General features: G+C 36.9%; 1 protein-coding gene across 1 annotated transcript; it reads left to right on the top strand.

The window, feature by feature from the left end:
• The first annotated feature begins 76781 nt into the window (after positions 1-76781).
• On the top strand, positions 76782-253018 carry net. The gene is made up of 2 exons (XM_069843487.1): positions 76782-77099; positions 251366-253018. Exon 2 carries the CDS (start codon positions 251374-251376, stop codon positions 252604-252606), a length of 1233 nt encoding a protein of 410 aa, XP_069699588.1. The 5' UTR covers positions 76782-77099; positions 251366-251373; the 3' UTR covers positions 252607-253018.
• Positions 253019-288358: the final 35340 nt, after the last annotated feature.

Raw genomic sequence — 288358 nt, 5'->3', positions numbered from 1 at the left:
TCCTTACATCCACACATCCATTTACTCATCTGTTCACACTCCCTCATCCACACATCTGTCTTTACATCCACACATCCATTCAATCATTCGTTCACACTCTCTCATCCATATATCCATCCTTACATTCACACATTAATTTATTCATCTGTTCACACATCCACACATCTATCTTCACATCCACACATCCATTCAATCATTCGTTCACACTCTCTCATCCACATATCCATCCTTACATACACACATCTGTCTTTACATCCACACATCCATTCAATCATTCGTTCACACTCTCTCATCCATATATCCATCCTTACATTCACACATTCATTTATTCATCTGTTCACACATCCACACATCTATCTTCACATCCACACATCCATTCAATCATTCGTTCACACTCTCTCATCCACATATCCATCCTTACATACACACATCTGTCTTTACATCCACACATCCATTCAATCATTCGTTCACACTCTCTCATCCACATATCCATCCTTACATCCACACATTCATTTATTTATCTGTTCACATTCCTTCATCCACACACCCATTTATTCATCTGTTCACACTCCCTCATCCACACATCTATCTTTACATCCACACATCCATTCAATCATTCGTTCATACTCTCTCATCCACATATCCATCCTTACATTCACACATTCATTTACTCATCTGTTCACACTCCCTCATCCACACACACCCATTTATTCATCTGTTCACACTCCCTCATCGACACATCTATCTTTACATCCACACATCCATTCAATCATTCGTTCACACTCTCTGATCCACATATCCATCCTTACATTCACACATTCATTTACTCATCTGTTCACACTCCCTCAGCCACACATCCATTTATTCATCTGTTCACACTCCCTCATTCACACATCTATCCTTACACCCACACATCCATCCAATCATTCGCTCATACTCTCTCATCCACACATCCATCCTTACATCCATACATCCATTTACTCATCTATCCACACATCTATCCTTACATCCACACATCCATTTAATCATTCGTTCACTCTCTCTCAACCACATACCCATCCTTACATCCACAATTCATTTACTCATCTGTTCACACTCCCTCCTCCACACATCTATCTTTACATCCACAATCCATTCAATCATTCGTTCACACTCATACACATATCCATCCTTACATCCACACATCCATTTACTCATCTGTTCACACTCCCTCATCCACATATATATCCTTGCATCCACACATCCATTTGCTCATCTGTTCACACTCTCTCATTCACACGTCCATCCTTACATCCACACATCCATTCACTCATCCTTCTACATATCCAGCCTCTTAACCACGGATTCACCCTCACTCCACATATCCATTCATTCACTTATTTATTCATTCATCTACATGTCCATTTATTAACCCATTCGTCCATAAATCCATTCACGCATTCACTCATTTATTCATTATTTTACATAACCATTCATTCATCTACCACCCATCATCCAGCGTCCCACCCACACATTCATTCGCCTATCCATTAATTCATCCACCATCTCATCCGCACACATTAATCAATACATCTTAACTAAAGTGGCTGGCACATAAGAAAAACAAAACACAAATATCGTGGACATCAGTATCCTCGTTGATCTGTCTGCTCTACAGTGTGATTCCGTTTGTGTATGTAAATTAAGTAAGTTTCTAGTTTCGAGTGTTAGCAGAAGATGTTCAAATAAACTCCAGCCTATATTGTGTTTACTAAGTAATCGATTATCAGTGCACAGCAAGCACTGAAGTTATTTCCAAAGAGCACTTGGCTGAAGACATATTATGCTACAAATATAGGCCTACAATAAAAATTAAGTCATTTTCACAGATTTCATTCTCTGGGGGCCCATCACTTTCCCAAAATGCTCCTTTTCAAATTCATTACTTGCAACCTAACTTAATTTTTGTACGTCTATTTTCATGATCTCGTGAATAGCCACCATTTGGAAATTCTTTAGCATCATTTCTCTTGATATAGACGACAAAATAATTATTAGCAGTTACGATATCATTAACGTGAAATTTGTAAGCAAAGTATTGAAAGAGGTGATCATCCTACCTACAAAACCGAGTTTTGAAGAAAAAAAAAGTGGCAGCATGTCATTTCCTTTGGCTCAGCCATTAGGCCTGCAGCTAAATTACTGCATTCATTCTATTTGTAACATAAACATTAATAACAATACTTAGAACCCTGCAAACTATACTTTGTTTTATAGTCTATAAATTATTCCTTACGTGGTGATGGTGGTGGTGGTGGTGATAGTAAGTAGCAGTAAGTATTTGGTTAAGAATATTCCTTATGAATATTAAAGGTGGGTAGAATTTAGAGTGAAAATCAGAGTATTTTTCTCCAATTTATTCAAATACAACCGGTTACAGTGAATTTTAGAAATATTGAGAAATATTACAAATTAAAATTTGTAAGTAAAATATTCGTACAGTAAATAATAATTATGTATTCAAGTGAAGCTCGTGAAAATCATACAAATATATTATGCGAATGCAAATAATTTTTATATTAAAACGCCAATAAACTGGAAATTCTTGGTGACATAGGTATAAAGCAAGGCATGGACGCGCGTTTGCATGCGGTTTCGTTTACAGTGACTCGTGAAAACTGAATTGACGACTCATCTGAGTCATGAACCACAATTCTTCCGTTCGATGAGCAAACAAGGATTCTGGCAATCCAGTTGTATAGCCTGGAGGAAACGCGGTCCCAAATGAGGACTAATAGAGTTTAGTTTGGCTGTGATACGATTCTTTGATGTGACAGTTGGAAACCAATTGTGCAGTCATTACGAGAGCTTCCCGCAAACGAATGACGCTCCATTTAATATTGAATGTAGCAACGCAGTCGAACAATCTCATTAAATAAAATACCATCTACGTGCAAAACAATTGCCTACATACAGCACATGTTTGTTTTGTAGGCACATTTAAAGAATGTGCTCAATGCAATGAATGTACCAGTTTTTCATTGTTATTGCTTTCTTAAAGTAGTAGGCCTACTTTATTTTGTTCAACTCTTTCACCGGTGCTAAGGAGCTGTGGAGGCTCCATTCCAAAACACTCCATATGACGTCGTGTTGAAGCCATCATCATCAGTGGCGAAACAGCTCTCTTTGGCCCATAGTCTTCCTTTGAAGGTTTCTCTATTTCGTGATGATGATGATGATGATGATGATGATAGTGGTGGTGGTGGTGGTGGTGGTGGTGGTGGTCGGCGAGTAAACATCGACGGATCAGTTCAAAGAGTAAACATCTCAAAATGCAGAGTTTTGAGATAACTATATTAATATATACATGTATCTCTTAGAGCAGCGTTTCTCAAACTTTTCTGAAGCGGGGACCACTTTTTTAAGTCAGAACAGTTCCGCGGACCACCTTACTCATGTTCCCTTCGAAAGCAAATTTATCACTTAAGTAGCATATTTTAATACCAGTATACTTACATTTTAATGTAGAAATAATTAAAATTAATTTAATTAAATTAATTTTATGTTAGTATTAACTAATTAGGTTAATGTTAATAGAAGAAAATTTCTTATATCGTCATCTGTAAAAACAGAAATAAAAAAATTATTGCAGAAACATGCCCGATTTTCAACAAGTAAAGATGCAATTTTGCATGTTCTCTTATTGGTATATACGACGTAGAGTACGTGACCATTTCAATGTGCAGACTGGGTGTCGGCAAACTATTAAGAAAGTCATAAACACATGAAAAGGTTCGGTACTTTGGTCCTGTTATGAATTCGGGTAATCCCTAGCTGGGTTACAGGCACGACGCCAGATGTGCACGGAAAAGATAGCAAGAGACACCACGTTCATAGTGCTTTAAATCCCTCTTTTGTTGCTGAGAGCAGAGTGGGAAGTCAATAGACGGGTAGGGTAAATAAATTTCATAAAATGTCAGTACTAGGAGAAAAAGTGAAAGGCGAATGCCATGTGTCATTTACAAACTCTGAGATTTTCAGCTATAGTGAATTTTATTTTTTTTCTTCTGTCTTTTTTGAAGGACCACAAGGGCAGACCTCGAGGACCACAGATGGTCCGCGTACCATAGTTTGAGAAACGCTGTCTTAGAGAGTTGGCGGACATCGTGTTGAGGCCGCTAACTACTCGTATTAAGTAGAGTCCTGCGTTTGGTTACCTAAAGCCTTCAAACTATCCGCAACAGTGTAGGTATGTATGGAGTATAGACTGGCGGCATCTGAACCTACTACACAGTTTAGATCTACTACACAGTTTAGATCTACTGTTCAGTAAATATGCGAATTCAGAACAGAACTGCGTGGTTGGAGATTATTGCTCTAATAGAAGAATTTGGTAGGGAGCACTTCATTAGCAAAGAAGAACATGTATTTTTATCAGAAAGAAGGAGTAATTTTTCACTTGAAACACTTAAAACAGTGGTCGTCAGTACTCGCTGAAATGTGCAACGGGTAAGCGGTGCCATTCTGTGTGCACCGTCGTGCAGCAGAAGGAGGTAGAGAGCATACCCGCTAGCAGCTACGATGGTGCACTGTGTTTTCCGCGGGTAAGAGACGCTAGCTCCAGGGTGCTCTGCGCTGACCGCTGACTTAAAATGTTTATACTCATTCATTGTATTATGTAGAGACTCGTAAAGCATACACTCGTAATTTGTTTTATTTAAAGTTTGTGATGACATTTATGTTTTTTTTCATTTGTTAATTCCAACCTTTAATTAAATCTAAAGTTTGAGACTTCGATTTCTTTTATGTCACTACAACATACCAATACATAATGTTAACAAAAGCGATTGTAGGAAGAAATACGAACGAGCTTTGTTACATTTTGTTGTGCTTTTCAAGATATTGTCACTACATAGCTTCAGTGGAGAGCACAGAGCATCTCTGAGAGAGTGTGTTTGTATTTCATAGATATTTAATATTGTTTAATATATTTCAGTACCGGTAAATGTATTATGTTCATCTTTGCTCGAAAGGTTTTCTCATTCCATGTGCAGACAAAATGTGGTGGCTCCTGAAAACAAAGGGGGCTAGTTCCTGAAAATTTTTGGTTTTGTCTAACCGTGATATAAATTAGCTTTTATTGCATATAAACTGCCTTTAAATAAACACATTTCATTGTTATTATTAAATCCAAGTTTTAGTTTGTACACGATTTTTTTCCCTCCTCTATTAGAGTGGGGGGGAACATCTCTGTGCACCGCGACCTGAGGTATATTGTGCGCCCCTGGAATGAGTTGCAAGCCCACCGACCCCACCTACGCAGAACCGACTTAACCGCTAACACCCTAACGACCAGTCCCGCCATCCTTCCAAATCCGTGTACCATTCCACCCCAACAGCCTCCTCCACGACAGTCTGAGGTGTAAGCCCCCTCTCCCGTCTTCTCAACGGTCTCAGGTGTAAGCCCCCTCTCCCGTCGGGAGGGGAGTTCCGCTGCTGGACACAAACTACCATGCTTGACATATCCACGGAGGCCGGCCGAGAGAGTCAGCGGCTTCTGAGAGCCGCCGCAGGCGCGATCTGAAAACGAAGTAAGATAACCAGAATGAAGAGGAAAGGATGATGAGGGAGGAAAGGAAGTGGCGAGAATGAGTGGGATTCCACATGCCTGATAAAGTTACCTGATATTCATCCATAGGAGTGAGGAAAAAACCCCCCACCCAGGCAACTCAACCCAAGCGGAGAATCGAACCCCGGCCCATTGGGTTCGGGAGCGAAGACGCTACCACGAGACCACAGCGGTAGACTTGTACACGCTTTCTATTCCTGTTGTTCTCCGACTTACACACACAGATACAGGAATAAATAGATGAGAACATACAGTACAGGGACATCCGGGAAGAGATCGCAGCATGAACTGTTGACTCGCAAACTGGCTGTCCGTACGAAGAAACTATACCAGTATGATAGACGTTCACCAAACTTGTATTCAAAGTAACCGAAAGCAGGACTCTATTAAGAACTTTCCATAACCGTGTGCTGAAATTTTATGTCGAAATTCTGCTTCTATCTTTTCAATCTAGACGTGAATCCTGCAGATGGAATTTCCACGCGGTTAGATAATATCAACATATGGCTGATAAATCCAAATATTTCGTCACGAATATTCAATCATCACTCCTACCTACCACTGAAAAAGATTTGTTTGTGAATTCTTAAAGTTTGCGGATTCAAAGTTCTACGAAGCAAGAACACAAAGGCAAATAATTTGAATTTCGAAGCTCCGCCCTGTTACAGGGTTACTTAACTGTTATGACGTAATGTTATTGTCATGTAGACGTAGGAGGAACACGGCCGGCGCGGGGAGTTCCAACACAGAAAACCATGTCTCACACAAGCAGGCCAATGCCACTTCTGTCGTGGGCAGACGCTTCGGGTTTCCTCAACTTGCATTCTCGAGTCTGCATGACAGGCACCCTGCACTGAAATAGCGTCTGTTAAAATACGCAGCACATCGATTTTAGTTCCATTCAAAATTTCTCAACTTAAATGTGGTTCTAAGATCTGTGGTAGGAGAACCTCAAGCAATCGACTTCTGAAATACCGTGTAGGTCTACATAAGGTAACTTTCTCGTAATTTAAGCTTTTCGCATCAATTCAGTTATTTCTATAATATGAGTAAGTTAACCAATGATATTCGTGTTTGTACAAGGTGCCCATGAAGCCTGGCCACCTAGACAGAGGCGTCCGTTTCTTTTCTCTGTCTTTTTTCATCTTTCTTTTCCCCTTCCCTGTTTTCTTTCTCATCTTTTTTCCGTTTTTCACTTGTTTTCTTCCTCAACTTCTTAAATTTCTTTTTCCATATTTTTCGTATTTCTTTTCCTTTCAATTCTTCTCTTTTTCGTCATTTTCTTCTCTTCTCTTTCTTTTCCTTTATACATTCTTTTCTTCATTTGCTTGTGTTTCTTTCTCTTTTTCCATACTTTTCTTCATTTGCTTGTGTTTCTTTCTCTTTTTCCATACTTTTCTTCATTTGCATCTTTTCCTTTTTACACTCTTTCCTTCATTTGCTTCTCTTTCTTTTTCTTTTTCATTCCTCTCTTCATTTGCTTCCCTTTCTTTTTCTTGTTCCATTCTTTTCTTCATTTGCTTCTGTTTCTTTTTCTACTATGCATTTTTACAGTTCCTTCTCTTTCTGTTTTCTTTTTTTTTTTCTCATTTCCTTCTCTTCCTGTTTATTTTTTTTTTCATTATTTTCTCCATTTGCTTTTCATTCTTTTTCTTTTTCCATCCTTTTCTTCATTGGTTTCTCTTTCGTTTTCATTTTCCTTTCTTTTCTTCATTTGATTCTCTTTTTTTTTCTTTTTTTTCATTTGCATCTCTCTCTTTTTACATTCTTTTCTTCATTTGCTTGTTTTTCTTTTCATTTCTCCATCCTTTTTTCATTTGTTTCTCATTTTCTCCTTCCATTCTTCTCTCCATTTGCTTCTCTTTCTTTTTTGTCATTCTTGTCTTCATTTGCTTGTTTTTCTTTTCCATTTTTTTTCCATTTGCTTTTCTTTTTTTTTATTCCATTATTTCTTAATTTGCTTCTTCTTTTTCTATTTTCATCATTTTATTAATTTGCTTCTCCTTTTTCTTTTTCCATTCTTTTCTTCGTTTGCTTCTCTTTTTTCTTTTTTCAATATTTTCTTCATTTGTTTCTCTTTCTTTTTTCTCCATTCTTTTCTTCATTTGCTTCTCTTTCTTTTTCTTTTTCATTCTTTTCTTCACTTGCTTCTCTTTTTTCTTTTCCATTATTTTCTTCATTTGCTTCTTTTTCTTTTCCATTTTTTCTCCATTTGCTTCTCTTTCTTTTTCTTCTTCCATTATTTTTTAATTTGCTTCTTCTTTTTCTTTTTCCATCATTTTATTAATCTGCTTCTCCTTTTTCTTTTTCCATTATTTTCTTCATTTACTTCTCTTCCTCTTTTGCATTCTTTTCTTCATTTGCTTCTCTTTCTTTTTCTTTTTCATTCTTTTCTTCATTTGCTTCTCTTTTTTCTTTTTGGATTATTTTCTTCATTTCCTTCTTTTTCTTTTCCACTTTTTTCCTCCATTTGCTTCTCTTTCTTTTTCTTCTTCCATTATTTCTTAATTTGCTTTTCCTTTTTCTTTTTCCATTATTTTCATAATTTGCTCCTCTTTTTTCTTTTTCCATTATTTTCTTCATTTGTTTGTCTTTATTTTTCCATTCTTTTCTCCATTTGCTTTCCTTTCTTTTTCTTTTTCATTCTTTTCTTCATTTGCTTCTCTTTCTTTTCTCTCCTTTTCCTAATTTTTTATCTCTTTTTTCGTGTTTTTTTCTCAATCTCTTTCTTCTTCAAGTTCTTCTCTTCTTTTTTGTCTCTCTTCCTTATCTTATTTCCCTTTTTATCCTCTTCCGTTTTCTCTTCTTTTCCTTATCTCTTTTTCCTTATTCCCCTCATTTTTTTCCTACTGCTCATCTTCTCCTTTTGCTCCTATTCCTCAATTTTTATTTCTGTTACTCATCTTCCTTTTCTCCTCCTCTTCCTATTTCTCCAGATTTCATGGCCACCTTGTGATTTCTTCATCCAATGGTAATTATTATTATTATTATTATTGTTATATGTTTTAAAAAGACATACGGGAATGAAATCATTCATTGAGTACTCTAATACCGAGATGATTTCATATAGGCCTAGTCATTCAAACTTAAATGCTTGCTCCTGAAAAACTACAGGAAATTACATATTTCATTTTGCCTTGGAGGATTCTGGATGTCCACAATTTATCCGTATCAAAATACTCAATGAAACTAAAATTATTTTCTCCACTGCACAAATAATTTTTTTTTACATTCCTAAAAACTAGGCCTAATATGCCAGACTTCATTTATGATTTGTATCGCTTAGCCAGACGAACAGCATGTAACTTTACAAAAAAAAACTTCTAATTTTTTAATCGCTTACGATAATACTCTATTTACAAGAAGGGATATTTAAAATAAAAATTACCCATCCAAAATTGCGTACCACTAGTGCACCCAAATCCCATTACCGAAAATTATCAGTTTATCTACCTTTCGGTGCAGGAACGATTCAATGAACCCATATTTCACAGTACACCATGTAGCTCGAGTTCTGCCTTAAGGTATATGTATACGTTAGAAACACAAAAAATTATGAAAAATGGCATTTTTTGAAACAGTATGTTTTGGATGCAGCATTTCTTCTTCTTTCATTTGCTGGTTTGCTTATTTAATTCTGACTGGTAGTTTTGTAGATAATGGCACTTTTCTATGATAGTAACAAATGGTTACACCCCCTTTTATCTGTCAAAATGTCAGATTTTTTTCCTGAAATACTAAGCCATTTTTACCCATTTCAAAGTACTCTGGAATTTCTAATAGTTCACAAATAACTCATAGATAGCGATAGTGCACAGTTCTAGCCCTTCCTGCCATCTATGAACAGAAATTATAAATAAAACAGCAGAAAGAAAAGTTGTTTATGTACAAGTTTCATACACGTGGTTACACAGGTTATGAGTATTATTTCCAGCTGTTTGTGCCTTTAGTTTCAGTTTAGTGTTCTCTTTGCATATTTATTTTAGTGTTAGTTATTATGGTGCATTTAGTTTAGTGTTATTTTATAGTGCTGTGTGGCAGTGATGGCTAACAAACGTAATACAAGCAGGAAGAAGCAAAGGAAATTTTATGGGAAGAAGAAGGAAACAAATGTAACTACAGATAGACATTGTCCACCATCAAGTGAACACACAGAACATTATGGCTTTATTCTTTTTTATGTTAGATATTTAACAAAATTAATTTTACTACTGGCTTGTCCAGAATGTCTTACGGTGGGTTCAGTTTCATTATGTTTGAATTGTGGCAAGAGAAATGGTTTGGCAGTATGTGTGAAACTAGCTTGTTCAGCCTGTGGGTATAATTCTGATGAATTATTCTCAAGCCACAACGTTTCAAAATATTTTGAAATAAACAGGAGAATTGTCTATGCGAGCCGAGAAATTGGTTGTGGCTATAGTGAACTGAACAGGTTATGTTACCTTCTGGGCTTGCCATGTGGCCTCAGTAAAAATTCTTATCAGGGTCATATCAAGCATGTAAACAAAGTGGTAACACAGCTTGCTTATGATACAATGAATGATGCTGCTAATGAAGTACGTGAAAATACTGGTAGCAATGAATGTGCAGTGTCAGTTGATGGAACGTGGCAACGGAGGGGATTTTCTTCTTTGTCGGGTGTTGTGACAGCCATGTCAGTAAAAACTGGTAAAGTTCTCGATGTGGAGGTAATGTCCAAAAGCTGCATGTCTTGCAGAATGCATGCTAAGGAAGACAAAAAATCACCTTCATATCAGACTTGGCTAGCAGACCATGTACCAGTATGCTCCTGTAACTACAAGGGATCTTCACCTAACATGGAACCTGTTGGGGCAGGTAGGCTCTTTTTGAGGTCAGTCCAAAATAGAGGATTACTTTATACTCAATATTTAGGAGATGGCGACTCAAAAAGTTTCAAAACTGTATTTGAACTTGACCCATATGATGGGAAAGAGATTGTGAAATTAGAATGTGTGGGGCATTACCAAAAGCGTTTAGGCAAAGGTCTTAGGCAATTAGTTAAGACCAAAAAGATCGGTGGAAAGGGGAAACTGACTCAAGCCCTCATAGACAAACTTCAAAATTACTTTGGTATTGCCCTCAGGTCTAATACAGAAAGTGTAGAAAAAATGAAAAGAGCTATCTGGGCCTCTATGTTCCATGTCGCAGCAAATGACAGCCAGCCACTTCATGCAAAGTGTCCACTAGGTGAAGACAGTTGGTGCACTTATCAAGTGGCCAAAGCAAAAGGCATCCCTTACAAGCATGAAGGTCCTGGTATTCCCATTGCAGTGATTAGACAAATGAAACCGGTCTACGAAAGACTGACGGACGATAAAATGTTGCAGAAGTGCCTGCATGGGAAGACCCAGAACATTAACGAGTCCTTCAATGGGATGATCTGGAAAAGGTGTCCAAAAGAAACCTATGTGGGACATGCAACACTGAATTTGTGTGTAATGGATGCAGTGTGCCACTACAACCGTGGTCCTGAAGTGGAGCTGGACATCCTAAGGAAGATGGGAATTGAACCTGGACTGAACACAACTACGGGCGTATCTTCTTCGAAGGCTGTAAAGGATATAATGAAGAGAAATCAGGCTACACCAGAAGCAAGAAGCAGAAGAAGATACCTGAGAGGAAGAAAAAAAAATGAAGGTGGATCGCGAGACTACTGCTGAGGGTATAACGTATGAAGCAGGAGGATTTTGACAGCCTAACTTTCAACTGCCGTTTCCCGTAAGTACAGTTTCTTGACATATTGGCTTAAGGAAAACATCATATCTCATCCAAGAAAAAAGATAGAGGTATGATTCTGGTATCATTTTGAAGCTTGGAATGTAATCTAGTGCATGAATCAAATAAAAATTTGATCTACATGTTCACAGTCCCATTAAAAATTTTTTTCTTCAAGCTTGCATACTTTTTTTGTATAATATTTTACAAAATTTAAGATATTTATGGTAAATTATAGCAAAATGTTATTCAAAGTTTATTCAGGCACTAGACAAACATTTTTCCTATAAAACAGTGAAGGAATTTTGAAAATAGCTTCATTAGGAAAGAGGATATCATGTTTACCGTTTTATTAAATTTTTTAAACAAAAAAAATATTATTATAAACAATTTCAAAGAACAATTGTTTAAAAATAGTTAAATCTCTTAATAACAATGTATTCTTGTAGCTAAAAATATTGAGAGCCCTAAATATTGCCTAATTTAAATTTTCACCCCCTAATGTATACATATACCTTAAGTTCATTTTGCTTTGCCATGACAACAAACAAACAAGAAACGGTCTGTTCTTGGAAGTTGTACAACTTTTCCCACGTTTTTGTTTTATAGCGAGTGAAATGCCCCAGAGAGGTGTTAATTACAAGGAAGTCGGTTAAGACATTTAAACCACGCCTCGTGCGGCTAGAGGAAGTGTTACCAGCCGACACAGAGTCAGTGTTCACTTTTATTAGTATATTTAGTGTAATTTATGGAGCGGTTTGTCTACCAAAAAGGTTACAATGTTTTACTGCTTTCGTGAGATTAAAAACGCCAATAAACGTCCCAGGCCTCAGAAATGAAGAAGATTTTCTATAAAATAATTTCCTCCCGCGGCAGAGAAGAGTGGGTCACACTCATTTCACAGCGTCTGCAATTAGTTTCCTGCTTCGAGCTACTAGATGCCAAAGACGTCATAAAATTCCACGTACAGTATTTGTAGAAAGAGAAGCTAAGATTTCAAAGCGTTTTGAATGATTCAACATGAGTAAACTTCCTCGATCACTTACAGTCTAGCCGAGGAGAAAAGTATCGATATAGTCATATACTCGGTGATCTAATGTGTATTTCTTCGAATTTGGCTGAGGGCGGAATCGTTTTAAAGACGTCTAAAATGCTTGGCATGATTTCTTTCTCCAGGAAAGTAAACACTGGGGTTACACGTCGCAGATATAGATCGTAAAGGACTACTATCTCAGGTCTAGCAGGTCGCGTTTCTGCCTCAAGCGCTCGTCTTCCATCCAGGCGCCCTGGATTCGATCCCGTTTCTTACTGTCATTCAACCAACACATTCCAGCTTCCCCTCATTTTATCTGTCGCTAGAAATAGTAGATTTTAGCAACTGAATATTAAAATTTGGCATTTTAAAATTCAAATTTTGAATTTTATAGCACATTCAATATAAGAATTTAGCATTTTGTGGCGTTTTGGGATGGAATATTTTTATGGAACGTTTGGTGATAGAAATTCAGTATCGTGTGTTGCCATGCGCATCTTTTGGACTTTCCAATTTAAACGTCTTGAAAATAATAGCCTAAGTGTAGGAATATATAAAATTGCAGTCAAATTTTGAACATTAATGAATATGCCAAAAGATCCGGTGTGATTTTATCCCAATCCATCTTATTACTCAATGACAATCACCCACTAGCACATACAACTTGATTGAGTGAATACTGGACCTAAAGAAATCTCATAGGCAGCCAATACTCTACCACCAGCACCAGAGAGGTTATAATTCAAATCACGAAATAACGGTACAGATAACAACAAAGAGGATAACAGGTAGGTCACATTTCTGTGCTATTCATGTATTGTAAAGACTAACGTGGAGGGGTGATAAAATTATTTGAAAAAAAAAAAAATGTAAGAACCACTATGTAGCGAGACCTTTAGATAGTTTCTCATTATTGTTTCACAGAAGACACAAAAATGTCTCAAAATGCAATTTCGCTCTTATTTCGTAGAAACACACACAATTTCGCATTTTATACTCACTTTTCCTTTTATTGCGGATTAAAAATGTACTATACTTAACATGCTTTCAAACATAATATTACCACAGTCTAGTATATACAGTCACGAAGTTCAATACGTAGTAAATACTGTATGCATCCATAGATAGATGCTAACGACTAGGATCGCTAATATCGCCTCATTACAGACAATGAGTAATAGTACCAGCACAGTCTATTGTTCCTAGCACCCTCACAACTCAAGCTTCTTGACTGCATATACTATATTGTGATATTACTTATTTTCAAAACATTTTGACACATTTCGCATTTATCGTGATTGCGAAAATCTACTATCTCTATCTATCTCCTAGTTAAAGAAGAGTTAAAAAAATACTGGGATGAAATCTTGGGGGTAGTACAGATTTCCGATATAAGAATGATTTGGGTCTCCGAACCCTAAGGCTTAGCAGTTACTCAGCTGGGGGTGAAACCTGGCTCTGTCAGGACTAAGCAGGATGGCTCACGTGTCAGCATGAGATTCACGAATGGCACGCAGGAGGCACTTGTTGGACTTGGACATAAACGCATATATAGGACGCACAATGCCCAAAGGAAATCCCCATGCATAACTTAAATTTCATTGTGCACGGGAAAAAATCGAACCGTGCCCGCAAGAAATCGATTCGAATAAATGCCGTGTCGAAAAATTCTCGTATCGTGTAAACGTACCCTTATGGTCGGCAACCGTTTCATGTGAACATGTATATTATCAAATATATTGCCAGTGTAGAAAACGACAAACGACCGATTCGGCGAAACGCTGATTCGATGTCGGTGAACGGGATCAGTTTGCATCCATTCTGTGAAATTCCCGATACGATTTAAAAGCCGCATCGTGTGAACATACATGGTAGTCAAAGTGCATGAATCTTTGCCGGATTCGACACTCAGAAAACAAGCCAGGTCTAGTAGAGATTCAATCGTGTCACTTTTAAGCACGTCATCATCTGGCCAGGCTCATAGTTCTACACTTACAACACTCACAACGCCGCTTACTCGTCGAATGAACTAAATGCAGCTGAAATAGCCATTTACAACATAGGCTGCACAACACGTCATATTGTCCACGCTTCACAACCGCTAGAACAATGAATATAGGCCTACTTTCATACTTAGTAGAGTATGTATAATGAAAAAAGTCTTTCCTTCCTTCATTCCTTTCCTGGTTTTAAAGTACATGAACTCCGTGGGAACTTTCAAGGGTTGGAGAAAGAGATGGGATCCTTGTACTGTACAAGAATCCGAGGCATCATTCCACCGTACATACAGGGCTAATGCTCTTCTGGCTCAAAATTTCGTATAATTTGTCAGACATTAGTTTAATACATTTATGTAAACAGTAACTAGCCATCCCGGGTTCGATTTCCGATGTTGTTAGTGAAGAAATTTTATTTTGTACTACGGAACTGATGTCAGATAATAAATAACTAATTTCTATAATGTACTAGCCTAGCAAGGTCCGAACGAAAAGGTCCAAATATACAAAATGTCTAGATTATATTAAAAAGTCCAGTAGATATTGGCTCAAGATATTTAGTCCATGTTTAAAAGGATAATGATCACTTGCATATAAAAATCGTCACTAATATCTTGTTCGCAATTGACCTTCGGAGATACGTAACCCAATTGCGCAAATATTATACTTCCCCTTTATTTGTTACCCAATCAAAGCGCTTCCATATAAAAGAAGAATTGAAGTATTGCATAAAAAATATAATCTTCTAGGTGATGTTAAAAAATATAATATTTGGTGTCATTTAAAAACATGTTCTCGATGACATAACTCACAATAGTCGCAAAAATATTACGCATTAGGTACCTTTGAAAAACTGTGTATGTACAGTAGTTTACTATATACTGTATTTTATTTCAAGGAGTGCAGTTTCATAGAAAGGACTTTGCCGACAGATCTTCTACTGCCCCCTACTAATTGGTTGTCATAAATAAATCTCTTCCTTACTGTGACGGAAACTTGTCTTCTCCTGTCAGTAACCAATCACAACTCTCGTTCAGAAGAATTGACAGACTCCCGTCAAATCCATGTGGAGGCAGAGTTGCCGTGTCTTTTCCGAATTCCAAGAATCCCGTCGAGGGTCACCAGGATTGTGGCAGGATTGTGGCAACTGTCCAATGTTGGGACGAGGGGACAGGATGGAATTGTCAGAGGTGATTATGTAGGAAGTCATAGATCTGTAAGTGGGTGTTCAAAGGAACCACCGAACTGCACTCCTTGAAATAAAATAGAGTATACCTAATGCATTGTATTCTGTACATGTGAATATGAATTAGATAGAGACAAACTTCAGGAAGTGATTCCTGACAGGAAATGGAACAAAAAAGTTCATGTGAACATATGTCCGGAAATGCATGTGTTTCATGACAGATGGCAATAGTGTTCATGACGTTACTCCTTCGTAAGAGCACTCAGCAGGTTCACCATCAATGTTCGGGCTGGAATTAATTGGTGACCTATTTGGACCAGTCATTCTACTATAACGCCTCAATAGTTACGTATCTATGATTCCTGCAGGACTCTCTGTCTCTCTTGCTGAAAAATGTGTCACTGACAGTACTACAGGTCTTGTGGCTGACGTATAGTGAAGCTCCTCCCCACTTCTATATTGATGTTCGCCAGCATCTATTACATGGCCCGCCCGATCACCGGACTTAGAGTCACTTGATTTTTACCTGTGGGGCACCTGAAAAATGTCATGTATGCTGAACCAGTTCCTGATGTGCATAAATTTCAACAACGCGTCAATGCAGCCTGTGACGCTATTCGGATAGAGATCTCAATATTCGGTGAGCGCTTGAATTGAGGCTCGCGGAGGGCATTCCGAATGCCTACTCTAAAGTTTGTCGGAAATTAAATGGCTATTTCGTGCAACAGAATGTAATGTAGGCCTAATTACTCTAATGTATGTTAACCAGGTACAGTAAAATTTAACACGAGAAAGACATATAATACAAATTCCGAAGTAATTATTCTGTATTCCAGACTTACTGTGATTTCCGGACATATGTTCACATGAACATTTTTGTTCCATTTCCTGTCAGGAATCATTTTCTGATGTTTCTCTCTATAGTTCATATTTACTCTGTATAATGTACGTGTTTTATGTATGTATGTATGTATGTATGTATGTATGTATGTATGTATGTATGTATGTATGTATGTCAGATAATACTACGATGAATTTTCAATATCCACCTCGAAAAAAAAAAAAATGTCATCTCGCTAACAGAAAATATTTCGTCGGCGATACATAACAACGTCCTTAAAAATTTTCGATTAAGAAAAGTTCTAAATGTGACTTTTTTGGTTTGAAGGAAACGAATCATTGTAGTTAAAACAAATACTCTCTAACAATAATACTGGAAAGTTTGCCGGTTTAGCATTGCAAGCGGCGGCGAAAAGTGACTGTGCTGCTATCCAGCGGCTTGGATTGTTTATACACTCCTTGCGGCGTGCTAGGTTACGTGAGGAAAAACGCAGAGGTATTCATTTCATGTCAATAAAAAAATGCAAATCAGTAATTTTATTTAGAGTCACAAGGTTCACAACATTTTAAATTAATAAGAAGTTACAAAGTTATTGGAATAGAAATGAAATGAAACAATTCTCGTATTTTGAAATGTAATTATGATTTAGTTGTGCATGACTTTAGAAACTTTCATACGTCGCGTATTTCGTTCCTTGGCTAATGGTTATCCATTTTATTTTTGATGTAACAATTTATTACCACATTGAAATATTTGCCAGTGAAGATACTGGCACAGTCGCTGCTTTAGGGATGAAGCCCGTATCTTGTATTTTATCTTTTACATCGAACAGATGTGATTTTAAAATCTCAGAAGACCTGTATCTTTTGATAGAAAATAACTTATAGTTTGTTTTAAAAATTTGCACATTCCTCGAATAATAAAAATCATTGCTTGGTTTGCAAATGGCACTTCTGAAATTTTTACATCAGTTGAAGTTTGTTGATTAGGTCTGTCTATACATAATTCAACGAATCCCTCAAAGTGTCTGTTTTAGCATTATAAGTTATATTTTCCTTCAAAGATATTTTATCTTCAACAATAATAGTTACAACCTTTCATTCAATGGTACAATATCGGATTTTATTTTTAATAATTAATTGTAGAATGGTGCGATTTATACCGAGCCTATACCAAATTCACGAAGTCAGTTTTTTAGAGATCTAACTGTTGATAAACATAATTTTCTTCTTAGAAATCTTTCGTCTTGAGGTGAACATTAATCGAATGTTGCGGCAAAACTTTTATCATAACTGGAATATCGTTTCCCCATTTCCTTCTTTTTAAGCACATTTGTGACTAATGAATTCATCATCTTGAACAATTTTAATTAAATCGGCATTTGGACTTACTAGGCCGTATTCATAGACATTCTTAGCGCGGGCTTCCGGTGTATGATCAGCGAACTAACGTTTTTCGTATTCATAAACCAGTGTTAGCGATATGATAATGATATGAATCCTGTACAAGTAACCAGTCGATAGCCGGGGCTAGTTTAGCACGCTCATAGCGCGGGCTAGCGAAATGTCTATGAATAGCACCCACTGTGTTTAGAGCTGTCATTTCCGCTTGAGCCAATTTTTATCTTTTAGGATTTCTTGAAACGTAAACAATTGATCTTAATTTAGTGAAATATGAATAATGCCTTTAAAATATAGGACTAGGCAAATGATTTGTCCAAATAACTATCTGAATCACTTATTATGAAAAAACATGAGTCCACTTTCTTCACAAAATAATTTACATTTTTATATTACGCATCCCAAGACACACTATTTGGATAAAAAAAGTGAAGACTTTCAATTTTTTATACGGATAAACTAGGCTATAAAGAAATTGTGTTTTATATGAACAATGTAAAGTAGATTTATGCAGTTTAGTAACTTTCAGTTAATACAGAGAATATGCCATTGCTAATGGACTATCTAATTACACCATGGAGAAGTATGGTCTGTCGTTTCTAATATCAGAAAATCCCGCAGCTTCCTCGATGCAAGATCTAATATGTTTATTTGAGATCTTCGCGATTCTTTCATTGTGCTTTGATTTTGACTCATATTTTCGGAAGAAGGAGCTGTTAAATTCAGTGAATGAATAACTATTATCTTCAGTCTGTTATTAAAAACAGAGTAGCTTATTAAAAATTAAGTCCTACGACTGATTTGAAACTTCGGCATACTTTTGCAATTTATTACACTCTATTTTTACTTACCCCTAATGTTTCGAATTATGGTTATTGAAGTCCGATAATCAAAAGTGATCTGAATATATTTTGTGATATTTGTACATATTTATATTCTATCCCTCTAATTTTAAACGTTTCGTCTAGAACTGTTGACAGCGTTTTTAGTTAGTGCTCGCATTTTGGTTATGATATTGTTTGTGTTTTGTTTTTTAAAGAAGTTTAGATAAGGACGCAAATAGCGATAGTAGCTGACGCGCCCTATTAAACCTCATTAATTAACGTCTGTCTGCGTTTAATTACCTATATGAGCATGGCACACCTAAAAGACAAAAGGAAATAACTGTAGTACCGGTAGTAGAAGCAGTATTAATATAATAATAATAATAATAATAATAATAATAATCGCCATCATCATCATCATCATCTTGTAACAGAAAAGTAATATTCTACTGGTGTTTACATGACTACTCCCAATCTCTATGTTTTGGAAATCTGAAGAAAGATCTATCATAGTTTGCTAGGCATAACTTTTACAAAACATAGAACAAATATTTCCACATTTAACTGGCATTGTGTAGGCTACAACTATAATGAGATTAATCCTTACGACATCATGTGTTTGTTGAAGAACAAAGCTCTTATCACAGTTCAACGCGCTATTCGTCACATCATCCTCGCTGCCTACAATCCCTGCCGCTAGAAAGCACTGGCGAGCCATTCGCCACTTTTTCCGTGAACTTTCCGGTATTATCATTGTAGAGTACTTGGTTAAAACTGTAACTCACATGTTTAATGTGTGATGATTCAGAGCTCTAATCCTCACATCCACTTGAATGGAGCAACAGACGCAGATCAAGCTCCGGTATCGATTATTCTCCGAGAGTTCCTTTGTATCGATAATTTCTGACCACTTCACCTACATGTCAGGGGTTTCCTCAACTTTATAACTCTCTCCTCCGTAGGGTTCCCAAACTTTCCCATACAAAACTCATTACACGTGAATCAGCTTGAATTTTGCTTAGATATAGGCCTAACATGAGTACCAATAAATTATACAGGAAGACTATAAAGTCTGGAACCTTAGGGCTATATATTTTTTTCTGATCACCCTGTGGAATGGAGTGCACTGAACCCCATGGACTTTGCCATATGGGGATTTTGAAAGCTGAGGCATATGCTGTAAAAATTAAGGATCTGGATCATCTCCGGAAAGGATAACCACAGCAACGGCTGCTCTGACTAGACCCTCGCATGTTGAAGAGGATTCCAGGAAAGTGGTAAAAATTCAAGACAAAAAAAAAAGACCTCTGTGGTTTCGATAGCGCCATTTCCAACAATAGAACTTCCTCATATGGTCACCAGAAGCGTAATAAACTAAGAGATATTAACTGTCTATTCAGACTGCGTTCCTACAGCTCACATACTTTCTGATAAAAACGAAGCAATCATTTATTTATTTAATTTAATGCTCGGACACTTGACACAAAGTCATTCGTCTAATTTTTAACTCCGAAATTAATTCCATTGAGAAGTACCATCATGGCTGGTATGTAGACAATTTAGCATTATCCAGGGTGCACCGCGGGGAGGCGGTCTACTCGAAGCAATCATTTTGGTACACATTTTATTTCCAGAGCGTTTTCACTGTCCAGACACGGATACTACTTGTTGTGGCCACAGTAATATTTTCCGCTTTTTTCTTCCTCGCTTATCTTTAAAGAATTTCTAAGGTTTGAACGACACGTTTCTACGCAAAGCAATATATCGTCGGTTTCTTGGTAAAATTGATCAAGTCCAAAATGCAAAATTGTTGGAAAAAGGTATTTCAAGGTTTGATGATCCATCCAAAGATAACTTTGCCTCTTTAGATGTTAGTAAGAAGTTATTTTGAAGGTAAATGTGCTATATTATTAGTTTTTAATATAAAATTATGTCTTAAATTTTCATAATGGTTGGAAGCCTTGGAATGTGACTTGGTCACTTTTACCAAGAAACCGACGATATGTGATGGAACGAGGAACAGCTGGTGGATAATTTTTCGTGTAGTTCTCTTAGTAAAGTGTAGAGTTCTTTGAAAGTAATCGCTTATTGAAAGAAGGAATAACGTCTGTGTCAGACTGGGCTACCACGTAGGCGATAGACGGTGACACGCTGCTCAGAGTGTGTGAGGAACTGGAATATCTCCTGGATGTGTGACATGTGACCAACGGTCCATGTATCGAGAACTTGTACAGTATCGAACTAAACTTGGAGATACAGTACAGTACTATCACAGTCTATTATATACAGTCACAAAGCTCAATACGCAGTAAATATGTATCCATAGATAGTTGCTAACCACTAGGATAGCTAATATCGCCTCATTACAGACAATGCGAATAGTACCGGCACAGTCAATTGTTCCTTGCACCCTCACAACTCAAGCTTCGTGACTGTATATACTAGACTGTGGTACTATTCTCTGCTCTTATACAGAGGGAAACTTCCCGCCGTTAAGTTTAAACGTTGGGGTGAACCCTTGGAGGGAGTTATAAGAGGGATTGGGGCTATGCTACTTGCTGCCGTATACCTGTTTGACAGAATGTTTCTGCAGCATATTAACGTCCTTTATTATCCCCCCTCAGTCTTGCCTTGGCTTTTACGTGGGCTGGACGCTGGGCGGGCCCGTACACTTGGCACTGTTTGGCCCATTGCACGCCCTTATATGCGATGATTGTTCTAGTCCGAAAAGGTGCCTGCGTGGCATTCGTGAATCCGACACTTACAGGTGGACCATCCTGCCTCAGCCCCTGATAGAGACAGGTTCTGCTTCGCGGACGAGTTTGATAAACCCCAGGGGCCCGGAGCCCTAAGCCCTTCGTATATCAACACCGGAAACCTCAAAACTTCACTACAGCCTATTTTTACTACTTTCCATTTGTGATTGGTGTGCGGGTATTGATGTGCTGTAGTAATTACTTGTTATTTAACAGATGGCAGAAGACACTACATTTGCTCTGATACCAAGAAAGTCGTGGTCGTGTTTATAATTTCCAGAGTGAATATGACAATGCAAGAAACTGAAGATAATCAGTTTCCATTAATCATTTTTGGAGAGAACACTTACAGCGACGGGTGTATATAAAATTGCGGTATATAGTTAGGCCTACATTATTGAAAATGAATCGGGGTGAAAGCTTAAAACCCTTAAAAAAACGTATTCGCGACTCTCCTGTTACAACATTGACACGCATAGCCTAATCAGAAAGCTTTAAGATGGACAATACTTGGTTTATACCCATTTTAGACGATATTTTGCCGAAAGCTCGCAAAATACGAAACACTACCTATTAAAATTTCACGTTCCTCATTGCGGAAAGTACTAAAAGCGATTGGATTCCAGTATAGCAGAAACAAAGACAATAAGACATATTTAGCAGAACGTGGCGATTTTGTTGCCAGTCGCAACGAATTTTGAGAAAAATGAGGGAGTTAGGAAAACCTTTATATTTTCAGATAAAATTATTTTTAGTGTAGTTCTGTATTTTTCGTTCATATATGTCTATTCTTTTAGTTGAATTTGTTTTCGTCAATTTAGATTTGAAACGTCCTATACAGTAGTCCGCCTTGGAGTGGAGATTTCAGACCGTTTGGAATTTCAACGGGTAGCTTCTCTCTGTATGAAAACAGACTATTCCAGTCTATTGGAACTTATTGTGTTGCTATAGCATTAATAATTACAGAAATAAAATAATTGAATCGGGGATTGCAGAAACAGCACATGTCATGAAAACTAAATTTTTCAGTTGACACAAAAAACGGTATTACTGGTGGTAGACCACATCATTGATTATAGTACTGGCTTCTTCAGACAGAAGCCTAATAGATGTGTCATTTTATACCAAATTTATTGGAATCTAATGAATTGTTAATGAAATAAATCAATATATATTAGCTTGACATGTGCTGTTTCTGCAAGGAATCAAAATTGTAGTATAATAATTTCAGTTCAACTAAACTTTATTTGTCAAATTAGGGATATAATATATGCATAGACCTACTGTGTACTTAATACATAAGTTCAACATATAAATGAACTTATTTTTCCACAATAGGCCACTGAAGAATATTATTGCAAAATGCTTGATATTCATGTGGTATGTAACGCATTAGTTTGCGTATATCGTCAGGCTTTTCTTTTTGAATTGGCACGATTTTGTCTGGATATGCCAATGAAGAAGGTAAATATGGTATTCTCCTTTGTACTGACAGGCAAACATTCTCATAGGGGCAGATAAAAAAATTATTTTTTTTCCTTCCATTATTTTAATAATGTCAAAAGAAGTGCTTACACAAATTTTGGCCACTCGAGAGCAATTACGAAGGCCGTAAAAAATAAGTTTCCCTGGGGCCGTTTACAGAAAGAGAACAAAATTTCATGGAAAGTTTTATTGGAACAGAAATAGCAATTGTTGAGATAATTTTCAACGTATTCACCACCAGAATTGAATAATTTGTCATTCAGTGGGATCAGTTTTTGTATGCTTGTGTCGTAGGTGTCTGCCGTCTGGGATCGGAACCAATGTGTCGGGGCATGTCTTTGTTACGAGTTATTTCTGCGCGCTTCCAGGAATTCATCGGTTTCCAAATGCGAGACGGCTATACTGACATATGTGGTTTCTGCATGGAATAATATCCCTAAATCAACAGTCCATGAAACTCGAGTAAACTCATTTCGCCACAAATAGTGGCATGTGCTGTTTCTGCAGTCCCTAATTCAATTGTGAAATCGGAGGAATATCTCGGATCACAGCGTATAACAACAAAATGAAAGAAAGAAGATTCACTGAGCTGTTAAACTGATATTTCAGGCAGATATACACAATCCCGAAAGATGTCCTATAAAGTCATACTTCAGTATCACTACCCACCCAGTATCCACCTAACGCTTTCTACAAACTTAGGACCACAGATTCCAGTAACGGACGGTGCTATGTAGTATTTGCAAGGTTATACAGAACAAGTAACTGAAAAAGCAACACTGTTTGAATACATACGTCGCACTAAATATAACTAGAAGAATCTTTCTGGCTACAAGAAACCTCTGTAAACAACTGACTTCAGGACGCAGCAGGAATCCAACTTGTCATTTACGCTTGTTTAAGGCTATGTTCGTAGCGCTTCGGTAGTGGTAACAGATGCAAAAATGTACTATGTATGATCTATCAATAATCCTTCACTAGAGTACACATTACAGCGAAGGGGAAAAATTATGTTAGTGATCTGCGGCTGTAATCTCGCGTCTTTCCCTCTATGCTACCATTCAGTCCGGTTTCGGCGCTGTAATCTACAGTGTGTCTACAAAGTTCCGTTATCACTATAATAAACTAACAAAAAATAGAATTCTTTATATTACCATTTTGTTGAGAACTGAAAATGATTTTAAGACACTCTTCTGTGATAGAAACATTAATTGCCCAAGGATCAGTGTGAGCACCATCTCCTGACAGGGTATAATACGCGTCAAACTCTGTGGGACATTTTTCGTAGCATTTCTGGCTTCACACGAGTGAGAACAAGTACTAAGCATATGTGAGTTCCTCAACGGTACTGTAACATTATTATGCAGAAACAAAAAATCGAGGTACGCTGTATCGGGTAAACGGCCACAAGTTTTATGCGTGAATACATTGCTGTTAAAGTAAACGTCAGCAGTGACAATCAACATCTTATCTTCCCAGATACCTGAAAACCCCATCTTCGTTGTTCTGGGACTCGTGAGAGTTAACATGTTGGTTGCTATAATAACTATCGTGCTCTATCATTTGCTAGCCGTTGCTTGTAAGACCGTTCCAATTTGCGCCGGATATGCCTCGACATTTTGAATTTTGTCTCTTAACTCAATTTCACTCGCGAATTTTTCAAATTTAACTTGTCGATTGCTGATTGTTGCTCAATTGAGATTGTAGCCTGGTTCGTTATAAATTATTTGATACTACTACGAACGTCCTATCGCTTCGCATTCTCGATTTACACTGCCTCGGTTGCCACACGACCCAGGAATTCATGCCTCAACTTTCCTTCCTTCTTCGTATCGCTAGATGACGTTAACCTCTTCAACTGAAGGTCGCGTTGGCTGAATTGAGCCTACATCTGTCGATTGCCGTTTACTTCATTGGAATATGTCGTGTAGTTTAGAAATTATATAAACGACAAAACTGACCTGAAAATATGTCAGTCGACATTCTGGAAAGGTACCATAGTACTGGATCGAACTTACAAACGTATTCACATCAAAAATATGTTAACTATTATTTACATAGAAATGACGGACCTTTTTACCTCTGATTGATGTTCTGGCTGATATATATATATATATATATATATATATATATATATATATATATATTATCAGGCAGTACATCTCACTTGACGATGTGTGTCAAAGGAAAAACAATTGTTTGTATGCATCTGAAGTCTGATTAATGTAATATGTAGCTAGTCGGCGATGTATGCAATGGAGAGGGAAAGGAACTGGCCACCCTACTTCATTATCTCCTGACCTAGTTGCCTCATAAGTGGTGCCTTGTTGGTTTCACTTATGAGTAGAGCCCGGATGTTTATGCATTTATTTTGGTTAAAATAGGCAGGCAAATGGGCACTAAAATAGTAAGAATAGGCAGTGAAATAGGCATTTATTATTCTTGGAAACAGACAAAAAATAGACTATCCCATACGGTACTCACTTTCCTTGGTTACAAGTCACATGAAGATGTTTTTTTTAAGTTGTCAACTGTCATTGTGAGCCGCCTGTGAGAGAGAACGTTTTTCATGATGGAAAAAGATCTTTATACTTCTACTGAAGTGACTGGAGCAAACTTAAAACAACTTATTTCAGAAGGACTGTCTCTACTTTCTTTCAGAGATCGGGAAAAACCGACTGTGTATTGTCTCAAAAAGAGGGATGTGAGAAGAATTAGAGACTTCAAAGTACGTGTGACTTGTGCACGCAAGCAATAACAGTAACGGGACCTGGAGATTTGCTTTTAATACTTCCCTCATCCCCTTTCTTTCGCTGGTAAACCCAGAAGTGACCTGGGCACTGAAGGTTATACTGTTCAAACATCTTTGTTAAGTGACATAAAAGACGGAATCGGTTGGGGAGAAAAGTTTACGACTTCTTGGAAACATATGTGTGTGAGGTGAATATATATTTTTAACTTGTACAACCGTCCTTTTTTGTTTTTTGTTTATATAATTTATGTGCGGTTTATTTTAAATGCATTAAAAATATATAAATTGTACAATAACTACGTAAAAAGGCTAAAAAAAAAGGTATTTAACCTCAAAATAGGCAACGGGAGCTAAAACAAGGAAAAAATACAAAATAAAAATTAGGCCTATCGTCTCCAAATGTGTAGAAACGTGTTTATCTGTAATAGGTCTTTCACACATACACCCAGTTTAAAAAAGGCATTTTGCCTAACATGCGGGCTCTAATGAGTTAAACCTGTCTTCGGCCATGTGACTAAACAACAACAACGGGACTTTTTGGGCACTCTGTACTTGAACCATGGATCCACCAAACCAATATAGGGATGACGTGCGCTTAATAAAGGACAGAAAGAATGCCTGACATACGATCTCTACCTGAGCACTCGGCACTTAATCCGAATTAAGCCCTGCCCGCTGTTCTCTCGTCTAATCCTCCCCCTTGGGATGGAACTGAAGACGACATTGCTTACAGGTGGCGAGGCTTGAGCCAACCCCCCGAACAGGTGTCACGCCGGCGTGGACTTGCGCCGCTGCTGCACGTAGCTCGCGGCAGATCTTTGCTGCGGGGGCGGGGGTGCCGCAGTGTGTCCCTGACAACGGTTTAATGAAGTAATGAAGCCGGGCCCGGCCCACCCCGACCCTCCCTCCCTCTCGACAACAATCGTTTGTATTCACGTGACGACGATGACTGGACCAGCTGCTTTTCTACAGAAACCAGAAGGAAGAAGAGAAGCAGCGCTCGGGGGATGTGCTAGAGTGGTCGCACACGTGGCTTCACTGGGGCTTTCATCTTCACAATATTGGAGAATACATCCCATTGGAGTCGGCCTGGTTGGCGGAGTTGGTATAGCGCTGCCTTCTATGCCCGAGGTTGCGGTTTCGATCCCGGATCAGGTCGATGGCATTTAAGTGTGCTTAAATTCGACAGGCTCATGTCAGTAGATTTGCTGGTAGGTAAGAGAACTCCTGCGGGACAGATTATTATTATTATTATTATTATTATTATTATTATTATTAGTATATCTTCCTCTGTATGTCGGCAATTTAACACAAACTCGCTGGGTTGTACCCGAATAAGCATTCTCTTACATTCCAAGACAGATAACAACCCCTTTCTTTTCTCTCACCATTTGTAAGTACACCAGTGAACGACACATAGTCAAAATAGGTGCTAATCATCTGCTATTATACTGTGAAGAAAACTATGGAAATGTGATCGGTGAATGAAAATCACTAACTTAAAGACAGAATGTCTTCAATTCATGTATGCATGTGTACCCTTGTAAAATGTGAAATGTGTGGAAGTTTTTTTTAATCCAAAATTTTGGATTAAATAAATTTTGAATCTTATATTAATGACATTCTTTAACAAACAAAAAAGTCTATTTTTTATTTTATAGAGCCTAAATAAAGGAGTTCCAGATTCTGTTTTAGGCGCCTAAATGCTACTTTTTAGGGCCTAAAATTCAACTCTCTAGATATAGGTTACAGCATAGTGAACAGTCAGATAACTGGGTCTGTAAGTTCATCCTGCCTGTCAATTCAGAAAGGGTTAGACCTATTTCATCTGTCAGGTAGTTCATACATTGAAATCACACGTATAAGTCAGTAATTAAGTCAAACTTGGATATATCTGTGTGGTCAGTCATCAGTAAAATTACTGGGATCTGTCAAAAAGTTAAATTGAATTAAATCAGTTATGCCAGTCAGATAATTCAGTAATTCATATCATAGGCTATGTGTGAATGACGAAAATCAGTCATATCCGTTCATATCAATGTGATCAATCAAATCAGATAAGTATATTTGTCTGTTAAGTCAGATCGAGTCAGATTAGTGTGTTAAATCATTTAATCCAATTTCAGATCACTCGTATGAATGAGTGAGTGAGTGAGTGAGTCGGTCGGTCGGTCAGTCAGTCAGTCAGTCAGTCAGGAGATTATTAGATATACAGGGTGTTTAAAAAGTGTCGCATATTTTTACAAGAGGTAGCGTAGGTCGAAACTAGAAAAAAGTTCCTATAAACATGTATCCGGAAACAAATGTCTGTTGAGATATGGGCCATTCTGTATTGTGACCTATGATCATTACTCGTTTAAAAACACAAAACAGTGTTGCATGTTTTGAGAGTGGCTAGCATCCCTCAACAGAAGTAAACAGACAATGAGCATCTCTCAACAGAAGTAAACAAGCAATGTGGTAGTAAACAAAGGTCCATGATACTGTGGAGTCTATCATTTTACTTGTGTTGGTAAGTACGTACAGTATTCAGTGGTGTACGCTGTCTTTCTGTTTATGCATGACAGGGCACCACCCCATTTTCTATCATGCGACAATACCTAACCGAAGGTTTAATGGTCGATGGATTAGTCGAGGAGGTCCAGTAGCATGGCCTTCCCGATCATCTGACCTTTGGATTTCTAACTATGGCGACATTAGACATTGGTGTATGCCACATCCATCGGCAACGTACAAACATTACAGGAGCGTGTATCCAATGCATATGAGCAAATCCGACAACAGCCAGGTGTGGTCGCAAGAGTTCATGATTCACTGAGAAAAAGGGCTGAAGCATGTGTAAGAACGCGTGATAACCACATAGAGCATCTTCTGTAGTGTCTACTAACAGACAGATGGGTATCGTAGGCCACAATACAGAATGGCCCATATCTCAATAGATATTTGTTTCGAGACATAATGTTTATAGGAACTGTTTTTCTAGTTTCGAACAATGCTACCTCCTGTAAAAAATATGCGACACTTTTTTAAAAACACTCTGTATTGTCTATTTATGGTGGGATTCTATTTTCTATTCTGGGAAATATTATGAAGAAATTGCTTGTGGTGCAGATTTTCTCGGAGTAATTACATATTTTAGGTTTCCCTACCATTTTGATTCTACATACATGATTTGCGGATGATATAACGTTTTTAGCAGAAGAGATTATACTAAGGGATATATTACTGGAGATAAATGGCAGCTGTGAGCAGTGTAGGATGAAGATAAATGTAAACAAGAAGAAGACTATGCTTTTCGGAAGACAAATAGAGAAGGTAAACGTGCGAATTCGAAATGAGGCCGTAGAACAAGTGGGTAGCTTCAAATTTTTACGGTGTAATACAAGTAGTAACATAAGCTGCTACCAGGAAGTCAAAAGGAGGACAGCAATGGGAAAGGAAGCTTTTAATGCAAAAAGGAGCATCTGCGAACCACTGGACAAATAATTAAGGAAGACACTAGTGAAGTGCTTTGTGTTGAGTTTGACACCGTAAGGAGAGAGACATGAACATTACGACGAAGTGAAGAGAAACGGCTCCAAGCATTTGAAATGCTGATATGGAGAAGAACGGAGCGTGTGAGATGGACAGGCAAAATAAGAAATGAAACTCTGCTAGAAAGAGTGGGTGAACAAAGAATAATGCTGAAATCGATCAGAGTGATCAGAAAGGGAAAATAAATTGGCTGGGTTAGTGGCTAAGAAGAAACTGCTTATTGAAGGATGCACTGAAAGGAATAGTGAACAGGAGGAAAGTTCGGGGCAGAAGACGATATTAGATGATGGACAACATTATATAGACCAGTGGTATTCAATCTTTTTTGCTGGCATACCCCCAAAATATATTTTTGTTTATCTTCGTACCCCCAAACTGAATTCCAATTAGGTCTATATAAAAAAAACAAAAGATTATGATTGATGTTGTAAGGAAAATAAATTAAGTTATTATTATTATTATTATTACTACTATTATTATTATTATTATTATTATTATTATTATTATTGTGCATACAGTAGCTATTGATGCAATAATTGTAATGAATTATGTAGACTAAAATGTTACTGAAACAAGGAGAACTAGCTTGAACGTACCAGCGCTCTACCACTGAGCTACCCGGGAACTCCACCCGACACCGTCTCAACTTTTCCCTTTATCTCCACACAACTCGCGTGGGCTGACGAAACGCCAGAGACCCACAACGAGTGCACACAATCTCTGTGTGCCTTGGAATTGTGGTTTTCTGTTAACGTACACAGTAACGTATATATTATGCAAATCTAGTCTTTAAGTCACACAGAGATTGTGTGCACTCGTTGTGGGTCTCTGGCGTTTCGTCAGTCCACGCGAGTTGTGTGGAGATAAAGGGAAAAGTTGAGACGGTGTCGGGTGGAGTTCCCGGGTAGCTCAGTGGTAGAGCGCTGGTACGTTCAACCAGAGGTCCCGGGATTGATACCCGGCCCCGGAACAATTTTTCCCTTGAAATTATTCAAATCTGCTTGACAGGGAGCTTCACCTGAAAGACTAGATTTGCAAGGAGAACTAGCGTTCATATTGTAAAAGAAAATATGTAAACTGCAATAATTATTAACAACTATAATAAAATTAATATGTCAGCATTCTTACTTACGTAGTCAGTGGCATGCGTACCCTTTGAGATAACTCCGCGTACTATAGATTGAAAACCACTGATATAGACTATGGATCGTATACGAAGACGAAGAGGAAGGTAGAAAGTAGGGATTAATAGAGAATGTTGGGTTTGACTTGGCCTATGAGTAAAAAATTATAAATGGACGAATGAATGAATGAATTATTCTTCAACATCACCTTATCGTCACTATCACATTGTAACTAGCTTGTAGGTTTTCAGTAGCCTCAGAACTTGAGCGCGCCGTCAAATATATCCTTTTACGGCTCCTTATCATCCACCCCTAATCTTCCAAAGTATTCATTAAATTACGCGGATATTTGCATATTTTTTATTCGGCCTGAATGAAGGAAAGGGGCTTCTCTACAGGCTAATCAAGGAACAATACTGGCTCCTCTACAAAAGGGACGTCTGTCCCTTCCCCGCCATGCAGAAGCGAACGGCATTAACTGATCACATTGATGTGGGGGTGACTTCCCATCTTGAGTGTTCATCCGCTGCTCGTTCAGGATTCTTTTGTTTAGGGTGAGCTGCCTGACTTCTCGCCCTGGCGATGAGTCGTCACAACGCCCCCTCATTGAAGCAGGCTCATGTTTCTCGCGATGTGACGTCTCCATTGTTGTGAAGAGAACTGGATTGATTCAGTTGATTCAGAACTGACTAAACGCTCTGGGAGTACTTTCGGTAGTGCGCGGCGCCTCGCGAATGTTTTGTTCTTGTTTACATCCTGAACCAACATTCCAACATTAATCATGATAAGTATGGCTAGGATTTTGATGAAATTGCATTTTTGTCTGGTAAGCCAGAAATATAGTTGCTTAATAAAATTATTTATTTATTTAATGTGATGGAGTTAAGGCCATCAGGCCTTCTCTACCACACCACCAGAATACAAATAGGCACATAAAAAAACAAATTCAGAGAGAAGTAAATAAGAAATAGAAATAAAATTAGAAATACAATTACAAAAAGCAAAAATGCAAAAAGAGAGGAATAAAAAATTCAAATATAAAGATAAGATCACAATGGGCACAAAAAGTACTAATACAATATATTGATTGCCTAATGCAGGCCTGCACAAGGTTTGCGCTCTCCGAGCCGGCTCACAGCTCATGAGCGGAATGCAGATATTAGCTGCTCTCTGTATAAGGGTGGACTGGAAGAAGGGATGATCTCGTACAAAATATACACAAAAGGAAGTACTATTACCAGTGTTTATGAAATGAATTCCCGTTCAGTGTTTGCAAAACTATCTTGGACTATTATTAATTAATAAAGAAATATTTATTTTTCAGAAATAATAGAAATTCTATAGCTACTTAAATGTACAATATCACTTTGTTATATTTTTATTTATCAGTACATCAAAACGAGGTTTTATGCTGTTGGCAGCTGAAAGGAACAGTAGCCTACTGATCGTAATGAAACATCAGTTACAGATGTTCGATGTCTGCCTTTATTAAAGTTGATTATAGAAAACAGTTGCTCACAATTAATATAAATGTTGAGCCAAACATAGCAATCATTTTCACAGCCAGCCTGTGTAGTCGTGGGTATTGTTGCTAATGTTTAGTCTTGTAAAACTCAACCAGGCTAGTAGTATTATTCAAACGATCTTCAGCCCTTAGGTCACATTGAAGATCAATAAGTTCGAGCTGTAAATCGTTAAATGTTATGTTCCGTCTTTTAGATTCCTCCATACCGTACTGTAGCAGTAGGTAAGCAACGTGAATCAGCTGAATAGCACTACACACTGCACTCCACTAGATAACTGAGTGGTCGTTTCCCTCTCCCCTACCTATACTATAGCAAGTCTATGTCATTCTGACGTATCTTCCTTTCCTTTTCGGCGAGCGGTAAACACGGCTCTCCCGCTCCGAAGGAGCGCGCGTGCTCGTTGAGCGCTGTTTGTGCAGGTATGGCCTAATGTATTAGTGATTACTAGAGCTATGAAAAGGGAGCAGTTAAAGCTACTATTGCGACTTGCGTAGTGGTTTGTTTATGAAATCAAACCTTATACACGTCCGCCCTCGACAGGAAGTACTGTTCGAATCCAACAACTTCAGCATACAGTACGTACCGAGACCATGGTAAGTTACGTGTTCTAGTACATAAACATGCCAAAACAGAAAAGAAGCCATGCAGATACATTGAGAAGATATGTATCCGAACACGGTGCAGATGTGTTTCGTATTGATGAGTATGACCTTGTCTGTAACCTATGCGATATAAAGGTTTCTACTCATAATGTTCCGAGACATGTAAATAGACAGAAACACGGAAGTTCTCTTGAAAACGTGGAGTAGTCTCAAAGGTATGGTTTGTTTTAGTTTTATATTTTTGTTTGAAGTTAATAATGAAAACATTATCATTTAAAATATGTTTATTCCTTCTAGGATGTCTGTTGGGATGCCTAGTCCATCTTTTAATCAAGACCTGTATGCTGCACTAATCTAATGTAAACTATTCTAAATGAACATAATCTCTTTCAATTCATCTCTCTTAATTTACAAATTATAATAAACATGATTCACATTGCATTTACACATTGTATCGCTGTTTACGTCAAGTTGTAGGGGAAATTCACCCCATTCCACCCGCCGCAACCATACTCGGTACCTTCGCTGCTCTCTTTTCATAGCCCTGGTGATTACAGAAAATTACTAAATATCTAGAAATAAGTAACTGATTGTACAAATATAAAGAGAAACAAGACAGTAACAATTTCGAAACATTTGCAATAAGTTATAGTAGGATATACTCATTTTATAGCATTGCACTCTAAGCAGTAAGAAAATGCTTAGTAAGTCTGTTTTTTAATACTGATAAATTTCGACAGTCAATATTCCACAAGTGCGATAGCGAGAGTGTGTATGATGAATACGTTGATGTCTTATGTGTTGGTATGATTAATATGCTGCTATTTAGCATGTATGTGAAGAGATTGTGATACGAAGATAGGTAACTGAAGCGGGAAGCAAGGTAGGTAGGTATAGAGGTGTGAAGATCTTGAAAAAGGAGAACAAGGGAATGAAAATTTCTACGTTCATTAAGCCTGAGCCAGTTTAGAGTTTGAAAGGAAAGGGTAATGTGATCAGCGCGACGGACATCGCAGACGAAGCGAACACAAGGATTATGAACACTTCGTAATCTTTGCGACTGATTGACATTGAGGTCAGTCAGTAGAAAATCACAATAATCAAAGTGGGGCATTACTAGTTTTTCAACTCGTATTTTTTGAGTGATAACCGGAGAAATTTTCAAATGCTGTTTAAGGAATGTAGTATGGAAAGTAATTATATGTTTTATGATAAATGGATTATTTTAAGGAATGTTCATTTCGGAAAACGTATTATTTGTCTTTCTTGTGTTAAATTTTATATTACCTCGTTGGCATGTTTCAGCCTGCTATTGGCCATCTTCAGAACTGGTTGTTGCTGGTCTTGGCGCCTTTTGATTATGTGGAATGTATGTAGAATGTTCATTCGTTAGGGATGTTTTCATTTTTTCCTCTTAAGAGCATTTTTGTTCTTTTCTGCCATTTTTGGAGCATTTTCGTTGAATTTTGACCATAAATCGCCAGTAAGGTCATTATTTCGTTTTTATTTCCTTCGATATTTCTCTATGCCTTTAGGTCATTAATATCTTTTATTTTGTATGCATTATTTAATATTCATCCCTATGTAATGGACGAGTCCAACTACCCCTTCAACATGATTCGTCAGGATATACCTGCTAGTTTGGGACAAGTAATCGCAGGGATTATCCGATTATTGATTAAGGGGCAGATTTCTCTAAACGGACTAAAATACTGCCAAATTCTTTAAGTTTTGAGACATTGTTTCGCATGCTGATCTTTTATGTTCTTTGTATTTGCAATACTACTACCCGAGAGTCTCGACTAGTCATCGACTTTATCACTGTTCTCAAATTCGGGATTTTCCCATTCTTTCCTGTCGTTGTACATTGCCATATGTTTCTTCTAATGTGCAAGAGATTTAAGATGGCTTGTTCGTTTGTAACAGAAAGGGATACAGTACTTGCCATCTCGCTCTATACCAGACACTCCTCTCTATAGTGACGGTCAGACAATATAAGCTTACTTCTTAACAAAGTTAGAGAGCTTGCAAATCTTTCTTATCCATTTCCTACAGAATTTAGTTTCTTGTGTGTATTATTGCTTATAACAGTCAAACATGAAATGAAAGCATTCCTTCTAGCGGTATAGGAGAAAGGATCTTCACGGTTAACGATTTAACTTAAGTTCTAACTTATGTAAATGAGACATTGCACCGTGTTCATAATGTATGTATAAGATTCGTCTGTAATATTCGGAAATTTGACCATATAACACCGTCTCTTGAGTTGTTCTCGTGGGGCTCGTCTAAAGGAACGAAGAATCATACACGCTCTTTCATTTCTATACAAAATTTTACATAACTCTTCTCCAAATTACTTGTCTTCACGCTTTCAGTTCCTAACTACTTCACGAAATCAGCATCAATCTCTCCTTTCTATTCCTCGTCACTGAATTTCCCTATACTTATCCTCCTATACTGTATCATTGCCTCGTCTCTGCAATTCGTTACCTAGTAACGTCAGGGATTGCCGGACACTGTTACAGTTTAAAAGTAAATTAGAAAAGTATGTTTTATCTCACGAAATACGTTTCTGAGAAGTTGCTAGATTTATGCCGAAGTTTTTATCTTTAGTATTTTGGCAATAATTTTCTTCTGTTTCATTAATCCTTTCTCTTGTCTTTCTACTAGGATACTATAACAGCTTATTTTCCCTTTGTTAGTAACAATGATGCTGAGTGACACTGTTATTTTGTGTCTGTATTTGTTGTAAATGTTTTTAGTTTTTGTTTGTTCTTTTTTTTGCATCTTTTAATATGCTAGACTAATATTTATTATTTTCATTTTCTATTTGTGTGTTCAGTTGTTTTTTTATGTCATACAAGTATTCTGTCACTCGTTATTACTGTAGATTAATTGCACTGATGTGTAAATGTTCTTGTAGTTGTATTGCATTTCTGGTAGTGTGGAAGAGAAGGCCTAGTGGCCTTAACTCCACCTGAGTAAATAAATAAATAAATAAATAAATAAATAAAAACAAAATAAATATATAGAGTGCAATTAACGCCAAGGAAATTTCGTCTTTCATAAGGTTCAATTTCTTCCCCTCAGTGAATATTTTTATAAATACCACTAAACTCAGCTTTACAGTTATCAAGAAGGCAGCAGAAATTTTTTCCAGGAAACACTTGAAAAACCTAGGCCACCCATTGTACTACATTCTGGGATTCCAAGGGAAAATCACCCCTTTATGGTCATGAAACCCGTAGCGTCAGTGAATTCGAGAAGCCAAAACAAAATAAGTAGGCCTAGTTCCTCTTTCATCTTTGCTTATTTTTTCGAATCCAGTGAAAGTTTTTTAATTGTTGCCATGTCTACTTATATACATATAAATTGATGTTTGAACTGGTTTCAACCATCAGTTTTTTTTTTTTGTCTACTTACTCGTAATTTCTCCTCTACGTAGGTTTTTCATCACACAGTACAATATTAACTGACAGAAAAGGTGTAATATTTTACCAGTAAATACAGAAAAGTTACTTGCGTTCAGCCATTGTTAATAACTATTTTATTTCTCTCTGCTGTGAAAAAAATTCAGTTAATAAGCCCTTGCATTCGGATAAACATTTGATTATGCTGAAAACTGTTTAATAATGTAGATATAATTTCTAGTACAAATAAAGAAGGCAAGACCTGTTCTGTGAGCTTATCATATGCCGTGGCTATATCACCAATGGGTATGGAGGGGAAGATAGGATTTAGTCTGAGATGAACTCCCATGTCGGTAGATTCGTATAATATTAAACCATCATGAAACAAACACTTTTTCTGATAGCTCATTCCTTCTCCTCTCGCACAGCTCATACAATATGTCAGGTGTCGTGTCCTCATCTATAACATATTAGGATATAGATTGAAATATTGATGTCTAAAGACCTGTCATAAATTATGATGTAAAACTGCTCCAAATGGTTTAGGAACGAAGATATTTAGCATTAAAATATTTATTTCCTATTTTCATTATGTGCCAAAATAAAATTTCATTATATATATATATATATATATATATATATATATATATATATATATATATATACTAGCCGTACCCGTGCGCTCTGCTGCACCCGTTAGAAATAAATATAAAGTAATTACATAATTAAAATAGGACGTTTGATCCAGGGAACATTCGTGTTTGATACAAGGATAAATCGTTTAATATGTTACTTAATTTAAATTGTAATTAAATAATTAAAATGTGATAATTTTGGTCCAGAGATGACTCATTTGGTGCAATGACAATTCCTTTAACAAGTTTCTTAATTTTTATTACATGCAACTATAGTTTAATGAACATTGGCATCATTTAGATTTAATGTGTATACTTTATTTTACTTGCTATATGTTTGCATTGAATTATGGTAATAACTAAATTTTAACCCTTGTTTTCTACGTATTCAGTAAATGGCGCTTGGCCCACATGGTTCTGAACCCTTCAAATAACTTAAATTAATTATATATTATATTATATTATATTATATTATATTATATTATATTATATTATATTATATTATATTACATTATATTATACATAAAGTGTGTTGATGACGGATGTAACTTACATATAAACATTATTTTAAGAAATACAGGAAACGAATATACAGAATAGCCTATCAAGTTTTCTGTGCATAAGAAGCTATGTTAATCTTACCTGTCCTCAATTCACTCAGAAGGTACTGTAATAACATTATAGCATTATGTCCATCTAGAGAAACTACACTTTCAAATGGTGAAATAATAATTAATTATACAAATCGGTTAATTTAGCTTTCGATGTTACTTCATACAAACACAGAAACATTCTCTGTAGGCTATGTTTCATAGCTTTCGATTGTTGCTGTCCTTATAGACGAAGTCATTTGTTTTTTATTTCATTACACCGCCTTAGATGGCAGTTATTTTAATTTTAAAACTCATTTATCTCATTAAATATCAGTCCTGTCAAAATTTTTTAAAGAATAAAACTTATCGGAAATGATTTTTGAAGAAACTTTTGTTATGTAACATTTTTCACAAAAATCAATAATAAGCGAGATATTTCGATTTAATTAATTCAGGCCCCCTTATAACTTCCTTTTAAATAATGAATGCCATATCAGTGGCGTATACTGGTTAAAGGGTTTGGGCTACCACTGATCCTATTATTACACAAAATATATCTAACAATTACTTTAATTTTAATTACTATGGTAAAACTAATAATACAAAATTATTACATTATGTTATATTATAAACTTTTTCTTTTGTAATTTCCTTGGGCTACCGCCGGTAGCCCGGGTAGTCCGCAAAATACGCCCCTGTGCCATATAGCCTAAAATCTAAGTTACAACGAACTTAATTTATATTCTAATTTTCATCGAAATCCGTTCAACCTTTATCGCGTGAAAAGGTAACAAACATCCAGACAGACAGACATACAAACAAAAATTTCAAAAAAGCGATTTTCGGTTTCAGGGTGGTTAATTTTATTTGTTAGGACCAATTATTCTTGGAAAATCGAAAATTACCAGAAAAATTTCGGCTACAGATTTATTACTAGTATAGATTAATTTCCTTCATATTGTGCAGATCTCTAAATTTTCAAACATTCTTTTTTTTTAATACGAGCTTAACAAAGAAAGATTTATTGAAATTATCCACAATGTTACCTTTACACATTCATTTCTTTAATCAAATTATCTATTGCATTATGGAATGACTTGTTTAAATTAAATTTTACAAATCATAGTTTTTTAAATTATCCACAATCACGTTCTTACATAATCGTTACTTGTATTAAAATACCTACTTATCAAGAAAAGGTTTCCTTAAATTATCCACAATCACGTTCTTACATAATCGTTACTTGTATTAAAATACCTACTTATCAAGAAAAGGTTTCCTTAAATTATCCACAATCACGTTCTTACATAATCGTTACTTGTATTAAAATACCTACTTATCAAGAAAAGGTTTCCTTAAATTATCCACAATCACGTTCTTACATAATCGTTACTTGTATTAAAATACCTACGTATCAAGAAAAGGTTTCCTTAAATTATCCAAATCACGTCCTTACATAATAATAATAATAATAATAATAATAATAATAATAATAATAATGCTTTATTTAACCTGTATTTCCAGTACCAGAAGAATGAGTGTTTTCAACCAAAGGAAAATTAACTATCAGTCTATAATAGGGCTGTTATGACATTAATCTTTTTCTGTCTTTGTGTTAAACGTGAACTGGGGAGTCTACATGTGGCATGTCGTTCATAGTAGAGTTCCACAATAATAGAGACATACGTAGTATCTCGCGAATGTAGTGTTGCACCGTGGCTGTGTCGGAATGCGCTGTCCACTCCGCTTCCGCCGCGCGTCCCAGATGGGGGATGCTGGCCCCTGGGTGTTTGCTCTCTTTATTTTTGCCCCCTCCCCCGGCCTGTGACTCAGTGTGACCAGCTGCGGCTTTGTGATGACTTTGATTAGTCTCCCCCTGCTGTACCTCTGCCCCCCTGTTAACCCGCGCTTATTCCTCTCAGAATTACACTGCAATCCGCGCGCAGATCGATCGCCGCCCCAGCGCCATGCAGCGGACAATTATTGCACGAAAAACATATGACGACGCTCATGTGTCCCTTGTTTCTCAAGTGCTGAAATTAAAAATCGCTGTTGCCAATATAAACAAAAATGAGAATCACAAAGATGACACATACTTTCTCATTATTCGTTTTACGCGTTCAAAAACAAATTAACTCTACTATGAATTCTGTGGTGTTTGGGTAAAGGGAGATAAGTCATAAAAATGAGTTCGGAGATAAATGAAAATTAAACTTGGAACCCTTATTACAAATAATTTTCTACACAAATAAAACACATCAACTGCTTGTATTCTTTGATTTTTGCACACCCACTTGTATAATTTAACTTGTATGTTAATCTGGGGAACAAAATTCCACCTGGACAAAAAAAGACTTACACCCCTTTACCCGGACACCACAGAATTATAACTATTACCATTTACAGTAGTAAACCTTTTCTTGATAAGGCGCTATTTGAATAAAAGAAACGAATGTCTAAGAATGTGATCGCACATAATTTAAATCAATCGTTCCTTGATAAGCAGGTAACGAATATGTAAGGACGTGATTGTGGATAATTTAAAGAAATCTTTCCTTGATAGGCAGGTATTTTAATAAAAGTAACGAATATGTAAGGACTTGTTTGTGGATAATTTAAAGAAATCTTTCCTGAATAAGCAGGTACTTTAATAAAAGTAACGAATATGTAAGGACGTGATTGTGGATAATTTAAAGAAATCTTTCCTTGATAAGCAGGTATTTTAATAAGATTAACTAATATATAAGGACGTGATTGTGGATAATTTAAAGAAATCTTTCCTTGATAAGCAGGTATTTAATACAAGTAATGAATATGTAAGGAAGTGATTGTGGATAATTTAAAGAATTAATCTTTCCTTGATAAGCAGGCATTTAATAAGAGGAACGAATATGCAAGGACATGATTGTAGATAATTTAAAGACATATTTCCTTGATAAGCAGGTACGTTAATGAAAGTAACGAATATATGAAGACGTGATTTTGGATAATTTAAAGAAACCTTTCCTTGATAAGCAGGTATTTTAATAAGAGTAACGAATATGTAAGGACGTGATTGTGGATAATTTAAAGAAATTTTTCCTTAATAAGCAGGTACTTTAATAAAAGTAACGAATATGTAAGGACGTGATTATGGATAATTTAAAGAAATCTTTCTTTGATAAGCAGGCATTTTAATAAGAGTAACGAATATGTAAGGACGTGATTGAGGATAATTTAAAGAAACTTTTCCTTGATAAGTAGGTATTTTAATACAAGTAACGATTATGTAAGGACGTGATTGTGGATAATTTAAAGAAATTTTTCCTTAATAAGCAGGTACTTTAATAAAAGTAACGAATATGTAAGGACGTGATTATGGATAATTTAAAGAAATCTTTCTTTGATAAGCAGGCATTTTAATAAGAGTAACGAATATGTAAGGACGTGATTGAGGATAATTTAAAGAAACTTTTCCTTGATAAGTAGGTATTTTAATACAAGTAACGATTATGTAAGGACGTGATTGTGGATAATTTAAAGAAAACCTTGATTTGTATAATTTAATTTAAACAAGTCACTCCATAATGGAATATGTGAGAGGTTCAGAGCCATAGTGGGCCAAGCGCCATTTATTAAAAACGGAGAAAGCAAGGGTTAAAATTAAGTGAATACCATAGTTTAATGATGATTGACATGTCATTTAGTTTTAATCTGCATACTTTATATTACTTGCTATATGTTTCGTTAAATTGTGGTAATCACTTAATTTTATCTCCTGTTTTCTCCTTTTTAATATATGGCGCTTGGCCCACTATGGCTCTGAACCCTTCATATATTTTGATTAAAGAAATGAATGTGTAAGGGCATCATGGTGGATAATTTAAATAACTCTTTTTTGTTATTTATTTTATTTATTTAAATTTAAATATACAGAATAAAGAATATAATTACAAAGAAACAAGATAAATAGAAATAAAATAATACAAACAATATAAAACAGGAGATACAATAGTATTAACAAAATTAGAGACCGAATGAGCAGCGCTCGTGTTCGGTCGCAGTTCAGATATAATATTAATAGGCCCATAAGAGAATATAAAATAAAATAAAATAGGAAATAGAATTAAAATTACAGTTACAGAAATTATATAATACAATATTAATATAAGAGAAATATAGAAAATAAAAAAATAATACAGTAATAATAAAAATAAATAAGTAAAATAAAATAAGAACTAAAATTTAAATTACAGCGGCAATGGAATTATATAATATAATATTAACACTAGAGAAGAATAATATCGCACGTGAAAGAAGAACGTAAGTAACGTGTTAAGAACGTAAGTTATTAAAAGAAAGAAATGTTTGAAAATGTGAGCATAGTTAATTTAAATAAATATTTTCTTGATGAGCGAATATTCTATGAAAGAAACGATTGGATATGGACGTGCACCTTTCTTGATAAGAAGGTATTTTTATAAAAGGAACGAATGTGTAAGGCTGTGACAGCGGATAATTTAAATAAATAAACTTATTTCCTTGATATGCAAGTATATTAATGAAATAAATGAATTAGTAGGGATGTGATCGTGGATAATTTAAACAAATTATTCCTTAATACGGTAGATATACTGTATGTGTATTAATAAAAAATCATATGATTTACGATGTGGTCGTGGATAATTAATATAATTTGAGAAATCTTTAACTATTACAGTGATTATTTTAATAAAAGAAAGAAATCTGGTATGGATAATTTCCAAGCTTTCTATTAATCTTAGTCGTTATTGTAAAAAAGAAAGTAATCTGTAAGAACATAATCGTGTATAATTTGATAAACCTTAACTTAATACTCAATAGTTATCTTTGTCACAGCGTAGGCCCTAATATGTATAATCAGGACGAATACACCAATAAATGTGAGCCCTTAATGTGAGAGCCTTTAACGTGATTAGCTGCGACAAGGTCTGGTTTCTGGGCGAATCAGTGGACTTGAACCGTCTGCCTGAAACTCTTCTTGATCTCGGTTAGAAATCGTCGGTGACACAGGGGCGGCGTCCCTTTTATGTTTGAGAAAAGGAGGCGTGCTGCAAGATTGATGTATGGCATAGGGGTTTTAATTTTCCATCCTCTGCCAAGATGGCGGCGCTTATAATAATGTGGAAGATGTGCCGATAAATCGTACTAATCTCGTTTGCGTGGCAGGGAATCGTTCGCATCTGCCTGCCCATCGCGTCGCGTCGCGTCGCTGAGAACTTGTCTGCACGTCGGATGCGTTGAATAAGTCACGGGCTGCCACCGAAATAGCGTGTCGACCGCAATCGATAATATCTCCTCCAAGTGGCATTCCGCAGTCAATCTCATCACTTTCTTAGTCAAGTCGAATGGTTACAGCGTCAGATTTGCACGCTGGAGACACCTGTTTAAATCCCAGCTAGGTCAAGTGGAATTTGGAACAGATTTTCTGAAGGTTTTCCTCTGTCTCACTGAAATATTCAGCCGTGTTTGGCATCATCCAAGGAAAGTGTCAGTGTCACAAGAGAACATGTTCTTTTTCATTGTACGTTTTGTATTATCATTTATATCGGATTTTAGATGAAAACCTGTTTTGTTCTGCTTATCTAGGAAAGATTTATTTAAATGATCCAAAATCACATCCTTAAGCCTTGGTTTTTCTGAACCGACGCATGCGAGTTGCGAGGTGCGAGGCTCGTCTAGCACAAATCCGGACTACACGAGAGAATAGATAGTGAATGGTTTCTATAACTGCGAGGTAGATAGTGAATGGTTCCTATAACCATTCTCTATCTTTCGTGTAGTCCGCTTTTGTGCCAGACGAACCTCACAACTCGCAACTCGCATGCATCGGTTCAGAAAAACCAAGACTTAGGGGAGAGTCGGGTAGTATCGGACATCGGGTAGTATCGGACAGTGCGTTTCTTTCATCTACCACCATATGGTAGTACCTGAATGACATGGTTACGTTTCTCTATGCGACAACACAGAAACGTAACCATGTCAATCAGGTACTATCATCGTGTGGTAGAGTAAAGAAACTCTGTCCGATATTACCCGATGTCCGATACTACCCGACTCTCCCCTAAGGCTTACATATTCGTTACTTTTATTAAAATAGCTGCTTATCAGGGAAACGTTTCTTTAAATTATGCACCATAATATTCTTACACATTCGTTTCTTTTATTCAAATAGCACCTTATCAAGAAAAGGTTTACTATTGTAATTCATTCATTCATAGTTCTCTGCCTAAGGGTTTCACTGCAAACAGAGAATGCTCCAATCTTTCCTATTTCCTGCCTTCCTCTTAGCCTCCACTTATGATCCATTTATCCTAATGTTGGCTATCATCTGACACCTTCTTCTGCTCGGAACTTTTCTCCCGTTCACCATTCCTTCCAGTGCATCCTTCAGTAGATAGTTTCTTCTTAGCCAAGAATGCCTATCCTGATACATTTACTTTATCCGAATCTTACATTAGCTATAAGACATATTTATTAGGCTGTCGGAACTTGGTGCTGTCCACATCTGTGGAGTAACGGCTAGCGCGTCTGGTCGCGAAACCAGGTGGCTCGGGTTCAATCCCGTCGGGGCAAGTTATCTGTTTGAGGTTCTTTCCGGGGTTTCCCCTCAACCCAATACGAGCAAAGCTGGGTAACTATCGGTATTGGACCCCGGACTCATTTCACCGGCATTATCACCTTCACTTCATCCTGACGCTAAATAACCTGAGATGGTGATACAGCGTCATAAATAACCTACTAAAAAAAACTTGGTGCTAACCATAGCAGCTCATTCCAGTGCCGAGGGGCAAAAAAGCATGGTGCTCAACCTCCGTGACTCCCAAGTATTTTCTTGGCAGGTATATTAGATAGCCTACCATAATTTTTATTTTATTTTTATTTTACTAGGTTATTTTACGACGCTTTATCAACAGCTTAGGTTATTTAGCGTCTGAATGAAATGAAGGTGATAATGCCGGTGAAATGAGTCCGGGGTCCAGCACCGAAAGTTACCCAGCATTTGCTCATACTGGGTTGAGGGAAAACCACGGAAAAAACCTCAACCAGGTAACTTGCCCCAACCGGGAATCGAACCCGGGCCACCTGGTTTCGCGGCCAGACTCGCTAACCGTTACTCCACAGGTGTGGACCCTACCATAATAATAATAATAATAATAATAATAATAATTATTATTATTATTATTATTATTACTAATAAGTAATAAATACATTATTAGTCTATTATTATTATTATTATTATTGTCCCGCTCCGTGGCGTCGCGGTCTAAGGCATTCCGCCTAGGACTCGCGTTACGGAAGCGCGCTGGTTCGAGTCCTCATGGGGGAAGAAATTTTCTCATGAAATTTCGGCCAGTGTATGGGACCGGTGCCCACCCAGCATCGTGATGCACTTGGGGAGCTACAATAGGTAGCGAAATCCGGTTGCGAATACCAGCTATAAAGGCTGGGGGATCATCGTGCTAACCACACGATACCTCCATTCTGGTTGGATGATCGTCCACCTTTGCTTCGGCATGTGGGCTTGAAGCCAGCAGCCAGCTGGTCGGTCTAGGCCCTTCAGGGGCTGTAGCGCCACGGATTATTATTATTATTATTATTATTATTATTATTATTATTATTATTATTATTATTATTATTAGTTTTCTTTAGGATCCTCATCAGTTTATTCCAATCCACTATGTCAAACGCCTTTTCTAGGTACACAAATACTATAGGCTATACACTTCTTTATTCTTCTCTAAGTATCTTTCGCCGATTGTTCGTAGTAGTCCAAGTGCATCTCTCGTACCATTTCCTTCCTGAAGCCAAACTGCTCTTCTTTGAACTGTTCTTCCATCTTAGAATATAATCGTCGATTTCTTGGCATTGTTTCTTCGGTATTTGAAGCAACACTATCTCCATAAAATCTTCAGCCCATAAATGCAGAAATAAGTAAGCTTATTTGCTGGTCTTAAACAAGGATATCCATTCTCACCAGTGTTTCTTAATATTTACATTGGCGATGTAGTTTTTTAATGGCAGAACATTTTAGGTGATTATTTTATTATTTACATAATGCGAGTGAACAGTCTATTAAGTTATATGTTGATCTAATAATTATTGCTAACTCGGAGGACCAGCTACAGAAAGCAATATATAAGCTAGAGAAATCAACAAGTGAATTTAATTTAAAAATACATGTTCGGAAAGCTAAAAGATTACTTTTATTGGGACTCAGTATAAAATATCGAAAAGAGTAATAGGATTCGACATAATGGAACAAGTTAATGATTTTAACTGTTTGGGTTGCATGATAACATACAGTAAGGGTATCTAGAATATACCGATATGAAAAGAAAACTGAACAGATTCTAATAAACGTGTGGGACAATAACAAAACAAGAAAAGAAACTCAACTAAAGTTCTACGAGACAATGGTGGTCCCTATACTTAAGTCACATAAGAAACACAACCTTGGATCTTAACAAAAGGGAAGAAACAAATGTAAGATTGAGTCGCCAATAATGCGATTTCTGAGAACTGTGGCCGGAGTCTCCTTACGAGAACAGAATAGAAGTCAGAAACGATCTACAAATAGGCCTATTTAATCTAAACGAAAAAGTGGGGCAAATTAAAAATAACTAGTCACAACATCTGGAAAGGTTGGAAGATCAGATTCCAAAAAGAAATGTTAAATTACAAACCAATAGGACGAAGTAACGTGGGAAGACCAAGACTTCGATGGACAAATCAAAGACCACATTAAGATAGTTCAAGTTTCTATGGGGAGCGGAATGAACCGACCGACCCATGCCATGATGATGGTGATGATAACAGACTTTTGATAAAAAAAATATATATATGATATATTTTCTTATATTGTCACTCGCGTAACTCAGAAACTCGAGATAATCTACTCGGTCTTGCGAAAAATGTTGTGCCCAAACCTCGCGAGTGCTCCTGAAGACAGGCAACAATAGGGACACTGGAATCAAAGACGCAGCCCAGTCCGCTCCTCGGTCATTGAGGTGCTTCGTTTCCCAACTTGTTGAAACTGTATGTATGTTCAGCGGCTCGGTAGCAAAACTTGTAGACTTTGTGAGCATGGATACCTTTCAAGGGAAACTATAACATGTGACCTGCCGGACTAGAAAAACATTAAAAACTCGCTTTTCTGTCAAAATATCACCATTTTTATCGTCATCATTATCATCATAATCTATTAGTTATCTTTACAAACCACAGTGTTTTTATCATTCATCAATATAAATTATTTATAATCATAAATACTAGCATATTCATTACTCACAATGATCTGTCACCACAAATAGCAATCACTGGTCTACAAACATTAACATTGTAGGCCTATTACCCACCTTCAGTTATCACTATAATCAATCATTTTCATGATCATTATCAAATCATCAGCATAAACACATACCATCACTAAAATTAAGTTATTGTTATTATTATTATTATTATTATTATTATTAAACTATCATAATTATTAAATCTCCTTCCTTAAATTATGCAAATTCATTAAGTCCTAAATATCATCAAACCCTCATCCATCATCAAGTCATCATTATCATCAAATCATAAAGTTTCCATGATGAACACATCACCATCAAGTCATCAAAGCCTCATCTAGAGGCCATCAGATCATCGTTATGATCGTCATCATGCCCAATATTAAGCCTTTATCAAATCATCAACATCATTAATCTCTTTTCAAGTCATTATCATCATCATCATCATCAAGAAACAACTCATCATCATCGTTAAGTTATTATCGTCAATGATAATCATCAAATATTCACCATCATCATCACTATTAATAAGTCATCATCGTAAATATTCTCATTATCAAGTTCACACCACCATCAGCAGCATAATGAAGCCATCATCATGTCATCATCATCATCATTATCACCAGCAATAAAGTTTCAAAATCATAATCAACTTAAGCACTTAACTATGTGGAAAACTTCAAGGTAGAAAACCGAAAGTAACGCAAAATGGGTTAAAGCAAAATCTGAATAACGGTACTTCTGCTGCACTGTTTCTTAAAATTTCGGATAGCTAAAACCATATTTACTCGTGTAATTCCCCCTCCCCTCCAAAGATTTTTAGGACATCTATTTCAGAATTTTATTTTCTTCACGTAATTTCTCCACCTTACTTTAGACAAAATTGGACACTTTTTTCCTTTCAAGAGCATCTTTCGTGATGATTCCAAGTATCGAAAAAAATAAGCATGGGAAACCCAAGGTCTTTATTCATTCCTTCTATAATGAGAAACATGTATGATTTCTCTGATGACAAGGTAGATAATCTGGATTTGTTGTCTGTTGAAAGTAGTGCATTGTAAAATACATGTATGTTTATTTGCTTCACATTGCCGAAAAAAAATTAAGGAATATTTTACGTGCGAAGTTCAATGTCTTGATCCCAGATTAGTTAAGGTTAAGCTAACGGCAATAGGACTGACATACAATGGTACAACGAAAATCCGTAAAATAGTCCATAATTACTGAACTTGTAGGCCTATCTGTAACTATTTAGTATTAAACATTGATTGATTAGTAGATGAATTGTTTGATGTTAGTTACGACAAAATTCTTCTCGATATTCTGTAGTTTTCGCGTAATTTCCCTCGCCTCGAGAAAAGGGGGGGTAATTATACGAGTAAATACGGAATATAGGTTAATGATTAACACTCGCAATTGTACACTCCGTTTATGGAATCTGTAAAGTAAGTCCACGCATTTGGGTGGAGCCGATCACAAGCGATGGGCGGGGCCTATCAGTGCGAGAGTGTATTACGGGCTGCATCGGCCGCTTAGGAGTAAGATGCGCGTGGCAGAAGGTGATAGGTAGGGCTTGGATTTTGAAGACCTGAAACTTAGTATTTCAACGTAGTATAGTTCAAGCTACTAACATTCCCTCTATCTCAGGTAGAATCCTCGTTGTCACTATGTACTTTGTTACGCATGATGAACATTGACTCCGAAATCTATTCACAATTTTCGACAATAAACGTAAACAAAAGGAAAATTACAGTTCTCTCCCCACAGGTAACAAAATTTGTGGCGCGGTTTACACAAGAAACAATTCTTTTCATTTGAAATACCATGTGTTGAGCAAAGTCTCTTTGAATTCCAAAGAAGTGTAAACCAGACGCTTACCTTACATATTCTAACACACAACTAATTATATATACTCACTGACATTTTTAACTTTTAGGTCCTCAAATTCCGAGCCCTAGTGATAGGTGATAGGTGTAGGGTGGAATTTCAGACGCTCGTCTTCAAGCAATACTTTCCTCCAGAGCGGTCATTGGACTAGCCCCCTCCATTCACCACTTGCGCAAAGGACTTGTTTCGTCTCCTATACTCTACAGATTCCAGAAACGGAGTATAGTAGTTTTGTGAATGATCTGCGGGTTATGATATTGTTCTGCAAACGTAGCAAGTGAGATACGGCCCTGAAATAATTACCTATTGTGTTGCAGCTATAATGTTTGTCTACTCCAAAATAACTAGGCATAATAATACAGTACTGAACGTCTCAAAGCTCAATATAACGTAGGAGAAATTAGAAATTAGGTAAATGTCGGCATAGATCAGAGTATATCAAAAGCCCTGCCAATGTTCGAGCCCGCGGATGTCACTTTAATAGCAAGCATTGACCACTAGGTCTCCGAGGATGGCAGGAAGTGAAGTGACGGGCTCGCAGGCTGAGGACAATACTACAAACACGAAGCCGTGCCGCGTGCAGCCTGGAAATCCAATCACACGCGTCATCTGCTCCGAATCACCGCGCCGCTCCACCGCTCCCCCCGGCAAGCCGCCCGCCTGCCCGCAGTCAGTTGTTTAGCCGCCTTATATTAAAGCTGCGGGGATTAATATGCGTGTGTTTGACTTATGGACATTTTTTTTCCTGACGTCTACTTTAATTACAACCTGCTACGCTGTTAAAACGCATCCCTCTGCCAGGCGGAGAGATTCTGCAAGCATTTGCGAGGAGGGATTTAACAGATGGTGTGGTAAAATTATAACGGAGCAATGGCAGAAATGTGGGAAGATATTCCAGTTTCCCATTATGAAAAGTGTACAAAATATATTGTAACTTACAATTCATGTTGAGAAATAGTCATGTAATCTATGTTAAATTAATAGTTATTCTAATGCATCTTTTCTCTGGAACTATTGAGAATAGGCTACAGTAATGGAATTTTTACATCTCCTTTCTGAACTTTTAGCATTAATGTAACAAATATTTTCGGAAAAATATAATTTAATCTCAAAACTATGATTTCTTTCATATAATACAAATTTGAATAATAATATTATTGCTACATTTTTAGGGTTAACTACTTTGAAAATTGAAATTTCATAAAATGTCTGTGTTAAGTCTTTCACTAAGGTGTAATGAATGTTCCCTGAAAGTTTGAAGTAATTCTGATGGATAAAAACTGCGAAAAAATGATTTTTTTTGTAGGGAAAATATAAACTCATGGAAAATGATCGTCAAAATTTTAGTACGTCTCAGCTTCATATAGCGGATTCTTATAAAAATTTTTTAGCTCTTTTGAAGTGAGTTGTGTACATGTTCCATATATCGTTGGAAAGAGGAAATTTCAAAGAATATAATGAAGTAAAAAAGTTCACTATTTTTCAAGGTTCGGGTTTCCTTAAGAATGAAATCATTAAAGGAGACACACGTGAAGTTTTATGAAGTAGGTCTAATGTAAATTCCAGAACTGTTGTTTGGATCTAAAATTTTAATATTTACACGGAAGGTTTGGTACAAAATTCATCCAATCGAAATGAGACTTCTAGCATAATAATAATAATAATAATAATAATAATAATAATAATAATAATAATAATAGTTTTATTTTCCCTGACAGAGTTAAGGCCATCAGGACTTCTTTTCCTCTCAATCGGGTTGAAACATACTGTATGGTCAGGGACTGTACTTCAGAGGATCATTTTAGATCCGAATTGAATATGGCTGCTAAAAAAAAACCAGAGGAATATAGAAATTGGAAATTCCATATGGATAGGCCTAATATGTAAGAAAAAACTCTCGAAACAAATAGATCTACTTAATTAAAGACCTAAACCAAATAAACATAGAAAGGTCTTGGAAGAGAAGCCGGAACAGGGGCATAATCTTAAGTTTGAATGGCAAATAAGAAGAATTATGAATTACTCTTACAATACTTTTCTCTTTCACATTCAATTTTATATTCCCGAAGACACATTTTGATTATATATTTTATTGCATACAATTCGAAGATAAAGTAGGCCTACCATAATATTATTTTTAATCTGAAGCAATTTTCAACGTAAAGTTATTTATTTTATATGGAGTGGACGAAAAGTCACACTACATATATTTATTTTATTTCAAAACAAATCTGTGCATGAAAAATGTGTCGGTGATACTCTTTATGACATTAGCGGACGTATTTCGATGAAGGATAATGGCTGGAGACATTTGGCGGCCCTGAGGGAAACCATAACATACGGAAATTCCCAGCCATTCCAAGAGTACAAGATGGCGAGTCGAATACGAGAGTTTTCAGTGTGGAGGATAATTTATGGTTTCCACGGGCGACCATATGCCGACAAACATTTAATTTAGCAAAACTATTTAACCTGTGCAATACGATCGGTCTCTTATTCTGGTCATAAACTATGTCCTTCTCTTTCCCACAAAGTAACAACATAAGATCGCAGCGCCGTTGTTTACCTTCCACATACAAAATGGTCACCTCGTAACACTTGTTTTAAACTTTCTCCTTAATATTTAAATCGAATTTTTTGTTTCAATTAAATTTAATTGAAATAAATAGTTATTTACACTGAGAGGTTTTTAAATGAAAGCCCGATGTGTCCAATAAGTCCCGCATCATAGGGTAAATTATAGGCCTAGTATGTGCTCGATTGGGCGCCTCGAAATTCATAACATGTCTGGAAGCGAAACTTCATGCTATTGAGAATACGGTGTAACATATCAGCGTGGTTTCACGACACTTTTCCTCGATCCGCGTTCGTAAATGTTGCAGATCACGAATCTTCACTGCAGACACCTTTTCCTACAGATAACCCCATAAGACAAAGTCAGGTTTAAGTCTGGCGACCTCAGAGACCATTCTCTGGGTCCTCTGCGTCCTATCCACCGATTATGAAAGTCCTCGTCGAGCCAACACCGCACACTACAAAATTTATAATATTACCTAAGATGCGGGACTTATCGGACAACCTGTATGTTAAGAGGAGTTCCAAGAGCACTTGCAAGAAAATGCACTCGTGTACCTTTTATTTGTATCTCCCTCTTCATTAATTAATTAATTAATTCATTCATTCATTAATTCATTCATTCATATGAAAAGTAGGCAAACGCACTATTACTTGAGCCACGCATGGTAGCACAAGACTAGTTATCGTCCGTCAAATTCCATCGCCTTGTCTAAGATATATCCCACGAACTGCGAATCCAATGGAAACATTATAATTAGATAACAGAGCAGCAAGATTGCTTATAATAAAGCGGTCGAGTGTCATGACTTATTATTTGCGTTTTTCGATTTCATAAGAGTATGAAACTGCGAACCACAGTGATGGCCCGCACATTAATCAACGCCAACAGAGTCTCGGGGTAATTTCATGGTCGCTGTTTTTAACCGTGTGGAGGGTGATCATTAGTCTGAACCCTCAAGTCGGTATCAACTGCGATAGGCTGCCTCCGCGCTGTAATCCATAGGCATGCTAATCGGGTTTCAAACTTAATGGAATTGAAAACAATGCCTCCTTCCCCACACCCACTGCAAGGATACAGACAGACTGGGCAGGCGATTCTGTGTAGCTTCCAATTTTCACTGAGTCAGCATCGGTAACCTAGTGCTATTCGTGCTTGCTTCTGGACCCGAAGCACGCGGGTTCATCTTTGTAGAAGATAATGACATTTTAGGGTGAAGTTTTGAGTGCAGATCCCTTTTGTTGAGAATGATAAATTTTGGTATTACTGAGTGGATTTACTCTATAATTCCGAGGCCACAAGAGCGCTATGTTCGTACCGTTTGCAAAATATAGCTCTCATTATTCGCATTCGCATTGTTAAACGATGTCCAGCTATCCACCATAAGTAAATTCCTGCTACCTGCATTTGGCCAATAGCAATTAAGGTACCATTCCAGCAGCTGTTGTAATCCCATTTTACCAGATATTGATGCATTAGTACATGAACAAGTGTGAACAACAACACCTCCTGGTCCAAACCTGTGGAGTAACGGTCAGCGCGTCTGGCCGCGAAACCAGATGGCCCGGGTTCAAATCCCGGTCAGGAGAAGTTACCTGGTTGAGGTTTTTTCCGGGGTTTTCCCTCAACCCAATACGAGCAAATGCTGGGTAACTTTCGGTGTTGGACCCCGGACTCATTTCACTGGCATTATCACCTTCATATCATTCAGACGCTAAATAACCTCAGATGTTGATACAGCGTCGTAAAATAACCCAATAAAAACAGTAGTAATTTAAGCTCAGGATAGGGACCAATGACGGGCTTATGCGAGGGCGGTTCCTTAAAAGCCAGTAAGTAAGTAGTTTAAGTAGGCTACCTCCCATACATAATGTTTATTATTGATGATACTTCATTATGATTGACATTACTATTATTATTATTATTATTATTATTATTATTATTATTATTATTATTATTGTTGTTGTTATTATTAAATCCAGACGTTTGACATGGGCAGGGCACGTAGCACGTATGGCCGAATCCAGAAATGCAGAGTGTTAGTTGGAATACCGGAGGGAAAAAGACCTTTGGGGAGGCCGAGACGTAGATGGGAGGATGATATTAAAATGGATTTGAGGAAGATGGGATATGATGATAGAAACTGGATTAATTTTGCACAGGATAGGGACCGATGGCGGGCTTATGTGAAGGCGGCAATGAACCTTCAGGTTCCTTAAAAGCCTTTTGTAAGTAAGTTGTATAATAATAATAATAATAATAATAATAATAATAATAATAATAATAATAATAATAATAATAATAATAATATATTAATGAAAAATACTGTCACTCGCCAAATAAGTCGTTATGCTGTGAGTTTGTTTCAGTAACAGTTCAATTTGTATAAAGCAACGCATATTATGCTCAGCTGAAGAAGCATGTGTTGAAATTCCCCTGGAAATATTTTTCAGGTCGCTGAAGCTGTCAGTAGGCCACACTGTTCTCTCTCTCGCTATCTCTCTCTCTCCCCTTTTTTTTTGGCAGCAACAAGCACGACCAACAGAAAAGTTTATCTCGCACCACATTACCAAAAACCCATTTATGTTGCTCACACTAGGATGCATTGAAAGCTCGCGTTTTAAGTTTATCTTTCTGAAAAATTGTCAGTGTTTGCGTAGGTCTGTTTTAATTTAAAACTTCCCTTCTTTCAATATTATTTCCTCTCGAAAAGTATACTCTACCAATGAATTTATTACAATCATCATTATTACTTTCGCATCTCTTTCGATTTATATTTTCCGGAAACACATAATCACACTGGGCCACACGACGATTCACCACTGTTATTCTCACCCCATCCCACTCTTGAGTTCGGCATTGACAAAATACCGGGTTCTGAATGCTAGGCCACGAGGCCACAAGAAATGTGTCTCTGTCTCAGATTTCCTAGTGTAACCTCAAAACCCGTGGAAACGTACGAAATGCAGAAGCCAGACTCGGCACGAGCGATCCTGGCCTCAGGAACAAATTTTACTGCAAGACAGGTCTATGTACTTTACAAAGTTTTCTACTTCTACAACTCTATACGTTTCATTCAAATAACTAATATAATATATTTTAGGGCCTGTAAGACTGAAAAAAACATAACATTTTTAGTTTAAGGAATGTGGTTTCAATGTGACCGAGGCCCGGTCTCAATTGTCTCAGCCAATCAGCCGCCACTGCATACTGAAGGTTTCTACCAGGACTATAAAATGTATTTTGAAACGTTCGGTAGTTCTCTCGCCTCCTGCAAAACTGACCTGTCGCTGGTTTCAAAATCCTGCCAGGATATTCCTGAAATGTATTACGTATAACAAGGAAATAAAGCGTTTCCGGACGCATGTTCATATAACATATTTTCATTCTCTACATATGAGGAATGTTTCTCTAAAGTTTTGTCACACCTTTTTGTTACATTCTGTATATAATGAGTAGGGCTAGGATTTTGATGACCTATAAATCATGAATAAATGTCCTAAAAACAATGCATTTATAACCTAAAAAATCGTTCAAAATGCCCTAAAAATTGATATTACGTAACTGGCTTGGTAGGAAAAGAGGTTTTGTACTGCTTAATATTTAGACTCGTATTTAAATTAAATTTTACATAATTTTTTCTAAGTAGTACACTTTAATTAATTATTTTACCTGATGTAGTTTCCATGTATGATTGTTCACCTCTGCTTCGGCATGTAGACGTGAAGTCAGCAATCAACTGGTCGGTGTTGGCCCTTCATGGGCTGTAGCGCAATGGATTTACTTTACTTTTAGTTTCCATGTAGTCTACCACAAGGCCACTCTTATCCGGAAATAGCAGGTATAGAGAAGTCTATATTGAAGGGGTGGTTGGTCTGATCCATTGCATGGGATGTACTACTTTAAAATGACAATATTTGTGTAGAAAACGATTAAAATATCATACAAAATAATGGGTATTAATGGATAAAATATGTAAAGAAAATATCAAAGGAAATAAACATTATTTTACATTAATAATGAGGATTTATGGTCAAAATTAAATGAAAATGCCTAAAAAATGACCGAATAAAACAAAAGATGCTCTTATGAGTTGAAACAGGCAAAAATGAAAAAAAAAATGCCCTAACAAATATGTGTTAAAAACTCAGATTATCACATAACATATTAGTACATTATGCAACGACCCTATAATGATAGTAATTAAGACGCAAGTATGTTTGTTTATGAAACGAGCGCAAGCGACCATATTTCTAACTTGAAATTATTCAGAAATATTCATTTTATTTGTATCTGACAGAAGATCGGAAGTGACCTTGTTCATAGCTCGAAATTGTGAGATGTGCGCAGACGCGAAAGTATTGATTTTTTCCGAGGAACAATAATTCATTGACCTTGATGTAATGCAGAGAATGTATAACCTGGAAATTGATTTAGAATTGAAAAACGAGATGACAAATTGAATTTATTTGAATAGTATTTACAATTAACGCTAATTATTATAGTAACAGAACATAACCTTCTGCGACAGTATTGGATTTCCAGCCTCCGTGACGTTTCCCTCCTCTTTCGATTGCATATCCGAGAATAATCGAAAACCTGAACTTTAATGAATAGGTGTCCTTTAATGACATGCATTAAAGGACTGCTACCAGGTGTATAATTACTACATTTCGGCATGGTCGAGCATAAAAATACTAAAGCAGCTATGTTTCTGGCTTACTAGAAAAAAGATGCAATTTCATCAAAATCCTAGCCCTAATAATGAGAGAAAAAAACACTGTTTTGACGTAATAGCCTATCATTTTTGTGTATCTTTCAGAGTGTCACACACAGTGGGTATTTCGCATATTAATCTAGTGTGAATTTGGACGCTTTACCCAAAAATGAGAACCAGTTTTCGAGTCTTGTGTGTACAGTAGAAGTTGAGTACGGGTGCGTAATTGGACCAGACGCAGTGCATCATGGTCTTGGCTGGACAGTGGGGCGGGTCCCAATTAAAATTTCCTTTCATCGCATCACTAATAAAGCGGACTCCTCCAGCTGACACCGCAACGGAAATTCATTTCGCGCAGAAAAGCTTACCCCCTACTCCCTTCCCACGAATAAAGGGGGTGCCAATAGCCTTAAAGCCCGGAGGATATTGCAAGATCCCATGACGTCACTGTACGCTGCATGTGACATTTCATACCGGGGTAACTCCCCCGAGTTGACTCACAGCGGCACTTGTCATCGGAGGGATTAAGTTTCCCGGCTAATTGCCAATATGATGGAGCCCTTGTCCCAAATTTACAACTGAAATCGACACATTTTGGTGCACAACTTTTACAAATGCTCTGTTATATTTTTTATTTTGTTTTAAATCCACCACCAACAGAAGCAGGCTTCCAATTACAGGTGGCTTACACAGATATATACACAAAATACATAATAAGAGAAAAAAACAACAAAACAAACAACACAAACGAAAGAAAGAAAACACATAATGGTAATAGATGCTAGAATATAATATTACAGGTAATATAGTGCAAAATGTCAATATAATGATGCAATATTATTTAAAAACTAGAGTAAAAACATTATAATACACTTCTTCATAATTTAAATATCTAAGGAAATACAATTCTTTTTAATATTGTATGAAATTTTTCTATTGTTAAACTGAAATCCAATTGAGAATCACAGTTTAAAGACAGAGAGTTGTAAGTATTATACATAATAAAAACAATGGAGACTTCTTGAAGAAAACAGTTCTAGGAATAGGAATAATAAAAGGTTGCCTATGACGTGATTCTGTTCTTTTTACATTGAACTGAAGGAATTTAAGAAAATCACAGTTATTCAATATACCGTTAACAGTCTTATAGAGTAAAATTTGGCGGAGAAGATGTCAGTTTAGTGTTTTTATATTGAGAGAGTGGGCTTTAGGTATCAATTACTTTTAAATCAGATAGGAAATGATAAATATTTTAAAATATAAAGAACAAGTTGAATCTTCTAGATTCAAAACCTCCTAAAGACCATTTTGTTCAGAACTAAGTTATGTTTACATACTGCTTGCTATAAGAATGAATTCTAATGATTTACACAGTTTGAATTCAAAAAGCCACTAAATTCAAAGCAAAAGGTTTGTTAAAAGTCACAGTTAGGTTGAAAATTCCCTCTATTTGTCACCAGTTCCTGTCAAAACCTTTCAATTTGTGAAAGTGGATATAGGAGATTTTGAATCTATAGAATTCAGTTATGGCCCTCATTACGGCCCAGAACTTTACGAAAGATCATAATTTTAAAACACGTTGCATTACATACTAAAATTAAATGATGTTAGAGTAAAGAAATGCTGGTTTCATATTGCATTTTTTGCTTATCCTGTTCCTTTTTTATGCAGCGTCATATTTTCCTGACTTTAAAATGATAATGCATAATTACTTTATGTATTTTAGAAATTTTTGTCGGCATATTTTTTTTCTATAATTTTAATATTGTTCAAATTTTTCATCTTTACAATATGCTTTGGGCATATTAAAATTATATAGCCTGTGTAACATTAAAATTAAAATGATTTTGGTTTCAATTATAGTACGCTATTTCCGTTATCAAAATGGGTGGTAATTTATATAAAAACAAGACAGCAAAGAAGATTTCGCAACAGGTTTTGTGATGTAGAATGTTTTTTTTTTCTTGGCATAAGACCCCGCTAGCAACCAACAGACAGAGTTCAACTGATCACAACGTACAAATGGCTTTTTTTGTAACCATGTGCTATTCTTAATGTTGCTTTCATAAAATGAAATTCCGTAACAATTTTGATGGATTTTAATTTTCCAATAAAAGAATGACTGAATATAGAAATGAACGAATGAATGAGCGAGTGAATGAGTAAATACATGACGGAATGAACAAAAATGGTGGATGGATGGATGGATGGACAGGCAGGCAGGCAGGCAGAGAGATAGATAGATAGATAGATAGATAGATAGATAGATAGATAGATAGATAGATAGATAGATAGATAGATAGATAGATAGATTTATAGATAGATAGATTTATAGATAGATAGATTTATAGATTTATAGATAGATAGATAGATAGATTTATAGATTTATAGATAGATAGATAGATAGATAGATTTATAGATTTATAGATAGATAGATAGATTTATAGATTTATAGATTTATAGATAGATAGATAGATAGATAGATAGATAGATAGATAGATAGATAGATAGATAGATAGATAGATAGATAGATAGATTTATAGATAGATAGATTTATAGATTTATAGATAGATAGATTTATAGATAGATAGATTTATAGATTTATAGATTTATAGATAGATAGATAGATAGATAGATAGATAGATAGATAGATAGATAGATAGATAGATAGATAGATAGATAGATAGATAGATAGATTTATAGATTTATAGATAGATAGATAGATTTATAGATTTATAGATAGATAGATAGATAGATAGATAGATAGATAGATAGATAGATAGATAGATAGATAGATAGATAGATAGATAGATAGATAGATAGATAGATAGATAGATAGATAGATAGATAGATAGATAGATAGATTTATAGATTTATAGATTTATAGATTTATAGATTTATAGATAGATAGATAGATAGATAGATAGATAGATAGATAGATAGATAGATAGATAGATAGATAGATAGATAGATAGATAGATAGATAGATAGATAGATAGATAGATAGATAGATAGATAGATAGATAGATAGATAGATAGATAGATTTATAGATAGATAGATTTATAGATTTATAGATTTATAGATAGATAGATAGATAGATAGATAGATAGATAGATAGATAGATAGATAGATAGATAGATAGATAGATAGATAGATAGATAGATAGATAGATAGATAGATAGATAGATAGATAGATTTATAGATTTATAGATTTATAGATAGATAGATAGATAGATTTATAGATTTATAGATAGATAGATAGATAGATAGATAGATAGATAGATAGATAGATAGATAGATAGATAGATAGATAGATAGATAGATAGATAGATAGATAGATAGATAGATAGATAGATAGATAGATTTATAGATTTATAGATAGATAGATTTATAGATTTATAGATAGATAGATTTATAGATTTATAGATTTATAGATAGATAGATAGATAGATAGATAGATAGATAGATAGATAGATAGATAGATAGATAGATAGATAGATAGATAGATAGATAGATAGATAGACAGATAGATAGATAGATAGATAGATAGATAGATAGATAGATAGATAGATAGATAGATAGATAGATAGATAGATAGATAGATAGATAGATAGATAGATAGATAGATAGATAGATAGATAGATAGATAGATAGATAGATAGATAGATAGATAGATAGATAGATTTATAGATTTATAGATTTATAGATAGATTTATAGATTTATAGATTTATAGATTTATAGATAGACAGATAGATAGATAGATGGGTGGGTGGGTGGGTGTGTGGGTGGGTGGGTGGGTGGGTGGGTGGGTGGGTGGGTGGGTGGGTGGGTGGGTGGGTGGATGGATGGATGGATGGATAGATAGATAGATAGATAGATAGATAGATAGATAGATAGATAGATAGATAGATAGATAGATAGATAGATAGATAGATAGATAGATAGATAGATAGATAGATAGATAGATAGATGGATGGGGGGCGGGGGGGCGGATGGATGGACGGACGGACGGACAATGAACAAATAAATACATAAAGAAACAAATGCTTAGATATTAATTAATTTATTTATGTATTATTTTATCCTCTATATTTTATTTATTTATGTATATAATTATTGCAATCATTTATTTAATTTATTATTGAGTCAGTTTAACAATACTAATCAACATCTGATAAATACATTCAATCATATGAATACAATACAAATGTAATAGTTTTGCTTACCCTTCGAACATTTGACAAAAATTAAATGTAAATGAAAATCAACTTTAAATACTGTAGCCTAGTTTATTAAAGAAGCAGTCCTGTTCTGAATTTTAACAACTATAACTTAGGCTCGAACTGCTAAAGACCATTCTCTCTAGGTCTTCCTTTTATTCTTCTTGACGGAATCCTATCGAAAGCAATTTTAGTTTAGCTAGGCTATACTACTTGTATTATGAGCTTATTTACATTAATAAAAAACAAGTTGAAACAGATTTGGAGACATCACCTGAGAACAGTGGAATACGTAAGAACTTAAGGTACTGACAAATAGTCATGTGAGACTCGTCGATGCACAGTTTCGAGGCACTATCTTAACACTTAGGTATATAGGCCTATCGTTGATGCAACCGTGTAGTTCAGCTTCGTTAAATAACAGATAAAAAAAAGAGAATGGATTGATATTAGGTTGGTTATAATGTGAGTGATGATGGTGCCAGGGACTATTTCGGACACAGCAAAGGGCGCTACATGCAGGCGAGCACATGTGCGACCAGGCGGTGCCTCAGAGGCGCCGCCGACCAGAATGCAAACCACATGTGGCTCGCGTTTCATTCCGACTATTTATAGTGGCTTGAATCTCTTCTACATCTTTGTGTGCGGATAACAGAGTTCCATGAAATGAGATGTTTCTCATTTTGCTTTTAAAACGTTCACCTTGCGTCAGTATTAGCCCACCATGTTACCTTTGCACCGATTTCTGTAAGTCTCAACTCATTTTCAAGGTAATGAAACAGGATCTGATTTACTACTACTTTCTAATTTAAAGAGAAATAAAAGGCTTACTATAAGAACTAGTACGAAGGTGATTCGAAAAGTAAGGTAATAAGAGCTCTCACGGGTGACATATTCCCCTTCTTGTTCCAATTTTCCGTCAGGACACAGTAGCATACCACAGCTTTACCATGTAGTCATTAGATTGATGGTGCATATGTTGCGTCAGAACCTCCCAACATTACTTGTAAGATGGCTCCTTGCACGGAAACATGGTCTAACGAGCATTGCGTAGTGTGATCCGGTTTTTGCGACTGAAGGGCACCTTAGAAGCAGGAATTCATCGTTAACTTGTTGAGGTGTACGATGCGAAACGGCGCTCCGGTTGGAAGTACTAGACCATTCTCCCTACAGCCCCGACCTGGAACCAAGTGATTTCAATCTTTTTGGACCGTTGAAGAGGCACCTGGGTGGTAAGCAATTCAACACCGATACGGCCATTCAGCAAGTTATAACGTGGTTTCAGTGATTTGACGCAGATGTGTTCTATACTGGCATCGATGCCTTGGTCTTCCGTTGGAACAAATGCTTGGACAAGCATGGTGACTATGTTAAAAAGTAATATGTACCAGTGCCTTACTACTGTGTATCAGTATATCTGTCTGTGAAATAAAGTTTGTCCATGAGAACTCTTGTTACTTTACTTTTTGAAGCAAACTCTTACTTCAAGATACCGTACTTTAAAAAATAACCGCACTCTACAGTTTGAGAACTTCTGCATTTAATAAAATGGTGAATTGCTGCCTTGACTTCGGTATTTACTTCAGGCAGAGTCTTTCCAAGTACTTTCAGCAGTAGCAACAGATGAGGAATTTTATTGCCAGATCCGGCTGCAGAGATCATACCTACCTTCAGTATTTGAACCAACGAAAATGATTGTAGATTTGTGTCTAAGATGAACTTGTCCTATGGGTAACGAAAAGAGAATAGATATTAGATACATAGAGGCAAGAAGGAACAATTCACTGATATTTCCCTTTAAAAATATCTCTGGGACAATGTAGCAGGCCACCGGCGTGGCTCAGACGGTTAAGGCGCTTGCCTGCCGGTCTGAAGTTGCGTTCGGGTGCGGGTTCGATCCCTGCTTGGGCTGACTACCTGGTCGGGTTCCGAGGTTTTCCCCAACCGTAATGTGAATGCAAGGTAATCTATGGCGAATCCTCGGCCTCATCTCGCCAAATATCATCTCGCTATCACCAATCTCATCGACGCTAAATAATCTAGTAGTTGATACAGCGTCGTTAAATAACCAACTAAAAAAAAGAAAAACAATGTAGCAAAACTTTTCATGTCACTCCATTTGACTTACGTGACACATTGTTCGTATGATGTAGCCTAAATTTATATACGCTTTTACATTTATATAATTACTTACTTTAGCTTGGAATGGCTAAGCTATTCGAGGACCTGACCCGAAGCGGATCTTTGTACTTAGGCATATTTTGGGCAATTTTGTGCCCTATATATGCAATGATTGTTCAAGTTCAAATGGTGGCGTGGGTGGCATTCGTGAATCCGAAGCTAACATGCGAGACAACCTGCCTCAGTTCTTGGAGAGCCAGTTCCTATCCTCAGAGTAATACCTGTGAAATCCAAGGGACTAGAGCCTCAAGCTCTTAAATCCTATATCACAATCGGAGACAACCCCCACTCCCATACTTCACTTCAGCTTATTTTCAGCGATTGCATATGATGGATGAAATGAGGAGAAAGTGGACAATGTTGGTAGAAATCAAGAGAAAAATGAGAGTAACCCAAGAAAAGTTCACGGTGTACTTGTACTTGTACAAGAGCGGGTCGTTCGGCTACCCAATCATTCACAAGAATAGGAGTGGTAAACACATTAAGCCTCAGGCTGCAGTGTAAGCCTTCGGGTCCCTCCGTACAAGACAAAAAAAAAAAAACAAGAAAACAATCTGTAACATCTGTTTTGTCCACCAACATTTGCATCACGAACAGACCAAGGATGGAACTGAAGCTGCCAGAATAGAAGACCAGGGCACTAATGCTGAGCTACATACGCAGGCAAATGCATGCATACATACATACATGCACACATACATACATACATACATACATGCATACATACATACATACATACATACATACATACATACATACATACATACATACACACACAGCCACCTGCGTAGCTCAGACGGCTAAGGCGCTTGCCTGCCGATCCGGAGTTGCGTTCGGGCGCGGGTTCGATTCCCGCTTGGGCTGATTACCTGGTTGGGTTTTTTCCTAGGTTTTCCCCAACCATAAGACAAATGTCAGGTAATCTATGGCGAATCCTCGGCCTCACCTCGCCAAATACCATCTCGCTATCACCAATCCCATCGACGCTAAATAACCTCGTAGTTGATATAGCGTCGTTAAATAACCAAGTAAAATACATACATACATACATACATTCCCTGGCCAAATTATTAGACGCATCTTTATTTTGTAACATAATATACATGTTATTGTAAGCATGAAATTAATTAATTGTTGTGCACAACAGCTGCTACAAGTGTTCCTTAACAATAACAATGTAATGAAATTCATTACAACAATGGTAGATGAATATTATTAAATTGTTTTCTGAAATGAATGAATTACGAAAAATGAAGGTGCGTCTAATAATTTGGTCAGGGACTATAAATACATACATACATACATACATACATACATACATACATACATACATACATACATACATGTAGTAAAATCGTTGAATTAATACCCGAACGGCAGGCTTTGTGTTGAATATATATTTTTTGCACGCATCAATAGGTCTACTTGTGATGTCAATCGGTGTTGTCACATTTTCGTTTTAAGGATTATTCCTAGTTACAATTATATGTTTATATCGACATCAGTAGCCACCGGCATGGCGCAGTCGGTTAAGGCGCTTACCTGCCGGTCTGAAGTTGCGCTCGGGCGCGGGTTCGATCCCCGCTTCGGCTGATTACCTGGTTGGGTTTTTTCCGAGGTTTTCCCCAACCGTAAGGTGAATGCCAGGTAATCTATGGCGAATTCTCGGCTTCATCTCGCCAAATACCATTTCGCTATCACCAATCTCATCGACGCTAAATATCTTCGTAGTTGATACAGCGTCGTTAAATAACGTTCTTAAAAAATCGACACCAGTACATTGATTTCTATTACCGCCATCCACAGTGAATACATTTCAAGCTATGAGATGACTTTGAATTGAAATTAAAATTACTAACCTTTTTTTTTTTATCGTCATCAATCAACTTGAGATATGACAATCTTTTTATGTATTCCATGTGGACATGATATCGGTGTGTCATTTAAATATGCTAACGCATCATTTGTAGACATAAGCCTATATTACCGCTCCTTGTGATCGGGCGACTTCTGAAAATGCCTAATCAATAAGGGAAGTCGTATCTCTTCCAAGGAAGGCATCGTCTTTGACACCGGCTGGGTATTAATTAAATGAGGATACTGTAACTAGCATACATACATACATACATTGATCTACATGTATACATAGAAATAAAATGATAAGAAGAAAGAAGGAAGTGGAGCTTATTTGACAAACACGGAGGCGTAGTGTCCAGAAGGAAAGGAAATGATAGTGCTAATGTACAGAAGAGAAACGAACAGAGACGTTTTCACGAGATCGAATAACAACCTGGAAATCATTGCGAAGCGCAGGAAAATTTAAAAACACGGAATGGACGGCACGGCGTGGCGTCCCTTAAACACGAGGCATCCATCCGACATCAGGTCGGAACGAATCGAGGGGCTCCGATTTCAAGCCCCTCGTGCTGGCTTTGCACAAAATATTATGCCTCATACCCCGGCTTCTATTACAACCCCCTCTCACATTTCACACGGCTATTTTTTTGTGTTTAAAAATTTTCCCTAATGAAATCTGTGGAATTCCTGTAAAAATACCAGATTATATCATAGCAAGGCTCATCCGTACACATAGCGAAGTATACAGCTACAGGGATAACCAAACATATGCTGAGAATCAACTATATGTATTATTGTTTTGTTACCTTTCATTCGCAACGCACTCATACCATGCACAGCTCAGCGCATTTGCCGCTAGTCTGAAACTGCGCTCGGGCGTGGGTTTGATTCCCGCTTGAGCTTGAGTTGGGTTCTTCCGAGTTTTTCCCAACTGTAAGCGAATGTAAGGAAATCCTATATAATTTCACTATTTCAATTGTATCAAGTAACATAGACAATCTAAGCGTCCATTTAATACCCAAGCGGTGTCAAAGAGAGCACTTTGTATTGAAGAGATAAGATAAGAGTTTCTTTATTGATTAGGCCTCCTCAGATGCCTCTCGAATTACAAGAGGTGGTAATACTGTACTCCAACCAGGAGAAAATCTCATGGAAATGAGACGCACCGGGGTAATGCTGTGAATGAATGTTGATGTCATAAGGTCACATACGTGGGTACACGCATCTCCATTTGCTAACTCTCAAAGCATACATATACTTATACTACCATAGTTACAAAATTAGATCACGGTTAATCTCCTGGTCTTTTAATCTCTCCATGCAGGAAATAACATATACAGGAGAGCGCATGTTTTATAAAAAATGACGTTATAACGGTAATATTATCTATCTACTTCGTTCCAATAGATGACGCAATAGTAAGCACATTCCTTTCACGGTTAATCTCCTGGTTGGAGAACAGTATATGTCTACTAATGATGAGTTAGCAATTGTACTTGTTCTCATATCCAGAGGAAGTGTTACAAACATGACATAAGGGTACAAATATGAAATAGTATGATATACTACGCACTGATACTCTCTTCCTCGGGAATTGTTTGTTTGCAATATTTATTTGCCTAAGAATCCTAGCCCTAGTTATTGCTAACGAAAGAAAATAATTTCTGACCCTACATTTAATGACTGGAACCTTTGTTTCGTAAAGTATTCGAATTGGACACTCAAAATTGCAGTTTAAACATTAAAAAATTCGACTCGCTGCCTAGCAGTGCCTATGATCTCTAATCATCATCACGATATGAAGTGATAAAATGTTGCTGAGTTTCGGTCCTTTAAATTTTATTAAGGCCCTCTTTGTTCAGAACCTCAATGACACTGAACAAAAGCAGTAGCTAGCAACAGTAGGCGTTGTCAGTATTTTTAGCAATTTAATTGACGCCTAATTGAAAAACACACTGAAATATCATATCTAATTAATACCAAATTAAAGCAACTGAAACAGGTCATACAAGACAGAACAGAAAGATTCGTGAATTTTACGAACTGGAACAAGGTTCCGATCCGATCCGGTCCATTTCGAGCTCTGGAAGAGGAACAACTAGAATGGTACGGCCACTTGATAAGGATGAAAGTTTTTAAACAGACACCACCAGAGGAGGCGGGTGGGCCTAGAAGAGGGTGGTACAACGGAATCAAGGAAGCTATCAGAACGAATCATAGAAGAAGGAAGTCCCGTGGAAGGACCGAGCAGAACAAATATTGGGTACTGGAAAACTGGACCGACCGTTATAAGCCGGAAATAAGTCGATAAATTAGTTTTATTAATACTCTTCTATAGCTGATTTTTTTTTGAGTTCACAATGGAGGTTTCATATCTGACTTGCTATTTCGACTGAATGGATAGTAAAACAAGTGAGGGCTCTAGACGGGAAAAGTTCTGTTAATTTCCATTCCAGTAGTCGATGAGACTTGTTCAACATGTCGGCACCGCGTGTGTAGTATTACGAAGGCATTCATTATACATTCATTCACGTTTCAGATGCAGACGGCTCGTGATATTCAGCGACACTTTGTGAATTTTATTGCGGTCAACTCTTTCTGAAGAATAATACCATCACGACCGAATGGTCGTATATATTAAAAGAAATTCTGGATCGTGAAACAAAGTGGGCTTGCATTCCAAACAAATCACGAAAAACATTTGGAGAATCTTTCACCATTGTTATCCAGAACCAAGCCCATTTCGCAATACATTTCAAGATAGTTTCCGAAAAGGAAACGATCTTTGCAGTGTGGCCTTTGGTATGTGAGTCTGTGGACTTTTTCACACTAGATAATCGTAGTGAAACTTTACGTGAAACATTGTTTCAAATGGGAGCTTACACATTAGCGGAATAGTCTACTCTAGTCGGTGAGAATTACTGTAGCTACTTGCAATCGATCGCTGCCACAATCAGTCGGCGAGACTGAAGTAGTGTCGATGATGACGAAGCTTTCTTTTAAATGGGAGCTTTCACACTAGGCAGTTAGATGCGAGCGATTGATCCTTAAGTCTGTGTGTCAGACACTTTTCTTTTTTGATCAGTAATCAGTAGATTTTTGGAAATGAATCCGTAAATACGATAGGCCTATATACATTCATTCGTAATTTTCGGTCCAAAGGCACTGTAAACCCAGCATTCTCCAATCTCCTCTCTTTTCCATAGTCTATATCTTAATGTTATCTATCGTCTGATATTTTTCTCTGATTCGAACTTTTCTCCCGTTCACCATTCCTTACAGTGATTCCTTCAGTAGGCAGTTTATTCGCAGCCAGTGACCCAGTCAATTTATTTTGCTCTTCCTGATCAGTTTCGGCGTTATTCTTTCTTGACCCACTCTTTCTAACACAACTTACTTTCTTATTTTGCCTGTTCATTTCACACGTTTCATTCGTCTCCTTATCCACATTTCAAATGCTTCTAGTCATTTTTCTTCACTTGATCGTAATATCTATGTTTCTGTACCACTTAGGGCCTCACTCTATGCAAAGCATTTCACTAGTCTCTTCCTTAGTTCTCTTTCAAAAGGTCATAGATGATGCTCCTTTTCCTATTAAAAGTTTCCTTTGCCATTGCTTTTCTCCTTGTGACTTCCTGTTAGCATCTCATCTTACTACTTAAAGTACACCCCAAATATTTGAAGCTGTCCACGTTTTCTACTGCCTCATTTCGAATTCACACCTTTACCTTCTTTATTTTTCTTCCGATAATCATACTCTTCGTCTTGTTGCCATTTATCTTCGTCTCATACTGCTCACAGCTGTCATTTAGCTCCAGTAGAATGTCCATTAGTATCATCCTCTCTTCTGCTAGAACGAGGCCCACATAATGAGGATTTCAGGGCAGAATATGATCGCGAAGTTATTTCCTGATTTCGACGAAAATTTCGGTTCTCATCTCTGGCTTTTCCAGTCTCGAAAGTTTATTTTCAAATGTTTATGTTAGAGGTAGGCTATAGTTAGAGAAAAATTGTAACATTTTGAAGTGAAAGATTTACTGTACTCTGACGGCAGTCGCGGTACCATGGAAATAGAACTTCGTGCCCGTGGTTTTGCACACGGCTTATCTCGCTTCATTCTCTACGAGTATTAACTAACGTGCCTCAGGGCTTTATCCATTGTATCTTTTCCACAAAAACTTCCACATTTTAAAATTAAAGTCTTCAAATAATAGGAGCTTTGGCTTTCGCGTGTCACCTTGGGCGAGCTTACTCGAGTGTCACTCGCACAGCGCAAGGGCTCAGATCCCATGTCTAGCGAGGACTGCGGCACCCCCATCCACTCGCTCTACCCAGGCGCTTAATATCTACTGCGATCTTTCCCTGTTGCTTTTCTGTCTTTCGTTCGATATCCCCCCTCAGCTATTATAACAAATTTGGGCTTTCCCTTTTCAGAACGCTCTAATGTTTCTTCGAATGGAACGACGAAAATAAGAGTGAGACAAATGGGCAATTGTTTTGAGGCTCAGATCGGCATTTCCTCTCAGCCAAATTTTCCCTTGCAAATAACACGTGTTCGCGTACCTTTTAAATGTTTTTCCTTCAATTTCTGCTTTTCATTCATTCATTCCCCTGCAAAATTTACTCAAGTCCTTTAAGGGATCAGGTACAGCTTAGAGCAGTAAAATTTTGGAAAAATTCAACTTTTTTTTTTCCTCCATTACTGTATCTTGTACAATAATGAAAATTAGTATGTGTAAAGCACTGTCCTTCTGCTAGCCTATATGAAAAAAAAATATTTTTACGATTTAAAAAAAATTATTTACATTTTTTTTTTTTTTTTCAAAATTCAATTCACTGTACAGTGATGAAGCGTTTCCCACATAACTAAAAAATTGTCCAACATTCTCTGATGAAATTTTGTGTGTATTTATGCATGCTATATCTACAATATGATGCAAGATCATTTTATAGATTGATAAAAAATAAATTCATTTAAAAATGATCAAATATCAGTATTTTCTTCTAACACAAAATAAAAAAAAAATATTATTTATTAAGAAATGTAGTTTAAAGAGCATGCTATTGTAAATATGAGTTTCAGCAATAAAATAAAGAAGAGAGAACATGAAAAAGTTAAATTTATGAGTTATGAGGAAAGCGCTTCATCACTGCACAGTGAACTGTCACCATTTTGAATTTTGAAAAAACGTATAAATATTTTTTTTAAATCGTAAAAATATTTTTTTCCATATTGCAGAAGGACAGTGTTTTACACATACAATTTTCATTATTATACAAGATACAGTAATGGAGAAAAAAATATTGAATATTTCCAAGAATTTTACTGCTGTAAGCTGTACCTAACCCCTTGTGAACGAAGTGAGAAAAGTGACCTTAGGCTAGGAGCTCACATAAATGTTAAGATGAATCCCAAGAGCCTTTCTAACGACGCGAACTCGTGTAGATACCTTTTAGCATAGTCTACACTTTCTCCTTTCTCCCCATTGATTCATTCTAGAAGTTATCCACACAGTGGTCACGGAAATGTTGTGTAGACTATATGCTATATGTACAGATACGGAAATAAAATTTGGAACTCCCTTATTGTATAAATTTCACTTACAAAACACTGCGAATGTGCAGTAAACATGAGCCCCTTTATACAGGGTGTTAAAAAAGTATTCAATATTTTAGGAGGTGCTGTATGCATCAACACAATACAATGTCTGATAAACATGGGTCCTGCAACACATACTTTCTGAGATCTGAACACTTGTTCATAAAAGGTGCTCAATGTGACGTCCATTCATGGCAATGTATTCCTCTGCCCTTCGGCGTAAGGAATCACGCACTCTTTGAAATTTGTTTTAATACGTTAATAAGAAAGTCCTGATAACGATCCCCAGTTAATCTCTGTGGTAGCAGGCATAGCCCTATTAATCTGTCACCAAGAACGTCTACTCATAAGTTGATTGAGAATCGGTGCCGATGTCTTGTTTCTTCAACTGCATGGGGATTTTCATCAGCCTACACATGCTGATTACGAAAATTTACAACACCATCTCTGCTGATCGCCGCTCACATCCGTAACCAGACTTTTGTTTTCAGTATTCCTTGCGACGTATCATTATTCCATGCCAAGGGTGTCAAGTACAGTATGATTATGTAGTACTGTAGTAATAGTCTGCTGTATTGTAGGGCAGTGAAATGCATTGCCATGAATGGACGTCACATTGAGCACCTCCTATAACAAGTGTTCAGAGCTCAGAAAGTATGTGTGTAGGACCCATGTTTATGAGACATTATTTTCTTGTTTTGTTGCATACTCTCACCTCCTAAAATATTAGATACTTTTTTTTAACACTCTATATATGATACTTGTAAACATTCGTGCGAAATTATTGCCTACATACAGGTGGACTCCCATCAAGACTCGCTCCAAATTTTAATTCCATTTCTGTATATAAATAAATATTAAATAAGTTACACTACACTATTTAAAATAGATATTGTGTTTCAATACATTAATTCGAGTGTAGATGTTTCAGGCAATAATTTCCTTAAATTTCCTGTCAATTTTTTACGCGCCGTTACACTATGACATGTTTCACAGCTTGATTCCCCTTTCAAAGGAAGGCTTCTAACTAACAACTACAAATCTAGTAGCAAACACGGCTACCACTAGACCACGAAGGACGACGAGGCTTTGTACTGGTTTGTGTTATAATACTTTTTGCAGTCGAAATTGAAATAAATCACATAAAATTTTCTAGCTCGCTAGATTCATAAAGCAAAGTGTACTCAATACAGAATGAAATATCACGATTGCTCGCCCTTTAAATAACTGCCGAGGTCCCTAGCGAAGTGCAATAACGGTCTAAGCGTACGGGTCGTGACCAGTATGCAACCGATTTTATTTGAAACTCTAGTGCGGAATAATTAAGATAATCTAATAATGAAAAACTGTCAGTGGAAGTGTGAAATGTATCCGTGTTTTTAAATGCACACCGCATCATTGAGTTAGGTTGCAGTTTATTGGTGGGGGTTAGGTTCAGATTCGGTTACAGACTGCCTGCACATCTGCATTTTAACATAATTTATATGTTTGATGCGATTTGTTTAATAGGTTATGAAGTAAATATTTGAAGAACAGAGTAATTAATAATAGACTGGGTGCACAGACGTAAATTCATTACCGCGTCCAATGTGTTTGACGTGCTAATAAAAATATTCGTCATGAAAATAATAATAAATTTACTGCCTCTATAATTTATCTGCGAATGTCATTTATCTGCAAGAACGCGCGTTGGCTCGACCTGCGGAATTCCGACAGTGACGCCAATTCGAAGATTCTTGTGAAATTGAGCATTTTGTAGGCTGGAATGCTTTACAGTTTAAAAATCCTTGTGAAACTCAGCATTTTGAGCGCTGAAATTCTCTGTGATTTAAAATAGTTTGTCAAACTCAGCATTCTGTACGCTAAAGTTCTCTGTTGTTTAGCAACCCTAGTGAAACTTAGCATTTTGTATATTTAAACCATTTGTACTTCTGAACAACTTATGAAACTCAGCATTTTTTTTACACTGAAAGTCTTGGGTCGTTTAGAAATTCTTCTGAAACTCAGCATTTTTACACTGAAAGTTTTCGTCGTTTAGAAATTCTTCCGAAATTCAGCATTTTTTACACTGAAAGTTTTCGTTGTTTAAAAATTCTTCTGAAACTCAGCATTTTTTTACTCCGAAAGTCTTCGTCGTTTAGAAATTCTTCTGAAACTCAGCATTTTTTAGATTGAAATTTGATATTGTTCGGAATAGCGTGTGGAACTCGGCTGTTTCTATTGGGTTGCTGCAAACATTCGTAGCGTTTCTTGCTAGTGACAAAAGTTTTTATTTGAGATGAATAGAAGACAGAAACTAAATCAATAGTATATTCTTCTACATTGTCTATGACTCTCTGCTAACGTTGGAATAGTTTTTTAGATTCCGCGTCTGAAGAAATCTGCTGGTTTGGAGGGAAAGAAGTCGTCAAGCTAAGTTTGTGAAGATCGCTGTTTGAAGATTGTTGTATAGAGAATGGAAAGGATACAAATCCGAGGACTCAAGACCGGGAGAATAAGAGGAATGTGGAATCACCTCCCAACCAAGCTCCTGAATAGCTGCTTTCGTCATGCTAGCGGAGTGCGGGCGCACTTGATGCAGTCTTCTCTGTTGTTTTTCTTCAATTGCGGCCGCAAGAAGTCTGAGTTGTTGGAAATAATTGTAAGCAGTTATGGTTACATTCCTGGAAAGCAATTCGTAGTACATGACGTCGTCATCCTACCAGACGCATAATATCATTTTCTGTGGATGGACACTAACTTTTGTATTGCGTGTTGAAACGACAGTATATTTTCGTACACTGGTTTCTCCTATGACAGTCTCCCCGTATACGGCACAAATGTTTCGAACTGTCTCCGCTGCCTTTGGTTTATTTAAATGAAACATAAGAATATGTTGGAAGTATTTTTTTTTCACTTGACATTTCATCTTCTTTAGCCCACAAATTTGCACAAACTTTCTTCAAATCCACAAAATTCAAGGCGTATTTACAACATTCCAATTAATAAATGACTAACGATTAACAGTTTCCTTACAATGCAGTGTTGTGATGAACAAAAACGCTACCAACGTACCCATCAACCTAATTATATTGATAGTCTTTGTCGATTTTAAGCTGATTATCTTAATCTTTTGTAAATTCTTGTGCAGTAAAATTTTCCATCATTTGGATAAAATGAAACTAGGCATTTTGTACATTGAAATTCTTTGTCGTGTAGAAAATTATTGTAAAAGTCACCTTTCGTACGCTGAAATTTCACATCGTTTAGAAATACATGTGAAACTCGGCATTTAACGCATTAAAATTCTTTTTTAATATAGAAAATCTTTTGAAGCTCTGCACTTTTTACGCTGAAGGTTTTTGTCGTTTAGACATTCTTGTAAAACTCAGCGTTTTGTAAACTGAAATTGTCTTTCGTTCGGAAAAACTTGTGAAATCATTAATAGACATTTTTTACATTGAAATTCTTTGTCATTTAGAAATTCTCGTTTAACTCCACATTATTTTTACGCCGAAAGTTTTTGTTTAGAAATTAAACGCAGTATTTTGTGCATTGAGATTTGATATTGTTTAGAAAGTCATGTGAAATTCGGCATTTTATATGTAGGGGAGAGTCGGGTAGTATCGGACATCGGGTAATATCGGACAGTGAGTTTCTTTCATCTACCACACGATGATAGTACCTGATTGACATGGTTACGTTTCTATGATGTCGCATAGAGAAACGTAACCATGTCATTCAGGTACTACCATATGGTGGTAGGTGAAAGAAACGCACTGTCCGATACTACCCGATGTCCGATACTACCCGACTCTCCCCTACATTGAAATTCGCTGTCGTTTAGAAAATCTTGTTCAATTGTGCACTTATTTTAAGATGAAATTTTTGTCGTTTAAAAATTCTTGTAAAACTCATCACAACTACATAAATATTTGAGAAAACTTGTGATAGGCCTACTCGGAATTTTGTGTATTTCAATTATCTGTCTTTAAAAAACTTTGGGGGCGGGGTGAGACAGCCTTTAACGTAAAGAAAACTCCTGTAAAACTACACTCAGCTAAATTTTATATCCTTTGGAAAATCTTGTGTTTTTTAAATTTATTATTTTACGACGTTTTTCCAACTGCTATGGTTATATAGCGACTGAATGAGATGAAAGTGATGTCAGCGAAATGAGTCCAGGGTTCAGCGGCGAAAGTTACCCAGGATTTGTTCTTGTTGGGTTGAGGGAAAACCCCGGAAAAACATCAGCCAGGTAACTTGTCCCAATCAGAATTTGAATCCAGGCCCGCTCATTTCAAGGTCAGGCATGCTAACCGTTACTGCACAGCGTTGGACCAGAAATCTTGTGTTACTTGGTATTTTATACATTGAAATTCTTTGTCGTTTAGAACACGTTATGAAACTATTTTTTTTACTCCGAAGGTTTTTTTTATACTGAAATTTTCTCTAATTTGGAACATGTTTTAAACTGGACATTTTGTTGTACATTGGAACCCTTTGAAGTGGCAGAGCAAGGAGTAAGTTGATGAAGTGACAGAGATAGAAGAGGCTGAAGGCATGGAAGTGGAAGTGGAAGATGAGGCTAAATATATTAGAACAGAGAGAGGCTGGAAAAGTGGCAGATTAAAAAGATGAAGCTGAAGAAGTATTGTATTGTATTGTATTTATTAACATTCCATGGTATTTATACATTGCTTACAGCTAGAATATGGACAAGTCAAAAAACTGAATACTATTATAAAGTCTTAATTTATAGTCACAGTCTAGATGAAATATATACAGACGAGATTTACAATATAGTCTACTAGTACAACACAAAGTTTTAATATCACTTTCATGAAGTGTTATTGAATGTCATGAATTCACCTACAGAATAGAAGGCGTGAGAAATTAGGTACTTCTTCAATTTGGCTCTAAATAATTTTATGTTTTGAGTTTCATTTTTTATATCGATAGGGAGGCTGTTAAAAATTTTTACTGCCATATAACGCACTCCTTTTTGATAGCACGACAGACTTGCCGATGGAGTATGAAAGTCATTTTTTGACGTGTATTTATGCTATGTACTGTTGAATTAGTTACAAAGTTTTCACGATTACATACGAGGAAGATTATTAATGAAAAGATATACTGACAAGCCATGGGGATTATTTGTAGTTTTTTAAAAATAGTCCTACACGATTCCCTAGATTTGGCACCTACTATTATTCTAATTACTCTTTTTTTGTAATAGAAATATATTTTTACTATCTGTGGAATTTCCCCAGAACATTACTCCAAAACTCATTACTGAGTGGAAGTATGCAAAGCATATTGTTTTTAAGGTATTGATATTTACTATCTTTTGCATAGATCTAATAGCAAAACAAGCTGAATTTAGTTTGGGGATAATTTCTCTAATATGATTTTTCCAATTTAACACATTATCGATTTTTAAGCCAAGAAATTTGGTTGTTGTTCTTTCTAATATGAACCTATTATTAATTATTGCTCTAGAAATTTGCGAGGTTGAATTTGGACAGGATTTAAATTGAATTATGTGAGTTTTGTTACAATTTAATACCAATTTATTGACTGAGAACCAGTCCCATATTTTGAAGAGAATTTCCTCTGTTGAAGATTGGAATGTGTTGGAGTTATTGGCTGTAATTACTATACTTGTGTCATCTGCAAATAATATGGGAAGACCTACATCTTTTATTAGGGAGGGCAAGATCATTTATAAACACTACGAATCAGAACAAGAAGAACAAGAAGAGACTGAATAAGGAGAGAATAGAGAGAGTGAAGTAGTAGCAGAACAAGAATAACCTGAGAAAACAGAGCAAGAAGAGACTGAAAGAAGTAGCAGAGGAAGATGAGGTTGAAGAAGTAGCATTGTAAAGCCTCGTTCACATTTTTCAAGTAACTTGAATTCAAGTCACGTGTTTTCAAGTACTTGAATTCAAGTTGCCGTTCAGACATATTCAAGTTATTTTGTTTTCAAGTAGGATAAAATGGCGTCCATGGATGATGTGCAATTAGGAATTTCTGTAGTAGCAAGTCTCCGTGCCAGGGAAATGATAAATATATTGAAGAAATGGAAGACGCGTTGTTCAGTATGGGTTAGGGATTAGATTAGTAAGAGAAATACACGACCACTGACTATTAAAAATAGAATAAGTGAAATCTTCAAGTAGATTTAATAATTCTTATCGGAAATGTAATAAAATATAAGCGAGTCTGATTTACCATAATTGAAAATGATTATCTTGAAGCTGTTACAGTCCCCCACAAAAATCTATCATCCACATTGAACCATGCCAGTTTCGGCGATAAATGCCATCCCTTCAAGCAACGCTCTTCTCTTCTTAATCCCTCTTATCTTCCTCACTTCTTTTCTATCTACAGTTTAATGGCTTTTTATTATTTTTCATAGGCTATCTCATATGTGTCCACGTTAAAATCTCTGCTGTTCAATTCTTCAATGAACTCTTCCTTTCTTTGCAGCTTCCTTTGCATTTCTATTACGAAACATTGGAGTTCCTATAATCCGCAGGCCTTCGTAAATTTTATACAACTTCAGAAACTCAAATATTTGGTCATTATTTCACTTACAGCTGTTTCCTATTATTTTTACGTTCCCAGTAGAACTGAAAAACAATCAGCTGTTAATTTAACGTTCTTAAAACAGCTGTTAATTTAAATTCCCGCTCTTTTCTCCTTGAATTCAAGTTATCAAGTGATGTTCACACTTTTCAAGTGTCCTTTCAAGTCAAGTAAAAAGTAGAAAGGGATCCAACTTCACTTGAAACTTGAATTCAAGCCGTTAATTGATTTCAAGTCAACTTGAAACATAGTTCACACTTTTCAAGTTCGTATTTTCAAGTGGCTTGAATTCAAGTTACTTGAAAAGTGCGAACGAGGCTTAAGATTAGGCTGGAGCAGAGCAAGAAGAGGGTGAAACGTAGCAGAGCAAGACCCAGAAGCAACAGAAGAAGAAAAACATGATCTAGACAAGAAGTAGAAGAAACAGAATAAACCAATAATGAGCAGGAAAATAAGTGATAGCTTGATATTAAACAGGAAGAGGAAAACTAACTGAAGGAAGCGGAAAGAGAGCAAAACTATGTATAAATGCCTGGAAGAAGTGAAATGTCGGAAAGCGTTTGAAGATAGGCGGTCCCAGGAGTCGAATTTTGTACGTCCGGAAGTGTAGGAAATCCGATACTCGGGGTGGGTCGGAATCGAACCAGGAGACAGCGGGCGCCGCTCCAGATATCGGGGAGCACATCTGTTCGGCCGCCGCCAACTGAACATGTCTTCTCGGCCGCCAGCCAGTCCGAATCTTCCCCACTCCGAGCTTGCCCCCTCCCCAACCTCGTGGCGCCGGTGCCGGTCGTCAGGAAGACAAAGTCAGTCGCATTCGGTCTGCGGGACGGATCACGCTGTCGAGTCGAGGGTGAACTTCCCTGCCGCCGCGCTGCACACGTGTTTACGCGAGAACATGTGAGCTCGCGCTGTTCCCAAACAGTAGTAATAATAATAACAACAGTGAGTGTGTGCGCGCGTGAATTGTGGTGTGAGTGTGAAGTGAGTGCACCAACTGTTCTTGATCTGTTTTCAAGCATGTGATGGATTCTTCTGTCGATCGTCTTTTTCTGCCTATCAGTTCATATCTGTCGTCAGATGTTTGTGACTTCATCGCCCAGTCACCTGGATAGAAGCTGCTCGTCTTGAAAAGGTAAGCGATTTCTGCTAATTTTCTCATTTCTTTTGTAACATTAGTTAAATTTACGAAGTCCAAGTTTTGTTTTCTATTGCTATCTGATTTTTTAAAAGACTTTTGAATGTTTTAGTAGAAATTATTAGTTTTAGTTTGTGTAAATATCACTTATCTTCATTGCGCTGCAGTGAAACAGTTGAACGTAGATCGTTTATCGCTTGTCACTCTTTTATCGATTTATTAATTTCATTATGATATTTTTAGATATTTGTTTTCGTCATATGATACATAGTTATTGTTATTTGTACTCGTATATATACATTTTTTGTTATTTTATTTTATACAATTTGTTAAAAGCTTTCTGTTTTATATTCTAATGCTTTAACGACGTATTTATTGCCTATAAGTTCAAATAGACTATAAGAGAAACTTCAGAGTTCAAAAGGAGTTTCGCTTATAATTAATTCTTCATGTAGTTATCCTAATGTCATTGTACGATATATTGAAAGGAATTTCATATACTGATGTTTTCCTTACAGTAATTAATGTAGTCAATCTCCACATCGAGTGTTCTTTATTGCATTTTTGTTGCTTTGCATAAGCGCTTACTCATGATAACATGTTTATCGCAATCATAATCCACGCATGTTATTTCTTTAAATTAATATATTTTACAGCTTAAACTTTCTAATTACAAAGACGGATGAATTATGAAAACAAAGAAAATCAAGTAAGATTCAATTTAGAGCGTTATTGTTTAATCCGAGACTAGACAACGCAAGAGAACTTAAAATCATGAAACATGGAAAAGACTAATAGCTCATACAAAAAGATGAAATAATAATAAAAAAAAAACATTCCGAAATTTAGTCCAGAAAATATTTTCTAGCATGTCACATTAATACTAGGCTGCAAGAGGAAATTACTTTTGTAAGTTGCTAATCGAATTGCTTTAAAATTCGCACAAGATAGCCACACTTGGGAAGTCCGTCAGGTGTGCAGTTTTATTTATCTCGTGCGCAGATTCAGTTTCACTTTAAATCGCTTATTCGCATTGCGACCGCCTGGAAGTTTCCTCGCGCGATTGCTCGCAATTACGGAATTCTGTATACTTAGCGATGTAGGCACTATTACCAAGTAATGTTCACGTTGTTTTGTTTTCGTTCAGCATGAAATCGTATATGAACATTGTATTTAAAAAAGGATCAATGCAGCCGTCTCATGCGAGCTTAATTTTTGTAGTTACGCCCTTTTAATGTTTGTGAACTGCGACAGTTAACGACGGGGTCACGTGCGCCCCTCACATAATTCTGCGAACCTTACCTTGTAATTATTTTGACGTATTACCGAATCTATTTTACCGTCTTACGAACGCGAAGTCTAAAAGCTTTTATTCTGCCTGGCTCCACATTTCTTATGAATTCAGATTTAATTGTTCCAGCAGACGAGACCACAGATGTTATAAAGTATAAAGTTGCATGTTTTTAGTAAAGGTAAAAAAGTAAAAAAATAAAGTGACAGGGAATTCATAGGATCCCTGCAGTTGCGTGAAACGTTTATACCGTCGGTTGGGTGTTATCGGGGTAAGCCCATTTAGATTTTTAATTAATTACTTCTTACCAGGGGCGTACGCAAGGTAAGGGTTACCGGGTTTGAACCCACCTTGAACTTAAAAAAGCATAATATGTAGATTTGAGTATTTTTACATCCATAATTGTTTTCCCTTCTCTAATTTTTCACTGTCAGAGTAACAAAATCTACATCGACTTAAGGCATAGTCTTCCTACCCCTCCCTCAGTATATTCATCATGCCAGTTACATTCTTCATCCTGTATGAGATGAGTTCCACGTTCCATATTGCGTTTAATTACATATACCGTATTTCAATATATTTGTTTGTTTCCCTGGATTTTCCTGCCGATTACATATAATAATAATAATAATAATAATAATAATAATAATGCACAAAATTTAAAATACCGATAATATAAATTTAGACACTTTTAATAATAACCTTTCACAAAATTCTGCGTACGCCACTGACTTCGTATTAATAAGGGTAGTGAATGTGATTGAGAATAAAATAAATTTAATCAAATTTGTATGTTGCATTATTTTCCTCGATTTCTTTACTGAATATGTTATGTAGGCCTACAAGAATTTACAATGAAATTACTCTGTTTCGTCTGAATGAACCGTTGCTAAGCAATATTGACATTAGAATAGTGTGCCGTAACTCATTGCCGTTGCTAAGAAACTGACTCGTGCATAAACATTTCACATAAAAATAATAACTTACAAATAAAGTTATGCGTTGTATTTAGGGATACATCGGCGCATAGCAAACGTCACCCAGTTTCGGGAATAGGACTACAGTTGTGCTGGTTTCGATGTTTTATTTTTGTTTAATAATATTTTCAAACCAAACACATACAAGAATTAAAGCGTATAAAACATTGGCGAGACCTGTTCTCATGTATGGAAGTGAAGCTAGGACCATATGTAAATGTGATGACTGCCAATGAAATGAAGTTTCTAAGAAGAACCGCTGTCTATATTGGATTAGGCAAGAAGAAAAATTTGTATAGACCTATTTCAAAAGAATTAATATTGATCCAGTTTTGGAGAAAATTAAAAATTATAGACAAATGGAAATCTCATATATTCAGGATGCCTAGAACAAGGATACCACGCCAAGCGTTAAATTACCGCCCTTTAGAAATAAGATCTTTGGACCGTCCGCTAAAACGATGAAGTGAGATCGTAACAGGCTTAATACGTGATAGGAGGAGAAAGAAGAAGAAGATTTTTTTATTTCGGTTTGCAAATAGAGAATGTGGGTCTATAATAAAATACGTAATTAATGAAGAGCATGCAATATATTTTCTCTTCGTATGAAATGAAATTCCGAAATTACAGTAGTCACAGCTCACAAAAAATGTTTCATTATAGCAAACTCGAAGTGTATCGTACGTGTCTATTATTTATTTATTTATTCATTTATTTAAATCCACCACCAACAGAAGCAGGCTTCCAATTATAGGTGGCTTACACAGGTACATACACAAAATACATAATAAGGAAAAAAAACAAAACAAACAACACAAACGAAAGAAAGAAAATACATAACGGTAATAGATTATTTAATATTGCAGAACTCGCAATTAAAACTCAAATGAGTGGTCACACAGGTCTGTAGCAGCTCTGAAGCCGAGATATTACTGAGAGAGTCCGCACGGCTAATTTTATACGCAACTTCGGTGCCCTAATGCTCGTAAGGTGGTCACACAAGTTACATTGGTCTAAGTCCTAACTGATAGCATTAGCAATCGTCAATGGCTCATAGTGTTGTATACATAATTTTTCATGCATAAGGAAACTACCCGCCAAACGTTTTAAAGCGGTCGAATTATCAGTCCAATGACATTTTTATGAGTTGTTTGTGTCTTCCTGTTCCCTTGAGCTGGAGGAGATGTGACTTTAAAAATCTGGCGGCTAGATTCCCTCTGTATGAAAAATGAAGTATAGTGGAGTATAGTAAAAATTTGAAATGCTGACATATTTTTTACTTGACTATTTAACGACGCTGTATCAACTACATACTAGATTATTTAATGTCGATGGAATAAGTGATAGCGAGATGGTATTTGGTGAGATGAGGCCGAGGATTCGCCAAGGATTAGCGGGAATCTAACCCACACCCGAGCGGAACTCCGGATCAGTAGGAAAACGCTCTACCGTCTGAACTAAGCCGGTGGCTTTGCCATTTTTCGTTTCACTACGGATCCTGGAACAGGTGCCCATACTCGGTGCAGGGAAAAACTTGTTATAGGTCAATAAAAAAGAAACAACAAAGAGAAAAATGAATCACAATTCGGAGAGACTGAACGTTTTACTAAAATAGAGGATTCGATCCGACATCGGGATGGGAATCCGGTGTGGCTTAGTGGATAGAGCATCAGCACGTAGAGCCGAAAACCCGGGTTCAAATCCCGGGAGAGAATTTTTCTCCGTTCCACTCATATTTCATTATATGTTTTACTAAAAGATGAAATGTTGTAAATACGATCCGTAATTTGATGTTGTAAATCGGGATGCGATATATGGGTAGATAATGTGCAGCCAAGAGTAGCCTAGCCTACTGAGGACTGTTATACGGTAGGCTTTCTATTTTTTGATACATCCCTAAAGTTTTATGTTTTCTGTCGAAACCAGCAACGTCGAATTATCATTTTATCCGTGAAATACATTGCTTAGTGCATGTAATAGTTCACGGGGACGTGAAATATGTAAGACTCGTACTTGTTCATTAGAGAAAATTTTTATTTATGTGTTTGGTGAGTGTATATTAAAGGAAACATCTCTAGCTGCGTTGGCACACAGGAATAGGAGCTAATGCCGGATAGTAAAAGAGTTAGTCAGCCATAATATTATTATTATTCTTTCCAGTTTTATAAGAAGACTGAATACTGACTGCTTCAGTATCTTACTGTATCCAATAGCATAACGAAAACGTGGGTCACATACCAGCTCTCTCGGTCCAGACTCGAAACGAACGCTCAGTATTAAGTTATTTGCTATAGATAAAATTGATGAATTTGATTCTGAAATCTGTTACATGAAGTATTGAGCATAAACAGGTTTATTTGAAGAGTTCCGAACCATAGTGGGCCAAGCGCCATTTACTAAAACCGTAGAACACAAGGGTTAAAATGAAGTTATTACCATAAACCAATGGAAGCATATAGAAAGTAATATAAAGTATAGACATTAAAACTGAATGATATGTCAATCTTCATTAAACTATGGTATTCACTTAACTTGAACCCTTGCTTTCTCCGTTTTTAATAAATGGCGCTTGGCCCACTATGGCTCTGAACTCATCATTTTATAGTTGTGATGTTCGTGGATGTATCTGTAGAAAGCATGGGAATTAATGATATGTTTATTTGTTATCCATTCACTTTGTAACACTTAATAATACCTTATATTACCCTTTTAACAAATTTTAACACAGTGAAGTTTTTAAGAAGTTTTTTAGACTTTTATTTATTTACATTAATTATAGTCGGTGTTTAAATTAATTATAGTCTGTGTGCAGTTAAATTTTCAGTACTTCACACTAAAAGAAAATAATCTCTATGTTATTACAAGAAAATGACAATTTCATTCATTTGCATACATTTGTAATCTGTTAATGTAAAGATCTTTTCTGTACTAGTTAAAATCTTTTGAATTTATCTACCGCACAGATAGATTTCCCATTCTTAACATAAATCAGTATATGGTTATAAAAATAAAATATATAGTACTTTTCCTACATTTATACATGTTTATTTTTATTTTTTTTTGTGAACATATTGTTATGCTCTCTTAAATTAACTGCATTTATTTAGTCTCGTGTTAAATTCTTCCTAGCCGGCATATTTTTCAGTTTTCACTCGCATCATTTGTTATTGTGAAAATAATTTTTACTTTTTAAATTCCTTTTGTAAAGGACATATGCAAAAGTAAATACCACTATATGAGCGTTTAATTCTATGAAAGGAAGAAAGAGAGAGAAAAAAAAGAGTACATATTTGTAGTGGAGAGAATTCTGTTTGTAAAATGCAAATTCCGCTCCGATAAAAACATATTTTAAATGTGTATATGACTTCCTCGTTACGCTACGTGAGTTGTTAATAAAAAGCAACAACTGCTTTGCTTTATCTATAGCACAATCCATTTTAACTTCCCCACAATTAACAGAAACCTGCAACAACAGTCACAATTTGTAAACACAAAAATTTTTATGTAACCAATTTTTGTAAATTGCTCCCATAAAAGTACTTGCAACAGAACGCACCCTCTGCGATTTGAATATTTATTTCTATCAAGTTGTAACTGACCGGATCACGTCCTGTGTCGCCATGGGAACAGCGATAGCTGCCCATTAAATCGGCATTCCAACGTATGTGTAGTATGGATAAATAAAATTTAACACAAAAAGTCATTATGCGGAACATTTGGGCCTATATACAAATGTATACAATGTATTTTATATAACAATGCACGTTTAATATGTCATAATATGTAGCGACCGTCTAGGCCTATGTGTTGAGCTATAGACCAATCTATTAATACAGTAGAACCGAGAGAGGCGAAATTTAATCGGCATCGGGTAATTGGAATCAGTTTCTTAATCAAATAATAGGCTACTTTTTTTTTTCTTTTTGTTAGTTTGCTTTAACATCTGTGGTCATATCGCGTGTTAGGATCTGTGGGTATACCAGTAGGCCATTGTTACTATTATTGAGTTCCTGTTTCTGTTATGTGTTGTAGGTAGATGGCTTGTGGTCATGTAACTGATTTTAGATTTTGATTAATGCTTGTGATATTGGTGATTGAGGCGGTGATGAATCATGGTTTGTAAATTTCCAATCCGGCATTTGCCTTTGTGACTGAGGAAAACCATGAATAACCCCAGTCAGATTGGCCGGCCACGGGGTTTGAACCCGAAACCTCTTGAATACGAGTCACAAACACTACCCTCTGCACCAACTCGCTCTGTCAGTGAATACCTTTAAATGAGAACAATTATATTTACTGAACTTGAATAACATAGTGGAATATAGAAACAACCATAGTAGCTATGGGAATCGAACAGAGGTTTCAAAAAGTTACGCCGCATTTTTAACTATACTCCGTTTCTGGAATCTGTAGAGTAGGCCTATAGGAGACGAAACAAGTCCTTTGTGCAAGTGGTGAATGAAGGGAGCTAGTCCAATGATCGCTCAGGAGGAAAGCATTGCTTGAAGACGAGAGTCTAAAATGCCACTCTACACCTATCACCTTCTGCCACGCGCATCTTACCCCTTAGTGGCCGTGAGCCGATGCAACTCGCAATACACTCTCGCACTGATAGGCCCCGCCCATTCGCTTGTCATCGGCTCCACCCAAATGTGTGGACTCACTTTACAGATTCCAGAAACGGAGTGTAGTGTCATTTTTAAGCAACGCAACCACTTGTAAGCAGATCGTATTCCGCCGATGATTATCGCTTCATCTACGTACGAAACATAATAGCATAACTTTCGATGGAGAATCAGTTATGGTTGGACTTCTATTAATACACTATAAAGAGTAAGCTGCTGTTTCTAAGCAGTTCCTATAAAGAGTAAGCTGCTGTTTCTAAGCAGTTCCTATAAAGAGTAAGCTGCTGTTTCTAAGAAGTTTCTAAAAATGTTTTCTGTCTGCATCAAGATAATAAAGTCAAAACTCATACCTTTGCTGAAAAGTGAATAGGAGTTTTGCAAAGAACCAAGTATCTTTGCCATTAAGATTGAATTCTTTATATTTAGTGTATTTTTGCTTTGGATTCCATATAATTTAGAGAAGAACTATGATAAGTTTGGGACGCTTACTATTAAGAATTAAAGTGAGGAAAAACCTCTTTCCCTGAAAGAAAAGTACTGATATTGCAAGTTATCTTGAACCTTCTGAGCGGGGACAGAGGGGCAGAGGGAAGGAAGCGCGTAACGCGGGTGGAGCTAACTGAGTTGTTTGCGCATGCTCCGCAGCATAATCTCTTGTCAAGAAACATAGTACTATTTCCTTCACTGCGTTACCAGTAGTGTTACCATGGAGCAGCAACCACAGGGTAGTAATTATGGTGAAATCTCACCACCGCGGAGAAAAAGTAACGCTGTTATCCATAGCCGAGAAAGAGAAATTATCGCAAATATAATAAAATTAAGCATTGCGAGGAGGAAAAATTAAACAAATATTTGCTGGAACCTCATGCTAAGGAATATGAGAGAGCGGCTAAATACTCTGGCAAAAGTATTAGTTCCGTGAAGAGAATTAAAAATAATATTGAATTACAACCGAATGAACCTCACACTACTCCGGGAAAGAATAGGTATGTAATGTTTACAAATTATTGCTATAATAGTTATGTACAATAGTGTGTGTATTGAGAGCGACATAATGAATTACTGTTGCAAGTTATTATTTTCTTATAGTTCTACTAAACATATTATTTCATTACAGAATTAGACTTATGTAAAGTTGAAGTGGACGACTTCGATCAACATGTTATTCGGGATACAATCGAAGAATTCTATCGTGTTGAGAAAGTAGTACCTACGATTAAGAAGATAATTCCGAATGGATGATGCCATTGACGAAATAGTTAATTTTGGAACAAGCGATGATGGCAGCAATGATAGGGATATGGATTGTGTATGATTGTAAATTAATGTAAATTCAAATAATAAGCCTGTAAAATATTGTTATAAGAATATGTACATATTAGCTGAAGGTGTAAGTCATGCAGGCCTATATAATGTATAGAAGTAGCTGTAGTAACTCCTCCATTGCCGGTCCTCAGCCCGGATGAGAGAGGAGTGTACACACGATTATATTTTAAATACTTACTTATTACAGGTTAATTAAAGCTTGCTACGAAACTATGTTCTCCTCTCAAAACCGGAGTATCGAGAGAAGTTGATGTCTGTATTGAACCAAGTTCTTTTACAGTAGAGAGCCGTAAAGTAAAAGAACCAACGGTTTTTGAAAAGAGTCACGTTACCCGAGGGAGGGGCATCCTTCCCGTGTCGTTACGTTGATGAGTGCACGCCGTACCGAGCAGTTCCAAAGACAGACTTAGGGGATGTAAGGTTCAAGATAACTTGCAATGACAGTATATATAAAACAGAACAAATTCTCACACCCTAAGTTTGTAGGCTATCAATTCTGTGAATGTTTTCGAATTACGCCAACTCAAGCAGATTATGTTTTTGAAAGCATTGGGCCTATTCAGAAATTGAAAAGTGAAATGTTGCCAAATTGCAAAGTTTAATGATGGAGTAGGTTCCAGGTTTCAATGTTGAGATATGCTGAAATAGTTCTGTTCAAAAATCTAAAATATCGTTAATAATTTAATATAGTCTACAATTTTCAATTTTTACAAGAACAAATCGAGTCACATATTAAAAAAACTATGACGGGCTGAATGTGGCTTGCGGGTCGTAATTTTGACGGCCCTGCACTAGTGTATATTACGTCTCTACAGACTGATATCATCTGTACGCCGAATATAGTAGGCTGCTACATCACGTTTTAGTTGATATTGTAATGAGAGATCTACGAGAAAAATCCACAGGAATCTAACTCCTCCATTATCTGGTTTCGAACTCGGGTCCACAGTAATCATAACATTGTGTTTTGACAACTGAACTACCAAGGCGGGTAAAATACGGATATTAGTACTTACTGAGAAATTCGGTATTTTGAAGCGCAGTACAAAGAAATTCATTCATAGCTTTCTGCTCAAGAATAGGTCTTTCACTGCAAACCCAGCATTCTCCAGTCTTTCCTATTTTCTGCCTTTCTTTTAGTTTCTGCATATGATCCATATTTCTTAATGTTGCCTATCATCTGATTTCTTCTGCCCCGAACTTTTCTACAGTTCACCATTAATCTCAGTGCATCCTTCAGTAGACAGTTTCTTCTCAGTCGATGACCCAACCAATTCCTTTTTCTCTTCTTGGTCAATTTCAGTATAATTCTTTCTTCACCCACCCTATTCAACACAACTTAATTTCTTATTCTGTCTGTCTATTTCACACGCTCCATTCTTCTCCATATCCACATTTGAAATGCTTCTAGTCGCTTCTCTTCACTTCTTCGTAATGTCCATGTTTTCATCCCATTTAATGCCACACTCCACACAAAACAATTCACTAGTCTCTTCCATAGTTCTTTTTCCAGAGGTCCGCTTGCTCTTTTTCTTGTATCATGGAAAGTCTCATCATGCCATGTTTGCAGTTCTTCTTGGGAAAGATAAATGCAGTAGCTTCTCGTTGCTTTCCGCACACCACTCTTGTTTTCGCTTCTTAAAAGATTCCAGGCGGCCCCAGCGTGGAGGTGAGGAAAGTGGATTAGACTAATTAGGCCCTCCGGACTTCATCGAAATTCAACGCAAGAGTTAAATATCAGTTGTATCAGGGTTTTTGACCCGATAAAACCGGGAAATCCCAACTAGCACTAAGGAATATGGAAGCTCTTACCACCGCGTTGCAGGATGGTTTGAATTCGCAAGTATTACTTACATACAACCTTAAAGGCGTGACTTAAATGTCGCGTACATCCCATTTAAAGTACACAAAAAAATTTGAGCTCGGAAAGCGTTGGTTTGTTTAATAATCGGCTTTTTATTGTTGGGATTTTTAATCGCGCATGTTTGCTAATGCAGGTAATGTTTCAGCAGTAATGAATGATTTTTTCCCCCCAAATTAATGACATTATCGGCAATTCATTATGCCATGCTGTGATAATGTGACGCATTATTGGTATCAAAAATATCAGGTCTCAATCGCCACCAAATTTAATTGACGTCCAGAGTTATCAAAACGCTGATAAATCGAATTGCGGCTCTTAAATCAAGCTATGCGGCATAAAAATCAGTAAAACCTGCATGAGGCTAGCTCAGTTCAGGTCTGAAAGGATGAAACAGTGGTGGCTGGTGGCGTCATGTAAATGCCATTCAAATTCAGGTTGTGGGAGACTGAATGCGATGACATTTCTTTTCCAATTAATATTGAGGGTGTCTTTCTGAGGAATGTCTCCTTACAAGCATTCCATGTGCGTCTTTGTAATATAACCCTTTTCCCGACATCTTTCAGCCTACCGGTACATTGGGTTTTAGGGTATCACGATGATTGAGTTGTAAAGAAGATTCTGGGCTTTAAAGTTATATGATTCTCCGACTTTCATATATTCTATTTATTTATTTACTAGAGTTATTTCAACTGACAGAGTTAAGGCCATAAGATCTTTTCTTCCACTTAACACAACAAAAAATATAAAAATAATAACAATACATAAAATACACCAATAATAATAATAATAATAATAATAATAATAATAATAATAATAGGCAACAGATGTAACGCAATTTACTATATATACGGATTTAACGTGGGAAATCAAGTATTTGTAAATGTCCTACTGTCTTCCCTGTATGTTTAACAGAAAATGTTTACGATGAAAATGTTGAATAACTAAACTCGTCGTTTTTAAATTTTACAAGAGGAACAAAGAACTGAATACCTCACTATCAAGTACCGATACAAAGTTAATTCTTTAACATAATAATATGCATATTTTAAAGCACTTCCAAGAAGATGTGATATAATTACAGTATATCTTTCTGTGACTGCTTGAAAAGGCATTAATTATAGTTTGAAAATGACAGAATTTGGCCATTCCTCTACAATACTACTATTTTAGAAATAAAATTTCTCTTAAATCCTTATCATTAATATAATTTGAACACACATCAAATTCTAAGCTATTACTATTACAAATTCAAACAAATGAGACGTCATACTTAGAAAACTGGAACTGGAAGTAAATCTTATAACTTTAATAGCTGTGTCAATACTGACTCCAAAATAGCGTCATTGTCACGTTTGCTTTGCCTTAACTTTTATACTGATTAAGAAATATAAGATGATGAATATAATATAGCAGTACCTTTGTCCATTTTGTAGAATATGGATCCAGTCATTTACAATTGAACCTTTCTTCTGCCAGCTTCTATTCTTAAGACTCTTATTTCATTAATATAACTCAGTACATTCTGTACTTTTGAAGTTCCAGGAATAAAGTTATAAGACTTATCAAAATCGTAAGCTAAAAATAATTGCTATTGTTTGTTTAGTCAACTGTCCGAAGACAGGTCACAAGTGATACCAACAAGGCACCACTTATGGGGCAACTAGGCCAGGAGATAATGGGATAGGGTGGTCAGTTTCTTTAATAAGGGAAAATTTGTCAGGAAAATTTATATTAGGCCTATATCAGTGCAGTTACGAACCTTGCAAATCACTGAGCTAAAAAATCTTGATAAATGAAACATTTTCATTAAAATTTATAATTATATCAGTATCATAACAGTATAAATCAATAATTAAAGAAAAAATAAAAATGAAAAACAAAAAGTTTAATGACAGGACAATTTTCTGGCAAATTTTCCGATTTTAAAATATTCCTCCTAGCCAGGAGGAAACCATTTCCACACCAGCTTTGTTCACTGAATTCGATCCCGAGTGTTGGATCTTACGCCGTCACTCGGCTACTTGAGTAGCTAAATGCTAAACTTTCGCGTTGCAGTGATGTCTATGATGCCTCGCGTTGCACGGAGTCGTAACTGCCGCTGTGCTGCCGGCGGCTCGGCGCGGCGGGCCGTGTCTCGTATTCATGCGGCCGCTCCGCGCACGACTGCAGACTGTTGATCGCCTTCATTGAGGCCGGCAGGCCCCGTCCCTCCCGCGCTCATATCCAGCAAGCGAGAAGATTACATTTCCTTTAAACTAGTTTTCTCGGCGGTAAGGAACCAACGACGACGATTATTTCTATAAGCGGGTAAGCAAACTAATGAGTTCCTTTCGTTTGTATGGAAAAATATGACTTCGACTTAAGGGGGTACGTAGAGCGTACTAGTAAAATTTTGGAAATATTCAGTTTTTCTCTCTTATGCCAACTATAATGTTTAGAAAAAGTAAAATTTGTAGATGTAAAACATTGTATTTCTTCTATTCAAGAAAAATATTTTATAGCATTTCTTTTTTCAAAATTCAAAATGGAGGCCGCTACCGTGCTGAGATGGAGGGTTTCCCTGGTAGCTCACCTATTTTTTTTTTAACTTTTTTATATTCTCTTTTGCTTATTTTTATTGCTATATCGCATGTTTACTTTGTGTTCTCTTTAGCTTATTTTATTACTAGATCTCTTGTTTGCACTTTCATCTCCATTCCTTTATGAATAATATTTTTAAACTAGTGTAAAACAAAAATATCAAGTTTTGAATAACTTTTAGAGTTTTCATTGTTTATGAGAAGAAGTATTCAAGAGACTGAAGTAATCTTCCATTATTATTGTACCAATGTTACTTACTTACTTACAAATGACTTTTAAGGAATCCGCAAGTACATTGCCGCCCTTACATAAGCCCGTAATAGGTCCCTATCCTGTGCAAGATTAATCCAGTGTCTATCATCATATCCCACCTCCCTCAAATCCATTTTAATATCCTCCCATCTACGTCTCGGCCTCCCCAAAGATCTCTTTCCCTCCGGTCTCCCAACTAACACTCTATATGCATTTCTAGATCTGCCCATACGTGCTACATACCCTGCCCATCTCAAACATCTGGATTTAATGTTCCTAATTATGTCAGGTGAAGAATACAATGCGTGCAGTTCTGCGTTGTGTAACTTTTGCAATTCTCCTGTAACTTCATCCCTCTTAGTCCCAAATATTTTCCTAAATACTTTATTCTCAAACACCCTTAATCTCTGTTCCTCTCTCAGAGTGAGAGTCCAAGTTTCACAGTCATACAGAACAACCGTAATATATCTGTTTTTAAATTCTAACTTTCACATTTTTTGACAGCAGACTAGATGGCAAAAGCTTCTCAACCGAATAATAACACGCATTTCCCATATTTATTCTGCATTTAATTTCCTCCCGAGTGTCATTTATATTTGTTACTGTTGTTCCAAGATATTTGAATTTTTCCACCTCTTCGAAGGATAAATCTCCAGTTTTTATATTTCCATTTCGTACAGTATACTGGTCACGAGACATAATCATATACTTAGTCTTTTCGGGATTTACTTCCAAACCAGTCGCTTTATTTGGTTCAAGTAAAATTTCCGTGTTTTCCCTAATCGTTTGTGGATTTGCTCCTAGCATATTCGCCTTCTCTCCAGAACAAAAAAATTGAAGTGTTGTAAATCGGTGTTAGTCTATCTGTAGTCTACTTTTGTACTCTGCAGGAACTTCGGTCTTAACTAAAAATCGGCCAAGTCAGTTCTACTTTCTAAAATAAAATTGTTGACCTCATTGTAGGAAATGATTCCTGGATAATTAACTTATAATACACTGGCATGTAGAATACGTCATCCGATTTTCTGGAATGATAACAGAAGCAATTAATGAAGGATATGCAATATATTTTCTCTTCATATGAAACAACATTCCGAAATTTGTTCCCGCTCACAAGAAATTTTTTCGCTATGGTTCACCCAAAATATATCTTACGTGTCTATTATCACTTTAATATTACAGAACTCGCGATTACAATGCAAACGAGTTGTCGCTCCGATCTGTAGCTGCTCTCGATGCCGAGATATTACTGACAAACTGCTAATTTTATATGAACATTCGACACCCTCATTCTCGTGGCGAGGTAAGGTAGCGTCATTGGGCATGGTGACACAAGTTACATTGATTACTTCTAATAACTTAACATTCGGATGTAGCTCATAGTCTTGTTACCGAAGCTTTTAAAATTCTGCCATTTCCCGTTTCACCAAAGATCCCGGAACGAGTGCCCATACTCGGTACGGAATAAGACTTAGGCCTATTGTACGTCAAAAATAGAGAAACAAGAGCTGTCAATAAAGATTAAGAAAAGTCGAAGAGTATGTGGATGGTCATGTACAGCAGAAGACCTCTTGTCAGGACACGACTCCGATGAAAGTGGACTCTGTTCTCCTCCTGGTAAAAGGTAATCGAGGAGCAGTTAACTGAAGAGCTTTAGTAAATGGGATCAAAAACCTTCTCCGGTTTTGAGTGGTCATAAATTAATTAATATTTTCTTATCTTGTAGTGTTAGTGTTATTCGAATTGTAGCACTTCAATTGATACGTGTATTACATATAACTTTGTGAGTTATATTAATTCCGATTGCACATTTACAGTAAAGACACAGTCTAATATATACAGTCACGAAGCTCAATACGTAGTAAATATGCATCCATAGATAGTTGCTAACCACTAGGATCGCTACTATCGCCTCATTGCAGACAATGCGAAATAGTACCTGCACAGTATATTGTTCCTAGTACCCTCATAAACTCTAGCTTCCTGACTGTATATACTAGACTGTGGTAAAGATATATAAAACTTTTTATGTACATTTCTTCATAATTGCACTGTTTTTCGGACTTCCGTACCAATAGCGGACATACCCATTTTGTTCCGAAGTGATTTCTGACAAATATTTTGAAGCTACTGTTCTGTTCTCTGACGAGAAAGGTCCTATGTTTAATTTGGAGGAAAATAACAGACGCGCGGACAAAAGTGATTCATTCTTTCTCGTTCCATTACGTCTAACAAACAGAACTAGCGTACATTAAACTTCCATGTTGTGTTGTTAATGGAATTGCTACACACAAATGTCCTTGTAAAAACTTCGCTTGCAGTGCTGTTCGGGTTTAACCCATGGCCTTAATTAAACCGCGTAACAATTTGATTAATAAACTAATGGAAGCTTTTGCAAGGATGAGGCCTTTTTTTCACAAAACAATCCAATTATCAAGGAAGTGTCAAGTACTTTTAAATTTATTGCGATTTAATGATTGTTGTTGTGTAAATTGTTAGAAAAAGGAAAGCTTTTTGATTGTGGGCTCGAAGTGGACATGTTTGTTCGCAATTAATAAAATCCTCTTTCTGTAATAATTCGTTTTAAGCGGATTCGATTGAGAGATTTTATTTGCATAAGTAGCACATTTAATATGCCAGTCGTACCTTCAAGTTTACGTGGAAAACGTTGTCCTCGATTCCAACGCCGGCTAATAAGTTACATGATTGTCGTTTGTCTAGGGCAAGGATGCAGAACTGGCGAGAGAGGGGTGGAAAACGTTGATTCCACAGTCCACCGGCGTTGAATGACGTATCTGTGGCCCGTACGCAATCACGTAAGACTGACACTGAATACAAATCACCTCCCCTACAAAGTCAATGACGCGGGGATGGAAGGAAGGGGTGAGTGACATCCGATGAGTGACGTAACGCTACAATTGTCGCCCAGCTCTCCAAGCCTGGTCTAGGGTCACCGAGTCACGAGACTTAAGTTTGGAACGCACGGAATATAGATGACGTCATGACCCGTGGGTGGTGTGCCACTGAGAGAATACAGTTGGTTTCGGAACAAAGTGCATTAACGTATTTCTTATTGCTCCTTGACGTGGGTCCGTGCGATCACTACACGTAGGCCTACTAGGCTACTTGAGATCCTGCAGTAAACAAGTATATTTTATCTTATTTTAACATATCGATTTATTCACTTAATTATTTATGTATCCATATTTGTGTTACCGTTAATTTTGCTGTTTGGTAATTCATAGTACTGAGGAATATGTCGAAAATTATGAGCACCAAGGTTTTCCTTCAGAACGAACATACAGAGAAGATCGGAAAGGAATATTTGCTTGTTAAAAAAAACTGAATTTTGCAAATCGCGCAAAAAATATAAGGACAGATATTACTCGATTCTTTGAAAAACACTGTAATAGCAAAAGACACATGGAAAATATTAAATTACACAGTCAAAACAGGCCTTCAATATCAAAAGAATTTAATCAAGATTTCTACGAGTATATAAAGTTGATACAAGCCAACATTTTTATGAGCAAGGCACCCATATTTATTTATGTAGATCTATTTTGTATACGTTGTTCCTTCTGTAAAAGTTGTGATTTTTGTTAGTGAAATTTGCTGAGTTACTTACTTACTTACTTACAAGGAACCCGGAGGTTCATTGCCGCCCTCACATAAGCCCGCCATTGGTCCCTATCCTGAGCAAGATTAATCCAGTCTCTATCATCATATCCCACATCCTTCAAATCCATTTTAATATTATCTTCCCATTTACGTCTCGGCCTCCCCAAAGGTCTTTTTCCCTCCGGCCTCCCAACTAACACTCTATATGCATTTCTGGATTCGCCCATACGTGCTACATGCCCTGCCCATCTCGAACGTCTGGATTTAATGTTCCTAATTATGTCAGGTGAAGAATACAATGCGTGCATTTCTGTGTTGTGTAACTTTCTCCATTCTCCTGTAACTTCATCCCTCTTAGCCCCAAATATTTCCCTAAGCACCTTATTCTCAAACACCCTTAATCTATGTTCCTCTCTCAAAGTGAGGGTCCAAGTTTCACAACCGTGCCAAGGTGATAGGGACCCACAATACGTGGTAAATTTGCTGAGTTAATAGAAATAAATGAATGTCATAATTAAGTAGGCCTAATAATGATAATAGTAATAATAATGATATTCTTTTGTTATTATTGAGTTAATAGAAATAAATGAATATCAAATTAAGTAGGCCTAATAATGATAATAGTAGTAGTAGTAATAATAATAATAATAATAATAATAAAAATGATATTCTTTTGTTATTATGTACAGATTTTGTTTCGGTTGATAACATAGAAAATGTTTGTTGACTCAAGGCACATTTCTCGCTTACACCAACCTACAAAACTTACAGCCCGTAGGTTTAATTATGTTGTATGTAAAATTCAATAAAACAATATCAACATTATTATGATGCAATAACTTGTTCAACGGTACAAAATAATTAAATAAACAGATATTGATTATCTATTACCAGCCTCAAGGATTAGCCCCACATTCATCCGTTCAGATTCCACTGTAAAGCTAGCTTCTCCATAAACTGATAATTGAATCTGTCTTAAATAAAAATTCCCTGCTTTAGAATGAAATCTGATCATTATTCCATAAATTAGTTTTGTGTATTTTGTGTTTAATTTTATTTTCGTTATTATTGTGTTTGTGTCTGTTTATGTTGGAGATTCAGTCTGTTTTATTATCGATAATTTTTTTACTGTAGGCAATATTTTTATTAACTTTCAAAACATTTTTAGTCTGTTTTGGATTTCAACACACAGCAGCTGTTGTATCCACAGACTCTACTCAATTCTGCGTTAAAAGCATCACTCTTTCATAGCACAAAGAAGCGGAAACCGGAAAACGAATAATACGAGTAGAATGAAGCGCTTCGAAGAGTCAATAAATACCTCCATGTTAAAATACTCGATTCAATAACAATTCCGGAATAAAATTACAAGAATTATCATATTAGCGCATATACTCTTCTTGTACCAGGCTATCTTTGCTTACATTTACGCTGCATGTCAATCCAACGCTTACTTCCTAACAACGGACTGCCACCACAAGAAAGTGTGGCTCGCTTGAACCTGGATCTTAAGAAAACACAATATGTACACTAATATTTTGTCCAGTAGATTAATGCCATGTGATGTTGAATGATCATTTTCAGCATTCAAAAGAATATCCTGATAGATAGCAGAGTATGGTAACAGAGAATCTGGAATCGTTTGGAGTCGTATACCAGGAAAAAAAAGTTATACACAAGATAACTTGCTCTTTCTAGAATGATAAGACAGGTGGAAGTAAACTATGTTTAGCCACATGTTTATACGCATTGCATATACCTCCTGACCTCTTTATCTCATCCGATTCTGAGATACAACAAATATCTCACAGCAACAAGGACATACGAGAGTTGCCACTACAAAATGAAACATCTACTGTTCTCTCCAACCAGGATATTAACCGTGAAAGGAATTTGCTTACTATTGTGTCATCTATTGGAGCGAAGTAGATAGATAATATTACCGTTACAACGTCAGTTTAAAAAACATCCACTCTCCTGCATATGCTGTTTCCTGTATGGAGGGATTAAAAGACCAGGAGATTAACCGTGATCTAATTTTGTAACTAGGGTAGCAGTCTTTAAGTATGTGTGTATCAGTGTGTGACCTTATGACATCAACATTCATTCATAGCATTACCCCGCTGCGTCTCATTCCCCTGAGACTTTCTCCTGGTTGGAGTACAGTACTCACTACTCACTCACTACTGTATATATAAAAAAGGTCCTGCAAGCAGTGATTACCGACGACAGGAATGCGAACGAAACAATTCGATAAGGAAGAGCGGGCGACAAGGAAAGTCACGAGATAACTTGAATGATATTCAAAAGTACAATCGGAAGAGAAACGACATCGATAGAATCAGTCTTGCATTGAGATAATTATATTACGGTTTTAGTTTCAGTTTCACTGCATGTGAATACGCCTTGTTCGAAGTGCGTTTATTTTATTATGTACTGATGGAGCGTTCCCCTCGCAGAGTAGGATCATTATTTTATTTGTAAACATAATGTTGCGCGTGTAATTTGCTTCGAATTTTTCTCTTGCTACGCTCTTCATTTCCACAGGCGATGTTTCCATCTGTTCATCTTCTTGGAAGAAGTACTTCCATCGGCCCGTATCTCTCGCTCCCTCGTGCCTACATACACACGTTAAAACAGACAGTAACGCCACCACTGTTTTTCGGTAATCATTCCTTGCGCGAGCTATACCATTATTCAGAGCATTTTATTACAACTTGATTCAGGGATTTTTGCCCTTGCAAAAAGTAAATAGACAGACTAGGAGCGAGTTAATCATCACTACTGGCAGACTGGGTCACACAGATCAGGCTGCGCAGTCGTATAGCTCGCGCAAGGAGCGATTACCGAAAAGCAATGGTTGGGTTACTGTCTGTTTTGACGTGTGTATGTAGGCACGCCGAAGGGCGAGAGGTGCGGGTCGATGGAAGTACTGTCTCTTCCAAAAAGATGAACAAATGAGGACATCGCTGTGGAAATAAAGAACGTAGCAAGAGAAAAATTCTGAGCTAATTAAACGCTCAACACATGTTTACGAATGAACATGCGATACAAGTCACGTATTCACATGCAATGGAACGAACTAAAGTCGTAATGTAACTATCACAACGCAAGACTGATTCTATCGACGTCATTTCTCTTTCGACTGTACTCTTGAATATCATTCAAGCTATCTCGTGACCTTTCCTGTCGCCCGCTCTTCCTTATCGCATTGTTTCATTCGCATTCCTTCCGTCGGTAGTATATACCTGCTTGCGAGATCTACACACCTAAAGCTTCCTTATCATGTTGCGATACACTCCGTCTTAAAACACAATATTCTTCCACACGTCCCGTCACTAACCATTATTGACTAATGTCATGATGACTTATATTTTCTTGACATGAGTGTCCCTCAGCTACGAGCAAGATATTATTTTCATTCCTCTTCTTCCTTCTTCCCCTCCTACTGTCAGTTACTCAGGAGAAGACGAGCGGAAAGAATGTGACCTTCTTGACTATCGCTGTTGATTATTATAAACATCGCTTAGCTAAGCATCCCATTAGCCAGATTATTACTCGTGCAAGAAACATGAGCAACAATGCATATGGAAATTAAAGCTAAGTTTAACAGGAGACCTAATGTTTCCGCTTACTGCAGTACAAATATTGCTCGTGTTGTCTTACGTTATCTGTTCACATCCCTTCCTCCTCAGTCCGCTCTCGTCTTCTCCTGAGTCACCGACAGTATGCACGTTTGTGATTAAATTTCTGTCTTATGACGCAACACACAGCTTGCTCCCAAGGACAAGGACCAATAACGTTGATTCGAGCAGTACATGGTTCTGAGATGTGGGGCACTATCTATAGAAATAGGAGCAAGTTACTGCCCGTTACTCAGGAGAAGACGAGCGGAAAGAATGTGACCTTCTTGACTATCGCTGTTGATTATTATAAACATCGCTCAGATAAGCATCCTAGTAGCCAGGTTATTACTCGTGCAGGAAACATGAGTAACAATGCGTATGGAAATTAAAGCTAAGTTGAACAGAAGGAGACCTAATGTTTCCGCTTACTGCAGTACAAATATTGCACGTGTTGTCGTGCGTTATCTGTTCACATCCCTTCCTCCTCAGTCCGCTCTCGTCTTCTTCTGAGTCACTGACAGTACTTTCTACAGATATGGATTGTTTGAGAAGCTGTAGAAAATCAAGATCAAGGTATAGCCTATAAGAAAAGAAGAAATCAGAAGAATAACACACAATTATTGAAAGAATGGAAATAAGGTGCTTAGATGGTTCGGACACACCAAGAGGATGAGTAAGGATATTAGCCTAGAAAACTTCTAGAATGAGTACCACTCGAAGCAAGAAAAAAGGACGACAAAGAAGATGTTGGAGAGATGATGTGGAAGATGCCATGAAAGCTAGAATGTTAGAGGAGGAAATGCGTTTGAACAGAATTAAATGGAAACTGGGAACAGAGAAATTAATGTATACATACACACACCTATCTGACACACCATTAGAAAGATAGTAAACCCTACAACAAATTAGATTTCGCATATTTCTTGTTTTATTATGCATATTTCAGTCCGTGCATATAAATCCTGGCTCTAGCACTAGCAGCAGCTTTCGACTTCCATTCGGAAGATGAACGTTCTGTCAGAGAGAAGACAACGTAATTCATTGCCCGTTTCCGAGTGTCGACGTTTGCCACAGACGTAACCCAGCAGTGCTGCATGCAGTTTGGACTATCGCAAATAAGAGCCATTAGGGGAAATGTTTGTATAGTGAGCTGGAAGCAGTTACTCTGTCGATAATTGAAACGTCGATTAATTTTAAGGTGCTCTCTAACAAAGAGCGGAAATGAGATTGCGCGACGGAGCACGCGTAATTGGGCACAGATACGTTGTTAACGTGCCTCGTTAAACCAGACGCTGGAATGTGTGCCTGCCTTCGTTGTGCTCAAGGCATAAATGGAAACGTTTTCTTTTCGTTATGATGGCTTGCCGTCTGTGAAGTTTTGTTTCTCTTTGATTCTTTTTGAAATGTATTTTTCGATACATCGTACTAATTAAAAAGGTATCACCGACGTCACACCATTCTCCTTAATTGAGTCAAGAAATCAAATCTTCAAAGACTTCCACTTACAAGCAAACATTCTGATGGGAGCAGATAAAAAAATTACATTTTTTTCTCTCACCGTGTTAATAATGTCAAAAGAAGTGCTTATATAAATTTTGACCACTCGACTGCAATTACGAGGAACGTAAAATAATAAGTTCGCCAGGGGCCGTTAACAGAAAGAAAACACAATTTCATTGGAAAAAAATATTGGAACAGACGCAGTAATTGTTGAGCTATTTTTAAACATATTCCCCACCGGAAATGAGACATTTGTTATATCATGGGATCGACAGAGAGGTGCAGACAGCTGTCAAACGCTGGTTCCGATTCCAGGCAGCAGACTTCTATGACACAAGGATACAAAAATTAAATCCATTGTATGACAAATGTCTTGATTCCAGTGGGGGGATATGTTGACAAATAGCACAACAATTTCTGTACCTGTTTCAATAAATCTTTCTATGCAATTGTGCTTTTTTGTGTAAATGACCCCAGGGAAAGTCACTTTCTGGACGGCCTCGTAATTGCGGTCGAGTGGCCAAAATTTGTGTAAGCACTTCTTTTGACATTATTAACATGGTGGAAGAAAAAAATTAACTTTATATGCCCCCATCAGAACGTTTGCTTGTTAGTAGTAGGCTAAGTGCAATTAGGAAACTGAATTTGTACAAATTTCAGTAAATGATTTATTTCATGTGGTCAAACATTTTATACAAGAAGGACGGTGTACATGAATTCCAGTAGCTGTGAATTAAGCACATCATTTACTCTGAAGTGCGATTGAACAAGATATTTAGAACTATATTATTATTATTATTATTATTATTATTATTATTATTGGATATTATTCGAATCATTCTTACGCATAGATGCATTTCCGTAAAAGAAACCTTATATTATCGCTTTCAAATGAATGATAATCGAAAATTACAATCAAGCATAAAATTGTGTTTTTTACTTTATTATATTTTTACCCATACTGCTTTGACTTACAGGTTTTAGTATATTCGACATTGGTAATCAATTTTCATGTAGCTAACATCATTAATGAAGATCATTATCAGATCCAGAACCAGTACCCAACGAGTAGGCTACTCTAATACTTTTATTTGTGCGTTTAATAATTTACTTTTAATCAGAAATTTTATGTCTACATACGGTAAATGTTTTATATCATAAGAGTACAGCGTGGCGCACGAAATGTCATATTATTTATTTTACACATAAAACATACTTATTTGTATTAAAGTAGTAGAAAAACGTTACAGAATTAATCAATATAGACTGGAAAATGTTTTCTAAGGAATAACATATTCAGTGTGACAGCCATTTTCCCTCATAACCTCTTGCAAACGGGCCCTTATGTTCGTCATCACTCTTTGAAACAAGCCTTCAAGTCATACACATACAGTCACCAAACTTAGATTATTTCTTACTAGAAGCATGATACTTTTTTGGACACCTTTCAAGATTTTTAAATCCTAAATATAATTTTCAGTTTCGCAGACGGGTTCTGTACTTCTTTCATAAACGTATTGTGCCTAAATCAGCAGGATTATGGTCCGTCTCAGAAATCTGTGGAGTAACTTCGCACATACGGGGGCGGAGTCTATCTGTACCGGAGAGTATTGCGGGCAGCATCTTCTCGAGTCCGCTCGCTAAGGGGTAAGTTGCTCGTGAGAGTAGAGTTCAGAAAGGAATTATCCCCTCCTGCAAGCGATTGCTCGCTTCGTTCAAGCAATGCTTTCCCCAGAGCAGTCATTGGCCCTAGTCCTCCCACATACCACTTGGGCAGAGATCTTGTTTCGTCTTTCTACTCCACAGAATTCTGGGACGGACCATAGTTGACCTTTCGCAAACATGCCATCCCCTGCTGAGATATGTCAGGACAGTCACAAACACGAAGTCCCTTGGACAGATGATAAATTTCTTCCATTGCCGACGCCGGGAATTGAAACTCAGACCGCTTGATTCGGAGGCATAAGTGTTATCCACATAGTCAGAAAGGCGGGTACAATTAAATACATGCGAGATAAAAGTAAGCAAGTCTTGGCACCACACTCTTTCGAGATACAGGCATACGCGATCTACCATCCTTGTTTTCGTTAAGTTAAATGCTAATGAATACTCTAAACACTGAATCAGTAAGTAGCTTTATTATGAGCTGGCAAGAACTTTATTGTTTATCGGTAATGGTAAAAGCTCGGAGTCACTGTTCGAGACTGTCCCTTTAAACTCCACCGTACGAGAAGCCTCGCGATTTATCTTCCCGCACTTTAAATTGTAACAAATTTGTTCCGGATATCGCTGACAAGAGCTGAGAAATAATTCCGAAGCTCTCAGCACTCGGGGATACCTACAGTACACCACAAATAAACGGTCCACCCACTTTCCTTGAAGTTGACTAAATAAGGAACCCTTGCTAGGCGACGGAATTAATCATAAGCGAAACGTCGGCACATTCTGTGAGTGTCGCGCTTGACCTCTGCGATAGACGGGCGCCCCAGACGTGTGTGGGCTTCCTCTTTGTGAATGGGCGCCAGCGAGCGCTGCGGTACGCCTTGGCTGTTCGCGGCTGCCTCTCAGGGCATCAAGGGCACAACACGCTTCACCGGAGGAAGATCCTTCGCGTAACGGTACCATTTCTCACTCACAGTGATTGATCAAAATCGTGGAGTTTCCTGAGGAATCGGAAAAGCTATTTTCTTATTCTTAGGGTTTTTGACATATTGTAGAATACGTCTTTCTCTCCAAGGAGTTTGATACTCGTTCCGGGATTCGTGGTGAAACATTAGATGGCAGAATTCCAAAAGCTTACTATAATATGACTGTATGCGACAACCTAATGCTAATGTTATTAGTAGTTAGGGCATGAACAAATGTAACTTGTATCACCAGCTTATAACGCCACTACTCGTTACGGACGCCGGAGTTGCATATAAAATTAGCCGTCCCGCGCGGGCTCTGTCAGTAATATCTCGATATCGAGAGCAGCTACAGACCTGTGGGATCACTCGTTTGATTTATAATCGCGAGTTCTGCAATAGTAAAGACATAATAGGCACGTACGATACAATTTGAATGAATATCGTGAAAGATGTTTTGTGAAACTGATTTCGGAATGTCGCTTCATATAAGGAAAAACGTACTCTAGGCTATATTAAATGAATGCCCTTCATTATATCAAGGCAACAAACATTTCAATGTGCGCAGAAACTAAGGGTGCTATTCATAGACATTTCGTAGCACGCGCTACGAGCGTACTAAGCTAGCCCCGGCTATCCACTGGTTACTAGTACAGAATTCAAATCATATCCTATCGCTAACACTGGTTTATGAATACAAAAAAACGCTGATCATCCACTGGAAGCGCGCGCTAAAAATGTCTATGAATACGGTCCTAAGTCTCTTACCGGCCAGAATGGAGTGGGCTAAGTCTTGACTCTTGAATCCGTTGATGAGTAATTTTCTTTTTATTTTAGTAGGTTATTTTACGACGCTTTATCAACATTTTAGGTTATTTAGCGTCTGAATGAGATGAATGTGATAATCCGGTGAAATGAGTCCGGGATCCAGCACCGAAAGTTACCCAGCATTTGCTCATATTGGGTTGGGGAAAAAACCTCAACAGGTAACTTTCCTCAACCGGGAATCGAACCTGGTTTCGCGGCCAGTCCACAGTGTGGATTTGATGAGTAAGGATCTGCTCTTGTGAAGTATGGTTTACTGTAGATAGTGCCATATAGAATTTATTCGTCTATTTATATTACGTTAGAACTGGAATCAGTTTCATCTGTCGTAGAAAGATACAGAATAAATTGGAGGGACCATGTACAACGTATGCCGAATAATAGATTAGCGAAAACTGTGCTCCGTTATAATCCTAAAGGAAGAAGAAATGTGAGTCGCCCTCTGAAAAGATGGAATGAACAGTTCTGAGACAGAACAGGTGAATACAGGGTTGTTTCCGATCTCTAATAACGAATGACATCATGTGCGTCAGGAATCACACGACAGCTGAACTGTAGCGCGAGGTGACAGACCATTAGTGAGTGATCTCATAGTCAGAGTGCACGGTGACGCACAGCAGAAATTCCCAGAAATTTGTGACCCTTTCCAATGCCAAGTACAGTTAAGTGAAAATAAAAGAAGCCTGCAATAAACGAGGTTTTGTTATTTCCAAAAAAAAGGCATCTTCTGTGTACTTAATAAAGATAGGTAAAGCTCGAATGGAATTCATTTGTATCATCTCGTGGGGTGCGGCAACTTGTGACGGGGAGTGGATTTGCTTGCTTTTTCCACTCTGGAATTAATCCCATCCGAGCTTTGCCAGTCTTATTAGGTACACACAAGATGCCTTTCTTGGAAATAATGAAACCACGTCTTTTTGCAGGCTCCTATGATTTTCACGTAACTGTACTTGGCATCGGAAAGAGTTGTTATGTACCCCTCCCAAAAAAAGGCTCGATTTTCTTGGGCATTGCTACTGTGATACACCGTGCACTCTGATTATGAAATCACTCACTACTGGTCTGTCACCTCTCGCCGCAATTCAGTTGTCGGTGTGATTTCTCATGCACATGATGTCATTCAAATTCGTTATCAGAGATGGAAAGAACCCCTGTAGGTCTAATCCTTGCCGTCATGATGATGATGATGATTATTATGACTTTTCTCATAGACTTATACCCTATATTTGTAAACAGGAACAAAAATTAAAACTTATAAACAAACACAACTAGTTTCATTGCCGAAATTGGATGACGTATTCTACTTGTAGGTTTATCCCTAAAACAGCTCAATTTTTTTTCAACATAGAGTACATAGCCTCTTATGTCGAGAACAGTGTCTCTCGAATTTAAAAGCGTATTTTGAAAGGCCTGTACAGATTCTAAATTAGGAAAAGTGTCCATAGTCGTCGATACCCGTGACTCACGCTAGCGTTTGGTTAGTAATATGTGACATTTTCGTGTCCCGTCCGGGATCGAATACCTATGCTGTGACTTTTTACATCGCGTGTGACTGTACAGAAAATGAATACAAAGCTCGACGTTTGTGAAGGCAGTAAAGATTTTAACTTGCCTACATGCATGCATAAATGTTCCTCACCGGCGAAGAGCTATTGCAAGAACTACTGTAGAGAGCTGTCGAGTTGATTCGTGATGTGGTGGTGACGTGCAAAGGGGAAACGGTGCGGTATTATTTTGTTTCAGGTGCAGGTAGAAGAAAATGCTGCTATTGGATAAAGTTACGCGCAGCGTTAGCTCCTAACAACTTCTAAGGAAATTTTCGCTAGTTGAAGCAGTATAATTTATTTCTGTAATTAAATAATTATGTATTTTTATGCTCGACCATGCCGAAATGTAGTAATTATAGCTACACCTGGTAGCAGCCCTTTAATGGACCTGATTAAAGTACACCTATTCATTAAATTTCAGGTTTTCCACCAATCAGAAAACACCATTGTAGCAATATGAAAGCGCAAGTATCGATTATTCTCGGATATGCAATCGAAAGACAACTAGCGAAACGTCACGGAGGCTGGAAATCCAATACTGTCGCAGAAGGTTATGTTCTGTTACTATAATAATTAGCGTTAATTGTAAATAATATTCAAATAAATTCAATTTGTCATCTCGTTTTTCAATGACATATCAAGATTAATGTTCATTTTACCCTCTAGATTATATCAAGGTCAATGACATTTGTTCCTCGCAAAAAATCAATACTTTCGCGTCTGCGCACATCTCACAATTTACGAGATATTGCACAAAGTCACTTCTGCTCCCCAGTCAGATAAGAATAATATGAATACTTTTGAATAATTTCAAGTTAGAAATATGGTCGAGCATAAAAGGCGTGTGAAACTTGCCTATAATGGTAATTAAGACGCTCGTATGAAAATTATGAAACTCGCTTGCGCTCGTTTCATAAACATACTCGTGTCTTAATTACTACCATTATAGGCTCGTTGCATAATGTACTATTATACTATACCGTATAACATATATACATTGACACCAAAAATTATTGGCACACTCAGTGTTTTTCCCTATAATATCTGCATAAAGGGCAAATTTAAGAAAATAAAACGTTTATTCCTTAATATAATGTAACTAAAAATCTTTCACAGAAATCACAATAACAATAACACAAAATAATTATTTACGAAAGAAAATCTATTTTCTGATTAAAAAAAGTATTGGCACATACTAATGCATATAATAGGTCTCTGTAATGTATTTTCAATATCCTGTATGCCAGCCATTAGCACGGATGACAGCTTCCAGTCGTCTTGGCATTGAATGAACCAAATTTCTCGTCGTTTCAGGGGAAATTTCAGATCACACATCCAAGAACCCTCTTAAACTTTTCCTTATTAGATGGGCAGCGCTTGACTCTTTTCCTTCCAATCTATTCCCACAAATACTCGATAGAATTCAAATCTGGACTCTGTGGTGAGTAATGTCTTCTGGAGGCATTATATAGTAGCCACTTTCTTGTTTCTGTAGCTGTGTGTTTGGGGTCGTGATCTTGTTGGAAACGGAAGACACCATCCAGGCCGAGCTTGTGCATACTGTTGACAAAATATCTCGCAACACACCACTGAATTTGTACTGATCCATTTCTCCATCAATAAAGGCCAGATTTCTAACTCCCAAGGATGCTACGTACAGTTACCCTGAAAAAGAATGAGACGATTCTTGGTCGTCGGAAGTTAAAGTTATACAGCGCGGTTCACTCGATATCGACGTAACGATACGTAACATGACAAATAGTACAATAATTGTTACAAGGACCACAACAAGGACAAGGACCAGAATAAGGATCACGAAGAAGACTACCATTTATGGCCAGGATTTCACAACATAGCTCGAGTCACAAAATATCATTGCTTCACTGTACCGAATGGCAAATGCCTGCTAAGGGATCTACATTCTGGACTGCTGCTGTCACTGTCTTGTCTCGTTAGCTCATATAGTAGCGTGTCGTTTCCACTGTATAACCGAAACGTCTCGTGTTCGATCCCGGGTAAAACGTTTTTTTATTGAGGTGTAATTTATTTGTTCAGGGTTCCTCGAATGGCTAATTTGTCGAAAAATATGGAATAATTTATGCCCAATTTCTGGGTCTTACAAGTGGGCTGAACCTCGTCAAAAAAAAATAATAAATCTTATTTGGAAGTTAAAAGTATTCTTCCTCAAACAAAAATCATAAGAAACAAAAAGAGACCTGTTAACTTAAAATCTTATCCACATGTCATCAGCTTCTATTACAGCTCTAAGTCGATCCGGCATGGATGTCACGAGATTGTGGAATAAGTTCTGATCCCCGGCGAGATCTTCTCAGGTGTCAACAACTTGATCCCACAATTCGTCTCGATTTCGAGGGCGTCGGTGGGCATAGGTGGCTATCCTTCTCTTTTGCAATTCCGCCCATAAATTTTCGATGACATTCAAATCAGGTGACTTCGGAGGCCAATTAATGATTTCGATCTCGGGTCTCCTTTGAAACCATCTTTGAATGCTTGCAGCATAGTGCACGGGATGGTTATCCTGCTGGAATAGCAATGTTCCTTCGGGAAAACGTTCTCGGGCGGAGGGAAGGAATATATTTTCCAGAATGTGCTCGTAAGTTCCCGCATTAAACCGGCCATCGATGCGTTCTATAACGCCAGGTCCATCGTAAGACATCCACCCCTAACACGATATGCTAAAGCGCCCCGATCTTTCACGTCGGTGCACATAGCGCTGGTCATGTCGGAGACCATCCTCACGATAGACACGGACAGGACCTTCGTAATCACTCGAGATGGTTGTTTCGTCGGAGAAAATTACATTTCTCCACTCGATTGGTAGCGAAGGCAAGATAGTCGACAGCTTGTGCTTCCCCCAATATTTCCATTTGCGCAGCCCTCCGGCTCCTAATACCGCGGTTCCTCAACCTGCTGATCACAGTCTGTGAAGAACCGGGAAAGTTAGATGCTGCCCTTATTTCGTTAGCAGTCAGAAAGGGGTCCTGTCGAACTGTCTCGATTAAGAGAGCATCCTCTTCCAATGAAGAAATCCGCGGACGCCCAGGAATAGGGCGATTTTCGACCTCCCCTAAATTTTGGTAACGATGAACCCACCTCGCGGCTGTACTTCCAGGAACACCGACCAAACGGCCAGCAGATCTAGCCCCATATCCAGCCTCAACTAGAGCCATAACTCGCACTGTCTCATGTCACGTCGGTTCGCCATTACGATGAGAAATGAGGGATGACGATAATACTTTAGTGTAGACAATGACTATTTAACGTGATATAGAATTATTGAAATAACAGGCATCTTGCACAGTAAGAGTTAATAAATCAACCCTAAATTAAATATCTAAATAACAGGATATAACAGGAAGTCCAATTGTTGAAATTAAATCTAATTACATTAGGTAAACAAACCCCAAGTTATGACACCACATTGATACAGCTAAATTGTAGGTTATTAACATAAGCATTGAATAGGTCCGTGGTTGTGCGTTGGACGACAAAACCATCATCGAAAGTTCGAATCTTGCGGAGGAATGTAACTTCTTGCGTTTTATAATGTAAATCAGACTTATAACTACAATCATTCATATTTCTTAGATTATTTATTAATATTTATAGCCAACATTGAATTTGTAAAGAAAAGACTTTAGAAATCTCGTATGGAATTTGTGATCTGTAGTTACATAAACATAGATTATCTCTCGGAACATTTCCGTAAAAGTAAATTAAATTCACTCCTTGAAACTGGAAACCTTAGTCGTAGAGTCATTTTCCCACAGCATACAAGCTGAAGTAGCACAGCCATTGATAAATGTTTTGTACACAGAATTAGACTGAATTCCTATTCGACAAAACCTATAATCAATGGCTTGTCTGAACATGATAAACAAATCCTAAGTGTTTCCAATGTTACTGAACAATTTCAAAATATTAATTTAAAAACTAAGAAAGGATCGTAAATCCTGTATCTAGTGATTATTCACATTTATGTCTACAAAATGAATCTAGGAAAAACATATATGATACTGGTACTACTGATATTAAGAGTAAATGTATTGAATTTTTCACTTAATTTCATAATCACTTCAGTGGATGTTCTCCACTCAATGTTGTGAAAAAATTCAAAAGTAAAAACATGTAGATAACGCAGGGACTTCAAAATCTCATGTATTAAAAAGAAGAATCTATATGTAATATGTTGAAATGTAATGATCCTCATGTTCTTAAATACTGCAAAAAGTACAGTGTAATTTATCAAAAATTATGAAAGAGGGAAATAGGATATATTTGAATAGAAAAGTACAAAATTCAGATAATACAATTAAACCTATTCGGAATATTATTAAATTTAAACTTGTAGATATCCTAAGAAATAAAATATTTTTTCATCAAAACCAATGATTATAAAGTAGAGGATCCCAAATCTATTGCAAATTCTTTTAACGTATTATAGTATATAGTACAGAAATATTATTGACAACTTAAACATTCAAGATTTTGCAAAAGATACTGCAATAGGTTACTTAACAGATGCATTTAATAATTAGTATTAATATATGTAATTAGTCAATAACTGCAACAGTGCTTTTTCATTCAATCATAACCTGAATAAAATTGAATGCACATTAAATGAAACACTATTGCAAACACGTAGATAAAATAGTTAAAATTAACTGAAGGGGTGATAATGAAATAATCCAAAGCCATACTTTTAACAAAAATTGTTTTGTGCGAGTGAATTTCTTACACATATGGGAAAGCTATTAATAAAATATTGTAATAATTACTCAACAAATGACTTAGCCTAAGGACTCTAAACCTTTGTAAAAGTTTGTCTATTATTACATATATTTTTTAATTTCATTTTAATTGTTAGCTTTTAATATATATGCATTTACATTGTATATGTGTGTATAAATGCATTCATTAGATTAACGTTTATAATATTATAACTTGTAATTTTGTATTGTTTGCGATCATTAACACTTAATCTCAGGACTTTGTAAATCTCTATTTCAACGTTACTTAGCTATTTCAACGTTATTTAGACAAAAAAAAATCGTTGTGTAGACTAAGAATCGAACTCGCACTCTTCTACACAACACGCAGAAGTCTTACCGTCTGAGCTATTGAAACGACATGAAAGCGTTCCTTTCTGTATGGAGTGTCGATCTAGCCATGAAGGTCCATTGTCGATTTAACTACACGATTTATGTATATATTTATCTTTTATTTACGTAATATCATATTTTTTGCAGTTTTTGAAGTGAATTTCGGAACGATGCTAGTAACAAACCAAATAGCTTGAATTTAAGTAACTCAATATTCGTTATCTTGTGTATCGGTGCTCTGGTCTTCGATCATGCGCAGTGTCTTACATCTGAGACTTCGGAATATTCAATCGTCTCATCCTTTTCCAGGGAAACTGTACTTCAAACCATAACATATCCACCTCCATGTTTTACTATTGCAACTATGTATTGTTGCTGTAATTCTGTGTTAGGTTTTCGTCACACTTTCTTCCATTTTTCAGTACCGAACAAATTTAACTTCGACTCGTCTGAGAATATGACAGTGTCCCAGAATTCCAATGGCTTTTCACAGTATTCCTTGGCAAACTCAAGTCGTTTCCTGTTTACCTAGGAAATATGTTTTTTTCTGGAAGACCTGCCATGAATATCTGGACTATTCAAGACATTCCGTACTGTCTGAACACTTACTGTCTTGTTACATGTTGTTGCGATGTCAGCAGCTGAAGAGGCAGCACTTTTTGTAGGTTTCTTTTGGACTAAACGTATGTCTCTTTTCTCTCGATATATTAATTTTCATGGGCGACTAGATCCTTGCTTGTTTCGTGTGGATCCTTGTTCTCTGTGTTTATGTATTATAGATCTTACAGTAGAGAAGCTTATCGAATTCTATTAAGTATTTTTGGGGATATCTTGGAAGAGAAAGGGCCAGGCGCCGCCTCTCTAATAAGGAAGAGTTTAAGAGGGTTCTTGGATGTGTGATCTGAAATTTCCCCTGAAAAGAGGAGTAATTTGGTTTATTCACTGCCGAGACGTCTGGAAGCTGTTATCCGTGCTAATGGCTTGCATACAGGATACTGAAAATACATTACAGAAACCTATATTATATGCATTAGTATAATGTGCCAATACTTTTTTTTTGAAATCAGAAAATAGATTTTCTTTTGTTATTAATTATTTTGTGCTATTGTTGTGATTTCTGTGAAAGATTTTTAGTTTTACATTATATTAGTTTTACATTATATTAAGGAATAAACATTTTATTTTCTTAAAATTCCCCTTTATAATAATAATAATAATAATAATAATAATAATAATAATAATAATAATAATGAGATAATTTAGATATTTATTTGTGATATATATATATATATATATATATATATATATATATATATATATATATATATATATATAAACCATTAAACATTGAGAAACCTGAAACAGCTATTATTGTTAACAAGAATTGTTAGAAAAATATTTCGTTAGCCTATTCTTAAATTGGTTTGATGTCTGACAGTCCCTGACATTACTCGGTAGGAAATTCCAAAGTCGAGGAACAGCCACAGTGAAAGAAGATGAATATGAGGATGTTCGGTGGGAGGGAATGGATAATATTGAGGAGTGTTGTGATCGTGTGTCTAGGTTATGATGGGTGGATAAATTTTGAAAACGAGACGCAAGATAGACAGGAGTGGAGAAATGCATTATTTGAAAGAGAAGGGAAAGACAGTGGATTTTCCTACGATCTCCTAAACGGAGCTAGGACAACATTTCGAGGGATGGTGTTACGTGATCAGCCCGGCGAATATTGCAGACGAAATGGACGCACATATTATGAACACGTAGTCTCTGCGCCGAAGTAACGCTTATGTCAGTAAGCCGAATATCTTAGTAATCGAAGTGGGGCATCATGAGTGTTTGCACTAACAGATCTTATAGGGTAAACATTGAGTGTGCCAATACTTTTTGATGCCAGTGTAAAGGCCGGTTCACAATAAACCGGGAACTGAAACGACAACAAGAACGAGAACGGAAATAATGTTAAAATAAATGTATTTAAATATGAGCGTTCATAATAGTTAATTGTGAACGTTTACATTTACATACATTTATTTTAACAATATTTCCGTTCTCGTTCTCGTTGTCGTTTCTGTTCTCGGTTTATTGTGAACCAGCCTTAAGTCTTAATTCGAGTGCCCGGAGAGAAAGTCAAGTCCCCATCTTTTCTGACAGAGAATTCGGAAGTAATGTTTTTAGGTGGAACAGTAGCAATATCTTTCGCGATTTTGCTTATCCGCTCAAGGACTCGCTCCAGAATCTGGCTACGGATCATCTCGCTGGCTTAACAGTACCACATAATCGTAATGGTCGCGGTTCGCGGAGGCGGCAAGTCCAAGTTGCTGCAACGTATGTCGCTCTTGCGCCGCAGATATGATAATGTCCGTGTGTTTGTACATTATACATCTGGATGCGTCACCCATGCGCTCCCTGGAGGTGCATAATAAAGTACTTGTCGCCCGTCTCTCCTCGTGTATTTATTTCTTGCTGTACGTCATTATTTGTGTCATCCATTAGTGATGTGAAATCATATGGTCGGTAAACTAGTTACAGCTTTTCGGTTAACCCGCCGAATCCTGTGGCAGGTCCCACAAGACGAATACACGATGAAAGTTAGCGGCAGGGCGATTCAATTGTTTGCATCGTTGCCAGAATACACGAATCTGATAATCTAATTCACTTTTGTTTTACTGGAGAATTATAAACAAACAGCTCTTATTGTTCTGTTTTCAGTTGTAAATTCAAGCAAATTTGGCGAACAGAAAGCAGTTAGTGCTACTTTTCTTTATTTAAAGGGCCCATTAACCATTCAGCCCTGCATAGGCTAGAATGCAAGCTGTTAGCTTGTCATACCCGCACATGTATTTTATTTCTTTTTTCCTCTTTATACACTAGAGATATTTTGCGGTGTCACAAGATATCCTGCAGACATTTATCTGTAAAGCAGGGAATTTGATGCGACGAGAAACAACTCACAGGCAGGGTTGGCCGTGTAAATAAATTAGATGTTGCATATGTACATAAATTACACGTAATTTACTTCACGTAGAACTCATTTTTAACAGTTTTCTACGCGGTGTAATAAATTATTTTCATGAAAGTAAATAAGTTTCATTCTCTCTGAAGACGCTGTGTTGTGTTTTTATTAATCGAGCCATAAAATGTACATTTTTGGCAGTTTTTTTTTGTAGTTTTTGGGAATAAAACCAAATTCGTTATACTTTTTATGCAACGGTCTTCCTGCGTACGACATGTCATTTTCAACTGATCTCACTAACTTCAAAATCACTGATTATAAACTCTTAGTCGGCGCTTCGGAAATATGTTATGAACTGAACCGTTTTTGTCATCCCTTCCTTTTAAAATTTCTAGACTACCAGCTCGCTTTATGATCACGAACTATCTAGAAGTTCTACTTCTTCTTCTGCCAATACACACTTTTGGGTTGTTTCCCGTCTGCGAACTACAAATGGAATTGGTCCGTCCAACGTCGGTGAGGTCTGCCTAAATCTCTTCGTCCTCGTGGATGGTAATACAAAAGTCTCTTTGGTAAACGATTTTCAGGCATCCTAAGAAGGTGGTTTCTCCATTTACGTTGATAATGTTGGACGTCTGCAGTCATCTCCTCAACTTCCCACTGATTTCTTATGTCTTCGCTCCTAATGCGGTCTCGCAAGGTAACTCTTGTCAGTGATCGTAGAAATCTCATTTGTGATGCGTTGATTCTACGAGTATTTATTTCCTTTTGCCGCAGTGTCCAACATTCACTGCCATATAACAGAGCTGGTTTTGATATTATGTTTGAAATCGGATTTGGACCTCTTTCCGCATTTGTTTTCCAAAGTTCCTTCTCAAGATACTATTTAATTGATTATATTTCAATATATTTTTATTTATATCTTTTTGATAATTATACAAAGAAATGTGACTTCCTAAATATACAAAATCTGTCACTTGTTCTATTATTTTGTTATCAACCAATATTTTTGCTCGTATAAGGTTTTTACCAGAAACTGCCATTACTTTTGTCTATTAGGTTGATATTTTCGTATTGTATTCTTTTAAAACCATCTGTAGTTTAAAAACAGAGCGCTGTAATTCGTCTTCAGTTTCTGCAAACAAAACTTGGTTATCTGCATATACTGTATTGTTGTATTTAGTCTTGTGTGTTCGTCAGTTTGTTAGTAGTAGAAGTTAGTAGTAAAAATCAAATGTTCACTCTGCTGTACCGTACTGTATAAGTTTTACAATAAAATAAACTATAAAGAGTGGGAAATCAAAGAAATGCAGATTAAGAAATAGGCTATGGATATTTAGTGGCTCCCTCCCCTTTTCTGGGCTTTGGAAGCTAAAGCAATGCCACTGAATGTTATCCACCTTCATTAATTACTGCCCTTCGCTAATGCCCCTCTCCGAATAAAAACTGTGGATCTGCCACGGGGATAGAAGCCTATTTTTGTGCATTGTAATTACTTTTCATTAACTCCTCACTTGCTTAATTAATAGATTGGTTAGCGGTCGATGTAATATGCATCTAGTTGGGAAGTATGTTTGATGTTTAATTAATATTCCTGGTCACTAGTTTTTCACGTTTTATGTTCAGATGGCTCACTGCATTACCGCAACGAATTGGAGTGTTAAGACAAAGGCTTCCGATAATTAGTTGTAAAAATGTCTGCCCGACTACTGCGCCTGACGCTGGATGCATTTGTTTTCAAAGTTTAGTCAGACATGCCAAACTTTTAAATCAAATGGGGAAGGTAAATCAATTTATACCCCCTCCACCACTTCATTGGTGCAGATTGTTAACCCAACCTATAAAAATACACAAAATAACCCTCTCTGTCTCTCTTTAATCTGCAAACAAAACAAAAAACGGTTTTTCGCTCCGTCCAGCTTGTTGTGTTTCATGCGTAAAAATAATGTAGGGGATTTAGTCTCGTTGTGCCGCTTGTTAGACATTTTTATGGACGTGGCTGAAAGAAATGGTTCACACACGAACATAGACCACCCAATCCGCTGACAAGGATTGTTATGTAGGTGAGCTCGAGTCCGGCATGTATTGGAGTCTTTTGTTCGAGTCTTGCTTCGACGACGTTCATCTGTCCGAGATTATCTGTTCCCGAACGGTTAAGTGTCACATTTCTTTTTTTGGTTAGTACTCCAAGTTTAAATCCTGCTGCATCTTTTTGTTGGTGTTGGGTTAGGTTTTCGTTCCTCAATTCCATTTCCTCTCCATATCAATTAAATGTCCATACCTCTTCCTCCTTATGAGTGTTACGGATTATGACCTTTCCGGTTTTCCCTTATTTGTTTTATTTTGCCCTAGAAATTTTCACTCCTTGCTTCTAGATATAGATTAAGGACTCTATTTGCTTACTGTAGGGGAGTAGTGGGTACAGCGAGACGCAAAATATTATGACTCAAGTGATAATTGAAGTATTCTTAAAGTCAAGTGCAATATAAATAGACATTAAAATATGGAGTGTAATAATACATAAACAAAAATGTTAATAGATAAAGGACATATTATACAATACGTGTTTGTCAAAAAAATGCAAATGTCTCACTGTTCCCATTCAGGAGGGTACAGTGAGACACCACAGTGTCTATTAACGGACATTGAAATTATTTACATTTATTTCAAAAGAAAACAAAAACTTGCTGTCCCTTTATCTTGACATGTTCTGTAGGCTTATTTAGAATCATTTTGATGTCTGACTTCGAAACCATTGAAACATCTGGAACATTTGGAAAAGTGAATTTTCCATGACATTTCAAACTTTTGCGAAAAAATGAAATTAATTTTTGGTGACAACAAAGCTTATGATTATAAGAATTTAATGTAATTCTTTATTTTTTTAACGTTTTATTAAATTTTGTGAATATTTTTTTATTTATGAAACCATTAAAATGTAATGTATCCATTGTTTTAAGCTACAGTTCCTAAATTGGTTACTAGTATGTTCATTTTTATTGTTATTTACCGGTAAATGTAATATAATTAGTTTGTTTTTGCAAATCATTGGTACATGGGAACAGTGAGACGTCTCAGTGTACCCTTCAATGGCATGTATCACTCTTCCCTTTACTCATAGTTCATTTAAAATGGCGCCATCACTTCAAAATTAAAACAAGAAAGACAAAACTTTGCCAAACATAATCTCAAATACCGTAGTATTAGGTAACAAAACATTCATATTTATATCTCATTTGTATATCCAATATAACCTTCATTAAACACAAGGCAAAATTTTACTTCTAGAGTGAAAAATTACGAATTATTTTTCATCACTCACCTTTGTAACTAGAATCAAATCGAGTATGAAAATACTGTTACTTTACTCATGCAACATAAAACTCCACTGTTACTAACATTTCAACATCAAAATTTACCATGTAATAAAAAATGTCTCACTGTTCTCCCTGTCTTACTGTACCCATTCTCCCCTACATGCATCGTATAGGCCCTTTCTAATGTTGCCTTCACATGCATCTGTTCTTGTTGCAAGTGATTCTGATCCTTGTGAATAAAATGTCGTTACAAAGTTATAAATTACAACAAGGCAACTAAGGAGTGTCCTCCGTTCAGGTTGATCCGGCACTGTTTGTGCTGTCGGCGAAGTGCTGCGGCGCTCGGATTTTAGTTACTGTATCAGTTAAAGTCGTGCACAACCGGTTACGAAAAATAGAAATTATATACTGCTATTGAACGGCTGGCGTTGTAGTTAATATGCAAAGCTCTTCCGTCTCGCGGAGTGTCTCAGGTTCAGTTTAACGAATATTCAAGTTGTTTATCACTCTTTGTAGGTGAACAGTAAAGGCAGACCACATTGAGCCAAGCAGAAGTTCCAGGAGCCCTTGCAAGTACGCTTTTATCATCGTGTAGGCCTACTATTTAAATGATAATTCTTCTTCTCTCACTACAACCAATTTATCATCCATCCATCCACCCATCGACTCATTCATTCATTCATTCATTCATTCATTCATTCATTCATTCATTCAGATATTAAAGTTAGTATTGTCAAGAGCAAAACATATCTTCTTAAAAATGATTTATGCTCGACCATGCCGAAATGTAGTAATTATACACCTGGTAGCAGTCCTTTAATGCCTATCGTTAAAGTACACCTATTCATTAAAGTTCAGGTTTTCGATTGTTCTCGGATATGCAATCGAAAGACGAGGGAAACGTCACGGAGGCTGCAAATCCAATACTGTCGCAGAAGGTTATGTTCTGTTACTATAATAATTAGCGTTAATTGTAAATAATATTCAAATAAATTCTATTTGTCTTCTCGTTTTTCAATTCTAAATCAATTTCCAGGTTATGTAAAAATTAGTTCATGTTATTCTCTAGATTACATCAAGATCAGTGACATTATTATTCCTCGGAAAAAATCAATACTTTCGCGTCTGCGCACATCTCACAATTTACGAGCTATGCACAAGGTCACTTCCGATCTTCAGTCAGATACGAATAAAATGAATACTTCTGAATAATTTCAAGTTAGAAATATGGTCGAGCATAAAAAGTCGTATGAAACTTGCCTATAATGGGAATGAAGACGCTCGTATGAAAATTATGAAACTCGCTTGCGCTCGTTTCATAAACAAACATACTCGCGTCTTAATTACTATCATTATAGGCTCGTTGCATAATGTACTATTATTAATGAAATAATGCATCTGCCTAGATTAATTAAGACATTAACAACTGCTATTTTGAGTTTAAAATGTGAACGTTACAATAGAATATATGTAGGCCTATGTACTTATTTTCTCTTCTATTTAGTAAGTCATTGTAATTTATTCTATTCTTGCATTTCTTTACACACCAGATTTCATATTATTCATTACACTTATTTCTTTTGTTATTCCCGGTGTCCATTTGTTCATCTAACCTATATAATGTTATGAAGATAAGCGTAATAAAGTATGCAATCAAAAGAACTTATCGCCACTGCTAGATTATCACCAGACCTGGAATTTTTGGTGGAAATCTATTTTGTTCCACATGTAGTACAAGAAAATAAATTCGTATGTACACGATTTATGGAAATAAATGATCGAAATTGATGGTCGTATGGTACCTAAAACAACCTAAATTGACATTAGAAACTATTTTTACTCATTTTTTTTACGAAAATTCATCACAAAGTTTCTTTAAAATATAACATAGCCATAATACATATAAGTTTAAATGTGTATAGACTGAGATGAAGATAGAAAAGAGGGAAGATTAAAGAATACAAGGTATGCCTTGGGCATACCATTCTGGATTTACTGAAATCTGGTATAGTGAACTTAAATCATTTGCCCCGTGTCCAAATGCGACTTCTGCTGCAAGAAAGGGTGTGTTGAGATGAAGAACTGTGTCGTACTTATCAGTTTAATTAAAGTACTAATGGAAATTAAAGTAAAAATTTATTAATTTAATTGAAAGAAAGAAATTAGTTCGTGTTTTATTTAGCTGAATGAATGATTAAAGAAGAAAAACTGTTCGAAATCCGATAGAACTGTACTATAAAAAACTGTGAGTGTTTGTTATTGCTATTTATTTAAAATGAATTGTTAGAAAAGTGTTTATGTGTTTATTGTCAGTACAGTTTTGAATATGCAACTTCTTTCTGCTGTATTATACTTTACTGTATTGCATCTCACATTATTTTATTTTAATCGATGTTAGTTTATGAATTTTTAAAAATCTAATTTTTACGTTTTAGATCGTAATTTTCTTCGGAATAGAACCTATTTTAATATCTGAATATCCGAGGTCTAGGCGTTACTTTAAAACGGCACACGATAAACACAAGAGGCCTAATAAACACAACATTGCGGAATCAACATCAGGCTTTATTATCCATTCCTCGTCATCGTACCTCTTTCACCGTGTCAGTTTGTCGCCTATGCAACGTCTTACCTCGTCATGTCAGGGATTGCCGAACAGTTAATCAATTTAAATTAAGAATTACATACTTTTACATGGAATTGTTTGTGAGTGTTAGCCGATTTTTTTTTTATAGATTATTCTGTGTTTTGTATAAATTTTCATTTAGACCTGTTATGAAGTGGAATTAGAATATAAATTGTAATTACCCTATTTAATTATGTATCATGTTTAGTCAATATTTCATTATACTGTTTATAAGCTTCTTAATGTGCATGATAACGATTTTATATTTCAGTATTAGTCCTACTATTAATATTACTACGTTTTATTGTTTCAATGTATGTTTAAATTCTGGTAGTGTAGAAGAGAGGGCCTCATCACCTTAACTTTACCAGAATAAATAAATAAATAGATAGATAGATAGATAGATAGATAGATAGATAGATAGATAGATAGATAGATAGATAGATAGATAGATAGATAGATAGATAGATAGATAGATAGATAGATAGATAGATAGATAGATAGATAGATAGATAGATAGATAGATAGATAGATAGATAGATAGATAGATTGGTAGGTAGGTAGGTAGGTAGGTAGGTGGATTTCTATAATATCATCCACATCGCCAAGAATCGATCACGCGTACATTTGATTAGTACGAGGAAACACTATCGCTTGGAGTGTGGCCGAGGACAGCATTAAAATGTGTATGGAAAAAAAATCCATATTTGTGGTTGAAACGAAATCACAGCACCAGAGTAAAGAGGCAGCATCCGAGGACTGCTTGTGCGTGCTTTTCCATGCAAGTACGAAACAATCTGACAGTGCACTCCAATTAAGAAATTTTGACAGCACTTCATGAGCGATGTGCAGTGCACAGCACATTCCGCAAATATGCGTGCACACGCATTGCACGCACTTGCGGCGAGGTTGATGAGTTTGCTTGGTCATGTCTATCACCGAAACGCTGACAAGCTCGCAACTGACAGATGATTCAAGGAAGTATTTCTGCTAATAATGTCGCCAATCCTGTAAGGCAACACAATAACAATATTTACGAACTGAATATAAAGCACACGATTTCAGACATGTACAGTTCTCACGTTATTTTCAACTTAATAAAATGTCATGAATACGTTCCGGTCGGGCTTTAATGTGGACTGAGCTTCCCTTTATTTTAGTTTCTTGTTGCTGATATACCGGCAATAAAACATTATTCTGGAGAAGTTGTCGAATTATAACAAGAAAAAGGGATTAAGCCGAGAAAAAGTAGTAGGCCTACTATAAAATTGTATTCGCAAGAACTTACACTTGGATAATCCGGGACATCAACTGGGGTCACCAGCGTGGAAAGACGACACTCTTACGCCGGGAAAGCAGTATCTCTTAATTGAGTAGACCTATGTATGGGCATTGTTCTCGAAAATAAATTCACTTATTTAGTCTACATTGTTATGCTGTAGTTAGGTCTATAGTGTACGCAGTTACTTCATGTTATGCACAAATTAAGATAAATGTACAGTTTAAATAAACAGTGCCATGAAAATGAAAAAAATATATATGTATTATTATTATTATTATTATTATTATTATTATTATTATTATTATTATTATACGCATTATGAAACCTTCCCTAGTACAAAGGCATACTAGAATTCGCCTTGGCGAGACCTGTACTTTGTTACGACAGTGAGGCATGGACATTGAGGAAGACAGACGAAAACAGAACAACGGCCAATGAAATTAAATTTATGAGATATATAGCGGGATATACGAAATGGGATCACAAACGCAATGAAGATATAATGAAATAATTACAACTAGAACCTGTAATTAATCACGTAAAACATTATCGGAACAACTGGATAAATCATCTGCATCGCATGCGTAGAGATAGAATCCCAAAAGTCATGCTGTACTATCGTCCAAACGGGAAGAGATCTCTAGGTCGTCCAAAGAAGCGCTGGATTGAAAATTTAACTGTGAGATCGTAATAGGCCATATGGCTTAATACTTGAAGGGAAGAAGAATAAGAAGTTTAGCAAGAAATAAGAAAACTGCCATTTTACGTAATTTTGCATCACGTGAATTTCGTGACTAATAGTAATAAGAATCGAGACCGAAATTACAACGAAAGGTTCAAATCATTCTTAATATTAATTTTTCTTAGCAAGATATTTTTCTTTCTGTACGTATTTTACTGTTTCCACGACAGACCAGTAAAGGCTGGTTCACAATAAACCGGAAACGACAACGAGAACGGAAATATTGTTAAAATAGATGTATTTAAATGTGAGCATTCACAATAGTTAATTGTGAATGCTCACATTTAAAAACATTTATTTTAACAATATTTCCGTTCTCGTTTCCGTTGTAGGTTTATTGTGAACCAGCCTTAATCTGTTCTGTACTTAGCGCCAAAAATTTCCGAATATACTGCCGTCTGGTCGTCTGTCGGAAGACAAGAGAAGTAAGCTTAGTTGTGGTAACCGCTAAATAGCTTAAGTAGAAACCCCCCTAGAAAGAAAAAAATTTGTTTACTAACTTAATCATATTTGAATAAATTTTTACATTATAGTAATGAATGATTGCCCACAAATGTAGGCCTACTAAGTACATAGTTAGATGTGTGCAGAATATGATAGACCTAACTGTAGCTTTCTGAGGAAATGGCACATAAGTTAACTACCTAGCAAAGCTATCCCATTACAAGTCTCGAAAGGCCCTTAGGATGGCGGGATGTTAAGTCTCCTATTTTACGAGATAGTTGGCAATGAGTAATAGTAGGGACTGTCAGTCCTACATGCTGGTCGCATTTTCTACCAAGGAAACATCTTGATGCTCATTTCCGTTAGAGCCATAGCGAGCCCGGAAGAATTAGATCAATGCGAAAAATCCATGATCCTATCGGGAATTGAATCCGCCACCTTCCGAAACGGGACATAGTTTCTAAAACTAAGCAAAAAAAAAAAAAAATGCAACTAGATTTTTTTTTTTACCTGACGCACGGGCTATTATAAAAACAATTTTTAGGATCTAAAATACTTCTAACAATATTAATGCTTATAACTATAATATATTATTCTAATGTGATTTTCGGTCAATCCAGTTCACAGTTCCTAGATCATATAATATGCTAATGCAGAGTATTTCCCGAAAATTCCGAAATCGACATTTTTGTAGCGTCACAATGATTGTATCGTATAAAGTTAAAGTAAAAAACCCACACATTCCGCGAATAGGACATGGAACACTGTTGGTAGAAACTGTGTGTAATTCAGTAATGCACCGATAGGATGCGCTGCGCTGTATTGATTGATGTTGATTATCTTTTTGATGACGTGTACTGGATATGTGCAGAATAGCTGTAAATTAATTCTGTCACCTATAAACTTGCCCACTCGACATTCAGTATGATTTATTAGGTGCTGAAGTGGAGTATCTTTCAGCGGCGCCGCTGGTATGGGAAAAATGCAAAGAATGATTTCAGTGTAATTATCTCTCTTTCTTGCCGCTTCTTACTTAGTTTTTATCAGTGCTTAACTTATATTTTTATTTTTATGCCAGTAATATGAACCGGCGTGAGGGCCACCTCGTGCTCTTGTCCTTTGCAGTGACTCGTTTTAAAATGAACATAAAGGCAACATTTTTATTACCCAATTTATCGCACTCAACACTAAATTACTCCCATTTTGAATTAATTTGATTCATACCACCTCTATCTTTGTCTCATCTCGTCTCATCTACCTCTTATGTTGGTCTAACGTATTTTATTTACCTTAATTATGTATTGTCCTATCTATGGATATTTCATCGTACAGTATGTTTCATATCCCACATCTCATTCTGTTGTTCGTGAGAGCGGGCACGTTAAGCTGGAAGTCCTATGTCGTAGATCAGTGGAAAATAAAATAATCCATTTTATTCTGTCTATATTCGTCTTAGTCCGCATAGCCTCTGTCCTATATCCATAGTAAGTCGTCTATATCCATTTTATGTCTATATCCATATTATGTTGTGTATATTTATTTTTGCCGAAGATTATATGTCCATCTTATGCCGTCTATATCTATTTTATGCCGTAGGCTACATATCCATCTTACGTCATCTATATCAAACTCATACCGTCTGCAGAAATCTTATACAGTTTATATGTATTTCACGCCGTCTGTATCAATCTCGTGCCGACTGCATCATCCCATGCAGTCTATATCCATCTCATACAGTACCTCTGTATCAATTTCATGCCGTCTACATTAATCTCATGGTTCTATATCCGTCTCATGCCGTCTGCATTAATCTCATGCAGTCTATATTCATCTCATGCCGTCTCCATCAATCGCATGCAGTCTATATCCATCTCATACCTCTGTCAATCTCATGCCGTATGCATTAATCTCATGGGTCTATATCCATCTCATGCCGTCTGCATTAATATCATGCAGTTTATATTCATCTCATGTCGTCTCCATCAATCTCATGCAGTCTATATCCATCTCATACCTCTGTATCAATCTCATATCGTCTCCATCAATCTCATATCGTCTCCATCAATCTCATGCAGTCTATATCCATCTCATGTCGCCTGCATCAATCTCATGCATTCTATATCCATCTCATGTCGTCTGAATTAATCTCATGCAGTCTATATCCATCTCATGTCTGCATCAATCTCATGCAGTCTATATCCATCTCATGTCTATATCTAATGCCGTCTATAGGCCTATCCATCTCATGCCGTTTATATCCATATCATGCCATCTGTATCATCTTATGCAGTCTATATCCATCCGATGCCGTTTATATTAATCTTATTCCGTCTATATAACTCTCTTATGCTGTCTGTATATCCAGGTTAGGTTAGGTCAGGCTACGGTGGCTACGGGTGGGTTAGGACGACCCTTTGCACGTCGTCCATACTGAGGCCTATTGTGCACCCCGAAGTGTATGGAATGAATGAGAATGAGGGTGTACTAGCCCACCGGCTGCATGTGACCTCTCATCTACTCCTACCTTCCCCTGCTCTAAGTTCACACCGGCAAGGTGACCAAGCAGCACAGGATCCATTCCAATGGCCCTTCCAAAGTGCCGAAGCGCTCTTGGAAGTGCTCTTAAGGAATGAATCCTGGCAGAGATATTGCTGAAGGCTAGGAACTCAGGAATGGTTATAAAGAGAACGCCCCCTCCCGTAAGCGGATGAAGACATTTGTGTTGACCTGAATATGGCTATTGAATGAGATGAGAAAGATGAATGATATGATATGAAATCTAAATTCTTTTTCTACGTGGAAGAGAAAGGAAAAATGGATCGTGGCAATGAACATTTCAACCCGGCATTTGCCTAAGTAACTGAGGAAAACAACAGAAAAACACAGTTGCTCCGGGAATCGAACCACGAACCTCCTGAATGCGAATTCCATGCGATATGCGTGAGCCAATTCGCTCGGTTTTGTGTATCCAACTCATGGCTCCTATTTCCATATCATGTCGTCTGTCTGTATCTTCATCTAGTATACATCCATCTCATCTAGTCTTCATGATCGTCAGCCATCATTATCATAAAGTTCAGAGTTTGATCCTTTGACTTTATATCATCTTTACGTTTGTGAAAATTTTAAAACAGGACAAGTCTACAAGAAACCATACTGTGACATTGTTGTCAGCATGGTAAAAGGCCACTCAGCCTAAGTTTAGCACGGTATAAACTGAAGAGTGTACTGTACTCCTAGTCCCAATGGGAGATACATTATTATTTTGTGCGGGGAATGGAACTGTGGTCCACTGGTTTTGAAGTTAGAATTATACTGCTATATAAAGAACGACTTTTTTTTTTGCATCATAGGATTAAAGTTTGTCTTGAATGTTTCTTAAATAATTGGCAATATATTACCATATTACACCGTGAGATGCCTTTGTGTACGACAAAATAATTTGCAAGCTTCAACTGGAAGCAGTTGCAGCATGGTGCCGACACACGTGTCACGATATTTTCCTGTTTTGATCCATATTCAATGAACCGAAATACATTATTTTTTATCCCGGTAACACTTTACATGTTACAACTAAAGGAATTAAATGTAGGAACGTCACATTTCCACCCCTACCGCGGTATAAAACATCTGCTGCCGGGAGATAAAATTGTAACCGCTCTGATAGAACTGCAGAGCCATCAAGGGTACTCGTGATGGTATCTGTGACAAATGAGAGCGGATGTGCGCAGTTCTAAGTGATCAATATTCATAATTGCATTAATTAAAGTGTCCTGTGTCTCGATAATTACTTCAACTTGGACGAGTGTTTTGCGGTCAGCTGGCGTCATCGGACACTGGAAAACAAAGCCATTGTGAACAGATGGCAGCACGCGCGCCCGCATGTAGTATTATTATAATACATCGTTTTGTGTCTGTGTGTGTGATGATTACTTCGTATAGTTCCAATTTCACTTTCCCTATACTACTGTTACGGAGAAAGTACAGAGAAGGCAAATTTTAAACCCAAAGATTGGCGTGCCTCACTCTGTGTTTAGACTTGATAGATGTGAACTAGTCATACTCCTTCAATAGCAGTTAATGAATAGTCAAGTGTAGGCTATATAAGTTATAAATTTTTATAAGCGACAGTTTTGTGAACTTTTGGTAAATTTAGTAGAAATCAAAGAAAATTCTTGCGTCATGAAGATGGTCGAATGTAATTGAGGTGGTCCCTTTTTAAGGTGACTTGTTAAAAGGATAAAAAATGCAACTATTTTATATACCGGTATGCTTATAATTATATTCGGAAGGACAGTTGAAAGAAGAACAGTTTTGGCTTCAGGAAAGGAAAAGGTATGAGAGTTGCAAACAATCGACGAAATATATCTAGAGAAGAATAAAGACGTGTATATAGTATTTGTGGACTTAGAAAAGGCGTTTGACAGTGTGGATTGGAATAAACTGATGGGGATCCTAAAGAAAATTGGTGTGGATTGGAAAGAGAGGAGGCTGTTCAGTAATCTTTATATGAAACGAGTCAGGGTCAGGTTAGGAGAAGAAATGCCGGAAGGAAGTGAAATAGGGAGAGGAGTAGGCTACGTTAAGGATGCCCTTTATCACCTATCCTGTTCAACATCTATTTGTAGGATTTAGTGAAGAATATGGAAGGGGTGATTGTAAGCAGAGAGGAGATGATATTAAGGGATATGCTACTGGAGCTAAATAACGGCAGTGATGCAGTATGGGATGAAGATAAATGCAAACAAGACGAAGACCATGGTCATAGGAAGATAAGTAAAGAAGGTAAACTTGCGAATTCTAAATGAAGCAGTAGAGCAAGTGGACAGCTTCAAATACTTGGGATGTACTATAAGCAGTAACATGAGCTGCTGTCAGAAAGTTAAAAGAAGGATAGAAATGACAAAGGAAACTTTTAATAGAAAAAGGAGCATTTTCTTCTGACCTTTTGAAAAGGAACTAAGGACGAGACTAGTGAAGTGCTTTGTGTGGAGTGTAGCACTGTATGGGGCAGAAACATGGACATCACGTAGAAGTGAAGAGAAGCGAATAGAAGCACTTGAAGTGTGAATATGGAGAAGAATGGAACGTGTGAAATGGACAGACAGAATAAGAAACGAAGCTGTGTTGTAAAGAGTGGGTGAAGAAAGAATAATGCTGACATTGATCAGAAAGAGAAAAAGAAATTGGCGGGGTCACTGGCTGAGAAGAAAGTGCCTACTGAAGGAAGTAATGGTGAACGGGAGAAGAGTTCGGGGCAGAAGAAGATATCAAATAATAGACGACATTAAGATATGTGGATCATATGCAGAGACTAAGAAGAAGACAGAAAATAGGAAAGACTAGAGAATGCTGGGTTTGTAGTGAAAGATCTGCCCTTGGGCAGAACACTATGAATGAATGAATAATTATATTTCGATAATATTAATTGTATTGCATAAATGTACTTATTCAAATCACTGCGTCATAATAACCAATAACTATACATTAAAATTATTTAAAGTCTGTTTTCTGAAACCTAAGTACATTTTACAAGTTATTAATAGGCCTACACTCTGAAGAAAAACTATTTGAGCTAGACATACGAAATTTCAGGTTATCTTATCAGATCTACAATAATGCTACCAAGTTACATTTTCTAAGCTGTGACAAAATAAAATGTAGTTATATATTCACAACTTTCGCATTGCTCAGCAACCATTTCCCCTTAGAAAGTCGTATTGTGCCCCAGAAAATTGTGAAGTTACAGAGGAGAAAGATCTCAATGAATCAGATGAGGATAAAGGGATATAGCCTACATAAGGTATATATTTTTAGGTGTAAGATTTAACAATAAATTGGCAAAGGAATCATACAATTTTTTTTTTTAAATTTTGTAAGGAAATTCGGTGCATTTTTTCATTCACTCCATATTACTTTACATAATTGTCGATAATTATTAATTATTTTTAATGTCCTGATATTGTATCTTAAACTAGAGAAAGTGAATATTTATCACGCCTTTCTGGTTTCTGATGAAAAAAATAATGTTGTCATGTATTGTGTTCAAAGGTGGATTATCCCTTAAAAACCTAGAAAATTCCTAAAATGCTTTAAATGTATTGTGGTTTCACTGAGAAACTGTAAAAATCACCCAAATATCTTTTTAAAAACATCTAAATCCATTTAAAATAGCGCGACATATTAAAAAAATGAATTTAAAAACTCAGGTTCCTAGCTATATTGCGTCTAATATTTCTACGATAAGTGCATATTTTATAACATAAGAAGAAAGAATGAAAGAAAGCTAGATAGGAAGAAAAAAGGAAGAAGTTAAAGAAAGAGCGAGAAAGTAGACAGATAGGAAAGAAGGGCCGAAAAATAGCAAGAGAGATAAGACAAAAAAAACAGAAAACAAGAAGAAATTAAATCAATGCCTTAGTAGTGTTTGGTTGTAGACTGTTCAGATATGGCAAAAGAAAAAATGTATCCCGTATCTGCAGGTCTTTCTGCATGGGAAGGAAACTGAAACTGAAAACGCACAGCGAAATCAGACGTGGACAGAATTTGGGAGCGATGACGGGTTGTAACCGGAATATGCAGGGGTTTAATCACCATTTCACCCCTGGTATCGCCGCCCTTGACTTGTTAATGATTTTTGTGTAGGGGAGGCATGTTTTAATGGGCGCGCCGCGCTTCTGGAACATGGCGTGCCCATTATTGGCACGCACGAACCTAATCACGTCACCAAATATCTCGCGCGTCGCTCGTGTGACACGGTCTGTCTCGTATCCTGGCAACTGGGAATTGTCCAGGCATTCCTCGTGGGACTTCATTATCACCAGCGGTTCAAGTCCGTTGAAATGTTGTGGATTAGGCTGTTTAACAAGCAAAGGCAGTCCCGAGAACACAATACCTTTGTGTTCACAAAACTCACGAGGTACTGAAATTCGACAGCGATATTATGATGCCATTGTGGGTGCACCGTTAGCCGAATGAGTCAAGTCGTCAAGTTTTGCCAGGCAGAACTGATCTCTGTCATTATCTCAGCACTTGGTTGTAAATCGTGCCGCCTTCACTCTTGTTCTTCTACCGGCTTTTTGTGCATCGTAGTGAGCCTGTTTAGCAAATAGAAGATATCGCACTAGGTGGTATATATTTTTTTATTATTTAGATGTTGAAATTTTCATATTATATTGTAATTCTCACTTACTCTCTCACTTTACTCTTCAATATTCTTCAAACCTCTAACCCTAGCTAGATATTCGCTCACAACACCATATCACTCCATTCCTAAACACAGAACATCCTTCTACTCTTCATCTTTCACCGTCTCTGCAGCTCATCTCTGGAACTCTCTACCACAACATGTCAGAGACTGTCGGACATTGTCTAGTTTCAAAAATAAATTAAAATTGCACTTTTTGAATTAGGTTCCTTTCAGTTATATGCCCCTTTCTCTGCCATAGTTTTGTAAAAATATAGGCTATATATTTATTTTTCCTTCCTCTCCCCTTTTTGTTCTCTTTATCAGCCGATGAATTTATTATCATAGCCTTTTTATCGTGAATTTTATTTAATTTTCGTATTTCTTTTCTTTTTTATTATTATTTTATTACATTCCATTTTGATATATTCTTCCTTACGTTTTTCCATATTAACCATTTGTACTAAATGATTTGCTTTCACTATATTCCAGTGTATTTTACTTTCTTTTCTTTTCTATTATGGTATTATTTTCATGTTGTTTAGTGTCAATTTTATTATGCTATTATTATTATTATTATTATTATTATTATTATTATTATTATTATATTATTATTATTTTCTTTTTTTTTGTAATATGTTAGTATTCTGTTCTTTAACTTTTTGTTAAATTTTAACTGCTTGTATACTTTGTGACTTGGTAGAGTGTAAGAGAAGGCCCTATGGCCTTAATTCTGCCAGTATGAATAAAGAATTATTATTATTATTATTATTATTATTATTATTATTATTATTATTATTATTATTAATTCTCTGCCGGAAGTTGGAGATCGTAAACAGAATGTTCTAACCATTCTTCGTCTTTCTTGGGTTATTTTGTTTACTTGGTTATTTAACGAAGCGCTATCAACTACTGATGCGCCCAAACTTCTGACGAAGCGGAAAATATGCGAACCACTACTGTAGGTTGGCTGACCTTTCACCCAGCCGCTAAGTCCCAACTCGTCATAATTTCTCTCCGGTGCCGTCACCTATTCTCGATTAGTGGTCGCCATAACATAATTTCTACCATCCTTAATGATGATTTAATCAGACGTGATATTATAACACAATAACTGACTCTATCAAGAAAATCGCATTCCAGTTCCAAGTAACGTGGCACTCCACGCCCCTGCTGGTAGGTGATAAGTACTGCACTAGTGCTCGATTTTATATGTCAGGCATCTCAAGACCAACGCAGAGAAGCTGTTACAGAGAGCAAGTGTAGATAGCGTAGTCAGCTGAGAAGATAAGCGCAATACCCGAAGATAGCCGATCTTTGATTCATGTTAAAGCGTGAGCGAACTAAGTTGTGCGCTAAGCGAAGGGTCCCGGGATCGATACCAGGCCCCGGAACAATTTTTCTTTCAAATTATTCAGAATATTCAGTTGTTTATAGCCTACATCTAATTTATTTGTTCTCACATCTTTTGTTTTCTATCGTCTACAGGTTTATATTGCAAGCGAAGTGAAATCCCTTCCTTGCTTGATCGTTCACAAATATGGTCTACCTATTGAAATAGGCACTGAATTTTCGACTTCGACGGCCTCTAGCATTTCCGGACAAAAGTTTATTGTCAGAATGACTAGCATTGATTACTCCTATTAACTCACAAAGGTCCCACACCTGTGGAGTAACGGTTAGCGCATCTAGCCGCGAAACCAGGTGGCCCGGGTTCGATTCCCGGTCGGTTAAGTTACCTGGTTGAGATTTTTTCCGAGATTTTTCCTCAACCCAATATGAGCAAATGCTGGGTAGCTTTCGGTGTTGGACCCCGGACTCATTTTACCAGCATTATCACCTTCATCTCATTCATACGCTAAATAGCCTAAGATGTTCATAAAGCGTCGTAAAATAACCTACTAAAATAAAACCTCACAAAGTTTGTCGGTCGAACTCTTCTACACTCTGTATAATGTATTTAGCCATTCAGTGAACCAGTTTTCTCAATCCGTAAATGTAAAACATTCTGAGTGCCAGAGGACACATTTGTCAGTTTGCACAATGCATATAGGTACACTAAGAAGTGGTCTTCGCTTCATCGTCGCATGATGGAGTGCTGGCTGCACGACTGTGGTAATTCAGACAGACTCGTGACTCGCTCGGTTACTCAGGGCTCCCCTCACCCTGTTTGCCGCTAATCGAACTTGCGCCCCCCGATGATATCACATCTGTTCGACGAGGGGTGAGTGGCACGTGTAAAAGGGGAGGAAGTAGGAAGGAAGGGAAGAGATTACGAGGGGAGGATCTAGTCGGGCAGGTGTTTGCGCTCATCCCCGGGGTCAACCTGGCTAAGGGTGCGAATTGCAACCGCTCCAGGTGTGGACGTATAATAAAAGTGGCTCATTATAAAAACCGTCCCCAAAGACGGGGTTGTGGAAGTGAGAGGGTACGTAAATACATATTTCCCGATCAGTTTCCGAACGATCCTGAAAAACGTTTGTTGGAGTTGGAATACTCGAAGGGTTTGTTTCAGAGAGGAAGGCACTTACACATACATATGTGTGCCCAGTTGTGGAGGGGACTTACCCTAATTTTAACCATCCGTATTTTACAATATAATAGACAGTTGGTTAACGACTGCGAAAGAAGAGACCGTGGTTCGTTCCCACTTATATACTGGGGAATTTACAAACAACGTGGTTTCAAGAAAGGTTTCATCTAAAACTTCTGCTTCCTTATTTTTGCTATTCCATTATTGTTTCAGCACACATCATCTTTCCTGTGGTGTCCATTCTTTTGGTGTCATTTCATCTGTCATTCTTTTTAGTGTGTCCTGACCATTCCAATTGTTTTATTTTATGAAGTCTAAAATTGAATTCTGAACATCCATTTTTTCTCTAATAATTTCGTTTGCAGAACCTCTTCAAAAGTCAATTTCTCCTGCCACTAATTTTTCCTTTAATTGAAAGTTCAGAGTCTCTACTTCGGAGCAATAATCATAATACTTCTGACTTTTTGTATGTTTAGTCAACTGTCCGAAGACAGGTTTGGCATCACTTATAAGGCAACTAAGCCACGAGATAATGGGCTAGGGTGGCTAGTTCCTTTTTCTCTCCACTGCACATATCGCTGACTAGTAACATATTAGGCATTATATTATTCAGACTTCAGATGTATACAAACAATATTGTTCGTCCTCTGACATCGTCAAGTGAGATGTACTGCCTGATAATAGATGTAGATATCAGCGAGAACCTCAGTCAGAAGTGACTTTTGACTATGGATTTTAAAATTTTAGTTTTTGTTTTGTAATTGGCCTATGCTTATTTAAGAAATCTCCATTTAGTGTGAATATAGTCGACTTTCCTGAATTTATTAATTGTTTATGCTCGACCATGCCTAAATGTAGTAATTATACACCTGTTAGCAGGCCTTTAATGGACCTCATTAAAGTACACCTATTCATTAAAGTTCAGGTATTCCACCAATCAGAAAACACCATTGTAGCAAGTATCGATTATTCTCGGATATTCTCGGATATGCAATCGAAAGACAACTAGCGAAATGTCACGGAGGCTGGAAATCCAATACTGTCGCAGAAGGTTATGTTCTGTTACTATAATAATTAGCGTTAATTGTAAATAATATTAAAGTAAATTCAATTTGTCATCTCGTTTTTCAATGTCTAAATCAATTTCAAGGTTATATAAAGATTAATGTCTATTTTACTCTCTAGATTATATCAAGGTCAATGACATTTGTTTCTCGGAAAAAATCAATACTTTTGCGTCTGCGTACATCTCACAATTTACGAGATATTGCACAAGGTCAGTTCCGCTCCCCAGTCAGATAAGAATAACATGAATACTTCTGAATAATTTCAAGTTAGAAATATGGTCGAGCATAAAAAAGTCGTATGAAACTTGCCTATAATGGTAATTAAGACGCTCATATGAAAATTATGAAATTCGCTTGCGCTCGTTTCATAAACATACTCGCGTCTTAATTACTACCATTATAGGCTCATTGTATAATGTAATATTAATTTTTTTTGTATTGTTTCCCATAATTTGTAATTTTTCATTCCAAGATATTTGTATTCTTCTGCATGTGCAATTGCTCTCTTTCCTTCTTATAGTTTTAAATTTCGATGAATATCTCCAGTACTCACAAGTTTGTTTTCCGCATATTTACATTTACAACCAATTTTTAATATTCCTACTTCTAGATTTTCCTGGTAATGTATGCTATATCTTCATATTCTTGAGCGAAAAGGAGCTGATCATTAACAAATTATAATAACTATGTAACTTAGTTGTGTTATCATCAATTGAAATTCTCATATTCTTAAATTCTTTTTTCCAAATCTGTAAGGTTTTCTCTGTGTAAATTTCATACAGTGTAGGTGTCAAGCAACATATTTTGACGTAATCCTTTTGCAACCTGAAAACCATGTGATGAATGTTTTAGTATATCATCAAAAGAATACGAAACGTTTAGGATATTTGGGTCTTAATGTGTATGGTAGAGTGTTTTTCCTAATTATTTCTGTAACGTCTTAATAATGGTAAGTTACAATGAATTGTGAGTACATTTATAGTGGTTCAGTACTTAAATATGTGTTCCAAGTTTGCTAACACATTAACGTTTTAATTCGTATACGACCCTGTCTTCAGCTGCGTCTTGATGACTTCTCGCTAGCAAGAGATCACAGCCAACGTGGTCCTTTCATCGGAGTCGCAGTCTATCCAGTGCCCTTCTACCTGTTGGGTAATTCTCCATCGCTCCTGGTTACATGGTCTCGGCATTGTAGTCTTAGGCTTTTCACCAACACTACTACATCTGCATATTTATAGAGAGTTCTTAATTCCTATGTTTTCCAATTCTCTAAGAATTATTACATTGAATCAAGTCAGAAATCTTTCTCAAAATTTTATTTTCGAAAGTGGTAAATGATTTTTCCGACTTTTTGGTTAAAGTTCAAGTCTCTGCTGAATATGAAGAGTTCACTGCAAGAATTATGGATGTCATTTGGAATAGATTTTGCAGGAGAAGGAATTGAAAGTTTGAAATGCTTAGCGCTCAAAACTTAACTGTGATTTTCCGATCATTACTGGACAGTGACTATCAGTGTTAATGCCATATAACTCTCTATGTACATTCTATATGTCTTAAGCTATACATTGACAGTCTTGATTCATTTTCGACAAGAAAGTGACATCCATCATTCTTGCAGTGGACTCTTCATATATAATAAGATAGTAACATTACTTCATAGCATCTTTCTTTTATTGTTCTGGAGAAGGGTTTGGAACTTAGGAGTTTTTCGAACACTTATAATAACTATTTATTTTTACATTAGCCAAGAGGTTTCAGTTTCCTTCTCAAACAGGTTTTCATCATTAATAATACAGCCCAGACATTTCAACTGTTTAACTTTTCTATATTCCCAATTGTCTATCTTCGGTGTATTTATATTATTAGAATTTATTGATATTTTCATATATTTTATTTTATAAGCATTAATTTTAAAACTAATGTCTTCTGTCTCATTAACAAGAACTTTGAACAGGTTCTTGACGTCTTCTGTACAAAGAGGTACATAGGCCTATATTAAATTTATAGAAATGTAAGTGGACATTATTTTCATGTTAGCGTTTTAAATTGAATTTTCCATAAGACAATTTTAAAAAAGTAAAAGAGATAGTTCATCTTGTTGCTGAACACTATAGTTCACTAGAACGATATCAGAAACATTATTACCTATTTTAATATTGTATTTGGAACCCTCTATACAAACTTTAAGGAAGGGAATGGGTGAAAATTGGCTAATATTTGGATAAAACTTCGTTTATTTCAGAAAATCAAGCTATAAGTAGTAGAAAATTAAGCTTTAGGCCTACACTTTGACGAAGTTTTAGAACTCTACGACGGTTATGTAATTAATTACGCTATTTTTAAGAAAGGCTGCGATAATTAAGTTCAAAATGCTTGCAGATTTTCGAACTCATTGTCCTGCACTTTTTTTTGCTCACTTCTCTGCATTCACATTGCTAAGGATTGCACAAATTCTATGCTAGGGAGCTGAAATTTTTATTGCATGTTCTTTGATGTATACTTAACAAGTTATATTATAATTTTTTTGGAAAATAAAATAACTTTTGAATAAAAACTAAAATGTTTGTATGCGCTTCGTAAATGTGAATATGAATAGGTTTAATTGCCACCCTCTTTTTACAAGACAAAACTCAAAAGTGTGAGAGCATAGGCATTTTGTTAAAGAAATCAAAGATATTGCTAAAATTTCAAACATGATATACTCAAAATTTGGGGGAGATGAAAATTTTTTAAACTATGCAAATGATTATTTTTTTAAATTTTAAATGACTCCTAAAGTACTGAACCTATAAACATAAAACTTAAAACACATCATTACAGATATTAATAGAATGATGTGTACAAAAACTCAAGTCTCGAGCTTAAAAATACATTAAATAGAAATTTCCCAAGCCCCTCCTTTAATTAGCTGCACTAATTTATGTTTTATACCTTTTTTTAACACTGACCATAAATAATCTCTTCTTACTCAGTCATAGGCTTTCTCAAAATCATTGAAAAGTAGACATAGTATTTTCCGAATTCTCTGAAATTTGGGCACTAGTTATTGAAGGATGGCCATAAGCATTTGAATTAAATGAAATTAAATTTATAGCAGCATATAAAATACTCTCCTTTACAGTCCGGTCTTCTTAAGATTAAGAAATCTGACCTACATGTGTGCATAGAAACTACCATATTCTTGTAAAGTATTAAAAATTATTTTAAAATTATAAATTATATTACCTGGCGTTTCAGTATTTTTAATGTTTCCTCTCTGTAGTTTATGATACAATGTAAATAATTAACCTTTGATGTTGTTGTGTGCGACGGAAGTATGATGTCACGGACCCAGAAATCTGAAACAGGTTGCCCTCGTTGTCTAGTCATGTTGGACCTGGAAGTGACTGTCACTTCGCATAAACAAACAATGACTGGCCAAGGTCAGTGGTCAGTGATTCTGGGACTCGCCATATGGTTCACACACACGCACGCCACTTTTCGGTGCGAAACCTTGTGTTCGAATCTGAAATCAATTATTTTCAAATTTTCTCTTCACAGTTAGTTTAAAACATTATCTTAACAATAATCTTGTAGCTTTTTCATCACAATTACTTTCAAACTCTTTCTTCGCAATTACTTTTTAAACTCTTTCTTCGCAATTAATTTTAAACTATTTCTTTGTAATTATTTTTGAACTCTTTCTTCGCAATTACTTTCATACTCTTTTTTCGCAATCTCTTTAAACTTTTTCTTCACAATTACATTCAATCTTTTTCTTCACAGTTACTTTTAAACTTTCTTTTCACTTTTTTCACAATTACTTTCAATACCGGTATTTTTCTTCACAAATCAATACTTTCAAACTTTTTTTCACAAAGATTTTCAAACCTTTCCTTCATAAACACATTTAAACTTCTTCACAAATTCCAAACTTTTTCCACACAATTTATTTTATTTTATCTTGACAATAATTATTTTCAGAATTTTTCTGCAAACTTACTTTCAAACTTTTTCTTCACAGTATTACTTTCAAACTTTTTCACACAATAATTGATTACTTCCATAATTTTTCTTCACACTTACTTTAATTTTTTCCTCCCCCTCCCCCACATTTACGTTTTGCTTTTTAAAGAGACTTACTAATGACCTGGAGCTGATGTGGCAACTATTGGATGGAAAATTAATTTTTCTATTAAAAATCTAGTATGATATAAATGGAATATAATTCTGGATCCATTAAGAGAAGCTATGAGAGAATATTCTCTTGTATTGTAAAAAAAGAATGGACAGTATTTTTAGTTAAAATGGCTGTTGTCTTAAATCATAAGATCCTGTAATCACAAGCCACAAAACCACGAAGAACTTTGTCATGAAATTAAACGGATGTGGAAAGTAAACATAATACACATATTATGTTCCATAATAATTTTAACTTCAGGCGTCGTACCTTACTCTTTCTAACACAGTTTCATCACTAAGACTACTAGATTTGAATCATCTGATTCTAATCTTTAAGAGATCCGCACTACTTGATACTGCCATATTATGAGAAAAACATGTGGCACTAACTAACGTACGTGGAAGCTCTATCGTTTGCAATCCGTTGCTTATACGCTTTCTCCCATTTGCTTGCGCTGCATATTCCTCGACATTGTGAATTTTCTCTTTTCACTCAACTTCACTCTCGAATTTTTCCAATTTAAGTTATTGACTGTTGATTGTTGCTCAATTGAGATGAGATTGTAGCCTGCTTCGTTACGAATCGTTTGACACTACTGCGATCGTTCTACCGTTTCGTATTCTCAAGTTACACTGCCCGGCTGCCGTGCGACTCGCCAATTCGTGTCTCAACTCTCCCCCCCCCCCTCCGCGTATCGCTAGATGATGCTATATTTATACCTTGAATATTTTATTCAAAGATTCCCAAATTTGGTTAATGAAAGTGAACATGACGGACTCGATGAAAAATTTGAGGTTACCAATGCGATACCGGTAGGCCTACTTTCTTGAATACGTTATGAATGGATGTAAGATAGATGCAAATAGGGCCAAAATTGTATATTATTTCAGAAATGAACGTATTATTCTATTATATACTGTCATTGTCTTACAGTGACTTGTCAACGGATAATAATAATAATAATAATAATAATAATAATAATAATAATAATAATAATAATAATGTCATCATCATCATTATCAAGTATGTGCTAATCAACAATGATTAACCAGTAATTGGTAAGCACAAGGATAGCTACAATATCACTTGTAACAACAATAAAATAATAATCATAATAAATCATCATCATCATCATCAATAATGTGCTAACCAACAGCAATTAGTCAATAATTGGTTAGTACAAGGATAGCTACGATATCCCTTATAATAATGACATTAAAATAATAATAATAATAATAATAATAATAATAATAGTAAATTATCATCATCATCATCATCATCAATGTGCTAACCAACAGCAATTAGCCAGTAATTGGTTAGCAGAAAGATAGTTACGATGTCCCTTATAATAATGACATTAAAGTAATAACAATAATAATAATAATAATAATAATAATAGTAAATTATCATCATCATCGTCATCATCAATAATGTGGTAACCAACAGTGATTAGCCAATAATTGGTTAGCACAGGGATAGCTACAATATCACTTATAAGAACAATAGAATAATAATAATAATAATAATAATAATAATAAATTATCATCATAATCATCATCATCAATAATGTGCTAACCAATAGCGATTAGCCAGTAATTGGTTACCACAGCACAGGGATAGCTACAATATCACTTATAACAACAATAAATAATAATAATAATAATAATAATAATAATAATAATAATAATGATAATAATAATAATAATAATAATAATAAAATATTGTACGAAACTTGGAATTTTATTTTACTAGCATAATTTTTAAATTTATGAACATACTAATTTACTTCTGTCAGCTGTTTCATAAGAATATGCAAGCTGTATTACGTAACGTTGTGGGTTGCAATTAATCTCTATCAATCTGGTCAGATTCGTGAGCATGAAAACGTGCGATCGCCATAATAACTTGTTCACGATGATGAAAGAGTGATAATACGTATATGCAAGTACAGATATCAATAAAAACAACACGGCGTGCGTTTTAATGAAGGCGTAAGCTTCCTTCATCAGTTCTGTATGGATTTAATCGATATTTTGCCAATAAAAACAATGGTGGATGTGCAACCTGGATACGTGTGTGTCAGTTTCTAATTTGAATACGATCGTGTGACGCAATAACCAATGAATATGAATTGCGTTACATTGCACACTGTTACTCTTCATTCTCCCACGTTCCCAGAAGGCAAGGAGGAAAGTAACCATTGCCTATTTTCCTCTTCAATATTGGTATGAAAATTATGTTTTAGTAATAATAATAATAATAATAATAATAATAATAATAAAAATAATAATAATAACAGTAATAATAATAGTGATAGTGATAATAACAATAATAATAATGATTATCATTATTATCATCATAAAATCAGAGAAATTCGAACCCTTGATATTATGCGTACGATCTCGCAATACCTATTAAACTACAATGTTGATAATAGGCGAGTAAAATCAGTTACTTTAATCTAATGACGGCATTTTGTAGAACTTATTTAAATTTAGATGATCGTCTAATATTGAAACTGTCAATTATCTCGTTTCTAACTATAGGATGTGTAGACTACACGTGCTACACCAAAACCAAAGCAACATTTTAGCTTATAACGGATTTGTTGAATTGTGCAACGTAAGAAAGGTTGGAAATAAGTACATCGAAAGTGTGTTTAAATAAACCTGGAATTTGGACATTATGATCAAAGTATTCAATATTTTCAATTGTGGTTGGATACGAAGAATAACATAGACATAGTAAATATGTCGTAACTGCAGCTGTTGCACCATTGATATAAATATTTCTTAAACGTTGTGCTTTTCTCAATAAAATGCATTATCAAGTTAACTTATTTAATGTCCCGTTTCTTAACGAAATAATTCACTTTTGAAATTTTCCCAGGCTTCCTTTGTCAGATATTAGAAAAATTTAAATCATAATTTACATTTAACACACTACTTGAAATATCGAATTTCTAACACTATCATCAACTGCTAATAGACCTCCTTTTATTTAGGCCTACTAAGTCTATCTAAAGAAAAGCAATTTTTTGTGTACACTAAAGAAAGTGCACACCTCTGGATTAGTGGCCAATACAAACGAATAGAGAATTTTTCCCGCTACATGGTGCATGTTTCAGATTTGAAACGAATTCAGCGCTTGTGTGTTAATATAATTCAAGCCTATTTCCCTCAACCATTTACGAAAGTGAACACGCGATGTGCTGTCTCCGATCTTTTGCTTTTATTTTCATCTGTTGAAGACTTTATCAGTTCCAAGAATGTATGCGTGAGTATTATAACCTATTTCAAGTATACCTACATGCTGAATGCCAGATATGGAGCTGCAAAACAATTGCAGCAGCCTTCTCGTAAGATCCACCGTCTAGCCTCAGTTCTCTGCAGTTATCATCTCGAATTTGTTTTTCCCGAAACTTATAATTTGGCATCATTTTCATTGAATACCTTGTCTTTGCAATTCATAACTTTAGGGCCTATATTTCCATTAGCCTACGAGTGAGGTTATAGATCAATAGTGCTAACAATTCCATCATCGATCTCCTAGGCTATTATGAGGTTACAATATTTTAACCATATCTTAAATTTGGGTTGATTTTATCATCTCACATTTAAATCTCCAAGAATGGAGGTATGCCTATTTTTTGTATCCCAGTCATTGACAAGACGAAATTACAGGTAATCCAGTTTTTGTAGTAATGCCGCAGAAAGGCGGGGCGTTCTTGAACTCGTACAAGCATCTGCTGCTACAAGTTCTCAGAACGTATTAACCACTTACTCATAAAGCGATTATTAGTTCTGATATTTTTGAAACTCGACCTAGAGTATTACGAAAGAGGCTCAAAATAAAAACTAGAAGAGCAATAGGCTTAAGAGAGTTATACAATTAAGTCTCAGACCTTGTCTGTAATTAGCGTACGTCATTACACAAAGAGACTAAAACTCAAACCTAATTTCATCTACAGTAAGTTACTTTTTACTGATACATTTAGTCTACTTCTACAGAATTTAGTTTTCAGCGACAATGTAAGTGATGGATATGAATTAAGTGTGTTTTTTTTAATGAAATGTAGGCTATTTAAAAAAAGACTAGGCGCACAATTAGCTCAGCGGCCATAGCGTTGACTTTCAACACTCTAACCCAGGTTCGAATCCCGGCGGATCCAAATGGCATTTGTATTGGAGAAAGACTGTGCTTCGTGGTAGGTTTTTGGAGGTACCTACTCCCGTTTTCCCATCATTAGAAAAATTAAGAAAAACGTAGTGACGTTATACTGTTAAGTGGATAACGGAAATAGCCTATGTAGGCTTACTAAATACATGGCATGATACAATCCCGAACGAAAAATTATGGAAAAGACAGGTGAGCCCAATAGGAAAAGTAGTACTAGAGTGGATCACATGGAAAAAGTAAGAGAGGCAGAACAAAGTAATTTCAAAAAGGCCAGTGGAAGAAGAATTATTATCAGGGATAGGCAAAACAATGGAAAAAAGGAACTGCATGAGCGGAATAGAACTTCATTGGCATGTGTTGTTGGTGCTCTATATTCCGGAAGGAATTAGAGGTCTTACTACTACTACTACTACTACTACTACTACTACTACTACTACTACTACTACTACTACTGCTACTACTACTACTACTACTACTACTACTGCTACTACCACCTCGAGGGGAAAGGAACTAGTCACCCTACCCCATTATCTCCTGTCTTAGTTGTCACATGACTTCATGAGGATGCCTTATTGGTGTCACTTATAAGGCTCAACCCTATCTTGGGACAGTTGACTAAACAACAATTACTACTACTACTACTACTACTACTACTACTACTACTACTACTACTACAGAGTGATCCAAAAGTGGAGTTTGCCGTCAGCCGTCCGGTTTTGTCAGTGCTAGGCGTGACCTCTCATTTACACAGCGTTGTTAAATAACCGCACCTCCTGAGTCCTAAGAGTATAGTATACTTTAGCTACCATACTTAATACGTGACTATGAGATAAGATGTATGTGCAGAGACCCGAAGTATAGTATAGTATAATATACCTGCATTTGTGTCCTAACTGTAACCTGCAGGATTTTTTCAGCATTTTCCTCATGTCAGTGACTTTTTTTTTTTGAAGTGTAGAATTATTTTGAACTTTAAAAATAAAACAACAGTTGTCTCGGGACTCAGGAAGTTAAAACAAAATCTTTCCAATGGTTAACAAGAAATTTCAATACACGAACAATGGACATGCCGAAAAAAGCATTATTACATTGGCAGGAAATCAGAAAACTTGGATCTCCTTGAAAATTTCGAAATCTATATTTAGTAGCATCAAATCACAATGAGAAAATAAAAAAAGGGAAGATAGGAGACAATTATCCCGCTCATTGAGGCTAAATGCACTTTACTTTCATATAAACCACCGGCGTAGCTCAGCCGGCTAAGGCGCTTGCCTACCGATCCGGAGGTGCGCTCGGGCGTGGGTTCGATCCCCGCTTGGGCTGATTACCTGATTGGGTTTTTTCCGAGGTTTTCCCCAACCGCAAATGTCAGGTAATCTATGGCGAATTCTCGGCCTCACCTCGTCAAATATCATCTCGCTATCACCAATCTCATCGACGCTAAATAACCTCGCAGTTGACACAGCGTCGTTAAATAACAAAGTATAAAAACTTTCATATATCACAACATACAATTTGGAAAAGAAGGGTTTTATTTTATTTATTTATTTATTTATTTATTTATTTATTTATTTATTTATTTATTTATGGCTATAACAGGGCAAAGCCCCAATTACAATAGACAGTACAGATATTCGTTTACAAAAAAAAAAAAAAACCATAGATAACATGAAAAAAGAGATGAAACAGATACAAGAGTAAATACAAATTAAAATGGAAAATGAGGAAAGGAAAGAAAAAAAAAAAAGAACAGACAAATAGATACTACCTAAATAAAAGATGCAGATATAGATATAAATGAAAAATACAAAATAAAATAAATGAAAAATAGTTAAATATAGATATCATAGCCAAAAATGTAAAATGTAGTTATAATTGGCAAATTACAGAGTAACAAATAGCAATATTATATGAAATCAACTACCTTCAGTATATTAATAAAAATATGTTTGTATTCCATGTAAGAAATGCAGAAATCTACCACATTTTTTTATAAATTGCAAAGAAAAGCGTATTGACTAAGGACAAAATTAATGCGGTTAAGCTGTCATTTTGTTTCCAGCTGCCATTCACTTGTGTCTGTAACCGGAGCTCTCGTCACCTCATAAAAGGACACTCAGACCCTAAGTGGAGGGGGGAAGAGACGGACACTTCATCTCGGATAATGAAGTGGCGACCATTCTTGTGGGATTACATGAGGACGGGCGACACATTTTAGCTTCCGCGGGCCGGCCAGGTGAAGTCAATTGTTTCTCGCACCTGGTTGCCATGCCGGCAGCCTGCGCATATGTTAATTCTTGTCATCCCATTCAACAACGGCTCCTTATGCTACAGCTGGCTGCGTGATGTCCGCACAATACATCAGACAGACGCAAACCCCGTGTCACCAGATGCGCCCCGGCTTTCGGTAAATAATTTTATGTTGGAAGGTAGGGGAAACGCCCCGTTCGATTAAATTGGAAAGTGCGTGTTATTTAAAGGGGATGAGAGTTTACCGTGCTGTGGAATGTTGGTTGTGGAAATGAGAATTTGTTGCTAAAAGCATGGAATTAAATCCATCCAGGCGAAAGAAACGGCCGAGTGAACAACTCAGTAACAAGGGATCGATTATTGGTATGATTAAGTTAAAATGTGGAGAAATTAGGGCCACTTTTGTTCGGGTTATAATCTATTAACTTTAGTTGTCCATTGTAAATCAGGCGGTAACGCTTCTGTAGGCAATTCAGCAAATTTTATAGATAAAACGAATGCCAGCTTGTCGGAAGTTTCTAGTGTTTTCCTAATGGCTGAAAGCCGCGGAGCACAGTACATAAAATGTTATACGTTGTACGACACGATTACAACTGGATGTAGACTATTCATATTCATACAAGTTTGCTTATCACAACTTTACTTTTATATCTCTGTGTAATTATTTGCTGTAATGGCACTGCGGATTTACCGTATTTGGCACATTTTAATAGCAGTCTAGCGTCTGATCGTGGGGATCGTGTTGCACAGTGTTTTACCCTCCGCGGCGAGAATTTTAGTAAACATTGCGAGTTAGGGAATAGCTAAGTGACATGAGGCCGAGGAATATGACAAGGTTAGAGTAGGTTATAAAAGGGCATAACTGACAGGAGACCGAGGACTGTGAAAAAATTAGAGTAAGATGAGGGAATAGCTAAGTGACACGAGGTCGAGTGATGTAACAAGGTTAGGTAAAGTGATATGGCTAAGCGACAGGCATCATTGTGCACTTCACTGCAATAACAGCGTTACGCGTACAAGGTTTACAGACCTCTGCTGCAATTTTCGGGATATAATAGGCCCTAATAGAGGATTGAATTATTTAAGATCGGCTATAACAATAACAGTGTTAACAGGCTAACGCTCATGTAATGCACCTATGATCCGTCCTAGAAATGTGTGGAGTAACTTCGCACATATGGAGGCGGAGTCTATCTGTACCGGAGTGTATTGCGGGCAGCATCAGCTCGAGTCCGCTAAGGGGTAAGATGCTCGTGGTAGAAGGTGGAGTAGCCTTAAGATAGAAATTATCCCCTCCTGCAAGCGATTGCTCGCTTCGTTCAAGCAATACCTCCCCTCAAAACAATCATTGGCCCTTGCCCTCCCACATACCACTTGCGCAGAAGTCTTGTTTCTTCTCTCTACTCCACAGATTTCTGGGACGGGCCATAGATCCCCATTTAATTAAGCTTATGATAAAATGTAGGTTACCTAACATTCCACATTTCTTCATAATTCTAACCGTCGTCGTTGACATCTTCATAATCACCATCATCATCTTCATCATCGTCATCGTCCATAATCAACACTATACACTACCTTTAATCCTTTTCACGAGTAGCGGGACTGCCTAGTCTTGTGGCGCAAGACAGCACGACAATCAGACAAGGCGAACACGCTCGTATTCAGTTTCATGCCTGTAATAGAACCTGAGCTGATGAGTAATAGATGTCGAGTGGCGGCAGTTGCCAATCTTACGATATGAACCGTATATTTACGGTTTTATGCTCTATCCGTATGGAGTATGTTTCAGCATTAAACCGTAAGCGTTAAATACGGTCCTGCGAAATTATAAATTAGCAAAATAATAAATTTTGCACTTATTGTTCAAGTTACAATAATTTTGTCCCATCTGGACTCTCTCACTCCTTGACATGTAATTTAACATCCCTTCTTCCATTCTCACAAGTATAAGTTATTGATATTTGAAGGGTTCAGAACCATAGTGGGCCAAGCGCCGTTTACTAAAACCGTAGAAAACAAGGATTAAAATGAAATTATTACCATAATTCAATGGAAACATATAGCAAGTAATATAAACTATACACAATAAAACTCAATGATATGTCAATCTTCATTAAACTATGGTATTCACTTAACTTTAACCCTTGCTTTCTCCGTTTTTAATAAATGGCGCTTGGCCCACTATGGCTCTGAACCCTTCATTTATCATTGTTACTTGCACATAATCACAAGTTTCTTGTAGGCCTATGTAACAGTTGTTTACTTTTTTATGTGTTTTCAGGAACATTTGAGGGTTTCTTTTGCGTACCTGAAAGTAAATAAACTGGATATAAATTTTGGTTCTGACCAGTGGCGTAGGTAGGAGGGGGCTCGCAGGGATGAAGTATTTTCATTTTTGAAGAAATATTTAAAAACTATATTAGATTTAAATCATTAAGAAACAATCCACCATTGACATTGCGACACTGAAAAGAAATAACATTATTAGACTGTTTCTACAGACAATGGCCAATATTTAGAATCAGAAGTCTTTTACATTTCTGTTGACAGGTTGTTTTAAACTAAACGATAATTTTCAAAGAAATTATGAAGCTTAACACAATAACTACTAGTAGATTTATTTTGGAACGGGATCTCTTCGTTCAAATCTGCAATGACAGAGAATGGACGTTTTTTTATAACAACTTTTGGAGAGTCTAAATTGATTTCAAATTTCATATTATTAGCCTAAGCAATAATTGTATTATTATTTCGTTTGACATAGGCTATGTTACATAGGGGAATTTTTCAAATGATGATCCCAAAATTTGCGTCTCACCTTATCTTAAATTGTTGGCTACGCCATTGATTCTGACTAATGATTTATAGATCTAGGAGTCATTTTTCTATTATTACATACATTCTACAGTCAATTTTGGTCGAAATTAGCAGTGTACGGCTTTTTTTTTATAAATACGGTTTATTTTTCGTTTCGGTGCGATTTTCTGGCTTTCGAAGATTGGCAACATTGAGTGACGGTAAACTCCGTCAACCGCAGAAGTGTACGAAAATGAGTTAGTAATACCTGTCCCAGTGTTTGAGCGTATATCCACAGTTGAACCTAAAAGTCAAAGATCCCGTGCTGACGAAATGAACCAAATAGCGACAGATGAGAGAGATATCAAGTGTGCAACGTGACGCAAGGTGAACGCACTGCAGGAGCCGCGTCAGGGAATATTCCGAGGTGCCACAAGTCCAGCGCATGCGCGCGACAGATCCTGATTTACGAAAATATAAACAAGCTCCAGACTAATTAAAATCTTTGCAGGATAGCAACACAGATAGCGAGGGTCACGGCAGATGTCTCCTCTGCTTGGAAAAGGTTTTAATTACAACCGCGAAGTCATCTTCTTTCAATTTATCAACGTGATTCATATCTATTGAATGTGGAGGGAGGGGGCACAGACTTCAATCAGACGCAGACATCGCAGATGATGAAATCCCGAGTATTAAAAGTACATGTCTTGGTCTCCTTGAGTCTCAATGCTTGGACTTCGACATTTAGTCAGTAGTAAGGGTGAAATGGACGCTGTCGAAAATGAGTGCGCAATCCCCGCATCACCATTTATCCTGCTGATGTAGTAGTCTTCTTTTTAAACCCACGAAATGCAGATTGAAATTCGACCGAAAGTGATTTCTGTTTTGGAGGAAAACATTTGTGTGGCTTTCCCTAAGAGAAACGTAAGGGGGAGGGGGGATTACATCACAATACTCTTACATCATGCAGAAGAAACGTTTCTATATTCGACCAGTGTTGCCCGTTCAGCAGTTTTCCCGCTAGATTTGGTGTAGTCAGGGATTATCTCCAGATACTCCTGTCACATTCCAACAATTCTCCATTATCATCATCAGAGATCGGATTTTAAAGGGAAAATTTTTCATCAAAAAAGGACAAAAAAGGGAGAGTTATAACTTAACCGAAAAAGGACTTCAAAAAGGACTATATTACTCCCCAAAACACACTTCAGCGCATTCATGGATATACGTGGCACACACAATCTTACATTTACCTCTTCATAACGTGAGAAAAGTGTTATATTTCATATAGTCAAAAAAAAAAGGTCTTCAGAAAGGACTATATTACTCCCTCAAAGGATGCTATTTTAATTGAAAACGTACTTCAGCACATTCATGGATACACATAGCACAGACAAGCATTTATTTATCGCTTCACAAAATAAGGAAGTGCTGTATTTGATTACATTCAACATTTCAATATATTTCAATATGGTCTGCCTGTTTGAATATAAAATGTCTTTATAAACAGAAAATGACCGTTCAACATCAACTGAACCAGAGGTGAACTTTTTTTTATCCTGAACTCTAAACCAGCACACTTTATTAGTTTTTCAATGTCTGGAATCAGAAAAAGAATGATAACTTATTTATTTTCGCTTGCTCAGGAAGTTATAAGCCTATCGGGAAAAATGTAGGAAAATTATATAAGTTAAATATATGCGATATTCTGTCAAAAAAGGACCAAAATAAGAGATATTAAAAAAAGGGGGAGGGGAAAAGGGAATGTGGACTAAAAAAAGGGGGAAAAAGGGAAGTCAAAACCACATACTAGTAATTTGGTCGGTGGAAGATAATTTTGAACATCGTAATTAATTATTTCATGTTACGTGTTGAAAAAAAGGGAATTCCTGTAAAATCCGGTCTCTAGTCGTCTCCTCATCATCATAATCATCATCATCATCATCATCATCATCATGAGTGCAATGTAGATTCACCGTTTGTAATGCACTCTGGATAATTTCATCTTCAATTTGATTAAATAAATTTATAGCCTATGTGTATGAATTAATCAACCTATATTATATTTGTATTCTATAATTTTGAAAAAAAAAATATATATATATATAATCCTACTTTTCACGTGCGATATTATTCTTCTCTAGGGTTAATATTATATTATATAATTCCATTGCCGCTGTAATTTAAATTTTAGTTCCTATTTTATTTTACTTATTTATTTTTATTATTATTATTTTTTATTTATTTTTATTTCCTATATTTCTCTTATATTAATATTGTATTATATAATTTCTGTAACTGTAATTTTAATTTTATTTCCTATTTCATTTTATTTTTATATTCTCTTATAGGCCTATTAATATTATATCTGAACTGCGACCGAACACGAGCGCTGCTCATTCGGTCCCAAATTTTGTTAATACTACTGTATCTCCTTTTTTATATTGGTTGTATTATTTTATTTCTATTTCTCTTGTTTGTTTGTAATTATATTCTTTATTCTGTATATTTAAATTTAAATAAATAAATAAATTAAATAGATAAATAAATAATTAAGTGGTCTATACGCAAGGTCTATGCTCGGCACTAGCGACATGTGTGAGCAATCTCGTAGAGTCGGTGCGAATAACAGCAAGTTAAGGGTCCTGCCATTGGACAAAACGAAACATTGATAATATCAATATGGCGAATCTGAAACTGTTTTAAAGTTCGTTTTCAAGAATCAAGTTGAGAACACTGCATTCGACTGATTAATGTACTAAACACAATTTTTAAAACAATTACACATAATTCATAATCCAGGACTGATGGTATTTTTATGTGTTATTTTGGTTACTAAGTTTTAATAATTCAAAACACAAATAATAATGTTAAATGTCCCACACAAAATCTTTAACTGTGTTTGCTTCTGAATCCTGTTTTCGCTCATAATAGCTAAAGACTAAGTCCACCGCTGTGGAGTAACGGTTAGCATGTCTGACTGTGATACGATCGGGCCCGGAATCAAATCTTGATTGGGGCAAATTACCTGGTTAGGTTTTTTCCGCCCGATGTTTTTCTTCAATTGAAGCAGAATTGCTGGGTAACTTTCGGCGCTGGGCCCGGACTCATCTCGCAATAATTTATTCTCGTATCATTGTTAGCATTACCATAGCCCGGATTGAGTTAACTGTGCAGCGTGCTGTACACTTACAAGAGCACGACCGTTCGGCGACAAATATTTAAAATGAAAAAATGACGCTTCGGCTGTTTGGATATCATTATTCTCGCTTCTTGCCTATAAGATTCAGTCCACACGTAAATAAATAATTAACAGTCGCAAATAAGCATGGTGGATTAAAAGTATTACGATGGAGACACGCAAACAGACGGCGATTTGATAATGTTACTTCTATTCACGCAAGCGGATCAAATATCATTATCCGTATTTCTCATGACATAGTGCAACGTAATTTAAAGTTTCATGGGACGATTTTTGACAATTCGTTTTATTTTTGTAGACGGGATGTGGCGGCGACATTGGCTGGCGTTGTCTGTTGAAATAACAAACAGTTTCAAAAGCATTCGGCCTGATGTAGCGTTCGGCAATTGTTTTTCGCGGCGCCGATGCGTCATGAGCTCATTGCGTGACGGCAGTGTCCGTTGATGTTAATTAATTCCAAGTGGACCGCAATCATGTCGGCCCATAGACTCTACAGTGCCGCCCGTCACTTTACCGTTGTCTTTACGAAAGGAAAAACTGATTGGATACCAATCACACATGTTCTTTTCAGTTTATCGGCTCTTCGAAATGACATTGGAAAACGGATAAACCCTGAGACGGAATTCAAATGTTGCATGGCATGTGTTGTTCGGTATTGCTACTGTAAATAACAACGCATATGCCTACATGTTTTGGCTGGATCTTCATTTTATGTTACGGTATGCTGCTACGAAAAGAATTGGGAGCCACAGACAAGCGGAAAAAAAGAGATTCCGTTACTTTATACATTAGGTAGGTTTGTTGCAAACTTCTCATAGTTTACTGTCTCCGGGGAGAAAGGGAGGGAGAGACAGACAAGAGGAAAGCAAGTCACAAACACAGAAACTAAAGAGGATGGAAAAGGAAGCGATGTACGAGTGACTGGAAAATGACATTTACGGGAAATATAAAATTGATTATGAAAAAAGAAGTGAAACGGACAAGAAAGTAACAACAAAAAACTAACGAAAAGAAAGGAGATAAAGAGAGATATGGGAGTACAGGAAAGTGGAAGAACGATAATTAATAAAAGAAAAGAAAAGGGAAGGAAAATGACGAAAAAGAATACGTCGAACTAAAACAGAAAATAAATGAAAGAAAAATAAAAAATTAGCAATGGAAGAAACATTAAAAAGAAAGGAAACCAGTAATGAAATAAGAAAAAAATAGGAAGGGAAGGGAGAAACTATTTAAAAAGAAAGAAAAAGGATAATTATTAGATAAATAAAAATTAAAAAAAAATAGAAAAATAAAAGGAATGAGGAAACTATAAACTTCGCTCAGATAAGCATACCAGTGGCCAGGTTATTACTCATGCAGAACACATTAGTAGTCTAACAATATGCGTATGGAAATTAGAAGTTAGAGCTACTAATTATCATACTAAATTTTAATAAAGTGACTATTAATAATTGCCTAATCCAGTACGAATTATAATAATTAATATATTAACCTCTCACGTCTTAAGTTCAAGAGCAATGACCAGTAACTAATGAAGTCAGTATACTGCATTTTTTTTTTAATGAATAATGTCGCTACTGCGTCACATAATGTAAGAATTCATATCACGAACCATTCTTCTCTCTGCCGCCTCACCTCCCACTCTTCATCTCATGAGTAACAAACTATAAGCTACATTTGTTGAGGTTGTCAATTATTAGACAGAGAGAGAGAGAGAGAGAGAGAGAGTTATGTATTATATCGCACATTTGCATGGTTATATCATTTTTATAGCGCATTTCCATGGTTATAATAATAGTATAGCGCATTTCCATGACTGTATTAAGAATATAGCGCATTTTCTTTGTTATATTAATAATATCGCACATTTACATGTAGATTTCAAATGTGAAAACATGAATAAAAATTACAAATCCCAAAAGATGCTGCTAATTCCATAAAAAAAGTGTTTAATTCATGTGTCTGCACACATATCTATCAAAAGTTTCATGGTCCCATGCAGAGAAACATAAGTGAAGAAATGATGGAAGTGGAAGATGAATGAAAGATGAATAGAAAATATGAATGAAAGTAAAAGGGAGAAGATATCTTATAACGAAGGTTAAATTAAAGCAGTATGGAAATGAGAGCCCGCACTTCATCTCGTGAGTAACAAACAGTGCATTTGTTGAGGTTGCATTGATTAGGTAGAGACACGGGGGGGGGAGAATATTATAATATTGGAGCGAAAAAAGAAATGATGGAAGTGGAAGGTGAATGAAAGAAGAAAAGAAAATATGGATGGAAGTAAAAGAGAGAAGAGCTCGTATAAGAAACGTTGAATCACACCGGTATGAAAATGGAAAACTGGCGAATGGATGGATGGACATGGAAAACGCAAGGAAAGAAAATAATATGCGGAAGAGGGAAAAGTGGGAGATACAGAAAATAAAGGGATGACATTATTATAACAAGGGGAAGTCGTCTGGTCCCGGGGGGGGGGGGGAGGCCGATCTCGTCTTCCCACGTTACATCACCGCAGCAGATTCAGCACGCGTGAAACTGTCTCGCTGATAAGCGGGCGCTTGTGAAACAACATCTGTACTTTGTCGTACATGTGTGACTCTTAATTGGACAGTTTTATGTTATTTATTGTTTCTGAGGCGTCAGTGCCGATGATAACCCCTGAGGGAGGCCTCTGCGCGGCGCCCCCCGTCGGTGACCTTGACTTCTTCCCCTCTGCCCTGTCACATGTACACACGATGGTAACATCTCATACATCTGTCCAGTATCTCATTAGTGTCGTCCAATTTCTTGTAGTCTGGTTTGCGGAAAGAAATCGAGACCTATGAGATGATCTGCGTGAGTGCGTATGTTCTTACTTTTTGCTATATTTGTCTCCATTCTTCTCCTTTACTGTTCCATTTTCTCTTTACCGACTTACCAAGTTTAGTAATCTACAATAAGATACCTAAAGTACAATAATAGACGCAGAGAAAAAGAAAAGCACTGAGAAATGGCAACGGATGTAGTCAAACACAACAAAAGGAGCACTAACGAAGAGATTTTTTCCTTCAGTGACAGATAGGATGAAAATCAACATACCAGCTACACCAAACCTTACATCAATACTAAGTGGTCACGGGAAACTCAGATCTTATTACTACAGATTCATAATTTCGGAAAGCCCAGGATGTCCTTGAGGAGAAGCTGACCAAACAGTCGATCAACTTCTGTGGGATAACCAAAATCTTGAACCAACAGCGGAGTGTCTTCAAGGAAGCAACAAGGAGTGGAAGAAATTGGTCAATAAATTATAGGGACATCATAAAAGAGCATTTGAGGTCATTTGTGCACTATATTAACGCTATAAACTTTGAACAATTGTAAATATATGTCTCAGTTTTGTAACATGCGTATACACACTCAATAAGCAAAATATTATAATCACTATAGTTATAATTACTAAAAGTGTAGCCTATATATGTAAATAGTATAAATAGAAATAGTTTCATTAACTGAAAGATGGTGATAGTGAAAATCCAATTACTAAAAGTTTATATATGTAAACCGCGTTAATAGAACTAGTATCATTAACTCAGAGATAGTGATAGTGAACATTCAACAGTGAATAACATAAAATAATATAATAACACAATGCATATCAACAAAATCACGAAACAGTGAAGCAAAAGACAATGGGACACCAATGAACTCATAAGTGATAAACAAGTTTCAATAAACCATGTAATATGACTATACGTTATGGGGCATGGTGATAATTAAACGAAATTAAAAAAAAAAGTTTAGTTTTCTCAGCCTGCCAGTCTGTCTTCGTTTCATTGATCTATTTTATATATATTTTTAATCTACAGTCTTGATTTTTGAACACACTCCTATTGCTATCAGTAGTGACGTGTTTAAGTTTCTTGTTTAGCCTATATGGTGTAGTTTAAGAGTTACTTAAAAAAATTAAATGTTCATCTCTCCCAAATTTTAACTATCATGTCTGAAATCTTTTTGCAGTATCTTTGATATTTTTAGAATGTTCCTGTGTTCTCACATTTTTTAGTTTTATCTTTTAAAAGCAGAGAAAAAATTAAACCTATTCATATTCAAATTTATATAATTTACAGAGTGCATGCACACATTTTCCTCTTTTATTTAAAAACTATTTTCCCTTTTTAATTAATTCATTTTTTAAATAATAAATGTCGACATAACTTCGTTAAGTAATATACTTTAAAGCACATACTGTACAGTGAACATTTCAGCTTCCTAGCATAAAATTTTGTGGAATCCTTAACAGTATAAATCTAGAAAAGTGGGCAAAAAAAAGTAGCGGTACGGAAAAATGAGTTCAGAAGTTTGCATGCATTTTAAACTTAATGAGAGCAGTCTTTTTAAAGCTGGCGTAATTAATTAATTAATGAAACAACCGCTGTAGAGTTCTGAATTTTCGTCAAAGTGTAAAGTGCGCAACATACCTTCATTTTCTTTAAAAATAAAAATAAAAAAACAAATCTTCATCCATCTCCTCTAGTAACGTGATGCGTCTAGTGTCAAATGAGTAAAACATCACGAAAATTTCAACATTTGACATCAGTTGCTTAGCAAAGGATGAGAATCTTAGATAGTTATGATGCTTGCCATAGAGATAGGCTTAGCGCATGGTTGTCCAAACGCCTATAGATCCAGGAGATATTACACGCCAAGCATGCTCTGCTAAGGTCAATAACTTTCCCAATAAAATAGGAAAAACGACCTTAAAGAATAAGCGCTGCGGGTTGCTTACGCCAAGGGTTACCTCGTACGAGTTACAATTGGACATCTATGGCCTAGCGATAGGCCTATTTTATTTTTATTTCGCGACCAATGGGAAGAAGTGTGTTTAAACGGATATGATATTTAAAGAAAGATCAATTTTAGGTACCCTTACATTTGGAGTTCAGTTTTAGGACCTTACTTCTAATCTAAAAGCAATCTCCGTGCAAACCTTCTCTCCAAGTTTCACACCTTCTTTTTCCAGAAATTCAGTTGCATTTTTTAAGTCTTGTGCAACAGCTGTAATATGGTAGTGACTAAATTCAGTTCTCACTGGCGGAAGGAATGAAATCAAGCCATATCGCGCAGGTTACCATGAGTACAGCCACGAGAAATGTGGAAGCGCGTGTTTAGGCGTGTTGCGTGTTCTCCAGCATTCCTCAATGCGATTAGTTTTTCGCGAGTGGCGTGTGTCTATGTGTTTGTGTGTGTGGGTGTGTGTGTGTGTGTGTGTATGCCGAGATCTCGAGGAGTCGAAACACTCGCAAAGGCAACGCTAATGCGAAATTTCCGTGCCCTTAAATAAAACGTCATACCCTGTTATAGCCCAGATAGCTAAACAAAACCAACGCACGTAATGTTTCCAATCTTCTGGTTCAAAAGTCTTCTTTATAATGCTAAACCGCCACGAAAAGTATCAGCCGACAGTCTCTTATTGTCGCAAGAATCGAGAAAGAGCTCAGTATAATGACCCCGCCCCCTTACGGCACTTCACGAAACGATTCAATAATAACGAGGTGGGAGAAGACTGAGAAAACCGGGAATCTCAAGAATTTTTCGTTTCATCACAACAAAACCTTTGCGTGTCATAAACGTCTCCTTCCTATCGGTTTTACATGAGAAATGACTTCGTTTATCGCTTACCATAAAAAAATCTTTCTGCAACGTCTTGGATGATGAATTCAAAGGATGTGTGTAAGCTTATATTATGTGTGTTTCTGTTTTTTTTTTATTATCTGTCTGTACACCAACTCCTACTTTATTCACAGTTGACTGAGAAATAGATGGCCAATTTGAATGAGTTTTGTTAAAAAGTGTTCGTCTTCTGTCATCAGATATGCTATTCTTTTCTTTAGTAGGTTTTTTTTATCAATATCTTTAAGTTATTTAGCGTCTAAATGAGATGAAGGTGATAATGCCGCACCGATAGTTATCCAGCATTTGCTCATATTGGGTTAGGGAAAACTCGGAAAAACCTCAACCAGGTAACTTGCCCCAACCAGGAATCGAACCCGAGCCACCTGATTTCGCGGCTAGACGCACTAGCCGTTACTCCACAGGTGTGGACGATAGGCTTATTCAGGATCACCCTTATCAAATCTTCAAGATCTCAATTCCCCAATTTTCTGTTAAGAACATATTGTTTTATGTCGAGTTTATCAATAAAATTACTTTCACAACACGAGAACTAACAAAATGCATCATCAATAAAATTATTGCCATATAACCATAATGCTTCTGCATAAAACAAGCCATTTTCTCTTCCGTAAGCACCAGTTCAGTTAAATTTCAATAACTCTGGCACTATTCGCTCTAGAAGGCTGTGGTTTGTCTTGAATTAAGCTTATAGTGAAAACTATGCTGCTTACACTGGCAGCATTTTGTTCTGTGACATCACTTCTCGTTTTGTATTCAATGCGGTAACAACTAATGGAACTTTCCGCACGTTTGTAAAACAATACATTATTGACAGCTATTTCTGGGGAATAATATAGGCCTTTATACACTGCTATTTCTCTGCCGGAACGCCCGGCACCTTTTTGTTATGTTTTTCATCATGGAACTGATAAATATGTTATTGATTATGTTAAAGACACAATTATTCTTCGAGCTATGCTTAGGTCTTGAAAGCCTTAAAGTTGGAGGAAAAGAAGGTTAAAAACTACAAAATCCCCGTGCACTTAAGAGTAATCATCTCCCCGTGCGCTGTAATATATTCTACACAGAGTTCCACCACCTTTTTCTCCAGAAGAAAAGCACTGTGTGTATAATACATACATACATACATACATACATACAGTCCACACCTGTGGAGTAACGGTCAGCGCGTCTGGCCGCGAAACCAGGTGGCCCGGGTTCGAATCCCTGTCGGGGCAAGTTACCTAGTTGAGGTTTTTTCCGGGGTTTTCCCTCAACCTAATACGAGAAAATGCTGGGTAACTTTCGGTGTTGGACCCCGGACTCATTCCACTGGCATTATCACCTTCATATCATTCAGCCGCTAAATAACCTGAGATGTTGATACGGCGTCGTAAAATAACCCAATAAAAATACATACAATTTTGTCTTGAACAAATTTTCCATTTTCTGATGACTGCTTAAGCTAGAATAATTTCAAGGGAAAAATTGTTCCGGGGCCGGGTATCGATCCCGGGACCTCTGGTTGAACGTACCAGCGCTCTGCCAACTGAGCTACCCGGGAACTCCAGCCGACACCGTCTCAACTTTTCCCTATTATATACACACAACTCGCGTGTGCTGACGAAACGCCAGAGACCCACATCGAGTGCACACAATCTCTGTGTGACTTGGAATTGTGGTTTTCTGTTAACGTACACAGTGACGTATATATTATGCAAATGTAGTCTTTCAGGTAAAGCTCTCTGTAAAGCAGATTTGAATAATTTCAAGGGAAAAATTGTTCCGGGGCCGGGTAACGATTCCAGAACAATTTTTCCCTTGAAATTATTCAAATCTGCTTTACAGGGAGCTTTACCTGAAATACTAGATTTGCTTAAGCTAGAATTTTGAACTTTTACCACTTATTCTCTACATTATTGTGGTAATGTGCCTCTACAATTATAGTACTAAGACAAATGATGGTACGTTAAAATAATAATAATAAAGACAAGAATATGACAGTAAATTAAAAATAATATGTATTAAGGCTTATATCTTGCTTCTTAATAAATATATCTTGATACAAACAGAGTCATGAATTTATAAGATGCGAGTCTAAACCCTGTAAAATTTTTGTTACATTATCATGAATACTTAAAGAGAAAATGGGAAATCAATTTAGTAAATTTAACGTTAGCGGGATAGGCCTTTCATGTTCTCCTTACACGGATTGCCCGGTGATCTTGCTGTGGGTGAACATTAGGAAGCAAAGGTAAGAGACTGATGATTAAGTTTTCCGACATCTCTCTTTTCTCCAAGCAAATGTAGGGGCATCTTTTCAAATAACCCTTGACAGTTTCTCAGCTTTCTCTTCATAAGGTCGTTTCCACGTTCTGCGCTCGATCACCTTCATATGTTAGCGCAGGAACAGGTGGCCGCGGACGCGGTATGCCCTGGGTGCACAGCGTGTTGAGTGCGCCTGTACTCCGTATTTATAAATCTGAGCTTGATGTTTGTGGAGATGGTTATCACTGTCGCGGCGCCATCGGCCGTTGTTGTGTGTTTACTTATTTGCTCCAGAGGGACGACACAGTTGGCGCCTAGCTGCGGTCTCCGGGAGGTTTGACCATCTTCGTGAACTCCGACCCCTCCCTGACTGGCTCGAGCCGGTTCTCCGTGCAAGTGAGGAAGCGCGACAGCGGCTGGCTGCTTTCACCCGCGGAATCGTACCGACCTCCGTGCATTCGAGGCACAATCACTGTTGCCAACCGTAGGGAAATTTCCCTAGATGTAGGGAAAACATACGCAATAAAGGAAATTAGGGAAACTAGGCTTGATTCTAGGGAATTATTTCTTTATCTTGTTTTCTCGCTCATAATACTCGTTTTCTATGTCTCGTGACCAGAATATTGTACGAAATGGAAATATAAAAATTGGAGATTTATCCTTCGAAGAGGTTGAAAAATTAAAATATCTTGGCGCAACAGTAACAAATATAAATGACACTCAGGAGGAAATTAAACGCAGAATAAATATAAGAAATGCATGTTAGCTTATTATTCGGTTGAGAAGATTTAGTCATCTAGGGCCGTATTCATAGACATTTTTAGCGCGGGTTTCCGGAGGATGATCAGCGTTTTTCGTATTCATAAACCAGTGTTAGCGATAGGATATGATTTGAATTCTGTACAAGTAACCAGTCGATAGCCGGGGCTAGCTTAGTACGCTCGTAGCGCGTGCTGCTAAATGTCTATGAATAGCATCCTTAGTCTGCTGTCAAAAATCTGAAAGTTAGAATTTATAAAACAGTTATATTACCGGTTGTTCTGTATGGTTGTGAAACTTGGACTCTCACTTTGAGAGAGGAACAGAGATTAAGGGTGTTTGAGAATAAGGTTCTTAGGAAAATATTTGGGGCTAAGAGGGATGAAGCTACAGGAGAATGGAAGAAGTTACACAACGCAGAACTGCACGCATTGTATTCTTCACCTGACTTAATTAGGAACATTAAACCCAGATGTTTGAGATGGGCAGGGCATGTAGCACGTATGGACGAATCCAGAAATGTATATAGTGTTAGTTGGGAGACCGGAGGAAAAATGACCTTTGGGGAGGCCGAGACGTAGATAGGAGGATATTAAAATGGATTTGAGGTAGGTGTGATATGATAGAGACTGAATTAATCTTGCACAGGATAGGGACCGATGGCGGACTTATGTGAGGGCGGCAATTAACCTGCTGGTTCCTTAAAAGCCGTTTGTAAGTAATTTGTAAGTAATACTCGTTTTCTGTTTCAAATGTAGGGCTACATTCAATTTTATAAAAAATTTCATATGAATGAAGTTGATTTGAAAGACTTGGCGTAATTTCTCTATATTCTGTTTTTTGCAAAACAGGTATGTCAATTGCTTCATTAGCAGCTGAATTTATTTCTTGTATAGGACAAGAACAGATAAATGACATTGAGAGGAAATGCCGATTATTGCGCAATACTACTTACTATTCCTAATACAGATAAATAGACTGCAAATTCACTGTGAAGTTTCATTCAATCTGATCTCATCCCACACCTTCCTCACCAGGAAATTGTATAATAGGTCGACTAGCCGCAGTGCAGAAGGACGTCGCGTCGCGCCGGTCCTCTTTCTGCCTAGACGAAATAGAAAAACCTTGTCGCGTCGCCGGTGTCGCGCGCGTCGTATCTGTTACGAAGTGCGGGCATTGCCCAACTCTAGCAAATTACGTATATACTGTGTGTATGGCGTAGGGCTACGTAAATTGCGGCGTCAGTATGGTGTTGAAACAGAAACACATCGCAATCAAAGGTCGGATTCGAGACTTCCGTCCAGATATAAATCATATTTGTTTTCTAATAATTTAAAAACATTTATTGCCGATGTCAGCAATTACGGCAACGTACGGGCTTAGCCCCTGTTTCATTCTGGCTTCATCGTCGATGTTACGACAGGTGAAATTATTTAAAAAGTAGCTTTAAATCATTTTGTATTGAGAAAATATGACCAATTAGAACTTTATAAACACTAGTAATATTCCTCTTCTTTCTCTATTATTCTGTGCTCAACCTACAGCGTTGGCCTTCCCGAATGTGGGGTCAGCAGGACGCACAACCACCGCCGAGATATACGGTAGTCATAAGAGAAGGGTGACAGGTAAAAGAACGAGTTTCTTCATTAACTACACCGGAAATCGAACATGGGTCGTCTAGTAAGGAAGATGTAAGCCACCACTAATTATCACTACTAGTACTTCTACGTATGAAACTACCAACATTTTGCTATTGTCTAGACCTATAGAAATCTAGAAACAGAAAAGGCCAGTAAGGTTTAATATTATTGCAAAGAAAATAATGATTAATGGAGCAGAGACTGATAACACTGAACAACAAATTTTTAAAAGACATGTTGGTTCAGAAAAGTGTGAATGCAATTAATAATTATATATAATAAATTTTCAGTCAAATACACTTTTCAGTTTGTGAGGTCAGATAATCTGTTACATCACAATATTTATTACAAAGTCACTAATATTTTCGACTTTAAAAAGTCATCATCAGGTGCATGAGATGCAAACAATTTTAAATTAGGTGATAGTTGATCTAACAATTAATGATATAGTAAGTAATGCACGTGCTGGCATTTACAAGTATATAAGTTTCGTGCCTCTTGAGGTAAACTGTACATGGTAAAGCTGAACACTGATGCTAGGTTCTCGTATGTGTATAGAACAAGGAAAGGCACAGCATGATATTAACCTTATACAATTAAGGCTAAATATTCTCATTAGGTCATATCATTAAAATTAAATTTGTACAATTTGATATTAACTATGTTAAAATGTTATATATAATGTATAAATTTAAAAGGGATGGAAAAAGCTGTGATGCAAATGCTGTGGTAGGAGAGCACGCAGTCTAATTCGTCGTGGTGAATGCCATATTTGTCTGAAAATATTTAAGTTAATAGCTTATTATTAATTTTGAAAGGTTGTGAGCTGATTCAGCGTTTTTTTTTTAAGTTTATTATATTTATACTTACATAGTTGTTCAGTTGTTTACGTCCAGTCAAGGAGGTGTGTTTCACCCGACGTTACATGTTTTAGACTGAGTGATGATGTATGGACAGATAACACGATAACGTGATACGAAGAAAAGAGATGCATTTTCGGATTCAGCGCACACCAAACCATAAGGGACACAATGTTTTAAGTCGGAGCAAAATTCTTGTTCAGTGTAATCAGACAGCGGATTTTCGGTCCCGATATTCAACGTTAGGTGTACGCCAATTCCAGCGAGGTCACTGAACTCATTGCTACTCTCGCTCCATAAGCTGTGTAAGGCATGAAAATCCGCTGTGTGCGTATAATTTTTAGATTAAGTTTACATTTTATACTATTTTAAATACGCTAATTTATGCCAAATAACGCAACGCATAGCTACAACAGTCATGTATAGGCCTAGTTATTTTCCTCTGTTCTTAACAACACATTACGTACATAATAAACACTCTTTCTCTCTTTCCTGGAGAAGTTGTAAAGAAAATAATGAAAATTTTATATTAAAAGATCGATCTCATATTGGAGTATCGAATTGAGGTTCTGAAATATATTGGCTTAAATTTGAAAGAAATTCTACGAACAACATGAAAACTAGTATTGGTAGTGGCAATAATAACAGCGTGTTCACCTGCTGATCTTGAGCTGCTCTCGGGAGTTGGTTAGATTCCCGCGTGGATTTAGTTTTTCCGACGTTTTCCGCAAATGTTAGGTAATATAGGGGAGAGTCGGGTAGTATCGGACATCGGGTAATATCGGACAGTGCGTTTCTTTCATCTACCACCATATGGTAGTACCTGAATGACATAGTTACGTTTCTCTATGCGACATCACAGAAACGTAACCATATCAATCAGGTACTATCGTGTGGTAGATGAAAGAAACTCACTGTCCGATATTACCCATATCCGATACTACCCGACTCTCTCCTACAGCGAATCCTCGACCTGAGCTCGCCAAATACCACGTCGCTCTCACCAATTCCATTGGAGCTAAATAACCTAGTAATATTGGTACAGCGTCGTTAAAAAACAAATAATAAAACAGTAACTGATCTAAAATGCAATGCTTGAATAAGAAGAAATCTAGTGCTATGCTGTGGGTAGAACTCGGCTCCCTTTACTAGAAATCCTTTATTTGACCTATCTGCGGCCAACTTATGTCTCTGATTCATAATAAAAAGAACTTTGCTGTAGGCAGACCGTTTAGTGTTTCAGCTGATAGTTGAGGTAAGTCACCCCAAATGCTATTTAACCTGTTTACCGTTGCCTGTAATGTATTTTTTCTGCGCATCAGCCTTGAATCAGTGTACCGTGGCAGCAGTTGTTCACACAGAGACTTGATTACTCCATTCACAGACGCACACTCTTCTTCCAGGTGGGGCGCACACCTCTCTGTTTGCTGCCACTGTTTGCGCTGCAGACATTGCAGCCCCATAAATAATACAGCGTTTCGCGGCGTAGATAGTGTTCTGAGTGCCAACGCCCTTACAGCGAAGAATTGACCATTCACAATACTTTTGTGCCCACTATACGCCTGATAAACACGCCTCCCGCAAAGGTTCAATGAAGACCAACACGTAGAACAGTTACTCGTACTTGGAATTTCAATTTTTGTTATTTAATTAGACTAAATAAATTAAATTTTTTAAGCATTTGAAATGTGTGGATATAGAGAAGAATGAAGCGTTTGAAATGGGTAAATAAAATAAGAATTAAATCTGTGCTAGAAAGAGTGGGGAAGAAATAATATGCTGAAACAGATTAGGAAGAGAAAAAAATCGGAATAGGCTGTACCGGAGAGACAGCTGCAAGTTATATGCGTGAATGCGTCGAACATCTCTTCTTTCCTGATATCTTCTCTATGCTGGCACGTCTGGGAGTATTGCATTGAGAATAAACATGTCGGTTGCTATAGTAAACCATCGTGCTCTATCGTTTGATTCTCGTTGCTTATATTCCTGCTATCATTTGCGCTACACATGCCTCGACATTGTAAATTTTCTCTGTTCACACAATTTCACTCGCGAATTTGTCCAATTTAATTTATCGGGTGCTGATTTTTGCTCAATTGTTATTGTAGCCTAGTTCGTTATTAATCGCTTGACACCACTGTGAACGTTGTATAGTTTTCAATTTTCGAGTTACACTGCCTCGGCTGCTGCGCGACCCTCCTATTCGTGCTTAGCGCCAGACCCAAGATTACGTTGGCTAGAGTGATCCTTCGTCTGTCGATCGCCGTTTACTCCATTGGAAGATGTTGTGTTCAGAAGTAATAAACGCGACAAAACTCGCCCCTGGGATGGCACCCTAGTACTGGACCGAACTTACATAATTATATTCACATCAAAATAAATTGACTGGGTCACTGGCTAAGAGGAGACTGCCTCATTTAGGATGCACTAGAAGGAATGGTGAACTAGAAAAAAGGTAGGGGCAGAAGATATCAGATGTTAAACAGCAACATAATTTTATATGAATCGTATGCGGAGACAAAGAGGAAGGCGGAAAAGAGGAAAGATGGAGAAAGCTGGGTTTGCAATGAAGGCTCTGCCCTTGGGCAGAAAAGTGTGAATGAATAATATAATAATAATAATAATAATAATAATAATAATAATAATAATAATAAAAAATAATAATAATATGCCTGTTATTATTATTACTATTATTATTAGGCATATTATTATTATTATTATTATTATTATTATTATTATTATTATTATTATTATTATTATTAGGGGCGTGCATTGCCGTTAAAAGTTCGACGTTCCTTCATAATTGCGCATCAGACAGTGAGACAGAAGGCAAATGTTGACATGTCTGCTTCAAGTGGGATGATTTGTGTGCGTAGTAAACATATGAGGGGCACAATTTGACCTGGGGTTGCTCCTCTCTGAGACAGGTGGTTGTCTAAGCAAGCCAGTGCTCTCGCGTCGCGTGTTCTGCACCGTTGTCGTCGTATTCCTCAAGATACCGCAGAACCCTGCATGCAGGTAAGAAGAGGAGTATGGTACTTACATCCGACATGCAATGTTTGTTACATGTGACCATGAAAATTTGCTGTACTATTTTTTTTTTTTACTTTGTCTCTCGACATCGTTAGTAGATCTTTTTAATATTTTGTGGTTGACAATACTATCAACTTTTTTCTGGCTTTCTCCAAATGCTTTTATTTGTCCTGTAATTCTACCATTATTCCCGGATCTGGCCCTCGAAAAAGCCAAGCCAATATCATAAAAAAATAGTAGTAGGTTAGAAGTGGGTTATATTTTGACTATAAACTATTTCCATTTATTACTAGCCTAAATACTGCACCACACATATGGAATGTATATCTATAGAATGGTAAAATTAGACATCCCACATAAATGCCCGAGTTTAAGAAATTTCATGACAAATATTTAATATCATCTGCAGGCAATATTAATGCAAGTTAAGCTAATTTACTTATCTGTAACCTTCCATGGTTCCCGCGCTGGAGTGTTTTGGTCCAACTAAGGAATTATACCTAGACACGAATTACGGAATACGCTCTAGTTCGATTCCGCATGGGAAATTAATTTTCTTATGAAATTTGTGCCAGTGTATGGGACCGGTGCCCATCCAGCATCGTGATGAGATTGGGGAGCTGCGATAGGTAGGTAGCAAAATCCGGTTACTGAAACCAGTTATAACGGCTGGAAGATCATCGTGCTAACCACACGATACCTCCATTCTGGTTGGTTGGTCGTTTACCTCTACTAAGGCATATCTAGACGTGAGATCAGCAGCCGCCTGGTCGGCCTTGGCCCTTCATGGGTTGTCGGGCCACAGATTTAAATAATTTTTAACTTTCGGTAGCCTATATGTTTGTAGCGTTAGAAGTAGAATTATTATTCTGTCAAATTTCTTACCAGAGATACAGAAAAATCTTGCATTTATTAATGTCTTGAAACTTACACAAGAAAGGACTCAGGTAACAGTGTTAGCACTAATATCCTGAAACGTGGACAAGAAGCAGAACTGGAGTAATGTGGAAGATTGTGACATTGAGATTAATATTCTGAAACTTGGGCAATGAACAAAACTTAGGTAACAGTGCTGAAGACCCTAACATTGATATTAATATTTTGAAACTTGGACAAGGAGCAAAACCGGAGTAACAATTTGATGATCCTGACTTTGACACTAATATCCTGGAACTTAAACAAGGAGAAAAATTGGGTAACAATTTGGGAAAATCCTAACATTTATAGTAATGTCCTAAATTGGATAAGGAACAAACTGGGATAACCATGTGGATGATGCTGATATTAGCACTAATATCCTGAAACGTGGACAAGAAACAGAACTGGAGTAACAATGCGGAAGATTTGACATTGAAATTAATATCCTGAAACTTTGGCAATGAACTAAACTGGGATAACAGTGTTGAAGATCCTAACATTGATATTAATATCCTGAAACTTGGACAAAGAGCCAAACCGGGGTAACAATTTGGTGATCCTGACTTTGGTACTAATATCCTGAAACTTGGACAGGAAGAAAAATTGGGTAACAATTTGGAAGATCCTAACATTTGTAGTAATATCCATAATTGGACAAGGAACGAACTGGGATAATAATTTGGAATAACCTGACTTTGGCAGTAATATCCTGAAACAAGGAACAGAACTAGGTTAGCAACTTGGAAGGTGTTAACACTGGTATTAATGTCCTGAAATTTAGACATACATCAAATTTGAGTTAACAAAAGGAGATTGCTAATACTTATCAATATCCTGAAACTTGTACGATAGTAGAATGGAACTAAAGTAACAATGAGGTATTCTGAGGTGTCAGAAAATCAATGAGACTGACATAAATAACATAATAATTATCAATAATCTAACATTTTTCAAACATAGTTTACATAGTTCTCTCTCTCACTTCCCTAGTGCCATACGTAGGACACCTTAACTTTTACCGTTACATTTATAGGTGCATTGAAGTGTAACTCTGCTCCCACTATAAAACTGTGAGGAATGAATTCGGTTTTATATCGTGTGTTGGCAGGAGGCTATGTTTAGAGACGTGTGTTTATTCACTTGTCTCTGTAATGAAACAGTCGCACCCGCGCAAAAACTCGAGCGCCGCTAACAAGATGTTCAGCTGGGTGACTCAGCGTTTGAAACCCGGCACCGGCAAGCGCAAGTATGTCACGATTCTTCTGGTCCACGCCATCTGGCGAACATCTTGGATGCTGCACCAGGCACCATGCCATACAGGCATATCGCTGTCTTCATGATCACATTCTGATTCCTTGTGAAAATAAACAACTGGCACCCACTTATTTATCTAAACCCTCTCAACTATTCTACCGCGAGATTTTAACGCAGTGACTTACGTACATTGTTGATCGCAGAAGCGAAATGTTAGTTGCGAAATAAAAATATGCAGAAGCGTTACGAGGTTATCCGAACTTTTTTCAATGCCTAAGGTAGAATGGGAAAATGTGACTACAAAAATGATAGCTTTACAAGTCCATCGGATATAGATTCAGTTCTAATTCCCGGCAGAGTAGTATCCCTTTTCTGATTGTTTCTGAGTCTGTATTCCTTCTTCGTATTGTCCTATGCTTTCTTAGGGATTATTTTGTGCTATGCTGACGACATGGAACAGGAGATTTCACTACTTCTGAAGGTCTATCGCATTCAGAATCCTCACAAGATGGAACCTGGCGAAATTATACATTCCTTGAAATGTATATAATATACGATATATGTGATGCATATTATACCGGGTGTCCCGCAGCGGGATGTCTATAGCTTACCTACATGTTCCTGGGATTATTTTGAGTGAAAAAGTTCTGATCAGCATGGGTCCGAATTGCAACAGTATTTACAGAAATAAATTCTAAATTAATAATTATACTTCGTAAGGATGTAGTTCAGTTAATTCTAAACAGAATGCGCGCACACCGCTCATCTACATGACTTTAGTTTATACCTATTTTACATACAAAGTGTCCAGGCTTTGCAACCCTAATGATGAGCCTCTTCTTATCAGACAAGGCATGTGGCTGCAGCAAGATGGTGCATCTCCACACTTTAGCAGATTTTAAAATCAACAGTTCCACATCGTTGGATTGGCCAAGGAAGTCCAGTGGCTTAGCCACCAAGACCACCAGATCTCCATTAGATTACTTCTTTTGAGGGAACATGATAACAGTTGTGTATGCTGCTCGGTCGAACACAAGGGTCGGTAAAATAATGGAGTGCCGTGAAGGCTTGATAAATGATGGCGGTGTTGTAATGAGAACGTTAAACTCTCTTACAGACAGTCTCGTTGGTCATTTCGAACGTCAAATGTGACAAATCAGAATGTATAATCCTCAAAATTGTGAAGTCAATCACAAGTAATAAAAATATTAATTAATTTATTGTATTTTCTGCATATACCGTTAAAATCGGACACATGTTGATTAGAACTTTTTCACTCAAAATAATCCCAGGAAGACGTAGGTAAGCTATGGGCATCCTGCTGTGGGACAGCCTGTATAATTTGATGTAGTGTGACTTGATATATATAATATACAGGGTGTAACGAAAAAAGTGGACAAAACTTCAGGTATGGATTCCTAATATATATATATATATATATATATATATATATATATATATATATATATATATATTAAACTAGTTTATATTTGTAAACAAAACGCACGGACCAAGGATACCTATTCTGATACAGCTACTTTATCCGTACCTTTCTAATAAGCAACTAAATCATTGTTTAATAACCAAAAATCTAATACAGTGAAGTATTAAAAAATTAAGTCCATTCCATAATGATAAATTATACCAATGTTCAAAGTAATAAGACGAAGATGTACGAGCATTCACGCAATCGTAGACATTTCTTTTGAATTTTCTGTCACTTTTTATACGATTGACCGTGTACAGCTATTACATACTATAGATGTTTGGGAATGTACGCTAATAACTTCATAATTTTATTATATGATTGAAGTATCCCGTGTTCATATCACATATTGCTCCTGTTTGTTGTGAAGACTAGGCATAGTGAGCAACCGACAAACCAACCAATGCATGCTTCACTTCTTTTGTGCAAAGGTTCACAGAAAAGGCGTGTGGCGTACTTGAAAGGAGTTGCAGTTTCCGTAAATATTGTTTTGACGTATCTGAGGCGACAGGGTTGCTGCGCCGCGTCCAGGTCAAGGAATGCGGAACGAGGTAGGGGGTGGGGGGGAACGTGTCTCGTGGCTACAAACGGTTTCCTCGGCATATGGTTCACCGGAAGCCGTGCGAACCACCCGAAAACACTGGTACACAAAAACTAAAAGTATATATAGAACCGTTTAAGTGCGAGACAGCTAATCGAAGACGCACTTGCGTAAACGCGTGTGTGTGGCGCGCGTGGATTCAACAAAGACACCAGTTCCATATGGCGCTCACGACGTTTATGCTCAAGAGGGGTCTAAGTCAACATACAGCGTATAAAAGCACGGAACAATCGATTCTTTCCGTTTTAATTCCGACGTTTTGAAAAGTTGTAATCAAGATGTATGACACGAAAGCATGCGTTGTTTCTCAGACACCGATATGTAACTGTGCTTCATGTTACAAACACAGGAGTCCTGTGGAATAATAATGTACCGTGTAGGCTACACACATTACACCGCAATTACGTGACAACCGTTGAACATAGTTTTATTCTCCTTGTTGGATAATATTCATAAACGTTGGTGGCTTTAACCTTCTACTAACTTACGAGCTTATGTTCAATTCTTTTGCTTTTAGAATGCCTCACGTACGACCATAATAGACTGACTTTTTTTTTTTTTTTTTTTTGCCAGGAACGTCATTTCAGTTTTTGCTTATGGGGGAGGGGCGAGTATTATAGGGAATACCTTATGTATAGGATATACAGGGTGATTCACGAGGATTTACCGCCACTTACGGAACTTATTTCCGAAGACATTCTAAGCAAAAAATGTCATATAAACATGTGTCTCAATATTTTCAGAGTTATACTAATTTCAAGTTGTTAGGAAAACACTTTTTTTCTTTAGTTTTAAGCGTAAAAGAATATTACAAATAGCGAATAAACTATTCAGAAGTATCATTTTTTTAATTGGCTAGTGTTCTGAAGCTAAAAATGTGTTGTTGCTTTATACAGATATAAAAATTACATTATTCTTACGCACTTACCTTAAAAATTGTTGCACATGATACGACTTAGGAACTTAATTATTTACAGTTTAATTATGCATCATAATGTACAGTCTTGAAAAATTTACAAGAGTGGCGTGATTTGTAACAACTGTTGTGATAAATGCGTAAGAAAAATGTAATTTTTTAGTTAAAAATTGAAAAAAAATCTGTACGAAGCAACTATGGAATTCACAACACATTTTTAGCTTCAGAATACTAGCTAATTAAAGAAATGATACTCCCGAATAGTTCAATCTTTATCTTTAATATTCTTTTACCCTTAAAACAAAATAATAATGGTATTTTACAAACAACTTCAAATTAATGTAACTGTGAAAATATTGAGGTTAGGACAAATGTTTATATGATATTTTTTGCTCAGAATGTCTTCGAAATAAGCTCCGTGACGGTAAATTCTCGCGAATCACCCTGTATATCGCGTGACACCAGTGGTAGGCATTTTTTATACCTTTTGTCGTTCTAGTAATCCCAGCAAACCCACCTATAGGCCATTCGGTATCTCCTGAAACTTACCTGCACGTGAGGGGAAGGAAAAAGTGAACTGAGAAGCTTCCCTCCCTCCCTCGCTACGCTTCGACTTGCAAGCTAGCTAGCTCGCACGCTTACCCCTATCATAAGGTTTTTACTATAAACTACGGCGCACGAATCACATATCGAATTAACCACAATTCCCTTTTATATATCATTATCATATAGGTCTGCTTATGTCTTGTAAATAAGGTGGATCCAGAATTTAAGCCTTACCGCAGCATTAATGGAAAGAAACAAAATCGAACTTTAGAGCTAGAAAGAAGATAATAAGTAATTGTTCTAGGACGCTTTATTAATAGGCACAACACGCTCGAACCTTAAAGTAACAGGAGGGGAAATTTTTTTACCTAAAATACCGTCAAGTCTTAGTTTCTGAAACCACCTTATTTACAAGACATACTTCATCAGATCTGTATGATAATGATATAATATAAAAGGACATTGTGGGTAATTCGTAATTCGATATGTGATCGGAACTGAAATTATTTAGAAAAAAGAAACTTTGGGGGTTTCGGAATATGAGTGCAGTTGTGTCTGTCTTGCAGTTGTTCGTGCTGCATACCAAGCCAGGGTTTATGATAGCCACCCTCGCACACGGCTTGTGCCTCCATATCCTCTTATTTTCACATATCCATTCCCTTCTTCTAAATCACTCTTTGTTTAGTCAAAGCTTCTGTCGATTTCAGCTGCCATCAATAATTAAGGCTTTACTGCTGCCATAAAATTTTTCACAACTCTAGTATTTATCTGTAGTGTTGTGTCATATTCCTGTGGCCTAGTAAATGATGGTCTATCTATGCGAACGGCCGATCATCTACAAAGACCTCGACGAACTGGACTTTTGGGAAATAATTTCACTGTCAGCATGGATGGACGAGGAGGGTTAAATGAGGTTTCGAATCGTAGAATAAATTCATTCCAAAACTATTTCTGATCATTTTCAACGGAAAGGACTCAGATGTGTCAGTTATTTCAACAGCCGCAGAGTTTGGTGTAGGACTACGTCATGTGTTGGTTGATAAATAATAAAATTAAAAAAAAAAAAGAAAGAAAAAAAAAAGTGAATTGCGATTCCGGAAGGGCCAGATACAAGGTCGATAGTTGAGTCTGAAAATTGTTCTGCGAAATGAACTTCTTTCTTATGCTATTGAAACAATTTAACTCGCCCAGTGCAGGTGATTTTGGGCTTTTTCGATTCCTTTTGACATACCATTGCCTCCTCTTGAGATATTCGCAATTTCCCATTGTGTTCATAAACGGTATTGCGTGTCATCTTCAAAATGTATCAGTTTTTTCCTGAACCCCCCCCCCTAAATGTATTATATAATGAGATAATAATTTCACGTTGAATAAAGTAAATTCGCATTCTGTTAGTTAGAGCTTTTCGAACGCTTTATAACGACATCAAACACGTATATGTTACTTCAAGTGGATGCCGAGATAAATTGAGTGAAATGCTACCTCTCGGTCGAAAAATGACATCATTATCGGGCATGGCTTCGGGAAGAGGAGGGGAGGTGCACGCGACTTCGTTGCGCAATACCGCTACCGGTACTCCTAACTCTGTAATAATATTATAGTATCATCGTTGTGATTTTCGCTATACCATTATTTGCATTTATTGCATAGCCCGAAGTGCAGCCCTCATACTGACCCGAGTTCATAGACGTAGTTCTGGAATACTAATCGTAGTAGACTCGCATGGTTTTTGTAGATTATGTCAAAGCATTTGATAAGGTTAAGATATATATATTTTGCTTAATTATTAAGAAAAAATTATTGCAACATATGATTCAGACACACAGCGAAAATAATATTTAAATCAAAATAAACACTGAATTATCTGATTCAAATATAATTAACAGAGGATTCCGATAGAGATGACCATTCTCACCCACGCTATTCAATGTTGTTTGTGTAAATTAAATTATGAAAAAGAATGGAACAAAATTTATAAGAAAGGAATCAGAATTGGAGATAACACAAAAGTAAATACAATCTTATTTGCTAGTGACCAAACTGTCATTGAAAATTCTGAATATAATTTACGTTGAGCGATATCTACTTTAAATAACATAGCAGAATTCGGAATGACCATTTGAACAACAAATTACAAAATAAATGCATTCGTTGGCATAAATCCAGTAAGAAACAAAATAATACATAACTGCTGAGAACAAATTCAAAGCTTTAAACATCTAGGTTGTGAATAAGCTTACACTATTGAAATACTGGTACAGTATATAGGATAAACTAAAAGTCTCAAAATTCATACATATTTTTTTTTAGTAATTTTGAACTACGTCCTAAAACCCAGTCTTATATAAAGAACTTCAAGATTAAGAATATAGAGTAAGACACTTTGGTTGTACCAATTCTGTTGTATTGTAGTGAAATCTGAACACAAAAGCAAGCAGATAAAAAAAGATTGCACATAGTTGAGATGGAAGTTTTTTTTCAAACAAAAGCCAACTCTATACCTATACACTTTTTGACCATAAGAAAATTAAGACATTTTAATAGAATTAAACATGACATTATCTACAAAAAAGAATTAAAAACTATAAAAAGAATTCCTTACAACATGTTTATGAATAATAAGGGAATTCTACAAAATTATCCATCCTACTGGTTGGAGACGTCCCGAAGGCCAATGAAGAGACTACTAGATAGGCCGACACAGATCCGTTAGGTCTAGTACATACGTGATAGTTAATGATGATGATGCATTTCAGTCAATAAAGAAAAATATTTCTGAATTTTTTTTATACATTATGAAACTATAATGTAATTACCACTTTGAGACATGTGAGAAAACATGAGAAGGCGGACTCGCCTTCACCTTGTACAGTTCATATCTCGTTTTCCTGCACGTGTTACCATGACAACGATTCATTCACAACGCCGTCGCTCGGTCGAACCCGTTTCGGCTCCATGTAGCAGTTCCTCTCCGAGCGACTCGATGTCATTATACATCAATTAGATGCAAATATCGGTGTAAATAAATACATAAACACGTGTTAGTGTTGCGTGCCTGCGTGTTTGTGTTGGGAACGCACTCGCACGCAGACCTGTAATTAATCCACCGCGAGAAAGGCGACGTGAGGAAAGATGTGGGTCTCGCATTCCGAGAAGGTGCTGCCATCGTGGTTTCCTTGGAATCAAATCCCCGCAACAGTTTCTGTATTGCTACGTTCGAAACCATTTCGACGAAATGTGTCTCATGAGCAGGCAGCGCATTTTCGTTCCCAAACGCAGAGCAGTGTACTGCCCAAACGTATAAGCGGATCGAGTAGTTTCTTCTGGTACATCTATTACGTCACGTGATGCGTAAGCAAGGTCGAATTGCAAGCAGGTACGCATGGGGGTCATTAAATAATAATGATGTAATGTATTATAAATATGCCCCTGTAACGTTATATGACGTAGAAAGAACATTCTCTTAGTTTAAACAAATTTTATGTGATGTTCGCAAAAGATATGCGTTTCATAACCTCAGAATATATGTTTTCGTTTACTGCAACGGGGTAGGTTTTGATAAACGAATTATTTGTATATATTGTGTAAAATATAAATATTGATAATTTGTATATTGATTTTTGTCATTATTATTTTTTTGTTCCAGTAACGTCATTTTCTTAGCTTAAACACATTTTTACTGGCAGTTATAATAAAAAGATATGAATTTTGTAATATCAGAATATATATGTTTTTGTTCATCGTAACGGAGTTGATTTCGTTAAATGAGTTAATTGAATGTATTTTATATAGAGTATTTACAGTTAATGTGTATCATGTTTACTATTATGTTCTATAATATATATATTGTAACGTTTATTTCTACATTTAACCACCACACCTGTCGACAATGTGACTTTTATTCTTAATAATTTACCTTACAACAATGGGTACTCCACTTGACACAGCAACACAGTAGTCGCTATTGCACTCCACACGACGACAATGACAATACGCGACGTGTATTATTGAGAAGAACAACAATGTACTCCTAATTTCAATTAATGTTCACAATGCACTATGTGCAGAACAAAACTGCCAGTTCTCACTTCACAGTTCGCTCGCCCTGGCTAGGTCTTCTAGCTCACTGTTGGAGTTCATTGCACATCGAACTCAGGTCTTCCGGACGCGTCGCCTTCGCCTGGACGCTGTCATAATTATGGACTCGCTCAGGTTCACTGCACATCGAACTCAAGTCCTCAGGATACGTTGCACTCGCCAGGATACTGCTACAGTTACGGACTCACTCAAGTTCACTGCACATCGAACTCAGGTCCACCTTGTTCGCTGCTGTCCAAGACTTGAAGGCTGACTGCAGACTAAATTTCTCGCGACCGACTGATTTTCGTCGGCAACTCATGGTGTTATTTATGTACCACGAACATCTAGAATGTTCTGCGTCGCGAAGCTTCTGGACCTTCACAACAATCCGCTCCCAGATGCTTCCACTTCCGTCCAGCCACAGTAGCTTTTCTCCCCCCTTACTCCGTACCGCTACTACAGCGCCTACTGAAGTTCGCGTTTGCGTTTCGCCGCGCTTCCTTCTCCCTAGATGCGCGCGCAACCAGAACGTTCCAGACGGGTGCCACAATATTGTATACTATTATATACAATATACTTGTATACTATACTATACTATACTATATTGTATTATATACATGAGCCCCATTTTGAGCTTATAGTGCTGTAGCAATTTAGATTAGAACAGTGAAGTTCTCAGAACAATGACATTCGTCAGCGCTTGTTTCTTATCAGTATTGTTTTAGCAAAACAAATGTGACAATTGCGTTGTTTTGGAATCAGTATTGACTCAGCCATCGAAGGTCAGACGATTAAGGACTACCTTTTGATAAGCTAATGACGATGACCTGTGAGAATATTGAGCAATACTTGTGCACAGTGTTGTCAAATTTGAGGAAACTGAAGATTATATTATTTTTATATCTTTTTATATACGCATTTATTTACTGGGTGGAAAATTTTCCTTCTCACATCATTATTCGTAAGTAACCTAACACAGCGCGCATTCCTAGTGACCGCGCGAGCGCCCCACAGACATACGTTACCTCATGACACAAACAGGTGGCATGACAACGTCGGTTGCATAGATCTCCTGCCCGCTGCACATCAACCTGCCTGCTTGCTGCTATCTCTGCAGTGCTGATGAAGTGATGAAAATATTCTGGCTTTTTCTCCGCATCCTTGAATTCTTCACCGTTTATTCTGCTCTCTTATCTTCTCTTGATATCTTTCTCATCTGTTTGTCTCTTTTCGGTCCAATTGTTTAATTACATCGTTTTCTTGGTATTCCCTTTTCGTTTTCCGTGTATGTGCTTTTAAATTTATGAATTCATTTTCCCTTAGTCTGTTCTTTCCGTCCACACTGTTTCTCTTGTAACAATTTTATCCCTCCCCCAAATTGTAATTATTGTTTAACTACTGTAATTATAGTTGATTCCTTACAAGAGCGTTTGCAAGCCTGATCTGCACAGTGACTGATTAACTTAATATAATTATACTGTAATAAAAAGCTTACATAATTTAAATTCCCTTTTTTTTTTTTTTTAGCGTTCTGGGGGCAATTTACTGGAATTCCATAATATTATACGCACTCATCTTATTATTTTTACTCGTACGTTAATAATCAAAATTGTCAAACCAAAATTCGCGAAAAAGAATTTTTATTTTACTCTGAAACTTAGAAATATACATTTAGTCAGAATATAATCAAACTCACACAATTACCGCTCTTCTTTCCTTAAATCATGTGTTTCTTCGTTTTCGTTTATTAGACTCTGTGCCTTGCTCTTATTTTTCTTCGACTGAACATCTGTGGGGGACGTCTTCCCGAGTCAGTCCACGTGAGTTGACATATCACTATGTCCTGCACTCGTAACAGTCTTCGTGGTTTAAAAAACTATGCCTTTATCTATCTATCTATCTATCTATCTATCTATCTATCTATCTATCTATCTATCTATCTATCTATCTATCTATCTATCTATCTATCTATCTATCTATCTATCTATCTATCTATCTATCTATCTATCTATCTATCCATCTTTGTCTGTATGCCAGTCTGTCAGTCAGTCAGTCTCTGTCTCTCTGTCTGCTGCCTGCCTGCCTGCCTGCCTGCCTGCCTGCCTGCCTGTCTGTGTCTAATTTGTTTGATGTATCTTAACGTATCTTATGTATTTTATCTACCTTTCCTACCAAATCTATCGCGTCCTGTTCTTCTGTTGTCTATATTGTCTATCCGGTCTATCGTGTCTTGTCTGTCTTGTCTTGTCTTGTCTATTGTGCCTTGTCTTGTTCTGTATATCAGGCACTGTCTATAGTATGTTTATCTAATCTCTTATCTATTGTATTATATATATATATCATATACATAAGGTATTTTATGTACAATGTCTTGTCGATATTATATTATTCTATATTTTATTTCGTATCTATTGCATTACATGTACAGTTTAGTGCGGTAAATTATCTCTCGCATCATATCCATAAGATATTGTATTATCTATCTATCTATGTAGACTATTTCTCTATCGTATCTTTTTATGTATATCAACAGTTCAGCAGGAGGCCATTGCCCTGTAGGGATGCTTTGGCTGTCTTTATTCTTTAATATGTTACCTATCGCATCTTATAGATAGTATCCTATATTATTTGTCATATCTTATATAAACTATATATATATCTTAGCTATAATATTCTATATTACTTTATATCTTATCTGTAGTTATGTCATATCTATAATATCTAATATTTTCTATCGCATCTTACCTATAGCATCTTATATTAGTCTACTATAGCCTATATCTTATTTTATCATATCTATGTCCCTATCCTAATATCTATTGATCCACCCAACCATCTGTACCCATCTCTGTGTCTGTGTCTCTGTTTCTGCTCTCCGTAGCAACAGCTGTGCTGCTGCTCGCTAATGTACAGTACGTCCTTTTCTGTGCCGCGTCACTGCATCTGTTCCACTGCAGAACTCGATGTTGTTGTGCACAATCAACGGCGCACAGCGACGTCTTCATCTCCACCTGTTCGCTGATGAGGCTCTTTCAACACGCAATTACGGAAGGTGAAAGAGACGTAAACCAGGAGAATATCTAGTTCAAATCTACGGCACAGAATTCACCTGTTCTTCTCTTGCCAGAGAATTCTCCTACTGATAAGTTTTGTCTTTTGAAGCACCGCTTTGGAATCTCAGTTATTTAATTAGGATCACGCACTCTCTTTTAACGCGAGGCGCCTCTGGACTGGTTATGGGTTGGGAAGGACAAGGGTTTAAGCTTTGATTCACTTTCTACGAAAACAACGTCTCTGCCACCCGCGCTTGTAGGTTTTGTGTGTGTGAAACATCTCTTATTTTGTCACGCAAAATTGTAATCGGATGTTACAAATACAGTCGAACTTGATTAATTCGAAGTCGAAGGGACCGTTAAAAAAACGAATTATCCAAGATTTCGAATTAGACAAGTTTAAATCCTTCTCTTACGTTCTACGCCAGAGCCATTTTGATTGCATACAACCATTTTTCGAGAGAAAACGACCCAAAGAAACTACATTTATGGAGTCCAATGGGAATCATATCCGAAACCTCTTGTATAAGAAATCAATGTAAGACTGTAAGAATAATTCTGTACTCAACATTTTGTAAAATATTTTCAAAATGAAGGACAGCCAATGGTTTTTTTTTTTTTTTTTTTTTTTAACTTAATAAGACATTTTTGTTTGCTTTGTAGCATTTAATAATATTTGATTCATGTTAAAATCTTCGTATTTATTGAGCGATTGGAAAATTGTCTCATTCACATTTGGTTGTCCTTCAACACAGCATCTTAATTCCTGGATGTGGCCCATGGCCTAGCAATAGGTAATGGTTTCTCGGGATGTTCTGACCCTTCTTCGTATGAAGACAAGGAACAGTCTGCTCGCAATATAGGCCTATTGCGGGCTGATTTTCGTAATTTCGGAACTGAATTTCATTCGATTTCATTTCGAATTATCAAAAAGAAAAATCTAGTTACAGACAATTTTTAAATATTTCGTTGTATAGGAATGTCAAGGGACCGTGCGAAAAGTTCGAATACTATTTCGAATTAAAAACGTTTGAATAAGATAATTTCGACTATCGATTTAAAGATTTCCCTAAAAATTCGTTACATTAACACACCGGTGCCACCGGCATAGCTCAGGCGGTAGCGTGTTTACATGCTGATCCGGAGTTACGCTCGGGCGTGGGTTCGATTCCCGCTTGGGCTTATTATCTGGTTGGTTTTTTCCCCTGGGTTTTCTCCAACCGTAAGGCGAATGTCAGGTAATCTAAGGCGAATCCTCGACTTTATCTCGCCAAATACCATCTCGGTATCACCAATTCCATTGACGCTAAATAGACCTAACCCAGTAGTTGATATATCGTCGTTAAATAACCAACTAAAAAGAAAACATCCCGATAACAAGTGTCCTCTGGCAACTGCAAGTGATTTCCACTTCAACTATTGCGCATGATTTGTTCATATTCAATATGTAACTTACGAGTCAGATGTTCAGGAAATATAACCATTTTACCCTCCTTTTGTACCGACTTACAAAACAAAATAAGAGCTTCAAGGGATCGGTGGCACTCAGAAGATTGGGGTCCTCTGCTATACGTCATATAAATCATAACTAAAAAGAGATTCGGTTTTGCAAAATGGAATTGGCATCATCAAAGGGTGCAATGAATTTGAATATTTAGGAGTCAAAATTAATAAAAATGCTACACAGGATGAAGATGTTAAACATAGGATAAAAGAGGAATATCAGCAACAGCGATGTTAAATGGAATATTATGGAACAAGACTGTTTTTAAGGAAAAAAGAAATGCATATTTATCTGTCTGTAGTCCAAAGTTTGACAATATATGGAGCGGAAACATGTAAGCTAAATCAAAATTTGCGGTAAAAATTATTAGCATTAGAAATTGATTTTTTACGATGTTGGCTAGACATTCTAAACTTGAAAAAATGAGAAATGAAGTGATCAGACAACAGATGAATAAAGAAAATTCAATTTTAGATTTTATAAAATATAGACAGAATGGTATGGACATGTAAAGCGAATGCATGATTGAAGGCTACCAAGAAGAGTTTTAGATTGGATTCCAGAGGGAAGGAGAGGCAGAGGTAGACCGCAAAACACCTGGTTGAAAGACATAAAGCATTGGCAGAGAAAGGACTGCAAGAACAGCATTGGGAAGATAGAGAGAATTGGAGGAAAAAATAAGAACGTGGGACATTGGTCACAGAAAGATGTAATATTACATTGTAAACCTATTTGTAATAATAATAATAATAATAATAATAATAATAATAATAATAGTACGTGTAATAATAATAAAGAGTCCTATCACATGATTATGACGGCGACTTCCAAAGGAACTTGCTATAGCGACTATTTGTGGTTATTTGATATCTTAGCCTATGTAATGGTAAAATTCCATGAAGTGTTAACAACTGAGTATAGGCAGAACAGATTACATAAAATAAACTGTGGTTGGTGTGTATTGGTGTCAAATTTTCTGTAATAGCGTTGAAATTCGTACTCCTTGCGCTGTGTAAGAACACATATCAACAGAATATAAATTATCACGGAGGAATTTTTCGCAGAGGCCGCATTTCGAGCGCTGACGGGCGCCAGGTGCAGTAATTGCGACTCGTCGTGTCGTTGAATACTAATGGCCGCTGTCCTTGGTTTGAGTGTGGCAACGCCGGAGCGGAGGGAGCACCATGTGTTTTCCACTGTGGCGCCAGTCTGGCCGGGGACTCCCTCCCTCCATCTCTTCATCTCGAGGAAGAATCAAGTCCCGCTCCTCGCTCTCATCTCTAAAGTTAGAAGCTCGCTCCTTCTCCCCCACGCTCTCTTTCTCTCTCGCTACGGTTTCCGTTTCTTCATGTTTGATTTCACTTTACGACATTCTGCTTTGATTTATTGATTTTGTTTTTTTGTCCTCTTTGAGGCTAATTGCGACAGTGATAAATGATGGGGCGATGAAGTCGGGACTTTGTGCCGATGGCGACTCCTGGACTCTAATTCCTCTAACAATAAACAACATCGTGCAAAACACGGGCGGACTGTACCGACTGCAAATGGCGAGAAAAAAAGGATGGAGAAGGAATGCTGGGAAGAAAGGAGGCACGGGCAGAGAATTATAGACAGAGGGGGTAGAAAAAGACGTGTGTAGAGAGGAAGAATAAAGAAGAAAGAAATAACAAAGAGCAAGAAGAAGAACACAGATTCGATAGGGAAGTTATTATATATACACCCAAGAGACTGTGACGAAAGGCAGAAAGAAAGTAAGGAAGGAAACAAACGCTAGACAAAAATTATAAACAAGATGAAATTGAAAGATTTTCCTGACTATAGAATAGACGAAGCAATAATCTTGTAATTGAGAGAGATAGGTCATCCGCAGATTTTAATTAGTGATAATGATTATGATGATGATAATGATATTAGTAAGGTAATGATTGAGATCATAGAAATTGTAGCCAACAAAATGTTGTTTGAAACAAATACCACAAGACACCTATTAGATTTCTGATAAAAAAAATGCCACTGTGGCAAAACCCTGCAGATATAGAAAAGGAGGTTCAAGATTCCGAACTCGAAATTATGAGTGGTCTGGTGTCATGGTACTGGTGTATACTAGTTTAAGAAGGGGAGTGGCAAAGAAGCTGATACGCAAGATTATTGCAGTGAGAATGGTAATAACAGTAATCTAATCTGTCTGTCTGTCCGTCTAACTTATCTATATATCTGTCTGTCTAATTTATTTGTAGGCCTATATCTAATCTGTCACTATCCTAATCAAATCTTAAGTATCTAAATTAGTCTAATGTAATGTCTAATCTTGTCTATATAATGTAATCTATCTAATCTTTTCTAATGTACAGTAATCTATCTAATCTTATCTATTGAATCTATTTAATGTTATCTATCTAGTCATTTGTAGGGTTCAGACCTGTTTTCGGACAGTTGACTAAACAACAGTCTAATCTATTTAATTTATATACCTATCAATCTATGTATCTATCCGTCTGTCCGTCACACGTTACTTTCGTAAATAATTTTCAACACTGTGTTACTGGTTGGATGTGTGAAATTCTAATAATAAAAAAGTAAATTATCAAAGGCTATTTGTATCTATTAAAATATTTTTACAGCAATATTTTATTAGAGAATAGCATATCTTTACAAATCACAATTTTCGAGTTACGACACATTTTGTTGAGAAATTTTCGAGTTACGACACATTTTGTTGGGAGTGCGATATTTTCTATCTATTGTCTGTCTGTCTGTGTGTCTGTTCCATTGGTATGTCTGTCTGCACGATCTTTCTCTCTGCCTTGCTAGCTATCTTGTTATCCTCCCTTTACACTTACATTTATGTCTATCTGTATCCATTTTTCTGTTTACCTATCTGTCTGCTTCCCTGCGTACAGATCTCGTATTATATCTCTGCCGGTCAGTGACCGCTACGTTTCAAGTGGCTTATCTTACAACGTGGGCGTCAACGCATTGAAAAGCATTACAACTTTCCTCCCATCTCCTTGCCTCACACCGCAAATGTGACGTTGCACAGAGGCAGAGATAAAATACGAGATCTGTACCTATCTCCATCCCACTTTCTTCTCAGTGTATTTTCTAGGCCTATACAGAATTTCAACCAACGACCAAACTTATCCTATTAACAACCGTAGTAACAACAGTATTGTGTAAGCCTACATTGTATACACGTTGCATGAACTTTTTTGATGTATAGACACGATTTGTTTCATCACTTTCTGGAATGACCAAAGCGAGAGGACGAAGAGGGAGAAGAGATGGAAATTGTGGCCTATTTCTGAAAGTAACTGAAGGAAACCGTGAAGATCAGAGTCACGGATGGAAACCCTATCACAGTCCTCCTGAACACAAACGAGCACTCTTCCTGGTTGCCGTATCATGCATTTCACCGCGCTGAGCTAGAGTTGGGTCGATTCGTGAACGAAAAGTTCATTCGAAAGACCAATAATAAAGAATCGTAAGAATCGATTCGTGGTATGAACGAATCGTCGTTCAAAATAATCGTAACGAATAGGCTGGAATCTTAACGAACAATACCATTCGATTCTATTTACTTGTTAGTAATATTTCCGAACCGTGCCGAATGCTTTCGAGCGAGCAGAGAGGAAGGATTTACGTTATTTTAACAAGGTTGCGTTAAATAGCTAATGTTATAAATGACACATTATATCGACGGTGTTCAGCGAAAAGGGCTTACCCCACAAAAGAAAAATTTTTCACAGACAGCTATAATTAAATTTTAGCGTAATATTATTAGTTACTTTATATGAAATAATGCAAACATAATGGTAAAAAACATTGTAATTACATTTTAACTAATTACAACAAAAAAGTCAAATTTAAAAATAACGGTTAAGCCCTTTTACCAAGCCACCATCGATATGCAGCTGATAATAAGCAAAGATTTCTAACCCTTATCCTAGATCATATATATCCAGATTGCTCGGCGTTATGGGCTTTGACGGTAACAACTTTTGTCAGGTTTACTATGCTGACATCTAGTTGTTACATAAGGAGTCACGTCATAACTCCCATTTGAATTGCATTAGCGACTGTACTGCCATCTCGTGTCCGTTTACGGCGGACGGATGGCGATCCTGACGGTTGTTCTCTTCAAAGTGCTACCGATTTTAACATAGGGATGAGCAATCTGTTATATATGTAATCTGGGCCCTTATGAACCAAATACTGTATAAATGATTAAATATAGGATTAAGAGTGGAATCAAAATACTGCATTTGTTAAGTGTATGCCTGAAATTTGCATAGTTAAATAGGGATGTAATGCAAAAAATGTACTTGATAGTAAGGTTGGGTTGATAATTGTAATTAGTAAACATTATCTAAGATAGCCTAATTTCGTAGACTAATGGAGGTCATGATGAATGGTTCCAGCCAATCAGAAAGAGCCCATCCAATGTCTCATGTCTCAAGTTATCTATGCGAGAGATGTAGAACGTTTTTGTTAGGCCTATACCCGTGGTTTGCAAAGGGAAGTGTCCTATGTGAGTCGTTCGTTGACGATTCAAAAGAATAGGTCTACTTGGCATCTTAAACTGGGAAGAATCGATTCTTAATGTATGCTTGAATCGTTGGAATCGACTCCTGAAAAAGAATCGTGTTGTCCAACTTTACGCAGAGCAACCTCTGCAGTTCAAAGCTCTGTTCAACAAAATTAAAAAAAGAAAACAAAGACGAAATAAGAAACGAAGAGCAAGCAGAATGCTGGATCGCTCTGGACCAGATGTGTGAACGAGTCGCATCCTCCATCTCTGTCGGTCGGCTCGGGTCGCATCTGGACCGCGCCGCAGATAAACGATCCACAAACAAGCAGCCTCCCATCCCACTGGCAGGCGAAAGGTCGCGGGCGGTGCGCTCAGATCGGGGTTCCGTGTGAACACAACGCGTTAGGTGATTATGGAGGAACAAGCTCTGGCGTCACAGCATCTTCACGGATTTTCCTGTCAGTATCCGTCTTGTTACGTTACTAGGATGCATGTGTATTATATCCGCGCCCATACGCAGCCTAAAATGTTCAATTTGTAATTAATAACTAATAACTAGGAGGCGGATGTTGGTGACCTAAAAATCTACTTAAAATGATCATTAAAATGCCCTTAAACTAATGGAAAAATGATATGAAATATTGTTCATCATACTCGCACCACAACTTCTTAAAAAATTAGTCACCTTGTTTCAATGACTGCCCTGCAAATCTCGGAGAGAGGAGGCAACTTCTTGGAATTTGGCTAAGATAAAGGAAACGAACATGCAACAAAATGAAGGGCTTAAGGGAAAACTATAGGTTTTAATGAGGGTTTACAATGTGTTTCAATCAGATGGTCCATGCAGTGCCTTCATTCTATATCTCCTCCTTCCGCTGTCTACTACAGTAGACATCCCTTCCGAACCATGTTTAGGACACAACGTCCTGTCCAGGACATAGTGAAAGTTTCCCCCCCTTCCAAACATAAATTCTAAAGACACCCTCGTAGCGACAAAAGAACAGTAGCGGTCAAAGTCGTCACTTAAACTAAGCTACTGTCAAGCATTTTATATTACTTCCGTTGTATGAAGTGAATCCTTCAGTGGAATGAGGGTTGGACTTTAGAGTCTGTTCCAAACTATAAAACTCAAATTTCAATGCTATTCACTTACTCAGTAGGTAATTACTACTGACCTATTTGGTTAGAAAATGATTTAACAAACCTATCGCTAGAGAAGAAGGTAAAAGTTCTTCAAAGTATTAAAAATGACCAAAAAATGTCGAAAAAATATAAAAATGACCTATTAGTTCAAAAACGTAAAAAGAAATGCAATATAAGGAATTACTTTTTTACGTTGATATTAACATAGGATTTCTATATTATTAGGCATCGTCCTAATGTGAAAAATAAGATTTTTCATCAACATCCGCCCCCTACTAATAACTAAAGTTGTGCCCGTTCTTTGCCATAGCCGCGTGGTCTGAAGCGTTATACTTTAAACCAGGGATGGGCAAACTTATTTACAGAAGAGGCAAATGAAAAAAAAAAAATAGTTTTTTTTTGGCGGGCCAGAGACTTTTCTTCGTTATTTTTCTTCAACATCGATTTTTTTAAAATCTGAATACGCATATAATAATAATAATAATAATAATAATAATAATAATAATAATAGCCAGCGATATATGTAATGGAGAGGGGAAAGAAACTAGGCACACTATCCCATTGTCTCCTGGCTTAGTTGCCTTATGAGTGATGCCTTATTGGTTCAAACTTGTCTTCGGATAGTTGACTGAACAATAACTACCGGGGAAACATTTCTTGAACAATGCATTGTTGCGGAAAAAGAGAGCGAGTGATTGTTGCGTCTGTAATTTTTAATATGCTCTGTGTTTACGTAGCAGTCCGAGAACATGCGTGCTGTGTACAAATCAAACAGTAACGCGATATTAAATTTTGAAGCATTCAATTAAGTGGTTTTATATTATTAGCTTTGTTTTCGTATGATAGTTTAGAAAAAAAATGATTACTTTGATATGCTGTATTTTAAGCCATAAGCACATCTTGAAACTACGAGAGAAAGTAAAAAACGTAACCTTAAGAATTGTTTTATTAATTGAATGTGTATAATAAGACTACAAGCACTTCATCACTTTTCAACATAGTCGCAGCTACGTTCAATGAAAGTGTTCCTGTTATACTATGTTGAAAAGTGATGAAGTGTTTTTAGTATTGTTTATATTAAATTACTAAAACAATTATTAAGGTTACTTTTTGACTCTCCTTCGTATATGGCTTTTGTAACTCTAAATGCCAGATTTAGCAATAAAATGGCTCAGTTGTCAACACTGTACTACTCTCTCGGTAGGTGAAAGGGCGCTCTAAGCGGGACTTCACCCGAGCGTAAGCCTACATGTCATGAGTCGAAATTGGCACTACATACATAGGGCTAGCTGAGTCACGATGTCTACAAGGAAGCAACCATTTCCGAGTTAACTATTCCCACATCAAAGGATTTAAACAACAACGTTAGTTGCGTCCTTTCCCATTTTCTGGCTGTAACATCACCAATTTAAACGTTACAGACAGGTTAAAAATGCTGTTTGTGGCATCTTCACCATACAATATTGATAGTGTCATTTTTCACCATAAAATGTATTAAAATTCATAAGCTGCATTTTCACCATAAAATTACAATCGTATTGGTTGAAAACTAAATGACAGATTTCGGATGAAATCAAATCTTGTTATATGACTTTCTGCAAATCAATAATGTTTTTACGAATAAAAGCTTCTTTCTCCCTCCTTGCCTGTTTAAATGGCAGAGCTCTATCAGTACGTTGTTTTAAGTATGTTTCGCTTTGTATTTCTTTCAACACTTCTATAAAATGGTAAATGTTTGGGTGAGCAGTATAAAATAATAGACTATTAAGTTTTGAATTAAATGACTCGCAGCCATTAGTCGTTCTCATTGTTGTTGCTGCAATTACATGCCCATACTATTGATTGACACTTGGTCTGATTTGTTAGGGTTGTGTTCTTAATTGCTTTCAATGATTTCATTTTTAGCGTTTAACTGTATGAAACATTTACAAGATTTCATGCAGCATGCCCAACGCGGAAGTATTGTTCTGTAGATCCTTATGATGTCTAAATTTGAATCCATCCATCACAAATAAAGGTCTCACTTGTCATTGACTCCATGGCTCGTGTATAAATCTTACGTATTTCCAATTTAACCTTTACATTGTACATGACGTAGTAGAACGCATTCTATACAGTGCTTGATTTTGTCTTGTCGCATAACGCGTCCTTGGACTATATTAGTTTTAAAATGGTAACATAACATTCTAAACCAGCAGGTAGCTGTGGACGCAACTGAAGTATATATTTTAAAAACCCCGGACGCAACTGACGTATTAATTTTCCGTCAACATATTTACGGGGACGCAACTGATATCTCCCCATAAAAGGAATGGGAAGGCATAATATGCTTCAGGGTGCGGTGCTAGCCTTCGGGCTGCTCCTCCGCACGAAGGGGAAAGAATTAACTGCTAACCACAGATTACCTCCGTTTTGGTTGGATGATCGTTCACCTATGATGAGACATGTGGACGTGAGGTCAGCAGTCGGTCTCTAGACGTTTCGCGTAATGGATTATTAGTCATTCATTGTTTTCTGCTCAAGGGTTGTTGACTTTTTACTGTAAACCCAGAATTATTTTCCGCCTTCCTCTTAGTCACCACATACGATTAATATACCTTAATGTTGTCTATGCTCTGATATCCTCATCTGCCCCGAAATTTTCTCCCGTTCACCATTCTTCCTAGTGCATCTTCAGTAGAAGTTTTCTTCTTATCCGTGACCCAGTCAGTTTCTTTCTTTCTTCCTGATCAATTTTAGCATTATTCTTCTTCACCTACGCTTTCTGTAGGCATCCAACAAGGAAAACTCGGTGCACAAAAACCAGTGGGCGTGACTGACTCGCGCAGATGACGTATGCTCCCGTTTCCAGCATGCTCTCAAGCCTACAGAAGGGGAGTAAGAGGGGTATAGCATTCGCGCCGCGAGGAGTCCGAGCTGAGTTTTGTTTGTAGGATACCTGTAGCACAACTTTATTTCCTATTCTGTTTGTCCATTTCACATGCTCCATTCTTCTCCATAGCCACATTTCAAATGCTTTCATTCGTTTCTCTTCATTCCATCTTACTCGAGAAATACTATTTCTGCATGGTTTTACGTTCATAGAAATGCATGAGAGCAATTTCCCAAATATGTACTTTAATAGCTTGTTGCCATTTCGCTACAGAGAACTGCTTTAAAAAAAGAACTATGACAAAATCTAAGCTACATGCTTACAGTATCGTTGTTTCTATGTTTACGTTTTCTCCCACTTAATTTGGAGAGTGCTACGGTCAGAAAATTCAAACGTAATGCCAAAACTCTCAATAATTTTCGCCCGTACAAATAATTTATAACTAAAATAATAGGGTACCTAATCCTAGTTTAAAACAAAAGATTTTATAGCGTCAAATATAATAAAGTCATAATAAATATACGATTTCACCCAAAAACAATAAAATAACATCAATGAAAAGATTTGCCAGTGGATTAGGTTTGTACAGACTTGAGCATTGCCTGATACAACACCTAATGAGACTTTAGGCGAAAAACTAACGTTTAAATCACCAAGGCTACGATAGAAGTGTATAAATAAAGGGGAAGAACAGCAACACAATAACTGCAGGATTTGCTGAACGGAGGATCTACAGGTTTTCAGAAATCACAGATAGTTCAAGTCGTTTCTATTTTGTTAATTCTTATACACTTGTGAAATGGGAATTTTATCATTACAGAAGGCATGGAATCTTTTAGTTGTTATAGTAACAGGTTCATTAAACAGCTTGGTATCAATTTAATCATGTTGGATCGGGATTTTATCAATTTCTGTTTGATAAAGAAAATATGGTTTTATCTCTTGAGCCTCGTATTGGACTTCTCCGATCTTACTTGAGATTGTGGGCGGAGCTATTTAATATTCGCTCTCATCACATAAATTCTCTTTTTCTTGTAAAGATTTAGGAACTGTAAAATTATCATCAAGGAATGTCGTGCTGATTCTTTATATCCGTAACCGATCCAGTTTATTCAAAACATGCTAAAAGCATGTGGATAGGAATCATACTGTATGGTCCAACTCTTAAAATCCTTACGGATTCGGAAGATTGCCGAAAAATATTTCGTCCAAAAAAACGGAATTAATTGAGACGTCTCCTGGAATAATAACTTAAAGTCCTACATGACGTTAACAAACATTGCATTCTTAATAACACATCTCAATCTTGAAAAAAAAAAAATTATTTCCCTCCAACAAACACAGCGTCCTCTAGAAACAATTTATGTTGTTCTCTGTAATGCTGTTATACGAGATATAAAGTGTTTGATGTTCTATATCTCCTATCCAAGACTTTGCAGTTAAGTTCTTGTCCCAGAGAACGCCTCAATTGAGAGAACACCAGCTCGATTAAATTGTCAATGCCAGCTGTCTTAGTATTAAATAGACTTGCAATTGTGACAGCCGAATGCTTACATTATAAAATCGAATTTATTCTGTGAAGAGTTTTCACGTGTAAGATAGTGAACAATACAGTAGCTTGAATTATTATTTAAATCAGCTATTAACGACGTTGAATTAGCTATAAGATCGGGCTTAAGTTCGATATCAGTTTGAGCTGATTATACCTAGTTGAGTTTTTCCAAGGTGTCGCATTGTAATAAAGAGTGTCGCATTGTACGAGTAAATTATGGAATACAACAACGACAACAAATGGGTTTTAAGGATCCCTCAGGTTCATTGCCGCCCTCACATGGGTTGAGGGAAAACCTCGGAAAAAACTTCAACCAGGTAACTCATATAATATGATGTACTAAAATTGCAATGCTAATTTTTCGTTTTTCTGAGGAGGAGTGCAGTATAGCCTATGTGTACAAGTCTTACTTTAACGCTCCTATTCTCAGTTTCTATTTAATTTAGAAATCTGAAATTCGCAGGAACTATTTGGCATTTACTGAAACAATGTTATTTTTTTTAACTTTTTAAATTTTAGAGATGTTACAGGGGATAATGTACTAGAAATTGTTAGAAAAAATATACGAATGGGAAAAAAAATTATTTCTCAGTAAGGAAATAAACTAAAGAAAAACTACTGTTTCAGTATACGGTGAAGTTATGTGTTCATAAGCTGTAAAAGAATCAGCTATGTAACTTCAACAGTTTTCGAGAAAAAGTTCCTTATGTAAGTCATAAATTAACATTGTCAAATTCCGTGTTCCCTTAAACAGTTTTGTATCAATTTTATTGTTTACTAAGACTTGCTTTATATTATGTAAAATACTGAAAATATGTAAGCGTCACATTACATTACAACAGGCTTCGGCTAAGTAACTCGATTGAGTCATGCAGGCCACCCCTTAACTCCATCTTCCCCAGCTGAGACAGTAATGTTTTAGTCCGGTACGAACAGCCAGGAAGGCCAGTGACGGATTGTGTATCAGCGGGCATCATAGCTTTTATGAACTTTCGGCCTTCGCTGTTTGCTTAATTCCACCACTAATGCACAGAACCTTACTCTGCGTTTGTTCATAAGGCGGTGTAAACGAAAAGGACATGGGCAGGAGTTTCTGCGTTCCTTTCACTTCCCCTCTTATGCCCACGACTGCATTACAATGACCTGCTTTTTGAGGAAAATTATGTTTTTTTTTTTCAGATAAAATGACTTGCTTTTCACTTTTTCCTTATGGCAACCCTACTGAACATTAAAACCTATAACTGAAATGAGCTTTTCTTTGTGACACTCTTTTTCTTATAAATATGAAAATAATATCTCAATTGAAAGTTTTTGTAAATGTAGGCCTAAATCAGAAAAAAATGTTTAATAATTTTTAGTTTTACATAGATGTACACGCTTTGGAAATCCACTGACTTGCGTTCAATCGCGATTTTAGGACAGCATATGATTGCTTCAAGGCGTAAGTGGGACTTATAATACGTGACCTGAGTTTGATCCTTTAAAATTATTCCATTATACACTTGAGATAACATAGGATAAATCACAGATTGCTTCAACAGCGGAAGCGGGATTCTAATACATCGCGGTGAATGCCGTGAAGTGTTCAGCTGCGTTGTAGATGCCGTGTACAGGCGGCAATGTTAACGAGGAAATCGCTCATTAGATATCTCGCTCAGTAACTGTAAAGTCCGCGCTAATCGGAACAACCAAATTGTCTTTCCCTTTTATCTAACGAAGGAAACATTTCCTGTTATCATTGCAGCTTCCCCCTCAGTTACAGTCGTGACGGAGGGTGGGCGGCAGTAAACTGAAATAGTGGGGGAGGGTTTTAAAACCCCATGTGCAGTTGAAAGATGTGATTTGTTTTGTTTAGGAATTAAAGACTATTTAAAATCCTTCCCTCTCTTTCTCTCCACTCCCCTTATTTCTTTAACGAGTCTTTTACAGCCACGTGCCGCGCCTTGGGGGGTGCAGAGCTCACCGCAGCGCCAGAGGGAGGGTAGGAAGTTACGAGCGGGCCAGCTGGTCTACAGCTTTACACGTGGTGAAGGAACCGGCAAGTGCTCCAGTTTTTATAACCTCCAAGACGGCTCATCCCGTCTATTTTTGTTAAAAGGGTTTTTATATTTCCTTTGTCAGAGCCTGATGGCTTGCTTCGCAATTGTTCTTATGGTTGGTCCAAGATTAGAATTGGGGGAGTTGTGCACCAACCGGTCCTTTCTCTAAATGCATTCATAGTTTCACTTCATTTGGTTATTTATGATTAGGGCTCGGAAGTTGATGACCTAAAATCACATAAAAATGACCTATAAAACGAACCTGAAATTTCTGAAAATATGACATTAAAATTTAAAAAAATAACCATGATTATAACGGTACAATATATTTAAAAAAAGTATCTTTTCATCTATGAAAATACATTGTCACCAAAGTCAGTCAGTCAAACTTTGTGTGTTTTGTTTTCCTTTCGGCATTTTTACGTCTTCACTTGTGCGATACAATATGCTGACTGCAGACACTGCGGCTACAATATTTGTTCTGTTGCGTTGAATGGGGGGGAAGCATGTAACACATGTGATGTAGAGTCAAACTGTACTTTGCATAAAACGTCTCAAAAAACAAAAAAATGTTGGGATGTGTCTTGTAAAAGCAACTTAAATTTTGCGTGAAAACTTTCACTATTTACTTGTATAAAGAAAATGCAAATATTGTTGGAAGTAGTCGAGAACACTGTTATGAACTAATATTTTCTATATTTTTCTTAGTTAATTCTAAATGAAAACGTTATGATATTTTTAGATACACTAACAGATGGACTGTTTACATGGACATCAGTGTACTTAGAGCATTCATGTCCGCAACGATATGTAATCAAAAACAGATAGACCATGACACCCACCCAGCCAGACGTTACGGGAGGGAATCTTAATATTCAATTCCAGCAGCTCCTTTCTGGCGCGGAGGGAATCGGTGTATTCACAATTACTGCTTCGGTGGGAATCGGGAAGAAAAATTAACAGCGGGAGGGAGTCGGTAGCCACCCCTTGAAATTTATCTCACTGGACAAATATATATCTTTCTTTTCTTCTTCTTCTTCTTCTTCTTCGGGTGCATATTTCAACTATAACACTTGGCACAAATGGCCCGTTGTGCACCTCATAAACTGGAAATCAACCCAGAAGACCGAAAGGCGACACCTGCCTTGTGATGCTACTGGGTTTAGTTTCCTGAAATTCCTCGAGAGACAGTAGGCCTACATGTTTCCCGAGATAACAATGCCTGATTTGGCTTCAACCTAAACAATCCAGCAAAATGTGAGGTAATGGCAGCCTAAATTATCATTCATTAATTTATACATAAATCAATGTGATTAAAACCTCCTAAATGAGTTTTTCCAAAGCCGAGACCTAGCTAAATTGCTTTCTCGCAGATTGACCCGATTTCATGAAATTCCTAAGCTCATTTTCAAGATTAAATTTATGAAAATACAAGGCTTGATCGTTAGTAGTTTTCGATTTTTTTTTTTCAAAATATAGATACCGATATACTCTCTGATCCTCAAAAAAACATCTACTGCCGAGAAGTACGTACAAATCTCTTGTTTTCATGCAATTTGGAGGACGTCCTCCATTTTGGATATAAAGACGGTGGACAAACACTTGAGAGCATCAAACAGGTGCAGCCCAGTTCCGCGGTCTAAAGTGCAGAGTACCGCCTATCTCTTCTTTTGCGATCTGTTTACCGGGGCGCGTCCCAGTACAGTTGCACTGATCCCGGTGCGAATAAGATAAGTGCAGACAGACTGTCTGTTGGACCGCTATCTTCCTAGTCTTTTAACGTAGGTTCGGTACTGTCAATTTATGATAGGGACATATATGTAGTTAAATTATTAGCTACTCGTACAATCAACCCAGTCACTGAATATATTTCAAGAGAAGAACAATGCAATTTCAAAAAGGGGCGTTCCTGTTCTGACGGTTATATTTTTAATGCAACAATTGGTGAAAAAAAAACGAGAGAATATAATCTTCCAACATTTATATTGTTTGTAGACTAAGGCTTTTGATGGGGTAAACGAAAGAAGCTATGAACTATATAGACTAATGACAATGGAAGGATATCCCAAACACATTTTAAAAGTAATACTGTTTTCACTAATAGTTATAAAGAACAACATTATTGAGCAAGTAAAATCCTTCTAGTATTTAAACTTCAATATATGAGGGGCTCACAACCAAAATGGACCAAGTGCACCAGTGGTCATTTTGTGGATTAATACAATCTCGGTTGAAGAAAAGTTAGATTTATTCATTGTCATAACAAACCAAGTCCATAACTCATTTGTTACTCCACAGAGGGCAGCATTTCCTATGGAAAGTGAAGGTTGTTAAGCATGAACTAGGAACTTTAAAATTATTCCAGAAGGACGTGATCCACTCTGGTTGTGAACCCCTCATATCATACTGTTAAAAGGAAGACATAGATATAAAATTACAAGAGTTTCAAAGAATGTGTGAAACCATAAGAAGCTTAAGAGACAAAACACGACAAGATACTCAACTTATGTTCTATAAGATTATGGTAGTTCCCATGATAACATGACAGTGAAAATTGAACTCTGATCTGCATGGATGACACACTTTTTTCTGCAAATTTCGTCATATTCAAAATGTAAAATCCGTTACAGTTTTCACGCTAGGAACATGTTTTGTATACTGTAGTTAACGAAACACATTATCATTTTTTGATTAAATAAATATTTTGATATTAAAAAAAATAAACGTATTTAATGAACACGATACATTTAAGTTTTGAAGGTGCATATTAAAAAATATATAAATGTAAATTTAAAATTCTGGACGCTTAGTTATTTTCTAACCAAATCAGAGATGCCGTAAGAAAGAGTCATGCATGATTTTTAAGTTTTTAAGAGGAGATATATTTTGAAAATATGCAATTTATTTTTCTTTAATTTAAATAATTAAAAAAATCATTCATCTGATTCTAATAAAACTTATGATGAAGATAACTTATAGCAAGGCGATGAAGTGTACAAATTATGAAGTCTCTACCTAAAAAGAAATAGAAAATAGAAATCTCACTCTTAACAATAGAATAATAATTTCGGTTACTTTTTTTGGATTACCCTGTAGTTCAAGAGAATAAGTTGTTCATTCATTCATTCATTCATTCATTCATAGTGTTCTGCCCAAGGGAAGGCCTTTCACTTCAAACCCAGCATTCTCGAATCTTTCTTGTTTTCCGCCTTCTTCTTAGTCTGCATGAGATACATGTAGGCCTATTTTAATGTTATCTATCACTTGATGTCTTCTGCTCTGAACTTTTCACCTGTTCACCATTCCTTCCAGTGCATCCTTCAATAGGCAGTTTCTTCTTAGCCAGTGATTCCAGCCAACAGATTTTTCCATTTTGCATGAAACTTACACTTTGGAAAAGGATATATATTTTGAAAGGAGTCGGCCTCGGTAGCGTAATCGGTATAGCGCTGGCCTTCTGTGCTCGAGGTTGCGGGTTCGATCCCGGCCCAGGTCGATGGCATTTAAATGTGCTTAAATGTGGCAGGCTCGTCAGTAGATTTACAGACATGTAAAAGAACTCCTGCGGGACAAAATTCTGGCACACCGGCGACGCTGATATAACCTCTGCAGTTGCGAGCGTCGTTAAATAAACCATAATTTTTTTAAAAGATTTTTTTTTTTAATTTGACTAATTTTAAGTAAAGAATCATTCATTTGATAATAATGAAACTTATAAGCAAAAATACTTATAACAAGGCGATGAATTGTACAAAGTATGAGGTCTCTGCTTTAAAAATGGTAAAAAATATAAATCTCACCATTAGTACCCTCCCGTAATAATAAAATAATGTCGGTTACATTTTTGTACCAATCTATAGTTCAAGGGAATGAAGGAACTTAAAACGAGAAATTATGCATCGTTTTCGTAATATTAATTTTAGTGTGCATTTCGTGTAAACAAATGGAAACTTTCTTTAAAAAAAAGTAGTAACAGAATTTTCCATTCGGAAAAAATAACTCCCCAGAAATAGTTGTGATGGAGCATCTGAGCGGATTCACACAAGCGCAGCGTGCGGGAATCTCCCTGTTCGCATATTTCCATACAGTGCGAAATTAATCCGCGCGGTGCGATGTGATACGCCCGCCGTGCGCCGCGTCCGCTGATGCCGAACGAATGCGCCGCCGAGCGTGTGATTCACCTCTTGGTCGTCACGCTCGGGCGCTGAAGCGCAACGTCCAGCCTGCGACACCCGCAATCCATTACATCGCGCCCTCTTCTGGCGCCCCGATTTTACGTTATTGACATTCGACACTTGCGACTTTGAGATCTGGAGAGAATTTATAGGAATTCTTTCTGAGAGTCATTTGAATTTCCTGTCTTGTTTTTCTCCACCATTGCTTCGCTATCGTCATATCGTGCCATCAACTCTCATTAATCTCTATGGTTGAAAATATAATACAAGTCATCGGTGCAACGTGATGATTAATGGAAGAATTTGATATTCGCTCATTGTCCCTCGAACTTCCTACACCCTACAGAATCCTCTTTACTTTTCCACTTAGGCATCACCGTGGTCTGTCAACCCCGGCCCCACGAGCTGTTTGTTACTCACAAGGTGAAGAGCTAGAAAAGAAGCGAGAGAAGGAAGCACGTTAATGATATGAATGCTTACATTATGTAACGCACTAGCGATACTATTCATTAGAAAGTCTACAGTTTTCAGTTTCTGGTTATTTTTAATTGGTTATTTTACGACGCTTTATCAACTGCTATGGTTATCTAGCGTCTGAGATGAGGGTGATAATGCTAGCGAGGTGATTCCAGAGTCCAACTCCGAAAACTACCCAGCATTTGCTTTTAATGGGTTGAGGGAAAGCCCCGGAAAAACCTCAACCAGGTAACTTGACCCAACCAGGATTTGAACCCAGACTCTCAGACGCTAACTGTTGCTCCACAGCATTGGACTTTTGGTCATTGCTCTTTTCTTAGAAAGTAAGAAGTCAATCTATTAATTTTATTACAATTGAGAGGCTGGGTGCAAGAAGAACATTTTAGAGGATATGCCCTTTTTGAGTAAAACGCTTTATCGTGTTCTCTGATCTGTTATGCATATGATCACCAGGTTGTAGTTTAATACTGTGATCATAGTTGAGAGAAGTGCCTTCCTTGCACCCAACCTCTCAATTGGCACTAGATTAAACAGTATTATTATTAGTTGCTTTATCAATACAATTAATACCCTTTAATTTCCATACGCATATTGTAACTAATGTTTTCTTCATGAGTAATAACCTGGCTATTGAATACTTATCTCAGCGATGTCTATAAGTTAATAATCAACACCCACAAACAAGAGGGTCACATTTCTTCCCATTGTTTTCTCCTGAGTAACCAATAACACTATGAACCTTAAGAGAGAACCAACTGTACATAGCACTACCACTAGCAACTAGTGACCACATACCACGGGCTCCAAGTTCGGTGGCGGCCCACAACAATCTCGAAATATTGGAAACAAGCGGAGATGATAATGAAAGAGAGAAGTGTATATAAGATGGCGAAATGAGTCCAAGGCCCAACACCGAAAGTTACCCAGCAATTCTGCTTCAACTGGTTGAGGGAAATCCTCGAAAAAAACTTCAGCCAGGTAACTTGTCTCAACTAGAATTTGAACCCGGCCCGCTCGTTTCACGGTTAGGCGTACTAACCGTTAATTAGCGGTGGACTAAATGCTCCCCTTACATAGGGCGCCAACTGGAATCTGGTATACTCTATGTTATTATTAACATTTATTGCGTATAAATCTGGTGGTGGTGATGATGATTATGAAACGTGTTATAATGTTGCATTCACTTCACTTTTGCATTATTTAGGACTTTTTTTTAAATAAAATATGCAGCATAGCACTTATACGAGTACAATGCAGTATAATGAAAGTTGCATAGTGTGTTGTTCCCCAAGGTTACATTTTTATTTGTTGAAGATTTATATTATCCCATGCTCAAGCTTACCCTGGAGGCCAGTCAATGGATAAAGCTGCTGGAGCGTAAAGCTGGCCGTTCGTTTTAAAATGCTGGTCGCTGTGGACATGTAACAGCGTTGCTGGCACTGCGCGGGGCGTGAAGAGTTGCTAGGGAAACGACGTTGAAGGCTAATTTGAGAGAAGACCCTGCCCGTAAAATGTGAATAATTGAGAAATCAATAAGCGAAATGAAGTCTAGGGAAGTAACGAATATTTTCGCCAAGCAAGGCGAGAGGATTGGGTTTGGCAAGGAAACTGATAAAGCGAGGAGGACTTACATTCCTGTATCTAGCATGAAATCATCCGCTACCTTCAATAACGTATTGCAAAACACAATATCGTTAATTTTTTAGCCTTACTTTGGTTAATTGTGATGATATTCGTATTGAAAGCTGAGATGATATTTTATTATTGCGATTATTTATATTGCGAAATAACAGTAACAATATAAATAACTTGAATATTATTTTATAATGCTAATGAAGGAAAACAGAATAGGCCTATAAATGATAACTTGAATATTATCTATATCGCTAAAGAACGATAACAATATAAAAAACGTGAATATTATTCATATCGGAATTTCACAGATTTATTACAGATGTATTTAAGAAATTGTAGAAGAATAGTAGGGTCTAATTAGTAACAGTGTCCTATTTATTCTTCTTGGAGCCAAGTTTGTAACTTTTAAAAATGTGGTTACTATGTTGAAGTGTATATGTTGTAACGGATGCTTGATTTGTTATGTATGTGAGTCAGTTATGTGATGCTTGATATCGTCGCAATTTTGTAATTATAGTTTGTGTTTGTGTGACTATTGTGTATTAATTTATGATGTATGGTACGGAAAGCTGCGTATTTGTGTTATAGAAGTGTTACGTATGTGTGTTGTTAATGTTTTTGTATGTTTCAAATTGATACCTGATATTTATTTTGCAATCGCAATGCCTAATTTACGGTTTGTTTATGTTTTGTTTACATCGCGTAAGCTAATTTAATTTTCATTTCTATTTCTCTTTATGCTTATCTTTTTTGTGTATGAAACTATAGCCCTAACATACATATGTAAAATAAGGCTAACCACCATTGGAGATACAATAATAATAATTGTTATTCATATCGTTATAAAACGATAACAGGATACAAATGATGACTTGAATTTTATTCATATCTCTAAAGAACGATAACAAAATATAAATAACGTGATATCCATAAAGAACGATAACTGAATATAAATGATAATTTGAATAGCATTTACATCGCTAAAGAACGATTAAAAAATAAAATGAAAACTCGAAGAAGGCCCGAACCCACAACCTTTGAATCATTAAACAAGCATTCTACCGCTGGCCTACGAGGCGCAGACATGGAACACTTTCATAGTTCGGGAACTACTTGTACAAGCACATGCATCGTGTAACATCGCCGCGACCCGAAGTGGACTTTGAAAATATTCGCTGTTCACGAGTGCGGCCACTTTTTTTTTGACAGCTGTACATCTACTGTCCGCGCTACTTATCTATATATGTTGTGCTCTCTCACTGCCCCATAGCTATCTGGTAGCTACCTGACCATAGCAGCAGCAGTTGTACGTACAGTTACAAAAACATCATTTGCTATTTATTTTCAGTGCATTCCATTGGATATGATAGGTGAAAGTGTATGGATTCACAAAATAACAAACATAGGCCTAAATAAACTACATTCTTCTTCGTCTGCGTACAATACAGTATAATCACAACTCCAATTTATTACAATTCGTATCTGACCATGAACTACTGATGGTACGCGATACATAAAGTCTTCCAAGTAGAAGAGATATAGGTCTGTTCAGGGGCGTACGCAAGGGGGGGTTACCGGGTTTGAACCCTCTCCCCCCCTTGAACTTTAAAATGAAATTACATATATTTCAATACATTTGATTGTTTCCTTGGATTTTCTTGTTATGTTAAATGTCTTAGCTATCATATACAAATAACTATTGACTATATAATTATTGCGTAAGTATAATAATGACACAAGCATTTTTTATTGTAAAAAATTAAACAAACGTTAAAATTTGTTAAAAATTGGATAGCTGTGAAAAAATTACGTTTCAAAGATTTTATAAGGACATTCATGAATATGTTCTATTAGAAAATAGTATAAAATTAATAAATATATCGTAACAATAATAATAATAATACACAACTGTAAGTAGGCATTAAACTCTTCGATCACACTAAGCAAGCAAATGTGTTTTACCCGTCCCTTCTTTCTCCTCGCTTCCAGCTTCCTCGCTTCCGCTAGAAGAGACCTCTCTACACCCCGCGCGTCTCTTTTAACTGCCCAGATAAGTTTCGCGGATAATATATCTGGCAGTACATCTCACTTGACGATATGTGTCAAAGAAAGAACAATAATTGTTTGTATGCATCTGAAGTCTAATACTCGTATGTAGCTAGTCGACGATGTATGAAATTGGAGAGGGAAAGGAACTTGCCACTCTACCGCATTATCTCCTGGACTACTTGCGTCATAAGTGGTGCCTTCTTGGTATCACTTGTGAGGTTCAGACCTGTCTTCGGACATCTGACTAAACAACAACAAAGTGGCGCATTATTAAAATTAAATTCTAACAGAGCACTCTGGTTCAGTCGTGAAGACTTTCGCCTGGTAATCGGGAGACCCGAGATTCGATCCCGGAACCATTTATCCTGGCCTGGGTTTTTCATTGTTTTCCAAGTTGCCCAGGCGAATGGTTGGATAGCGATAATTAAAAAGGCACGAGCCACTTCATTCCCACTTCTACAGTATTTCATGACGTAATTTCGTATTTAACCTTGCATTCCTTAAAAGGGTAATAGTGTTATGAAGACAGCAAAACCATCTCGCGGTCAGTTCACATATGCAAACAACGGCAATCCCAGTTCAATCAGGATGAGGTTGGAGCGCACTCTGGAGGGACGCTCACATGTCCCGTGAGGTGTGGCACCCGCAATCACAGCTACAAGAGCAGCGCGTCTCTGTTCTTCCGCCGGGACATCCCCTCCCCAGCGCGAGTTCGGCGGAGTGACTACTGTCACAGTCTAGTATATATACAGTCACGAAGCTTGAGTTGTGAGGGTGCTAGGAACAATTGACTGTGCCGGTACTGCCTGTAATGAGGCGATAGTAGCGATCCTAGTGGTTAGCAACTATCTATGGATTCATATTTAATACGTATTGAGCTTCGTGACTGTATATATTTATACTAGACTGTGCTACTATGCTCCACCAATATATAATCAGTCATCTTGCTTGAAATACGAGCTCCAAGTAATACACAACAGTCATCTTATTATTTTATGAAAGTGATTTAAAAAGGACGCCTTAGTTTTTTTTTTTAAAGACGGGTGACTATGGACTGGTGAAAGTAACGCAGTATGTAGACGGATTATGTTCTAATTATAGGTCTAGTAACCGTCAAAATGCCAAAGTTCTCATTTAGAACACCTTTGCACATTACAATTTGGTGATTTTGTGAGTCACTTATGTCCGGCTTCAGGACGTTGTATTGCACTTAGTAGTTTTGATTTTAAACTTTGTAGAGTAGACGTGGTAAAACTTAATCCCTGCATTCCTTTAACAAGAGTGAAACCCCCTCCCCCCGCAAAGCCTTTCTCCAGGCTGGCTCACAGTAAAAATAAATTTTCTTGGAATAATGCAAATTAAATAAAAAATAAAATTCGATAAACAGCAATGAATTTTATTAAAAAAATATATGAAATGGCGCTTTACTCGAAATCGTAAAATCAATTTTCTTCTTAATTTTTCCCGCATGAAAATAGTGCCACCAAGCGGAGTGGTCGACGCGATATGTCTCGGTTTCGCATTCGGGAGGCCCAGGTTCAAAATCCGAGACTGGCCAATCTAAGTATGGTTTATTTCGGGGTTTTCCCACTCACAAAGGAATGGAATTTACTTTCCGTCAACCCCGAATGTTCTGTCCGTTGTCTATATATGTGAAGTATTTCGGAGGTGATCCCTGCGTCTACCTAATCCCTCACCAGGAAGTCCTTTCATTGTCGATATTTCGTATGTCATACACTGGGTGATCGAGTAGCTTTCAGTTGGTGAATGAATACTTTGTATATACCTATTGTATCTTGTAAGAGTTTCGAATCAGTTTTATGATCTTGGAGTGCTTAGAGAATCTGAAAATGTTACACAATTATGATTGGTGATTATTTACTTACAAATGGCATTTAAAGGACCCGGAGGTTCATTGCCGCCCCCATATAAGCCCGCCATCGGTCCCTATCCTGAGCAAGATTAATCCAGTTCCTAACACCAATCCAACCTCCCTCAAATCCACTTTAATATTATCCTCCCATCTACGTCTCGCAGGCGCGGATCTAGAATTTAATAATAGGGGGGGGGGGGCTAATAGTAATTGAGGGGCTGGGTGCAAGAAGGGCATTTTAGAGGATGTGCCCTTTTTGAGTAAAACGCTTTATTGTGTTCTCTGATCTGTTATGCATATGATCACAAAGTTGTAGTTTAGTACTGTGATCATAGAGGTCAGGAGTACCGGTACCCAAAATGTAAAGGCGTGCATAGATAACATTATTACGGTTTGAATTTTCAACATCAATTTTCTCAAAACTTGCATTTGAGAGAAGTGCCTTTCTTGCACCCAACCCCTCAATTAACATATGAATACAGTAGTATAATCACAACACAGAAGAATGGAATTAAAAACAAATAAATAAACCACAACAATATTGTCACTCTTAGGGTCTAAGTCTTCAGTTAGTTCTAATTCTAAAGGAAATGGTGACTGGAATGGAAAGTCGATTAAATGTTACTTACAGTTTAACGAAGCTGAAGTCGTCTGGGATGTTTTCTTGCGAAAAGTTCTATTACTTCGTCCGGACTTACGTCAATGTTACGATGAATGTTGAGCAATACCAAACCATTCAGTCTGTCCTGGTTCATCGTCGATCTGAGGTAGGTTTTCACACGTCTCAGTGTTGAGAATGACCGTTCCGCGGTGCAAGTTGTCACTGGCATGACACATAATATAGTGAGCAGCTCTCTTATATTGGGGTAGAAATGATTCCTAATATGCAGCAAAGCTTCTATAGCCGTGTCTGGTTTTTTTTGTTGCTCCTTCCAAAATTGAAACCACAAATGTAGCTCTCCTCTAAGCTCTGGAATAGTTCCTGGCAGATCCTATTCATAAATCGTTGCAGCTTGTAGGATGACATCGATATTTTTATCAGGATCGTGTAAAAAGTTAGGAATCAAAGATTGGAGTTTAATTACATGGCTGTGCCTAGCAGGCGAAAATCGTACTGACAAATCGCTTAGAAGGTGATCAAGAAAAGGAAGAAATACATTGAGGCGGTAATAATCTTTAGGAGACTTAGACGCAACATTATTGCGATGGATTTGTCTGGATGCAACTCGAGGTACATTTACTTCTACGTCTACAGATTGAGCCAATGCAACAGCCTTCTCAAAAAGAAAATTATAAGTGTTATTATCTCGGCAGGCCTGAAGAGTATTCATGACACATTCAACCATCTGGTAGCACTGACTTAGTTCGAGATTTGGGCTCTGTAGCTTCCGCGAAACACACAGTGTTATTCCAAATATTTCTGCTAAAATATGCAATGAAATTATGAATTCGAATTTTAGAATTGAGTTAAGCATCAAATGTGCCTTTGTACCATAGGATCAAAAATCTTCCAGAAATGATATAACTGCGGAGAAAATGTCTAAAAATTGTAACACTGCGTCATGCCGTTCAATCCATCTTCTTTCACACAAGGTCTTTAGTTTCGTTTTCTTGTGTTCAGGGCATATTTGACTAATTTTTTCTTTCATCATGATTGACCGCTTGCTAGACTCCCTAACATATTTTGCTATTTCAGCTACTGTGTCTACAGTTTGTCTAACACTGGGAACAGAGCACGATTTTGAAAGTGACAAATTTAGACAATGTGAGGCACAGTGCATATAGTATGCGAGAGGCTGCTCTTTTAAAATTCGCGCTTGGACACCGCGAAACTTCCCCGACATATTAGCACCGCCGTCATAACCCTATCCGCGAAGATTCGAAATGTCTAGACCTAAGTCCCACAGTTCACTTAAAACAACTTTTGACAATGCCTCTCCACTTACATCTTGCACCACTACGAATCTCAAAAATTCCTCATGCAAGTAACACTTTTCTCGGTCTACGAATTGCACACATAATGATAGTTGTTCATTGGAACTGATGTCGGTTGTTTCATCTACTAAGATAGAAAAATATTTACTTTGGTTAACCTCTTCAACAATTTTCTTTTCAATAATGGTGCCACAACAGTTTATGAGGTCGTTTTGCGTTGTTTTACTTGTTAGAGATGAGTTTTTGGGGGCATTTTTAAGATGACTATGCAGAATCTGATCACCGGCATCAACGCGATATTTTAGAAGCTCCCTGAAATTACCTTCGTTTTGATTTTCGCTTTCCAAGTCAATCGCACCATCATCCCTGTGTCCTCTTAATGGAATGTTTTGTCGGCCGCACAAAATAATTGTTTTTACTATTGGGACAAGTTTCATCCTGTTTTCGCGCACTGTTTGTAACACTTCATTATTCAATTGAACCAGAACGTTCTCTACCTTACCTTCAAACACTTGTTTAAAGTTGTCACATTTTAAGAGAGCAGTTTTATGATAACTGTTCTCTGAATGTCTCCTGAATATTTCAGAGGCCTTTTTGAATTTTCTTAGAGGTTTCGTAACTAAATTCTGTAACGTCACTTTGCTTCGCCCTCCCTCTTTAGATCCGAATAAAACGCACACGTGACAGAACACACCTTCATCCTTCTTACTGTAAGAGAGCCATGGAAATCTTTTAAGCCACGCACGCTGAAATTGTCTAGACTGTCCCGATTCTAGTGTCTTCGGAAATAGATATTTTTCGTCTGGAACCCACGGATTTGTTAGAGCTTTGTATTTTATCTCGTCGCTGCATATTTCTTTTTCCACTAAGCAACCAATATCTAATACATTATGAGTCGTCGAACTAGCGTCATCACTTTCACCGCACATAACCGATTCCACTGTTACGGTATTAACAGGCATACACTTTTCATCAGTTGTATCATTGTCATCCGTACTGCACTTTTCTTTCACTTCACCACACGGCTTCTTGATGAATTGTAAGATATTTGTTTGAAACTTACGTTTCGACATTTTATAATTTCTTATAACTGTTACACTAAATAATTCACCTGTACGGACTGATCACTTCTCGTCTCAATTCAGAAGTCGAATGTAGTGGCTATTGTAAAGTACGATAACAAAGGTGTTGGTAGCGGCCTAGCTACAGTGTCGTATGGGTGGTTACCGTTAGATTTCCGTTCCGAAGTCCGAGCTATTGTTAAACCCCATGGTAACGACCCCTAAGGAATGCGACCACTTACCTGATCTATTCACTCGAACTGTAAAGAGAGTTTGTATGCGAAATAAAATAGCAAAATAATATTAAGTTTAGAGAGTGAAGAAATCATATAAGTTATATGAATAAAAAAATAATGCTTTGTACATTTTAAATAAAAAAAGTCTTTGAATTGATAGGGGGGTCTATAGCCCCCCAGACCCCCCCCTTGTATCCGCGCCTGACGTCTCGGCCTCCGTAAAGGTCTTTTTCCATCAGGTCTTCCGACTAACACACTATATGCATTGCCCAGCTCAAACGTCAGGATTTAATGTTCCTAATTATGGTAGGTGAAGAATACAAATTCTGCGTTGTGTAATTTTTTCCATTATTTTGTAACTCTTAGGCCCAAATATTTTCCTAAGCATCTTATTCTCGAATACTCTTAACCTCTGTCACTCTCTGAACGTGAGAGTCCAAGTTTTACAATCGGTAATATAATAGTTTTATAAATTCTAACTCGCAGTTTTTTTTTAAAGCAGACTAGATGACAAAAACTCAACCGAATAGTAGCAGGCATTTCCCATAATTTTTATACATTTAATTTCCTCTCGATTATAATTTTCCCGCCTTTTCAAAGGATAAATTTCCAACTTTTATATTTCCATTTCATACTATGTTCTGGTCACGAGACGTAAGTTAATCATATACTTTTTTTTTCAGGATTTACTTCCAAACCTATCTTATTCAATGAGGCTAAAATTTCCGTGTTTTCCCTAATAGTTTGTGGATTTATCCTTAAATATTTACGTCATCCACATTTAAACAAGCAGCTGAATGATTGGTGATCAGATGGCGCAATTGGAAGCATTGTACAGTATAATTTTGGCGTAGAGTTCGCAGTTGCTGATGGAATAATAACTGGGTAACTTGTATGTGAGTTTCTTCAGGGAATATTAAATTACATACATTGTATAACAAAATATGCGGCATTTGCAGTGGCACTGTTTATTTTATATTACATATTCTACGCTTGTATTATGATCTAATGTTACATTCGAGCTATCGACGAAGTCAACAGTCTCCCAGTTGTGACGTCTCGTGGCTTCCTGACGAATGTATTTCGCCACGGACCCTCACTTCCCAAAACCGCAGCTAGGCCGCCCAGCAAGATTTCCGAAGCTAATCAGTTACACTGACGCCACACCAGATGTCTCTGGGGACAGGTGCTATTGTGATTGGTTTATCTGTGTCGTCCAGCCACTGTAGCGCTGTAGTCGCGGCTTGTCGCGGCGGTTGTCGTGGTGTCCCACCGGGTCGATTCTGCCCCGTAATCCCGCACACACTGCTCGTCCTAGACCGCCTGTTATCCTGCTAAACCGCATCGCCATGCAGGGGTGGACAACCTTGTCATAATCTTCCGGTGCCTTAGTCCAATTGCAATTCGCGGTTTAGGAAGACTGATGTTGAAATGTCGGAAAAGATTTTTCAGGCTTCTCCTGTTATTATAGCTGACACTGCTAGAGGTCTATTATTTCTCCCTCATTTACACCATTAGAGATATCAACTTTAATAATTTATATTCTTCTTCATAAAAAGGATTGCACCCCATGCCCCGTTCCGCTCTCGGGAGAGATCATCCTTTCATCGATTTCTTGTTCAGCTCGTAAATTTTCAGTTCTTATCTTAGAGTTTTATTATTAATTGTATGCTCAACCATGCCGAAATGTAGTAATTATACACCTGGTAGAAGCCCTTTAATGCACCTCATTAAAGTTCAGGTGTTCAACCAATGACAAATCACCGTTGTACCGTTATGAAACCGCAAGTATCGATTATTCTCGGATATGCAATCGAAAGACAATTAGCGAAAAGTCACGGAGGCTGGAAATCCAATACTGTCGCAGAAGGTTATGTTCTGTTACTATAATAATGAGCGTTAATTGTAAATAATATTCAAATAAATTCAATTTGTCATCTCGTTTTTCAATTCTAAATCAATTTCCAGGTTATATCAAGACTAATCTTCATCGTATTCTCTATCAAGGTCAATGACATTCGGCCTCGGAAAAAATCAATACTTTCGCGTCTGCGCACATCTCACAATTCAGGTCAGTTTGCTACTGACTTACATAACTATAACAAAACATAACTTCTGAATAATGTCAAGTTAGAAATATGGTCGAGCATAAAAAGTCGTATAATGGTAGTAATTAAGACGCAAGTATGTTTGTTTATGAAACTCGCTTGCGCTCGTTTCATAATTTTCATACGAGCGTCTTAATTACCATTATAGGCTCGTTGCATACTGTACTATTATCTAATAATTTTCATCCTTTTACAGCTCTGATAAATTTAATTTCTGCTGCTTGGATATTTTTGTCTTTCTCTCGCTTTATTTGTGCCCATAATTCTGCTCCATACATCAGTAATGGAGTTACCATTACATTGTAGAACTTTATTTGTGTTCCGCTTCGTGTTTTTCCTTTCAGGAATCTTTTAATATTTTTCTTGGTATGAATGCTATTTATTTTATATATATATATATATATATATATATATATATATATATATATATATATATACACATACATATACGGAGTGAAAATAATACAGAGTGATTAAAAGTAACACCGACAACACATAGTATCAGGACAGCAAACTGAACATTTTTCAAACGGGGACTCGTGTCCGGAAATACATAGTTTGGGCGCTGTGGGGCGTCAGAGCATGAGAACACTTCGGATATGATGGACGCTCGTTTCACATTTTGTCAAAAAACCTCCACCAACCCAACAAGAGCATCAAATCGTGCATTAAAGTACAAAGGGGTTCGAATTGTCGACCACAAACAGAGCGTACATCGGCGATGCAATTATTGGCGTAATGGTCAAAGACGTGTGGTTTTGTGCTAAATAATTAGCCTCGTAACATAAGCAATTAAAAACATTTTAGTTCAAATCACATGTTTTAACAACAGTACATGCGACTATAGTCGCTGCCTGGAATCGTGAGATAAGGTCCTCCTGTGATGTTACAGGAGTCTCGTACACCATATCCTTCATAGTACTCCAAACAAAATATTCGAGAAGTGTAAGATATGGTGACCGTGGTGGCCATGGAGCATCCCCTCCTACCATTGCTATCCATTCTGACAGTTGCAAGCAGCATGTCAATCATTTCCATAGTTGTGTACTGACACATGTCTTACTGCTGTCAACGTTACTGGAACACACCATAAACAACACAATTAAGATGTGAAGCATGGACTGTGGAGTGATGTCGCTCATGCACGGGAAAGCTATCGGGCATAGTAGTCCATCCACCTTGCGCTGACGGCTAATGGGTTGCATAACTACAAGGACGACAAAAACTCGGAACAAACTTTGATGCCACATTGCAACCAAACCACACATTTTCGGTCTTGGAGTCTCTCTTGAAAAGTATTAGTTTGATGTCTTGTACAGCATACTAAGATTTATTGGTGTTATTTTGAATCACTCTGTGTAACTGTGCAGATTTTAACATCTTATTCCTTGGATAGAGTACAACAAAAAGTTCTAATATCAGTCCCAAAGGAATACTTTTCAGCCATTACAGTTGTCGCGAATGTTACATTTTTACTGTTTTCGAACTCTATATATGAAAATGAAAATGAAATTACGTTTGTTAACTTTTATTATTAGAATCATTTTAGAAGATCAGTATCATTTTACAGAAAAAAAGTTGTTGAATAAAATGTATTATTGCAGAAAATAAAGAAAAGGTTCAGTCACGGATGTTATAAGATCTGTAAACTCATTTCATACCTTTTTAACAAAAAGTGTAAAACTCAGGTCTCTGCCTCAAGCAAAAAGAGATTCATTCTCATAGTATCCATGAGAAAGCTAAGTAAATATCATGACATCTAATTAGTTCACAAAAACATAATCGATAAATATTTTATAGCTGTTTCTTCCATGTCACGGATATTACAGATGAATTAATGTCCTTCATTTTTCCAGTTCAAAAACAACTGTGACATAAGTCAAAATATTCACTTGAACTTTAAGATTAAAATTGTTATTAACCCAAGTTATTGAAAATAAGTGGCAGAAAGAATATACGTTTAGTAGAGAGTAAAAGTAGGCCCACCTTTTTCCTGGAGCTCTGAATTAACAGTGCAGAATCTCAAAATATTTCTCCTTGAAAAAACACATATTAACAGCTGATGTCTCTGTGAGTAAGTGCTGAAAACTTTAGGGAAACAAAACAGAACCTATTACCTAGCCAAGACCACTTAGATTTAGTGTCCATAAAACTTGTAAAATATTTTCCTTTTGAAAATAAAACATTATAATATTTAAATTAGAAGTTATCTGTGTCTTACACTAATAATAAACACATATTTCTGAAAAAAAAAAAAAAAAAAAGTTTTCATTGAAATTCCCAGTTTTCAATTGCTGTTTTCTTCTAAAAAATCATAATTTTACCCTAAATGTCAACACTGTTTTACTCGATAAGTAGCCTACTATCCATACGATTCTGATTTTTATTCTTTTCATTAGAGAAACTCATAAGGGATGATGTGTCTCTTTTGCATTTTGAAATAAAATGGACGGTTTTCTTATATAGGCCTATTAAATAAAAAAGAATAACACGTATTGTTAGTTCCTGCCGTTAAGAAGTCTGGCAGTCTTGCTGCAGTGATAAAGGACGGAATGCTGCTATTCAGACCGAGTTCGTGTGTGTATTCGTAGATGAGCAGACGATGCACTGTAGCCAAAGTACGCAGAATTTCAGCCTAATTTTTTGTCTCTTTCTTAATGACGTTGTGTCAACGACTGAGTTATTTATCGTCGATGGAATTGGTGATAGCGAGATGGTGTTGAGAAAATGAAGCCTTGGATTCTCTATGTGACCTTATAGTTGAGGAAAAACGCGGAAAAAACCCAACCAGATAATCAGCCTGAGCGGGAATCGAATCAACGCCCTAGCGCAGCTCCGGATTAGCATGCCCATGTGCCTACCGTCGGTGCCACGCTTGCAGTATCACAGCATTTTATATTTATACTTCATATATTGGGAAAGTAAATAATAACGACGTGTAATAATATAAAAGTTGTATGTCCATAAAACATAATACTATATGTGGCAAATGGCAAAGTAAGTTTTTTGAGAATAGTGTGTGTGTGTGTCTGTGTCTGTCTAATGCCTACCCACTTCATTTTACGTGATTCGGGTTCCGCATACTGCGGATAGATGGCATGACTGTGACCCATTTTCAGATTGCACACCACTTCGGCAGGCGACGTTATGCATGGTGTGTATCTGTGAAGAGTTATGTCTTGTACTAGGGTGAATGTATGTTATCTGTTCGTGTAAGTGTAGTGTAGAGAATGAGCGAAGATAATGATGAAGGTGTGAAGGGGAAACTCGATGTCGGCACGTAACCTACTCCTATCGAATAGCACCAAGGGGGCCGCCAGTCTTAACGTCCGCATCCGATGGATGAATCACTATCAACAGTGACACATGCCTTCCCTTCATATGCACTGCAGAGGGATTTGGGATTTAACCCAGGCACATTGGTGCAAATTTTACAAGAAAATTTGTGACCCCGCCGGGAATCGAACTCGGGGTAGCTAGTCTAGAGGCAGAGACGCTACCACAGAGCTAACTCGGCGGATCTCTCTCTTTTTTTTTTTTTGAGAATAGTTAATCATGTGATTTTATTTTGTTGTCATATTCATTTTTAACGCATTTCCTTCAAGGAAGGACATACTATCTTTGTCTAGATTGAAAATTACACCAAGACATTACAACCTTTGTGGTCTTAGCCATCAATAGAATTACAATAAACACAGAGCCAGTTTTGCTGAATATTGGAAAGTGTTGGATACCCCTGGCAGCGCACTGTGAAAACGAAACGTGTTGTGTTCGCAATACTAATTGGGCTGCAAGCCAGTGGCCCATCATCGGCTATAGTGCACTAACGATGATGATCATCCAGCGGACCGCTCTTCAGATTCCACTCGCTGTCAATCAAACTTATCTCTGTCAAACAGCGCCGTGATTATTATCGATTAATCCACATCGATGCTCTTGTCGTGAAAAGATCGATTTTTTATCAACACTAAAGGTATGAACCAGACAGTTTCGTGTTTTTACTCCTGTATTTTTTACGAAATACCTTACAAAGTACTAGACCTTAGAATTCGAATTTCTTATGTTTTGAGTTATAATTTCTAGTGTCAATAATTCTTCAGAAAAGCACAGAGAAAGAGCAACTATGAAAAGTGCATGATAAGTATACACAAGACATGCGGGAGGTAGTTGGAGTTCAGAAGCCGTAAATCAGCATTTCGTCTAGAAGAAACTAATAAGACAAACCTAATTTGTTGTTGATATATGAAAGTAAGTCTTAAATCCATCAGAGCGTGACATCTGGTGTTCGTTCTCTCATCGCAGCTTCAATCCGTCAGAATGCTTCCTATGAGGTTTAGGAGGAAGTTGGTTGCATCTCTTCTGATGGCTGTACTAGACGTGCTGATATCATCATAATTGATCGGCAGAAGGATAAGGGTGTCATTCTTGATCCCACAGTGCGTTTCGAGATGCATGAGCAATAGCCACAAGAGGTGTGTCGTGTAAAACAAGTCATATATGAGCCTTGTTGTCAGCATCTCGGAGCACAATACCACATCACACATTGGACAGTTTTTGGGCTCATATTCGGTGCCCGTGGCACGATCCCACGAGAAACTTTAAATCAACTTAAACAATTTAAAATTTCTGATGCAACGATTGATGCCATAGGATCTCATGTGTTAAAATCATCCTTAGCTATAATTAGTAATCATTTGTACCCAAGAAACTTTTATTGTAAATTATTTCCTATGTTTTCGTATCATTTGCCTTAATATTTTTTTTTCTTTCAAATTGTCACACAATTTTTTTTAATGATTATTCTTTATGAATTGATTAGTAGGCCGATCTATCAAACCCTTATTTAGGACGACTTTTGTTAATACAAATTTATTATCACAGTGGTTTTGGTAGGTAGCACAAGCCCCTGCTATCAGTTTTTAACCTTAAAAATTGCTTTAATACGGCCAGGCCAAATTAAACTTAAATTGGCAAAACTTCATTTCTCACACTTACTTACTTACTTACTGGCTTTTAAGGAACCCGTAGGTTCATTGCCGCCCTCACATAAGCCCGCCATTGGTCCCTATCCTGAGCAAGATTAATCCAGTCTCTACCATCATATCCCACCTCCCTCAAATCCATTTTAATATTATTCATTTCTCACACTAGTTTATTAAACCGTGTCGTACTGTAAAGAAAACAACTAACGCAATGTCCATATTTTATATGTTGTACGATATTATAGTATTGTGAAATTTTGGTTAAATTTAATTTTTCTACCAATTTTTTTTTCTATTCTATTAAAATTACAGCATATAGCCTATTAACCTGTTGTATCCTATAGGATACATGCTGAATTTAAGGGTTAAGGGGAATTGGTCGTTAACAGGTAAAAAATTGTAAAATATTTTTATTGACTTACATGAAATAGAATTCTTTTCTGAACAATGTTATAATATAATTTATAGGCCTACAGGATATTCCGATAGTATTTGTATTCAATAAATGTGCTTATTCAAATCGTGGCACCTTAATGTTTAATAATATAGGCCCTACCTTTAACTTTAAACGCTGTTTTCTGGAATCTGTATTTTCTAAGTTATTAGTACACTTTGTAGCAAAACTATTTTTTGAGCTAGACTTATAAATGTTTAGTCTATCTTACCAGATATACACTAATGCCACCCTAATTGATTTATTGAAATATAATTAAGATTATTCTGACATACATTTCATTATATGAACTTTTAAATTACAAAAAATTTAGTCTAATTAAACGAACCCTAGTATTTCTGATAAGAGTGTCTTCTGTTACTTACAAGTCCATAGAATTAAAATTTCTTTGAAATCTAAAATTGTACCCATGCATCATGTGCGTGTACTGTAATCGCTCTTGAAAATGTAATTGAAGACCTCCCCGAAATAAAGGTGTAATCAACAAATCTATAATACACGTTTCAGGAGAAAAAATAATAATTTCAGCGGCATATTTCGTTAGGCCTATATTTACTAGCAGAACCATTTGACTACTCAAGGATGCAAGTTTATTCAGCTGTTGTATGTAATCACTTATTGTTATAAATGAATACTTCAAAATTACCTTTTCCGCCTAAGTCATACATTTAATTAATTTGATGCTACATTTTTTTTTTTTTTCGTGGAGGTTTTTGATATGTTATTTTTTCCAAGAAGTAAAGCAATGTACAGAACTTCTGTTATTCGTTTAAAGAATAGAGAGAAGACATATTAGGCCTAGATAAAAAAAATCCTGTAGTTATATTGTAACTTAATGTAATATAACAAAATAAAAATGTAGTTATATTTTCACAATTTTCACATGCTTACATTTTCCAAATAAATTGTATGAAAAATTTTCCGTTTGAAAATGTTTGGTAAGAAGTTAAGTGTAATTAACCAAACCAAATTGGCTTTCATTCAGTCGTTTTTGTGCTGTGTAAACAACAATTTATGTAGCTCTGGTGCGTTTTCTTCATGTAATTTTACTTTCGAAATTTTCCCGAAAAAAAAAAAAACCTCTAGTCTCGGAAACAAGAACTTGTAGATCATAACGCTCACATTTCTGTGTAGAGCGGTCGTGTAAAATGAGTAAAGCTCTGCCCACAGTAGCACGACTTGCTCCTCGCGCCTAAGGTGCAAACAGATGATTCAGAAGTCTTTCAGCTCGTGTGCGAGGCGATAAAGGCTTGTTAGACTGCTGTGTGGGCCGAAGTGTGGCAGGTTTTGTAACACGTCGGGAGTGACATCAGAGTTACCTGAGAAGCAGGAAAGTGGCAGATATAGTTTCCTTATTAGAGGTGAAGGACAGATGATACGTGCGGGATGTGGGAAGAAGCTGCAACGACAACGAGAACCGAAGTGTGGATACGCGGAGTTCTGTGTGAGGGACCGTCACCGAGCATAGCCTATCAGTCTAAAAAAAAAAAAAAAGGAAAATAAGTGATGGTCAGACATTTATCATCATAAAATCATCACCACCATCACCATCGCTGTCGAAGTTAACACGCTTCTTGTATTTAGAAAGCTCGGGTGTCAATCTCGAGTGCTGGCTACATCTGTCTTGGTTTTTCGTTGCTTCCTAAGCCCCTCCAGACAGATGCCAGTAAATTGTATCAGTTTAGCTTATAAAACGTGTAAAAAGTTTAACGAACTAATTCCCATATCAAGCTGGAAGAAACTATATTAAAAAAAAAAAAGGAAAAACAATGAACAAATATCAAACGAAAGTATGAAATTCAGATGTTGTCCAGAAGGGAAACAAACATAAAAGTACGTACATAGAGAAAATTGTTTTCTCTATGGTAATTAAGCTGCTGACCAGACGGGGCAAGTATGACCTAGTGTGTCTACACATTTTCGGTAATCGCGATTAGCGACTGTAGTCTGCCACTAGTATAATATTGCTTGGATATTTGAGCGAAGATCTGTAGGTAAGGTTAAAGTAAGAAATAATACATACATAGTTGAGTAAGGGAGTAACTGATGACCCCAACATACCTGATTTTCAGTAGAACCACAGTCTAGTATATACATTCACGAAGCTTGAGTTGTGAGGGTGCTAGGAACAATAGACTGTGCCTGTACTATTTCGCATTGTCTGTAATGAGGCGATATTAGCGATCCTAGTGGTTAGCAACTATCTATGACTGCATATTTACTACGTATTGAGCTTCGTGACTGTATATACTAGACTGTGGTAGAACTACGATGAAATCACACGATTCCACCAGTAACAATCTCAGCACAACATAAAATGAGTATACTCAAAGTATCGGATTTGCCAACATTAAAACCAAAATGGTATGAGATAACAGGTTAACCCTGTAATAATAAGAAAGTATGTGTTATTTAATGACGCTGTTTACTTTTGAATGACACCAGCACCATTGCCATTCATGTGTAAGTGACCTGAGACTGATCCGCGGTGTGTGTTTGTCACGTAAGCTGTACAACTCGGCCCGCCTTTGCAGTAATAATTAATCAATCAAGATAAATGGTTTCTAAAATTCATAAAGCGCTGTTCCGTGGAGTAGAAAATCGCTCGTTACACACGTTGTACGCAAGACTCGGAGTGCTGCATTAATCAACTCGGTCCGCAAATCGTGAGTCACGTGTAGCTCCGCACGCGAGTCCGCCCCGTCAAGGATCAACGCATCAACGAATTTCCATTCTCAACCGTTTGCTGCTAATGAGATTTGACACAAGTGAACGAAACGAACGAAATTAAAGTTTCTTCCATTTTGCCCTTATTCCTGTTATTTATTCATTTTCCTGCCCTTTTTTCCCCTCATTTCTATTTATCTTCTTTCCGTTAGCCTTTCTTCTCTTTCATTTGCCATATCTATCCTGCTTCACCATCATCTTTTCGTTTATTAGTATTTTTGCTGTCCTTTCCGTTCCTTTCATTTAGCTCAATTTCTTTCTTTGTTTTTCTTTACTTACAATCCTTTCCTCACTATGTTTTCACTTCCCTCCTCTTCTCTTTATCACTCTATTCTTCACTCTTCCCGTCTCTCAATTCCTCACCTCTTTTCTCTGTCCTCATCGTCTCTTCTCATTCCTCTTCATGCATCTCTTCTCATCCCTCCCTGTTCTTATCTCTTATCGTCTCTCTTTTTTCATCACTCATTACGTCTCTTTACTCATACCTCATTTCTCTTTACTCATTCCTCAGTACTTCTCTTTATTCATCCCTCATCGTGTCTCTTTTCTCATTCCTCATTGTATCTGTTTTCTCATTCCTAATCTTGTGTCCCCGCGTCGTGTCTCTCTGTTTTCATCGAATATTATGTTTTTATTTGCTCATTCTTGGTCCTTTGTCTATTTTATCATAGCCTACTTCATCATGTCTCTCTTCACTTATTTCTCAGCGTCTGTCACTTTATCCGTCCCTCATCATATCTCTCTGCACATTTTTCATCGTGTCTCTCTACTCATTCCGCATTGTGTCTCTATTTACTCATTCCTAATCGTGTGTCTCTTTACTCATCTCTCATCGTGTATGTCTTTATTCATCTTTCATCTTATCTCTCTTTAGTCATTCCTCATCGTATCTCTCTTTATTCATTCCTCATCTTTTATCTCTTTACTCACCCCTCACCACGTGTCTCTTTTCTCATCCATCGTGTCTTTTTTACTTGCACTTTATCGTGTCTCAGTACTCATTCCTCAGTGTCTCTCTTCTAATCCCTTGTCGTGTCTTTTTATTAATTACGCATAGTCTCTATTCATCTTCCATCGTCTCTTTACTCATCCCTCATCATGTCTCTACTTCTACCTCATGGTATCTCTCTATTCATCCTTCATCGTTTTCCTCTTTATACATCCCTCATCGCCTGTTTCTTTTTTCATATCACATCGTGTTTCTTCTTTATTTCCTCTCTTTTGTTTTCCCCGCATATTACTCAATCGTGTTTCTATAATATATTTATCCCTTATTGTGTCTTCTCAAATTCCTCGTCGTGTCTCTTTTCTTATACCTCATCCTGTTGTCTCTTTTCTCATATCTCATTCTGTTTCTCTTATCTCATCCATCATGGTGTCTCTTTACTCGTATCTCATCGTGTCTCTTTACTTGCTCCCCAGCATGTCTCTTTATTCATCCCTTATCGTCTCTCTTTACTCTTTACTCATGCCTCATTCTGTTTCTCTTTTTCTCACTCCTCATCAAGTCTCTCTGCTCGTACCTCGTGGTGTCTCTCTGTTCATCTTTCCTCGACGCCTATCATTTCCTTCATATCTCATCATCTTCTTTAGTTTCTTTCGTTTTTGTCTTCTACTCAATCGTGTCTCTAAACTTACTCATTCCCCATCGTCTCTTTCTTTCCTCTCTCATCCCGCCTTCTCTCTATCCTTCACCTGTAATACGTTAACATTTCAGTGCTTAATTCCATAGCCGACTGTGGCCTTTGTGTTCTCCTTGACGCGCTGGAACAGGTGCAGAATTCGTCGCTTTTGTGCTCCCAAGTTTTTCAGAATCATGCTTCGTCACTATCAGCAATCAGGGCCGGCAGACGCCTGAGGCTTTCAGGAGAAAGGGTGCCTGTTAAACGATCGTTTATATACATCTGGAAAATAAAACGAATTAATTTCGCGGCACCATATGCGGCGTGAAGAGCGGAGAAAGCCGTAGTGCGCTGCTCCGAAAGAAACCACCGTGTTTGATTATCACCTTTCGGTTCGGTGCTAGCTTCTTTACCGACTTAGCTCAACTGGCCCTCCTGATTGCATTGACCACAACCACAAGCATCAGAGCTCCCGTGTACATGAAATATGCACACAACATTACGAAATACATGCAGAATTGATGTTCCATAGATATGACTACGTCGAGAACTTCACATGCACTTGATTGTGCACACGGAACAATATATTTCGATGGATAATATTTTACATAATCATTTTTCTAGTTACGTAGCTGCTTTTACTGGAATTTGCTCTTCCTGAAGTACATGTCCATTTATGAAGCAATATTTTTATGTCATGAAATGGTGAAGAAAATCGTAAATATTCTAATAATTGATAGTGGTGGGGTGTGATTTGAAAACCTGTAATTTTGTCGCTGTGACAAATTTGTTACAGGTTCTGACTGTGGAATGGAATGAAATTTAACTGAGGGGGGGCACGGATGACCAGTACTGCGACCTGTTGAGATCTATTGCGCTAGCGCTCGATATGGAATGAGTTGCGTGCCACAGATCCCCTACGCGCACCAACCCTAACCACATGCCTCCCTTAACGACCGATCCCTACAGCCGTCAGAAATCCATATACCATTCCTGCTTCGGCAACTTCCCCCAAGACCCCCCTGTCGGTCCGAGGCGAAACTCCTCCCCCGAGTAGGTCTGCCTCGGGTGCTCGTTGCAGAAGCCATCCAACGTCGCTTAACTACATTCCACGGAGGCCGGTCGAGAGAGTCAGCAGCTTCGGGAGGCCGCCTGTAGAGTGATCTGAAAAGCCAGAAACGGGATGATGGGGGAGGAAAGAAAGTGGTGAAGATGAGTGGGGTTCCAGTCGCCTGATAAAGTTAGCTGATATCCATCATAGTAGTGAGGGGAAAACACCGAAAAAATCTCACCCAGGTAACTCGTCCTGACCGGAAATCAAACCCGGAACCGCTGGGTTCGGAGTTATATTCGCCAACCTCTCAGCCACAATGGTGGACGTTCTGACTGTGACTATAGTTCCAAAATCACAGCTCCGAGAAATCGCTATCTCCGATTTGTGATTCATAGCAATGGCGATCGATGTACGTAGGCTATATGTAACAGCTCCAGAGTCCAGACAACAAGTCGGAAGATTAACTTGAGAGACAACATAACTGGAATCTAATTGGGTGTATATCACGTGCGCCACGGTTATATTTAATCCTCAAATGTGCATTGGTAAACATTCCAGCAGCGCCGCGTGACTAGAGCAATTACTGCAGGTACAAAATCTAAGTGCTCCACGGCACCTAAATTTGTTTTAAGTGGGCATCAGAAAGAGAAAAAAGAATTCCTTTGGGTCACTAGTTGAGAAGAAACTGCCTACTGAAGGATGCACTGGAATGGTGAACGGGAGAAGAGTTCGGGATAGAAGAAGATATTAAATGATAGGCGACATTAAGATATGTGGATCATATGCGGAGACAAAGAGGAAGGCAGAAAGTAGGAAAGATTGGAGAATGCTGGGTTTGGAGCGAAAGACCTGCCCATGGGTAGAACACTTATGTATGTATGAGTCTGATACATTTTTGGGCTCCTATTTTGGACTTCATTTCTGCAAAGTGAACACATTGGTGACTGCTTCACAGATGACTCGATGGCTAGTGAGCCTGAAGGAGATAGAATAGATTCCTTTTGTGATTACGATTACATATTCGAGAACTATATTAATTTCTCCAGACGCCAAGTTCCCTCCAGGATGTGGGCAAACGTACACTGTACAGACATGAAAGAAAGCACAAATGCTGTAGAGTCGTTTCAGTCAAAGTTCAGTTTTTCCTTTTATCATAACGTAACCTTTCCAACGTATTCATTGATACTCTATTGGATTTCAAACATTGACTTATATAAAAATCCGAAGCAGTCATATGCATATAACAGTGAGAAGAATTTATGAAGTATGTGACTAGTACAAGCTTTTTACGATTATGAACAGTACACTGAAAACAAAGTGACATGAGCGGATTTTATTAAAAAGCCATCTTATGAAAACAGATGCTCTGAAGTTACAAAACAGTAATAAATAACATATCAATATAGACAAAAAAAAAATCACTAAATCATCCCGAACGGGACTTGGCATGTGACAGCCAGTCATTTTTTTTATCTCAGATGATACAGTCCTTGGCCGATCTTAGAAAATATATTTCAGCAGTTTGTATTTTGCTGAAGTCATTACTTCTCATGGTCCACGTCGCAATACCATATTGTAAGACAGGCAGCGACATGATGGAATAACATTTTAGTAGTGTCTTCCTGTTTTTCCTCTTAACGTTCTTCAGATTGTACCACATATTGTTTGAAATTTTACACTTTTCTGACTTAGATCTTGATGTATTTTATATTTATAACTGGTTTAAAAACTACGGTATTTAAAATTGATAACTTGTTCAATTTATTTTGTTTTCATTAAGGCAGATCTTTGTTCTGATCGGAACCTTACCGTGGAATGCAATTATCTTAGTTTTCTGAGTTGAAAGTTTCGTATTATGTTTTTTGTTGTTCAGTAAATTGTCATAAGATAGGTTTGAACCTCAAAAGTGACAACGATAAGGCATGACTTATGAGGCAACTAAGGGATGAGATTATTGGATAAGGTGGTCATAATGTTGTTAATTAATTTAATTCATACATTGCTTTTTGTAGTTTATCTTTGTATTAAAATTAAACAATAGTGTCGAACTCATCAGCCTAAGCAAAACAGAAGAGTTTCCAATTATATTTTCATAACCTAACACCGGTACTAATGTTTGGAATGGAGCCCTTTTGTACTTGGCGTGCTGGTTTACATAATAATTGTAAAATCTTAGTGCAGTGCAGTGCAGGGAGGGCTGTGCTGTGTCACGGATGACTGGCCTTGTGCTGCGGTTGTTCCGGGAGCCTCGCTCTGTGATTTTTATCTGTCACGTAGTTTGTGCTGCTTTGCTTTGTGCTTTTTTTCTTCGTAATGGACAGGCGGCCGGCCTGATGCGACACGAGCCATTTAAAATACACGAAAAGGCAGGTACAGTCGCCGCTAAGCTGCAGAGCGCGCCCAGCAATTAACAAAGTAACGCAGGTGCAAAATTAATTGTGCTCCTACATTTTTAACTACGACAACAGAGCTACATGATGGAGCCAGCCAGCGGGTGACCTGTGCACAGATCATGTGCGTGCTGTCGGGAATCATTGGGTCGCGGATTCGAAACCTGGTGAGGGCGATGCATCTGTAAAGGAGGGGCAAGGAATGGAGGAGAGAAAGGTAGTAGGAACAGAGAAAGAAGGAGGGACAGAAAATGGAGGAGAGAAAGGAAGGAGAGGCAGAGAATGGAAGGGAGAGAGGAAGAAGGGACAGAGAATGAAGGAGAGAGGAAGGAGAGGGAGAGAATGAAGGAGAGGAAAGAAGGAGAAGCAGAGAATTAAGGGAGAGAGGAACGAGGGACAGAGAATGAAGGGGAGAGAGAGGAATGAGAGATAGAGAATGAAAGCGAGAGAGGAAGGAGAGGCAGAGAATGGAGGAGAGAAAAGGAGAGGCAGAGACTGAAAGAGAGGCAGAGAATGGGGGAGAGAAAGGAAGGAGAGGCAGAGAATGGGGGAGAGAAAGGAAGGAGAGGCAGAGAATGGAGGAGAGAAAAGGAGAGGCAGAGATTGAAGGAGAGAGAGAATGGGGGAGAAAAAGGAAGGAGAGGCAGAGAATGGAGGAGAGAAAAGGAGAGGCAGAGACTGAAGGAGAGGCAGAAAATGGAAGAGAGAAAAGGAGAGGCAGAGAATGGAGGAGAGAAAACGAGAAGCAGAGACTGAAGGAGAGGCAGAGAATGGGGCAGAGAAAAGAAGGAGACGTAGAGAATGGAGGAGAGAAAAGGAGAGGCAGAGATTGAAGGAGAGACAGAGAATGGGGGACAGAAAAGAAGGAGAGGTAGAGAATGGAGGAGAGAAAAGGAGAGGCAGAGACTGAAGGAGAGACAGAGAATAGGGGAAAGAAAAGGAGAGGTAGAGAATGGAGGAGAGAAAAGGAGAGGCAGAGACTGAAGGAGAGACAGAGAATGGGGGACAGAAAAGAAGGAGAGGTAGAGAATGGAGGAGAGAAAAGGAGAGGCAGAGATTGAAGGAGAGACAGAGAATGGGGGACAGAAAATAAGGAGAGGTAGAGAATGGAGGAGAGAAAAGGAGAGGCAGAGACTGAAGGAGAGACAGAGAATAAGGGAAAGAAAAGAAGGAGAGGTAGAGAATGGAGGAGAGAAAAGGAGAGGCAGAGAATGGTGGAGAGAAAAGGAGAGGTAGAGAATGGGGGAGAGAAAGGAAGGAGAGGCAGAGAATGGAGGAGAGAAAAGGAGAGGCAGAGAATTGAGGAGAGAAAAGGAGAGGCAGAGAATGGGGGAGAGAAAAGGAAGGAGAGACAGAGACTGAATGAGAGGCAGAGAATGGGAGAGAGAAAGGAAGGAGAGAAAAGGAGAGGCAGAGACTGAAGGAGAGTAGAGAATGGGGGAGAGAAAAGGAGAGGTAGAGAATGGAGGAGAGACAGAGAATAGGGGAAAGAAAAGGAGAGGTAGAGAATGGAGGAGAGACAGAGAATAGGGGAAAGAAAAGGAGAGGTAGAGAATGGAGGAGAGAAAAGAAGAGGCAGAGAATGGGGGAGAGAAAGGAAGGAGAGAAAAGGAGAGGCAGAAAATGGGAGAGAGAAAAGGAAGGAGAGACAGAGACTGAATGAGAGGCAGAGAATGGGAGAGAGAAAGGAAGGAGAGAAAAGGAGAGGCAGAGACTGAAGGAGAGTAGAGAATGGGGGAGAGAAAAGGAGAGGTAGAGAATGGAGGAGAGACAGAGAATAGGGGAAAGAAAAGGAGAGGTAGAGAATGGAGGAGAGAAAAGGAGAGGCAGAGACTGAATGAGAGGCAGAGAATGGGGGATAGAAAGGAATGAGATGTAGAGAATGGAGGAGAGAAAAGGAGAGGCAGAGACTGAATGAGAGGCAGAGAATGGGGGAGAGAAAGGAAGGAGAGGCAGAGAATGGAGGAGAGAAAAGAAGGAGACGTAGAGAATGGGGGAGAGAAAAGGAGAGGCAGAGACTGAAGGAGAGTAGAGAATGGGGGAGAGAAAGGAAGGAGAGACAGAGAATGGGGGAGAGAAAGGAAGGCGGGACACAAAATGAAGGACAGAAAGGAAGGAGGGACAGAGAATGGGGGAGAGAAAGGAAGAAGGGACAGAGAATGAAGAAAGCAAAGAGGAATAATAATCTAAAAGTGGAAAAGAAAATTATGAATGAAATTTAAGCTAGGATTATTGCACTTCGTAAGTGATATTTAGAGAACTGTAGTCCAGTTTACAGTTGTAATAGATGCCTTTATGTATCTTTGGCGTTCAAATAGTGACCAGTTTACACTGTCCTTGCATCAACATACATAGTTGTTGAGTGTAGAAATTTGAAAGCATTTCTTACGTGACCGTACACAAAATAATTAAATGGTCTAGACAAAATGCTGTTTATTCAGGAGGGCCGTTTACAATATGCATTCTTCCTTCTGGAGTTTTAAACTTACAGTTGGGCGCTTCTCATCTCATAGAATTTAGAATACAAAATTGATCACGAATCTACCTCAAGCCCTAGTGTAATTGTGACATTTATATTAGGCCTATGTAGGCTCTTTGTACTGTTGCGTTACTGCTCGCAAATTTTGTGGTTCTACGATAAACGATAACACTTCCGATTCGTAGTCTCTTATGGTGCTGTATTCCAAAGTGGTGTAATACACAACTTCACCAGGTGACAGACTTGTTTACGTCAATTTAAGCGAGCAATGAACAGGAAGGTCGGGATGATTAGTCTGGTGTTCTTAAAACATTTTTCACATCTCAATAACACATTTTGAATGTGGATTCTAATATCGCCTAAATGCTTCTTTTTCTTTTAACAGAAGAGCTTTTGGAAGCAGAGCCGTATAAAACAAATAATAATTTTGTAAGATTGTCAGGCTTTCATGGCAATGTTGTGAAGAAAGTTTTGTGTGTTTAAAATGCGTGTTGAGATTATAATTCTGCGACCCTTCGGAATTGTTTAAGAGTTCCAACCTCAGTGGAATAACTCCCGAGACATGGAGGTATTGGTATTGGGTTATTTTACGACGCTGTATCAACATCTAGGTTATTTAGCGTCTGAATGAAATGAAGGTGATAATGCCGGTGGAATGAGTCCGGGGTCCAGCACCTAAAGTTACCCAGCATTTGCTTGTATTGGGTTGAGGGAAAACCCCGGAAAAAACCTCAACCAGGTAACTTGCCCCGACCAGGATTCGAACCCGAGCCACCTGGTTTCGCGGCCAGACGCGCTGACCGTTACTCCACAGGTGTGGACCCGAGATATGGAAGACTCACCTAATAAATCTACACACGAGGTTCAAATAGAGAAGCGATAAAAATAACAAAATTCATAGGAAGATTTGGAAACTTTTCCACCTAGACCTCCAAAACCTGAAAACTATAGCTGAGTTAGCCATAAAGGGGTCGCTCCATATTTATAAGAATCATTGTAATAAAATGTAAAATTATATTATTTCCTTTTTTTAATTTTTATTTTGAGCACTTTTTTTTGTCGAATATCTGAGTTAGTTTATTTGTAATTTTTAGTTTAATATTGTAAAAATAAATTTATTTGAATTATTACTTTTCATTTTTGTCAAAGTTTGTCAGAATAGATACTTGTATGTACGTACATGAAAATAGTATTATTTTTGTTATTTTATACCTAGTCTTTGTAGGCAGCGCTCAATAAATTAATATTATATACCTGTGTATGTAGGCCTACATTGGAACAAATAACATATCAGTATGGCGAAAAAGTTCAGTGTGTAGCCTTCACGCGAGCCAGATATGGAACTTCTGAATCTGTAAATGTGTAGTAGGCTAATATTTGAATCTGTTTTGAAAACATATCAGTCGCTAATTTACATGATTTGAAAATGAAGTTCATAAAACATGTACCATTAGTACATTACAAATTTTTCTCAAAATATCACGTACATTATTAAGGAACAGAAAAAAAATACAATTATTTTTAAACCTCTGAATATACGAGTAGTTTTTTGTTGTTTTTCTAAAATGTACATGAATTGACTGATTCCCTTAAAAAAGAGAGAGAGACTGATTCATTTTGAAATGTTCGTCCAATGAGACATGTTAAATTAGAGTTGACTTTAACACTTTATCTTTGATACTCTTCAGAATTTAAAAACGAAACAATTGATTTGGGTTATCTGTAATAGGGTATGAAAAATGAAGCAGACAAAATAAAATTGATTGTTTGTAAATTGTTTTCCAAATGTTTGATGAGCAACGGATACCTTACATTCATCATCTCATCCCGAGAGACGTATTCACGCATAAAACATGCGGCTGCCTCTCCAATACAGCTTACCCCGATTTTTTTACATTGATTTATTGCAATATGTTTATTTAATAAAATAAAATAATAGCTCCTGAAAGCTTTATATGTAAAGTATATTAGCTGGGAAGAAGAATTGTTAATGACCTCATGTCCAAACTTTTCCTCAAACTACGCACACAGTTTTCCAAAGTAGATAGACTTATATAATTAGTTAGATTTATAAATTAGCAAAGTGCTATGGTCTGAATACGCACTAGGAATGTTGCATTAAGAAAGAAAGACGCGTACGTGGAGTTAGTATTTGGGTTGTCATTCACCGTAAATAGCTACATTTCCATGTGACATGCGAGATAGGGCCAGTCACTCATCTCTGCAGCTCCACTCAAGGTCATAGTCTACTGATTTTTCTATAGTCTTTTATTGAAGCTCTAAATTTTGCAATGTTGTGAAAAACCATGTTCTGACAGAAAAAGCCACAGACACAATAATAAATGATATTTCTAACTTTGCAACTGCTGTTATCTGAACTTCAACAAGCAGTTGAAATGCGTGATTTGACCTTCCTTGTTGATGTTTCTCCTGCTGCAGTTTTTGCCCGCTCCTCCCCGAATACCGGAATGTATACTAGGTATTGGAATGCGCGGTATTGTTAGTGCAGTGATTTTTGGTTTGTGCCCGCTACCGTTGTGGCGTTGGAGCCCAGAGGCGGGGGAGGGGGGTGTCCTAACTGGCGGTGGCCGCCCGATATCTGCATGATGTCAGCATGGGTACCCCACTGTGGTGTGCGAGAGAGATGTCTGGCTGGCTTTGCCGGCCTATCGATCGATTACCGCGCCTATATAGCGTACTGCTTCCACTGCTGTTGTTGTTGCGACGACTATAGGGGAAGATGGGGTTAAATGGATTATAATCACGAATTATACATAATGGCAAAATGTGTTGGTTTATCTCTACACCCTAGATTCTTACACTTCAATCTTTTGCCTTTCTGAAGCTGTGAACGTGTGTGTGTGCGTGCGTGCGTGTGTGTAAGAAAGAGTGAGAGGTTGTGTCACCTCCACAGAGGTTCCATAACTTATGTCTAAAAAGATCCTCTCCAGACAATCAGTGGTGCAGTGACGTACAGTAGCTATTATGGCAAGTGGACAGAGGATCATAGGGAAAAGTCAAAGAAAGATATGAAGAGTCCGCTGCAAGAATGATTGATGGATGTCATTTGGAACACATTTTGCAGGAGACGCAATTGAAAGTTTGAAATGCTTAGCGCTCAAAACTTAACTGAGATTTTCCGATCATTACTGAACAATGACTATCAGTGTTAATGCCATATAACTCTCTATGTACTTTCTATATGTCTTAAGCTATGCATTGACGGTCTTGGTTCATTTTCGACAAGAAAGTGACATCCATCATTCTTGCAGTGGACCCTTAATATAGTTTTGTTAAGATTCTTTGATGTCTAAAGTATCAAGGTAGAGGGTTTTTTGTTAGCGAGATTGTAGAGATCAGCACAACATTTTGTAAAAATATGAAAGTATAAAATGAACGTTTCAAAGTTGAAACATCTTCGTTCTTAAATCATTTGGAGCAGTTTTACATCACTATTTGCATAATAAATGTTTAGAGATTAATAGTTTTATCTACATTTAATATCCTACCAAATAAAATACAATAAATTTGTATAATTAAACACTTTGTCAGCATCATCAAATCCTTATCTTGAATTCAAGAACTTGAGTTGTTACACTAAAGAGGAAAAAAAAAAAAACTACTTCTTACATTGCCTGGACTTAAGATTGGTTACAATAAAACAAAAATGACTTTCTATACGTATTTTCTGGCAAAAGATTGCGCCTTAATATGTTGGTTAATTCTGTTTTGTAGGCCTATGATATACACCGTGAATTTAGAAGAAGAGAAAAAGAATTAGACAACAAAATTGATGGTTAAGATCCGTTTAAAACATTAATTTACACATACAAAAGTAGCCTACATATGACACTTTGACTTCTTGAATTCCTTGACGTCACGAGCTGAATGACTCTAATAGGGAATTTGGAGATTTTACTTGTCCTTGGGAATCCCAGAATGGTGATGGAATGTGTTTCTTGGGTTTTTCAAGTGTTCTCTGGAAAACATCTCTTTATAATATCTAGAATATCAGGTTCAATGGTATTTAGAGATTCATATTTATGTCACTGGCTGAGAAGAAACTGCCTACTGAAGGATGCACTGGAAGGAATGGTGAACGGGAGAAGAGTTTGTAGTAGAAGATGGACGACATTAAGTCATGGATCATATTCGGAGACTAAGAGGAAAGCAGAAAATGGGAAATATTGGAGAATGCTGGATTTGCAGTGAAAGACCTACCATTTGGGAGAATAATAATAATAATAATAATAATAATAATATATTATTATTATTGTTGTTACCATAATTTTGAAACTCTGTGTATAGCCTATATCGGTCGAGGATAATGGATTTTAAAAGAGATAAATTCCTTAGCATGACTTTCTGGAGGAAGTAAAACTGTGCGCCCCGTGTCGTAAATTTAAGGCACATGAAACAGCCTTGTCCCTGAACGAGGACTCTGAAGAAATTCGTTGATCATTTCTCGCCAAATTTCGACGATGGGTAAACTCTGCGGTTGAAAATGTAGTTGAATAAACCACCGCTACGAATCTTCTCTACGAACTATCACCATGAATAAGCCGAGGACGTAGAACTCGGGACCTAGCAGTATGACTCGTGGAGTGAAGCTTCGACCTCTAAGTCTTTTGGTCCGGGAGCCAGTAACAACAGCCTAATGTATTCTGGCAGGTGGCCGGGAGCTCTTTAATCCCTGATGCCGTCTGGAGTGTCGGCTGATCTTGTGAATGATCCAGGTGCGCGAGGTCTCAGCGTAATGGTTGTTTGAATAAATTATTTAGCGACATCTCAGCTAGCTGGCACTTAATCTGAGACGCACTTCTCGTATCCGAAACAGATTAGCAAGTTCTCCATACTTTAGCTTGTATTTCGATTTACCATCTCGTTGCGGTGTTTTCCACGGTTTTCCTCTACTAGGCCTATAGGCTGAATCACAAAGGAAATGTAGAGTGAGTAAAAATCTGGAACCATTCACATTAATTTTCTTATCGTCTCTTCGCCATTATGTATTCTCAGCTTTTGTGACATCTTATCTCAATATAGCCTAACATCGGCTAACATCACACCATTTCAACATAATAGTCCTGTATCGATTTTACAATTCATTTTGATTTTCCGATAAGTCAGTTGTAAGATTACAATAATATTCCAATTTTCAATCATATGACATCATTTATTACAAGTATTAATAACTTCACAAAATAACATGTATTAGCAGTTATTAATAGGCCTACTTGTAGCCTAATAAATGAAATGTCATATATGATTGAAAATTGAAATATTATTATAATAATATATCTAGTCTGCCATAGTGAATCAATCTGGTTCGATCCCTGTCGTGATTAAAGAAGAAATCCTTCTTCATACCTCGGGACTGGATGTGTGCCCCTTCTGTTGTGATAGTCCTGCGTTGTGTAGACCCGCTTCCAGGAAGAATCGCATTGTGTAAGATGTCTATTGTTAATATATCATAATATCATTTTATATATCTCATCGTCATACATCATTCACCTTAATGTTACACACTTCGTCGTCGTATCACATCAACTCAAACATATTACATCCTCATTGTTATATTATATCATATCAACTTATTAAATAGGTAGGCCTATATCACCATCAAATATCATTTCACACACATGGCAATGGTATATAATATCGTCATTTCATGTATCAATATATCACACATTTAATCTTTACATTATATATCATATCATATCATATCATATCATATCATATCATATCATATCATATCATATCATATCATATATAGCCACTGGCGTAGCTCAGTCGGCTAAGGTGCTTGCCTACCGATCCGGAGTTTCGATCGGGCGCGGATTCGATTCCCGATTGGGCTGATTATCGGGTTGGGTTTTTTCCGAGATTTTCCCCAACCATAAGGCAAATGTCAGGTAATCTATGGCGAATCCTCGGTTTCATCTCGTCAAATATCATCTCGCTATCACGAATCCCATCGACGCTAAATAACCTCGTAGTTGATACATCGTCGTTAAATAATCAAGTAAAATGAAATAAAAAATATATCATATCAACGTACAACTCTTATAATCATATATTATATCATTTAGGATATCACACATGCAATCACTACATCATATCATCGTAAAACATCTCACCATATACAGTATCATATCATGTCATATATATATATATATATATATATATATATATATATATATATATCATCAGCGTAGGCCTACAACTCTCATAATCATATATCATTTAAGATATCACACATGCAATCGCTACATCATATCATCGTAACACATCTCACTACATACATTATCATATCATATCATATCATATCATATCATATCATATCATATAGGTCTATACCTGTGATTGAGGTTCTGGTTGATATGTACAACTATTATCAGGCGGTACAACTCACTTGAAGAATGAGTCAGAGGAAGAACAGTTGTTTGTATGCATCTGTAATCTGATTAGTGTAATACATAGCTAATCGGCGACGTATGCAATGGAGTAGGAAAGGAACTGGTCACTCTACCCCATTATATCCTGGCCTAATTGTCTCATGTGCCTTGTTGGTAACTTGTCAGTTGTGAGGTTCAGACATGTCTTTGGACAGTTGACTAAGCAACAACATAGGCCTATCATATCAGATATATCGTATCTTATATTTTTGTAGAGCCACCAGCGTTTCTCAGTCGGCAGACTCGCTAGCCTGCTAATCCGGAGTTGCGCTTGGGCTTGGGTTACATTCCCGCTTGGGCTGATTGTCTGGTTGGGTTTTTTCTGAGGTTTTCCCAACCGTAAGACAAATGTCGGGTAATCTGTGGCAAATCCTCAGCCTCACCTCATCTCACCAATAAAATTGTGTAGTATCTCTTTACTTGTTCCACATCTTAAAGCTTCAGTACTAATATAAGATCTATGAAATAAAATAAATTAAATGGAAATGAAAAAGTCATATCATCTCATATCACACGTTTAATCGTCATATCATATCACCATAATATAATACCACATAGGCTTATCTTATCATTTAGGCCTACTCTTAGTGATATAACATGACTAAATAAAAGTATATAACCGCATTTGCTATTCCGCACTTTCTTGGTGTGGTTTTGAAGTTTGACTGCAAAGTTTAGCTGCATTATACTGTTACTATTACTGTTACTACTACTACTATTACTACTACTACTACTACTACTACTACTACTATAATAATGATAATAATAAATAATCATAATCATCATTCCTCACGAATTTAGAGCTGTGTTATTTGTTTCGGTACCCGTTCCTGTAATAGTAGCTTAGTTCTTTTATTTTTCATATTCTACATTTTCCGGCAGATTTTCTGGTTCATTTACTATAATCTTTTTTTTTTCTATGGACTTGGGTTTCCTTTATAGAAAATGTTTAGTTGTATGCCATGAAATTACAGAACTGAAAGCTTGCCAATTATACAATTTTAAATTAGATATTACGTCTTTTATTTAAATGATTCTCCCCTGTTTTTGGAAGTCCTTAAATCCTTTGTCATTGTGTACTGTAGCTAGATAGTATTTTTGGAATTATTTGTTTCACTCATCGCCTTTATACTGACTTACCAGTTCTCTCTACTTGCGTTACGTTTTGAGTGGAATTATCTTTTCACCACATGATATTGAGATGTTATCCACAGGCCACCCTAGAGATATGATCTGCTCCCTCGTTCCTCGGTAGTTGACGGCAGCCGACTTCTTTCTTGGGGCTTCGCCAACTCATTAACCGCAACTTGAGTTGTTTCAACTGCATACATTGTGATCCATGTGCTGAGCAGTCCGAGAAGGTGTTTGTCCTGATCCGCGGATTAGTGAACCAGACAGCGTTGCCAACACCCACACATAGAAATTTCCCACAGATGTGTATGCGATTTTACTAACGATTTTCGTAGTTTATTACAATCGACATCTTCATAGTCATCATCCTCTTCGTTCTCATCGTGCCTGTCATCTTCATTTATAACATCCTCATCATCATTATTATTATTATAACTTTCTTCTTTGTCCCCTTCCTCTTCATTTTGTCATATTTTATTATCTTAATCACTGTCATCTCCATAATTATCACCATAATTTTTATTATCGTAATCTACTCTTCGTTTAGTGTATAATCAGAATTTTGTTCTTTTCATTCGTTTCGCGCCGTAACTTTGTGGTGCCTGGACTCGCTTTAGGCGTGGATTTGGGTCTTCATAAGGGAAGGCATTTTGCCATGTAATTTTCGTCAGTTTATGGGCCCGGTGCCCATCCTGCATTGTGATGATTTTAGGTAGCTACGGTATGTAGCGAACACCCGTTTCTGTGAACCAATTGTAACGGCTGGAGGGATCATCGTGGTACCACTGAACTATTCACCACTGCTGAAGCATGTAGACGTGATGCCAGCAGTCGACTGGTAGGTCTTAGCCCTCTATGGGCTGTCGCGCCCTGTTAGTAAATTTTTTATTGGTTGATTCATTCCTTCATTGTTTGTGGGTCACTTGTACATGGAGGTTCAGTAGTGGGTCTAGATATGTACTTACCTTTCTGTTCCTTCTATGTTCTTCTGAATAGAGTGAAGCATATTTATGTTGAGTAAGGGTGTGCATTGGTTTAAAATTGTCACAAGAATAATGGCGTTAATTTATTCTAAATTGTAAGAGGATTAAGGACGTGAATTGGATTAAAATTATCACAAATATAAGGACGTGAATTATTTCAAAATTCTCACAAGTGCACGGATGTTAATTGGTTCAAAACTCTAAAGTATGAGAACGTTAATTGGTTAAAAATTCTCACAAGTGATTTAGGACGTGAATTGGTTTAAAATTATTACAAGCGTCATAATGTCATTTGGTTCAAAATTAAAGTGTAAGGACTTGAATTGGTACACATTTCTCACAAGAATAGAACATGAATTGGTTAAAAATTACCACAAATGTAAGAACGTAGATTGGTTCAAAATACTCATTTGTTAAGGACGTGAATAGATTAAAAATTGTTACAGGCGTCAGGATGTGAATTGGATCAAACTTCTCATAAGTGTAAGGATGTGAATTTGTTAAAAATTCTCATAGGTGTAAGGACGTCGATTAATTCAAAAGACAAGTGTAGGGATGTAAATATTGGTTGAAAACTCTTAGAAATATAAGGATGTGAATATGTTTAAAAATTCACACAAGTGTAAGAACGTGCATTTGATCAACGTTCTCACAACTGTAAGGACGTAATTTGTTAAAGATTCTCACAAATGTAAGGAAGTGAATTGGTTCAACATTTTCACAATCACAAGGATGTGAATTGTTTCAAAATTCTCACAATCGCAGGGATGTGAATTGTTCCAAAATTATCACAAGTGTAAGGAAGTGAATTGGTTCAAAATTCTCACAAATGTAAGGTTGTGAATTGGTTCAAAATTCTCATAAGAGTAAATATGTGATTTTTTTTAAATTCCCACAGTACTAAGGATGTGAATTAGTTCAAAATTCTCACAAGTGTAGGAACGTGAATTGATTCAGAATTCTACAAGAGTAAGGACGTGAATTTTTTTTCAAAATTCTCACAAGTTTATGGATGGTTCATAATTTTCACAAAAATAAGGACGCGAATTTTTAAAAATAGCCACAAGAGTAAGGATGTGAATTAATTCAAAACTCTCAAAAATATAGGGACGTGAATTGGTTCAAAATTCTCACAAATCTAAGGACGTAAATTGGTTCAAAATTCTCACAAGTCTGGGAACATGAATTGATTCCAAATTCCCACAAGACTCACAATAGTAAGGCTGGGAAGAGCCGAACGGTGCAGTCTTGACGAATAAACTGTGTCATAGAATTGGCCTGGCTTACGTGTTTCGCACCTGAAAGCACATCTGTTGCTGGATTTGTGGCATTTCTTGCCTGGCGGCCGCAACCGCCTACTGAATCTTGTTATGACTCAGAGCAACAACGTGGTCTGTGAACAGTAGCGGCCGAACCAGCCGACCAAGACGTCATCCGAACCATCAGTCAGTCGTGTGTTGCTAGGGTTCTAAAGTTCGACTTTGTCTCCCAGGCCGAGGTGGCAAATTCTTTGAATTTAAGAAGATCGTAAAAATTGCTATTGATTGAAAAATTCTAGAACAAAAAGCCTTCAACCATTTAGTTATTATAAATATCTTTGATTTATAGACACATTTAATACATATTTAAATTTGCAGAAAATATACGGAATAACAAAAATATAAACAGAATGGTTTAAATTAACAGCAAAGAACAATAGTTTAATATCAATATCTATATTTTGATATACAATACATTAATTATTGTGAAATCTGTTTCATATTACTGTTATTTTGCTATTCTGAATTATTTCTCCAGTTAGCAAAAAAAAAAAAAAGTTGGAATTATTCCCCTAGGACGAAATAGTAGCCCTATATAGAAATGTTTATGATGTGGTAAAAAGAAAAAGATGTAGTGGGCTCATATACTCTATGGGATATCTTTTCTATGTCAACATCTTAAGGTTGCCAGGCAACGAACCATTATACAGTATTTTGTTATAGGTAAAAGGGTGTTTTTAATGAGAACTTTTCTTTCACTAGTGATGCTAATAATTGTATAATAACCGAGAATCACTGAGGTATTCAATGTTTTTGACAGCTACTTAGAAACCGTAAAAAATATATTTCTTTTTCCCCCATCCAAATGATTGTTTTTTTTTTAACAAATCTTATCAGAAATGGAAACTTTCATTCACTAATGTTGATACTAACTGTACAATAACAGATAATGACTGAGATATTATCTATTATTCCAGTTACTACACGACTTTTGCTCATTTGCCACCATCCAAATGAGTGGTTTTTCCTTTTATAAATCTTATAAGAAATAAATCAGAAATGGAAACTTTTAATTCATCAATGTTGGTATTAACTGTACAATAACGGAGAATCACTGAGTTTTTATCCCAGTTACTACACGACTTTCGCTCTTTTGCCACCGTCCAAATGAGTGGTTTTTCCTTTTATAAATCTTATAAGAAATAAAACAGAAATGGAAACTTTTCTTTCGTCAATGTTGGTATTAACTGTACAATAACAGAGAATCACTGAGTTATTATCCCAGTTACTACACGACTTTTGCTCTTTTGCCACCATCCAAATGAGTGTTTTTTCCTTTTATAAATCTTATAAGAAATAAATCAGAAATGGAAACTTTTCATTGATCATTGTTGATATTATTAACTTTACAATAACAGAGACTCACTGAGCTATTATCCCAGTTACTACACGACTTTTGCTCTTTTATAAATCTTATAAGAAATAAATCAGAAATGGAAACTTTTCATTTGTCAATGTTGGTATTAATTGTACAATAACAGAGAATCACTGAGCTATTATCCCAGTTACTACACGACTTTTGCTTTTTTGCCACCATCCAAATGAGTGGTTTTTCCTTTTATAAATCTTATAAGAAATAAATCAGAAATGGAAACTTTTCATTCATCATTGTTGATATTATTAACTTTACAATAACAGAGACTCACTGAGCTATTATCCCAGTTACTACACGACTTTTGCTCTTTTGCTACCATCCAAATGAGTGGTTTTTCCTTTTATAAATCTTATAAGAAATAAATCAGAAATGGAAACTTTTCATTCATCATTGTTGATATTATTAACTTTACAATAACAGAGACTCACTGAGCTATTATCCCAGTTACTACACGACTTTTGCTCTTTTGCCACCATCCAAATGAGTGGTTTTTCCTTTTATAAATCTTATAAGAAATAAATCAGAAATGGAAACTTTTCATTCATCATTGTTGATATTATTAACTTTACAATAACAGAGACTCACTGAGCTATTATCCCAGTTACTACACGACTTTTGCTCTTTTGCCACCATCCAAATGAGTGGTTTTTCCTTTTATAAATCTTATAAGAAATAAATCAGAAATGGAAACTTTTGATCCATCATTGTTGATATTAACTGTACAATAACAGAGAATCACTGAGCTACACGACTTTTGCGGTATTAATCGTAAAAAAACAAATATGTCTCTTTTGCCTTCATCCAAATGAGTAGTTATTTCCTCTTTTAAATCTCTTCAGAAATGAAAACTTTTGTTTCATCCAAGTAAGTGACTTTCTTCTTGTATAAATCTCTTGTGAAATGAAATTTTTTCCCTATTCATTCCTTGTATAAATGTCTTCAACCGCCAGGGTGGCAGAATCCAGCCACGGACAATCCATCGACAGTATTAATCCACGAGATTATTATCTCCTCATTCTGGGCATCAAAATACAAATCGATTTTCAATCACATAATATCTTAAACAAAATAAATTCTCAACGTATTTCGTCGTCTGCCAACAGTTAGACCTATATTTTCAGAGACTAATGACCTTATCGATATTCTTACGATATTACTCTCTGGTACCTAAATTAAGAACAATGTGAAAATTTATCTTCTAGTCCTGAAATGAACTGTCATCTTATCATGGGCACAAGTAATGCAATTCGTCACATTGCTAGACGACAGTCTTGGAAGATATTTGTTGACCATATATGGATGTTTCAGCAACGAACCGGCCGACCATCACATCCAGTGCCTTAATCGAGATTATAGGCGATGTCAGGTCAAAATTCGACGTCATAACCACCTTGTAGAACCGCAGCTCTCCGTCAGTTCGGAAGAGATCGCGACGCCGTGGTATCCTCCTGCGAGAGAGATGCGTTGCAGATGCGATAGCTCTCTCACACGGGGGGCGCCAGCTCCTATCCTGTGTGACTTTCCTTTATGTGATACCGAAATAGATTTCTCAGAAGTGTCCGCAATTAGAACGCGGTACTTAGCCAGGGCCGCCCAGACAAAATAATTATTGCAGACTACCGCTCCTTTGAGCTGTGGAAGCCCATTAACATTCGGACTTCTAATTCATAAAAGCCGGCTTCTGTGTTTAACCCTTTGAATTACAGTGATTTTGAACCTTAGCTTATACTTATTTCACACAATAAAACTCTTTCAATTAGTGTTTAAACTCTACGTTTCAGAGATCTCCTAAAGTTAGTGTTTATCTGGATGTATATGCTCACAGAATTTAAATCTTCTGCGTTGTCTTCTCCATTCCAAGGATTGGGTACACATGCCTGTTTGGACTTTACGGTACTCCAGTATTTCCCGGTTCGTCCACTTTCTCGTCTTCTTATTGCCAATGACTTAATGTGTACAAGGACTCCCGAACTTTTGAGTAACGGACCCTAAATCTCATACTACATTTTTGCGGATCCCTTAAAATGTTTTGTATTTATTTTGAATAAACTTTATTTATTCGGCTCCCTCCAAGTACCGGTTACATCAGCTTCTTGTCTATGCGGATGACGTGAATATATTAGGAGAAAATGATTAGGGAAAACACGGAAATTCTACTTGAAGCAAATAAAGCGATAGGTTTGAAAGTAAATCCCGAAAAGACAAAGTATATGATTATGGCTCGTGACCAGAATATTGTACGAAATGGAAACTTAAAAATTGGAGATTTATCTTTCGAAGAGGCGGAAAAATTCAAATGTCTTGAAGCAACAGTAACAAATATAAATGACACTGTGGAAGAATGAAACGCAGAATAAATATTGGAAATGCGTGTTATTATTCGGTTGAGAAGCTTTTGTCATCTAGTCTGCTGTCAAAAAATCTGAAAGTTAGAATTTATAAAACAGTTATATTACCGGTTGTTCTGTATGGTTGTGAAACTTGAACTCTTACTTTGAGAGAGGAACAGAGATTAAGGGTGTTTGAGAATAAGGTTCTTAGGAAAATATTTGGGGCTAAGAGGGATGAAGTTACAGGAGAATGGAGAAAGTTACACAACGCAGAACTGCACGCATTGTATTCTTCACTTGACTAATTAGAAATATTAAATCCAGACGTTTGAGATGGGCAGGACATGCAGCAAATTATATATACAGTACAATTTATATTGATGCTGTGCCGTCAGTTTTAATCCATATTTCAGAGAAAAGCATGCCAAATTTGATGTAATTACAATATAAAATGCTATACTCGTAGAATCCCATGCTGGAGTACGCGTCCGTTAGTTTCTCTTCAACCTGTAAGGGCCTAAAGGTTACTTACTGTGCAGGAGAGTTGATCTCGTCCTTCTTGACTCCGAGCCACCATATCGTAGCATTGAAACTGCGTTACGACCCGATATTTCAGCAAAAACCTGGAAATGACAAGCGGGCAATCAGTGACGCCTGAGCCCCACAAAAAGTGTCAGGGTCTGACTGATGCTGCTTTTTCTCCTCCGTAACTATCAACTTGTGGTTACAACACGAGAGAGGCCGTCGCCTTCGCTTCGGTAGTGACACTGCTGTGGAAAGAGATCACGTCTCAGGGAGATGCTGTTCTCGGTTCGAATTCCATCACGGTGTTGTAATGGAAGCTGCGTAGCTTTTACCTTGCGTAGAAGCTACGGATGTGGTTGTAGAGGTAGCAGCAAAGTACAGTAGTGTTTGAATCTAATGGAATCTTGTTCTATTGGATTTCAACGACATATTTGGTCCGATAAGTATAAATATTGCAAATGAATATATTATATATATATATATATATATATATATATATATATATATATATATATGTTTGTGTGTGTGTGTTTATTTCCGTAAAATTACTTATCTTTTATTATAAACCATCAAGCCATTAACTTATGACATAAAAATGGCATATATTGTTGGACTTACAAGAGATTGTGTGTTTTAATGGCGAAAACATTCGTCTCTTGTAAGTTGAACAATATATTCCCTTTTTATGTCATAATATAATGGCTTAATGGTTTATAATAAAAGATAAGTAATTTTACGTAAATAAACAAATATAGATATATTCATGTGAATAGTTCCAGCCAAGTACTGTAGACTACATCAAATCCTATAATACGAAGCGATTGACATCTGTAATTTTGCAGTCCTTGCCGTATTCTGCGGTAAGTTCTAAACGTATTGTAAGTACTGGAGTACTGCATTGTGATAAGTAATAACACTGATAACCGTACGAATATGTTCTGCTTTTTATCTTAGAAGAAAAAGAAGCCGTTACCTCTGATTCCCATCAACTGGCCTTAAATTTCCCGCTCTTGGCGGAACACATCGCAATAAATGTAACGTAAAGAGACTTTGCGCCACCCGATACAGCACGTATTTCCACGTATTTTTAAATCCACTCTCTAAGCCATGCAATTGCTACAAGTTCCGTTACATATCGCGTTTCCATTTCGCATCCTTCCATTCACCGTGGATCAAAGGTTTCATCACTTGAAGAAATGTCTGAAAACCACGAGTGGTGGGAAAGAGAGAGAAAGAGGGACGATGCAGGCCGGTGCGGCGCTTGTTTGAGAAGGAGTGGCGACCCACCCACTCTCACAGCTTCTGTCACAGTAGAAGCGACTGTTAATTCGTGTTCCTGGAACAGGTTTGTTCTCCAGGCGACGCGACGAGGTGCTGCACCGACTGGTTCTGTAGGCACTCATGTCCATTCAGTCGCGCTCTGCGGGGCACTGACCCTGAAAGGGTTCGAGTCTCAGGGACAGCAATACTGAAGAGTTCATCATCATCATCATCATCATCATCATCATCATCATCTCTACCTGATTTATAGTCGAACGATATATGGCACCAAGTAGTGAATCGCGATATTTACAGAAACGCGCTCTTATGGACCTCAACAATAATTTCTGCGATAGGAGTGGTAAACACAATAAGTCTCGGACTGCGGTCTTCAAGTCCCTGTTCCTTAAAAAAAATTATGAATGTTATTAAATACAGTACCATAATTCTTTATTAGTATGGAATTCTTTTTGGAGATTCACTGATAATTTTTGTCATAGAATATAGTAAAATGTAGGGGTAGAATTGACGACAATATTATTTAAATAATAGTTGACCGTAATATGATAGGGCTCAAGTTATTTATTTCAAAATTATTTATTTTGGTTAATGAGTCATACAGGTTATGATACTAAGAGATATGCTACTGGAGCTAAATGACAGCTGTGAGCAGTATGGAATGAAGATAAATGTAAATAAGACGAAGACCATGGTCATAGGAGGAAAAATAAAGAAGGTAAACTTCTGAATTCTAAATAAGGCAGTAGAGCAAGTGGAGAGGTTCAATAACTTGGGATGTACTATAAGCAGTAACATAAGCTGCTGCCAGGAAGTCAAAAGGAGGATAGCAATGACCAAGGGAGCTTTTAATAGAGAAAGGAGCATCTTCTGCAGACCTCTGGAGAAAGAACTAAGAAAGAGACTAGTGAAGTGCTTTGTATGGAGCAGAAACATGGACATTACGATGAAGAGAAGCGAATAGAAGCATTTGAAATGTGGATATGGAGAAGAATGGAACTTGTGAAATGGACAGACAGAATAAGAAATGAAGCTGTGTTGGAAAGAGCGGGTGAAGAAAAAATGATGCTGAAACTGTTCAAGAAGAGAAAAAGGAATTGGCTGGGTCACTGGTTGAGAAGAAACTGCCTTTTGAAGGATACACTGAAAGGAATGGTGAACGGGAGAAGAGTTAGGGGCAGAAGAAGATATCAGATGATAGACGACATTAAGATATACGGATCATATGCGGAGTCTAAGAGAAAGGCAGAAAATAGGAAAGATTGGAGAATGCTGGGTTTGCAATGAAAGACCTGCCCTTGGGCAGAAAACAATGAATGTATAATAAAATAATAATAATAATAATAATAATAATGATAATCGTAATAATAATAGTAATAATAATAAATAAAGGATCACGATTTTGTTGTTTAGAATACTCCAAATAATCACAATTTTTGTTGAAGGTATTCTTGGAGCCATTGAAGACGAATATACAGGCTTATATACGAACATAACGTTATGAATTTGCTTTGAATAGTATGCTAATTTAGCTGAATCATTAATTTGTCGTAACAGAATTCCAGACTACAGATGCATATTCATGTATCGATCTCACAGGTGTGAAATGTTAAAAGTGAATCAGGGTCAAAAATAGAATAAGTTGTTGACCTATTAGTCCCAACATTCATATTGCATAATATTTAAAATATACAGTAGAGCCTACATGCTTCTAATAGTAATGTTTACCATCAAAGAATACTCCAAGATCTTTAACACAGTCTGTTCTGTTAAATAGTGGTAGTGGTAGTGGTAGTGTCATTGTTTAGTGAACTGTTCGAAGACAGGTCTGAACCTCACAAGTGATACCAACAAGGGACCACTTATGAGACAACTAGGCCAAGAGATAATGGGGTATGGTGGCCAGTTCCTTTCCCCCTCCATTGCATACAGTCTTCGATTAGCTACATATTACACTAATCAGACTTGTTTAGTCAACTATCCGAAGACAGGTTTGAACCTCATAAGTAACACCAATAACACATCACTCATGAGCAGGCTTCGAGACTTTGGACCCGATACAATAAGTTTACTGTGCATGTACTATAGGTTATTGATTCGCTGCAGGTAGTGAACGATAGAGATGTGTTGAGGTAACGACGTGCTATTTAGAGTAGAGTACGGTAGTATGGGGAGACGCACACATATGGACATTCTGAAAGTAAATATACATTACACAATGACAATGTCAAAAAAATGTGAAAAGCATTTATTCTCCTATTTTTATAAGCATTTTTGTTTAATTATACACAGTGTTAATGGTGGAAATAAGCATGTAGCAATTTTAATTTCTTCATTTATCCTATTGGTCGTCTTTAGGAAGTGCAGTTACAGTACCGAATTACAATGTACTACAAGGTACATTTTCAGTGTCTCAAACGTAAATCTTTTTCAGTTGTCTACCAAACACAGTTTGTACTGTGAAAAGATGCGCTCTACGTCGCATGACTTCATAGGAGCAAAACGAAAAAACCTAACATCATTGCACTCTCTAAGAGGCAGTCCTTCATTCTCGGATGGCTCTATGTCCACCAATTTGCTGTTTATATTACACAGTGCTCCATATCCGTTATTTTTACATAAAATTGATTTCCACTTCTGTTTCCACGTTCAGTAACCGGTGTACTTGGTCTATCATTAATTCTCTGCGTCATTTCCTGGATTAATTTGAGGGCTTTCGGCATCTTTTGCTCTGACTTTTCTAATCGTGTAATAGTTAAAATGTTATGTTTTATTTAACGACGCTCGCAACTGCAGAGGTTATGTCAGCGTCGCCGGATGTGCCGGAATTTTGTCCCGCAGGAGTTCTTTTACATGCCAGTAAGTCTACTGACATGAGCCTGTCGCATTTAAGCACACTTATATGCCATCGACCTGGCCCTGGATCGAACCCGCAACCTTAGGCATCCGAGTAATAGTTTCATACACAGTTAGAAAATCGGTTTGTATGAAAACGAAATTATTCATCAGAACCTTCAAATCCAGAGCATTTTTCTCTGCATATTTGTTGGCATCCATTCTACAATACCCCCATCTACTGCACGCTTTACCGCTATAGTCAGTACGCCATTATGCAGATTTCCCACTGAACTGCTCTATCGGGTCCGAAGTCTCGAAGCCTGCTCATGAGACAACTAGGCCAGGAGATAATGAGGTAGAGTGGGAGTTCCTTTCCCCTCCATTGCATACAGTCTTCAATTAGCTACATATTACACTAATCAGACTTGTTGCTGTTTAGTCAGCTGTCCGAAGACAGGTTTAAACCTCATAAGTAACACCAATAAGACATCACTCATGAGGCAACTAGGCCAGGAGATAATGGGGTAGGGTGGCCACTTGCTTTCCCCTAATCAGACTTAGTAGTAGTAGTAGTAGTAGTAAAATTTAAATTATGGTTTATTTAACGACGCTCGCAACTGCAGAGGTTATATCAGCGTCGCCGGTGTGACGGAATTTTTGTCCCGCTGGAGTTCTTTTACATGTCAGTAAATCTACTGACATGAGTCTGTCGCATTTAAAGACACTTAAATGCCATCGACCTCGGCCGGGATCCAACCCGCAACCTCGAGCATATAAGGCCAGCGCTATACCAACTGCGCTACCGAGGGCGACTAGTAGTAGTAGTAGTAGTAGTAGTAGTAGTAGTAATATAATATAATATAATATAATATAATCATTTCAATTTCGTAGGTACTGTTTCAGTATCACCATACAGGGCTTTTTAGCTTTCGAATTAAAATATGCCGTGAACGATAAAGCTGAAGGAACTGGTCCGATACGTTTACAAGGGAAATATCAGCCAAAGTGAATGTGGAGGGTAGAAAAGTTATCAGCATTGCCACATCTCTCGTTTTCCCCCAAATCATTAACTTTTCTAGGGAAAAATGCCTTTTTGCTTTTTACCTGATCGCTGTAAAATAAACGTACACGGTTTTTATCACTCTCTGGAGTCAGTCGACGGCCGGGCCCCCTTTGCGGTGTGTTTAGGGACATGCGTGAAATCGTGACTTTAGATGTGATTGTGGCGTGACCACGGGCGTACGTGCCGTCCGGTCGACCTATCGCCCAGATGATCAGATGTGTTTGGTTTGGAGAACCTGCGCGCCGCTTGTTGGGGACTAAATTGCTGCATTTGAATGGAGGGAACTTTTCGGATGATTTAGTGCGGTTTGCAACGCTCGCGCGGCCCTGCACGTTCCTCAGCTGAGTTTTACAACTCTGCCGTCCCTCTCTGTCTTCGCTGCCATTGACTGGCCACAACCGGTCTGCAACCTGTGAATTGCGGCCCGGGCCCCAGACTTCTCACAGCAAGTTCCTTCTTCCTTACTCTTTGGGCGAATTTTATATAGTCTACATGGCCACAACTTGAGGGTAAGACGTTAATGAGGAGCATCGTTTCAAAACTTATTAAGCCCCCCAGTGGACGAAATTAAATTTGTTACTTTCTATTTATTTATCTTTCATGCTGTGAAGTCTGATGGTTCCAAGTCGTCATATTTGTAAACTGTGAAACCAGTACTTAAAAATAGTTTTGTGTAGTGTTTTGAAAACTTCTCCGGTTTACGAGTAATCCAGTTTTTCGTTTTGTTTTGAAACGATGCTCCTCGTTTGTGATAACTAGGGGACGGATGTTGATGAAAAGTCTTCTTATTTTTCACATTAGGACGATGCCTATTAATATAGAAATCCTTTCTGTGTTAATATCAACGTAAAAAAGTAATTTCTTATATTGAATTTGTTGACGTTTTTGAACTAATAGCTCATTTTTATATTTTTTTCGGCACTTTTGGTCATTTTTAACACTTTGAAGAACTTTTAGGTCATTTGGAATGCATTTTACTTTCTTCTTTACCGATAGGTCTGTTAAATAATTTTCTAACCAAATAGATCAGTCTACTGAATAAATGAATAACAGTGAAGTTTGAGTTTTATAGTTTGGAACAGACTCTAAAGTCCATCCCTCATTCCACTGAAGGCTTCACTTCACTCAACGGAAGTAATATAAAATGCTTGAACAGCAGCTTAGTTAAAGTGGCCATTTGTGTACAAGTCACTAAATTTCATTAAAAAAATTCACACCTGTACCTTTTGGAAGACAACTAAATGCGGTCCTTTTGAAAGATGAACCAGGAGGCGAGTTAAATACAGAAATACAGTATAATAACTTATCATTGTCGTTCATTAATGATTTTTGAGTTGTTTATACAAAATAAAATCGAATAAATGGCAACATTGCAACACGCACTCACGTAACAGTAGCGGTTGGGTCGCAAAATTATGTAACTGCACTAAAGATTTAGTAATGATACCAAGCATCACAGAGGGACACTGGAGCTGTGCATTTCCCCTAATCTTGCATCCGACTTGTTTCTACAGTCACTGAATGTACGGTAACCACGTCTTCCTGCGACATACTTTGTTAACCATCTTGAATGAAATTACAGCCAAACAATCAATGTTACGTAACAAATCGATAAAGAACACATGTTGGTATTCACTCTACAAAATCCCCCAACATAACCTCTCCCACAATGATATTAGACTTATGTTCAACTCACTGCCCTAATTTATTTATTTATTTATTTTATTTTATTTATTTAGTTTATTTATTTATTATTTTATTTAATTAATTACTTAATTTATTTATTTGCTTATTTACTTATTTATTTATTTATTTATTTATTTATTTATTTATTTATTTATTTAATCTGGTGACATTAGGGCCAACAGACCTTCTCTACCACATCACCAGAATTCAGTTGTACAAAAAACAAATGTAGATAGAATAAGTAAACCAGAAAAAATGAAAGTACAAATACAAATACAAAAAGACACCAATGGAAAAAGATAGGAAGAAAAGAATGCAAGTAAAAAGATAAAATCACAATAGGTACGAAATCTTACCGGTACTAATGTAATATATTTAGTGATTGAAGTATTGAAAATACCTCTGAATCTAAGTAATCGATTGTACAAATTTCAAGAGAAGCAAAACGGAAACAATTTCTAAACATTTACAATAAAGTTAAAATATTCAGTTCACTGCATTGAAATTTACTCAGTAAGAATATGATTACCAAGTTTGTTTTTGAATAGGCCTACTATTAAATTCCAATAGTCTATTATATCATTGGGAAGGGTATTCTACAAGCACGATAGCGAGATAGTGAATGATCATGAATACGTTGATGTTTTATGTGTTGGTATGGCTAGGACGCAGATATTTTGCGTGCGTGTGTAGAAATTGTGATACGATGGTAGGTAACAGATCTCTCGAAAGGGCCATTGTATAAGAGGTGGACAATGCCATTACCTTAGGAATTTAAAAATAGGCCTACTGTGTTGTTTAGTATATATTTTTGATATAGTATGTACTTTTAATGTGCCCCTAAGCAGCTCGGCAATAAGTATTGTATTCTTTTCATTAAAAACGCGAATATGAGCTGTTAATTAAGCAACGGTCTTTGTACACAATATTCGAAAATTCACATGTTTATATAATTCTGAAACTCCTCGATGCGACACAGTTGACCGCTTGACAAGCTGCATTAAAAACAGTATCAGATGCATAATGCAGGACACAGGTAACAAGCTATTCCTGTTCCCAACTGGACGCCAGTTGTTTTTACGTTGACAACGTAATCAATATAATAATGTAATTAATGATCTATGACGTCAGATGTCACCCCTCATGTAACTAAAGCCTTGTTGTCATATGATCTGCATTAGTGAAAGGGTTTCTATTGCAACCCCCGCCCTCGTCCCTCATAGCACCAAAATTCACATTATTCATTTAATAATTGTCCATAGGGCGGAATAGCAAATCGAATACTGGCGGTGTCAGAGTTTGTATTTAAATACACAGATCCCCGCAGCCATACCGTCACTGCCAATTATTTTCAAACCACCCCTCGCAGAGAGTAGCGAAATTCGGCGTCACTTCGTCGGACGGTGGCTAATTCATTGTGAGCTCCGAACGCCCTGTTGCTGGCTGCATTGTTATTAATAACCCTGTAACTGCTACCTTATTTGCACACTGATCTTCAGGGACTGGAAATTACTCTTTTTTTTTATCTCTTTCTGTATTTCACAGCCGATTCACTCTACCAGATGTAGGCTACGTCGAGACTCGTGACTTTGGGTTAGGACTTTATTGTGCCTGTACCTAAGATCATACAATAAATCACATTAACTGACATCAGTGCTATGGCGGCTGGGTTCAAAGTTATTACCATTTCCTGTATGCCCTGTCAAAACAGCTTTTTTATTATTATTATTATTATTATTTTTTTATTTTTTTAGAGGCTTTTCACTCGAACAACAAACGAACACTTGCTGGTTCATGCGTGACGTAGTGTTGGCACGTTGTTGTGCCTTTACTTAAGGTCGTACATACAATCCTATTGACATTAGATATCACGCTGCATTGGTTTTATTTATTAGCGCTGAAACTCTTTCCATTCAGGTCAGTTTCACGTCATGAAAGAAAAGTGACAGGGGATACATTAAATCCCAATAATTGCGTGAAAAGTTTTAGTTACTCGTGATTGTTACGTGAGCATGGTTGGAATTGTAAGGATGTTTGGGACTTAAAATAAAAGTTTGATATACGAGTATATAGGGTGATTCACGAGGAAAGGTAAAACATTTAGGATGTGAATTCTGAAGTCATTCTGAGTCCAAACGTTCATATGAATATGGGTCCGTTTTCGAATGGTTACGGAGATATGGCTCTTTGATTTCACAAAAACTTCTGACATTCTATTGTACTAACGCGCATTTAGAGACAGATAACGGACAAATCTATATATATATATATATATATATATATATATATATATATATATATAATTTGAACTGGTAATGGAAATTACGGGAAAACGGCTGGACGGATTTTAATAGATGACCCCTCATTTTGAAGCTTGGAACTCAAAGTTTTTCGGAAAAATAATAGTTTTCAGTGAAATGTCAATTTTTAAACATAAAGTTCCTATTTTCCAAAATCCATCTGTCGTCAGTTTTGAGAACTACCTAATAGCATTCACGGCCGACTTGATATTCCCTTCGCTTTTTTGTAAAGGAGAAGCGAAGCGAGCATCAAGTCGGCCGTGTTGCATTTCAAAATAAAACAAAACACATAGGCCTACTACAGTAAACAATATTACACGAAGGCCATGATCTGCAACAATGCTGACATATTTAGAGCTCAAATTAAAATGGTTATTAAAAACTTAACTTACTAAAAATAATTTACAGATTCGATTCTGTGGTGTGTAATTTTCTGGGTACAGCTGTGTATTGAATATTAAAAACTACAAAACTTGAGGTGGTTTGATGACATTATTACCATTAGAAATGAAATATTATTGCAGTTAATGCCATGATGTGACTATTTTTCATTAATTATACATATTAATACTATATTGATGATATGAAAGTGAAACGTTTTGGGGTTATATAAGTATATGTAGAGAATAACTTAAATTAGATTTTTATTTCTATATTTTACTGAGTGGCGGCTATATAGTATATATAGTATCTGTTACTGAAAGCTATAAAACTTATGTAAGATAATAATATTATTAAAAATCAAATATTTTTATAGTTATTAATCAAGTGGGGTTGGGTCTTTTTCATATATTTAATGGCGGTGTGGTGTAGATATTTATATGCTTGGTTCTCTTCAGTATTGGCTCGAGAGAGAGTATCTTTCATTGTTATGGAAGCAAATAACTTTCCGAATGTCTGGTATTCTTCATTGAAAATAAATCTGAAAAATGTTTATTTGAACGTCTAATGAACTTAGTTTGCAGCATTTGCTGCACAAGCCACTAGTTTAAAGTTTATATATTCACATATGCATACATACGTAATATTCTAGACGTCGTGGTCGATGTTTCTGCACATTTTCAAAGATACCTCCTTTTGCACTGTTGCTCTCGGGTGTGAATCGCGCTCGTCGCTCGGAAGAGTTACTCGTAACTGTTCTTTATGCGGCGTGCAGCATCCAAAATACAATCGATTAGCGCCTCTCTCGTTTCCACCTTTCTTTGGTATACCAAGTCTTTCAACCAATCCCAAAGACAGTAAATACTCTTCGATCTGGTACTCATCTGGTGGAAAGCGTCGTTCATATTCAGCGACGGCACGCAAGGACCTTCCATCGCACAAACCATAAAAGTACACAATATCGGCGTATTCTGCAGTCGAAAATTTATAAGACATCTTGAAAAACACAACTTAACACTTCGGATAACTGTACCTGTGTGATTACTGTATTGTCGGTAGCTGACTGAACGGCTGTAAACTGATAAGTGATACTGTGTTTGTATTATGTGCGGGTTCTGTGTCATTACATCAGACAAGGGCAGACGATTGAACAATTGTAATGCCCCACCACCCGGTTTGTGAGGTGAATAAACTTCTCTCCACATCGCTCACAATGTCGATTGCAATGTTGCGTCATTAATTGCGATCGGTGACCGTGTCTCACGTCAGCAGCATGTGGTAACGTCTGATTCACACTGGGGCGAGACGTTTTACCAAAAAAAAAAAATGCATCTACCATCGTTCGAAAACGGACCTATGTTCATATTAACTTTTTCACTCAAAATAGCCTAAGATATCGTATCCTAAATTTTTTACCTTTTCTCGTGAATCACCCTGTATATACTGTATGTGTGTGTGTATACAGAATAAACTATAACTAATGTCATTAATTTAAGGGGATTATTCTTTGAGATATTTCAAACAAAAGAAGTTTAATACAATTTTGCTCGTTTTGCTTCCTTTTCGAGATAAAAATTGTTTTACAGTGTTGAAAAAAAAATACTTTTATTTAACGGTCACACTGTGTATTTACCTCTGATTGAGGTTCTGGCTGATATGTATAAGTTATCTATTATCAGGCAGTATATCTCACTTGACGATATGTGTCGGAGGAAGAACAATTATTATTATTATTTGTATGCTTCTGAAGTCTGATTAGTGGAATATGTAGCTAATCGGCGATGTATACATTGGAAAGGGAAAGGAACTGGCCACCCTACCCCATTATCTCCTGGCCTAGTTCCCTCATGAATGCCTTATTGGTCTTACTTATGAGGTTCAAACCTGTCTTCGGACAGTTGACTAAACAACAACAACAACAGTGTATTTTGGACCTTTAACAAGAAGCCTAGACTGACGATCATCATTGAGAGTGGCTTGAAGCAAGAACACGTCTTATGATAATGCATACGAGGGAGAAAACGGAAAGAGTTTATCATAACTGGTAATAGGCGACCATTACACGAGAAGGGAAAACGCACTAGGTCTATACCTTCCGCTATATTAAGCGAGAACGTCATGAAGTTAATTTTTCGTAAGGGTATTGTTCATTTTCACAACACTGCTCTAAAGCAACGGCCTGCAGTTAGATGATTACACTTTCTCTCCCTTTTAGAAGATAATATATTCTCTCGAACCCCTGGTGCTTCCCTCTCACTACGTCATGCCTGGGACGAAATTCATATGACAGGAAATTCGCTTCCAATTTTACCCGCCTCGCTTTTAAGAAAAAGTACCGTTAAAATCATTCATTACAACTAAATTGTACCAAATCGACTTTATTCACATGTAAATGTATATCTTGTTCAGTCTTCCATGGTGTGCGTGATGGCTAAGGGGCAGATGAATGTCCCCTTGCTTTAAAGATAGAGGGAGTCCCGTGCCGTGCTGATTTCACGTTATGGGAGCCAACAATGTGTGTCTATGTGGTCTCGAATATAGCTAAGGGTAAAGCTCAGCTACGGATGTAAATTTACCTTATTTTCTTATGTTGTAGTTTCTAAAGGAGTTCGTCCTAAGATTTTTATTGATGTTACTTGTAATATTCTCTTGCTAAAAAAATATTTAAGCTTATACGGCGACATTGTCCTTCTATGTTATAATATGATGTTATCAGCAAGACATGGGGAAAAAGTACACTAAATTCACGTAAACATCAGTTACAGTTTCATAAGCTTCTGATTACTTGGTGGTTTGAAAAGATTATCAGATAAATGACACAACTACATTTTGCAATGAATATGAGTGGCAGGAACCTATTGCACCAAAGAGAGATTCCACTACCCGCATTAATCATTTCTTCTCGGGCCGATAGCGATAATGAAGAAAAAGTTTTGGTATAATGATTCTCGGCGGAATTATTTTAAGTCAAATACACTCGTTGGTATAAATTTTACTATATTAAAGAAAAATTGATAGGAGTATAGCTCTCTATGCTGCATATCTTTACGTAGAACTACGTGTAGGTGTAATTACCTATCGACAGGTGCTTAGCTTTACCACAGTCTAGTACATACAGTCACGAAGCTTGAGGTGATTATTTGCATTTATTGTGATACAATGCTCCAAGTGGTTAGCAACTGAGAGTACTAGGAACAATAGACTGTGCGATAGTAGCGATCCTAGTAGCTAGCAACTAAAGTTCAACTGTCATTGGATGCATATTTCCTACGTATTGAGCTTCGTGACTGTGGCTTTACTGTTTTACTGCGTTAGCTTTACGTATAAGGATTGTTGACAAAACAGAGCGCGGAATGAGTCGCCAGCCAGGGGGAAAAAAGGAGAAGAAGGGGAATACATGAGGAGCAATGGGCATATAAGGAGAACAAGAGGAATACAAGATGTAAAAGGGGAATACGAGGAGAAAAAGAGGGACTACAAGGAGAATATGGAGTGTACAAAGTGAACGAGGGAAATATAAGGAGAACGGGAGAATACAAGGAGAACGAAGGGATTACAAAGAGATCAAAAGGAGCAATGGATATACAAGGAGAACAAATAGAATACAAAGAAAAGGAGAGGCGCAATGGGAATGCAGGGAGAACGTGGGGAATACAAGAAGAAAGAAAGCAGGAATACAAGGTGAACGAAGTGAATACAAGAACTGGGTGAATACAAGGAGAACGAGGGGAATACAAGAAAAACGAAGATAATATAAGGAGGACGAGGGGAATACAAGGAGAATGAGGGGAATACAAGGACGAGGGGAATACAAGAAAAACGAGGATAATACAAGGTGGACGAGGGGATTACAAGGAGAATGAGGGGAATACGAGGACGAGGGGAATACAAGGAGAAGGGGAATCTAATGAGAATAAAGGGGATACAAGGAGACCAAGGAGGGAGAACAACGGAAATACAGCAAGGGGTATGCAAGAAGAACAACGAAATACAGAAGAAGATGAGATGTTGCGTTTTCCTATGCTTGATAAGTGATAACATAACTCCCAAGTTACCCATCACCCAACCTAGTGAGAAGAAAGACATCAAAATATGAGAACACTGTTTTAATAGTACTATACTTAGTGTTTCAGATAAATGACCGACCGTATATGCCTATGCTATTAGTGTGTTGGAATGTAGGCTTCAAAGCCTACATTAGAATAACGCATTTCTTTTGGAGATATCACCTTGCAAAGCGCAACATTGTGTCATCTTTGATTTCTGTTCTTCCTCTCTTAAATTCCGCAATTCTACTTTTTGTGGTGGTGGATTATTTTTGTATATGTCCCAGTATACTGTATTCTGCTGTATACTTGTATTGTATTGTATTTATTTACATTCAATGGTATTCGTACATCGCTTCACAGCTGGAATATGGAACATGTAAAAAGATCTTAATAGTGCTATAAAGTCTTAATTATATAGTCACGGTCTAGTTGAAATATATACAAAAGAGTTTTACAATATAGTCTACTAGAACAACAGAAGGTTTAGTATCAATACAAGACAGAAATATTCATGAAGCGTTATTAAATGTCATGAATTCACCTACAGAATAGAAGGCGTGATAAATTAGGTACCTACTTCTTTAATTTGGCCCTAAATAATCTTACGTTGTGAGTTTGATTTTTTTATATCCAAAGGGAGGCTATTAAAAATGTTTATTACCATATAACGCACTCCTTTTTGATAGCACCTGAGCTGTGGCGGTAATGACATGAAATAGGGAGGGGTATTTGAAATAACCGGTAAATGTTTGACTCTTCTGGTGTTGAACCTGTGTCTCCGACGGATTTCCAGCGGCAGGGCCGTGATTGCCGCAGCGGTCGCGTTCCTTGTTATCCAGATGGCCGGGTGTCTTTACTCCGTCAGACCCTAATCCTATCTGATGGATCTGACGGGGACGCACGCGAGAGCTCTATAAAGCATTTCCACGCTACCGGCTGGCCGGCTGGCTGGTCATTCCTGTGGTTGGTTTCCTGTGCTGCCGCTGCGTCAAATGTGGAAAACAAACACGCCATTGTGACAGCGGCCCCACCCCTGGAGACCTGTCGTCGATTCTCTTTTGTTATTTGTTGCCAGGTTCTAATCATCTGGTTGGGGACAGTGGCTCTTTGGTTGATTTTGTGCACGAGTTTAATTGTTAAATTGATGTAGGGTAACTTCTGTTGTGCGCGGTTACGCCCATAGACAACACATGCGGCTAGTTTTCAGCTGTTACTTCCGCCGAGTTTTCCTCTGTCTGTTTTTCATTTTTCGAGAACAGGCTTAAGGTTGGTCCACAATAAACCGGGAACGGAAACGAGAACGGAAATAATGTTACAATAAATGTATTTAAATGTGAGCATTCACAATTAACTATAGTGAATGCTCACATTTAAATACGTTTATTTTAACATTATTTCCCTTCTCTTTATCGTTGTTTCCGTTTCCGGTTTATTGTGAACCGGCCTTTATTCTCCACTATGATCCAGGCCTTAGTGTTTTTGTTTTAAATCTAGATGATTCCTGGAAGTAGAGGCGCCAATTATTATGGGTTCCCCCCCACTATTACGGCCAAGAGTAAAATGGTTATGGGAAAGCAAAATTATCACAGCAAAAAGAATAAACGTACACAGGGTGATCCACGACTAATGACCCGCACTTTAGAAATCAGTTGTATGGACCATTTTGACCATAAAATGTCATATTTAGATTTAGATTTGGATTTATTTAATAATAACATACACGTATACATAAAAAACGCTACATTAAAGTACCCCGAAAGAGCAAAGCTCGTGTTCGGGGACAGTTCCGTTTTATTAGAAAGACTTGAAAATGACAACAATTTTACATTGTTCACCAAACATACCTATTTTTTCTGAATTAAAATTTAAGATTCTGATTAGGCCTACACAGATTATACATACAGGTAATTCACAAAAACAGAAATCTCTACTGTTTCTAAAATAAAATTTAAAATTCTTGCACTAAGATCAAATTCTTAATAAGAGTAGATAGAAACATACATAAATATACATATTTACTTTGTAGACAAAATACTTAAGAAAAAGGTCACATAAAGATGATAATAAAATTAGTAAATAATAATACTAGTAATAACTGAGTGAAAAAAGAGACGATGTTGAGTTTGGTGGATTAATATTAGCTTATTATTAGTAGTATAATTAGTACAGGTCATGTTGATATAGTAACCAAGATAAGATAGAAAACATATAGTTAGGGTAGAAATAAACTTGTTTTACAATACATGGTACATATAATACAGGGAAATCTGTCATATAAATTTTTTAATTCTGGATCTGAAAATTTCATTGCTTAAAGTAGTCAATTCTGGATGAAATTTTATTATCGGATTATATAGACGTGGACCATAATTTGTACTGTGTAGTAAAGCAGCATATGTGAAACATTTAGATTAAACTAAATTAAGAATTTCATTTCGTCTTGTATTATGATCATGTGGCTGAGCTACAAATTTCATTATATTTTTATGATAGAATTTCATTAAAGAGTATTTATAAATTAGGTCAATTCTAAAAACATTCAATTCGGAATGGATCAAATTTGTTGCATAATCCAGTCGCCGTTTCAAACAAATATTGATTATACGTTTTTGCAATAAGGAAGAAGAGCAGTTTTTGTAATGCCTCCCATCCAATTATACCATATTGGATAACAGATTCAACTATAGCCAAATAGGCCTAAACCTAACGTAATACATGAGTAGGCAAGTAATGGCGAAGATTTACAAATTTGTAAATATGAACTACGGGTTCGATTATCAACTGTTAAAGAAGATACGGCTGATGGAATCCTACCAATGTAGCAGTGGTTTTGAGCAGAACTTAGAGTTAGTCGCTTAAAATACATAGAAATATTAATTCAAAACACTGACTGTATTAGTTATAAAATAATCATACCTCAGTTTGGAAGTAGATTTTCAAATATCTCTTCCTCCATTTCAATGTGCTTGGGCGCGTGGATGTGAATGGAGCCTAGAGTACCGTACCTCGTAACGGCTGTCTCTGATGAGCGAAGCTCATAATGACCAGACCTATCTTCCTTTTCTCCCCCATACTACACGTCACAGCGCAACATTCCGTTTAGTTCACGTTCCAATATTTCTATTACGATGCAACTCCAAAGCCTGATTCATAGTATACATTGTTACGAATAACTTTCAAACTGATTCCTAAAGCGAGGGTCATTAGTTGTGAATCACTCTGTAGGTGTATATATATATATATATATATATATATATATATATATATATATATATATATATATATATATAAAGTATTAGGCCATATGAGTGTTACGATGTCAGCGTTCAATTTTCAACCCAGCGTTTCATTGGACGACCTAGAGATCCCTTCCCGTTTGGACAATAGCGAAACATGACTTTTGGGATTCTATGTGTACGCATGCAATGCAGATTATTTATCTATTTGTTCTGATAATGTTGCATGTGATACATGGTAGGTTCTAATTATTGTAATTCTTCCATTATATTCTCACTACGTTTATGATCTCATTTGGTATATCCTGCTCTGTATCTCATTAGTTTCATTTTATTAGGCGTTATTCTGCTTTCGTCTTTCTTCCTTAATGTCCATGCCTCATTACCGTAACAAAGTACGAGTCTCGCCAAGGCCTTGTATAGGAAATTGTAGTATGTCTTTGTACTAAGGAGAGTTTTCATAATATTAATTTTTCCCATCGTTTTTGTGTATTTAAACATTTTCTCTGGATTGTCCATTTCATCGAAAAAGATAATGTGTAAACGAAATTACTCTTTCTAAAACTGTGAAAGTAATCTGGAAAATCAAAGTAGCCCTGGTTTACTAACAAATTAAAAGTAAAACATTGAATAATAATGTTCAATAAAAAAACAAATGATTGTTGAAATTTAAAAAAAAAAATACGCGAGTTTTTTTTTTTTTCATTAAGTATTTAGAAGCAACGTGGAAGAGAAGTGATATTTTCACGCATATTTGTTACGAAATAACGGAAATGTGTACGTATGAGGGTAACTGAGTTGCATGTTGGTTGCAGGTGGTGCCATGTCGGAGGAAAACGAGCGGGACGCTGGGTTCTGCTCGGGCGAGGACCTGGAGGACCCTCTGGAGGCGGAGGACGACCTCCACTCGCCTACCGACGTGAGTGAGGACAGTGTCGAAGTCAAGGTGCTGCCCATCAGCCTGCGAAATATCAAGAACAAGCGCAAGTGTGCGGAGCCGCGCAAAGTCGCGAGCGAGGACGACGACGTCCTGCCGCCCTACAAGAAGCGGCGCCACTTCGTGGACACCGACGCCGCCCCCAAGAAGCCGTCCCCGATACTACAGGACGAGGTCCCTGCGCCACCCCGCCCTTCATCCGTCACGTCCCTGCCTGGAGTTGCGAACCCTGCGAGTCCTTTCAGGCCCTGGAGCCAGGGAGCCGATCAGAGGAGATGCACCGTAGGTACTCCGTCCCCACCGCCGACGACGCCGCGACGTTGCCAGTCTGCCACTGTGACGTCGCCGCCGGAGGTCCTGCCGCCCTACAACGACCGGGTACCTTCACTGCCCCACCAGCAAGAGGAACCGCTATCTCTGGTCCTGAAATCAACCCCTGTTGATGGCAGGTCTCCCCAAAGAAGGGACCGCCCCGAACCTAGACTTTTCGGAGTGTCCCCGCCCCGTTTTCCCTCCAGTGCAGTGATTCACCCAGCGGTCAGTGAGCCCCTTGTGAGGTATCACCCCACAGGTGTAGTTAGAACTCAGAGGTTCGAGGCTGTGGACTTCTCAGGTCCTGCTTCGACTCCAAGAAGGACGTTGTCAGAATGCACAGAAGTCGAGGACTTGAGCGGTGGTTTGAAGCCTAGGACCGGTGCACAGTTCAGTGTGGAATCCCTACTCGGAGGGGCGAAGCCCCAGGATCCTAAACCGGGGCCATCGTCGGAGAAGCACAAACAGACTAGTCCAGGAGGAGCAGGAGGAGGCCAGCAGAGGAATTACAAGAACATGACGCGGGAGAGGCGGATCGAGGCCAATGCGCGCGAACGCACGCGGGTGCACACCATCAGCGCCGCGTTCGACACGCTGAGGCGCGCTATTCCTGCCTACTCGCACAACCAGAAGTTGTCCAAGCTGTCCGTCCTGCGCATCGCCTGCTCGTACATCCTGACGCTGTCCCGCGTGGCGGGCGCCGACTACAGCGCCGATGGCAGCGAGCCCTCGCTGTCAGAATGCGTGGACCTGGTGTCGCGCACCATCCAGACCGAGGGCAAGCTGCGGCGTAAGAAGGAAGACTAGACTGAGCAGGGACGAGGCGCGCCGATCCCCCTGGATGTGGAGCTAGAATTCCCACAGAATTACGACTTCATCAATGCCATCCCACAAATGCTTTCTCGAAATTTATTTCCTTACAAGAATAATAGGGATTGGTGTGCTGATACATCACGCAACTCCCGCCATGTTGAGACTTCTGAAAAGACAAAAGTTCAAACTCTAAAATTATTTTTCGTATATTAAAATTGCAAGTTTAACAAGAAAAATGTAAAAAGAAATAAAATTATCTCTGAATACATTTCCCTAATGTAAATATTAGCAGCATTTTTAAGGGAAGATTAACCACTCTATACTCTAATGCGCCAACATTAATGTAGTTTATTTAATGATCCATTATCTCACGATCTACTGAAGATATACCGTACTAGCCACCGGCGTAGCTCAGTCGACTAAGACGCTTGCCTGCCGATTCGGAGTTGCGTTCGGGCGCGGGTTCGATTCCCGCTTGGGCTGATTACCTGGTTGGGTTCTTTCCGAGATTTTCCCCAATCATACGGCAAATGTGAGGTAATTTATGGCGAATCCTCGGCCTCACCTCGCCAAATATAATCTCGCTATCACTAATCCCATCGACGCTAAATAACCTCGTAGTCGATACAGCGTCGTTAAATATCCAAATAAAATAAAATATACCGTACTGAAATTTTTACAGAATGAAGATGCAAAGCTTCTAAGCAAGCTAGCGCTGGCTCATGTTGTCAAGAATATACGTTCTAAAAAAATATTTTATTTTTTAAAACAATGTTAATATTTTGTTATTTTTATGTAGATTTCTTGTTTTCTTAGGTACGGTACTATAAATGATAGAGGAACAAAATTTTAAGCACATGTCGACAATAATACAATAATGAAATGGACGCACACTAAGTGATATATGTCTATTAGTTTGATCAGAAAAAAATATTTAAATAAAAAATATCAGCGTTGTTTTAAAAAGTCAAATATTTTTCTACAACATGTATTTCGTGATAAATCTACGTCAGTTTGCTTAGAAACCTTGAATCTTTGTCTTTTAAAAATTTCAGTAGGCCTACAATATCTTCAGTAATTTTTGAGATAATGGGTTATTAAATAAGCAAATTACATTGGTATAGGGCAGTTAATCTCCACTTAATGCTTTCTTAAAATTTAGTTAGACGGAAATGCAGGTTTCGAGAACAGCGGCCTGTCCGATGCTATTTTGAAAATCGGCTCTGATTACTTACGATATTTTTTTTCCGTGACAAGAGTAGCAGGGATCATATCATGAGATTCTTGCTACATGTCTCTGTAATATATAGAGTTGAAATTGCCTGAAAGAGCAAAAGATCAAACTCTGATTAGAGGATAATATTCATACGAGTAGCAAAGAGAAGAAACCACCGGCGTTTGCCTGCTGTTCCTGAGTTGCACTTGGGCGTGGATTCGATTCCACTTTGGACTGATTACTTGTTTGGGTTTTTACGATGTTTTCCGCAACTGTAAGGCGAATGTCAGATAATCCTTGGGCTCACCTCTTCTCACCAAATATCACCTCTTTTTCACGAATTACATCGACGCTAAATAACCCAGTAGCTTTTACGAACAAATGAATCGGTTCATTTCCTAGGAACAAGTGAATAAACAAAATTCCGTTTATTGCAATGAGCTAAATGCGTGTTGTCTTTTTTATACAAAATTTGAGTATGGTGTTCCGAATCGATGTCGATAATGATATGTCATACGTTTTTCTGGGCCTTTCAACATGCCACGCATTGGTGGACGTAGGCATTTTCTCGAAACCGAATCTATTGCTGGCGTTGCTATGAAAGCAAGTCCCAAGGAGACGAATATGCCATACCTGCACAACTTGTCAACTTCATCTAAAAACCTATCCCTATCGCATAAAACGTGTTCAGGCATTACGCCAGCTGTAGAAATGGATATTATAATTACGTGGGCTCCACGTTCCCCAGACTTGACACTACCCCATTTCTTTGTTAGAGTTTTGTAAAGAAAGATGTCTAGGCTTATACACAGCAACCCAGGGATATTGACGATCTCAAAGCAAAAATTCTCTCGGATTTTGAAAATATTATCCTGAAGTATAAGAGAAGGAATTAGCCTCAGATTGTGAAGTGTGTTGAGCACGGAATACTGAGCACGTTGAATTCTAATGTGGTCGAAACTCGTATAGTCTAGGCTTACTTCTGGGCTGTAGTTACAGATTACTGAAAAGTCAATAGTAACAGTTCGCATGTTACAGCGTTTTTACTTTATGTCCTCCCAAACAGATCACACGGTATTATCAGTCGATGATCCCAAAGGCATACATTTATTCCGTTCAAGAGGAAAGTAAAAATAACACGAAGATTACTGTAGGAATCGCTACTCCAATAGGCGTATCTGCAATTTCCATTTTTTCCAACAGTTGTTAGCTTTTATAAGGAATAACGTGCTGAGAGAGTAATAAAAATACCCCACAGCAATACCAGATCTCGAATTTACCAAAAACAAAACAATTGTAAGTAAACTGTACATAGAGGAGTGATGAACAGGCAGGAGAAATAATTATTCTGTTTCTCTTTTCAACCACGTGGAAAATTTTAGCAACTATCTGAAAGAGCTAGCAAGCGAACACAGCAGTATTTGCAGAAACTTTTTTACAAATCTTAGCCCCACACACGCCTATTCTCAGCCCTTATACTGTTTGTACAAGAATTCTGAATAATACTGGCGTTTTGAAGCCAACTGTTATGAAAACAGAGAACTACCATACTCGTCTTCAAAGCAGGAAGCCTTGGCTATGACAACATTGAAATGTCTTCACTCGTTTCCCACAAGAACGACTATGTTTCTGGTATATTTTCATTATAAATCTATTCTGCAATGTATAGCCTGTATAATATAGGCTGTATTATTAATAAACTATTATAAAATTTAGTACCTAAACTACGCAAAAAAAAAATTAATTGATGTAGCTATACTGTTCTAGGTATGGCTATTTTTTATGTATTTTTTACATTATTTGGATAAGATATCGTATTTCGTTTTTCAGCTTTAAAATATTTAAATAGTCCAGTTTTTTTAAACTTGAAATGTTTATGCGCATAATATTCGATAAATCTGGTGACCCTTTCTGTTAATACGATGACGTCATCAAAGTAAGTTTTGTGTGTTATGTGAGGTTTCTCGTGGTTTCCCACAGAGTCCGCGTTACTTCATTCTGTACATAATGTACCTCGTGGTTTCTTATGCTATGAGCTACACTAATTATCTCCGTCTAAGGTTCAAAATCCCATAGTTAAACATCAGAAATCTTATGTGTAAATTTTTAACGTAAAACGTTTATTCTCTCTTAACAGTCGACAAATATGGTCATACTTTTTGTTATTATGGTGACGTCATCCAAACGCACTACGTCACGCAAGCGATAAGAAACTTAGTTTAATAAACTAATGTTATTCGTACAAAAATTGGTGCGATTAATAAATGCGAGGATATAAAGACAAATAATAAATTTAAGGTATTCTTATTCTAAAGTACTTAAGATTATATTGATCGTGAAACGAGCGGGCCTAAATTCAAATCCTGATTGAGGCAAATTGCCTGGTTGAGTCTTTTCCCGGGGTTTTCGCCTCAAACCATAAGAACAAATGCTGGGTAACTTTCGACGCTAGATCTTGAACTCATTTCGCTGACATTATTACCTTCATTTCACTCAGACGCTAGATAACCATTACAGTTGATAAAGCGTCGTAAAATAAACCAATTGTATAAGCATTGGTATTAATTTCTAAATCAGTCCAATCCTCTAGGTCTGTGATGACATAATAGGCCTATTTATTACGATTTAAAACAACTCATTAGCGTTATATTGGCGTGTGAATCGTTTCGACTATTAATCGCATTGTAGTATCGAAACGAGGAGGCCTTTAGTGAGTAATTAACGAGAAGACTCCGTCTTGTTACATTTAAAGTCGAAGTGTGTAGAGACGGAAATTAAAAAAATAAACGCATTATTTTAAATCCCAAACATCCTTACAATCGCAACCATGCTCAAAATAACACTCACGAACAGCATAAAGGTTTCGCGCAATTATAAGGATTCGATGAATCCCTTGTTATTTTTTTTAAACACGCTGGTCTCTTTTTCATCATATTTTACTACAAGGAGAAAGAAATCTGTATTTCCGTCAACATGTCGAAATATTTGTAGCATCACAGTTCTTGGTTTATGTATTGCATGCAAAGATTTCTATAATGAATACCAACATCAAAAGTCAAGCAGCAGGTATCTTAATTTTCTTCGAAAATACCTGTGAACTGTTGCCACAAATATCTCTCAAGTTCTTCAGTATATATTATTATTGATGAGTAAACATATTGTAAATCTGTACGTTCAATTCCTGTGAACAATGAACTTAAACCATACTCATTAAGTGAACATGTTAATGCAACACCAGAAAAAAAAACACATTTTTTAGTTATTTTAGTTGTCATGCAGGTTTTCCTTTATTTCTGATTGCTTAACATTAGTTTTCTTACACTATTTCTATATAAATTTAATGATTTTGTAAGACAGTTTGAAAATTGTATGTTTTACGTAAGTTCCCTTAAGTTATGCAGTTACTGGACTCATCTGGAACTTTACACGATATTATGAGTGAGCGGCACTTTAAAAAGTGTTTTCATAAGCCATTTGAAAATGGGACTTCAACTGCTACAAGGGAACAGCTTAAGTGCCATTTCATACAGAGCCACTTTGCAGCGCTCCTGTGTGGCGCTGTTCAGTTGCTCAAACAGATTATCACAGCTTAATTGACCGCTTTGTGTGAACAGCCCAATGCTTTGTTAGCTGAAGATTACAGCACTGCCGAGTTGCTGATGGCGAGGATCGTCCACTGACCGCCATAATGACTCGGTTGCGTGTGAATGCCTACATTTAAAACAATATTTTTCTATCAGTGGCGATGCAACAAAGTGGCTGTGTATGAAACGGTCCTTAGAAGGAACATTATTCTCACATGGTAATAGTAAGACACATTTCTCGCATCCAGGGACTCTTCGATTGGTGACGAACTGTTTTTGTCTTTCTTGTGCCGCTGCAACTCTACTGCCGTCTTTTGTTATCGGTAATGGAATAACAAACTATAACAACGAAGCAATGCACTACGAAGTTGTTAACGTCATTTAAAAGAAAGACTGATTTTTATTGAACCATATGCAATGAAGTACAGTTACAAAATGTGTTGTTCACATAATTTGTGTTCTTTTTCCTCAAAGAGATTTCTTTATTTATATTATTGTTGTTTAATAAATGTTTAAATAGTCATTATTGATCTGAGTCATTGTCTTTTCCTAACTGATGTTAATGATAATTAACTTAACTCTTTACTCGCATTTCCAAGTATGATGGAATTCTGTGGAGTACAGAGATTAGGTACATCTCTATTAAGAGTTCAAATTTGTATCTTTATAGGCCTAAGTCAGAATAGAAAGAGAGGGAGGAATATGGTATTATTTCTATCTCTTAATCAGTTCCAAAGACTGTAACAGCTAATGAATAGTGTTGTGTTAAGATTTGAGACTTTGCAACCGTGTGCTGAGATATAATTTCTTAGATTTCGGACTATCAAGTTAATCTGGGATCGTAGAAGTTATGCTTGGCTATTCCAAACATACGTACAAAAAGAGACCGTGCCTGAAGCATTAAATAGGCCCTACACTAAGTCCAAAAAGAACAAAGGGAAAAATTAATGAAATTATGAACTTCAATAGGCCTACTGAACATATATTTTTAAGTATAGTTTAGGTATACAGTCATGCCAATAAACTGTAACAGGTAAAACCTAGGTGAATTCATAGTAATGGAAAGTGACAATGAGTTTGAAAAGCAGCATCTTTGTAGTTGTTGGTATTTGAACATGCATAACCAATATTACACACATACATCAGGTGGTCAAATAATCTTTGCCGTCTGCAGTAACTTTTTTATTATTGTCTTATAAATTGTATACAGGGTGATTCACGAGGATTTACCGTCCTTTATGGAGCTTATTTCCGAAGACATTCTGAGCAAAAAATGTCATATAAACATGGGTCCTATTCTCAATATTTACAGAGTTACGTTTCGTTATTGGAACGCATTGTTGTGAACGCGTGATCTTGGTCAGAGTGCAGTCAGCAGCCAGCGCGAGCGCTACGGAAATCAAAGATAGCCGTATGCAGTTACATAGAGCGACGAGTGCCGTTCACAAGCGTGCGGCCAAGTGTACTCAAGCGTACGCGACATTTTTTAAAATGTGCTGTAAACTCTCCAAGACTGTAAATTAGGATGCAAAATTGAATTGCAAATATTTAAGTCGGTGCAAGTGGTGTGATTTGTAATAATTGTTGTGATACGTGCGTAAGAATATGTAAGTTTCTAGTAAAAAATAGAAAAAGATATGTGTACGAAGCAACTAAGGAATTCACAGCACTTTTTTAGCTTCATTATACGTAGTTGCAAATTAAAGAAATGATACTTCTGAATGGTTCATTCTCTATTTGTATTATTCTTTAACCTTCAGACTAAAGAAAAAACGTATTTTACAAACATCTTTAAATTAGTGTAACTCTGAAAATATTGACATTTTTTGTTCAAAATTTGTTCAGAAATAAGCTCCGTAAAGGATGGTAAATCCTCGCGAATCACTCTGTATAATGAGGAAGTCGAATTTATTTGTGTGATTAAGCACTTCTGAGATATCAAGGGCATCCAAACGACTACTTGTTCTTCTTCACCAACAATGGAGAATCCACCGGTGTGGCTCTGACAGTAGCTCGTTTTCCTGCTGTTCCGGATTTGCGCTTGGACATTGGTTTGATTACATGGTTGGGTTTTTCGAGGTTTGCCCCAACTGTGAGGCAAATGTCAGATAATTCGAGAATAATTCTCGCCTTCTCGCCAAATCCCTTCTCATCATCAATCCCGTCGATGCCAAATAAATTAGATGCCAAGAAAATGGGAAGACAAAATGTACATCCTTACTGCCACTAAGTTGTATGTCACTGGTATTCTTCCGATAATTCGCCAGTATTTTCGCCATGAAATCACACATTTTTCTTAAATTATCTCATTTCCTTCGTTGCAAACTTTTAGAATTTAATTAAAGTAAAGATAATTTTATCTCTCAAAAGTACCTAACAAGTCAAAATTTGTTTCCTTTGTTCATTACCATTAGTACATTTCTTGATATACAAATCTGGGGTAAAGGAGGATGTCATTTTTTATGCAGAATGAATTTTGTTCCCCAGGTGAACACACGAGTTAAATTATGCAATTGAGTGTGCAAAAATAAAAATAATACTAGCATTTGATGTGTTTTATTTGTGAAAAAAATTATTTGCGATAAGAATTCGAAGTTTAGTTTTCGTTTAACTCGAAACTCATTTTTGTGACATATCTCCCTTTACCCAAACAACATAGAAATAATGTCGAAGAGCCTTGTTAATAGTTCAAAACTAAAGAAATTATTTCGGGTAACAAAGGTGATTGGATAGCTCTGTATAAATATTTAATTTATGTATTATAAAATGTGATAATATAGTCTAGGTGTTAAAAAATTGGAAATGCAATTCAAAAACCGAGATAACCCTTATCTGAGATGAAATTGAGTGCATACAGAGAAAAAAAAGTTTAACACGACACTGTGACGTAAGCACTGGATGGCATGTACAAATCTTCATCTAGGTTATACCAGATGTTGAACCGACGTCGCTTCTACTATTTCATTAATTTGGTTACGCATATGCATGGAGAATTTTTGCGTCATTTTCCATTGTTATGTTGCTTGGACTAGCGAAGTATTACGTACGCAACAGAATAAACTAAACCTTCCTGAGGTCAAGCAATAGGCCCAGTACCTGAGGTCCAATAAGCTTAGGTTGTGAAATCAAATCTCAACAAGTGGTTGCAAAATGTGGAATCTTGACCACTCGGTCACTAGGGAAGTCTGAAATTTCACAATGAATTACATATTTCTTCCACTGTGAAAATTTTGTTGCAACTTTGGTACTCTGCTTGCACGATATTAATTCAAATGAAATCAGCAAATATCTTTTCATTTCTTTTTTGTGAGGTTGTAGTTCATATAGGTAAGACACTTGCTTTCCTTCGTTATACACTTTTCAAATCTCGCCATACGTCAGTTTTGAGCGTACTACTCTTAAATTTTCGTAAAACAGTTTTTGTATATCATTATTTCCTTTCAAGAACTTGCCCTTTTGACTTATTACGGCCTGAGTCTTTTGAAACTTATGAGCGAATATTAAGACATTCACAAGTAGTTTATGGATTATTATGGCATAAAGCTATCAATTTTTCAAATAGCACTACGTACTTGAATCATGTTACATTGATTACACACATTAAGACGAGTTCAAAAATGTATCACAATGTCACCTTCCCGATCAATAACAACAATAAAATGCAGAATGAATGACATCAGAATGTGCCGTTTGTTGCGGTGCTCCATTCATCTTGTGCATTAACTTACACAAAACGAAAGACGACTGACGTCCGTACACGTTGTGTGTTGTGTGTTTGCTGTCTTAAGCACAACAACATGTCGACGCCACAATCCACGTACAATGACCTGCACGTTCTCCGGACCTGTCGCCATTCGACTTCTTCCTGTGGGGAACTGTAAAGGACAGTGTGTACCAGAACACTCTGTCAACACCAGACGACATGCAGCAACGCATTCGACAGGTTTGTGTATCCATTCAGCCAGCAACGTGCAGGACAGACATACTGTCTTACGGGGAACGCCTTCGAATGTGCATTAATGTGAATGGTCACCATTTGGAACATCTTCTGTGACTCTCAAAGCATAACATTATCACATTGGAAGTAAGTTTTTGTTTCGTTTTGTTGTTATTCATTAGGAAGGTGGCATTGTGATACATTTTTGAACTCGTCGTAATGTGTGTAATCAATGTAACATGATTAAAGTATGTAGTGCTATTTTAAAAATTGGTGTTGTCACGTGTATCTTGTACTATAATGTAGTTACATGCACCAAATCTTCACACTCATGTTAGGCCCTCGTTCTAACATAACGCTCAAAAACAAAAATTCCAATACCTATCCAAACAAAAAAGTTATTATAGGTGAACAAGATAAATGGGACACCATGTGTAGTAGGAATACTATCCTATGGAATATTGTAAGAAATACTGTAACAGATTAATTATTTTGTTTTTGTTTTAATGCGATTTGTGTTATATTCAATTTTATGTTTTATTGTTTTATACACAAAGTTAAGTGATAAAGAATGGTTTACATTTGAAAGTCTGACCAAGTTCTTCATTGCAAACAGAACTATCGAGGTACAATCTAGACTGTTGAGATACAGAGGCGCGAGAGAAGATGTGAGAGATTTCCGTAAGTATAGGAGCACAACGAGCTGCCTAATGTGACGTATCAGAAACAGTATTCGAATAAAAACATCGAAATGAAAAGCTGGCCACACTCAGAAAGAAAGGAGTGAAGATAGAGCTGTTGCAGTCGATGAATTCGACAGTCATTACTTACTTACTTACAAATGGCTTTTAAGGAACCAGGAGGTTCATTGCCGCCGTCACATAAGCCCGCCATCGGTCCCTATCCTGTGCAAGATTAATCCAGTCTCTATCATCATACCCCACCTCCCTCAAATCCATTTTAATATTAGCCTCCCATCTACGTCTCGGCCTCCCTAAAAGTCTTTTTCCCTCCGATCTCCCAACTAACACTCTATATGCATTTCTGGATTCGCCCATACGTGCTACATGCCCTGCCCATCTCAAACGTCTGGATTTTAAGTTCGTAATTATGTCAGGTGAAGAATACAATGCGTGCAGTTCTGTGTTGTGTAACTTTCTCCATTCTTCTGTAGGCCTACATACCGGTATTATAAAGTTTCTATATAAGATAAAAACTGGTATCAACTTGTAAAGAATTTCATTACCTTTCGAGAGAAAAATAAAGTAGGCCTAAGTTTTTGAGAAATAAATGGATTCCGAGGAAAGTACGATAAGAAATGCTGTTCCCCTGGAAGAAATTTGTAGAGACGAGTTTTTAATAAAACACTTAACGCCATTAAGATTGTTTTATATAATGAAATTATAAATAATTATCCGTTTGAATTCATATTTCTCTTTACACTTTGTACCACTTACAGTATATGATATCTTAGGCCTATATGTAACAGTAAATTATAAACTAAATTGCAGGCACTATTTTTAAGCCTCCCAATACCATTGTCATAATCACCTCCCTTAGAATGATCTCTAACCTCACTTTCGCTGACGTCAGAGACACATTCTTTACTCTCGCGATCAGTATATTTCTCAGTTACAAATACGTTTTACGTGCTTGAATGTTTAATTGAAGGGTTCAGAACCATGGTGGGCCAAGCGCCATTTACTAAAACCGTAGAAAACAAGGGTTAAAATGATGTTATTACCATAATTCAATGGAAACATATAGCAAGTAATATAAAGTATACACATTAAAACTAAATGATATGTCAATCTTCATTAAACTATGGTATTCACTTAACTTCAACCCTTGCTTTCTCCGTTTTTAATAAATGGCGCTTGGCCCACTATGGCTCTGAAACCTTCAATTAAAGATCTTGATATTATGCTTCGGTCCCTAAGGAACGATTCTCAGTACTTCTATGGGCATGGAGAAGAGCATAATTATATGTCATATGTCGTTGCAGGCTTTTGTTAATGTTTTCATATCGAATTTTTATGAAGGAGAAGCGTTTTTTTTTCTTTTTTTTTTACATTTTAATCCTTCCTACTGGAAATTTTGACTGCATTATTTACATGTATTGCAGTAAGTTACATTACATCTTAGGTATAGGCTAAACGCTAAAGGATTAGATAGTATAATGCTTCTTACATTTGCACACAGTTTATCCAGTTAAAATTGCTTGAAATTGGTCACGAAGAAACAAAAATTCCGCTCCAGATTGCCAGGACTTACCATAGCTAATATGAAATCCTCTGTTTAGCACTACTAGGCCTACTGTCACAATATGTTATTTCTCTGCTATGCTATACTGATGTTACTTCGCAGTTTCAGCTTCGGAAATTGGCTCCTCATAATATGCTGTGTACGCTGACCAAGTATCTTTGACATGAATAATGTTTTACCAAGTCATATCTTTTACTACATAATCCAACATTGCAGATACTATGTTTGGCGGAAGGCACAGATTGCAACCATGTGGGAGATTACCATTTTTTAACTATCCTTATCAAAAGGACTAAGCTTTGTTTTTCTCCCTTAGAAAGTTTAGTTTGTTATTGTCTTCTTATTGATGTAGAACGGTCTCCATCTATAAATTTTAATAAATGAGTACAGCTAGGAAAGTAAGACTTCAGTCAAAAACATTGGTATGCGCAGTAGACCATGATACATCTCTGTAGCGGCCGGCGGAATGAAGTGCCTTCTCTTATGCACTATTTGGCTGAAGTCTAATCTTTCCAGTTATACATTCCTGCTACATGTTATAAATTAATATAGATATACTGTATCTTAATTGTAACAGGATAACAATCTTATTTCCTCCTTGTCTGTACACAGCTGTACGATGAAAACCAAGAGATAACTAGAAATTATAAATTACAAAAAGTAATAAAACTTATATTTTTAAATATTTTAAGAATCTTTTTATAAATGAACAAGTTAAACATTCAGCGTTGATGTAAATATTTCTGCAGCAGAAATCTAAAATATTCTACCAAATAGGTGATGTGCAGTGATTGTAAAATTTCTAGTGGTGTTCAGTTTTCAACGAGAATTCTGCATTACTGTGAAGATTAGTAAGTTATTATTTCACTTCAACAAAAGCGAAAATATCACTACATTTCAGGTAATTTTCGAGTGTCTCGAAATGAGCGGAATTTCGCTATAGTTGGGCACACTGGTTGATCATAGCGTTGGCTGTAGATTGTTGACATTCCACAGGAAACTGTTGTCGTTTTTATAGGAAAGAACTTCAAAAAGAATATAACAGGAATTATCGTTTCAAAAGTTATCTTACTGTACATCATTCTGAAAGCTCGCAGTACTTTTGGCACTGCAATATCAGCGTAGGTCTACTGCAAATTTGAATTCTTGCCGTCCCTAACAAATTGCAGTGGCCCGGAGTCATATTGACATGTGTTTTCATTGGACCTTTGTTGTGCACTATTTTGCAGGGAAGGAATATTGTGCTTATGTGTAGGAACACCCAATAATGACACTCATTGTTTAACCAGAGCCCGAGGTGACGCAATGACTGTACAGTCCCCTCCAACGTAAAATAAACTACCCTCGTCCCAACCGCAAATTGAGAATACCTGGCCTATGTAAATGAAAGACATAAAAGCTTAACATATTTGAGTCCACTCGACATCACTGCCATTTTCCATCACTTTCAAATTTGTGGGTTATGCAATACATTTCTCCGGATATGGTAAGTTAGTGATACGTGAAGAAATTGCTGTGAGTTATTAAATGATGCAAACATTTCTCAAAAATGGTTATATTTTGTTGTAGAAATTAAAAGAGTTTAAATGTACTATTCTCCAGAGTTCTGAGACATTTGTTGTTTTATTTTAAAAGTTTAGTATAATTCTACACTTAAAAAAAAAGTCACTGACATAAGGAAAAATGCTGAAAAAATTGTGCAGGTTACAGTTAGGGCACAAAAGCATGCATATTATACTATACTTCGGGTCTCTGCACATACATCTTATATTAAAATCATGTATGAAGTATGGTATAGTATACTATATTCTCAGGAGTCTGTAAAAGAAGTTATAAAATTTAAAACGATTTTTAATGTATTGTTTTTACACCACCTTTCTGGTTTTGTTACTATAAAATATTCATGAACATGTACAGGTTCTACGTAAGAATGCATTGGTATCATAATTATTTGGGGCGAGAGTTTGATGCAGTTAAAATTCTGAATGAATAGAGACCTACATTAGATAACACTGCAATAGAAGTTATAGTTCAACCTTGTGACTTAAACTGCGTGAAATTAGTGCGAAATGTGATACGAATTCGAAATATTTGTTCTTAGCTAAAAAGAAAAGTACAAAAAATATGTGTAATTGTATGATACTTAATATTTCTCTATGGGAACCTATGGATAATGTTTTGAAATAGGCCTGAAAGCGTAATGTTCTCAGCGTTTTTAAACCATGGAGCACTAATTAGTTCAACCTTCAGAGTTACTGCGTTCGTGATTTTAATGGTAACTTATTGAGTTGGTTCGTTCCGGAAGGGAGGAGAAGTTAAATTTCAATACACATTTATAAAAACCAAAAACTTCATGAAAACTTATTCTTGTGAGATATTCAAAGTATAAAATATTACCAACTTCGCTTGAATAAGTAATACTTTAATATAGAACTTTCGCCTTGTGATTTTACTGTCTTGTGCATTTACATTATAATAATATTTTATCATAAAATGTATTTGCAAGTGAACTGTTCAGAAAATAATTTCCGATTGTAATTATTAAGCTTTTATGAAGTTAATGAACAAAAATACTTACAAATGCCACTTTTCTACGTAGTCACCATTTCTGTTCACACATATTTTGTGACACATCCCAAAACTGTTGATACCATCTCCAAAGAAATCTACTCAAATTATGAAAATAGTATATGCCAAAGATTTTGAACACATCACTTTGAAATCATTAAATTCCAGCACTCTCTGCAGGGATCTAAAAGTAGAAATTAGTCGTGAATGAGATCCGGAATTTAGATGACATGTGTCATCTGTGTTGTTGCATCAATGTTTTCATGGTATTCATAAAATGCGATCTTGCATTATTTGATGCAAGATTACTTATGTGACAGCAGACCTGGGCATTTTCTTCAGTTTTTATCTTTGAGACGTCCGAAGATACCACAATACCGCTTGACATTTGCAGTATTCCCTCGTTCCAGAAACTCGTGCTACGTTTGTCTTTTGCGGTTCTTGACGCTTTCTCACAACGCTATCCAACAGTGAAATGGAGTCTGTCCTGTTTGGACACCATTTATACGTTCGCTGTAGAATACCCACTCATAACATCTGGGCCATTAACCTCTAATTTTATTGCCTGTGAGTTTCTGCAGTTGCATGGCCATTTGCACAAAAAATTCAGTGACTGCAGGCACTTCACTATTGAATCAAATTTTCAAACCCCGTTACCATTTTCAATTGTCAGTTCTCTACTCAGCTGGAGTTCCCAGTGCCCTTTCTCAACATATACATCGATAATCAAACCTTCTAGGACGGCAGGAAAATTAAAAGCATTTTTACATATAACAATCAGAACTTACTTTCTGTACTAGTAAAATAAATAACTATTTGCGTTGCAACACTATACTTTTAAAAAATACCTTTTCTTAGTTCTTTTTCAACTTCTCTTGTAAATAATTAAAAATTGGCTAAAACTTTTGAATGAAACTTAGTTCCAGATCTTATTTTACACAGTTAATATGTAAATTTTACTTGTTTATATTGTAAATTATATTTAAAATTGTCATTTTCCCCACAAAATAATATGTCCGCGCTGCAAGTATTTCATATTTCTGGAAGCTCACGATCTTTCTCAAACAATGCAATGCTTTACCAGTAACAGAAATGGTGCACAGTTACAAGTAGATTGTATGAGACACGTATCATACAATTCCTCTAATCCTAATGCAAGAGTACGTGGAAGTAGATAGAGGCCAGGTTCCAGGTTGGGACTTATATGGTGTAGTCAAAACTGTTGTCGGTTTACCAAATCCTGAAACTTACTCATTGAATAACCCACGTAAAGTAAATTTCTCTTCTTTAATTTAATGTCTGGTTAATAAGACAAATTTCGACAGAAATGTGTATATAAGACAAACGAGGTTTGCGCGTTGTGTTTTATTATTTAGTTAAATTCTAAGCCTGGTTTATAGTTGGAGACGAGATCCATTTTACGTGCTGGGCACTGTACCAAATATATTGTAGAATAAACTGTTACAAACAGAAGTCTTGGATATAGAAACAATATTGTGTAATACTACTATTAATAATAACAATAACTGTATATAAAGTATTGTAATGCAGAAGCATTTTTGTATAGCATTTGTACAGAGAGATGTGATAATAACAAATGGGGGAATTTTGTGCTCTTCTTTTGTCTTGTGATTCACAGGAAATTAATAAGAACATAAGATGATCTTGTCAAAGAGTTACGAAACTTCTTAAAGTTGATAAAAGTGAATTCCTCAAGTCTTATTGGTTGTTGTTATTTCTATAGATCATGTAAATATCCTCTTTACCCTATTCCAGAAACAAACGTAAACCCGAAAAAAAAATAAAAAAAAAATTGTCGATTTTACACTCAAATGTCCAGTCAAATGTATAGGCCTACACAACGTTACATCATCTTTTAAGGCAGATACTTAGCGCCTAACTCACTGCCTACGTTCATTCAAATAACTGTGTATTAATTTCAAAGCATTGTCATACAAAAAACTTAATTGTGGGCTGTAGTTCACATCAGAGATATCTTTTCCATATTTGAAGACGCTGTCAACTTATGAAAAACACATTTGATCTATTCAATTCACTCATTTTTATGTGAATTATAGTTGGCCGAAAATAGTCCAGTTTCTTATCCGAATTACAAATACGTTGTAATAGTTTAAGAGGTTTCTATGAAGAATAGGCCTATAAATTCCGAAGGACAGTAGTTAAAGAAGTAACTTTTTCGGGTTTCGTTCATCTTGTTCCAAATCATTTTCCATATGCATGAGAATCTATTGTATAGTGCAACTAACTATTCAAGAATGCTAGGTCTTTCATGGAAATTACTTCTCTTGAAATATAAGCACCCTCCAGTCAATATTAGCCCTTAGTGGTACGAAAATAACTACACTATTTTCATGCATTGACAAATGTAGGCCTATTATTTTAAGAATACAGGACGTCATGAGGTGGCAGGAAACATTATTATTATTATTATTATTATTATTATTATTATTATTATTATTATTATTATAGTACGATAAGAACTCAACGTAAACAGTTTTAATGAAAGAAAAAAGAATACAAAATAAACTCGAGAACCCATTTAAATGAGTAAAGAAAGATTCTCAGCTTTAATGTATACATATAAACCCATAGGTATTACTCGACCGAGGCGAGTGGAGACGCGGGCGTAATGTGAACTATAGCGATGACGCTATACGAACGCTGGAGCAGTACAAGTGGCGGGCTGCAGGACTCCACTGGCTTCGGTCGAGTAGTACGAGATGTCGGGCATCCAAGGAAACGATGGATCTGAAACACTGTGAAGATGGAATACACATCATTGCCTAATCTCTGTTATGAAGACGAGGAAGAAGAAAATGACGAATAATCTCCCAATATCCGCTGCTCATAGTCCACGTTTCGAAGTTGTGTGTTTATTTACCTGATTAACAAAGGTCGTTTGGGACCGTCAGTTTAAAGGATCGTGAGTTGGTTCATCTGAATAACAGAGGTCGTTTGGGAGGGATCGTATATTGATTTACCTCAGCGGTGACCAAAACTCGAGCTGCAGTAATTACATGCAACAGACAGCGTATGAAGTAAGGAGACGAAGGAAAGGTAGTCGGCATGAAAACTACAACCAGTGGTGGTTCCTGTACTAGCATCTTGATCAATCCCGCGGATAAAAGTCTTAAACTTTGCTGTATCAGTAATGTCACTGCTGTCATCAAAAGCCAGTGAATAATACACGATTTTTCTTGCTTATTTTTTTAACCTTCCTCTTGAACATTATCAGGAATTTTCTAAATTCTTCTCTCGATATTTGGTCGAGAAATTCACAGTTTTTCAAAATTAAATCATCTTATGTACAAGTTATTTAAGCTATTTTAATCATTACTCTTTTGAGAAATTCTGTTCTATTAAAAGGCTTTAGAGCACGAGGTATTTCAAACCCCATTAGGTAGCTGACTTCTTTACATTTATTTATCTCATTTTTCTCTTCCTGGCTATGATTTAAGACATGTCAATTCCTGGCGTTTAACAGTTCGTTGGCACATAATATTGAATGAGTTTTTCTACAATATTATTATTAAATGCATAACTAATAAATAGTTACCCTCATCTAAAGATTAAGAAGATTAAAATTGAGATAAAACCTAATAATTTTATCCTTCTAGAGAGAAGATCTAAAAATATCAATATTCATGCACGTACAGAAGAATTATAGAAACACATACTTAGTGGTCAATAATAGTAACAATACATTATTCAGCGTGGCAATTAATGTTTCTGTATACTCCTAATTGAACCGTTGAGCAAAGTAAACATTACATTTTGTCCGACAGAACAACAAAAAAGTTCTCATTATTTACGAAATCACCTCTTACTGCTTGTAGAGACAGAGTTTGTAGAACGACATGATACCGCCACTGCTTGCCTTCAGTACGTGAATGAAACGCATAGCAATGTACAGGAAACTCGTCGTACCCGTTTGAATGTCTGTGATTACACGATGTAATCACGACACCCGCTTTGGTCACCGCTGATTTACCCGAATAAAGAGGTCGTTTGGAATTCGGTAACTCTCTCATATAGCCTAAATAACGCTAGTAATAGTTAGTTCGTGGGGCGATAGCCTGACTATAAAATGCAGATTCTTGCTGTAGAAAATAAGGGGCAATGTTTGTATTGTGTTGACAATTTCAAAGTAAATAAGCGATGTGAATTAAAATATGGAAAGGTGAAGTTTTTATGTACGAACAGAAAATGCAATGTAGTGATGTATAGTGACCCAAAATTTTCGAAAATCATAAGTGTGTGGAGAGCAAAATCATGAACCCATTACAGCAGAGGAAATTTCTTTACAAGTTGTAAGAACTGTTGCTAAAAGTAAAGGCAAGGCACCAAAGAAAGAGAGTGGAAGTTAATAAACAGATTTAAAGAACATAAGACTGGGAAAGAAACCCTAATGGAATATTTAAAATTTGATCCTTTTTATTGTGGCCCAAATTCGTCTTAAACCTGCAAATATAACAAGGTGACGATAGGCCTCTTGATTACATTTTAAATTTAAGAAACAGCACTCTTAATCGTACTAGGGTATGAGTTACAAATACCTGGCAGTCCCAAGACTTTCCTAAAATGAGAGACAGAATTTTGTTTTTGTAAACGTTATTTGGAAATGATGCGGAGGTAGGTGGGATCGTCCCATACGTCCATTATTCACCGTCCCAAAATTCCTACAGAAATTGTCCCAAGCGGTACGCATTTAGATGGGAACGCTGGAATAGGACTATAGCAAATCTTATAATTGTCCCTTTTTGTAGGTTTCCATTGCAGCACGTATCAGAACTTGAAAAGTAAATGGAGGGGGGAGGGGTAATACCACTAAGGACAGTGTTAGTGGCTGATATTACCACAGACTATGAATACAGGGTGCGACTAAATTCTACATTTTTCTATAATACTATTGAAATTAAGACATCAAGTGCTAAATTATAAAAAAAAAAATTCGCTGAGATTAACCGCGGATAAAGGAAGATTACTGTATTACCATTACTTCTACTACTACTACTACCATTACTACCACTAATAAGCTACTACTACAACGGATACAATCCTATAGTCGTGTCGCTGTTATTTCCGGCGTGACTCCTCTTTGCTTACGCCTTAGGAAGTGAAGGCTTTATAAAGCCTAGGTAGTTAATATCGTTCGCCATTTTTGTTCTTTCGTTGCAGATCTACAGACGAGGAATCTATTTGACACACCGTTACACATTTTCATGTCGTAGCTCCTACTGTATGATAATAAATCAAACGCATTGTAATTGAGCAAATAATTGAGCGGCAAATAACGTCCTCGTATGCTTTCTGCGAACGCCAACGAAAGAGCGGCTATTATATTAAGTATTTATCGGGTCTTAAAAAGTGCATAACGTCATCAGCAGCGAATCACAAGACGCACACGTTTAAATGTAGCCGACCTGCAATGTGATTGACTGCCGGAAATAAGAGCGACGGGACTATAACATAATAGATACGCTAATAAAAAAGGCAATACAAAAACATAAATAAACAAACAACACACAAGAATAAATACATAACATTAACATATCAAAATACCAATAAATACAAAATTGCACCCCCATTCAGGAAACTAAAATACAAGATAGTATTATAAAACATAACACAATTAAACAGAAATATCTAACAAACAAACAAATAAATACAAATCAACTAGGGTTTACAAATGAAGAGTCCACTGCAAGAATGATGGATGTCATTTGGAATACATTTTGAGGGAGAAGCAATTGAAAGTTTGAAATGCTTAGCGCTCAAAGCTTAACTGTGATTTTCCGATCATTACTGGACAATGACTATCAGTGTTAATGCCCTATAACTCTCTATGTACATTCTATATGTCTTAAGCTATGCATTGACAGTCTTTGTTCATTTTCGACAAGAAAGTGACATCCATCATTCTTGCAGTGGATTAAAATGCAATGGCTGTCCATATATTTACTTACAACAGACTGGAAGATCATTCAAAATAAGATATAATGAGCACATTAAAGCAGTAACTAAACCAGGGCTGGGCATCGGGAACGCATCCAGACTCGAAACGAGGACACATAATATTCATCAGTCACGGAATCAACGCTGCGCGGTGTTCGGCGGGGAAGAAAAGGGATGAAGAGAAACCATATGGCTCCCCGTGAGAGAGTAGAATCCGCAGTGGCACTTGACTAGAGTCATTGGCCGTACGCAGAAAATATTACTAACAACAATCACGATTACAATAACATAGAAACAGATGTGGAAATACTACACATCACACCAAAAACATATTAGAACAATACGAAATACACAAGCACAAATAACATACCCACAGCATATACTTAATACACAATTACAATTCAATATACATACATTATTCGATCTCATAATACACGACATAAAAACAACCCTCCCCCACCATAAGAACAGCACACCCCTACCATTGACGAAAGCAATCACCGGGAATCAAGACCAGCTGGAGCCGCAGTAGTTCGAAGGACATGATGATGACACCACACCGGTGTGGAAACGGGACCGTCTGTCATTAAGGTATATTACCTTTTTTTAAATTTATAAACACTTTTAACGTTTTAACTAATGAAAGTTTTATAGTTTTAATATTTAATATGTGTTAAAGTTAAAACAAAAAGCAATGAGTTACTACCACAGTCTAGTGATGCGATAGTAGCGATCCTAGTGGTTAGCAACTATCTATGGATGCATATTCCCTATGTATTGAGCTTCGTGACCGTATATACTAGACTGTGTTGCTACTACTGTATTTTTAATGCTGATAATCACGAACGCAACGGTGAACTTTCATCCTATTGTTAAAAGATCCTAAGTTTCCTGGTATAAATTCCTCCGAATGCGACAGACTTTTTAAGATATGGTAAAAAAATCCTTAGCATTGCTTCTATCGGAAGGTAAGCAAGACTAGAAGTTCCATCTTATAGATTTTAAAAATATCGACATCAAAAACTAAAGTAATGGCATTCAAAGGTATAAATCCTGTAAGATCCAATATAGTCATTAATAACACTCCTATTGAACAGATTCACCGCTTCGCTTTCTTGGGATGTGGTATAGGCCTATCTTACCATAGTGAAATTGACATTAACGGAAAAATAGCGAAATTCAATAAAATGAACGGCACAATTAGAAGAACACTTAAACGAAAAATAAGGAAGGAAACTATAATGAAGTTTTATAAAATGATGTCCACACCTGTGGAGTAACGGTTAGCGCGTCTAGCCGCGAAACCAGGTGGCCCGGGTTCGATTCCCGGTCGGGGCAAGTTACCTGGTTGAGATTTTTTCCGGGGTTTTCCCTCAACCCAATATGAGCAAATGCTGAGTAACTTTCGGTGTTGGACCCCGGACTCATTTCACCGGCATTATCACCTTCATCTCATTCAGACGCTAAATAACCTAAGCTGTTGATAAAGCGTCGTAAAATAACCCACTAAAATAAAAAATATATATAAAATGATAGCGATACCAACATGCTTATACGGCAGTGAGACATGGACCATGACGAAGAGAGATATATCTAGATTGCAGGTAGCAGAAATGAGATTCCTAAGAGCAACGGCTGGATATAGTTTAACGTAGTGGTCGTCAGCACTCGATGAAATGTGCAAAGTGTACGCGGTGCTGTCCTGTGTGCACTGTCGTGCAACAGGGAGAGATAGAGAACATATCCGCTAGCAGCTACGGAGTGCACCCTAGTGCACTGCGTTTTCCGCGGGTAAGAGAGACTAGCCCCAGCGTGCTCTGTGCTGACGACCCCTGGTTTAACAGAAGGAAAAGAAATACAGATATTAGAAAGGAACTCAATGCTGAAAACTTAATAAAGAAAGTAGAAGAATATAGAAATTCTTGGTCACAGCATGTTCAAAGAATGAATAATGACCGTATTCCGAAACAAATAATGGAATACAAGCCAAAGGAAGTTTAGGCCGTCCAAGGAAACGCTGGATAGACCAGCTAATAGAGGCGTAACAGGCGATAAGCCTGAATACTTGAAGATAAGAAGAAGAAGAAGAAGAAGATTTTAAACACGTAGAAGAATTTTGATCAAAGCAAAATTACCGGCAAATCAAGTTTCCTCTAGTCTTCTTGGGTGCTACGCATAGACATTTCGGTAGCCCGCGCTACGAGCGTGCTAAAGTAGCACCGGCTATCGACTGATTACTTGTACAGGATTCATATCATATCATATTGCTAACACTGGTTTATGAATACGAAGAACGTTAGTTCGCTGATCATCCACCGGAAGCCCGCGCTAAGAATGTCTATGAATATGGCCCCTTCTGACTAACCTCTATATTAATTTTCATTTTAGCTGTGTTTTCATTTACATCTAGTATTACCCAGAGCTGCGCTTGTTGCTTGCCCTGCGATGTGCAGACTCATTCTTGTCTGTCGCTTCGAATCAAACACAACACGATGTTGTTTTCAGAACGAGTCCTACAAGCCCCTTTATTAATTTACAATGCAAAAATAGATATAGGATGGCCGAAGAGAAGATAATGATCTTGAGCAGTGAGAAAACTCTTTTATTAGATCGGCTGAAGAGTAATATTAATTGCAAAAAAGAATTTGCATAAGCATTGGACAGTTGTTGACAGTTTCCGATCAAGAGCCGTCATTAGGGAGATGAATCCGATCACACAAGTACCCTGGAATTTGTAAGGGATGAAATCCAAGTCGCGATAGACAGATGCAACAATGCGAACGGTTGAAATGGAAGCCACTTAAGCACTTGATACGCGGTGTCAGAGGTTCGAGCTTCGTTTGCTACACAGAGAACTGACAGCTCACGTCGAAAGCCTCTTAACCCTTTATAACACAGCTACTGTTGTGACGTGAGTACGTCTGTAAGTTCGGTCCAATAGTAGGATACCATCCCAGAAAGTCGATCGACACATTTTCAGGGAGTTTTGTCGCGCCTATAATTTCTAAACTACACGACATATTCCAATGTAGTAAGCGATGATCGACAGAAGAAGGATTGAGTGACGTCATCTAGCGACACGAGGAGGAAGGAAGTTGAGGCACGAATTGGCGGGTCGCGCGGCAGCCGAGGCAGTGTAACTTGAGAAAGTGAAGCGACAGAACGTTTGCAGTGGTGTCAAACGGTTCATAATGAACCACGCTGCAATCTAAATTGAGTAATAATCAACAGTCGACTAGTTAAATTGAAAAAAAAAAAAATGCGAGTGAATTTGAGTGAAGCGAGAAAATTCAAAACGTCGATGCATATGCAACGAAAATGGGAGCGGCGTTTAAGCAACGAGGACGATGATTACCAGGGAAAGGATTTATATGTAAATACATATTTACTTATAAAGCTAATATAATTTATATTTTGCATTATCTTTATGTTTCACAATGTGTAGGGTTGAAAAATCCTACTTTTATTTTCCATATTTTTCCATATTTTAGAGTTTAGTACATATTTTCGTTAATTTCCATATATTTTCCATATTTCATATAAAACAGTCCATATTATATTAGGTTTAACAATAAAACAAAACAAAATTCCATTAACTTTTAAAAATACATTTCAACAATAGAGATTTAAACACATGTTCAGTAATCCCTTTAACATCAGAGTTATTTGAAAATTAGCAGTCCTATCAACAATGGGAAAGTAAGTTACAAAACTGTATTAATTTAATTTAAAATTTTTAACAGACTTCAGTTGTGCAGCTCAACAGTTAAATGCCAGTCAGAGTACACATAGGTTCAGTTTTGTAAATCATACTATAAAGACGGTAAATATGCCAAAAGTACGTCATTCAGTCAATTTAAAATCAAAACTAACAAGTTACATTTCAGAATTTAAAGAAGATGGTTTATCAACTGACAATAAAATATTATTTTGTAATTTGTGTCAGTGTGCAGTATCATCTACACAAAAGTTCCTGGTGCAACAACACATTACAACTAGTAAACATCAGGCCAACAAACAACTAAATTCCAAGCAGAGACAATTGTTTTTAACACAACCAACAACATCGAATGTAAGATCTGAGTTTAACATCGACCTGTGCCGTTCTCTCATCTCTGCTGATATTCCTCTCTACAAACTAAAGAATAAGGTCTTCAGGGAATTCCTTGAAAAATATACTCAACATACAATCCCGGATGAGTCAACACTTAGGAAGACGTATGCTCCATCCATCTACGATGAGACAATACAGAAGATAAGAGATGAAATTAAAGATAGTTCAATTTGGGTTTCCGTTGATGAGACTCCCGACAAAGAAGGTAGACTTGTTGGTAATGTAGTTATCGGTTTGTTAAGTGAACAATATTCTGAACGAATTCTTTTACATTGTGATGTTCTAGAAAAGTGCAATAACAAAACTATAGTTAAACTGTTCAACGAAGCTATGGGTATCCTGTGGCCAAAGGGTATTATGTACGATAATGTGTTATTCTTTATTAGCGATGCTGCCCCTTATATGGTCAAAGCTGGACAAGCATTATCTGTTGTATATCCTAAATTGACTCATTTTACTTGTGTGGCGCATGCATTTCATCGTGTGGCAGAAGTGGTCAGAGACAATTTCCCTAAAGTAGATTTGTTGATTTCATCAGTGAAAAAAGTATTTCTCAAAGCTCCCAGTAGAGTTAACGTGTTGAAAGAAATGTACCCTGAAATTCCATTGCCACCAAAGCCAATTTTAACTAGATGGGGTACATGGCTAGAAGCAGTTGAATATTATGCCGAACATATAGACTCTATTAACAATGTTCTCCTTGCATTGGACTCTGAAGATGCAGTCTCAATTGATACTGCGAAAACAGTTACCTGTGACATAAGTGTGAAGAATGACTTAGCTCACATTCAGCATACATTTTCATGCATCATAAAAACGCTCAAAAGTCTCCAAAATAGGCACCTTTCACTATCTGAAAGTTTTGAAATTATAAATAGTACTGTGGAACAACTGAATCGTGGTAGAGGTAAAGTTGCAGATGCAGTAAGAGCTAAGGTGGACACTGTACTTTCAAAAAACCCTGGATATGAAGAACTACAAAAGGTTGTTGCTGTGATGAGTGGTGAATCAACAGTGAAGATTAACTTGGACTTATCCCCAGCAGACATTGTGAAATTGAATTATGTACCAGTTACTTCTTGTGACGTCGAACGCTCTTTTAGTCAGTATAAATCTATCCTCAGAGACAATAGAAGAAGATTCACTTTTCAGCACTTGAAAGAAATGTTTGTAACCTATTGTTATGGTAACAGACAATAAAAATTGTGTTTTGTTGAAACTACATTGGAAGATAAGGTACGTCCATTATATTTTTTGTTTAGTTTGATTAAAATGTACCAATATTTAACGTACATAGTCATTTTTTTTTATAATTTTAAGTCCATATTTAATTCCATATTTTGGTAAAAATCCATATTTAATTCCATATTTTGGTAAAAATAACTACATATATATTTACATATTTCATATATTTTTAGTCCATATAAATCCGTTCCCTGATGATTACTATAGCAACCGACATGTTTACTCTTAAAGCACACAAGAACTCCTGCGGGACAAAATTCCGGCACACCGGCGACGCAGATATAACCTCGTCATTTGCGAGCGTCGTTAAATAAAACATAATTTAATTTGTACAAATGTTCAAGGAAAGTTTAGACCTGAGGTTCATTGATAAATAAAATTAAATTTATTTCGACATATTTCAAAGATGATTTAAGAATGGTTTCCATGGATTTCCTAATTACAAGAATCCGGATTTATATGCAAAATGAATATTGCTTGCAAACAAATTTAACACATAATGTAAACATGGTTTTCTTCGATTATTATGACAGTGGTAACTACTTAAGACATATCTGTTATTACATATGATTATATATTTTAAGATTTATTTACTTTACATGCAATTCATTTTTCCTATTTCAATATAAAATTGCATATTCTGGACATATTCGAATTTGGCTATATTTTCTTTTGTAATACGAAAAAATTGCGTATTCAACTATTCTCCGAAGCTTAACGAATAAAGAATGGCGATCCAGTAGATCTGAAACAATAACAGAAATGGAAGCACAGTCTCCTCCACTGGATGAGTTCTTGCCCTTAGTTCAAAATGTTATTTATCCATTGATTCCTGAAACACACGAAATTGTAAAAGAAGTTTCTAAAAAACTTTAATCAGTGTTCAACTTTGTTTTATTGCAATGTACAATGTTTTAAACAAATTTCGCATGCATTGAGATTTAAAATACTGTCATCTTTTTATTCCATTTAAAAGTAATAGTTATTTACGTAACTAGGACAGAAAGTGATACTTTTGTGTACGAGTGAGACGTTTACGGACGAGGCTCTAGCCGAGTCCGGAATTTCGGAACGAGTGCGCGAAAGACACTTTCGTACTAGTTAGGCTACGTACAATGTTTTTGGCACAACTATATGGAAATTCTATGTGAATTAACCTATTAAATAAATCACAGAATACGGAGATTTTGTAGGCTAGGAGTCACGATCTCTGAGAGTTAAAATTTATAAAACAGTTATTTTACCGGTTGTTCTGTATGTTTGTGAAACTTGGACCCTCACTTTGAGAGAGGAGCAGAAGTTAAGTGTGTTTGAGATTAAGGTGCTTAGAAAAATATCTGGGGTTAAGAGGGATGAAGTTACAGGAGAATGGAGAAAGTTACACAACGTAGAACTGCACGGATTGTATTCGTCACCAGATATAATTAGGAATATTAAATCCAGACGTTTGAGATGGGCAGGGCATGTAGCACGTATGGGTGAATCCAGAAATGCATATAGTGTTAGTTGCAAGGCCGGAGGGAAAAAGACCTTTGGGGAGGCCGAGACGTAGTTGGAAGGGTAATATAAAAAGGGTAGACCTATATGATGGTATAGACTGGACTGATCTTGCTCAGGATAGGGACCGATGGCGGGCTTATGTGATGGCGGCAATGAACCTGCGGGTTCCTTAAAAGCCATTTGTAAGTAAAGAGTCTCGAGTTACTAAAACTACCTACATTGTCTTTATAGTAAGTTAGGTCCAGTTATAACGTCATGAAGTTGTTTCTATATTGTTTGTGTTCTGTAAATGAAGCTAAATAAAATTATTATCTGTTAACTTTTTACTAGACTAGGAGGCACTGACTACAATTTCTGGGTTCATAGTTGGCGATGTGTTGATATTATGACATGATAGTTTTGTCATAAAGTTAATTTTATATCATGGAGTGCAGTTTCACAGAAAGGACTTTGCCGACAGACCTTCTACTATCTCCTATTAATTAGTTGCTATAAATGCAGTAAATGTCTTCCTTATTGAGACGGAAAACTTACCTTCGCCTGCTAGTAATCAATCACAATCCACGTTTAGAAAAATTGACAGGCTCCCTTCATATCCACGTGGATGGAGAGTTGCCGCATCTTTTCCGAATTTCAAGTATCCCTTCAGTTAGCACGAGAATATCACTGAATGTGGCAACTGTGAGCATGGGAATTTGGGAACGGCATGGGATGTTTGTGTAGAAAGTCGTAAATATGTTAAGTGGGCGTTCAGTGCAGCCTCCGAATGCACACTTTAGTAGTAAACATATTTTACCTGTTTATGTTACTATGACAACTTTGTGGTATTCATACGGAAAAGTGAATTGTAACAATGTTTTTGAAGTACACGTATAGTAAAGAAGAACTTTCTAACCAATAATGTGAAACAGCAGTTTCCATGTAGATGTGCCAAAAACATTTACATGTTATTTTGTTCGAAATTTATATTGCATATTATAGTGAATATTTCAAGGTTTTATAGTCTATAGAGCATATTTGTATGTACATATCAAACTTCATAAATATCTACTCTGAAAGTGATATGCCATCGATGATCCCACACCCTTTGAGTCTGCACTAGGTTGGACAAGTTCAGCGTCATAGAAGTCACCGTCGTGCTACTGCACTGGCTTCTTATTTTTGGATGTCTTCAGCTGATAAGATAGCTGTGAGACCAGGTGCGACACGAGAGGCTGATAAGCTATCAGGCAGGTGCACCTGGTTCGGTTCGAGTAAACGAGGCGGTTCTTTATCAGTTTATCCGCGGAGTACGAAGATCGCACAATGGATGGATGTGTTCTCACTTCAGAATCACGACTCGCAATCAGTTCACTGTCATATCTCGAACCTTCCACTTAATTCCACACCATGTCGTAGGTCGAAAATTACTGCAATTCTCGAGATCCGCTTGACAACAAAGGTGCGCTGTCACCGTATATCAGTGCTTGTCTTTACCTTGTCACTATAAAAAGTAATGAGGAAATACTATGATATGCTATAACCTAGTTTGAGATATTCAGCAAAATACCAGTTTATAGAATCCCTGATAACACCGTGTGCCATCTGTCTGTCTGCCATTGCATCAATCTTTTTAATATTAAACGTCTATAAAATAGGTAATCACCCAATTGTTTATACATCTCATTCATTTGTTCTCGCATATTTTGTTTTCTATCGTCGCCTGCTACCTCTAACAAGGCCAGCAAAATTATCGCATATACCGATATACTAGGGTTGGATAAAAAGTAATGGCAACAGTTCGATATTTCTGACATGGCTTTATTCACAGGGGTACAACATTTACGTACCTTCTATATAGTCGCCCCCCTTATTTATTACCTTTTGCCAAATGTTTGGAAGGCGTAATACACCATCAGCGCGTCCATCTTTGTTGATGTTCCGTATTGACCGCGCTAAAGCACGGATAAGTCATCTCTGGTATTGTACCGGGTCCCTCGCAGTGGTTCTTTCACTTTGGTGAAAAGATCGTAATCGCATGGATCACATCGGGTGAGTACGGTGGATATTCCAGTAGTCCGCGTTTTCCGTCTGCCTTGGAGGTACAGCGTGGTGCAGTATTACCCCATCAATGTCATACGCCACAATGAACATCTCCTTCACAGCACTTTGTGTAGGGCGCACTTTCTTTGGACGAGGAGAACCGGGATGCTTCCATTCATTTGATTGGCGTTTCAAGTTTGGTTCATACGAGCGAGTCCAGGTTTCGTCCATAGTGACGATTCGTCCAAGAAAGTCGTCACCTTCCCTTTGGTACCGGTGCAACAAGGCCTTCCCGGAACGCTTTAACCCATCGTTCAACTGTGCGATATGGCAACGCTGCATCGCCACATGCTTCACGCAGTCCTTGAAAACATTCTTGTGCACTATGACCTCGTGCCATTTCAATTTTGATCCAGGAACGTTGCTCTAGTTTTGTAAGGATGGTCTTAGGGCGCTCGCATTATCCCTATGAAAGTGAACATTCTACACACTGCAGTAGATTGATGGAGTACTGTCGCCGCTGGCTGCACTAACTCATTTAACAGTCCTTGTTCATGTCCACACAGCTGGCAGCTCTCGAACGCACCATCGTCACGTGACAGCAGTGTTGCCATTACTTTTTATCCAACCTATGTAGTAATATCACAGTCTAGTATATACAGCCACGAAGCTTGAGTTGTGAGAGTGCTAGGAACAATAGACTGTGCCGGTACTATTTCGCATTGTCTGTAATGAGGCGATGTTAGCGATCCTAGTGGTTAGCAACTATCTACGGATGCATATTTACTACGTATTGAGCTTCGTGACTGTATATACTAGACTGTGGTAATATAACATACTCTTATAGGACATTCGTTATCTCATGAAACTAAATGTATCCGTGCGTCGCAGACCGTAGCAAGAACCTTGTAGTTGGGGTAAGTGAGCTAGTTAGCTTGCAAGTGGAAGCAAAGTGAGGAAGGGAAGCTTCTCAGTCTACTTGTCCTTACCCTCGCGCGCAGGTAGGTTTCACGAGATATCGAATGGCATATACATGACCTGGGCTCAAGGAATACCAAAACTATGCGCTGTAGCCGTTGCATATACCTCGGACAGCATTTATAACTTAACACAGATAAAACCTTCACTATGGTAAATCAAACAATGTGGAGGATAATCACGGTATTCTTCATATCCTTTGCAGACAAGTATACCTATTCTTATTTTATCTGCCCTATGTACTCATGATTCGGAAATTTTGTCAACCGTCAGTTTGTAACAAATAGTTCAGGCAGACAATTTTGTGTTCGTATAGCTGCAGATTATCTTAGCGATAATTTGCAATGATTAGCACAGGTACGAAAAGCAGTTCAAACGCGACAATTTCGTAAGGTTCATTCTTGCGCAACATTGCATAACAATTTGGTTCAATTGTCCAACACAAGACTTGTTTACTGGACTTTATCTTCACTCAAAGTTCCAGTGCTAATTTCTGAGGCACCAGCAACAAGCAACTTTCTCGACACAATCTTAATAGTCCTACCAGACACAGAATTTATATGGATTCCATGTTGAATGTAATATTCTCGAACTTAATGCAAAAGAGAAATGTTTTGACAACTACGCCTTAGTCTGAATTTATACGCATTTTATTATATACCGGTATCTGTTGTGTGTGTAATTTTCGTTGGGAAATAATCAGATATATGATTTTTATTAACGGAACTCAGTTTTTGAAAACAGTGGTTTGTAATCATTTATAAATTTAAATTGCTTCTAGTCATATATTTATACACCTTTACCAAACTCATTGCACAGAATAGAAGATATACTGTATTTAGAATTACACTGAAGTATTTTATTTAGTTTAATAGTAGCACTAGTAAAATTGAAGATAAAAAAACCATAGTCCAAAAAATGCAAATTTGAGATATTAAGCATATGGTGAGCGAATTGTAGCGAATTCTACTGAATTAGTTAGGAGACAAAAAACACCATATGCCTATGTTATAGGGGTGGACATTTTCAATGGTTTTCATAAAACAATCATAGTCCAAAGACTTTTATTTTGTGAAAACATTGTCCAGCCAGAGAAAAATAGGCCTACTTCGGCACGTGAATTGTTGTATTAGTTATGGCGTCATCTTTAGGTGCAGAAGTAACCCCATGGAAGAAACGTAAGCAAAGAAAGGAGAAGAAACAGGATATAATAAAGAAAAAGAAGATTAAAGGAGAGAGACACTTCAGCCACAACAGAGTATTTTTTTCTTAAAACAACCATTGTCCACAGTTACCTGCATTTACACATGTATTTCTATGAGGCAATTTAAGTTATTAAGACCCGGTTTCTTCAACTTGTTAAAATGCACCTAACATAGCGTTAATTAACTGTAAGTTAAAAGTATAAATTGTGTTAAAAATATTGCGTTTCTTCAACTTTACATTTCACATTTTAACATTCCGTTTGTTAACTGTTTGTTAAGACCACAGATTCTAGAGTTTAACCATAACTTATAACTAAGTATAGGGTCAATTCTGTTTTCTGAACCCGGACAAATGGGATTCTCGCTTGTTTCCGTTGTTTGATTCAGAGAGGATAGAGATCTACAGTATCTGTATCACAGTAGAGTTTTTTGGAGTATTGGTATTGCTGTTGTGAAATGGAAAACACTGGAACAAGACGATATCGTGGGACTAACTTCTCTTCGTTCGAGAGAAGCCTTCTGCTGGAAATAATTTCGCAGTGTAAACCAATTATTGAGAATAAACAAACAAACGGATCTAAGTTGAAAGCGAAAAGTGAGGCTTGGCAGAAAATAGCCTATACCTTTGTATGAACTTCTGTTCTGTCAAATCACTGAAATCATCCGCTCTGTTTATGCATTCATGGATATTATTTTCTAAATAGTCAAGATGTAAAAGTTCAGCATCTAACGCACCAGCCATAATGAATACTTCTATGCTAACAGAGAATTAAATTATTTAACTGCATGGAATTGGACAGATAAATGAACATGGGTTTTAACAGCCTGTTAGTACTAACAGTAGTTGAAGAAATGCTTCAGCTGTTAAGTTTACAGTTAAAATAGAATAACACACTATTATAATTTAACAAAGGTTGAAGAAACCGGGCCTTAATGTACCGGTACTTCTACAACACCTTAAGAAATGGCATAATGAATTTGATACTTGAATTGTCAACAACACCAATATTAACATAATCAGTAGGGGGCGGATGTTGATGACCTAAAAATCTACCTAAAATTATCATTAAAATGCCCTTAAACTAATGAAAAAATGACATATAATTAAAATAAAATTACATTTAACTATTATTCACCGTACTCGCACCACAACTTCTTAAAAATTAGTCACCTCTTTTCAATGACTGCTCTGCAAATCTCGGAGAAAGGAGGCAACTTCCTGGAATTTAGCTAAGATAAAGGAAAAGAACATGTAACAAACTGAAATTTATAAGGAAAAATTATAGATTTTAATGAGGGTTTACCATGTGCTTCAATCAGGGAAGGTCCATATCAGTGCCTTCATTCTCCATCTCCTCCTTCCGCTCTTCACTTTTGTTACCGGTACCAGATCTTCCAAATCTGGGAGTGTGAATGACAAAACAAAGTGTGGGCGCAGCGTGCATTCTTGCACTATAGTTTTTTATTTCTCCTGAAAATTTTTGTTTTTGGACTATGGTTGTGTTTTCAAAAAACTCTTCAATTCAAATATACAAGGAAATATAAAATAGGTACAAATATCTCTGGAAATACCGAACGAAGGGACTTCAAACTTTCAGCATCGAGGCAGTGAAATTCATATGCATAAAACCATGAAATAAACAGATTTTAGACGCATAGGAAACATATTTAGAAGGCATGCTTGTAGTTTTCACTTTCAAAATTATTATTTTTAATTTTTGACATTTCCCGTTATTACAAAATTAATTGATTATACTTCGTGCTAAACCTAAGAAAAGAAAAGGAGAGAGAGAAAACAAAAAAAAAGAAAAAGAAATGGTTGCAAAAATCGGATTTTCGCGTAAGGTATTGCATCTGAAAGCATCAAACATTAAAATTCCATATTGTTTTCGACACTATTTTATTGCATTAAATTTCTACAACATGTTTTCAGTTTGCGGTACACCAGACACAATACGTTAATGATAAGTAAAGTATGATACTTATATTGTGATTCTAACGTATCTAATCGTCTTTGGGTAATGATGCCTCCATTCACTGTATACACTCTTCTGACAGGTTTATTAATATAATATAGACCTATCTTTTGCCGCAATTCAGAATTGTGTGATAAACTGATAATAACCTATTAATTTTATAAATTACGAAATATAGCCTACATAATCTCCATATTCTGTTATGTATGGATATATTGTTTCCTTTGTTCTGAATTTTCAAACTAATCTTTTTGAAAATTTGGGATCAATTATAATTACAAACAATATTTAAAAAATGGTCATGTTACGGAATATTGTTTTTTTCTTTAACTACATAGTTTGTTAATATCGTTTTATCCTTCGAAATATTGTACATACCGCATGACAACAATGATAATGACTTATGAATGAAATTACAACAGAAAATCATTTTAGAACAAGTCGATTTCTTTAATTATCTGGATTGTAGAATTTCATATTTAGAAAATATGAATTTAGACTATAAACTGGCACAACACGAAAACAAGTCACATAATCAGAAGTGGATCTTCAAAACAAAGCAAAACGAGGCATACATTTCAAAATTTATGAGGCTATTGCCCGTCCCCATCTTGATGTACCAGTATGACTTAGAAACTAGAACAACAGTTAAAGATAAAAGAAAAATAGAAGCACCAAAAATGAGATTCATAAGATCGTTATGCTGGGATATCAACAGACTACTGGTCCAAAAAGAAATCACAGATATTAGAGAAGATATGCGTCGTATATTTTGTCTAAATGAAAAACTCACAAGACCAAAGTGGATAGAATATCTACATTCTATGGTCACCAACCTTCCAAAGATTTTGTACACATCCGAAGCAAAAGGAACAAGAAATGTGGGCAGACCAAGAGAAAGTTGGGGACAAGAAGGTGTTACAGGGACGGATCGGACCTGAAGAAGAAGAAGAAGAAGAAGAAGAAGAAGAAGAAGAAGAAGAAGGGAAACTGAGACAGCTAAGGTAGAAGCTCGGTTTTGGATAGTTTTTTAAATGAGTAAATTGGGTTTAAATAAGCTTGCAACATTTTCTTTATTATACAGATCACCTCTAAAAGGTCAACATCGTTTGTCAGCAGAATAATGAAACCTTAAAAATTGAAGTGTTCTCATAATCATTCGTAAAAAAATGACAATATTATCCTAAACTAAGCACGGGTACCCAAAATTGGATTATTGAGATTATTGAGTATTTTTTTAAATTGCTATATACCCAATGTTTCTTACACACAATTTCAAAAATCGGAGGCATAAAAGTCCAAGAACTGAATTACTCATATATTTTTTTAAATAGGCGTGATATGTGCCCAGTTTTTTTATAGAAAAAGTAATTTTATAACAGCTTTCTATGTTTTTTTGCACTTCATACAAACTTCTTAGAATGTAGGCTTTCACGGCCGTCGTCAATGGGGTAAGAGGCCATGGTGTGCTGGCGATGTTACGTCCAGACGTTTCGTCTACAGCTGCGGTAGACATCATCAGTGGAGAGGCGCTCTAGGGGCGTAGTGATCTCCTCAGCGTGCCAGGGATGACTGGACATAACATCGCCAGCACACCACGGCCTCCAGCTCGGATACCTCTTACCCCAGAACTTCCCAGGTTTTGCAGAGCTCTCAAGATTCTGTTTGAAAAAAATATTTAAATTAGACAGAAAGTATCCACAACTGGACATTTATCCAAAACCGACGAGCTTTTACCTCATATCTCCTGCTAATACAATAGGAGTTAGATAAAAACTGTAAATCCCTCCTTCGATCTCACGGGGTGTGATTTTTAGACTGTGTGTGTACTTGGGAAGAAGTAAAAAAACAATATTAGAAATTCCGAAGAATACTTTATGCAAATTTTAATTTTATAAGTTTAAATGTTGGAGAAAAACATTACCAACAACTGTTATGACGGGGTTGAATATTATTGTTTTCATATAGTAATAGAAACCGACCCTTGTACACTTTTGTACATAGGCCTACAGTTATGTCGTCATATTTCCCAGGCGGAGAGATGGTCATTTCCGTTAATCGGCCTGCTTGCTAACTCTTGCGTTAAATGACGTAGTAGAATGAATTTAATGGACAAAAGTTGTGTAGTAACTCTGTTTTTCCTGCCTTAAGGGGACTAGATTCTGCAAGTGTCACACAATTGCGGTACAAACAGGGTACTCAGTGGAACACCTTAAAGGATTTGTGTGCTGTGCACTGAGATATCAATATTGACACGTACTCTTATCATAGCGTTCACGGTACAGATGCACCCGATCGGGGGATTGTCAGCTTGAGGTGTGTCCGGTACAAGAAAACAACTTAAAGTTCACCAAATATGTTATTGGGCTGCCGCAAAGGCGCGCCCCTTCTAGTAGCACTTAGTAACAACAAGTACAGCTGTGAAGCCAAAAAGAGATATCTGGTACATAGATGACGCGAGTTTTTATAAGCTCTCAAGGATTGTAAACAAGAGCTTTTCAGTGCAGTCTCTTGTTTGCAGAAAATTAGGCTTTACCAAGTCAACAATAGAGACGCAAAGATTAATGTTTCAGCAATGATCAGAGTGTGAACTGAATAATACGACAAATGTGCTCTTGATGAAGAATATTAAGTAAAAAGTCTATTTTGAGATAAGTTTATTGGCAATTTATCTGCCATCTGCAGCGATTTGGGGACCAAATATAACATCAAGACATGGGACGTTATAGGAATTATGACTGGGGCTAGAGGCACAATTCCACGGGAAGTCTTCCGAAAATTAAAAGTTCCTGACAACACCCTGGACATGATATCCTCCACTGCACTGAAGACATCGATTAGCATAATTAATCATCATTTATATTCTTTATAAAATGTAATTTGTCTTGTAGCCTAAATCGTTTGTTGCATTTCCAATAAATTTCTCAATGATAGCCTACCCAGCGAATAGGGATTATAAAGAATGGACACTGAGCGAATTTTCCTGTGTTTTGTTTCTCTGTGCGCCGGCGTTTAGTTCCACTTTCAAGCGCTACATTATAAAATTAAGTATCGAATTCGTTTAATATTTGTATATAATATAATATAGGTATATGGTTTTACTTCTCATAACAGTTTTGTTTTTCCATTTTCAGTGCTATCAAATCATTACATATTTTAA

Source organism: Periplaneta americana, chromosome 13, assembly GCF_040183065.1.
Source record: "Periplaneta americana isolate PAMFEO1 chromosome 13, P.americana_PAMFEO1_priV1, whole genome shotgun sequence".
NCBI lineage: Eukaryota > Metazoa > Arthropoda > Insecta > Blattodea > Blattidae > Periplaneta > Periplaneta americana.
This window is presented reverse-complemented; position numbering and strand designations above follow the sequence as displayed.

What these genes read in the sequence shown, in the direction of transcription:
- net (XM_069843487.1), top strand. Translation starts at nt 251,374, where the DNA reads ATGTCGGAGGAAAACGAGCGGGACGCTGGGTTCTGCTCGGGCGAGGAC.